The sequence below is a fragment of the Haemorhous mexicanus genome, chromosome 19, assembly GCF_027477595.1.
Source record: "Haemorhous mexicanus isolate bHaeMex1 chromosome 19, bHaeMex1.pri, whole genome shotgun sequence".
In the NCBI taxonomy this organism is placed as follows: domain Eukaryota; kingdom Metazoa; phylum Chordata; class Aves; order Passeriformes; family Fringillidae; genus Haemorhous; species Haemorhous mexicanus.
The window spans coordinates 11,807,783-12,088,609 of NC_082359.1; the positions used below are offsets into that span (position 1 = coordinate 11,807,783).

Sequence of the window (280,827 nt, forward strand, 5' to 3'; positions counted from 1 at the left end):
CTCAGCAGCCCGGGCTGGGGCAGCAGAACTGGAGCCCTTCTCTAAAGCAAGCAGGAGCTGTTGAAGGTCCCGATCCCCAGGGCTGCCTGCACGGAGCAGCTCTGCCCTGTCCCAAAGCCCAGGATTCCCACATGGAGAGGGAATTGTGCAGGCTCAGATCGTCACCGTTCCATCGCCCCACGTTTGTGTTCCCTCCAAGTAACTTCAGGGCAGTCCTTACCCGGGAGGGATTCAATCACTTGCACCCTGGTTTATGATTTAACTCACTCTGGCTAAGCTGACACAGAGCTCTGCTCATGTCCTGCAATTCATTGTGCATTTAGCAGGCAAAGTTGGTTTTTCCACTTTATAAATGTGGAAGGAACACACAAACCAGACCTGGACTTCCAAAGGAAGAGGTTGTCAGCTCCTGTACTGCCTCGCTGGCATTTTTAAGGTGTATTATTTACATGCTGGAAAGGAGCCAACCAAAACCTCTCTTAAGAAATTTCTCCCTTACTTGCAGAACAAAGTCTACTGCTTTGTGAAAATGAATAATTAAATTCTGAGGTTTGGGCATCTTCATTTATTGCTGAGATCTTGGCATCATCACTTTTCCATATTTGGGGAAAATGAGAATAAAAGTCAATGTTAAATGATGTACAAAACTAAGTTTAGTCTGTTTACCCCAGACTAACTCTTTGGATAAAGGAAAACTATTTAATACTTTGCATAAAATATGCATAAAATATGAAGTAGATATTTTCCAGTCTTGATATATTTTTTATAAACCCTTCTCTCTTTTTTAAGCCCAACATGATTAGCACTTCAAGAATGTTGTGAGTTTGCTCTTAACTACCAATAAAACCAGTTTGATTTACCAGTGACATTAACCAGGTTAAGTGCCAGGATTCAAGTGGATTGAAAGAAAAGCTGTTTGGATCACTAGAACATGACTTCTGCTAGTCTGAGGGATCCTAAAATGGTGTGACAAGGAGTGTGTTCAATGGGTGTACATGTGTTGCTGAAAGGCATTCTAGCAGCTCTGTGGGCAAGTTCCAGAACAGAAAATTAAAAGGAGAAAGAAAAAAAAAATCCCAAAGTAGCAATCAGCTTAATTTATTTAACAATTTTTTTACCAAAAAAGAAAGAACTGAGTATGGAGTCCATCATGTTTCTGTTTGTCATCTTTGGGGGTATAAATCTTTCTAAACACTGCTGATGTTTTACTGCCAGGCACTCCAAGTCCTGCTGCTCTGGGGACATTTGGGACACAGCACAACCCCAGGCTGCAGGATGGAGGGTTTCAGCTTGGCAAAGGTTCCCATTAGGGCAGGCAATAAAAACACCTCACACAACTCAGCTGAAATCCTACGTGGCTTTGGGATTCTGTCACCTTGAACCATTAAAGGTGGAGACTGAACAAGTACTAATGGCAAAGCCCTACTCAAAAAATCAGTGTGTCCTTTGTGCAGAGCAGATTCCCAGTGAGTTACTGCAGGGCTGGGGTACAGGGAAGGTGCCGAGGCAGTGAACACCCACCTCCAATAAAACTCAATATGTCAATGACTGAAAAATAAATCAAATTACTTGGCAAATAAAAATGTGATTCTGTGAGTGCAAGGAAGCTGGCATTTTCCTGGTTATCTTCTCCAAGACAGGAAGAAGAGACATAAATATATATGGCATCAGAAACAGCAGCAGAAATGTCTCTTTATCCTTCCCAGTACAAATTAAGCGTAGGAAAACTACTCCTCCACAAGGTCCCTGTCACTGAAGTGATGCCCTAAGCACAGCGAAGTGCAGGGACACCAACCAAAGTCAGCTCTTACAAAATAAAATGTAACACACGTTGGTTCAGGTATTGACACTGCAGGACATCACTTAAATCTGAACATACTTCTGTATTTTGGTTTAGCTGCCTGTTTTAAGGGCACCAAATGCTTCACTTTGAGCTTCCACCCAGACATCTCAGCATCCTTCACACACAGGGCACCAGGTTCACAGAATCCTGGGTATTGGTTCAGGACACAGCAGGCAAAAGATTTCTTCCATGAGTTTTGGCCTCAGCTTAATCCTGTCCAGTTCCTATTCTTTAATCTTAGTGGTGCCTCAAATCCCTTTCACTCAAAAATTATTTTGGGCCAATAAAGAAACAGCAAAGCACATCAGACCCAGCAAGTTCTCTGCAGGTTTTTATGTCTCACTCTATTCAGCAGAAGCTTCTAGGGGCAACCTTCCTGCAGCTGTTGTAAGTGGGGCTGAGAAACAGCACCTTCCAGCCTTTTCTTCCCTGTTTTTCTCCTGAAGAAGAGAGTTGCTGCTTTTCAAACTCATTCCCCAACCGAAGCAGCCCCTGGGGCCGACGCTGCTCCCAGGGCAGGGCAGCCCGCAGTTTCCCGGGTCCCGCCGGGCCATGGTTGTCACTTTGTTCCTGCTGCCAGCCCCGTCCCCCTGCAGCCCCGGCAGGAACCAAAGGCTGCAGCTGCCAGCACGGACACCAGCACCCCCCTGAGCTCTCAGCACTCCCCGTTTAAAGCTCACGGTGATCACAGAAACTACCAGAGGAATTTTGTTGCTATTTGCAGCTGCACACTCCTCACCCTGGCTCAGAGTGGGCAAACCGCTGAATTCAGGGAACAACTGCAGGGGCACAGTCCTGCCCTGCAGCTGGGGAAGGGCCAAACCCACGGCACAGCTGCTGCAAGCTCAAGGGATAACTGAGAGACAATTAATGGGATTTCTTACTCATCTCCAACCTCAACAGAAATATATCATTTTTTACTGGCAATTAAAAACCTGCGTTTTTTTTTCCCAAGGTAAGAAAGTTTCATTATGCTCATTTTGAACATTTAGACATGACAGGAAGCTCAAAATTTTTCCAAGAAAATGCTACAATAGACACATCTTTTCTGCTCTCAATCACTGCCATTCTAGAGCACTTTTAAGCCAGTTCACATTTAATATAAAAGCAGTAATAGACTTTGGTATGTTAGAACTTAATTCTAGAACTCTGGTTTTTGGAGCTCACTGAATGGACAGCTGGGGATACCAATAAGTGGAAGAAAATAGGAATGTTTCTAGGATTAAAGCTCAAGTTCTGAAATACTGAAAGGACTGAAGGAAACAATCTGCATGAAAACTCAAATATATGTTTCTGTGTACAGCCACTAAGTGAACATGCACCACTGAAAGACATTGGGTCCATTTCTCTCAAGGGAATGCATTTTACACTAAAACTGTAGAATAAACCCACAGAGCATCAAAAGGATCACAGGAGACAGACAACAAGGTTTTGAAAAAAAAATGATGACAACACATAACATCTACAATGTACACACACACCCTGGAAGGTTTATATATGCTCTATATATATTTCAAAGTACACACAAGCTGCCCATGTGGCAGGTTGAGAAAATAGGAATACATCTTGGGAAGGTCATGAAGGAAAAAACCACAGAGGAAAACGAGAGTTATTTACATTCAATAATTCAGTAGCCTTTAACACCTCTATATACAAACAGGCTCTATTTATGTACAGACTGCACTGGGAGTCGAGTGAAGTTATTCCAAACACAAAAGAAAAATACAAAACCCCTTGATAATTCACTTGAACAAGCGTTTACAGGTTGCAGAGATTTCTCCATTTACAAAGAAAATACTACACATGGAACAGAGAACTTGCATCTTTGGGGAACTTTCAGTCCTTACAAGATGAGTGTGCTCCCACTGAACCACACAGCCACTGGAAAAAGTGGAATACTTGCAGTGCAAGGAGGTTTTGAGGGGGTTATAATTGCATTTATCATGCCAGACATATCTTAATTATGAAACTAGTTAACAAGTCATAATTGAGTTGCTGTCAAGGGAGTTGGAAGAGAACCCAAAATTTGGGTTTTCAGTTCCCAAAGCAACTCAAGTATGTACCTTCCCCTTCTGCAGCACAATTCCAAAATCCACACAGTACAGAAGTTGCTGCCATTTTACACGTGGCATTGCCCTGTTACAGAGCCCTCTGTCCTTTATAGGCTTTATACTCATTTCAGATGTACACAGCATTTTGTATTTCATTTTGTACAGAGCAGATCAATACCCCACAAGCAGGAAAATACAGAGACCACCCTCGACTGGCCTGGTGATTTATGATGCAATAATTGGTCTTGTTTTCCTCCCCAGGAAGATGTTTGTCTCACAGGCAGTGCTGCAAAGGGGCACCAGTCACTGTTCTTACCCCATCCAGGGCAATTTACATTCCCTTTCTCCCCAAGCTTTATCAGCAGCTCATGCAGGGAACAAATGCCAAAATCCACACCCCAAGCACCGAGTAGGAATTTTCAAGAGAGAAAATATTGCTGTGGCTTGAAAGCTGTTTTCTTTTTTTTGATGTTAACTTTCAAGATGTTACAACAGTCCAGAGCCGTGGCTGCAGCTGTGTTAGTAAGTGGATGGCAAAGCCAAGGCAGTGATGGTGCAAGGAGCAGGCAAAGAAGAGCAAGTAGAAGAATGGATTTCTGCAACAGGAACACTTCTTATGGATCTTGAAAGTACTGTCAGCTTTGTTCCCCTCCAGGGGACACAAGTCCATGGGAAGTTTAAAAGGTTGAAGCAAAATAGTGCTGTTTGCTCATCAATACAGGGAATATCAGATTTGCTCATCCCAACAATCAAAGTGAGCACACCAGGCTGAGAAGAGCACTTAGGAACCAAGTGTATTTAAATCATTATTAAAAAAAAAAATTAAAAATCACTAATTGTGAGTCTACCACTCTCAGAACTATTTTACTGAGGAACAAGACCTAAAATGTTATGTCACCATCTCAGATGGCAGAAGTTTCTACAGCAAGTAACAACTAAGCAGCAGCCACACAGAGCCTGTCGTTACTGGCAGTTTGGTTTGCTGTCTGCTGCAGTAGTAATCTGTCAACACACTCCTCAAAATCCCAGCCCTGCTCCTGGAATGGGTGCCAAATACATCCCCTGGTGGGTACAGAACACAGGAACAGCCTCCCCCACACCCTGTGCTCTAGAGTTTGCCAGGGCATCATCAGCTCCCAGTCTGTGACAGTGCTCAGCTGCCCTCCCCTGCTCCCAGCAGACTGAAGGTCCCCAAACACCGAGCACCTGCATCCCAGGTATTTACAGAGGTGCAGCAGGACATGGGGAGCAGGGGATTTATTCCAGATCTGCACTTCCAGCTATCCCAAGCATGAGCAGGGGATTCATCCCTCCTGACCACCTCAGGCTGGGGCTGAGGGAATTGAGCAAACTTCCTTCCCTGCCAAGTCTCCCTTCCCTCCTTCTCTTGGTCACCACACCGAGCTGCTGGCACAGGGAGCATTAACTGAGCCTCAAACTGAGCAATAATTCCATAAGGGAATCCCCTTCTTCTGCCCCACTCTCTGACCCTTGAGTGGCTCACCAAGTGCTTCAGAGGTGCCACACCTGCAGCCACCCTGCTCTGGAACTGAGCCTTCCTTAAAACACACACAGAGCTTTAGACAGAGTTTAGCTCTTGCCTCATGAGTGAGTTCAGCTGAGAGATTTGGGCTGCAAGACAGAAGCCTGGTTAAAGCAGCCTGAACATGCCAAGTCCTGTCGAATTCCAATTGTACAGACTTGTTAGTTTTTTTTGGAATATGGTGATTGCCTAAACAAGACTCCACTTCTTGTTAGTACAATAATTTTTATTTGACATCTACAAGATCATTATCTTGTAGTTTTTTGGACAGGTTTATACAATCTCAATTTTTCAATAGTGCAACCTGTGCAAGCAAGAAATGACAAACATTGTCCTTCACTTTCTTATAAACATCTACTATTATAGGCAAAACAAAACTTACCCATATTATAGATAAGTGACTATTCACATTTGTACATTACAATTTCTTTTAAACAGCTCCAGATAAACTCTACAATGTCTTACAACATATTAAACATAACAGAAACAGCACATACAGCGGAACCCTCAAGTGTTTCCCATTCTCTAATTTACAGCTCAAGTAAGGTTTCATCTTAAAAGTGACAAATTAAATTATGTTAATGAAGTAAAAAATATAAGATTGTATGCGAGATGGAAGTGAATTTGCACTTAAGTTTCCATAACCACCTCAGATTAAGGAAATGCTTCAATTTAAGGAAAACAGGCATCCAGCCATCTTTGCAGTACACATTAGGAATACCATTAATACATTAAAAATGAACTAATTTTAATTTAAGATGTTTATCACAAAAAGAACATGTTGTAGACTCAAATAGATAACTCCCAGGAGAGAACCAGAAAAAATGCAACACCTGGGTATAAACACTATAAAAATGCAATAACCAATGCTGTACAACTAAGATTGTGTTTCTCTCTGAATTCCCGTCTCGTGTGTTTATGCCGTCCATGCCCGTTTCCAAAGACATGCACTGTCAAACAGAAACTGGGAAGGAACCTGAATGCATGATGTGCAACCTCTAGGTTTCATGCTTTTATAAACTCAAATTGAAGAGAAAAACCCAATATATATTTTCTATATATATACTCAATACATGCATTCGAGATCTCCCACAGCAATGGCATCGATGCACTGCGTTAAACCCTGAGCACTGTATGACAAGATAAAAATAAAGCCTGCTTGGGGATTTTCAAGCATTTTCAAACAAATTGTGGTTTGTAGCTTAAAAGGCCAAAAGTAAAAGCAAACAGGAAGCACTACAGAGAGCATAAGGAAAGACAGATGCACCACCATAAACAACTGCTGGCTTTCAGTTCTACCAACCTTTTTAGATCTCTTTATTCCCAAAGTATTTGAGACACAACTGAACTGAAAAAGTTATATTTCTTTGGAATCTGTCCCTGATTTTTATGCAAGTGATATGCTTTTACAGCCTTTTCCTCAAACACCAAAGTCAACACCTGTGGCTTGTCCTCTTATGCGTTGTTGAGGTTGGTGATGCTCTGGGGGTGGTGCTGCTGCCAGATCTGCTGCTGCTGCACTGCGAGCTGCTGCGACTGGTCGGACGTCGACAGGAGGTTCACGAGGGGCGACACACAATTTGCAGGAATGATCAAACCTGAGAACAGCAACACATCAATGGTTTCATAAAAACACCATCAGCTGTGTTCATTAAGAGCTCAGGCTGATGATTGCACCCTTTAGTTTATGCAACATTCAATAATGACTGTTCTGATGTCAAGTCTAATCAGCACAGCCACCAGTCCTGCTCCTCAGTCCTTCACATCCTTTAGACTGTGAAGCAAGAGACAGAAGTTCTCATTTTGCCTGACAACGTTTACTCTCACGTTACCTGCTGTCATGAGAAGTCAGCTATCTTTTACTTTTCCAGTCTCACAAAAGTTACATCACCACGGAAGTTTAAACATGGAAAAACCTACTTCCAACATCCTAGAAAACTGGTACTAGAGGAGGAGCTGCCACGATATTGGCACACCCACAGGAAGTCCAGATTTAACAAAACATTTGGAGAGTTCGGTTTCTGAGATCCCTGTTTTGAGGGCTTCACTAGGAAGTTTAGTGAAGAGAAAACCGTCTTGAAGTCCTACACATTTTCAGTAGCTCAAAAACCATGAAAACAATTATTTCAAAGGCCTACTGTTAATTGCCAAAAGTGGGGGGAAAAGTGGAGCCATTATGATATCAGAGAACCTTGGCTGGAGCAGGCTGTGCATGGCATTTTATCTGCAGTAAATCCAAAGAACTGAGATTAAGTGCTCCAAAGCCTGGCAGAAAAAGAAACCCTCAATATATTGCATTGTAGATGGTAAAGCTGCACTTCTGCCCCTCCACAGCAGACAAGCCTGCTCTCTTTGAAACACCTTCATCCAAACTCAGCCACGTGGCTGCCAACACAGAGCCACTGAGCAGTCAGAGTCACCCCCTGCTCAGAGGAGCAGCAGAGGAGCAGCCCATGCACCCACCTACGATCCTCTGGCCATCCTCTGTCCTCAGGCGGACGATTTGCATTTTGACGTTGGTGCCACTGACGGAGGCCAGCACTCCTTCCACCTTTGTCCACACGCTCAGCACGGAGCCACACAGCACGTAGTAGGTCCTGCAGCGCAGCCCCACCTCACAGACCAGCCCCAGGCCTGCCTTCTTGCAATTGCCTCTCCTGCAGGCAGACAGAAAAGCTTTCAAAACCATTCTGCAAACGAAAGTAACTAATTTCATTAAAAATGAGACTTGTGGTTATGGAACGTGCATTCAGAGTCAAGGAAGGGCTGCACACACACTAAGGGAAGGACACTGAGCACAGGCAATGGTAAAGCTTTGGGAAGGGTTGGCCTAGTTAAGCACCATCTACAAAATGCACAGACAGAGCTTTGAGTCAAAGATACCATCACTGAGGTCATCTGAGAGCTGGAGTACGTTACAGGACACTGGCATCTGATCAGGGTGCTTCAGAAGCTCCAATATTATTAATCTGAAACTTCTACCAGCTATGCAGTTCCTCAGGAATTCAGCCACCCAGGAGGCAGCAGAGGAACAGCTGTTTCTGACATCCATCTCATCTCTGAACATTCCCCCAATAACATTTGAACTATCAGACTACAATAACAGAACAGATGAAGACACTTCAAGCACAAGCTACTCCTGAGTCACTCTGAGTGTAATTTATACATTAACACCCATCTCATGTCTTGGGACTTTAGGGCACGTGCAAAGCTCAATCTTTTCTCACAAGCTGGGTCATTTGACTGGTCATGGGGGAATTTCCCTCACACAAGAAGCACAAGACTGTACAAGAGGAACAGAAGAAGAGCAGTGATAAACCAGTCCAAAGTGAAATAGTGGAAGTTAAAGCACAAACACTGACCAGTAGGCGTGGGTGCAGGTGTCTGCAGAGGAGTTGTACTGCTCCAGCCAGTGTGGCAGAGCATCCTCAGAAGGTACCTGGAAGAGTCATCCAGAGCAGGAATGAAGTAAAACACATCAAAACTTACACAGAATAAAAATAATTTGGTTGTTATCGTGAGAAAGGAGGGAGCACCAGCATCAGGATGGTGTACAGAGGTACAGCATCCTACATTATAATTTCAAATTATCCATCCCAAAGGATGAGCAAAATGCTTAAACACAGCAGAACCTCAGAGCTTTCTCAATAATCCACCTGATGAGAGTTTCCCTAAGTTATTGCAAATTCAACACTTGCTAGACCCTAAGGAACCCCTTTTTTTCTATTACCATACCACAGATAATTTACATTCAGAAAGAAATTCAGACATGGATATAGGAATGTCAAAATCATGTAGACCTGCTTATAAAGACCTAAATAAAAGCTCTGTTCTGGAGAAAGAAGCCTATTTTTGATTTTTATACAGAAATACAAAAAATAAAGCCCTTAGTTAAAAAAACAAGCATAACTTTAATGGTTACCTTCTTATATTTCTTTTTCAGGTCTGCACATGTTTCTAGTTTGAGTTGTTTCCCAGTATTTGGTCTGTATATCAAAAAAAGCTTCTTTTTAGGATTCACTTCTTTTACTAGAATTGCTGTTTTCTTGTTATTTCTTATCTGGAAAAAAAAAGACAACCCAAAAGCTTCCTGAATTAACACATGATGAAATTATTTTGTGTTCTTTAGAGTAATAAGAGTGTGTAATAGTACAACCAAGGGCAGTGATACACCTCTAGAACACAGTAATCCACATTAACCTCACAGTGAAACCACAATTTCCTGGTGGAGGTTTAAGTAAGAGCTATTAATTTGGACTCATACTCCTATCAGAAAATATCCTGAGGAGATAAAAGGAAGAATTTCATACTCAGTGTTATAAAAACCTTAAAATTAAAATTAAGGTAAGACAATGTATTTTGCAGAACTGAACAAGTAAGTTTTTCAGTTTAGACCCCAAAACCTCTGAACATAATCCAAGAGACAGAAGAATCCTACCTGTAGTGATAAATAAAATCCATCATCTGGACCTGTTTGCTCTGCCCAGATCTTTGTTGCTTCATCCCAAGACATTCCTCTCTCCACACTGATCTACAAGAGAGCAGTGCAAGGGTATTTGAGTGAGAACAACTTTAAAATAGTTACACAGGTGGGGACTGAACACATTGTAAACACTGACTGGCAAATGTTATTAGTTCCTACAAAGATGATAAAGGATTAACTTACTGTGTACAGCTCGACATGTCCAGAGGTAGAATATCCAGGAGTTAAAAACTTCTTAACATCTGCCTTCCTCACTTTCTCATCCCCAGAGCCCAAATCTGAAAAGGAAAACAGAGTTTTATTCTGTTGCTCTGTTCTCACTGAAGTTGAGGAGCACTCTGAAATTATTTACTCACCTAAGATGCCCATGTCATATCTTCCATTCTTCTTAGCATTTTGAATAACTGCATTTAACGTGTCAGAGAAGTACTGGAACAGAGCATTCTGCTGGTGGACTTCCATGCCAAGAATTCGATTCAGAAATTTCCCTATGTTGTTGTAATCTTAAAGAGTAAGAAATACACGTATAAGGTCAAAGATTAAGTTTGATAACCACAAGCCCTCAATCAGTATTCAAAGACTCTTACAAACACTATTTAAATACATTCTTTCAGAAATGCAGAATACATTAAGTTCCCCAAAAAAGGTCACTTTTTAGATAGTTACAAGTTCACTTCTGCTGCTGGGAAGGCACTGCTGTGACATAAGATGTTCCCAGGGATATTCTACAGATACACTGAACACCCAAGTACCTTTATCAAGGGTCAGTATTCCAGATCTGTCTTCTACATTTATCAAGCCTACACCAATCAGTCCTTGACGAACATCTAGGAAAGAAAAAGAGGTTCAATCATAGCTGCTTTGCCATCTAAAAATAACCCAGTGAAATAACAGCTTGTTGAGCCATAGGATCCGATTCCAAAGCCTCTAACACCCCTCACTTCCCATTACTTGCAGTTTCTACCTAATACATCAATAAGCAAGACACAGCTTTGCCTTCTGTAGGAAGCCCAGGCAGGAGAAAGCACCAATGGCACCATGCACAAAAACAGTTCCAACAGGCAATGGGAAAATGAAGACAAAAATCTGTTTATAATACACTGGCCAGGCAGATACAGAACATTCCTCACACTGAGAGTTCACAGATCTGGTTTCAAGTGTGAACTTCAACATTCAAGCAACGTGCACAGACTCTCACTGGGCGTTTACTCCCATCTGTCTCAGCTGATCATTTTAAACTGTAACAATGTTTTACAGCTCTAACAGAATTTCTATTTTCTGTGTACTGGAGAAGGATCAAAAGGTAGCTGTCACAGCCTTACCTTTGAAGAAGTCTCCAGGAAAATCAGGAGGAGGTGAGACCATTGGAGAGTCCAAGTTCACAATGGATTTCATAACAATCTCCAGAGCATTTCTGCCATACTGTGTAAGAAAGAAAGTTGTTCTGTCAATGCCATCCAGTGTTTGTACACAACTCCAGGCACGCATGGTTTAACAGGTATTTATAATTCACAATTAAAAGCTTTTCTGTGCCATAGTGAAAGGAATTGTTTATCACCTTTATGTAGCATAGTTTATAACTGAAAACAGCCCAGTCTTAATTTTTAATTAGAACTGCCAAATTAATCTTTCATTATGGCTTAAAGGACACACATCATTTACTTAAGACTTTGATTGTTTGCAAGAGCAGAAAAGTGATTTACACACGTGAGTTCCACATGGCTTCACAAAAAGAATTATGGGTTACAGAAAGAGGCCTTTCATCAGCAAGGGATAGAGTTAAAGGTAAGGGATGGAGAGGAACCTTCAACAGGTCAGCTGTGGAGTAAGGACCACAGCATGAGTTCTCCAACAGAAACAGAATTGTCACCTTATTGTCAAAATTGAATCTGCTGAGGTCTCGAGTTTCTGTGGCCCGTCTGTCCCCGTGGGTGAGGGCTCCCTGTTAAGACACATCGTCATTAGATACAATTTTTAAGAAAAAGAAATCTAAGTCGTATTTTCTCAAAGGAAGGATCAGACCTCTTGAAACATCTTACCAAACTCTCCAGTCTTTTTGCAACTATAGATGCAAATCTTTGCTCTCCTGCCAGTTCAGAAATGAGGAACACATACTCTGGAGCAGTCACTTGGTTGGATCTATGAGTTCTTCCTGGATAATTAAGAAGAAGCATGTAAATTAGATAAATTCTATATCACTGAATAGTTTTTTATTAAAATACAAATGGTGAAGAGCAAGGAAAAAAGGTAAAACTTAATCCTGCTTAAAATTAGTTTCTGCTGTAATACAGCAAACAGAAGGTAGGACAGAGACACTCTAAAAGTTGTAGCAACTTCTGTAAAGACACTTCATTTGTGAATAAAACTCCAAAGCTGCAGCCTAGGCTTGTTTCTGAGGTCTCTTTCAAAGCTTTCAAGACCAGTAGCTACAACCACAGATAAAGCAGATTCTGTTCATGGGTACAAGAGACAGGAGGAGTCCTTAGGAGGATGCCTACTCCATCTGATTTTCCACATTACAGTAAGTTCAGTTATTATTCCTGATCTGCTGGACAGGACACAGTGAGTGATTTACCAAACTGCTGGATTGCTCTGTCCGCGCTCCACGGCAGCTCCAGGGTCATGTGAACCCTCCGCCTCTGGTTCTTGGCCCTGCGGTCTGCTTGCAGTGAGATACCAGAGCTGGCAGCCTCTGAGATGATGGCAATGTTCTGTGATTGAGAAAAGAGCTCTTAGTTAGCAATAAATCCAAGATCAAGCTTCAGTTTCCAAAAAAAAAAAATAATTCTCATTTTACAACTATTACCAAACATGGGTCTGGAATGGTTTCACTGTTACTCACAAGGCAGAGGGAAGGCAGCAAAGGTGTGGCTTTCTGTATCAGAGTTAGAAATGCTAATGAACTTTTCTGAGTGAAAGGAGGGGGTTTTGCTTTACTTTTCAACAGTAACTCTCTGTGCAAACAAAGACTTGCCATCCCAGAGGGCAGGTCTCCCTGACACTGGCCTGTACTCTGAAGGAAAAGGGGAGGGACACAGGCTTGCTCCAATAGCAAACACCAGAAAAGACAAAATATTGCTGCTAATGCTGTACAGGGAAGAGGATCCAGCCATTCCATGCCTGAATGCATTTGCCTTGAAAGAATGTAAATGTTTGGACTGTGCACAAATCACTTACAGGAACCCAAGTTTTTACCCTCAAGTGTCACAAGGGACCACACAAGTTCCATGCACAGTGACATTTACTCCATTTGCCCTCTTGTGGCAGCACAGCCCAAGTGAACCACTGGGAAGGGCTTTCTCCTCCAACTTCTTTTAGCAGATGCAATTCTAAAATTATTCAGGTCAGGATTTTCCTTCAGAGTGCAACATTAAGGGCAGAAGTCACCACTCCTCCCAGTGTGACTTCTCAATCCTTGTTAGGGTTTAACAGGCCCCACCTTTACCCTTCACCCCTCACTGTAAGTTTTCATACAGTGGTCTTCCCCATTTCCCAATTTAATTATTTCCTCCTGGGAGGGGAGGTGCACAGTGACCCAGACCAATGAATCAAAGATATGAATCACAAACCTATGTGTAAAACATGCATTGTTTTACAAAACCAGCTTAAAGGTGCCAGCTTTCAATTTGGCACAGGGGTGCAACTCAAGCACAGGCCACAGAGGTCACCCAAACTACAGCCTGACCTTTAAACACACTGATTTCAAAAACAAACCAGCAGAGTGCTTCTTAACAAGTACTTACACTACCTGCCAGTCACTGACGAATAGCTTAGAGTTACTATGGCATCTGCCACATTTGTCTAGAATCTCTCTCTTCAAAGATTACCTTATCTCCATCCATGAACCTCTGCTTTTCTGTGATGTTCAGGATCTCAACGGGCACATCGAGTTCAGACCTTGACTCGTAGGAGATGCTGCCATCATCGTTGCTCACCACTCTGCCCTTGCGGCCAGTCATCTTCCGAGGGGAGGGAACACAAGCTCAGGGGGCAACACCAAAACCACCCCAGCACCAAAAGCTCCAAGCAGCATTCTTTATCCATGCACCCACATTAAAACACTCAGTAATTCACTCTGAGTGCAAAACTACTATTATCTGCTATGTGGAATATGACAGAGCAAATCTATGTAGAAATGATGTTGCATTATGCCACTGTTCAGAAGGGATTTACCAGCAGCACTAAGAAAATAAGCTAAACAGACTGCTTAGGCTGCCACTGATTTTAACAGGGTCTTTTAAATCACACTGATGCTGCTATTTGATAAAAACAGGTAGCTTAAAAACATTCTCCTGAAGTTATTGAGAGATTAATTAATCAGGCTTTTCATCAACACATAAAGGTTCTTGATCTCCACTGCCTTGGAGGATGAGCTAAAGTTCCTGTCTGTTTAACACACACCAGCAGCAAATTGATTATAGCCAGTCAGAGAAACAGATCACAGTGAAACAAGAGAAACTGGTGTGATTTATCCAACCAGAAGCTATCAAATCTCAATAATGTGTCCACCCACTCAGAGCTCTCCCTGTATTCTACCACAATATTCAAATTTCTCTTCTATTGAGAGGCATCAGCAGAGTAACCTCTGATCTCATTCCTGAGATCACTGCCTAAAACTGATAAACAACCTCTTTAAAAACATACTTTTTTTCTTAATATGTGATCACCAGCCTACCTCTGCAACATTTTCAGGACCACCCAGTTCATCTATAAGCTCATCCAGTGTATTAGGTGGAAGATCTTCAGCCAGCTTTTCCAGTTTATCCAGCAGTTCTTTTTTCATTTGTTGGGCCCTTTCAACAGCATCCTGACTCGTTACAAAGCTGCTGTTTGTGTTACTGTTTGCTGAAAGTTAAGAAAGACTCTTTGAGATTTAGAATTTTATTGCCTAACTGCTAGGAAATGAACCAACATCAAAGAAAGCTGCTCTTACCAGACGTGTTGGTACTAGAAGTGGTGGTTCCAACAGTGGAAGTGAAGCAGCTGGGTCGTTTGGATCCCAGACCAGAGGCTAGTAAGGCACTTTGAATAGAATCTGGGTCTATGCTCTTCTTCTTTTTCTTTTCTTTATTTTTTTTATGCTCTTTTCTAATCAACCAGGGATCTGAAGTTAAATAAAAGTTTCAAACATTTACTAAGCAGCCATCCATCCCTTTGAAACAAATACATTCTCATTGCATAAAGTGACTTACAAAAGTCTGAACTCTAGTGTACAAAAATCTAATTTTAAATTCTACTAATTCCACACCACTGGAACTTAACTCCCTGCTTAGTAAACACTCATCTGTGGCTCACTGAAATGTTTGGGAAGATCTTCTGCTTACTCTCTGCAAATACAGCTACTTTCTTGATGAAACTTAGAGTGTCTTACCATCTTCATCATCTTCACTGGATTCATCTCTGAATGGGTTGAAGTCATCATCATCTCCAGAACTCAGAAATTTGGAGCTCTCATTGTCACTTTCTTCATTGTCTGAAGCATCAGACTCACTTTCACTCTCATCAGAGCTGCTCCCTGCAAGGCCACCTGTTTTGCGGGCTTTTTTGGCTTCTCTGCTTATTTCTTCACCTAATTCCATCATCCCACAAGAAAGAGAAGTTAGCTTAACTTTGTAGTCTACACACTTTGAGGTCTGTTTTACCATACAAACTAAAAAAAAAAAAATTCAACTTTTGAAAACAGAACTTTTAAAAAGAATCTAGGCTTTAAGCAAGCTCTCCCAAATTTTTAAGATAATCAGTTTGGGAAGGGGGTGGTATTAGGCTTCTCTTCATTGAGCCTCAAGATGAAGAAAGTTACTTGAGTGACTACATCAGGAAGTGATCTGACAGAGACAAGGTATTTTGAGATATGGTTCCATAGCAGATCAACCCAATTTTGAGCAAAATGAACTGAAATTTACAGGCTATATTGCTTATCAGCAATATAACATCTATTAATGGAAACTTCTAACAACAGCCTTAAGAGATCTGCAATACATTGCCTTTCAAGGATGACTGTAGAGCTATTCCCTTTTTCTCCACACAAAGTTCACTCTTAGGCAGCTCTGAAGTTGCCATTTTCACTGTGGCATTGGTGTAGGAACTCCAGCACTACCTTTTCGTTTCTTTACTTTGTTCTCCTTGCAAGGGCTGTCTCGGGGTGAATTGTTATTACTTTGAGCAGTCAGGTCAATTCCCAACAAGCTGAACAGCTTCTTCCTGTCAGGAGCTGGAAAGTGCTTCTCAATAAGAGACTGGAATACTCCTCTGTTTAAGAAAAAAGGGTTGCTCAGTGGAATTTGCATTTATTTAAAGTACAAACCTGTAACATTGAACAGCTTGCTTGACTTCTCTGAAGAATGACTCCTTTTGAGTGCAGTTGGGCACTCTCTGTATTATCACCCACATTACTGTACTTGTCACCTTCTTAAAAGTAGGACACGTGTCTTTTACAGCATTGTTACAACTTGTTAAATTTGTTTTTGGTAACAAGTGGCATTGCTACTGCCATTTTTTTATTGCTCAATTTAAGTAAAAAATTAGGTTAATAAATGAAGATTTTCAGCAAGGCAGCCTTGGGATTGGCTCTGGTCCCTCTGATCAAAGAGGAAGTCATGGTCTGTAACTTGCTCTGGTATAAATGCAGCACACACTTGGCAGGTCTTCCCATCCTCCCAGTTTGAGAACAGTACGAGCTGTTCACACCTGGAAGCATCAGTTTGGAATGCCAGGAGAACCAGGAGACAATCACTGCCTCACCTGAGCAGTGCTGCCAGATTTTAGGTACAGGCAGTTTCCATAAAGAACATCACTACTAAAGGATTCCCAACCTTCCGTGCACTGATGCACATTTGACACACAGAAGGAAAAATGACTACACACACACACTATGCTGGATGAAGGTTAGTTTTGTAAAGAACAGTTTTAAAATTCAGTCTTACTTTGCTGTAGAAACAAAGTCATTCAATTCCCCACCACCTTCCTCCAAAGCTTCCAATGTTCTTGCTTCTCCTGTCGACTGCAGGCCAATGACAACGCACTGAAGGACAAATGAATACCAGACAGTGTCACTATGACTGAGCTGTAAGTTTATTTGGCCTGAATTTCTGCTCATTAGATACCATGAAGTACAAAAGCATGCCCCTACTATGGCTGAAAACATTTGTATTATATATATATGTTTAATCTAATAGCTTTACATTTAAGACAAATGTTTAAAAATCAGTCTTGATCAACTTACTTTGCCATTCTTGATTTCTTCCCGAGCCAGCTGCACCACTCTCTTCACCTTTGAGGCTATGCAAAGGTACTTGAAAAACCTCTGGTGAGCTGACCAGAACTGACCCCACATGGACTTCTTCATGCGCTGCTCTGCATCGATGAGATCGGCCGCTTGCTGAAACCTCTCTCGAGCACTGACCCACTAAACAAGAAAAGGAGCATTCAAATTTCTACCATCTCCAACCTCTCAGAACTCAGAGAAGGCAAATTTAAAACAGGGTTCTTACCAGTTTCACAGATTTATTGTACATTTTAACATATTCCTGTGAGAGCAGAACTTCGTCAATTTTGAAAGTTACACCTGAAAAACTCAACTGTCTGGCTATGTACATTCCTCTCAGCTTCATATCCATAGCAACTATTTCCATGGCACCAACACCTCTAAAATAAAGGAACAATTTAAGTCCATGTTAGAATTTTCAAGAGCAAGGATTTGTTAAAAAAAGGCCTCAAAACACAACCCCAAGTACTTTAGAAAAAAACAGCTTATCAATGTGAAGGAATGTTTTCAAAATATTTTGAAATTTAGTCTTAACATTTACAAAGGAGGGATAAAATTTTATGTAAAGTGTATCCCAAGAGGTAAAACTCAGTTACTTTTTTCCCAAATTACTGAGGATGAATTAGGTGACAGTAACTTATAAATTTGAACTGGATAACAAAGTTGGTCCAAATACCAGCAAATTCTTGCATTCTCATTTTATAAACTGCTAATGATTTTAAATAATACAAACATTTTAGGTTATTCAGATTTATGCTGATATGAAAATAATTTAATTACTAAGTAACCTCAGTTCTCTTCAACAGCAACACACCTTGAGAGCACAGAAGTCACCTGCAAAACAGCTGACTGCTACTCACAGGCTTGGGGCTCCAATTCCATTATTGCTTATTTGATATGCACTCAGTAATGAAGAGAAGCTACACTTGCAGAGTCCAGGAAAACCACACATCATGTAGATGGTAAACAAGATGTATCCTAAACCCTATTGTGGCATTCTGAAGTGTTCAAAATTCTTTTTGAGTAGGCAAAGCAAGATGCTCACCCGCCACAGAATGCGGCAGCAGCCTTTTCTCCTGACCTCTCGCATTCAGTATTATTAGTATGTTCTGAAACACCAAGTACCTTGTAATAGCACAAAGAATTTCCCTGAACTGGGTTCTTATGCCAATAAGCACAAGATTTCCTCCTGTTAAATTGCCTAAGATGAATGCATAAACATTATAGGCCTTCTACAAATAGGGAGCCATTAACTACACTGAGCATACTCACTACAATACAGGGTGTTTTCATGGGGAGCAGCAAACTATTTTGCTTTCCTAACACCCACATTTTCGAGAGGCCTCTTTTCCCAGAAAGCTTTTAAAGCTCTCAAAATTTTCTGTGAACAAAGGAAATATTTTTCACCACTTACGGTAAATAACATTTCTGCTAGATTTAGAAGCCAGAGTTCTTAGTGTGACAGGACATGCTTGTAAAGGACTACAGAATGAAGACAAGAACTGGGAGTACAGTCAGCCACAACCCTGTGCATTCTGCTGTAGGTCTTTGAAACTTTACCTTCTTTCAACAGCCTGAATAAAATCACTGAATTCCCTAAATGGAGTTCCTTCACCCCATATTCCAAGACGGTTCATATATGCCATGTTTCTTGGCTCAGATGCACCTAAAAAGAGAAACATAGATCTGTACCAGTGACAGCAAAACCATCCAGAAACATTTAATACAAACCCAGCAGTACATACCTGTGGCACTGGCATAAACAACCCTGGCTTTTGGAAGTTTATTTTGAAGTTCCAATACAGCCAGACCTGTTTTTGTGGGTTTTGATGAACCAACAGGACACAGATTCTTTGCTTTATGACACTCATCAAATACAATCTGAACCATAATTAAGGAAAAGCTTTGTCCCACTAATGTACAGAATGAGGAGCTGGAACAGAAGGCAAGAAAATCTACTACTTACAATAGGGGGCAGGTGGAAATTGTAAACCCCAGACACTGGTCATTTTAACTAAAAACCTTGGAAAAAATATTTAGATAGTAAATTGCCACACTGGAGTTCTTGAAAATGCTGGTGATACTCCAAATATATATATATATATATATAAATAAATCCATAAAAATATAAATGTAAAATTATGGTTCTTAAGGACAATTGTTCAATTTTATAGGTTTGATATAGAAAAAACCCAAACTTCACTCTTGTACCAGAGTTGTGTGGCAACAAGCTGATGGTAATATGTTTGGCACAAAGTTTGTAAAACTGCAAGTGTAATGTCAGAGCATGCACACAACTGATTGCCATTACAAATAAAGAATACCTAAAAATCTTTAAAGATACGAGTTTAAATAGCTATTTCATTATAATCAAATGAATTCCAGAAAAAGGATACAACTCCATCGAAATCTTCACCACACCAGTGAAGAAGCTGCTTTAATCTGGTTTTGTATTTACCACCAGACTGACTTTCCCCAATAAGAGAAGAATAGGTAGCAAAGATGACACCTTTCTTCACACTTCCATTGTGTTTGGAAGAAATCTTCCCATACTTGAACTGCAAAAAACAGAAATTAGAGAAATTAATCAAGAGAGACCCTTCTCAATCCCACCTACCAGATGATTAAGGGATGCTGGTGGTCTCAAACTGAAAGATGTGAACACTTGGAGCCACCCATAGCCCCACACCATGATCAGGGCACAGCTGATGGCAATGTGGTTAAGGGGTTAAACAAGGCCTTTAACATAGACTTAAGGAAGACTAAATCTGAGGTTTCAAAAGCTTAGCAGCCACATTATTTGGCTACATGGTTTCCTTAGTTTAAATACAATTGAGATTTTAGTTTCAATGTATCCCTTTAAGAGTCAATAGCTCAAGTGTATTTACAGCTGCTACCATAAATGAGGATTTCTAAAGCCTTATTTTGGAAATTAAGAATTCACAAAGCAAAAATACCAACTTAAACAAAACTTTTAAGTTCAGTGAATTCAACCAGTAATCACACTTTACAATTCAAGCAGCTAATCCAGAGCAGAGGCAGTGTCTCCAAAAATAACTGCACACACCACTGCTGCTTTAATAAATCACTGAGCAGGTCCATTATTCAAGTATTACACAGAAAAAGCATTATATATAAAATGTGCACTGAGAGATAGAAAGTGAAAAATTCAAATGCTACAAAGCTTTAAAGATGTAAAGAATATTTCAACTTCTAGAAAATATTCTACTAGTAGTGTCAGTAGTGGCTTGAAGTGTAGTTTTTTTTTTAAAAAAGCACACATGCTAAGACTTAATCCTACAAGGGGCCTATTTACATGATTAACTTAAAGCTCTGTGTGGCTCTTTGTAAGATTTAGGCCTGTCAAACAAGACCCAGACAGCAAATTTATTGAAATTAGTACATTCTCTCTCTTAAAACAGTCAACATGCACAACTTGTCACACAAGCGTACCTAAAGGTTTGCCTCAACTGTACATAGTAAAAAGTTTCCACACCTTGTTTAATGAATGCACCAATATGTTTTTTGCTCCAATATCTCTCAAATCTCTCTCAGCATCGTATTTCAGATCATTTGACACGCTAAACCTGAAGACATGAAACAAAGCACATTCTGTAAGTTACAGCAGGTCAAAAGGCAGCCAGTTGCTAGAACATTTGTCAGAAGACAGATGACCCCGAATTTAAGTCATAGAGTCACTGGAGTGTCTGCTCTAACAAATCCTGACACACTTACCAGACTGCTCTTTTTCTGCCTAACAAGTAATTTTCATAGATTATTCCAGCTATGGTCCTTCCTTTTCCTACACCAGCACCATCACCTATCAAGAATCCAGCTCTGTCTCCATTGGGCAGGAATGTTTCATGTTGCTGTAGGAGAAAGAACAAAAAACTTGTACCCATTCTCCAGAACACATCACAGGGGATTGTCAGAAAAGAGCAAACATAAGAAACATCCTATTGGAGGAGACCAGTGGTCCAAGCAAACTCCTGGAAGCAGGAAGAGGGAGTTTTATTTAGGGAGAGCACAGCACCCCTAACTGCATTGTGTGATCCATTCACCCCTTTCTTCCCTCAGCTCTGCTCTGAACATCTGTCCTATATTTTGTGCCTTTTTCTAACCCACTGATAGGCTCCTGTACAGCCTTTTGTAGCAGCAAGATCCAGACATCCACAGCCTGTGGAACGCAGTATTCTGCATCTATCCATTTTAAACCCATCTCCTGTCAGGGTCACCAAGTTCTGCTTTGCTTTTGTGTGATATCACTGACTTCTTGATGATCTTAACCCTGATTTCATTCCCCTTCCTTTCTTTCCCCTCCAGCCCCAGGTGTCCCAGCTGTGTCAGTCCCTTTCCATGAGGTAACTTTTCCCTCCTGTGACCATTTTAGTTGCCCTCTAACTCCACTGCCTCCTAACCCAGAACACAGTGCACTGCACACACATCTGGGCTGAGCACACTGAAGTTTAACCCAGCAGCAAAATAACACCCACTGCTGATCTCTATTCCTTCCCAAGGATGTCAAAGAGGGCTGGCTTTCTCAGCCTGCTGCTGCAGCCATTAAATTACTTCAGAGAGATAAAAATGACTAACATGTTCTAAGACAGTTAAAAGATCACCATCATGGAAGTGGTTTAGAGGAAATTTTCCTGGGTGTATTGCCTCACATTTATCTGAGCTGAAGCTCACCTGCCATCTTCTAATGCAACTCAAACCTTTAAGCTCTTATTATTTTATCTCCTTGTAAAACTGACATAGCTGCACTTGTCAGATTTTAGTTTTTCTTCTTAAATTCTCTGTTAGCTTTTAAGCTGTGCTGATGTCTGGCATACCTGGGCTGCATAAGTGATTGCTTCCAGCTGCAAAGCTGACAACCAGCCACTGTCAATTGTTTCCTCTGATATTGATGTCTGGTACCACACATCAGGAGGAGTCACACTGGATAAGGAGCTGGTTTCCACTACTGGGTCAGGATGACGTAGACCAATTTTTACTGGTGGAGAAAGAAGGGGAAGGAAGGCAGAAGATGAAAACAAAATACAGAGTTCTGTTGCTGCAGCACAAGTTAATATATTTACCCAAACAACTTACAATTGTGATTGCAAAGGCTGAACTCAACAATGAGTATGGTTCATTGCAACAATCTGTCAAGTGTTTAAACTGCATTGCATATGAAGGAACACATTAATCTGAATTTATAACTGCAATCATAACTTTCTCTTCTCACCACCTTCCCACAATTTTTATGTGATTAGATAAAATTCACTTTACAGAAAATAAAGTATTTGTGTACTTGACTTGTTTGAGAAAAACCAGTCTGAACCTTGTTTTCCCAAAAAGGCCAGAAGCAGCCTCAGGATGCCAGAATCACAAAAGCAACATTCTTCTCACTATTTATATAGTGCCATTTTTAAGCAGAATGAAAGGAGAAAAGATTTAGAACAGACATGGTTTAATTGCTGACAGATCTCATCAGTAACAATAAAAATTAACCATTTAGCTACAAACTCCCTGCAAAAAGCCTTGCTTTTACAGCAGGTCACTGAATTTAGCAAAGAAGGTAACAGCTTGTTGTCAAATGGGTACAACAAAGAAAAGAGAAAAAAGAGGAGATGGCAATAAACAGCAGTAAAAGATTCACTCAAAACCAAGCAAGAGCCAGTTCTAAGTAGTCAGCCAGGAACAATGCAGGAAGAATGCACTTAGGGTGATTTCACACCAAAAGACTCAAACTAGATTCCTAAGTGTAGCAGTGAGCACTGAATCCCTTAACAAAATTTCCTGTGCTGAGGCACAAGGCATCTTAACAGAGGTAAAAAAACAGGCCTGATTTTAGTTCATCAGTCATATCTGTAAAACAAATACTGCTCAATGATACTGAGGAACTCCTCTTTAAAAATCCACTTATCTTCCAAATCTAAGCATTACAGAAGATAAACTTCCTAGGAAAACCCACAAGGCATTCAGTCCTGTTAACTTCAGACAGTATCTATTTTCTGTGTGAGCAATTACACAAGAGTAAATAAATGAACTCTCAAAACATTCAGCCTTTTGATGTAACTGAAGATCAGGTCATACATTTTATTGGCATATATTCAGCATAGGTCTCTGCATGGCCCATTTCTTCTTCATCTTCTTCCTCGGGTTCCTCCTCTTCTTTTACTGCTGGCACTTTCTAGAATTGAGAAATATTTGTGTTAGTCAAACAGCACATTGTTAATATTCCATCTCCTGGAAATTAACATGAGAAAGGAAATGAGGACAAACTTGCACTTCAATGTTTTAACACATGTAGGGAACAAACCAGTGAATCGCTGGGAAACTACACACAAATGTAGATTTCTTACATTCTGAACAACCCTCTAAAGACACCAAGTCAGGGAACGTCCTCTTCTTTGCAAGGAGATCAAACACTCCTAACTCACATAAGCAGAATTAAAAAGAAATTTTTCTTACTGCATATTAAAACCAGACTATGACTTAAAGGAAATTGCCTTGAAAACATGACAACCCTAATGTTCAAGTACTCCCCTGGAGTCTCCTGCAGTTCCACATTCAAGACACCATTTCACAACTTTACAGTTAAATAGTCAGTTCTGTCCAGTATTCTCTGAAACCTGACAGTTACCCATTTACTGTGACCCTGGCCAATGTAAATATAACAATATTTGTAAAGCACTCAATGGATGAAAAACCAAACATCTTCCCCAACTACTAATGTTTAATACAAAAGAAGTGATCTGAAAAACCCCTTCTGTACGGCAGTCACTGAGGAGCACAGGTCTTCCCAAACATCAGCCTGAGTCTAGATATCAGTGAAGATGCCAAAAGTCAAATGTTTACAGCATCAGAAGGTAATTTTATTACATTTAGAAAATTGAATGATATTCAATTTACATCTTCAATTTAACTGTCCAGAAGCACAGCCATGCTAAGGGGAAGTCTTTCAGTTTCCTCACTGCTAGTAATTTTAAAAGAAAATATTTTAAACCCAAAGGAAATGCTATGCTTATCACCTTTAATCAGAGGCACACCCTTCTTGGCCCACACCAGCTTCTGCTAAGGACAGTAATTTCTTGAAATTGTCATTTACTATCTAAGCTCAGCACAGCTGTTAACTTCACTCATCTAACCAAGTTTCATCTTGTGGAGCAAATGACCTTTTGAACAAACAGATGCACTTGACAGTTCCACCACACACAAGACAAGTATGAGTAACTCCTGGAACTGGCCACAACTGTTTATGGCCAGCAACACAATGGTTTGGCAAATGAATCATTTGTGCCACTCACCACAGTTGGTGAAAAACTTCTCATTTTAATGTCATTTATCCATATTCTTGCTACCTCTTTTGTGGAAGCCTCCTTCTTCACTGCACCATTGCTTAGGTCAGCTGCAAAAGAAAAGGTGTGGTTTACAGAATTCCCTCCAAACATCAACTCAGATTAACATGCTGCTCTATGAATGAGCTGAAAGAGAAGTATAAAGTATCCAGGAGCACAATGATGCTTCAAGAACAAATTTGTTACAGGATCCTTTAAGAAGACCATTTATTAACCTAATCTGTCTTCAGCCACAATTGCAAAGAACTAGGAATAGGGCTCAGTACACAACTAAAGTAATTTGCATAAGGATGGATGCAAAATATTGAAAGCAGCTGTCAAGCTTCCATCATATCAATGCATGTAATAAACTTAGCATAATTGCCCCTAAAAACAATTAGGGCACTTGCACAAATAAATGTTTTCCTCAAAGGCATCACATAATTTAACTTCTTAATATTTTCCCATCTAGATCTCCTGCTGCCTGAATTATATGAAAAGACCATTTTCCTTTCAAGAGCTTCTCTTTTCTACAATTATTTGTCATTTTTTTAAATAAACAGAAGGAAAGATCCAGAGACACAGGAACACAAATAAGAATGCAGTTCTAGAAGTTGCAGGTCTTCTTTTCACTTTATACAGAAGCTACAGATTGCACTGTTTCCTGCAGCTGTGCCACTCTAACAGTTACTGTGTGCTGGTGTCACCTATTCTTTGCTTCTCTGAGTTTTCACTTGGTTTAATAAGACTGACTTATCCCCTTCTACTTTCTCCCCTCCTCTTCCTCACTTCCTTTACTCCCTGCCCCAACTTCAGTTCATGTCCCAACTTGGGTTTTGGCAACCACTCCCTAAGAGAAAGCAACGACACAAGGAGGGACATTCTGCTTTTTGTTTCAGTTCTAACAGACAGCTCCTGCACTGCACTCTCTCTGCATACAGAAAAATAGGTTATGCCAACCACACCTATAAAATCAGCAAAGCTTGTTTCAGAGACAATGAAAATAACAGAAATCCAGAAAATGCCTGTGTATCTTTCAGAAAAAACTGAAGATATTTTCCAGCTAACTAGTCTGATCTTAACATGCTAAAATCAGAACAACTTGAAAGAGTTAGTTACACACAGATGTAGCTTTTTCCTTATTCAAGTTGACCACATGTTAGAAATAACATACAAGGAAATATGGAAGGAATCACAAAATGAAGATTTGGAATGTGATAACAAAGGACTTGTGGCATTTAACTTACTGCAGCATTTCAGAAGTAACATGAAAATAAACAGCAAGTTTTAGGACTTAATTTCTTAAACAATAGATCTGTGCCTTCAATGAAACAAAAGGGAAAGATTTTCTCTTTGTAGGAGACAATTCACACAGACACCTTACGTGCTACAAATCTAGTTTGGAAGACGCTAAATAGAAAATAGTCCTAGTTTGTAATTCCAAGAACACGCTAGAACAGGAACTGGTGAAGACTCCAGTAACATAGCTAACAGACTTCAGTAACGTTCACAAAATACTTTTACCAATTTTCCAGCTGCAATCTGCCATTTTCCTTGTCCCATGCCGTAAATCAAGAGTTTAATTTTTTAACTCTGTTATTATTTCATACTTCTTCACCCCAAATTCTAACACTACTACACTAAGAATGAAATTTATCAGGTTTCCTGAACCACTTCATTTTACCAGGATATTGTACCAATCAATTAAAATCCACAACATGCAAAGCTCTTTGTTACTTCACTATTTAAAAAAATACTGTAATTACAAAGGGAGCAAACTCACTTGCTGCTGTTGCTACTGGTTGGGCAATATTAGGAGGTGGCTTCAATTTCATGAGTTCATTAAGACTATTGTTCTTGAGCAGATCTTTCAGCTGAATCTGGTCCTTGGAAGGTGCAGTGGTCAAGGCATTGCGAACTGCTGGTGCTGCCACCGAGGGCCGAGTGGTTGTGCTGGTCTGGATGATCTTTGCTACAGTGATCGTCTGCCTCGAGGTCGTCACAGGCGTCGTTTTTGTCACCACTATTGTCGTCCCCAGAGTTGGAAGCTGATTTATTTGATTCAGCACAAAGGTTGTGGTGGATGGTGGTTGCTGGCAACAAAGAAGCGAGGAAATTTTCAGAAAACAGTCAAAAAGAAAGAGCAAATTTTATTAGACTTCATTGAGCACACAGGATACACCAGCTTTCAGAAGACACTTGTATTAAGAAATGTCTTCAAATAAGATGCTGAAGGTGCCAGAAAAATTCTCTCAATACATTGCACATATTTCAGAAGGTTTTTTTTTTAGATATTATGGTAAAGAAAAATAAAATTCATCACCCAGGACAAGATACGATCACTACAGTCTTCCCCATATGTGATAAAGCCAGTCCAACCCACTGCTGGCCAAGGCTTGGCCAGTCAGTGTCACTGGCAGTGCCTGTGAGACAGTATTTGTTTAACAACAGCCAAAAACTTCTACCATTAGCAGCTGGGACAGAGGACTGAGAGTATGTGAGAAAAACCTGCAGACACGAAGGTCAGTGAAGGAAGGGGAGAAGGTACCCCAGGTGCTGGAGCAGGGACTCCCCTGCAGCCCCTGGAGGACCATGGATGCCAGGAGTAAAGTTGAGCCCAGGACAAAGGAAGGAGTGGGGAGAAGGTATTTTTAGATTTGTTCTTACATCTCATTTTCCTCCTCCATTGTTAACTGGCAACGAATTAATTTCCTTGAGTTGAGTCTGGCTTGCCCATGACAAATTGCTGATCTCTCTGTCCTTATCTCAACCCGTGAGCCTTTCACCATGGCTTTTTAGCCTTTGTGCAACTGAGGTGGAGGAGTGACAAAGCAGCTTTGCGGGCACCTGGTGCCCAGCCCAAGTGAAGCCCCCTCCCCACCCAAACCCTGGAGCAGCAGCTCAGTTCTTACCCGAACATTTAATAAGGCTGGAGTGGAGACAGTCTCTGGTTCTTGTTTCACGGCAGCTGCAGCCTCAGTGTCCAGGCCCAGCTCCAACGCGCTGAGCGGTACCGACTGCAGAGGGAAGGAAGCAAACAAGGCAGTAGGAATAAAACCTTAAGGCTTTTGTTCCCAGTCTGTGCCTGAAGTGGCTACACTGGCAGAGTGAAGGCCATCATGGAGCTTCAACATGGTATTTCATTACACTTTTTATGCATTTTATTGCAGAGTAGCTAGACCCCAATGACATGAGAGCTCTCCATGGATACCTGACATTATGTCCCCATGTCATGTCCAGCATATTTCTGTCCGTACTGACCTCAAGTGTTTGACATTGTTGTTTTGTATGGAAGTTTAAAATTAATTCACAAGCCATTTTCCAATCTCAGCACTATGAAGCAAGAAACTTAAGAAAACTCCACATGCTTCAACCACTTGCCATGCACACCCTTTAACCCCTTCATCACAACAAACCCAAGCTCTAACAAATCCCTGTGTTCTTGTTTTAACCTGCTGAACAGCTGGAGTTGGTGCTGGATTTGCAAGAACCACATCTGGAGAGTCAATATCAAAGAGATCATTTGGACTGATTCCACTCTCACTCAAAGCAGCAAGCAACAGATCTTGTCCTGGCTCCACCATCTCTGGGGAAAAAAAAAAAAAAAGAAACTGTAAATACAAATACATTTGATTCTGATTTATTTTTTGCCCCCACACAACTCCATTTCCTGCACTTAAGTGCAGTCTCTTGTACACACAGTCACTTTTTAGATATGCTCTGGTTCTTTAGTTTATTTGTAGGCTTTTCAACATACTCACCACATTTAAAAGCAGGGGAAATTAAATAGTTTTCTACACAAAATGCTATCATACCCATAAACTTAAGAGACCTTTTCTATTTTCTAGTCTTTGAGGCACTACATTTTCAAGCATTACAAGAAATACCAAGAGCAGAAATGGTGAAACCATGTTATGCTAATGATCCATCTTTGTCAGTGAAGCAACTGCACGAGGGAAGCACAATTAAAACTCATTTACTTTATCTTGTAACAAGTTAGTGATAAAGAGCTTATAAGGAAAGCTTTAATTTCTTGCTTGCCCTTACATTAGGTTACATTCATTCACTGGAGAAATTTTGTTTTGCATAGTGGAGAGAACAAATGTGCCACTATTATAGTATGTAACTGCTTATTAAATAGGACACTAACATCAGGTCACAGACTCCTTTATGTGTAGGACAAGCAAAACTAATTTCAAAAAGCTATTCTAGACAGCATAAAAACTTATTAAAAAGCCAAATACTCCATATTTAAAGATGAAGAGAGGAGATAACACATTTCACTTGCTTAAGAAGGAAACCCATCTGCCTCAGTATTAAGAAAAAAATTAAATTATCTCACAGAACTTGAGCTGTTGCTTGTACAGTCTAAAATACACCTCAAGCAGATCTTAATTTCCCTCACCCTCCACAGCCCTTAACACTCACTGGGAATAAAACATTGAAACCCAATGAAGCCAAACACCTACTCTAAATAGGTAAGAGGACAAAATTATTTGTTGGCATTTTAGATGTTCATTCACAAGACTCCAGAACAGCATTCCCTTGCTTATCCCTTCTACATGCACAGCTGAGCCACATCCAGCTGGCTGGTGACACATCTTCCTCAGCACTTTTAGCAGAACAGGTAATTCTTGTAATAAGCTAAGCCTCAGGCACTTAGTTCTTACTCTTCCCAGTTTTAGTCTGTGCAATAGCAGGGAGAACCCTTTTAGTTGTGGATTCATAGTGAGATGGTGGCACCACAAGTCCCAGATACAGGGACAAGGGGAAGACACATTTTAACACAAAGACGCTCCAAACAATATCAAAGCAACAAACAATTGGTGGGACTGCTACTGACTACACACAGCCTCAACAAACACCACTTGCTTGTCACAACCAGACTCCTTTTTCTTAAAGGTACTTGAGGTGAGTAAATAAATTGGCAGAAGGGCCTTGTTTGTTGCTATGACATACAGAAAATATTAAGAATTATTAAGTCATCTAGCACACTTAATTGATAGGGCAGCACCACTAAAGGATATCACCACCCACTAGCTCATCTCCCAGAATCCCAAATGGGTCAACAAAAGTGGTAAGACCTGACTTTTAGTTTCACCCTTCATTCCAGAAAGATTGTGCTTCCTCTCTCAAAAAAGGGGACTATATATACATTAATCAGGCAGGATAAATATTTAATTTTCATCAGACTAAAATCTTAACAGTGACCATCACATGCAAGTTTAGAAGCTTGCAGCATTGTTTACTAACACGTGAGGGGAGGAAGGGTTAAGCCTGCAGATGAAATTTTTGCTTGTCAGTACTTTTAGTGTTCAGCACTTGAGAGCAGCTACTGAAGATGAATTTCTCTACAGAAGGGGAATTCACACAGGTGACCCCATCCAAACAGCTCCAAAACACTTAAAAATCGTAACTTCACAGTATCCATTTGGGAAAGAGGAATGAGCACCCTTCCACACAGGGTAACAACTCTGCTCAAAGGACAAATAAACTAAAATGTCTAAATGTACAGAGGAAAAACCATCAGTGAAGTCATCCTTTAGTTGTATGGAGTTGTGATCACCCCACTGCTAAACAAAGGTATGACTAAAACTTGGTTGAGAGCTAAGGGACCGGACTAAATAGAGGCACAAAAAGGCAGAAGCCTGGGGCTTTTCACTTAACAGAGCTAAGAGAAAACGGAAAGAGTCGAGAACTCTCAGCCTGCTCTCACAATATAGGAATGAAAGGCCTTTCTATGAAGTTGAGACTCAAAGCAAAACCAAAGCTAGAAGAAAAACCCACAGCAACACCACAAAAGCACATCTTCCCCAGCCACCCTGCAATGGTGTCACAACCCATTCAGGCTGTTTCAAGCCCAGTTTAACATTTCCACGATGCCACTGACCTGAACATGTTTAACCTTTAAAAACATGATGGCCGAGACCTTAAAAGTTTCAGAGTTCAGAAAAAAAAAACAATTCAGAGCAGTAATGCTTTAGTTGCTCATTTCAAAGTCTTCAGTAAATGACTGGTGATAGAAACTAGCAAAGCAATTCCTACAATTTCAGAGTAAATATCTCCTGTTTAGAAGCATCTCTTTCTAGCGAGGCTGTTTTCATGTAAGAAATCCCCCAGCTGCACCCCTCTCCTGACACCCCAAATTTTAAGTCTTCAAAATTCATGGTTGCTCACAACCCAGGGAAAAGCTCAGTAAAACAGCAGCAATTGTTTGTCTGTCAGTTTGGACAATGAAAGTTTGACTAGTTTCACTTATTTTGTTTCTGTACAGTAGGAACAAAGCTGCATTGTTTGGAACAAAAGGAATTCTGAACTTCTAGATTTTTTACATTAGAAGTCACTGAATACTTAGCACCAATTTTAGCCTTTGTGCAACTTCCAAGCACCAATGCTGCCCACCCTCCTCATTTTAAATTTATCAAGGAAAGTAAACGAGGAAGAAAAAATATACAGGAGGAGCTGCATTGTGATAACATTTCATTTTCTGTAGCACATGCTGGTTAAGCTTAAAACATTATCAGGCTGAACCAGCTCCATAATCTTGCAAGGTAGGAGGCTCCTCAGCTAACACAAGTGAAAGTGACTTTATCAAGCTCTGCAGCACAGCCTTGGCAATACTATATAAGGACCTGTTTGCCACATCTTCAAAATCTCCGAAAGAAAATACTTATTAAAAAGTTGTGAATATTACAAGCTGTTCCCTGAGGATTTCATCACTCAAAAGAACTGTTTTGAGCATGTAGAATCTTGCAGATAAGATTGTTCTATGTTTAGTGAGGTAGTCCAATGTCACTGAGCAAGAATCAGCCTATTAAATGAAACTAAAAAAATGTATTTATAAAATTTCAAAAGTAGTAATATCTTAATTACTTTCTTTGTATAAAGAAAAAACAAACTGCTGCTATTTCAAGAAGGGCTACTAAAACACAAACATTTCTGTAAGGTGCTCTCCTGGTGAAGAACATAGCTTAAAACTTTGATAAAGAGGCAGTTTTGTGATCACTGCACATTATGTAAATAATTCCTGATTTAAAGATACAAAACTAGAATGCCATGTTTAATATCATGTCATGTATCCATGCCAACCTGGCTCTCTCTCCTTCCATTTTAGCTTTGGTACAAAGAAACAAAACAAAAAAAGAAAAAAAAAAAAGATTCTAAAACACATGTCAAGCAACCTGCTCTGTTTCCCCTGAGAAACATAATGGTAGAATCCCAAACAATGAAAAGCCTTTTGATTTTCAGGTCTGTGAGTTACACACTGTAACACTGCATGCCTGAAGTGCTTATTTAAAAACCATAATCAATTACAGTATCATAAACTGGTCCAAACCAAACATCACAACCAAGCAGGCACTGCTATTCCCAAGCCCTTCAGACACCTGGGCTCTGTGGTGCACCCAGCTGCAGCCTGGGTGTTAATGCCTGCCTGGGACACAACAGCATTCAGCAACTTCTGTTCTGTCACTGGAAAGGTTTTCCCACGGCCTTTTTGGGGAATACCTGTCACCTGAGCTGTACTGGAAGCCATTTATAACATAACATCACACAAAAACTGGAGTTGTAGAGACAAGACAGCTTTGCCCTGCAAATTCTCTGCCTGTCTCAACCATGAGTTATTATTGACCTGAAAATTTCACATCTCCCTTTGCAGCCTCTCAGGGCAGAGGTGTAAGAGCCCCATCCCACCCAACAGGATTCTCTGGAGAGCCACGTGGGCTCTGCTCATTTCACAGCTTTTGTCTCCAGGAGGCAACTTGGGTAACAGTTAAAAAAAAAAACCTCAACCAACCCAACCCCTTCTGGTCCTCTCCAAGCCACCCTCCAATCAAAGAGCAAAACCCTAATTAATGAACTCACTCATCCTTCCATGCCTTAACCTCAAGACTAGCAGTTAATTTTGCATTCACACGTACAAAGGTGTTCTCACAAAATCCATAAGTTAACTCCAATCCTGGAAAAATCATTCCCACTTTTCTAGGGCTGGTTACCACTCAAACCTCAAAGCTTTCAAGGACACGAGGGACACTTCAGGGTAATGTGGGCTTCAAATCTGCCTCAATGCTTTTTAATGTCTGGGCTACAAAATTTACAACTGCCATGTTACACAGAAGTTCTGAAAATATTAAAATACTTAACAAAGCAACAATTTGGCACGAAATCTGCTTTCAGACTAAAAGGCTGGAGCTGGTAATTGGGCCAGGAGTGAAAGTTTTTAAGAAGTAAAATCTCAAAGAAAAAGAGCAGCACGTGAGCACCAGGATCCTTAGTTTTAGCCTGAGAGGCAGTTCCAGGTGTGCCTCAAAGCACCATTACCTATATCCATGACCTGCTTCAACAGCTTTTAGAGTAGCTCTCAGCCAGTTTTGAAACCAGAGTAGTCTGGACAAAAAGACAAACTGCCCACATTTTATTTCTAAATATTAGGATTGCATACAAATATAATATCTCATGGCTGCGAGGGAGATACAGAATACCAATTCAAATGTCACGCTGTTACACAATTTCAATTCTTGCTTTACAACATCAACTAGAGATTTTCATTTTGGGGGAGGGCAGCTTACAAAACATTAATGTATGTTTTTAAATAATTTTAATTCAGACACAACCTTGGTAGTCTAAAGCCAAATAGTCTACCACCGAGTTAATTCCTAACTTCACACTGTGCCATTTGATCACACTCAATTTTTTTTTTTACTCACTCTGGAGTTACCTAACAGATCAATTCCAGGGGTTATTCTTAAGCATTTACAAAATCTGCCTCATCTTTAACAGCTATCAAACACGTAGAACCAGCCTATGAGTAACTGAAAGTACTAGACTTCTGATTTATACCCTCAAATGCAGTGTGGAACCTAGTCAGCTAGTAATACTAAAGAAACAACCTAAAAAAAAAACCAGGAGAAAAACCCAAAAGGCCTCTTCCCCATCAGACTGTAGGAGCATTTCTACGTTAAACTATTACTCACCCTAGCAACCTCTGTTTGAGGTACGCTCGTTAAGAGTCCCTGGACTTTGAGGCCGTGTCTGTCGCCGCGGTTCAGCTCCCCGGGAGCAGCGGGGCCCCAGCGGGCTCGGCAGGGCGGGGAAGCCCCCAGGGGAGGCGACGGGAGATACGGGGGGTCGGCGGCTGCTGCCCCGCCACCTTCCCACCAACACGTGTTCCCGACATAAACTTCCGGGTTGGGCCAGAATCGGCTGCGTAATCCTGTCCCATGCGCGACTTTTTGTTTCCAGACCTTCACCTCTTTAAAGATCCCTCCAACAGCACCGCGAGCCCGGGGCGGGAGGGCTCCGTCTCACGGCGGCTTTCGGAGCCGCTCCGGCACCATAAATCAAACACCGCCATCCCCCCCGCCTCGTTTCTCCATTTCGAACCTCAACAATCACCGGCCGCGGAAAAAGCGCACAAAGGCGCGGGCCGGCCCGGGGGGCTCTGCCCGCGCTGGGATGCGGCGGGGGGGGCGGCCAAACCCACCACCGCGCCCGCCCCCGTTAGAGAGGCGCTCCCCCAGAACCGGGGGGCCCCACCGCCCGCCCCCGCACGCCCCCGGGCACGAAGTTCGCGGGACAACCGGGACTCCGCCGAGGTGGCGGCGACGGCCACCCCGCCCGCCGCGCCGCCCCCGGCCCACCGGGACCCCTGCGGGGGCGGCCGCACAGCCTTTCCGGGCTGAAGGACCGAGGGAGACGCAGAGCCGCTCCCAGCACAACGGGTCCTCCCCGGACACCCCCGCGCCGCCGCCGCGGGCCCCGGTGAAGAGCTGAGGGGAAGAAACCCCCGGGGCGGCCCCACAACACGGGGAGAGGCCAGAGGCGGCCAAACAGGCGCGACGCCAGGCAAAAGAGCAGCGCGGGACTTACTCTCTGTCGCACTCGATCCTCCCGCGGGCTCCTGGAAGTCTCCGCCGCCGGCCCCGCCGCCCGCCGCTTTCTAACTCACAGCCGCCATCTTTGCCCTCCCTCCCCTCACAGGGGAGGGGGGGCCGGGGGCCGCCCGCACCACGTGACCCGGGCCGCGCCTCCCTCCCCCCGCCGCGCCGCGCGCGCTCCCCGCCCACGTGACCCCGCCAGCCACCGCCCGCCGCTGGCGCGCGCTCGGCACCACGTGACCCGCCCCCCGCCCGCGGGCTCCCGATCACGTGGCCGCCGCCGCCGTCTCGCGCCCACCCCCCCCCCCCCACCGCCGCCACCGGGCCCTGGCGCGCGGTTCCCGCTCGCCCCCCCGTCACGTGACATGCCGCGGCTCGGTTTTTTCCCTGCCCTCAGCAACGGGAAGGCCGCAAGTTCCTCGTTCCCTCCCCCCCTGAAAAAACCCCGGCGTATCCACCGTCCTTCAAATAAGCGACGTCCCCGCGGGCGGGCCCCGCCCCATGGCGGCGGCCGCAGTCGAGCCTTGGCGATCCGGGCCCGGTTCCCGGTAGGGTGGGGGGAGGGGAAGGCGGAGGCGAACGGCTGCGAGCGGTCACGTGACCTAGGCTCCCGCAAGATGGCGGCTGCCGGCGAGAACTCGGCAGCGCGGCGGAACTCTCGCGAGATCTCGCGTTTCTCGCTGCATCACGGGGCGGAGGGGGGGAAGGCGCCGCGCGCGCGCCCCCGCCTGAGGTGGCGTTGGCGGGAGTGGCCTCGGAGCGGCGGGACCGGACTGGGCGCGGGGGCTTCGGAGTGAGGGAAAACGGTGTCATCTGAGCTCATCCCCGCCCGTGCTCCCGCTGGTGAATGCGTCTCACTTCAGACGGCCCACTGGTCCGGTCCCATCCAGTCCCTCCGCGGTTGGCGGCTCCGAGCACCCCGGTGCGGCCGGTGCCACCCCGCCCTGAGAACTCCGCCACCTCCGCCCCCTCACGGTACCGCGGCTCTGCAGAGTTCCTGCGCTAGAACCCCCCCAGGAGAATGCGGGGGGACATCCTGCTGCCCTCCCTGGGGTGCTGGCAGATGAGTGTTCCCTTGCGAATATTGTACAAGGTGCTAATGTGAAACTTGCTGCTGCAAAAAGTGAGTTAAAATCTGGAGACCCCTCATGCTAGTTTCACATTTGGAGACATTTTTTTAGAGCTGGAAGCCCCCAGACTGAAAAGACTTGTTAAAAGAGACAATCTTCCAATAAAATGCTTTCCCAGTTGTATAAAAACATGAAAATTTGTAAGAACTTTCACACAGAATTGAGGCAGACATAAATGAAGTGCGAGCAATCAGGAAATACCTTCAAATGTTCAGTATTCAATCCTGAGCAAGTTTGCTTATTTTATAATTAGACAAATTCAACAGGGATTAATATAACCAATAAAGGATTAGACAGATTAAGGCTAAACTTTTTAAAGACAAAGCAATGTTAATTAAACTGATTTAAGTAATTCAGATTAATCAGTGATGCTTCAGATGGAGAAAAAGATGACAGAAGCGAGGCCAGAGACCAGAAGAACAATTTAAATGGCAGCTTTTATCTTGGTTATTGCCCTATGCACACTTCAGATGAAGGCATGATGAAATACAGCTCACATGTGCTGAACCAAACTTTAAATCTCAGCAGCTCTGTACAATCGTGACAAGAAAGGGAGGGTTTTGATGTCTTGAGTTGAAAAGGGAGTCACCTGTCAGCATTTGTGATCATCCTCGACTGCAATAGGTGAGTAATCCCGCTGGTGGAAATGCTGCTTTCCATTGGCGTGGAATTAGCACAGGCACATTTGTCTGCAGGACTCTGTTTCCATAGAATTTTGGCATGTAATTCGCAGATCTCATTGCACTTTCTAGTCAGAGATTTTTTTTTTTTAATCATTGGTAGATACAATTCTGAATATAATCATATTTCATAATCTCTGAAATGCAGATAGCACCTAATGGCATTTTACTCTGTGACTTTATAAAACGATGTTGCTTAATGTAATACTCAGCAGTTACCCTCAGGGATTGTTTTTACTTGATTTCTAGTGGCTGAAGCACAAATTGTAGGGATTTAATCTTGTGAACGAGAAATTTGTGTAAATGCTGTCATTTATTTTGCAAATTGCAAATATGACAGGTGCTGTGTGAGAACTTGCTCTCAGGTGGGAATATTTAACAAGCATCCCCTTGGTATATTGGACAGAAAATGAAACTATGAATTCAAATATAAGATTTTTTTAAAAACTGGATGAAGTGTTCATCTAGACCGAAGAGATTTACCTTGAAGATTTTCTTCCCTTTCTGAGCAAATCAACGCCTCGCTCGCTCTTCCTTCCCTTCCCCCACAAAACAATTTCACATTTCCGCAGTAAAACGTGGTGCTCTCGGGAGCTGCTCATGCGGCACTATGGGAGAGAATATTTAGGTCACTGGGTTTTAGCGCTGGTTCTAGCGGGAGCCGCGCTGCTCCCTCTGGATTACGGGAGTCGGCAGCGCTCTCTCCATGTGCTGCTGCGTGTCCCGAGTCACAGCGGCGGGCGGCTCCAGCCACGCTCCTTTGGGCTGGAGCCTTTAGCACTTGAACTTCTCCTCATCTCTGGCTTTTGGCCGCAGCCAGCTGAGGGGTGAAGCCAAGATGTTTTGCTAATTCACAGTGTGATCCCAGCGCGCCGGGAGCAGCGGCCAGTTAGAGATGACGTTGTTTTCTTTGTTGCTCTGGGGAAGAGAATGCCTTGGCTTCCTTTGCCCTCTACTGGTGGCCCGCACGGCTTCGATGCCAATTCAGTTCCTTTGCTTAATATACATATATAAAATAATTACTTAAAATATACAACCCCCAACAGCTGAGCAAAACCACAGTTGAGGGCGTTTCCAGAGCTTTCCCAAGACATTAGGAAGAGTGCTCCCTATTTCTGCAAGAAGGAAATAATCTCAGTAATTTATGAAGATCTTATTTTTCCCAGTTGCATCCCAGCTCTGTGATAAGTACAGTGCAAACTGGGGTGGAAAAATCAAAGCAGTGTCTGCTCTGGCGCTTTTGCAGAGAACTTGGAGTACCTGCCTTGATGAAGACACCATGGACATGGATGTCCATGGACATGATGTCCAGAGGATGACAGCTAGCTGCAGCTTTGAGTTTACAGGAAAATACCCAGTGCATTTCGGTTGCATCTGTAAAATTCATGTGCCTGGTGATCGAAGACCCAGATGTAACAAATGTCAGTGCCCATGCAGAGCTGGGTTTGTTCTGTCTTCTCCCAAAGTGCCTGAATGCAGAGCTATCACAGGAAGAGGAGGGGGTGGCCTGGAATGCTGTGCTGCCTTCTGAGACTCCTCTGCAGTCACACTGAATTCCTGTCCTGTGAGCCCCCAGCTGCTGTGGGACAGCTTGGAAAGGATGAGGCCTGAGTTCTTGCTTAAGATGAGAAGGGTTTTTTCCTGTTAAGAGAAAGGATGGTTTTCAGCTGTATCACTGACTGGCTGTTTATGTCACTGTGGGAATGCCCCAGAGACAAGCAGCAGGCTGTGCCTACAGATAAGCCTTGGGTGGAAAGCCATCCCTGTGGCGATAGCGCTTGGGCCAGAGCAAGTGCCACCACCCCAGGTCCTGAGCACACTCAGGCAGGCCTTGCTCCTGGAGGGGTAGCACAGATAAGAAACAGGAGTCATGCACTGTTGCTCAATGTAAATGTTCTGCTTATTATGGAGCACCAAAGTCCTGTGTGGCAATTTCCTGGCTTCCACGATGGCATCCATCCAGATCCCCTGATCCATGCATGCTTTGACCCATTGCTGTGTTACTCTTTGCCATTGTACTTTCCTGGTTTCAAAGTGAATGTGCTAGTCCTGTTGGAAGCTTCTGACCAGGAAATCGATGCTGAAGGCAGTTCCAGCTCTCCTAGTGATAATGATGGCTCTGTCATTTGGCTTTTAATATTTTAGCTGCCCTCCTTTTGGAATGGGGAGTTACCTAAGGTCTTTGATGCTTTAGTGCAATGCTGGAGTATTACCTGCTCTCCAGGCAAGTTTGGAAGATGGAACTAATAGACTTAAACTTCAGCCAGGGAGATCTAAGCTAAACATTGCCTAATGCAGCCTAATAATTTCACAGAGCAGAGTTTTACAATCCCGCCAGGATTAGGGATCCCCCAAATCCTCGCTGCGACGTGGCGTGGGCCGTGTGCCCTGCGGAGAGGTGCAGGAGGGAGGCAGCGTTGGCGGCGGAAGGTACCGGTGCACCGGCAGAGCGGTCGGGGCGCGGGTACCGCCGCGCCCCCCCCCGCTGCGCGGGCTCGCACGGCCCGGAGGGTCCCGCTCCCGCCGCCGCGCGCTCCCACCCACGTGGCGCGGCTCGGCTGTGGGAGGGGCATTCCCTGCCGGGCCGCCAATCAGAGCTCTGCCTGCCCTCGGCACGGACCAATCAGCGCCCAGCGAACACACATTTAAACCATGTTCCCGGGAGCCGCAGCCACCGCGGTGTGACAGGGGGAGGGCGGGCTATGGCGGCTTGCGCCAATCAGAGGCTTGAGCGCGATGATTGGCAGGAGGTTAAACCAATGGGGTTGCCAAGGGTAACGCGGCGTCTCCCTGCGGAGCGGTTGGCGGCGCCGGGGACTCCACGGGGACAGTCGGGGCCACCCGGCGCGGGGGCTCCGGGGCGCGGGGCGGCCGCCGCCGCCGCCATGGCCGGAGGTGCGCGGGGCGGAGCGGGCACTAGAGGAGCAAGGCCGGGGCGCGGCGGGGCCGGCGGGGCCGGGCCCGCGCGGCGCGGGGCATCTCCGCGGCGCGGAAGCTCCTCCTGGGAGGTGCGGGGAGCCGGGGCCGGCGGGACTCCTCCCCCGCGCGGTGTGCGCAGCTCGCCGGGAAGGGGCTGGGCCGCCGCGGCTCGCCCTGCCGCATCCAGCCCTTTAAACATGGCGCAGGCCGCGGCGGCCGGGCGATGACCGCGGGCGGCAGAGCCGGACATGGCTCAGGCGCCGATCTTCCCCCGTTGCTCCTAGGGAAGAACATGCCCAAGACCAGGGCGGGCGGCGTGGAGAAGGCAAGCCCCGAGAGCGCCGAGAGGAAGGGCCCTAGCCGCCCCCGGGCCGGCGGGGTAAGCAGTGCCCGGGCCTGGGCGGGCGGAGCGGGGCGGGCGGCTCCCGGGGGTCTGCTGTGCCCTCCGCTTTCCCCCGGTGCGGGCGAGCCGGCGTGCGGGCTGTCCCGGGGAGCCGCGGGGCCCGGGCCTTCGGGAGCCCCTCAAATCATTCAGAAATCGGTTAACTTTCAGTACAGTCGGACTCTTTCCGTGTCTCCCTGTGCCCTACTGCAGACAGGCACTAGGCTCGGCATTCCCTCCGTGCCATCTTCCCCGTCCTGTAGTTCTGTCACAGGCAGCTGGCCGCTTGTCTCTCTGCCTTTAACTCCCAATGGAAATAGTTGTGGCTATTGCATTAAATCCCGTAGCCACCCAGCAGCCAGTCTTTCGTGTGTTTTGCTGCGCTGAGAAAATCTCTGCTCTCCGGGGTCTCAAGCCTGGCACAGACAAAGACGTGGCAGCGGCATCTCGGTTGCGCCAAGAGCGCAGCAGGCAGGGAGCTGGGAATGAAGGGAGGAAGCTATGCTGGAAAAAGAGTTGTTCGTTTCCTGTTCATGGTGTATTCAAAGCCTGAAGCCTCAGCTGGCAGGTGGACTGCAGTTCACTGCTTTGGGCTTTCTCCCAAAATGCCCGTATTTAAACTTCTTACTAAATCTTGAGGACTTTGAAGCTCAGGGTTCATTGCTTGCATTTGTTAAAACAGTGTTTTCATAGTATTTCATGCTTTGAAGCCCCGGTTTTTTAATAAGCAAGTTTTGCCTTTCATAGGCCTTTCAGAAGCATTGGAGGTCAGGGAGTGTTTGTCTGAATTGCTTTTTCTCAGGCTGTTCCATCGTAATCTCGATCTTTAGTAGTTTATTTATGGACTATGATTTGAGCCTTTAACTGGTCTGATTTTGTGTGGCTTATGTACATAGGAAGTTTGTTATTCATGACCACGTTAATTATTAAAATTATCCTATCTGTTCTATTGTCTACTTTGTTTACTTTTTCAGTGTCTGTGACTGAAATGCTGAGGTATTTGTTTAGTCAGCTATGTTTGAGCTATCTTTTTTTAACTATTGGGACCCTTTGTTCCTTGCTTTTCTAAGAAAATGGATGCATATTTTTGTTGTTTTAACTGGCATGCAATGTCTGAAAATTGCTTTTGGTTGAGTCAAACTATAGCCAAGAAAAACTCATTCTGCCCAAGTTGCATCTGTTTATCCAGACACTGAAATTTCACGGTTGGAATGTGCCTGACATACCCTGCACAGGCAAGCACAGCCAGGTGGCAGGGGGCTGTGGAAGCAGAGGTGACAGGACTCCACTAATCTTTGCTAAATTTGACACTGCTCACTGTTGGCATCTTGGAGCCTGAGCCAGCCAACAAACCCCAGGCTCTGTGGTGTCTGGCCATGCCAGAGGATTTTGCCATTTTCTTGACTGGGCTTTGCATAGACTCTTTAATGGGCCTTTTTTGCCATAAACAACCTTTGCACTTTATTTTTATGTCATATAATGGATAAAATATAGCGATGTTTATCTCCTATGCTTTGCTGAGAGGTGTCACTCAAAGCAGGCTGTAAAACTGATTCCTGTGCTGCTCAGTTGAGCATATAATTTGCTGCAACAACATTTGACACCTCCTGAGAGTAGCTGGGTAGCTCATACCTCTCTGGCTGTGAGAGCTCTGTACCGGGCCTGGGCAATTTTTGCTGCACTATTCATATTTTTTTTGGCTTGTGCTCTTTGAGGCTGCCTTCCTCCCCAGGAGCTCAGGCTTGGGTTTTTTTTTAGCACCAAAGTTCATACTGTGAAGCACAAGGGTGGAGGCTGGAGTTAGCTATGACTACCCCCTCCTGCCACATTTTTTTATTTAAGTTCTCAGAGTGCTCAGTACTGTTATGTTTTCACTTAGAAATCACAACCTCAGTGAGGGTGATGCTTCAAACATTGTAATTCCGTCAGCACAGTCACCTGTCAGCCCTGGTTGCTGCAGACTGTTGTGATTGCTGGCTTGAGGTTCCTGGAATGTCTGTGCTGAACTGATTTTTTTGTGTGGATCTGTTTTAGGAGAATGTGTTTATTGGTCAGTCCAAAATCTACAGCTACCTGAATCCAAACAAAGCTCCTGGTGCTCGCCCCCCGCTTCAAGAAGAAAACTCTGTCATGTATCACGAGGTGAAATGTCAGGGCAAAACACTAAAGGAAACCTACAGGAAAGGAGCTGGTAAGATTGAGCTTTGGATTGCTTATCTTGGTGCATGTGCTCCCACTGCCCCCAATTCTGACATTTTCAAGAAATAAAAGCAGTGAGGAAGAGCCCAAATTGTGGATGCTGAGTGCCAGGCTTCACAGTGACTAGAAATGGGAGTGTTCTGTAAGTTTATGAAGGGGAAAAAGACCCATCTGGCTTGTGTTTAAAGGTGCATTTAACAGCCTTGGTAATTTGTCAAAGCACTTCGTTGCAAAGACTTTTACCAGCAGGTATTCTCAGTCCCATTTGATGCAGGGACTGTCAGGAAACTTGGGGCTTTTAGTTCCTAATTTGGCTCCCCAGCTTTGACAAGGAAGTGAAGATGGCTTTAGCTTGTCCCACTGCTGAGGCCTTGCAGCTGTGCTTCTTTTCTCCTGTGAGACTTAAACATCTGTCTCAGCAGATGGGACTGTTAAACCTGATGATTTACTCTACATAAAAACGTTATTGAGCTTTAAACCACTCTCACCTACCTCTGAGTCAGTTGTCTGAGGAGGAGGATGTGGTTGTATTGGGGTAGGATGCAAAAAACAAGTAAATGTTGGTTGGGGGGGAATGTAGATTTCTTGTCAGTGCCAGCCCTTTAGTTCCCATGGATTTATCCTGGGTGGCATTGGCCACTTGGTACCATCATCTGCAGCTGCTGAGCCCAGCAGTGCAGGGTCATTGCTGTCCTTTTTCTCATTTGACAGAGCTCTGAACCACTGGAATTCATTTAAAGCACTCATGTATAGTTGGCCCTAAGTTCAGAGCTTTACTCGATTTCCTTGTCACCAGGAAAAAAGAATGGTGGCAAAATAGTTGAAGGTGCTGTGAAATCAGAAGACCAGAAGGACAAGGAAGGTGGGTGCAATCCTTCAGTGCCCTCCTCTGATCAAAACCAAGAAACTGTGGAAACCCAAAAGACTCCCCTGCCTGCAGACAGTGCTGAGGAGGCCAATGCAAAGCCAGCTCAGAAGAAGATGGTTAAAGCAAAACGAGGACCAAGGAAAAAGTAAGTGATTTGTGGAATTGTGAAAGGACAGCTCTTTGTTTTCTCAAGAATATCACGCTTTAAAAACCCTAAAATAGCATCTAAGTACCTATTTTGCAGAGGACTTGTTTGTCTTGAAAGCAAGGCTAATGTGTTCTATTGTTCTATCACAAGTGAAACATTTGCTGGTCACCTATGGAAAAAAATAAATTAATGAGCCATTAAGGCTTACTTTCCTATGGACAAATGGGAATGTGTCTTATCAGAAACAGAACAGTTGGAGGCTTCCTGGCTGAGCTGATATCCTTTCTCTTGGTATCAGAGCAATGTGACCTAACATTAATGAATTCCTTGCCAAGCAGTTTTCGTGACCTAAATTTTCGAGTGCCTTCTGGCAAGGCACGCAGGGGGCCCCAGACTTGTAATGTGACCTTCAGCTGATTTCCAACGACATCTCACTTGTATTGTTCAAGAATTAGTACTGGAGTAATGGAAAGAAAAGGGATGTAGCTGTGGCTTGAAGCTAAGGGTACTGATAAAAACCACTGATTCATAGTGATCACCTTTCAACTTACCAAGCTCAAATAAAAAGTTCTTGCACATACCTTTGCTCTTGCAGTGTAACTTAACAAACAGTCTGAAATATGTGTGTGTGTTCTCTTTTTCTTCCTCCTTAGAACACAAGGAAGAGCACCAAACCGAAAAGTGACAGATTATTATCCTGTTAGAAGAAGTTCCAGGAAGAGTAAATCTGAATTGGAGGTAGTGCTTCTTGTTAAAATGACATTACTTAAAACAAGTCTGATTAGCTGAAAATTTGGGGAAGTGTCTAACTATGCTTTCCATTCCAAATGCAAATAAAGTTGTGCACTTGAGGTAATGTTAAGAACATGCTTAAAATTTGGAAATGCTGGTCCAGTTTAGAACAGAATCTAGCTGTTTATGTATTTGGAGGGGTAGAAATCTGTCTTTCTGCTGTTCAGTTTGCTGGAAATATGAGATGGTTTGGAACAATGACTGTCATTGGTGGGTAATTTCCTTCCAGCTCTAGAAGAAGCTACAAAAGCTATCCACAATATTGTGGTTTTGTTTGTTCTTGTTTATTCTGCAGACTGAGGAAAGGAGGAAAATAGATGAGCTGATTACAAGTGGGAAAGAAGAAGGAATGAAGGTAACTGCAGTGCCAACCTAAGTAGTCATGTACTGTTTATTATACAGTATCTAGATGTTAATCTATTTAAACAAAGAGTAGCAGAACTCAGTCTCAGGACCCTGCAATTCTCTGTAAATGCAGGAAAACTGGAACACACAGTCCTTCCTTTTAGTGAGCAGTGTTGGTCTCTGAAGGGTATGTTTGTGCAGCCTCACTTATAAATACTGAGGGGGCTTTAAGGTCTTTACAGAAATTCACTTCTAAGTTCTTTGATTGGAAGACTTTGTGTCCAGCTCCCAGTAACTCAGTGTGTCCCAAACTCATCCTGCATTTCTTCCACAGTGCCATGCATTGTGCTTCTACAGCTTTGTCTGCAGTACACACAAATTCCCTTTTGCAGCAGTTTTTTAATGACAAATCATTTCCTAGTAATCAGCATATCTGCAATGATGTAAATCAGCTGGGAAATGAGAAAGTATTTTCTTTTCAACTCAACAGATTGATTATATTGATGGCAAAGGGAGAGGAGTAATTGCTACTAAACATTTTAATCGAGGAGAATTTGTGGTTGAATATCACGGGGATCTCATCGAGATCACTGATGCCAAGAAACGAGAGGCTGTGTATGCTCAAGACCCATCCACAGGCTGCTACATGTACTATTTCCAGTACCTCAGCAAAACCTACTGGTAAGGCTCAAGTTTCTATTGATAGAGGCTTTGAATGCTGCTAATTATTTTCTTGTTTTCATGCAAATTTTTTATTTTTAATGGGAACTGTGAATTATTAAATCTTTTGGAGCACTGATCCGTGGTCTGAGAGCCTCCTATACATCTGGGCTATGAGGAATGGTAGGTGACTCAAAGCCCTCTTCTTTAAAGTACAGCACAAGCTATGTGGAGAGTTGCTCTGCTTGGATGTGGCTTGTAGTTCTGCAGTGGTCTTCTGCCTAAATTCATTCTCTTGTTAAATGGACTCCTTTATCTGAGTTGTGAGGAGTTGGTTTGGAAATTAGGATGGGCAGACTCTGGAAGAGAAATGTTTCTTTCAACTTTGATTGGGTGTCCTTGTTGCTCTAGTCTCTGACACCCACTTCAGTCCAAGCTTTATAATTTTTTTCACATCTGGATTCTGCTATACCTGGAAACAGGCAGCTCAAACAGTCTAAAGATTTCATTTTCTGGGTTTTGTACTAACTTAAAAATCTCCCAGAATTGTTTCAGTTTCTCCGCATTGCCATATTATGGCTGCCTATTTAATCATGGTTGCTCTGTAATGTAACATGATAACATTCTGTTTCTCCTTAATTTTTCAAGACTCATTTGGATTCCTCCTTTTTGTGTGATTTGCACTTTGGGCTTTGTCCACAAGCGTGCCCCTGTCCCAGGCGCAATCCCGCGTTCTGTTCTTGCTCTTTCAGTGTCGATGCTACGAAAGAAACGAATCGTCTGGGGAGGCTCATTAATCACAGCAAGTGTGGCAATTGTCAGACCAAGCTCCACGACATCGATGGTGTGCCTCATCTCATCCTCATAGCTTCCAGGGACATTAAGGCAGGTGAAGAACTGTTGTACGACTATGGAGACAGAAGCAAAGCTTCCATTGAAGCTCACCCGTGGCTGAAACACTAATTCATCTTCCTTGTTTTGGGGTTTTTATTTTTGGACTGAGTGTTCTACAAGGAGTCAGTGCATTGGTTTTTTTTTTCTGCCCTCACTTCCCTCAGCTTTCTTAGTGGATGGCTTATGGTCTTCCGAGCTCCTTAAAAACTGCCTTTTTGCTTTGCAGTATTTAAATACCTATTACAGTTTTCTAGGCAGGCTTGAATAATTGATCTTAGATTGCCAAAACTTTTATATCACAAAAGGAAAACCCTCCTTAAAATTCAAATGCTTCTGCGTAGTGACCGGTGCCACTTGAGCAGTGAAAGACTTGCACAGAAACTTCATCACTGGGGTTGTGCTTCTGCTTTTGCAAGGAAATCTCACGCCCCACTTTGGGGTGCTGAACTTGACTTTATGACAGAAGTACTGCTGTACTCTGACTTGGTCATCCAGTGGCTTGACTGCCTGTCAGACTGCTTTTCACAGCCCAGTGCTGACAGGCTTCTCTGAGATGGATGCTACTGTCATCCTCAAATAAGTTGTGGTAGGAATCCAGTTTCTCCCGTGTCATACATTCTGTTGGCAATGAACTTCAAATGCACTGGCACTGAGGGAAAAGGATGGTCAGATTGACTGCTTCCTTTGGAGAAATTACTCCCAGCCAAATGAGGATAAATTTTGATAGACTGGGTTGATACTGATTACAGATGTGAAGATAGAACTTCACAGTGAGAATTAATGTTTGACATTTACTTATTTTCTAAACTTTGAGAAGGTACCTTTTTATAGTCGATGGCTGATTCTTGGAGGTGTCTCCAGAGGATTTTAGAGAAGTAAAATCTCTCTCCAAAAGTTTTTATATTACCTTCCTTTGCTAATTAGCCACATCAGAAGCTATTTATTTACTGTGAATGCTTGAAGTAGAGCATAGTGGTTCCAAAAATAGGAGTCCTCTTCATATGCAGCTTCAAACTGTAGTGATGGAGTTCATGCAGTGAAGAAAGTAGATTCCTTATTGCCTGGTCCTGTAGGTCTGTCCAGCACAGTCTGGTCCCACTGTCTCACCCAAGGAGTCGAGCTTGGCATCTCGTGGATGTTTGGATGTTTCTGTTGGAGAGCCAAATCTGGGATATAGGCAGGCAATACAATGCAGGTCCTTTATGTTAAAGAGGAATTCTTACCAGTTGGAATTTTTGCCAAGGCAGGCTTGGCATGTGTGTAGATGAAAATGGCTGTGAGCCATCAGCCACGCTTGCTGCTGGAAGATGTCAGCAAGGGATCTGTGGCTCTGTTAATGTCTTCTATTCCTCATGTCTTGAAGGCTGCTGCTGTTCCAGCTGAATGCCCTCTAGACAATCTTATGCTTGCCTATGTGATAGGTCAGATAGCAACAACATCCTGGTTGTGTGCTCCAGCAGCAAGAGAGGTGGCTTAGTGATGTATTTTTAAATTAAAAACTTGAAGACAATGTCTCTGTAAAATAAAGAATATATTTATTATTGATGAAACGGCTGCTATACTACCTGTCTCCATTGCAGTTTTATGAGCATTTTGAAAGAAAGCTGTGAAAATCATTAGCTGTTAAATGCTTTATATTATTTACTGCTTCACACAAGGCAAACTCATCAGAGCAAGCCTGGGTATTTTCCATTTCTGAAGAATTAACTGGAGACCTGTTACATTACATATACTGAGTTTCAGGTAAGCCTCATTGGCCAACTTGTCTGAGTTGGCACTGATTTTTCTCTGGTCTCAGTAAGAGAGACCTCAGCAATGTGTACAGTGTCCTGTTAAACTAGAGCACTTCCCTTAAGTCAAAATTGGAATAAATTTTTTAAATTTTATTTAAACATTTATGTGTTCTTTATCAGTTTGAATAGCTTAAAACCTCTGTACTTCAGCATCACTTTTGTAAACAAGAAAGGGGAAAGATCTCCCTTGTTTTACATAAAAAGAAAATGTCTTCTCTGAAAGCTTAACTGGTAACTGAGTAGCACTGCGTTGGAGGATGGAAATAAAGCTCATGTTGCACTGCATCTGTATCCTTTACTTTTCTAGGAACACATACAGAAATCTAGAGATCTCAGTGTATTTCTCACAGAAATGTGTCCTTTGGGTGTTTATCTCTGTGCCTTGCAGGAAGGCTTCATCTTCTAACAAGGTGTCACAGGGAAAGACAACCTTGGGTTGGAAGCTTAACTGCTTTTTTTGAAGGAGATTGGGAAGTACATCCCTGGATAAACCATGGAATAGGATGGAATTGAGATCACATGTCAGCATCTCTCTTCAGCTGAGAGGTGCATCCTGGCTGTTGCTGATTGTTTCTTTGTTTCATTTTTCTCTGCAGAAAGTCTCTGCTCAGGCCATGCAGTAACTGCCTCCCCTGCTGCTGTGTTCTAGAAAATACACAATGAGGGCATGGCCAAGGCTTATTGATATTTTCAAGATGGCAAAAGGACCCCAGTGGTTCTGTGCCCTGGCTAAACCAGCTGGCTCAGGTCAGCCACCTGTGGTGTGGCCTTGCTGACAGAGTTGTTCCTGACCTCTTAAGGGAGGCTGCAGCTTTGCCTTCTGCTGAGCCCCATCCACATTGTGCAGCTGAGCAGATGTGTGAAGTGCCCTACATTTTTCATGCTGCCAGTGTAGGAGAGGGAATCAAAAGACTTCAGAGCCTGCTTTTATTTCTGAAGAGAGTAGGATCACAGTTTGATACCTGTCACTGCTTCTTTTATGTCTGTTCAGACTTCTGCTCTGGATATTCTACCTTTCTAAATGGAGAACCTAATTGGTGTCTTTCAAGCTTCTTTCCCCACTCCCCTGTTTGCCCTATATGCTTCCACTGGTGCTAAATCTCATTACTGGGGCCAATACACAGCTTGTGGCAGGTGATTGAAAGAACAGAGCTTATGCAAAACACAACTCCCTACCACAGGAGACCTTCAGCTGTCAGAAATGAAATGTTTGGTGCATCTGTTCCAGTCTGAGCACTGCCTGCACCTCAGCCCTTCCTGTAGGCAGAGCCCAATTGCAGCAGCTTTTCTTTCTTTGCTGTGCTTTCCTCCACTGTTCATCTCACCCCCAAACAACCACTTGTGAATGGAAGGTCTCTATTATATTCATCTTACAAAATCATTTGAGCTGAATGTTTTGATAGCTGGACAGGATAAGTATGCTGTAGTACAGATTATCACAGGCTCTTTTAATAAGAATAAACCCCAACTTTGTACAAACATTTTATTTTCTACATGTAGATAATGTCTGACAGTAAGAAATACAAAAAGTGTCTGTTTCAAACAATTTCTGAAAAAGCAGAGTAAAATCTATTCTGAAAGAATATTTTACAACATGATTTTAATGAGATTGCTCATTCTCTACAGTAGGAGTGATGCTGCTGCTTCCAGTCATTGTCTTTCCCAATGCCTCTGAGGCTCATCAGTGCCATTCTCACCAGCAGCAAAGTCCTTGAGGATGCTCATTTTCCATGTTTAAAAGAAAACCTAAAAAAAGAGGAAAAAAAATCAATAGCAGAAAGGAAACAATAATGCACAACTGGAAAACAAGGAACAGGCAGGGGGCTGGCCCTGTCAATGTGCTATTTTGGGGGACTTTAGGGACAGACCCTGAGCTAGTGGGTTTTGTGTACATTTAAACAAAGCCTGGGGCCAGCTGGGGTGCTCCCACAGCACAGCCCTGAGGGGCTGGCAGGGGAGGCAACTATTGAATCATTTTGCTCAGGAATCCTGTTTTTCCTAGGAAAAAAGTGACTCCCTGCTTGCCTGGGTGGAGGTTGCTTTCCTGTGCAGTGCTTTTTCCCCAGGAAGAGATTGCTTTATCAGGTTTTTAACTTTACATGGAGAGCAGAAAACAATATCCAGCCAACTAGGCTAAAGTTCAGCATCCACCCCTGGATTCACTGTGGAAGGAGTGGGCCACGTTCTCAAAAATTCTGCCCCAAAAGCTGCAGACAAACTTACAGCCGTTTGATGATTGTCTTCTCTTCACTGTCCTTTCTGGTGCCAGCACTGCTGCCACTGGCTTCTTTGTCCAGTTCTTCAGTTTGGTCCCTTTTCTGTGAGATGATCCCACTGGGAAAAGAAATGGTTTTGTTTATTTTTTATGGGTTTGTGCAGAGTGTGACAGTGCATGAGTTAGACCTCTCACTGGACATGGGTGAATGAGTGTTCACAGGACAGGGATGGCAGCCCAGCCTCTTTCTTCTACTGAACTGAAAATAATGAATTATTATCCCTAAATACAGCAGTGTAATGGTGCCAGGGTTATGCTTTAATGAGAACACTAAAAAAGTAACAAGCTGACTTCTCCACAGAGAAAAAAATGGCAAATCATAATGGGGGTGAAAGGGAAGTGTAATCACACTTGGATTTGTGCAGAAGTCCAAGGGTGAGAGGACGGTGCAGACACAAATGGTGAAATTGTGCAGGGGTGGATGGATGTGTGGTACCTCCAGCGCAGCCACCCAGGCTCACACCAGGCCTGGGAACAGATGGGAGATTCCCAGCTCCCCTGCAAGGCAGGTGCCTGTTCCTCTTTCCACCCTACAGAGAAGAGAAGAAAGGCTTTGCCTCAGCTCTAGATTTTGCCATCCCACTTCAGTGTTTCTACACTCCAGAAGCTGTAACCGCCTACTCCAGGCAGCAGTTTCAGTTTGACCAAAGGGTGTTTTCCCTGCCTGGAACAGGGTGAGATTTTCCCAGCCTGCACACTCAGTGTTTTCACAGCATGTCCTGAGCTGACCTCAGTCATTTGGAGAGCTCACTGGATCAAAGCCTGTGACTGCAGTAGCTGCAGGCAAAGAATAGCCAAGCAACACTCAACTGGATTCAAAAATAAAAACACAGAGCAGTTAAAAACTGGTGTGACACCAGGCACAGGGTAATTCTGAGGCAGACTCTCCTCTTGGATAAATGAGACAATGAAATGTTGGGTGACACTGCAGAGCTCTAACATCTGCATAGTAACTTCTGCCCCAAAATCATGATGAAAAATGCAGTCCCCAAACACCACCAGTCAATTTGAGCCAGTCTCTGAGATGTTTGTTACCTTGTGTTATGCAGAGCTTATTTCCACTGTGTACAAGGCATTTTAGAACATAGATTTATCCTCTTCTCCTGCACAATTACTCTTTACTACAATTACAATTAGGATTTTATGTGACTGTTTAGAGAGAAAATGAGTTTTGGCTTAAGCTGTAACACTGAATGAGGAGATAACCTCACAAATTACTAGACCTGAAAAGCAGCCCTGCCCTGCTCTTGGTGCACAGCACTGTGACTCAGTTCACTAAAAACCTGAAAACATTCCCACTGTTACATTTTAAACTTGGCCTGTACTAAACTGTGTAACAGCTGGGAAATCAAAGCAAGAAGCCATTTCACTGCTGCACAGCAAAGCAGCCAGCTGAGCTGGGAAAGTGTTGTCAAGCAGTTTGTAAATTCTTGGATTTAAGTGTAACTTCTTGGCTTAACCTGCCTGTTACAGACAAGGCACAGGGCGGGCTCGCTGTATCCAGGAGGGTGCTGCTGAGATATCCCAACTGAAATCTATTGTGCTCAGACAGTTTGTGTCTAGATTAAGAAAGTTCTTGACCCAAAGAGTTTATAATCCAACCTGATGAGAGGTGGCAGAGGCTGGGAAGGAGAGCCTTTGAGGTGAATTAATTTGTAGCACCAAGATCAAGACCCTTCCCACATCCCACCCTTTGACTCACACTGACTCTCCCTTCAGGAAAGACCAAACCCTTCTCTGAAATCACTTGCTTTGCACAGTTCAATGGCCTTACACTTAAAAACCCCACAGCTTATCATGAATGATGAAAGAGCAGTCTTAAAAACCCCACAGCTTATCATGAATGATGAAAGAGCTCAACATTCTGTTTCTAGTGCCACGCCCCCGTGGGAGCGAAGGAGCGGAGATCAACCAGTGTTGTGCTGCAGGAGGAAGGAAAGTTTGACTAAAGCTGAGCTGGAAACCCCCCCTGTGCTCTTTGGTATGTAGTGTGGCTTTAGACACAGCGTGTGTGCAGCTGCTGTGACTGCACAGATGAATTCCTGTGCACGAGAACCCAACCTGGATGTGGAGTGGGAGTAACTCTGCGTAGGCTGAGAGTGGGACAATTATGGGAATGGGCTGAGAACTGTGCAGAGGAAAAGGGAGTTTGGTTTTTAAATTGTGTTCCATAGAGACTTCATTGTTCCCCCATTTTTCTTTGTTCATGTGTATTCTCTGGGGAGCACAGGGGTCACTTACAGATCTGGACAGTGCCTATCCTGACCTAGGGGCTCAAACCTTCAAGACTCTCAAATGATAAGCTTCATGAAGTACTTGTTATTAGTAGAATTAGTTCTCTGCTGACTTCAAGCTTTACCTCTTATAGCACTGTAGCTCCTCTTGCACCACCAGAAGCTGAGCTTTCAGCTGGTTCCTCTCTTGCAATACATCTCGGAGCTCTTGTAACGTGAACCGGGGCCGGTTGGGGTCTGTGAGGTCTATCACCATTTGATCTGGTCCAAGGCTGGGCTGTAAAAAAACCAGTGGTGGATCTTGTAACCTCTCAAAAAACTCAGCATTCAGAGAGTAAAATATCTGGATTTTATAAATATGAAATTTTTAGAACTGGTATGAATTCATCTCAATCCTGATTTTTTTTTTTCCCCAAGCAGTTAATTATAGTTCTTCATATTTTTGTATTCCCTTAGTGACTGTGTTCCCCAGCCAAGTATAGGCCACAACTGTGACAAGCTCTGACCACAGTTAAAAGCAAAGTCTCTGTCCCAAAGAGTTTGCAATTTAGTTGTCAAGAAGATGCTTTTATCAGATTGTTCTCAGATGATGAGTGAGGCTGAGCCTTCTAATGCCACACCAAAATTCCGTGTCAAAGAAAGGTGAGACCTGAACTCACCTTTTTTGTTTTAAAACCTTTGTAGTAATCAAGACATCCATTTCCCTCACAGGGGGTAACAAAGCCTCAGTGTTTGCATACCGTTGTCTCTATGGGGCCGGTGCTGTGCAAGAGCTGAACATGGTGGGTTTGTACTCTGAACTTTGTGCGTGACTGACCCAACTTTGCTGGGTCAGTCACTGCAGTGAAACTGGAGTGAGGAATCCAGAGCACTGCGATCCTAACCAAACCCGAAGGAAAGACCTTCAAGGCTTTCATGGCAAAAGACGGGAAGTGACTTTGTGAGACTCGTCCTGCTGACACAAAAGAGACCACAAGTATGGGCCGGCCCATCTGGCGTAGTTCTGGGTGCGCTCCGCGACCCGCGCGTGGTGTGCCCGTGCTGGGGAAGGAGCCCGTGTCTGTCCCTTGTGCCCCGGCCGTGTCCCCTGTGCCCGGCCGTGTCCCTTGTGCCCGGCCGAGTCCCGCACCCACCTGCGGGGCGCTCCCGCGGGCCGCCGCCCGCAGCTGCTCCAGCTCCCGCCGGAGGCTGTCCCGCTCCCGCCGCAGCTGCTCCTCGACCACGCTGCTCTCGCTCACCAGCGCCTCCAGCATCTCCAGCACCCTGACGATCCTGAACTGCAGCCGGGCGCGGGCGGCGGGCAGCTGCGGCCCGGCGCGGAGCTGCAGCAGGTCTCGGCCCACCACGGAGGAGATGTCGTAGACATCCGCGGCCGTCAGCTGGAACGGGCTCTTCTCCAGGGCGCTCTCCGGGCCGCCATCCTCATCCTCACCCTCATCCTCCTCCTCCTCCTCCAGCTCCTCCTCCCCGTCCCGGCCCCGCTCCATGCCCGCCGCACCCCGGCGCTCCCTCCCTCCCTCCCTCCCAGCCGGGCCGGGCGGCGCTGCCGGCAGGGCCGCGGGCGGAGCGGCCCCTCCCGTCCCCGGCTCTCCCATGGCGACGGCCGCGGCCCCGCGCCGCTTCCCGCCCTGCCCCTTCCCTTGAGGAGGCACCGCCCGCGCTCCGCTGCCGGTAAGCGACCGGGGGGCTCTCCGGCAGCCCCGGGAACCGGCACTGAGGCGGGTGAACGCATCGGCCTTTCCGCAGGGCCACGTCCGCCTCGGCGGCTCGGGGAGCAGGGCGGGGAGACTGGCGGGCTCCGGGAGCGGGGAAAGGGGCTGAGATCGACCCCGGCGGGAGCGGCTGCGGCTCCTCCGGGCCGGCGGATCGGCCCCTGCCCGCCGGGAGAGCCGCGTCCCCGCCGGGAGCGGGGCTGAGGGGCCTCCTCGGCCGGGCGCGGGGGAAGGCCGGGGCCCCTCAGGCCGGGGTAGGCCAAGGTAGGATGCGGCTCCCCGACGCGGCTCTGTCCCGGCATGTGGACTCAAACAACAGCGACACGGCTGGTTTATTTTCGTGTGTCACACTTTGGGGGGATTTTCGGATGATCACAGTGCAGCGGTGCTGGAAGCGATTCTTGCACAGGCTGTTCTGACACAGCCGTGAGCCCGTGCCGTGTGTGTTCTCCCCCACTAGACAATGGCTGACTGGGCCCCCATAGCCAAGGAGTACGACCCCCTCAAGGCTGGCAGCATCGATGGCACGGACGAGGAGCCCCACGACCGGGCCATATGGCGGGCAATGCTGGCACGGTACATACCCAACAAGGGCGTCACGGGAGATCCTCACCTCACCCTCTTCGTGGCAAGGCTCAACCTTCAGACTACAGAAGAGAAATTAAAAGAGGTTTTTTCCCGCTATGGAGACATCAGGAAGATCCGTCTGGTTCGAGACCTGGTCACGGGATTTTCCAAGGGTTATGCGTTTATTGAGTACAAAGAGGAGCGCGCGCTCCTCAAGGCTCACAGAGATGCCAACAGGCTCGTCATCGACCAACATGAGATCTTTGTGGACTTTGAACTGGAAAGAACTCTCAAAGGATGGATTCCCCGGAGGCTTGGGGGTGGGTTTGGAGGCAAAAAAGAATCTGGGCAGCTGCGGTTTGGAGGACGGGACAGACCTTTCCGAAAGCCCATCAATTTGCCAAACATAAAAAATGATTTCTACGGAGAAGGATCATCAGAGAAAAGAAACTGGTCTCGTGAGGGAACGAGGGACTGGAGAACGAGGGACCGGGACCACGAGAGGAGCAGGGACAAACGCTGGCCAGAAAGGGAGAGGTCGTGGGCTTGGGGTGACAGTGAGAGAGAGAGAGACTCCAAAGAGGAGAGGAGCAGGGGGAGGGAAAGGAAGGATAGAGACAGGAAGGACAGGGATAGAGACCGGAGCAGGGACAGAGATACCAGGAAGCAAAGAGATGATGATAAGCACAGATAGGTGACCGTGCCTTGTCCTTGGGGTGTGTGACCTACCCCTAGGGCAGCTCGGGGCTGTGACAGCAGTCCCAGAACAAGCTGCGGTGTTACCACCTTGTGCCTGTGACTCTGCTGCCAGCAGCTCTCTGTGGTTTGGTTCCTACTGCAGTTGAGATGTGTGTTGAATTGTTCTTTAGAGAAAATAAACTTTTGTATTAATGTTTTTGAACTGGTGAGTGCTGTAAGAAATGCACTGGGTGACGAGGTATCCACGTGCCAGGTGTCCACGTGTTTGTTATGAAACAGACCCGTGCTGGAGACACAGGAACAGAATAGCAACAAACTTCTGAAACTTCTGTGCCCCAGAACAAAAGCTGATGGGAAGTGGCTTCATTTTTGGGAAGACACTGGGACAGGCAAGACCTTTGTTGATACTGTGTCCTTAACTAGTTCTCCCAGGTGAGAGGGAAACATGGAACCAATCCACTGTCCATGACATGGGAGGATGAAACTCCTTTGTACAGAGGAATGTGCACCACGGGACAGTAAGCACATCAGAAAATGCCTCATGTTCCTGATGGATCCATGGACAGTCACTGAAGGAGGGTGTCATGGGTAGATGTGGTTGTGGCTGAACCCACTCTGTCCTCACCCTTCTACACTGGGTTTAAATTCATTCTGGAAACTGGGCTTGCTGCTGGCTGTAGCTGAATGGGGGGAAAAGGGCAAAACATCTTTTTCAGGGCTAGGATGTGTAAATACCGACACACCTCTTCCATTAAGGAGCTTACAGTACTTTCTAGAAAAGGCTCTGTCATGTTTTTTGTCATCATAAGCCATTCCTAAATATATAATGTATTTTGAATTGTATTTCATCAGTCTTGGAATGCCTCTGTCCTAAACCTTACCTGGTTTGAGGCTGTATTTCCATGAAGTTGTACAAAGACAGATCCATAAGCTCCATCCCCAAGAATGGATGGTGTTACTTTCCACAAAAAAAAAAGACGCAAGTGTTGCAGAAATGCATGTTTTTCAGAAGTATTTATTAAACTGTTAAAATGATTTATTGCCCAACCAAAAAAAAAAAAAAAACCCCAACTCAAAAAATGTCAGTGATCCTGCACTTGGCAGGCAGGATTGTTACGCCCTTAACTTGCCAGCATCCTGGCCCCTTTTCTGAAAGCAGATTTTTCTTGAATATTGACAAACAATACACGACAGATCTTCAGATCTTTACGTACGCTTTCCTCTGTGCCATCCTTCCCGATGGCACTTGGGGTGTGTGAATGCAGCATCGCAAACATGAGAACGAGTGGTTAATGCCAGCAGGTCAGGAGGAGCTCTGAGGGGTTGAGGTAATGCTGCAGAGATGTGGGGAAGGCTGTCCTGCCTCCTGCACTTGTTGGTGTTGGCTGCAGAGCTGGCCCGACACAGCCCCGGGCTCCACTGGACGTGCACCAGGCCTGGAGATTTCCTTTGTGCTGCACTGGCTCAGGTTGGGTCTGTGCAGCTCCATTATCCCAGCTCATTGCTCTCAGCTGATTTCCAAAAGGATCTGCTTACTCAGGCCCACGTTCCTGCATTGTTTCTGCTCACTGCATCCCTTCTGAATGAGCCACACGACTGAACGGCGCTCGGGACAGACTCCATGGGGTCATCCACAATTTAACTGCCTGACCTGACTGTACTGCACTTTTTGTTTTCTTATATGGAAGTGAAGCCAGATCTTGGCAATTTAAGTATCATTAAATTAAGACATTCCCCCCATTTAAGAGTTGCTTTTCAGAGGAGGGGAGAAGTGCTGCTGTTTTAAAGATGTTACCAAAACATAACCAGGCAAAAACACATCTACCCCATACCCACGCTGGACTCTGATCACCATGTCCCATATAAGGCCACATGTCCCCTCTCCCCCAAGCTCCACTGACACCAAGGGGGCACAGTAAACACTTTCCCTATGTAGAACACACAGAAGGTCCACATTGGAATGAAGCAGTAACAGCCAGGAGCAGGGCAGCACACAGCCCACCACTGCAAGGAGAGGTTTTACTGCCAGGGTTTTACTACAGATGGGCTAAGAGCCATTTGCTGCTCACAGACATTAAAAATCCACTCTTGGATCACCCTGTAATAAGAAGAACTGGCCTGCATGAAGCCCTCTGGAGTCCTTTGAGAGTTCCTCCTACACTCAGTACCTGGAGTAGTTGGAGCTTTGCTCCAGCCTGAGCTGTATTTCCTGTCCTTGGTGCCACTCCTGAGAAGAGGCTCTACAGAGCAGGTGGAGCAGTTGGGAGTGTGGTGCCAACAGCAGCTCCCAGCCCCTGGCACGGAGCTGCACAAGCAGAAGCTGCCCATGGTCCTGCTGGCACGAGATCCTCCCCATGAGCAGTGGTCTCCAGCATGGACCTTCCCAGCCCACAGCCAAGGCCACAGAGACACCTCAGCCCTGTCCTCATGGAGCCATGGACACGTGCACCCTCTCCCACCTGGTCAGGTTTTTTGTGGAGTGTGTGGAGCAGAGGTGGGGACTGCACTGGCACTGGGTGTCCACAGCACTGATGCTGTGAGGTTTTAGTGCTGGAAGGACAACCTCGGTCAGACCTGGGGTCTCAGCAGCTCAGCTGCAAAGCAGATCCAGCCCCAGCCCTTGGGGTTGGCTGCTGGGCTGTCCTGGCAAGTTCAGCCCTGTAACAGGGGCTACCCAGACATGTGCCACCACCAGAGGAGCAGCTTCACACACAGAATTCATCTGCTCTGCCCACGTAGTGTTGAGTCAAGAGAAAAAGTTGGGGTCACGTCTAGGTCAGCAAAATAGTTTATGTCAGCCAGCTGAGGATGTGTTTCCCTCTGAAGTTGGGCAGTTTTACCTAGACAGGAAACTGAAGTGTGACTTAATTAAAAACCTGTCTGTGGGAAAGATCTAATTCTTTTACAGCAGCTGCCTGCTACACTGTGAGGAAGTCCCCTGGTAAGAAGGGAAAAAATTCAAAAGTTGTGGTTCCTCCCTGGAAGCAATTTGTTTTCCATTAATACTGTAGAACACAAGGCACGCTCACCTCATACATCGTCTCTTCATGCTTTAGGCACTGTAAGCACAAGGGAAATGTACACTCACTGTCCCTCTCAAGGCTACTCCAGTTATCACTGTGTCAGGTGGATTTCCAAGGGGTGACTCTGCAAGATGCCCATGCCAGCAGCACTGACAGGACACAGCAGAGCTGTGGGCTGCCACCAAGGGCGTCCAACTGTCGTATCCCTCTTGAAAAAATTCTTACAGAAATAAAAAGCAAACAACCAGTAGTGTTAACAAACAGGGTTAAAGAGTCTTTGCCCTGTACTAGATATACACTGCAAACAAACTTCTAATAATGGCACAAGGTCCTTTTTTGGTTTAAAGAAGCTTGTGTTACTGTAGTTAATGCATGAACAAGATCATAGACTTGTTATTCAGCACAAAACAAGTCATCTAGAAGCTTCCATGTCCCAGGGTGTCAGCAACTGTTACTACAAAGCTTGGGTTCCTGTTTGCAGCAAACAGTCACCAAGTGAACAGTGAGGGATCCCTTTTGGAGAGTCTGAAATAACCCCCGAGGCGTGCAAGGCAAGTAAAAGTGACGAGCTGCCGCGATGCTTTACAGAAGCTTCTTGTTACGAGACTGTCGAGATCTGCTGCAGCAAACCAAACACCTCAGGGGTTTAGTCACAGGTGCTGCAGGGCTTCTTGTCCTTGTTCCATGTAGGAATCATCTCTGTTTGAATGTGACCATTCTCCAAAAGTTTCCTGGAAGTGGACATTTTTCTGTGACGCCTGCATGCGTTTCTTATCACGAGAGAAGAAACTAAACCTTCCAGGAAGGGAGCAGTGAGGGAGGGAGGGAAAAGAAAGAACAGTGTTTATCATCCTGAAAGCACTTCAAACCCCCACCCCAATACACAGCACAACAAAACACCGAGCAAAAAACTCTGTTTGCATCTGCAGAAAATCAAGGCAGAGCAGCCTGATGGGAGTGCATGTCAGAATGTTGTTAGGGATGGAGTCATTGCAATCTCAAGCAGTTTGGCTACAGAAGCTTCAGATAAGCTCTAAATGCTGTTGACTCTACAAGGTGCAGGTATCATTTAGATGTGGGTTCCCCCTTCCCCAGCCCTCAGGTAACGAAGCCACACGATCCAGGTTAGTTTCTTGGCATAAGTAAAGTGGTATCTTTGGCATTAAATCTGTATATTTTACCACAAAGCAGAAATAGATTTTTTTTTAAGGTTGTCAGCAGGGAAGTTTACAAGATAAGAAACTAAGTCTCCACATTTTTTTTCCAGTGTAGAGGTTTTGATACATAGACTTGATTCCTGCAAAAAGGAATGAATAAATGCACTTACGTGCACGAGAGTTTGCAGGATGAAGGCTCTAAACAAATGCACACGAGTGTGCACGTCATTTCCTGTCACACAGCTTGGGTGCTCTAAGATAATGACGTACATGAACCAACAGCCATTTAAGACAGCTAAAAAATACAGCTGGAAAAATCCTTAGTATTGTTTTATTTGTATGGGATGAAGTTACTGGATTAGGCAAAGTCAATGTTCGTTGTGGGTTCAGTACAAGAGGTGTTAGTGCAATGTTTAGGCCTGCTAAGAAATGCAAAAGTTGTGGTTCCAGCTATTAAAGGACTGAGTTGGCTGTGGATCCCCTTGATCTCAGTGCTGGGTGGGCTTCAGGAGGTGAAGATTGTTTTTCCTGTACTGTACCAAGTGTCACACAGCTGTGATCCAGGACAGGAACTGCTAACTGCTACCCAGTAAGGGGCTGTGCCAGTAGAACCTCAGCTTTGTCAGGGGTTGGAATATTGGTCAGGGCATAAACCTGACCCTGAGTCCATGCTCACCTTCCTCAGCATTCTCCCAAATCCCACTCTCCCTTCATCCCCCTCAGCACCACAATCCCAGCCCTCCCAGCTGCCTTGTGCAGAGCAGGGAGTCCAACCTTCCCTGCCTCTCGATACAGGAGGCTGGATGATAATCACTGAGAATATTAAGAATAATTACTTGTTGATTAGAAAGGGAAATAAACCACAACACAAGTTAAATGCACATAAATAACAGTGCCAGCAGAACCTGAACTTTTGCATTTCCTGGATTCAAATGTGCAGCCTTAACAGTGAAATAAGTATTTTGCACTTAATTAGCCTCATACTTTTCTACCACCTTCATCACAGGAGTTCATAAGTTCACATACATATACTGAATATTTTCAGGGCCAGAGCCAGCTCCAGCTGATGAAAGGAGTGTTTAGTGACTGAGCCTTCCTACAGAGCACATTTGGTCCTGCCTGCTCAGGGTTGCTGTCTGGAAGCCCACACAAAGGACTGCTGTGTTTATACAGTCAGTTTCAAAGCCCAGTCATTTTTCACTTTATCAGGAAATTAGACAGGTGAAAAATAAATCTCTAAAGGGTTCAGCTTTTAAAATTCCTTCTGAAACAATGAAAATTGTTATTATGGCTAGAAAATTCTCATGGAGGATGTTTGGAAAAAGCCTGTCTGTGTGGAGAGGAAACTGTGTCGTTGCTGTAAATATAAAGATCACTAGAGCAGCAGTTCTAATGCAAAGAGACTTTGCATTAGCAATTATCAGTATGTCTTCCAGGGAGAGCCAAGAATTGGATGACAGAATTGATTATGAATAGTTTACACTCTATTCCAAAATACATAATTAGAGACAAAATATACAGGGCATAGATAGAAAGACATGAAAGCAACAGCCTGTAATTAACTGTGGAAATTAATGTGGAAATCAGCCTCTCCATTCTGTAACTCTAACTAATGATTGTAACAAATTATTAGAATCGAGTTTCTCAAAGAGCACTGGTGAGAACTGTGAATAGCCTTGCTTAGGAAGCAGAATTAACAGATGCTGGTTAAAACTGCATATTACACCGATTTTCCAAGGAATAATGATTGGTTTAGCATGGCAACATTAAGGCAAAAGGTGATAACATGTCAGTTTGAGGATGAGCATGGAGGACTGGGATGAGTACTGACACTGACTGGTCGTTCTGATTGGCACTTTGATCCTCTGGGATCCCACTGGCAGCCAGGAGAATGCAACCAGCAGTGCTTGTTAACACAGGGTCATGCAAGAGGAAACCACAGTACCAAACATTTAAAAAAAATTCCTACAAGGGACACAAGTCTTCTTATTGGCTGCAATGTGGGATCGTCTGGAATCAATCCAGCTGCTACCATGGGCATTATGGCTGTAAAGATCCTGGTCAGGAGAGTACAGACACAGAAAAGATAAGACTGGAGCAAGGGAAAGAAAAGGCATTCCATTAAAAAGAAAAGAGGCAAACATGATACACGGGGTTACTTTGAATTACAACACAGGACACGTTACAGGGAGAGGGGGATCTGCATCACCCAAGACAGCTCTCCTCAGTGAAAAACTCTTGTTCAGAAAAACCAGTTATTGGAGCAGATTCAATTGCTTTTGGATTTCTAAAAGATACCACTTTCCTGTTGTGAGGCAGCCTGCAACCTGGGTTGGATTTCATCAAGGTATGACCAGCTCTAGCAATGCAGAGCAGAGAGCACATCATTGTTCCAAGAGACAAACAGGCACAGACACAGTGAAATGGAGGATGAAGGCGTGTGTTAAGAAATACAAAACAGGACTCTGCTGTGACTACTGGATATTGGCACAGGGTTAGAGAGAACCAGCATTACAGTTAAAGATTCCACAAGGGTTACAGTTGATATTTTCAGGTTAAAAACCAGTATTGCAGGTGAACTCTTGAAATAACCTCCTAAGAAACTCTGTGGTTAAAGGGCTTGTGTGTCTGTTCCAAAGGAACCTGTGTTACTTCTCATGCAGAAAGATGCCAACTGCAGGCAGCTGAATGCTTTTGGGAAACTTGCAGCTGCTCTGGCAGGAGCACTCTGGAGCTGGCTCGCAGCAAGACGGGTTCTTTGTGAGGGTTCAGCACTTCACTGAGCATTAGACAATCCATGCAGCACAGAGGCTGAGAGAGCCCAGTGCTCTGAGCCCAGCCAGCCCCACACAGCCCTGCCAGCACACCTCCATCCATACCTGCACACCCTCTGTCTGTCTGTCTAAGGATTCTCCTCACAGCTTCTCCCTTGTGCCAAATATTTTTTTGAACTGTGGACTAATGTTAATTAAAGATTAAGTTGAAATCATGAGAGACATTTCACTTGTGACCAAATGCAGCTCTCCCCAGCTCACTAACTGCTCTTCTGAGACTAAAATTGAAAACAAATGGGCAAGCACTGTTGGATCATTAGCAGCAGCCAGGATTTCTATTTTTGTGCAACATGGCACGTCCTGAGCTGCAGCTCTGACAGACACACCAGCTTTTGTAGACTGCAAGAATAGGAAGAAAACTCCTGGCTGTTTGAGGCATGACATCAGTGACAAACAAGCACGTAGTCTTAAGGAGAAAACAAAAGGGTGTTTTCTGCTCAAACAGAGGGAGCATTTTTAATCCTTGGACTTTTCCTCCTCAGTAAAGCCTCCTGGTTACATTATTTCATTAAAACTCCGTCATGTGATGTGGGAGAGACAAATGTACAAGTCAGGCATCTGAGATCAGAACTCAGAGTTTGCCCCAAATGTGCCAACCCAGAAAAAATGCTGATTTCTGTAGCTTCTGTTTTCCTTTCTTTATGGGCTTGCAGCACTGAATCACCTGAGCACGTCTTGGATGGCACAGGCTACACATCCATATGGCTCATTCTCTCAGACTCTGTGTGGTGAAGGAAAAAGGGCACATTGCACAGGCAAGCACAAAACTTCCCTTGAGAGGGCTCCTATTTTTGTACTTCAGCTTTTTGTTTCATCAGGAGAAAAACTCTGAAAGAGAGGGAAAAGCAGCCCCACTTTCCTCTGTAAAGGCACTCTGCATGCAGAGAGCAGCACTGCAAGTTTTCATCACATCACTGGGTTGATGTGCCAGAGTGTTCCCCAGGCAGCCAGAGGGACCCTGGAGAGGGAGAAGGGAGCTCTGGAGACACCTCACAGCAGGCAGGGACTGCAGCTGGGGCAGGAGGGTGCTGGGACAGGACAGAAGCTACACTGGCCTCTCTGGTTTGCCCAGCAGTGACATTTCCTGACTTTTTAAAGCCCAAGTACAAGTACAGTGTTGACAACACAGAGAGAGAGGAAGAGAGGAGGAAAATAAAACTCCACCAGAGAAATCCTAACCAGACAGGCTGCAAGAATGAGACAAACCTGAAAACTGTTACCATCCTTCAGATTACTCAGGCAGACAGTTTTATATTCCCTTATTTAATATGATGGCTAAGTGGAGAGAGAGCAGAGTGAAACCTGGGGACAGAGCATGACATCTAAAAGAAGTAATTTCAGCTTAGGCAGAGTCAAAACTAATACCTCACCAACATGTGCTCTGCCTTACAACCTCTGTTTACATTTTTATGCTGCCTTTGCTTCATCAAAGGCAGCATTTCAAATCAAACATGGAAGCTGCACAACACAAGCTGTGTGAGCTGAAACCAGCCATTCCCTACGACAGAATTAGCTTTAAAAAGATCTAAAAGAAATGTAAAAGAAAAGAGAAACTTTACAGTGAAGATCTTGTGTGACACAGTATCATCATCATCATCATCATCACAGTCACAGAATGAAAACTGAAATCCAAATTCAAAGTGTATTTTCCACTCATGTGAGAGGAAGGTTTCTCTCAGCACAGGCAGAAAGCTGCAGTCTACTGCAAATAATCAACAGTGCCCTCCTGACTCCATGGTGTTTTGGGTCAGTCCAGATCTTCCTATGGAATTTACTCTCCCAGGGCTGCTGCTGTTATTAATCAAGGACTGAAGGCTGTGGACATGGGGACAGGATGGAAGAGCTCTTTATATGGAAACAACTGTTCCAAAATCACTTATGCAGTTAAAAAAGTTAAGCTTCCGGTATCACAAAAATCCAAAGAGCTGCTGTGAGATTACAAGACTTAATTTGGAATAAATAAATGTACAGGAGGGAGTTTCAACAGAGAAAAGGACTGGCCAACACAGTGATTTTGTAAAGTGATACTCTTGTAGCAGCACATCTCTGGCAGGAAGCTTTGATTCCAACAGCAGCATTAATATTTCAGAAAAAGGTGGGGTTCTTTTAGCCAAGCCAGTGCCCATCCTCTCAGCAGCAAATTTGCTCAGCAAACAGAAGGGTTTTGTGCTGCCCACATAGTGCAAGTCAGGGTCTAAAGGCTTCAGTCAACAGGGAAATGGGCACAGTGAGGTCATGGGAAAATGATAATCCAAGACTGAAAGTTGTCCCAGATCTAGGCAAAAGTTTTGGCCAAAACCAACTGTTGTTTTACATCTGCCAAGTGCTCATTCAGTGTCTCTCATATACAGTGGGAATATGGTTATCTGAATTTTTCAAGTCTTTCAAATTGTCCTATGCATAAGAAACATTTGGTATTTACAGCCTATACCCAGTATGTTCAGTAAATTTGCTACTTACAGTCGTTTGATTCCAGATTCAGGCTGAGTTGAGGGTTTTGGCTGAATTATGGGTGTAGGCTGTGGGGATCTAGTTTCTTCTTCCATTTCCTCACTTGAAAGAAAGAAAGAAAAGATAATTAATGCTCTCCTCCCAAGCCATGGAAGCACTTTGAGAGCTACAATTCAATCTGAGGTAGCACTGTTGATGAAGGAATGCAAAAAGATCTGTTCAAAACCCATTCAAATCAACTAAAGATTTTTTATCAACCAAGGATCAGCACCAAGAACTGGGTCTCCATTCAATATTTTCTTCCCCTTGTGACAAGGAGAGGGAGAAGAGGAATGGACTGGATAAAAGGTCTAGAATTTACATTTTAGACCCCCTCCTATCCTCATTTTTGAAGTTTACATGTATTAAATGTGTGCAATCTTTCTAGGACTCAGGGCAGACCTGGCAGTTAGGGAAGGACAAGTTTGAGGTACCAGGTTCAAACTGAGGTTGCATTCTTGCAGTCTCTGCACAAGCCTTTGCAGAAACACCAACTTGGGCAGACCTTCAGAGCACATTTATTGTTTCTACACCTGCCCTGTGGCTCTCTGAGTATATCATCCAACAGGAGAGGAGATGTAACCCACCTTTTGTAATATAAAAGCTCCTCCTGAAGCAAAAACACTCTGGACTTCAGTTCATTCCTCTCGTGAAGGACATCCCGGAGCTCCTGCAGGGTGAATCTTGGGCGATTGGGATCTTTCAAGTCCATTGCCATCTTCTCTGACTCAGAGAGACAATCTTCATTGTTTGGTTCTGCCTAGGGAGTGAAGTGTGGGCTTTAAATCCACTGTCCAATGCAAATGTCCAACTTTTGATAAGTCAGTTTTAGGAATCCATACTTTTAACAAATGGAGTAAATCAAACATCAGTTTTTTATCTAAACACTTGAAAAATGGCATGGTAAAGGTCATACAGTTCCTTCCAGCTCCTCCCACAAAGAGGTGTCGTCTTCTGATGTAAATATACAATGATGAAAAATCACAAGGTTCTGGGAAGGGAGCTTGGAATTGGGATTCTGAAAAGCAGCTCCAAGCCTTAAGAGGTCTGCAGGATTTATAACAATACAAACAAATGCAGGACGCTCTGTTCCAAGAAAATACATTTGAAATGTAGCAAAGTCCATTTGAAATGTGATGCTTTTTGCAAGGACTGATAGAGGCCAGCACATGAAATCAGAGCTGCCAGCAGCCAGGTCAGCCACTCACCCTCCTCGTGGGAGGAGTCAGAGATCAGAGCCTCAGAGCTCCTGGTGGCAGTGACAGCTTGCTGGGATACAAGCTGGAAATTTGAGGAGTTGAGTAGTGAAATTCCTACACAGACCATTTTTTGTAATCCTGACTCTACCCTCTTCTAAGCTCCTATTCTTGTGAAATGGTTTTGCAATACACTGATCCATGGTTTCAGGCTGACCTTGGCTAAGGCTGGTGCAAGGTAAATTTCAGGTGAATTTCAGTGCCTGTCCTGCAGGGATGAGGCAGCAGAGTGATGCTCACTTGGGCACTGTTTGATCACCCTTTTCATCCAAACACATTCCTTAGCACAGACTACATGGAGTAAAGATTGATGCAACAAGAGGTTCAAAGGAAATTACCCAAACACTTTTCCTCCTCTTCACCCCCTAGCTATGGGTCTGAGCTGGTGTCTTTTCTTTTGGTTGTGTATTTGTCCCACATTTCTGCCCAGAGAAGCTATTTTTGTTAGATTTGGCTCAAACCAGCAAAGACTGAGCAGCCTGTACCCAATGCAAATGTCCTTGACTGGGGCCAACAAGCAATGGCCATTCTGGAGCATGCAGCTATTCCAGCTTTCTGCTTGCCACTGCAATTCCTGTGTGAGCTCTGTCCTGGCAGAGGGAGCAGGGACGCCTCTGATTAGAGGAGGCACCATTGCCATGGAACTGATGAGTTAGAGAGAGGTGAAGAATGCATCCTTTCTCTGCAGACACTGAGGACACTTTTATCCTGCTGGCTCCAGGCCTGGGCTCCCCAGCCCTGTTTACAAAGCTGGGTGTCCTGGCTGAATTAACAGCAATGAAATAATCCTTTTCATTATTAATACAGTGCTTGCCCAGCTCAGCAGTGACATGTTAACACAGCACTGGCTGTCACATTCCCAGGGGACCAAGGTACCCCATCAGCACTTGTCTCTGCTTTTTGATGTGTATTCCTGCCTGCTGCCAGTGAAATTGATGTTTCACTGGATGCTTCACTCTCTGCTGCAGTCTGTCAGGCATTTACCATGGACTCTTATCAACACATCAAACTGAACAGCTCTGTGTGATAGAGCTCCTCTAAGTTCTTAAATATCATTACACCCATTACTGCATTTCCTACTCTGCTAAGAGCATCATTAGGAGAGGGAAATGCTGTACATTTGCTTCAGGAATAAAAAAGTAATGTCATAGGCACAAATGAAAATATTAGGAACCATAAAGAGGACTCAGGGATCAACAGATCAGTGCATCTTTTTCTCAGGAAGCTCCCCTCAAATTTGCATTCCTGCTGCTCTGATCTCAGCCCAGCTCCATTTGCAGACTGTCACTTTGCCTGTTCTGCAAGAACCTGGCTCTGCCAGCAGGAACATTTGCTTTTCATCAACATCTGTGCTCACAACACTTCACTGCACAAATTCTAATAGGAAGCAAAAGCAGAAATAAGGCCAAAGTTGGTTCCTCTAAAAAGTGCCTTGAAATATTTAAAATATTTATATGTTGATTTGGTAGCAGTTAACCAGCTTAGTCCTGACTGATCTGAAGTGCCATAAGAACAGCAGGGACCAGGTGTGCAGAGCTCTGCCCTGACTCAGGGACCACTTCTGGCAGTTTCTGTTCCACTGTGGTTCAGCTGCCACCCCTGTGCACCCCTGTGACCCATCTGGCCTTGATATTTGCAGATCTGGCAAAGCTGAAGCTACTCCTGGCTGTTTGTCTTTGGAAAACCCAGACTCTCCAAGGAATTGGTTTGTTTTCCTTTGGGGGAAGGGATAGGTGTGTACAAAGAAAATGAAGCAAACACCCTACCACAACCCTGCCAAAACTCAAAGAGGTACTTGGTATGAAGTCCAAAGCTTTTTAAAAGGCTGCTTAAAAAGTGATCCAAAGTGCCTCCTACCTTTACTTCCTCCCCATTTTGGCTGGCCTGGCTGTCCTCACCCTGCAGCTTTTCTCTGAGCTTGCCCAGCTCTGCTCTCAGGTTGCTCATCTCCTGCTCCTTGGTTTGCAGATACGCTTCCAGCTCCACCTTCTGCTCGATCAGCGCCTTCCCCTGGGCCTCAACCACCGTGATGCGGTGCCTCAGGTCGTGGTTAATCTTCATCAACCTGTTCTGCTGCTGCTGCAGCTGCAAAACATCCATGCAAGAGCTCAGTGGCCACTCAGCCACGAGCCATGATGGCCCAGTCCCAAACATCCTCTTGAAGCAGTGGGTTCCTGTTGCATTTAAGCTGAAAAATTCCCCCCCCTCCCCTCTCCTCACCCCCAGATTAGTTTTTCTAATAGCTAATTATCTACTACAGTTTCAGTCACCTAAATTTAATTGATTTCTAGAGTAAATTCCCCTAGCACAGGGAGTTTTTCAGATAAAAGCAAATCCATCACTTCTGATATTAATTCAAGGGTAGGGTGGCTTCTGGGATTCTGAATCAAATCTTAACCCAGGGGAGAAGAAACACAAGACAGAGGAATCCTTAGTGTACAGTTTGTAGGTGCTTTGCTTTGAGCTCCAGGGCTCTCTCCTAAGGCAGATGTGACCTGCTGGCTGTGTGTGGACAGCCCCAGCTCAAAAGGCTGCAGCACCTGCCAGAGGCTCTTGGACAGAGCAGAGATCACCTAGGCCTGGCCTTACTAGCCCCAGGAAAGTCCCATGGCCTAAGGACATGAGGCAGTGTGAAGAATGAGAAGCAAAATATGGGTAAGGAGGTCATTGCACAGAAAGTGCCAAATCTCATGTCATGCCTGGAGTCACAGTGGAGTCTGTGACTCATCTGAACTGGTCATGAGAAGGTCACTGCTGGCCTGGGCTGAGCAGAGCCCTTCTCATGCAGAGATGATCCACACTGCATCCCTGGTGTGGGACTGCACTGAAGCCTGACCATTCTGGACACTCCACAGCTCTGCTGGACACTTCAGCTGCAGGACTATTAATCCAGCACTGTTTATACTTTCTATATTAACTTCAAACTCAAAACCAGGCTGTGGAAATGTGGGTGAGAAAGAACAGAAATAGGAAGACCAAGAGCCACTTACAGCCTCTACATCCTCATTTTTGAGTCCGAGTTCCCGGTCCTTTGCCCTGATTTCATCTCTCTGTTTATCTACCACTTCCTTCAGCTTCTTCATGACTTGCCGCTCTCTCTCTGACATCCCTGGTTAAAAAAAGAACACAGAACACAAACTAAGGGCAGCCAGGAGCTGCTGAGGCTGAGAACAAGAACAATGAGGAATATTTAAGTAGACTCTGGAAGTTGCCTGCTGGTAGAATTACAGAGATGCTTTAGAGGTTACCTCAAGGGTAACAGAGAACACAGATGAGAGAATCCACTCCATAAAGCCACTGCACAGACACTCCTTAAAAAAGGAACTGACAGTCCTCAGAAACATTTATAACAGTGAGTGACACTGCTGCATCTTGCTGCCTTAGTAGTTTTACATCAATGTTCACACCATGCCCCAAGGAGCTTGGTTGTCTGTGTGATTATCTCTGGAATCAGCTGGCCAAGGCCTTGTGAAAATTGTAAAAAAGATGCTCTGGATCTTCAGTAAGAGGTAAACAACTTATCACTGTTGTGGATTGCATCTGGATCTAAACCAGTTAAGGAGACTGATTTTTAATTGAAATCCAGTTTTTGAACTAGGTTGATTTTTGTTGAAATCCAGTTTTGTGTTTGGTGAAAAGAAGATGAAACAGGACCTTCAGAGGGTACCCCCACCCTGAATGCAGAATCCAAATTTAGTCTGAATTATGGTCACATATTTTCTCCTCAATTTTTGTCACCCTTTTCCCATCCTATTGTGTGGTAATTCATATTTAGAGTAATTTAGTACTTGAGAGAAGAATACTTGATAGCATTTCACTGGTGAAAGGAGTTTGGAGCATTGCCAAGAATCCAACACTGGTCCTGTCTGAAAATAAAGAAAGGGTTAGATTAACCTTAAATCTGACCAATGAATGTCATAAACCACAGGAAGCATTCTTCTATTTGCCTTTACAGAGATCCATATCTTGGATCTGGCACTGCAGTGATGGACTCCTGAGAGCAGACACAGAGCAGAGTTTTTATCTTGGTGAGATGATGAATCTCCTGCCCTGACCTTCCCTGAGATGTGCAGTTTGGTGGTCCTGAGCTATCACATGACACAACATCCCTGAAAATGAAAACCCTGCAACCAGGGCAGTGTGGGGCTCCCCTGGCCAAAGCCCAGCCCAAGCAGGAGCTCAAATCCAGGCTCTGCTGCTAACTCTACTCACTTTGGCAAAAAAGTACTTTGTTATGTGGGTCTTCAGCTTCTTCCATTGATGAACTGCAAGTGGTGCTAATGCTGCTTCCTTTTCAATATACTAAAGCAGCTCCCACATCAGAAATATTCTCTGTATGCATCAAATGTATCCAGCCAGGAAAGGCTCTACTTTCTCACATCAGCTCAGACTTCCTGGTTTTGTTCTTCCCTCATCAGAGAAATCCAGAGTTGTTCCCACAAGAGAAATTAGCTGCAGGTCTGTAGGAACTCCAGCTCACAGGTCAGCTACAGAATGAACTGATGGATAACAGAGCAGAGCAGGACAAAGCTCAGAGAAGGAAAGGGGGTAACTGGTGGATGTGCACTCCTGCAGCAGCTGTGTGCTCCCATGCAGGGAGGGACCAGAGCAAAGGGGATCAGCAGCTCCAGTCCTCAGTGCTAAAGGACCAGAGCTGTGGTACTGCAGAGAACTGGGAACTGCTCTGCTGGGAGAAGGACTGCTGGTCATGGCTGGCCAGGAATTTGGTTCACAGGACATGTTCCTGGCAAACCTCAGAAAAGAACTGTCAGTGACATGGTGTTCACATTCTAGTGTTACATTCTCACTCCTTTTAATTCTGTGGTACATTTGCCTGCTCTATTTCTGGAGCCTGGTTTTTATCAGCTCTATGCTGCTCCAGGTTCTAGTTTTTCACAGGATAATCTTAATTCTTTGCTGTGGTACCAGCTGATACCCACCAGGGAGAACAAGTGTCACAAACACAAACTGCAGCTTAACTGTTCTAAAAGATCCACATTCCTCTCTCACAGGACAGGTCTGGTACTTCTCTGCACCCACAAACCTCACTGCAGGCTCCTGGATCCACTCACTGCAGCCAGTCTCAGGGCTGGGGCCTGAAACATCAGCTGTACTTAAAACCAAAAGAATCCAAAACTTTGCCTTGAAGTAGAGGGACTGCAGTGAAACTTTAGACTGGTGGTTTCACCCAGAAGGAGGTAGTGAATGCAGCTGTATCCATTAGTACTTGTGAGATGCTTTGAGATCTCTAGATAGCAGGTGCTATTTAAAGAAAAAATACCATTCAGTGCTGACTACTTTTCCTCCCACTGTGCTCATTTTTTTGTTAACATTTGGTGAGCCTAAAAGGCTTCAATTGTGTGCACAGATCACTACAATTTTTATTTCAGGAAGTGGGGGGGGAAGGAAAGGTGGGGAGTTTTATGAAACAGTCACATCTCCTTCCATTTCCTCTGGCACTGGGAAAGAGGAGAGGGAAATCACTGAGTGCCCTAAATGTAAAATAATTATCTCTAAATGGTTCAAACTCTAATAAATGCAAGATCTTAAATGGCACACCCAGCCAGCTTCCCCAGGCACATCCTATGAGCAGTTTCCTGTGGTTTGCTGTGATCCTGGTGTTGTTCCAGCAAGAGAATGGAAAGCAGCTGGAGGGGAGGACACCAAGAAAAGAAAGAAAAGAAACTGAAAAAAAAAATAAAAAAGAACATTCTTTATGTTTAGTGATCTGTTCAGTGCTGTGCCCATACAGCTTGGCAGAGTTGTGCCAAGGCAGAGCCTGTGGCACTGCACCATTACCTAAATACCCAGAACAAGTTCAGTGCCCCTTTTGAAGGGAACTGTAGATCCTGCAGCACAGGAGGGTCACACAAGTGCTGCCATCCTGCTGCTTGTCCCTTAGCACAGCCAGGCTGAGACAGCAGCTCCCCTGCAGTGGCACAGCAGCCTGCTCGTCCTGTTTGACACACTTGGGTCAAGTTTGCATGTGGCATTTTCCTGGGATATTCCAATCAGTCAGCACCATCAAGCAGTGCTCTGTTTGGGCTTGGGAGGAGTCACTTTAGTGGGTGTTGCAGGCTCATCTCAACCCCTCCCTTGTGTTTTGTGTTCTGCTGTCACAGGTCCTTTCACAGGAACCCTGCTCTGCTCAGACTGCACAGAGCACTCCTGTCTGCACAGGACTGCCTCTCCCATGAACACTTCATCACACTCAAGCGAGGCTCTGAGAATTAATTGGCAGGACTGACTCTCAAGGCCTTGCACACCCAGATCAGTGGCCTCTGTTGCCTGTGTGAAATAACCCCTGTCACTGTCTGGTGAGTAAGCAGTGAGCTGCTGATCCCCAGGGCCAGCACTAAGGGGAGATGGGACCACAGTGCTAAACCATGCTCAGATAGCAGCACTGGAGTCTGCTCAAAATCAGTCCAGCTAACACAGGACTGAGCCTGAAATGCTGCCTCTCTGGACTCTACAGCAGACCAAAGGACAGAGACTGAAAAGGAGCAGCAGAACTGCTTTCTGACACTGTCCAAACAAGTCACTTGAGACAAATCTATCTCTGCTCATTAATGACAATATGTCCTAAAAGAAAAACAGTCAGGTGTGATATAATAGATCCAAATAATTAAATGGGGTTGATATAAATTAAAAGATTTCATTTAAACTGAATATTTTGGCCAAAGAATATCAGTGATCTCAGTCTAAGCTCTGGAACGGGCTGATGGGTTTGTTTGTGTTGTCATACATGGGTAGACACAGTAAAAATAACAAGAAAAGCACGTCTGGCATTTGCTTGGCTGGCTGGATGTGAAGAGTGTGGCTATATTTAAATGCAAGCACATGAGCTGCAGTGAGCTAGATAGCCACTGGAAAGGAAAAAAAGAAGGAGAAAAAAAAAGAAAACAAAGGGGAAGCTGGTTCTTTATAACACAATGTCAGTCTTCATGGTCCATGACTCATTGCTGCCATTCTGAATTTTGCATGGAGTTTGTCAGCCTGATGCTGAGCTACTTCTTTGCCACTAATTGACTCCTGATTTGAAAGCATTGCATTTGTTTTAAAAAGTATCTTGAGAGGTTTAACAATTTTTACTTTTTGAAGGTTTCATTATGCTCTTCCCCAGTGCAAGTGAGCAGCACTGAGCCTCGGGGAGAGAGGGAGTGCAGCTTCCACAGTGTTGGGCAGAGTTTCATCCACCTCCAGCAAAATGAGAGCCCAAACAAGAGACAGACCAAAAGGTGTATCTAGACTTGACTTCCAGAGATGCTTCTCAGCCAAACAAAAAGTTGGTTTTCTTTCCCTCATTCCTCCACCTCTTACCATGTCTTCAGTGTCATCATGCATTCAGAGATTTTCTATTTAGGTAAAAAAAACCCAATAAACAAACAAGCCTCCAAATCCAGATCTGAATTAATCTACAGGGGAAAACCACACCTGAATATCCAGTCAAAATATTTGGACAAAGTATTTCTTTTTGTAACAAAGCAAGGACTGAATTTGAAGTAGCAAACTTGCCTTCATGCTTCTGAAATTCCTCTTCTGTGAAATTAATGTCTTTGTGAGACAAGTTTGTCATCAGTTGTTTATTTTCCTCCTGGAGCTGTGCAATTTGGGTAAGAAGATCCTGTGCTTCCCCTCTCCAGACATCCTCCACCAGTTCTAATTCCTATAGGGTAGATCAGGACAACACATTCATATTTTAGAACATGTTAAGGGTCTTTGGACAATTTACAGATCAAACTAGTAATGATCCTAGTGATTCTTATGGAAAGCAATTACATAAGACTACTTTGAGTTTCTTAGAAGACATCTGCTTTTCTAATGCCACCATTAGGACACCAGCCACCACAGCCCCCTATGCTACACCTGAATGGAAATACTTGAGGGGATCATTCCTGATGCAAAGCAAGTTACCCAAAGGATGGCTCCTCATACCCTGCAGTGCTGTGAGGACCAGATTAAGGGTCAAATAACCAAACACCAGCACCAATTCCTTCCAGCACCCCAGGAAGCAGCTGCAAAGCTGTTAAAGAGCCCCCAAACCATCCCACAGCAGGGCCAGGAACTCAGGGGTGGACAAACTCCTTCTGACAGAACAGCCTGGTCTAAATTCCTGCTATGAAACACAAGTGTAAATTGATGAGTGTGTGATCCAGTGCAGCAAGGGCAGAGTTCCTGGTGCACACAGTGAACACAAACCCAAACCATGCTGCTTCCCATGTAAATTGTCCTGCTGGAATGTCCTGAGTGGTGTCTGTGTTAGTGCAGCCAGGCCAGCCAAAACAGCTCCCATTTGTTGGGACACTCTGTGTCAAGAGCAGCTGTCACCAATCCTCATGAAGGTCAAGTCAGGACAAAAAGTAAAAAGTGTTGAAGGAAAACAGTAGTATTTAGAACCTTGCTTGTTCCAAAAGCTTCTCTGTATATCTCACTTCTGCAGTGGGGGGCATTCCCTGCTCCATTTTCACTTAAGTTCTTCAGACAAAAAGCTGCATGCAAATCCCTGGAGCCAGGCTGAGTCACTGCTGACTTTCACATCCATCCACATGCCCCTTTCCTACCTAACAACAAAACACATTCAGACAACAACCCAGCCAAGCACAGCTCGAGGCTAAAATAAGCTCTGCTGAGAGATTAAAGGATAGCTCTCTGCTTTGAGTGTATGCTCTGATAATGGGAAGTCATGTTCCTGGTGACTTTTGGGTCCAAATACCATTTTATTCCAGCATTTATTACAGAATTGCAGCTAAAAGTGTTGCAGAAAACATTAGGAGGCAAAGAACAATAAATAGCAAAGGTGTGGTAAACTACACAGACTTAACTATTAAAAAGGAAAGAAAACGTAATTAATCACCTATTTTACTTGAAACTCTTTATCTTGAGAGAAAAGTAAATCTGTAGTGAAATTGATATTTCCAAACACCTGGATTATTTACAGTGCTGCTGCCTGTTACAACTCTAGCTAAAATAACGCAGTGACCTATTTTAGCAATAAACCAGCACATTCATCACTTCCAAGCATATTGATAAAACCAAAATAGAATGCACACAAACCCCCAAACAAGCTAAACTGATATCATTTATATGTGGCTGCACTGTAAACACACAGCTATGCCAAGGTTTGCCTAGGTCATCTTTGTCATTTATTACTATTGAAGAGCCCAATGAATTGGAGCAGAAATTAACTTTTGAGTCCTCATTAGTGGAAGTACCAGACAGGGAGGCACATCCACGGGCCAGGCTGTGCCAGCCAGCTCAGGAAGCCTCAGGCAGCGGGTGCTGAGCCAGGTTTACAAGCAAAACAGATTCACACATAAATTTTAAGTGCTGAAATCTCAAACTGATGCTTGCAAGGACCAATAAAAGCTTTCCTGGGTGTTTCTTGGAGGGTTTGACATCAAAAACTGTTTCTCAGTATCTGATTTTTTTCTGCTTATCAGCAGCTGTCCTGTGAAAGAATCTTCAAACCCTCACATTGGAACAGAGAAGAGGAGAGACCACAGTTCTGTAGGGACCTGGTGCACCAGGAACCAGCATGATTTAAAAAAAAAATAAAAGGTATGTATCGTGCAGTTTGTTTTCCTGTTAAAATCTGTTTAGACTGAAGTAAATTGTTTAAACTCCCTGAGCCACTTCACGACCCTCAGAGAAGCTGACAGAGCAGAGGTGGTTGACTGGCAGGGAGATCAGCTGACACATTTAGGAAACTTTTTAACACTTATAAGAACGTCAGTAACATCTCCACAGAACAACTTGTACAATGACACTGGGTCAGTTCAGTATCTGCTTCACCCCCAGCCTTTGGTAAATATCCAACATATTTGTATCTGTTCTCTAGACCTCCTTTTATCATACTCTTGAAACTTACTAAGGCTTTGTACATTAAAGGTCTTTTACCTTCCTTTTCAGAAACATTGCCCTGAGACTTCCTCTGCAAAATGTTGCAGGGTTTATCCTGGATTTTCCATATGCTAGGTGAAAGTCCTGTAGATGACTCTTTTTGAAATACAAAACTGGGATTTATCCAATTAAGCCAAATCTTGAAGTTTGGGGTCTCTCTTCCAGAAATCCTCTGTGTCCTGTTTATCCTAATTCTCTGTGTGGAATCAGGAATGGCATGAGGCAGCAGTGATGATTTAGCATAGTCATTTACCAGGAGAACTATTTCTTATATCAGTTATCTGGATGGTTTCAAGAGCAGATCTTCCACTTTTACTGCAGTTACTGGAGCTTGCTGTCCTGCCATAAGAGGCTAACAGGGTATGGGAAATGCTCTCTGCCTGGGCTTTAATGGGAGTGGGGTCAGGGAACACTATGACCACCCCAAAACCAGCCAAGGGACATCTCGCCATCAGAGGATGGAGCAGCAATCTGGCAGAGTGCTCTTCCCTACTCTTCAGCTCTAACTCTGCTCTGAAATCACTTGGTTCTCCATCTCTCTCCTATGACTTGTTCTAACCCGAAGTCTGTTCCAGGAAAACCAGACTGCTAAATCATTCCCAGCTCCGGAGAGGAAAGTGTATTCTTGTCAGTGACCTTTCCTGGCCTAGCAGGAAGCAGCACTATCCCTCGTCAGGAGAGGGGATGGAGCAGGAGTCCGAATCGGTCAGACACAGGGGAAGGAAATGCAGCGACTGGGGAAGGGGTGGAGAAAGGGAAGGAGGGAGGAAACTTCCAGGAGGGAAGGAAACAAAAAACAACAACACGCCCAAAGCCTCGGCGACGCTAAGGCAGCATCCGCGCAGAGCCCGTGAGCCCGGCCGGGCTGTACCGCACGCGTGCCCCGCCCGCTCCCGCGGCTCCGCGGCATCCCGGCCCGCACCCCGGCGTCGCTCTTTGTTTTCCCGGCGGCGGCGGGGGGAGAACGGCGGCGAGGGGGCCGGAGCCCGACTTCCCCCGAGCGGCTGCGGCAGGCGGGGGCAGCCCTGCCCCGCCGCGTCCCCCCGCTCCCCGCCCGCACCTTCTGGTGCTTCCTCTCCTTCTCGATGCGGTCCATCCTCTCCAGGCGCAGGCGGTCGAGCTCCAGGCGCAGCTCCTCCATCTCGGGGTTGATGTGGTTGCGGCTCACCAGCACCTCCAGGATCTCCAGCACCCGCACCACCTTGGGCATGAGGCGGGCGATGGCCTCGCAGCCGTGCTGATCGATCACCCGCTCAAACTCCTGCCCCACGGCCGAGGCGATGTCGTACACGTCCATGACCGTCAGCTCCGCCGCGTTCTTCTCCAGGGCGGGCGGCACCCCGCCGCCGCCGCCGTCCATGGCTCTCCCGGCCCCGCGGCGCCCGCATAGGCGGCGGCGGGGCGCGCTCCGGGCGGGGCGGTCCCCGTGCAGCCGCTCCCGCTGCCCCGCGCCCGGGCCGCGGCCCCCGGCAACTCCCGCGAACTCCGGGCGGCTCGGCCGGGGGTGTTTAAACTTGGCCGGGCGGTGCTGGGGGAGCGGCGGCGGGAGGCGGGCGCGGCGTCCCCGCCACCACCGCCCCGCCGCCCGCGGCCAATGCCCGGCGCAGGGCGGGCCGGGGGCGGCCCCGCGCATGCCCGCGCTCCCCGCGCATCCCGGCTCCCGGGGCCGTCCCCGCCGGACCGAGCTGCGGTGGAAGTCGCTGCCCCGCGGGGCTTCGCTTGCGGTGCGGAGAGGAGCACCGCCAGGCGCGGGCGCGCTTCGCTCGGTGCTTGTCCCGCATCAGCGGGAGAGCTCTCGGTACCGGCGGCTCCTGCAGCCTCGTCCGGGGAGGAGAGCCGCGAGTTTGAGGGGCAGAGTCGGACCCGCCCGTGCTCGCGGTTCGGGTCCCGCACGGACGGTGGAGCGGGTTCGCAGCAGGGGCAGGGCTGTCCGCGGTACCCAGCAGAGAGCGAGGGTCCAGAGCCGTGGTGTCCGAACCAGGACGGACGGGGGGTGATGTCCCCCCGCTCCCGAACGGACGGAGGCTGAGGGATGTCTGCAGGCACATGGAAGAGGTGAACAAACTGCTCTGCAGCACAGCAAGGGGCTCACACACATCAGTTAGGGGTTTTAGGCTCTTCTCTACAAGAGCACATAGTCTTTACTGAGCACATGTTCACAGGATCGGTGGAGATTTTGCACATACAAGCAGCTTGCTGGCATGGATCCACTTACAGAGGAATTTAAATGAAACCGAAATGCATTTTACTTGTCAGGTTTTTCAGTGTTTTTGCTTTCAGGTGTGACTGTGGAAGTTTGGTTGTTCTTATTGCCATAGGGTTTAGGAAGAGAGGCTCCAGATGAGTCTCTACAGATAAGCTAAACGTGCCTTGAAATAATTTTAGGTCCCAGTCCTGCCATTTGCTGTATGCAGAGTAGGAAGAATACATTTTATTTTGGACAAGATATGATTAATAAAATCAAACACTGGAACTAGTCAGGAGAAATAGCAGTGGAGCTGCAAAAGCCAAGCCTGGAATGACGTGGCACGTGCTGCATGCTGAGAATACAGCATTAATTATCTACTTCTGGCAGATGTAAAACACCGGCACAGGTGAATGGGAGGGATGAACAATGCGAAATGTAACTCTGTAACACCCAGAAATGCAACACTGTGACACCAGACCCAGCTTTTTAATGCAATTCTGTCACAACCTCGTTCTGCCACAGGGTACAAAATATTGATCTTTCTCATGCCCTGCCAGTAGGTACCAGGGCAGCCAGGAGGGGAGCAATCAGTCCCCAAATACCTGAGCCTGGCAATCAATTGCCCAAGTTAGAGCAATAACTCAGTGAAAATATATATCTGTATAACATTCATGAAACTTATTCCCAAAGCTGGACACCACAGGATATTGCAAAAGTTCCAGGGAGAGCAGGAGGATGAATAATGGTGTAGTCATCCTTTCCTGGCAAAGGTGCTTACACAAGGAGGAGGAGCAGCCTGAGCAGAATGTTTGGAGAACGCTCTGCAGTACCTCAGGGGAGCAGCTATGCTGTGAAATCATCGTTTTGACCAAGTTAGAGATGAGAAGAAAGAGTTTTTGCCACAAGAATTTGGTACTACGCGAGTTCTCGTTGTTCTGTTCAAGTGTGGGTAGAGGGAGAATATAACAGTGTGGAAAGACTAAAACTGCAGCTAAGAAAGATGAAAACCAGTGCAGTTTGTGGTGTGGGAAGCAGTAGGTTCGATGTTGGCCTGATCCAAACTCATAGAAAACGATTTGGCAGGAAAAGTCTCTTATCCAGCCACGTGTGTGACCTGCAGCTCCTCAGGCTCAGCCTGTCTTGCAGAAGTTTGTCCACACTTGTCCACACCCTGTGCGTGCCCTGGCACAGCAGCTCTGCTGGCCCACACCTGGAGCAGGATGTGCTGATGTAAATCTGGCATTTGTGCACATAAACGTGTCTGAGTGTCACCAGGGCTACAACAACTGGCGCTTTTTGGCAAAAGCAACGCCTAAATACTTCACTGGAAAGCCAGATTGTGTGTTAGTCTTTAACTGTTCCCCACATCATTAAAACAGCTGGTCACAAACCAGGCTGCCTTGAGCTCAAGCATGAACTTCTGTATTGCTGTTTGGGAGGTTTAATTGGAAATTAGCTCTTAAGCATGGTCATGCAAGGAATGGGTTTTTAAACAGTTACTCTGGGGTGAAGCACAAACTGGACGTGCCATGACTGTGTTTCCTTAAGCGTGAATAGCCCTCACGCTGGGCTTCCCTACTACCGTCTTAAACGTTGGCTGCTCCCCAAACATCTTCCTCGCTGCAGCAAGTTCTATTTCCCAATTTTAGCAGCAGCCTCGGCAGCGGTGACAGCCGCGGTGACAGCTGCAGTGACAGCAGCCTTGCCTCGCTCCCACCTGCCCTCATTGCCCCCGGAGCCGCCGGGACCCCTCCGGAGCCACCGCCCCCCCATCCCCTCAGACGCCGTTTCCCGCCTCCCGCGCTCTCCCCGCCCCGCCCCGTTGCCGGGCAACGCCCCCTCATTACCGCTCCTCATTCTGATTAGCTCTCGTCGCCACCGCCCCGCCTCTTCTCCCCACTCATTGGCTGCTCCCCAGCGTGGGTCCCGCCTCCCGCCCCGCGGGCGCTGCCTCAGCGCCTCGGCGGCCCCGCTGCCCTTTGTCTCCCGGCGGCCGCCGTAGCGCAGCCCGTACGTGGCAGCGGGGCGGCGGCGGCCAATGAGCGGCGGCCCCGTGCGCCGGAAGGGGCGCGGCGCGGGCCGGAAGCGCCGCTCGGTGCCGCCGCCGGTCGCTCCGCCATGTCGCCGGTGCGGGCGGTGCTGGCGCTGGTGGCCGCGCTGGCGGCCCCGGCCGCCGCCTACTTCGTCAGCATCGACGCGCACGCCGAGGAGTGCTTCCTGGAGCGCGTACCGTCCGGCACCAAGATGGGGCTCATCTTCGAGGTGGCCGAGGGCGGCTTCCTGGACATCGACGTGGAGGTGCGGCGGCGGCGGCGGCGGCGGCGGCGCGGGCCGACCTTGGGGAGCGGGGCCGTCCCGGGGCCGGGCCTGCGCGCTGCGGCCCTGCTGTGTGCGGGGCCTCTCGGGAGCGAGCGGCGGGAGGGGGGAGCGGGGTCGGAGCCGCCCGCGGGGTTCGGGATGGTCCGAGCGGGGCCGGAGCCGCCCGCCGGGCTCGGGATGGTCCCAGTGGGGGCGGCCCCGCCTCGCCGCGAGGGCTCCGTGCGGCGGCAGCGCTGAGGGCGCGGCGGGGGCGGCCTGGGGCGGGCCCCGGTGCCTGTGCGGGTGTCACCGCCGGCTCCGCTGCACGAGGCTCGGGCTGTCTCCCCCTTCCCGTGCGGTTTTCGGCCCCACCGCGCTCGGTGCAGCCTCGGCACCGGGAATCGTGTGGCGGGAGGAGCACCCGCCGTTGTTGTCTGGAATCAGGTGCTGCCCTTTGAGGAGCAGCGTGCTTCCCCGTGGATGCGAAGGTGTTGTGTTTAATCCGGGTGGTTGGCACCGGGGAAGTTTTGAGCCAATACTGATCCTCAGAGAGGAATCAAATCAGGAGATGCTTAGGACGAATTGATTTCATCGTGCTAGAGAGCAGAGAGGGTTTTGTTTGGGATGTCACAGACGTGGGAGTTGTTGCTGAGAGTCCTGTAGCAGTTGAAAATGACACAAGGCTGTGACACAGGACAGGGGCTGGCAGCTCTGAGTTCCCCTTCACGTGTCCCTTGTGGAAGCTCAGCAGCAGTTTGGTCTGCTGGGATGGGAATTCAGGATCACAGTGACCCCGAGAGCTCAGAACTCAGGTATTCAGTCCATTTGAAATGGTGACTGCAACAATGCCCGACTGTGTGCTAAAGTCGATTGGAGAATGGCTTTTTTTCCTTTTTGTTTTCCTTCAGACATCAGAGATAAGGTTTCTCTGCAGTTGTTAATTTTCCAGACAGCCAGGGTTTGTGGTTTGCTTGTTCTAGACTGCTTATCTCACCACAGGAGGCCAGGGAGAGAGGCTTTTGCACGACTTTCTTTACCAAGAAGTTTGTGGGGTTTTTTAAAAGAGATTTCTGTGCGGGGAGCTGCACCAATGAGTTGTGGGAGGGAAAGATTGAAGTGTGCCAAAGCAGCCAGATTATTACAGATGGTGTTGGTGCCTGTGATGGTGCATTTGAGAGCTCTGTGTTTGGAATAAAAACCTGTGACCCTCTGTTTTCCCCACGCAGATCACAGGCCCTGATAATAAAGGGATTTATAAAGGCGACCGAGAGTCCAGTGGAAAATACACCTTTGCTGCCCACATGGATGGAACTTACAAGTTTTGCTTTAGCAACAGGATGTCCACCATGACTCCCAAGATAGTGATGTTCACTATCGATATCGGGGAAGCTCCCAAGGGGCAAGACATGGAGACAGAAGGTGAGGAACAGTCCTGGGAGGAACTCAGCTCCAGCTCGGGAGCCTTTCCCTACCTGCATGACTTGGGAACTTGAGTAGGGCTCTCAGGATTCCCGTTCCTCCAGGTGTGATTAGCTGTTCTCTTGAACAGCTAAAGTGGATGTTTTTAGACCTGGTTACACAATTTGAGGCAAAATCACCAGAGAGTCCCATCTGCAGACACTAATGCTTCCATCCTTTAGCCCTTCATCAGTGCCATCCTCTGATTCCTAGCAGGCTCAGCAGTGTGGAGCCTTAGTTGATAAATGTGCTAATAGAAAACTTCTCCCATAGCTGTGTAAATGACTGTTTTATCTGCAGCCTTTTGTCCTGTACCTGTGTTCATCTCTCACACTTTCCTCTAGGTGGTGGAGATACCTGGGATGGTATGTGGACTGCTTTTTGAAAGCTCCTTAGCATCTTGTCTCTGGCACATGTTCATTCACTAACAGCTAACTTGGCTTTTTCTCTGTAACATTGGTTTGGAGCATGAGAATGTCTTTATTTAATAAACTACCCAAAAGGTCTGATTCTGAGCAATGCTGAGCACCTGCAGGCTCCCTGTGGCAGGTTTATACCCTGAGCAGCTCTTGGGATCAGGTCCTTGCACTGGCCATGGCAGTTTGCCTTCAGGTGGTTATTCATGGCTGACAGAAGATTTAATCAGTTTAGGTGAAATTGAGCTAAAACATGGAACATCCAAGAATGCTGGATGTTTTTGGCATGTTTGCCTTCTATTGCTAAAGGGGATGTTGAGTAATCAAAAGCTTTTGGAAGCAATAAACTGCTTGTAGGTTATGAATTATTACTGATGTGTCAGGGGAAAAACTCAAACTTGTCATTTGCTGTAAAAAAAAAAGTGTATTGCATAGCAAGTTATAAAGTTTATTTATAAATCAGTGATTGTAGCTAGAAAGGGCAACCAATTCTTGTTTTCTATTTTGGCAAGTAAATAACTTGGGCATTGAGTGCTTGATGTCCCTTAAAAAATAGCACATTCCTTACTTTTGATTTTTTTTTTAAAGACTCAAATCTTTTGTTGAGTCTGCCTGTATCTGTTGTAAAGAGTATTAGTGCAATAAGACAATTTTCTGAGGTGAATTTTTGGAGTGTTTTTAAAAGACTGTTCCTGCAACTGTAGTTTCTCCTCTTACCAATAAACTGCACTTACTGCAGTGACCAGTTGGCCATGCAAATAAGGGATTTGAGGTATTAGGAAAGTGAGTGTGGTTTGCACAACTATTTAGATTTTAATTGTATGAGTGTTATTCTCTGGTCCTCTCTTTTGACTGTTCCCCACAAGGTGTGTGTTTTGAATAGCTTTATTTTCAGACTGTGATCTGAAACATTTAATTTACAAATAAAACTGTAGTAAGGTAGCTTCCAAATCAACTGTGTCCCTTGAAAGGAAAATATGTTGGGTTTTGTGACTTTTAGAGAGAGCTGATTGCCCAGGGTGTGTCTGTGGAATGGTACCTCAACCTGGTGCTAGAAAACTTTGCAAATGACTTGCCTAATTTATAAATTTGTGATGGACAGTTGGATGTATTAAAAAGATCCTGTGATGACAGTCAAACCACTAAATCTGAGATCTCTGAGCTTTCCATTTGCTGAACTGTCTCAGGCTGGTTCTGTGCTGTTGGTTTGGTATTTAACTCCTCTCCTGCTTTCACAACACCACAAGTGAAGGCTGTGCCAGGCCCCTGGGCATTGTGCCCCCTGAATGCTGGGTTTCAGCTGAGCTTCAAGATCACAGGATGTGATTTTTTTGCTTCAGAAAGTGATCTCATGATTTGCCAGCATCATGATCTTGAGCTAAATTCTCAGTCATTCTATTTTTGCAAGCTTAACAACTAGGAAAAGCTGTCATGTTAAGATAATTTGCTTGGAACATATTGGATGATATTGGCAAAATAGATATTAGTGTGTGGTATTGATCTTGTGCATTCTTCCATTCTGTTCTCCTGGAAAAGTATGTGCACACTGGAAATGTGGGCTCTGTACTGAGTCTGAATTGTGTTTCCTTCTGTTTGGATGTGGAGAAATGTTCTCCCACTTGTTAAACACCACAGAGACACGTCAGGGAAAGTGCTACAGAAACTGAACTTGGCTGTAGGGGTAGGAAGTGTTTGTTCAGCTGTACTGCCAGACCTTCTGCAGCAGGAAATTACCTTTAACTGCTCATAAATTCACTGCAATCGTTTTCTCCAGTCATTAACAGACTTTCTGATGCTTCTGACATTATTCTGCAGCTCATCAGAACAAGCTAGAAGAGATGATTAACGAGTTAGCAGTGGCCATGACAGCTGTGAAGCACGAGCAGGAGTACATGGAGGTCCGAGAGAGAATACATCGAGCAAGTAGGTGCCTGCCCCAGCCAGTGCCTTCCCCCTCTGCACTGACCTTGTAAATGGCCATTTAAACATGACTCCATGGAAACTATTCCAACTGACTTCAAAAATAATAATTTAAATCCTGCAGGGCTCGCCCATGGAGTAAAGAACGTAGGTGTTGCTTGCAGTCATCTTTAAATTGGCTTCCCCTCGTTGTACAAAATAACATTTGCTTAATTGATGTAAATTCTGCACTTGTTTGAATGCTGTATTCATGCAGATACCAGTGATGGTATTATTTAATCCATGTACAAGGCAGGGTAAACCATGGGATGGTTTTAAACTGAAAGGGAGGAGGTCCAGATCAGATACAGGGGAAAAATTCCTCCCTGGGATTGTGGTACAGCCCTGGCACAGCATGCCCAGAGAAGCTGTGGCTGCCCCAGCCCTGGGAGTGCCCAAGGAAGGTGTCCCTGCCCTTCCTTGGTGGGGGGTGAGACTGGATGAGTTTTAAGGTCCCTTCCAACCCAAACCATTCCATGATTTGGTTCCCAAACTTTGGTTGAACTGTTGCTTCACCCTTGAAGTGGATGTGGTTTAGTAATTGAGCCAAAGTCTCTTTTTTAAATGTTTTGCTGAAATAGAGCAGAACTACTGTTACTTTCATGGGTGAGAACCAAGGGCAAGTATTTTTCTTGTGAAAACACAACATTATATGAAAGCAGTGTCTCCTCAATTATTTGAAGCTATGAATATCTCCAGTTTTGTGACATTTGTTACTAATGCTCTGATGTAAGAAAAATCTGAATGTTTAGAACCAAAGATGGTGACCCTTCAGAGATCAGCAGTTCCCTGCTTGACTCTGAAAAAGCAGGAGGCTTTGTTTGGCAGCTCAGAGGCCAGGAGGGTGGGCAGAATAGAGAAAGATGCTGCAGTGTATGTCCAAAGTGAGTTTTAAAACAAACTGTTCAGAAAAATCCCCCTCAGATCTCAGCTCTGAGGCTGCAGGGCCCTTCTGGGACACCTGTGATGACCTGACACAAACCCAGTGCTTCTTGTGCAGTGCTCAGATTCATGGCAGGATGTTTTCAGTTTAAATGCTTTGTTACTTACTACTTTCTCTTTTTTCCCCTACAGTCAATGACAACACAAACAGCAGAGTGGTTCTTTGGTCATTCTTTGAAGCCCTTGTACTAGTTGCCATGACACTGGGACAAATCTACTACCTGAAGAGGTTTTTTGAAGTCCGAAGGGTGGTGTAAGATCCTTCTGTGGTCTCAGATTTCAGTTCACTCTCTACCAAACATCCTGGTCACAAACAAAAAAAAAAAGTCATTTAGTTTCTGAACCCTCTTTACTGAACTGTAAAACTTATTTGCTTATGTTCCTTCCTAGTAAAGAAAAAAAAAAAAAAAGAATTGTTTTTATATATCTTCTGTAGCAAAAGCTGTGCTGAAATCTTGTCACTTTATTGGCATCATTTTGTTCCACTGAGATCTGCCCAGTCTGTGTGCTAAGCAAGGTCCAGGCAAGCTGCAAACTCTGTAACTCACTCTAGTAACAAGCTGTTCTGTCTTTTCTAACTTTTTTCCCTGTTTCCAGAAGCACTTGCAGTTCTGTCCAGGGAAACGGTACAAGGCCCTAAGGTGACTGTTTGCATCCTTACACCCCTAACCCTGCAGTAGGTGTTATCCAACTGAAATAATCCCTTCTCCACTCACAGAAACTGCCAAGGAAAAGGTTAAAATTCATACCTAGTTGCTATTTAAAAGATAGTCATCAGCAACTGTCTTAATGATACCAACTTCTTCCCAAAGTTCTTTTTAATTGAATAGTTGATATGAAAATGCTTTTTTTTTTCCTCTGCTCATCACCAAATGTTCCTTACACGGTTTTTAGTCTCTCAGAGCTTTTATTTGGAAGCCAATTGTGTGCAGTGTCTTGGCAAACACTCGTGAACCCTTTGGCTTTTGCAGGTCCAAAGCTCAGATTGTTTGCCCAGTGCCCAGGGCAGAAGTGTTCAGGAAATCTGGGTTCCTGAGGCCAAAGGGTTCTGGATCCTGGGGGTTCAATCCACGCTATGCAGCCCTTGTATTTAAGTGCAGTGGCAAACTCTGCCATGATCTGATCAGAATTAGCATAATGCTAAATACTGGTGTGTTTTCTTTTTTCAGGCACATGTAGATTTGTTTTTGTATAAAGTTACTTTCCTCGGTTCTCTGATGATTGGTTTAAAAATTTAAGAAGCGTCTGATGTGGGTGCTGAGCCAGGATTATGTTGTGACTGATGTATATTAGTTGTAATCATTTTTGGGGGTGGGGTGGGGTCTTTTCCAGGGGGATCCTCTACAAGTAACACACAACAGTTTTGTACAATTAATTTAAAATTTGTTACAGGTTTTCATGTTCCAGGTAAAGTTTTTTCGACCTCGGGCAAACACTTGCAGCAGTTCTTCAGAGAGGTGGCTGTTACACCTTATTGCAACTGTTGTGTGCCAATATTTTTGTGTAAAACACTGAAAATTGAATTCAAAGATGTACATTTAAAAATTGCTCGTGAATCTAAATATGACCCAGGTTCGATAAATAAACAAATTCTTTAAAAAAAATAAGAAGCAGCTTTGTGGTTTTTTTTGATACCGTAAGGAAATACAGATTAACACAAAGGGGTTTTTATAAATGATTTCTTTATTAATGGCCATAAACTGAACCACAAGAAGTTCCATATCAATGTGATATAAGCACTGGAACTCCCCAGGGAGGTTGAGGATTCTCCCTCTGCACAGACATTCCAAACCCACCTGGGTGTGTTCTGTGTCACCTGCTCCAGGTAACCTTGCCTTGGCAGGGGGCTCAGACTGCATGACTCCAGAGTTTTCTCACAATCCTAACGATTCTGTGATTCCCTGCTTTCTTAGAATATCAGAAATTTATCCAGAGCCCATCCAGCTTTGGGGGCAGGTAGGATAAATATCAGGTAGCTCTGAACCTACATCTTAGGTTTGGGGTAGTGGCCTGGCACAGCGCTGCTGTAAGACCCGCCGTAGTACTCACTGCGATAGGCAACTCGCCATAAAAATGGGAATTTTTTGTTAAATCCGAAGTTTTCCTCCGCGGAGGCCGGGGGGTGGGGGGCGGCGGCGGAACTGATGTGCGGCGGAACGGGAGATGCCGCGGTGTGTGTTTCCGCCGAGCGCCGCCGCGGCCGGCCCGGGGCGGGGGAGCAGCGGGGCGGTGACACCGGCGGGCCAAGATGGAGGCGGTGACTGAGGGCGGCTGGAGCTCGCTGCCGGTGCCGCTGAGCCCGGGCGTGCTGCGGGCGCTGCGGGAGCTCCGCTTCCACCAAATGACCCCGGTGCAGGTGCGGGGCCCCGCGGCACGCCCGGGGAAGGGGAGGCCGGGCTGAGGAAGGAGGGCGCGGGCGGTGTCAGGAGCTCCGGGGCCGGTGGCGGTCGCAGCAGTCACCGCGTCCTGTAGCAGCGAGAAGCCGCATCCGTGTCTTTCCCGCCGGCTCTGCTTGGGTGATGTTCACAGCGAGCTCTGATGTGTCGGAGGAGTTTTCACCTCTGTGAGATTTACCAGCGCTTCACCTGCTCATGCGGTGCTTCTCTTTTTTCAGTCTGCGACCATCCCGCTCTTCATGAGTAACAAAGATGTGGCTGCAGAAGCGGTGAGTGCTTTTCCTTCGTGCAGCTCGTTGTTTTCCAGCCTTGCCTCTGGAGCTGAGGGAGGGCTGACGCTGTTTCCACTCTCACAGGTCACAGGCAGTGGGAAAACTTTGGCGTTTGTGATTCCCATACTGGAAATTCTTCTCAGACGGGAAGAAAAGTTAAAGAAAATGCAGGTGAGATTAAAATATTCAGTTTTGAGTTTATTATTGTGATGTGCCAATAAGATTTGAGAACTTCAAGAAATGTATGCTCAGCAACAATAAACTGTTTAAAACCTGGAAATAAAAATGTACTTCATTGCACTTGTATACAGCTTCTTCTCTGGCATGAACAGAACAGGGTTCTGAGCTGTTAGAAAAATGTCTCAAGATGTGGAATACACTGATACACTCCAAATGAGATTTGAATCCTTTTTAGCATCCATTGACGTTGAGTACATTTTAGTGTGCAGGGACCTTCACTGTTGTTTGCTATTAAATGTCATTGTTAGCTGCTGCTCTTTCAGCAGAGACATTTTACACATTGATACAAATGTGTATGAATCATAGACATTCTTGGATGTTTTTATACTTTATTGTATTTCTGTGAAAATGTTTTGTCTGAAACCAGGCTCAAAATCATGGCTCCTATTCACTTAGCTTGAAAGGGAGGATTCTGCCCAAATCTTCCTTTTTTTTCTCCCCACAATTTCCTGTTTTTCAGGTTGGAGCTATAATCATCACCCCAACCAGGGAGTTGGCCATTCAGATTGATGAGGTGCTGTCACATTTCACAAAACACTTCCCCATGTTCAGGTGGGTGAACTTCAGCACTTCTATGACCACACTTCCTTCTGTCCCTGGTGAACCAGCAAAACTTCCAGATGACCCAAATCTTTCTGTTTTACTCTTTTAGTCAGATTCTTTTCATTGGTGGGAGGAACCCCATGGAAGATGTTGAGAGGTTCAAGGAGCATGGGTGAGTTGTTTGTTTGTCAGTGTCTCAGAGCTGTGGTTTTCTCCTTGTCAGGGTTCTCAGCCCATTCCTACTGCTGCTGGAGTGGGGTGTTGCTGCCAGAATCTTTTGGGGTGAGCTGGGAAGTCATGGGGTCTGTTCCTGGAGCAAGGTACAGCCCTTATGTGACAGCAGCACCATTCACCTGCTGATTGGGTGAAGAACAGAGCTGAAAAGTGCCTTCAGTGAATATTTCACTTCTCCCTGCTCATTAATTTCCTGCAATTGTTTGATGCTGATGATGGAGTTTTGAAGGAGTCCTGTTTGCCCCTGGCTTTTGCATGGAGGTACCAAATATTCCTGCAGTGCTAGCTGCTTTCCATACTTGCTGTTTATTTTCTAAACTTTTATTGCCACAGGGGATGTGCTTTCACCTGGGCATTCCCCCCCCATGCCATGGCATCTGAGACATGGGTGCAGTTAAAAGTGACCCAATGAAGGTGTTTCACTGAAGGATGCAGGGCAGGGCTGTGCTGTGGTAACAATGGCAGGAGTTCTCCCAGCTTGCTCCCCCTGAGTGAGGGATTGCTCTGTGTGTGCACCCACAGGGGGAACATCATCGTGGCCACCCCGGGCCGCCTGGAGGATCTGTTCAGGAGGAAAGCAGATGGGCTGGACCTTGCCAGCTGTGTGAAGGCTCTGGATGTGCTGGTGTTGGATGAAGCAGACAGACTCCTAGATATGGGCTTTGAAGCAAGGTATTGAAATAATAAATTCTGGTGGTTCTTCTGCAGTCTTAAATGAGTTGTTGTGTGATGGATGTGGATGAGCGTGGCCTGCAGTGGCCTCCAAAGTTAATTTGTTCTGTTTTTTGAAATTTTTGAATTTGTTCTTTCATCTTTGCTCTGTAACTACACAAAGCAGTTGCTAAGGGGGAGGAGAATCAGGAAATGTGGAGCCTCAATGAATATGGAATTTCCTTTGTTGAGATGTATGTTAGCCTATGTCTACTAATAAATATCATTATTCACACTTCAGAATGGCTTAAAGCAGTTCAACCAATAAGCTTTGATCTCTCTTTTCTCTATCTTTCTGAGAGAAAGAGAGGTGAGAGCTTTCCTCTCTTTCTCTCAGAGTTAAGGTAATTATTTCAATAGCAGTTTTTGCTATTTTGCTTGTAAACTCCTTTCCAGTGATTTAAGCTCTTCCTGAGGGAAGACTTGGGACAGTTACATTTTCAGTGTTCTTCCTTGCAGCTTGAATGCCATTCTGGACTTTTTGCCCAAGCAGAGGAGGACAGGTCTGTTCTCAGCTACCCAGACCCAGGAGGTGGAGAACCTGGTGAGGGCAGGGCTGCGGAACCCCGTCCGCATCTCGGTCAAGGAGAAGGGAGTGGCAGCCAGCAACACCCAGAAAACCCCAACACGCCTGGAGAACTACTACATGGTGTGAGCCTGGGCTCTGACTGAGCTCCCTGTCCCCTCTCCTTTCTTTCTGGTCCTATCAATAAGATTTTAGGTCTTGGCCACTTAGGATCAGGTTAACAGGAGAGCCAAAGTCCATTTTCTTATGTTTTTCTTTTGCATATTTTAGATCTGCAAGGCAGATGAGAAATTTAACCAGTTGGTGCATTTTCTTCGGCAGCACAAACAGGAAAAGCATCTGGTATTTTTCAGGTAATTCTGTTTGTGTTTCATTGTGAGAACAGTTTGGTTTTTAATTACCCAAATTCCATGTTTTTTAATTACCCAGATTCCAAAACTCTGCCCTTTGTTACAAAGGACACAACTGTTTTCCAAGTGATTCATTTTGAGAGCTGTTTTTTAGAACATGGTGCCTAAAAAGAGATTAATCATTACTTCATTTTTAAAGTAAGACATTATAAATAATTATATGTTAATTATAAACATTATGTGCATGTTTTAAATAAAAAAAGTGTAAATTTTTGGAAGGGCTTGGGAAACTCTAGCTTGATTAAACCTGATTAAAAATGCAGCAAAACCTTTTGCTTTATGCCTGTCTTTATCACAACAGCACGTGTGCCTGTGTGGAATACTATGGGAAGGCTCTGGAATCCTTAATTAAGCAGGTGAAAATAATGAGCATCCACGGGAAAATGAAGCACAAGCGAAACAAGATTTTCACGGAGTTCCGGAAGCTCCCGGGGTGAGAACGTGGGAATGGGCTGAACCAGGCAAAGGGCAAAGCAGTGAGGGGTGGGTGGTTGTGTCTGACTGTTCTGCTGCTGCTTGGTGTGGAAGGATGGCTCAGGTGAAGGAATCTCCAGGCTGGTTCTGAGTGTGTTGATGATATCACAGATTGTGATACTGATAATATCACAAAGTATGACCACAAACAAAGGGAAAATGGGACTGGAGCATCTGCATCCTACTTCAGATAATCCATTTAGCTGCACAGGAGGTGAGCACACTGCACTGTCACTTGCTACAATCACACATTAGCCCTGATGTTTAAACAAACTGGTAGCAAAAAATAAGCTTTTCCTGATTAGCCACCAGAGTGGAAACCCAGGATGTTACTTTGTTAGTGTGTGAACAAGAACATGGCAACACAGAGCTGTAACCTGCCCACAGGGAAATGTTCTTTGGCAGCTTTGCAGGATGCTGTTAAGAAACTCTTGCCTCATCAACTGTCATTTTTGTTATTGCATGGGACCTGAGTTTTAGCTTTTTATATTATGAGAAAAATAATTACCAGCAGATTGTAAGAACAGCTGTTGAAAAGAACAGCATGGCAGCTTTGCTAAAATTGTCACTCAAGTCTTTTATTTAAACATTTATTATAGTACATTCGGCTGTGGTGGATGCAGTGCTGGTTTAAAATATGAAATTTTAATGGAGAATTGATTTGTCTTAGAAATGTAATATAAATCACAATAATTTTCATAATGTTATGTAGAATTTTAGTTGGTGAAAGCTGCAATTACCTTATATTTTGTCTCTTAAATAAAACCCCAATGTTTTAAAATGTTTTGTTCCTCACTCTCCAGTGAATGTGCAGAACGCACAGCTGTGAGGAGGCTGGCTCTTCTCAAATGACAGCTTAATGAAAATGCACTTTTTCTTCTTCCTAGGGGCATTTTGGTGTGCACAGATGTGATGGCCCGTGGCATTGACATTCCAGAAGTGCACTGGGTGTTGCAGTACGACCCACCCAGCAGTGCCAGGTACAGCTGCAGATCCTGAGATCCTTTCTCTGTCTGTGTGGTCTTTTCTTTCTGTGCTGTTTAAGTCTCAGGAACAAAAAACTGCATAAAACACATTTAATCACTTCCTGGAGGTTAATCTGAGAGAACACACAAAATAATGCAGGAGCAAGGGAGGCTGTAACAGTGCAGGTTTTGTTGTCACTGCTGTGAATTGCAGTGACTCTGTGGTGTGTAGGTGTCAGTCAGGGGGTGATTGTCACATCTGTGTGCAGAGGTGGCTCTGGGGTAAGGCTTTGTGTGAGAATATCAGAGAAAGAGTGAGAGGTGGCACTGGGGTGAAGGAGAACAGAGATGAGAGCGGGGACTGAACTCTTCAAGGAATGGTACATTGAAAGCTCACAGGAAAGGAGCTTTCCCATAGATTTTAACTTTTGCTGTCATAATTCTTCCTCCGATTTGCTTGAATTTCACTCCCAAAGCAGACACCCCTTGCTTTAGCCTAACAACTGAGTGGGATTGCCACATGTCTCTTGTGTTACACTTTGCTAATTCCTGTTGGTTTAGTTTAGTGTTTTCCATCCCACAAGATTTGCCCTTTTGCTGCCCAATGCTTCCAAACCCAGCTGAGCTCTCTGCTGGGCTCTTTCAGTGCCTTCGTGCATCGCTGCGGTCGCACGGCGCGGATCGGCAACGTGGGCAGCGCTCTGGTGTTCTTGCTTCCCATGGAAGAATCCTACATTAACTTCCTCTCAATCAACCAAAAGGTGAGCAGGCTTTTATTCTACCTCAAAGGAAAGAGCAAGGGCACAGACTTACTGATAGGAGTTTTGAAATCAGAATTTGCAGAACTTGGGGTCATACACGTGGGTAATGTTTTAGCAGAGGTGCAGAACTGAAAGACAAGAGCTGCTTATTAATCAACAAATACAGCTGGAACATGAAATACATCTCCAGTGTTACCCACTGGTTTCTAAGAGGAACATGCAAAGAGTAAGGAAAGGCCTTTTGTTCCTAGGGGTGTAAATTGAGCATTTGCAGGAGGGCAGTGCTGGCTTACAGTCCTGCCCCAGCCCTGCCACCAGCAGCTCATACCCTGCAGCCTCTCTGCTCTTTACTTACAACTCCTACAGCCTCCCATGCCTGCTCTTGCCTTAGTGGGATTCATTGTGTGAATTCTCTGGAGACCTTCTAATGAGCTTGATGAAGCAGGAGATGAAGATGTTGCCTCTGTGCAGCTGCAGTGTGAGAACTCCTCTGCTGGGCCAGGAGCTGTTGTGTGGGGCTGATGGTCAGCAACACTCAACATTCAACACTTGTGTGTTGGAGTGCCCAAAGGGAAGGGGGCTCAAAGCTGACTGAGGATTAACAGGGCAAGACGGGTGTGTTTGAGGTTTCACAGTGCATTCCACATCATTTGGCTGAACTTTTCCTTTGGTTTTATTTTCTGGTTCCCAGTGTCCCATGCAGGAAATGAAACCGCAGACAAATGTGCTGGATCTTCTTCCCAAGCTGAAGTCCATGGCCCTGGCTGACAGGGCAGTGTTTGAGAAAGGGATGAAAGCCTTTGTGTCTTACGTCCAGGCTTATGCCAAACACGAATGTAACCTGATCTTCCGGATCAAAGGTAATTCCCAGCAGGGCTGGGGCCTCTCGCTGTTTTTCTCAGACAACAAAAGCATAGTGGTGTTGTCCAAAAGCTTCAGCTTCTGATTTTTGATCTCACATTCACTTCCAGCACCATTAGGTTTTGACAAAACTCCTATTTTTTTTTCAAGCATCTTGTTTCAAGAGAAAACATTTAAATATGGAGCTTGACCAAACTGATAAAAGCAGAAATAAAAGTGACTTAGTAGTGTTGCCAGTATTAAGGTATAGAGTGCAAACAATACATTAAAGTAATGTTGACTTTTTTTTTTACTTTCTCAGTTAAATTAACTTTTTATCCAGCAGGAAACTTACTTTATGATCTTCATTTCAACAGATTTGGATTTTGCCAGTCTTGCCAGAGGTTTTGCATTGTTAAAAATGCCAAAGATGCCTGAACTAAGAGGAAAATGTTTTCCAGACTTTACTCCAGTCACTGTCAATACAGACTCCATTTCATTTAAGGATAAAAACAGAGAAAAGCAGAGACAAAAGAAATTAGAAGAACAAAGAAAAGAAAGAGAAGAGAATCAAGGGAAAAAGAAATTTGTGAAGAACAAAGCATGGTCAAAGCAGAAAGCCAAGAGGGAGAAGAAAAAGAAAGTAACAGCTAAAAGGAAGCATGAAGAGGTAACTGTGTCCATTCCCTTAAACTGCAGTGATTATTGGAGCCTTGCCCATGCAGAGAGCCCTGGGATTTTAGTGTGGTGGAACCGATGGCTGTAAAATAACATTTTAGGACTTGGACAAGCAAAACTTAAAAAATGATAGAGGCTTTTAAAGCCAAACACTAAAACAACTTCTCAGCATTGATGCTGGTCAGTAATAGGATTTTTATTCCTCAGAGGTGCAGAAGTATGGCCTCAGGGTGCTTTTGTCAATTTTCAGCAGTGTAGCTCAGAGTTACAGTGTCCTGGGTAGGAACTGAATATTATTTCCTGCTTGGATATTTCTGGCAAACTCTGACTTGTAATCTTCTCTTGTGTTTAACTGTGTACAATGAAAACCTTTTGGTGTTGTGTTTAATTTGTTGTTTTCAACTTCCAACAGGGCTCTGATGTTGAAGATGAGGACATGGAAGAGCTGCTGAATGACACAAGACTCTTGAAAAGATTAAAAAAGGGAAAAATTAGTGAAGAAGAGTTTGAGAAGAAACTAACAGGCAACCACAGGCTCAAAGCAGAAACTGTTGAGGACATAGAGTCTGAAGGATGACAGTTACTCTAACCACATTTTTACATTAAAACACTGCTTATTTCAATAAAATTGGATTTCTATAAAAAATAGAGAACAAAATACCTCTATAAAAAGAGAACAAAGCTGATCTAATTTCTTCACAGAGAGACCTGGCATCCCTAAAGACAGAGCCTGCAGTTGTTGAGAACAAAGCTAAAAGCACCACTCTGGTGTGGCAGGAGCTGCAGGTTTTCATCAGCAGCCTTGTGCAGGTTTTCATTTTGGTTTTTTCAAGTACACAGATGAGTAACAGCAAACCTCAGAGTGAGTCTGGATACACCACAAGGGATTTTATTTTACAGTATCAAAATACTCCATCCCTCTTTAAAATAATTTAGTTGTGGCCTTTAGGAGCTGTAATAACTTTGGAAATTTTTTCAATAGTGGTCCATAATTATGTTAATCCTTCTAATGGCATTTCCTTGCCATGTTCATGTATCATCCTCCAAGTTCTTAGAACCCTGGCAGTCACTGAAGATGACACATCCTGTGCAGGAGTCTCTGAGTTACAGGTAGAGTTTAATGAGTTCATCACTGACAGCTGAAGGAGTCAGCACACCGAGGTCTGTGAACAGCAGAGTGATCAGTGATGGGGAGGTGTAGTCAATCCAGGGGTGCTCCTCTGTTAGGTTCTGCCCTGTTTTCAGAGTGTCTGCTTTGTACTGGAAGGAAACAGAGACCATCAGTTACTGCACAACTGCAAATTAAATCCTCTTTTGGGCAAGAGCAGTGCTACAGCCTCAAGCAGATGTTTGTGGTAAAACTGAAGGAAGTGAAGTGCACACACTGGTGCCACCTTGGTCTCAGCTCTTTTATCTTGCGTAAAAAGTACAATTTGTAATTCTGGAGTTTGTTGGTTTAACTGTTTCTTACCCTCAGCTGCTCCTGTGCCCTAAAGGAACTGCTTTAGGAACAGAGTCCCAGTATCAGGACAAATTGTGGCTGTTTGGTGCCTGACTGTACCATGGAGCAACCCCAAAATATACCACAGCAGAGAGATCCAGATAATCAGAGATGCTTGGAAGACAATTTTTCACAGGCACACCAGTATGCACCTTAGCTGGATAAGATGAAGGTTGAGTTTCTCTCACCTTAAACCTGTCAGGGACATCCTGCTGATTGAGAGGGAAGAGTCTGACAAACTTGAAACTTTCTGCTACCACGTAAAATGGCTTATTCTGGGCTTTGGCACACACAGCAATTTGATTGGTGCCAATCTGTGGAGACAGATGGAAAACAACATTGCAGACTCAGTGCTTGCCTGAAAATATTGCCCAGCTTCCAACAATTAACAGACATTTACTGGATAAAATCCAAATGGAAGAGACTTTTCAAAAAGCTTTAAATGCTTCAGAGAAACCAAACTTTAAAAGTCCAGAGTTTACAGAATGATGTAAGAAACTCACAATTACCTTGTTGATAATGCCTCCACTTTCAACTACACCTTCAGCACCAACTAACACCAGGTCCACTTTCTCCATAATGTAGCTGTAAAAAGGGGAGAAAAAATCCAAGCATTACTGGGTAATAGGACAAAAGACTTGCTGAACAGAACAGAAAGAAGTAATTCAAACAATCTTTCCATTTTCTGCACTAGTTCCATCTACCTCTTGTAAGTCCCCATGCTGCTACACATCCTTGGAGTGAGATTTCATCTCCTTCCCTGCAGGAGTATTAAGTAGCCTTTTCTTTCCCAGCCCTAGCTGACCCTGGCAACTGTGTAAAAAGCTGGAAGAAGATGAACTCTTAACTAGGAGCGTTCAGATTTATTGTAGCTGTTTCTTTTCTCATGTACTGGACTTGTACTAAGCAGTGCTAATTTAGCAAACACCTTAAGAAACCACAAAATGATCACACTTATGCAAATTAGGAAAAAAAGTGCCTTCTTTGTTTAGCACCTCAGTTCTTTTTTACAGATCTGTACAAGTTCTTAGGTCTGGTTCTTTCATTCCAATATGCAAAATCAAATGCTTGTGTTGTAGCTGACACATTCTAATTGTGCACCTAAAGCTGGAACTCGTTTGGCCTGCTGGATGACTTTGACAAACTAAGAAATATCTCTGGGGTTTGAACAAGCTGCTTACATCTAAGTTTATTCTGTCTCGCTGTCAAAATGAAATTGTGATGAAAAATATCAAAATTTATGATCAGACTTACCCAACTGCAGCATCCAGAATCACAGTCACGGGAATGTTCAGCTTCCTCAGGGCTTTTGCCATTTTTTGTCTATTAAAGAAAATGTTTGGACCTTAACAATTATTTTTTTAAAGACAATATTAGGAAAATATTGTCTGAAAGAGTGAAGCCTGTGACTGCCCCCATTCCCCTGCTGGTAGAACAGAAAATTAGTTATTGTATAGAAATGGAAGGAATAGTTACATGTTGTTAGTGGCATGTGTTACTCAGTGTGCAGGGTTAACTCCTTCACTTAAACAACAATATCTGGTCTGAAGGAATTATTTGGCATCTTTAAATGACGTTGTTAGCTGTATATTTTACTTTGCTATGAGCAGCATAATACTGATTATTTTAGCCTACTTCTTAAAGAGACAATTATAAAGCAGTTGTATCCCATCTCCCAAGGGAAAAATAAGCTGCCTGGCACTGACTAAGTCTGTGAACTTTTGAGGAAAACCTAGATAACACTAATTAGGATATCGAGTACGGAAAGTTAATTAGGAAAATTTTTTTGATTTTTTTTTTCACTTGTCCAGAATAATGTGATATGAGTCACAGTTGCCATTTAAAATGCCCCAGCCAAGCCTAGCAACTTTTCTTAGGGCAGGACAAGTTGGATGGTAGCTGTAACTTACCCTGTTAACCAAGATAAACCCCAAACTAATGAATACTTGCCCTGCTTCATCTGGCTGTGATTCAGTAACATAAACATTGAATCGCTTCTTGGACTCCACAGCTGCTTCCAGCACCCTGAGGACCACCCTGGAGTAGGCGTGTGTCAGTATTCGCTGCCAGGACAAAAAAAATTCTCACATTGCGTTTGCTGAGCCTCGGGAAACCTTGACTTTTGTCATGGCTTGCTGTGCAGAACCATGTTGTGCAGAAGCCCCCATCAGACTCCTCTCCCCTCCTGTTCCTCCCTCCCTGCCAGCAACAGCAGAACCGAACAGCAGTGTCCCTGCCCCGGCCTACTCACAGCACCGTCTCTGATGAAAGGGTGACACAGCTTGGCGATTTTATTCCTCGAGAGAGACACTTTGGTCAGGAAGATCTCCCCGCGCTCGATCATGATTTCTTTGCACTTGGAGTAGTCCTGGCAAAGAGCGGGATGCCGGCTGAGCGGCTGCAGGGCCCGGCAGCAGCCGCGGCGGGGCCGAGCGGGCAGCCCTTACCGAGTACTCCAGCGAGGTGAGGCTGATGAAGCGCAGGAAGAGCTCCCCGCCGGAGGACACGGCCACCGAGGAGTCCACCCGCGACAGGGTGTCGATGGCGTCCCGCAGGCTGTTCCGCAGGCCCTGGATGGTCTCTCCTGAGGGGAGGCAGAGAAGCGTGGTCAGGGCCTCGCCCTGGGGACAGCCGGGGCTCCGCGGGGTCCGCGCCCCGCCGGGGGCACCCGGGCCCACCTCGGTCCTGCTTGAGGAATCCCAGCAGCGCTCGGATGGCGGCCACGGCCGAGGCGACATCGGGGTCGTCCCTCAGCTGCGCCCTGAAAGTCTCGATCAAGTCTGAAAGGCAACGGGAAGCGTCAGCCCCTGCCCGGCCCGGCGGGTCCCGGGGCTGCCCCGCGCCCCCGTTACCGTCCGTGCCCATCGCCGCCCCCGTTACCGTCCGTGCTCATCGCCGCTCCGCTCCGCCCGCCGTGCCGGGGCGTGGGGAGGGCCGGCCGGGGCGTGCCCGGATGCGGAGCGCCGGCCCGGGGCGTCATCCGCGGGCGCCGCAGCCGCTGCTGCCCGGGCGGCGCGATGAGCGCGGGTGAGCGCGGCCGGGGCGGCCCGGCGGGGTCCGGGGGTGCTCCGCAGGGGTTTGGGGGTGCCGCGGCGGGGCTCGGGCTGCTCGTGGGGAAGCAGAGGCCGAGAGCGGGGCTCCGGGGCTTTACCGCTCTGCTCGGGGCCCGGAGTGACGCTGCTGTGCGCTCCCGTTGCAGATGATGAGCTGAGCCTGCTGATCATCGTCCTCGACACCAACCCGATCTGGTGGGGGAAGAGGGCCCTGGGAGAGGCTGAGGTACGGCCTTTGGGCCCTGGCACACTGATGGCCATTTCTGGGGGAAATGATATCATTTTCTTTGACTTCTGAACTGTGTTAATATTGTCTGCTAAAGCAGGTATTATGGATATCGTAATACCTTTTGAAATAGCTATGCAGCCTTCTGTATTCATTAGAGCTTTTTTAATAGCAAAATCTTTTTCTGCATCTTCAAATTTAGGTTTTTAAACTGCAGTCATTTCACAGATCACTTCTGAATTGCTTCTCTGTAAATGTTGTGCTACAGCTGCTCTGTTCTTTTTTCCAGCAGTTCACCCTGTCGAAATGCATCGATGCAGTGATGGTGCTGGGGAACTCTCACCTGCTCATGAATCGCACCAACAAACTCGCTGTAATAGCAAGTCACACTCAGGAAAGGTAGAGCTGCTTCTGAACAGTGTGAAGGTTTCCAGTTTCCTGTATCTGTCTCCTGATTTTCTTGTTTGATGGCTAGAAACCAAGTTAAAAGTGTGTAATATATCATTGTCTTAGAAAACGAAATTAGCTGAAACTAAGTAGGAAAGGATCTTAATGACTTACAAAGCAACAAAAAGACTTACAAGGGAGGTTTACATAGACTTAAAAATACACTGAGAGAGAATGGTAGATATGTGTGGAGTGGAGCAATGCAAATGGCAGAAGTTCCCTGTTTAGGGGATATTTTTATCCCCAGATATTTGTGAATCTCAGGATCTAACCCCAAGTGTAGCCAAAGAACTTTGCCAGATCTCTTAAGAGATGTCTCAAAAGGAGGGAGCTGAATGTGGGTTTTACTCCAGTTTAAGGTCACCTACCTTACATAGCCTCATTAATGCCTAAAGTATTAAAAGGATTTAAAATTTTAAATTAAACTTTAGAGTATTGTTATCTGCAGCTGGTTCATTTATAGCATTTTTTCTTTGTTTTCCCCATGTTTCAGCCGTTTCCTGTACCCTGGGAAGCGTTGGGCTGCTGCAGATCCCTTTGGAGAGGGAGGCCCTTCCATGGAATCTAACTGCTCCGGCAGCAAGGATGGAAAATATGAATTATTAACAGCAATAAATGATGCAATTGCAGAAGAGATCAAAGACCTCATGACAAAGAGTAAGGAAAAGAAAATTCTAGGCTTAATATGTAGGATTGGAAAACACACTTGGACTGTCAAGGAGTTGCAGAAATGTCCTCTATTTTCAGCATATGAATTTTAATATGCTTAAAGTAGATGAGTTTATTATGTTTGACACTTCAGGCCTCTGCATTAGTATTATTAGCCAAAGATAAAAATGTGTGGTATTTTGTATTGTTGGGTTCAGTAGCTGTTTTTATATATAAAAGTCACTTTTGCACTTTTTCTTGTATTGCAGCTGACATGAAGGGCCAGCAAACAGAAACCCTGTTAGCAGGATCACTTGCTAAAGCACTTTGTTGTATCCTTTTGATTACAGAATCTTCAAAGCCTTTATGTGTTCTTAAGGCTGTTTCTTACAGTACTAACTTTTACTATTCTTGTTATAATACTCAAAACTGAAACATTTGCCTGATAGCTGTGGCTTGTGCTTGTCAAAATGTGTATTGGCCAAGGTGGTGAATGTGTGGTGTGGATCATGGAGTTATTTCCATGAAGGGAATGTTGATTCCTTAATTGCAGCTAATGTAGACATCAACAAGATGGGCAAAGACCTAAAAGGTAACACCTCTTTTCCTGTTTTCAATACTGAGTAAATATTTTAACCTGAGTAAAAGGTATAAATACACATGGACACACAAACAAATATACATGTTTGGACACACCCCCATTTCCAAAATTGATACTAATAGGAAGAGGTTTATTTTGATCATTTGAAGTTGCCTACATTAAAAAAAGTTAAAGAATATGATCCAATGTCCATGTCCTTAGGGAGATTTTCTGTTGTGTGGAAATAAATTGTAACTGGAATTTCTGTGGAATAACTGGAGGTTGAAAGGAATTAGTCCATAGATAATTGTCACAGGGACTGTAAATAGTTTCATACAGATATTCTATCTGACCTGTTAGATCTAACATCCAGTATATTCTGACATGTCATATACTACAGAATTAAAGGGGTGATACAAACAAGGTGCTGATGCATTTCTCTTTCTTTTTAATACTTAGCCAATCAAGAAATTAAATCAAGGATTCTGGTAAGAACTTTTGCTGTCACAGTTTTCTTTTTTTCTTGAAATCCAGTGATATATGTAGGCTAACAATTTTGAGTTTGTATTTAGGTCATAAAAGCTGCAGAAGACAGCGCATTGCAATACATGAATTTCATGAATGTGATCTTCGCAGCACAGAAACAGGTGAAGCTGGCCTTTTTTCCATTGATACTATCTTTTATTTCTGTGTAAAGATAACACAAATGTTAATTTATCTTATGATTACATAATTTATAGTGCATTTATTGTGGAAACAAATCACAACAGTAACACTGACAGGGCTGTGTGGGTTTTGGCTAACTTTGTTTTTCATGCACATCATCTCTTGCAGAGTATTTTGATTGATGCCTGTGTCTTGGACTCTGATTCAGGTCTTCTACAACAGGTACAGACTTGCTGTTCTTACTTGCCATTTATATTAACTCATAAATACTTGATGTTAGACAGTTCAACATGTTCTTCAGCTCTTTCCTTTAATCAAGAGTGGGCGTGGAAATATGTTCAGTGGATCTGACAGTTCTGTCATGCAGGCCTTGTGCAGTACGTGGATATTCTGAATGCCCTGTTAATGTCATCAAACAACAATCTGACCATGGTCTCTGCTTTGCAGGCCTGTGATATCACGGGTGGCATATATTTGAAAGTGCCCCACATGCCATCCCTTCTGCAGTATTTGTTGGTAAGTCACTTAAAAAACACTTCAATGTTTTTTTGTGTGTCAGATATGAAATATTCACTTCACTGACCTGATAATACAGGAATACCAACCCAATTCACAAAATACTTCTCTCTGTCCCTGCAGTGGGTCTTTCTCCCTGATCAAGAGCAGAGATCACAGCTCGTCCTCCCACCTCCTGTTCACGTTGACTACAGAGCTGCCTGCTTCTGTCATCGCAACCTCATTGAAATTGGCTATGTGTGCTCCGTGTGCTTGTCAAGTAAGTTTATAAATATTTAACAGTCTGATTTCTTACATTCCAATGACCTGTTTTAGTGAAAGCCAATTCTTTGATTTTTCAGTATTCTGCAACTTCAGTCCTATCTGCAGTACCTGCGAGTAAGTGTTTATTCTTTGTATTTCAAGGGTGGGTGTGGGAATATGTTCAGTGTATCTGACAGTTGCTTTTCCATATTTTTTTCCAGGACTGCTTTCAAAATATCATTGCCACCTGTCATGAAAGCGAAGAAGAAGAAATTAAAGGTAGCTGCGTAGCAACATTATGTAAATACATCATTACCTCCTCCAGAATTCCATGAAATGGAACCTACTTGAGAAACTGATGGCACTTTTTATTGGATATGAAAGAGAACTGTATGCAGTGCTATTACTTGTTTCTTAGGGGATAAATATTTAAAATGTATGTTTTCTATGCAGCCTGTTAAGTAACCAATCACTGTATTACCATGTAATCTGTGCTGTTCTAAATACTAATTCTTCACTGTAAGAGGAACCAGAAGTGGCATCCTGGTGAAAAGACACAGCCTGTAAATTTGAGGGTCTTCTGTCCACTGCAAAGTTTCACACCTCTGAGTTATTTTCAAAGTCAAGAAAGCTTCAATTCTTTCTGTATGTTGGTGTAAAGTTAAGAATGACCATTTCTAGTAGGATCAGAATCATAGCACTGTGTTGTTCAGGGGCTTCAGCTTCTTACTAGCAATATGAGCCATCATTTTCAAGGTGGTTTGTGAGCCACTTGGAAAAAAGAAAAATGGTGCTAATTGCCCTGCATGTGCACTCACATGTATTCATATATTCATATTCCTGTGACTGTACTGTCCTTGTGGTATTTCTTTCTCAATTTGATATCTCTTCATTTGTGAGTGAAAAGGCTTCCCTCAGTTTAAAAGAGCATCAATAAATGCAGATTAGCTGGTTAGTCTTCAGGGTTTTATTTTGAAACTGGAAAACAAGAAATGTAGTTGTAATCTGATAACAGGCACACTTCTTATTTTTAATATGTGGGTTTCCATCTGACATGTGACAAGAACAAAGACTCTTGGATTGATGTCTTTTATGGCAGGAAAGTCTGCTGTGTACTTCTGAATGTGGCTTTCATTTAAAGAAACAAACACTATCTCCTTCTAAAGAGAACTATAGAATTTGGTAGGTTAACCTTTCTCCTGAAAGGAATAGAGAGGATTTTTTTTCCACATAGAAAACGAGTTATTTTTTCCTTTCCAATGTGTACACAGGAATTTGTCAGGTTTTGATATTCACATCAGGTTTTGTCACTGTAACAGCTGCAGTGCCAGTTTTTTCTGGGCTTGCCTACCTGACAAGGCAAGCTTTTTTTCATTGACAAAAGCCATTTTGTGTGAAGGCTGTATTTATAATTTACATTGTATAAAACTTTTGTAATAAAGACTGTCTCTTTTTCAAATGTGGTCAGATATTGCTTTGATATTTAAGGGTGAGCTACATGATTTTCCTGGAGTTTTGTTGTTTGAGTCACACTAGCAAAAGGGATTAGTGTTTATTTCCTACAAGTTACATACTTCTCTTACTAATTAGTACTCTAATGCCTATTGATTAGTGATTCTCTCACTTCTCCTTTTAATTAGTCCACGTGCTCAGTTTCTCTCTTTTGGGTTTGGGGGTTTCTTTGGTCACTGGTCTCTTACCATAATTACCTTTTACCTGCTTGGATCTGATTTCAGCACAATTACTGAGCTGTTTTTATTAGTTTCTTCCTTAACTGGGAAGATGTCCTAGCGGTCCATAAACTCTACTTTCTTTTGTGTTCATAATCAATACAACCTCCCTCTTCCCAAACCATACCCAGGGTCTGAAAGCCCTAAATTTTTCTTCTTTTTTTTTTTTTCTCACACACTTTGAGCTTGTTTGTTAGCGTTGTTAGCTGTATTAATTTGTGACCGGCCCGGGGTCTGGAGCTGCCCAGCTCCCACCATCACTCCCCGCCCCGCGTTCCCGTGAGGCGGCCCCGTTCCCGCCCTTGCCGTGAGGCGGCCCCGTTCCCGCCCTTCTCGTGAGGCGGCCCCGTTCCCGCCCTTCCCGTGAGGCGGCCCCGTTCCCGCCCTCCGCGTTGCCATGGCGCCGCGCCGGTGCTGCAAGATGGCGGCCGGGCGGCCGCCGTAGCGCTATGGGGGCTGCGGGCTTCGGTGCTCTGCTGCTGCTGCTGCTGCGGGCGGCTCCCTGCCCCGGCCAGCTGTCCGGGGACACCGGTGGGTCAGGGCGTGAGCGGCCGCAGTGAATGGCGACTTCTGGGGGGCGAGGGACGGGCGGGGTGTGGGGATGGCGGTCGGCCCGCGGCGGGATCTGCCCGGGTGGACGTGAGGGGAGGCGGCGCAGACCCCGAGGGTTCCCCTCAGGACCACGGCCTTGGGTGCCCCTTCCAAACCCGAACGTGCCCGCCGTGGAACTTCTGCCGCTGCTTAGCGCAGAGGGGGCGGGTGGAGTAGTTTATGTCGGACCTTTCAACCTTGGCAAAGTCTAGAAACTAAAATCCAGTGAAACTCCCAGCTCCGAGCCCTAAACTTGGCACTGCGTCCACATGCACAACGCAGGAGCCCACAGGTCCTGGATCGCAGGACATCCCTTGTACAATTCATGGCCCCAAGAAATTAAAAAGTGTAAACTGAAGTCAGCAAGAAATGCTAAATATGGTGTTGCCTGAGCTGTGTAGTACCTGCGTGGGCTGTAAGTGCTATGATGTTATTTTACTGCCTGTTTACTGGGCATCTTCACACATGTAAACTTGTGGCATAGAAAGCTGCACCCACTCCTCCAGCACTTGGCAAGAATAGAACTACATCCCTGTACTAGGCATTACATTATATTTTTCTTTTGTTTGTGACAATTTAAAGTCTAAGAGTGTAAGAATATAGCCCAAGCACAAGATCTATGTCTTACAGATGTTATCTCTTTCAGTCAACTTATTTCTTTCTCTTTTTTTTTTTTTTTAGTCTTTCAGCCTTCGTTTATTCATATGTCAGGGCCCAGAGTCAATTCATTTTTTCTTGGCAATTCTTCAGGAGTTAATTTTTCTATAATTTTAAGTCCTAGAGATGCAGAGACAGGTAAGAACACTTCAACCCCCTTTCTCCATGTAAATAAATACGTTTGAATTGTTAATATTTTTTGACACAAAAATTACTAGAGAAATGGTAATGCATGTCATTTAATGTCTTAATAGTTACAGAAACAGGAATTTCAGACATTCTTGTGATTAACCCCTTAGTTCTCAGTTGTTTCTCTGTGAGCTGTGCTTGAGGGTGTACCTGAAGGCACAAGAGGAGTTTAAATGTACTTCTGATTTCCCAGTCCTTGCTAAATGACCTTTAAAATTTTTATTTTGTTATAGGAAAATTGCAACTTGCAAATTGCAGTGGAAGTAAAAGAGCTGGAGATTGGAATTTGGATGTAACTCCTGGTGTGGTGTGTAAATTACTGGTTCTTCTCTTAGACAAGAGCAATTTAATACAAGCTATCAGAGCTGCCAAACTTTATTTTGTGTTTGTCCAGAACACTTCCAAGGTGACTGTAAGCCTCAGCAGAACTCTGGAGCTGTGTTTGCCCAATGCCACCGAGTGCTGCCCCTCACCTCTGTGCATGGTGGAAACCCTCCAGGTTTTAGCCTGCCGTGGTTCAGTGATGCTGGCACAGCTCCTGATTCAAGCTGAAATATTTGCCAACTCTTCCTTTGCAGGAAATGTGTCAGGTAAGTGCTAAAGAAGAAATGGCATTTTGGCTGTTCTTTGCCTCTCTGTATGGAAAAATCGGGATTTGGGCAGCAATAAGAGATACTGAGCAATCAAAGGAATTAAAAAAAGGTTTCTACCAGAATAAACTGCAGTGTGCATGGTCTTTTTATTTGGATTTCAGTCCACTTAATCTGATTTTCTCTCCTACTTCTGTTACAGAAAATGCAACTATCATCCCAAACCAGGCATTTAAGCCCTTGGGCTCTTGTCCTTGTAACTTAACAGCTGGAGCTTGTGATGTTCGTTGTTGCTGTGATCTGGTACTTATTTCTTATTAAAATTTTATTAAATATTTTCAAAATTTCTAGACCCTCTTGTCTGTGAGGGGAGAGAGGTACTCAGTGCTTCAGACTAGATGGGCCAGAGGGGGTGTTTGGATGTTCCAGTATTTCTGAAAGTAAATATTTTCTCTCTACGAAATTGCTTGATTTACCTCTAAGTTTGGCTTTATATTGCCATAAGTATTGCAATTACCTTGCTAAAGAGTGACCCTTGTTTTCCCTTTCAGGAGTGTACACCAGACTTGCAGCAGTTATTCAGTGGATCATGTTTCACTGGAGTGTTTGGTGGGGATGTAAACCCACCTTATGATCAGCTGTGCTCTTCCCAGTCAATGGAATACACCCCTGAGTGGTTTCCCTTCCTTTGTGTACAGTCTTCTCTTGACAACACACCATTTCTTGGCTATTTTTATCATGGCTCTATGTAAGTCTTAAGAAAATTTATTTTCTCATCACACTTTCATCACACTCATTATGCAACCAAAAATATAACCTGTCTTTATAATGAAAGTTACTTTGAAATTAGGATTTTAGGGTGTAAACCTTAAATGCAAGTGGAGAAATGTCATTGGTAGTATATAAGAACAGGGGACATGAAAGCAAACTGTAATTATTTGTGTGAGGTAAAGAGTTTAATTTTTAAACTTGTTTGCAGTTCTACACCCAAAGTTCCTTCATTTAAGATCCCTCTACAAACTTCTCCTGGGAAACCTTTCACTGGTTACAGAGAAGGAGATCCAATTATAACAGAAGAAGATGAGTATTTTACTGTTCCCCAGGTAATCCTTATGAGCTTTTGATTCCTCTTGGTTTGTTTGGAACTCCCTGCATCACTCTCCTTATGGCTTTGCATCCAATTTCAGCAGCTTGATGCTGGGAAGTGGTGGGGTGTATCTGTCACAAAAAAACCTCAACCAAACAAACAACCCAAAACAAAACCACAAAGTCATTATTATAAGTAAACATTATCCTTCCTCATCCCCTTGCCCATCCCTGCAAAAGGTAATGCATTTTGGAGACACTTGTTGGTTATAATTACTTCCACAAATGAAGATGAAGTCATGGTGTACATCGAAACTACTTTGAAAGCTGTGCTTTAAAAATGTTAACCTCTCTTTTGCCAGAGGCTGAGGTGTTCTTATAACATCAAATAGCTTGCTTGTTAAAGTGTTATGAGTGGCTGCAATGCACATGTAGGGCATTTTACTAACAAGTAATCCTCAAATGAAAAGCAAGGGGTAGAAAATCCTCATTTGTGTGAACCCCCTGCAGCAATCCATGGCTGGACAGTGTGTTGGGAATGCCCCTGTGGCCTATCTCCACAACTTTGATGTCAAGTGCCTGACCAATCTGGAGTCTTACAAGGGAGGCCTGCCCCATGATGTGAGGATAAACACTGGCACTGCAGGTATGCTGCAGAAATCCAAGCAGGAATGTGTTTCATTGTTTCTCAGAGCTGCTGGAACAGAACAAACCCGAGGGCTGTTGGCACAGTGGCTAAATGTAACATCTGTGGTATCTGGTGGCTGTAGTTCAGCATTTGGGGATGTTCTGTTCCTGGTTCTCATGACCTAGCAAGTGTCCTACTGTTTCCCAAGATTTAGGTGGTAAGAAATAACAGGATGGGCCCTTTGTGTTCCATTTACCTGTTCCTGGTGCCTCATTTTCAGACTGTTGTAGAGCCCTTTTTCTGTCAGGAGGGTGCAGCATCAGCATTTTAGAGTTAGTAAGAAGTGGTTACTCTCTGCATTACAAAAGCCTGTACTTATGGAGAGTCATTTTGCAGTTTGAGATAATATGATTACCAGCATGAACATAGTTTATCTTATGCTCCATAATTGTCTCATTTTGTTAGTCTATATTACCTCTGTAAGACCCACAGTTAATTAGCTCTGCTTTCAAAATACAAAACCAGTATTTGGTATAATACCAAAATTAATTTTCTAAATAATTTCCTACTCAGTTTTTATAACAACAAGGATTGTGCCTTGGATGTGAAAACAGAAGCCTTTGTTTTTTGTTCTCAGACTTCATCCAGCAAAATGTTCTCTATAGAGCCATCACTGACAGGGGCAAATTCATCACTGAGCGTGGTAGGTCTCTTCCATTTAGTTAATGCTTCTTACTTAACCTGGATTATATATGAAATGGATTATTTTGATGTCTAAAATGTTTACCTGCTGCAATTCTTAGGAGGAATTTTTATATGTTATCTGAGAGTGAAAAATAAACTGGCTTCCTGTAAAGCAAAAGTATTTAATTTACTCCATCACAGCTGGTCTGGAAATCAGGTTCCTTACCTTGCATACATGGGGGATTGCACCATTGCACATTGAAAGAATAAAATAAATTATCAAAAAGATGAATATTGTAATTTCCAGAATTTTGCCAAGGTTTTAATGTGTTCTTTCTCAGCTGCAGTAGCAGAGCTTTCTAATTCGAATGCTTTTCATTATGACCTTTTCTCTTTTTCCTTCTGCCAGAAAACCTTCTTGCTGCTGAGGTTCTGTGTCAAAATGTAACTTTTGCAGAACATTATAAATTCATTTGGAAAGACAAGAACATTGAGCAAGTAAATGTCACTGTCTTCCATGGAAGCTTATGTGATGGAGGTATCATGACATTTCTTTTATGATTTTTGATTTATTTCTTTATCTTCTGTATGGAAATTCTTTGATAGAATCTCATATTTTCTAATTTTTCTTAAAAATAATTTCCCTTGGACTCTAGAAAGAAAATTATGGGGCTGATTTCCATTAATTTGTGTTGATTTGAATCTTCTGTCACTAATGAAAGACAGAAGTTTGTGCCCTACACAGAACATACATTTTGCTAATTTACTTATTTTAAAGTTACACTTTTTTCTTTCACCAGAAATCCTGACACAAAGATTCACAGTTGAATTTCTAAGTTTAAACAGTACTCATGGAGAGGAACTGTTTGAGAATCCAGGTATTAATACTTCATTTTACCTATTAAAAGTAAAAAAAAAATCGTACTGTACAGATTCTTATCAGTGATTACATTTTATATTTCTTTTGTACTTCTTTATGTTGTCAGCCTTCACCTTCCTGCCTTACTGCACTGCCAATAGCAGTGAGTGGTTCTTAAGCTTTTGTTGCATAGATATTGATTATTTAAAGTGAGGCCATTCCCACTGTAATGGAAATGTCTTGTCATTTACTTCAAGATTGATGACATTTAAAACAATGCTAGTGCTTATTGATTCTTCTACAGTGTTGATAATTTAGCCTTCTGTGTTTAGGGTATCAAGTTGGAAAACCAGTGAAAGCTGCAAATCTGAATGCTTCTGATCCTCTTGGAAGCCTAAACATTTGGCAGCCAGGTATTGGCTTGTGAGGTTGCAACTTCAGTTGTAGTTAATGCTAAGATTTTGGAGCTTTATTTAGTTTTTTGATTTTTTAAAGCATATTTTAGTTAAAAATCTCTGCCAGATTTTGCTTTTCTTTCCCAAGCTTTCAAAGGTCAGTGAGAAAACCTTTAATGCTTTCTTGGAAAATTGAATGATTTGTATCTGTTTTTGAACTCTACCACGCTGAGTTTGCATTCTAATGTTTGATGTTTTGCCCAAAATTGAAAGCTGGAGATCCAGGGGTGGATAATGGGAAAGCTCAAGTGAAATGTTTTCATTTCACAGCTGGCAGAGGTTTATGTGCATCAGCAACTGACAGACCAGTTCTGTTTGGAGTAGACTCATACTCTGGGTGCATTCTAGAAGTTGATATTAATGAAGATTGCAGCTTTTTAAGGTGAGCCACACAAGCTGAATTGTTTATCTCTGCTTCATCCCTCTTGTTGATTGTTATGTGACTGTCTCCAAGTGCCTCCCATCAACACTGGTCCATTCTTTTTAAATATTCATGTGTGTGCTTCAGCTTTCTGTGGTTAATAGTCTCACTTCTGTTTTTGATGGGAAATCATAATAATGCTTTCACTCTTATTCAAATGAGGATTGTGTTGGCTGTAATACTTTTCCATTTCTTTCCTTCAGTAGTTCAAGTTTATTTTTGTTGTGTGATAACATCTTTCAGATGAAACTGACCTTAGGATACTGTAATATTGCAGCCCAGAGTGGTAAGACAGTACAGATTTACATTCCTTGTGATGTTACATTCTTTCTTTGCAGAGGAAATGTGACTGAGAAATTGAATGCATTAGTACAAGCCACTCACATTGGAAAGAGGGACAATTCCAGTTACAGTGATCTAAATGACTGGGTGGAAATTATACGTAAGTGAGACTTGTGTTGTTCTTTGTAGTCTAAATATGCCCATACAGTAAATAAAGCATGTCAAAATAAATCCAAATTGTAATTTCAAATACCTAAAGCTAGTGATATGTGTCTGCATCCATCCATCCATACATGTGTACACACAGGCACATAATTCTGTGCATACTGGATATTTTACTGGCAGCCTGTACACATATGACTTGGTATTTATCCATTGATAAATTACTGGTTTTGGTGTTTTTATAGAGAGAAACATTCTAATGTGTGACAGTTACCAGCATTTCACTGGGCTATGAGAATAATCTAATTATGGAATATATAATGTTTTCCATAATATTTACATTGAAATCCCTCTGTTCTCCTTCACAGGTCTTGATCCCTTTAGTTCTAATGTGAGCACTGGAGGTTTCAAAGGCATTTGCCCAGATATTCCTGCAAACCTGAACATTCGCATCATCTTTGCTAAGGTGGGAGCAGTGCAAGGGATTCCCCAGCAGGAGATTCTTGCTGTGCAGATCAGGTAAAGTGCGTTGTGTCTCTGGCTACCTGACAAATAAATGCTTCATTTTGAGCCTTGCTTACCTAACACATCCCAAATTAATTTTACAAACAAAAAGGGTGGGTTTTTTTGCTGTTTTTTTACACTCCTTTCACTTTGCAACCCAAATTCCTTTGATAGCAACCAGGTTAGCCTTTCTCCCTCTGAAATTAAAATTAAAGAAAAAATTAATGATTAAAAGCAGATAATCCTTATACTTCACTGAAATATTAAATAAAAGACATGATGCTGCCAGCAGCAAGCATACACAGGGCATCCCATCAGGAGTCACGTGGTGGAAGCAACAAGATTGTCCTGAGTTCTGGCTTACCCCATTGCAGAGCTCTTAGGTGCTGAGCTAAATGCTTTATTCTTTCCTGAAACAGGGAATTTTCACCCTGCAAACACTTCCTGCCCTCCACCAAATCAATCCCTATCAAATGAGTGGGATTCTGTTTTGTTTTATCTCATTTCCAGACTGTGCAAGTTCTCCTCTTGTACGATGTGGAAAATCCAGGGATTATCCACTTCCTCATAAATACTGTGTGTTTTGTCCTTTCCTGCTTGTGTTTAGGATCTAAACTTCCATTTCCAGCCCTCAAGCAATAGTTTTGCTTTTTGTTACAGTTACTCAACAGTCTTATGGCAGTTCCAGTGTGGGCTTGGCTGCAGAAACACCCTCAGCTTTCTTCCCATCACAGCTTCTGTTCAATTCATTGAAGTCCCAGCTCAGCCGCCCCCTCCAGTGACAAGGTAGTTTTGGTAAAAACATTGATAACCTCCCACTATGTTCAGATGTGACATGAATTACATTGACCAAAGGGTTCCTTTTTTCCAGGTATCAGAAGATTTATGCAGAGTTTGACTGCAATCAAAATGAGGTGTGCTGGCCACAGCTCCTTTATCCACTGACACGCTTTTACACAGGTAAAATGAGAAGCAATGTGGGATGCCCCAAAACATGGAAGGCTGTATTTCTTTGAAACATAATTAGATGTGGGGAGTTGTCTGAAAGAATGCTTTTGCATACACTTTTATCTCTATCTTTGGGTTGTTGTATAAACTAAAATTTAGCTTTCACATGCTTACTTTTTTTTTTATTTATTTTTCAGGAGAACCATATTCCCAGTGTCTTGCTAAAGGCCTGTTTCTGGCATTTCTTGTTTTACTAGCAACAATTGTGAGCAACCCTTGGTTTTCTAAATTATGGAACGGATAGGTAAAAATTGTGGAGAAACACTCTTGGATTTTGTAGACAATTTATGTAAACATTTAGAGATACATAAAATCAGTACTTCTACAGCATACAGAAAATGGCTGTTACTTAAAACAAAAAGTAATAAATTATTTTTAAGCTCTAGACTCTGTGTTTGGAGTAGCAAAGTGCAGAGTTGTCTTCAAGAAGGTGGTGAGTCCAGCGCAGAGGCTGCAGTGGGTTTGGAATTGTCCTCATGGATGGACCTTTGTCCTCTCAAGCCGGTTCTCTTCTCCTGAAACTCTTGACAGTAAACCCCTTGTGCCCACCTATTTTTGGAGCAGTGGGCACACTTCTCATATTTCTGAGAAGTCGTAGCCCTTCAGCTGTTTTCATGCTTTGATCTGAAATTCTCATTTCCAGTTCATTCTTTGCATTGGGAACCTGCTTTGTCTGTGTGCAGGGCACAGAAAACATCTACTCGTCCTTTGCTGATGAAATGTAACATTGGGGATTTTCTAGTGGTTTGGATGGGCCACAAAGTTGAGGACTGGAGCAGTTCTGCTGTGAAGACAGGCTACAGTTGGGGATGTTCAGCCTGGAGAAAAGGTTGTGGGGAGACCTCATAGCAACCTTCCAGTATCTGAAGGGGCCTACAGGGCTCCAGAAAGAGACTCATCAAGAACTATAGAACAGGACAAGGAGCAATGGGTACAAATTGAAAGAAGGGAAATTGAGGTTAGATATTAGGAAGACATTTTTACTGTGGGGGTGGTGAGACACTGGAACAAGTTGCCCAGTGAGGCTGTGGATGCTCCAACCCTGGCAGCGTTCAAAGTGGAGCAGCCTGGTCTGGTGCGAGGTTCCGCTGCCCACGGCAGGAAGGGCTGGGACTGGGTGATATTAATTAAGATCCATTACAAGCCCACATAGTGTGGCTCTGGGGGAATGCTGCTCTGCAGGGCCGGGACTTGGACTCGATGATGCTTCTCGTCCCTTCCAGCTCAGCATTTTCTGTGATTCCATGTTGTTCTCTCAGTCTGCATTTCCCCTCTCACAGAGCAGCCGCCGGTTGCCGTTCCCGGTAGCTCCGCCGGCAGCGCCCGAGCTCGGCCCGCGCCGCCGCAGCTTGGGGCCGCGTTCTGCGGCCGTTCCCCGCCCCGGAAGCGGCAGCCGGGCCCGCTCCGCCTCGCCATGGCCGCCCCCGGGCCGCGCTCCGCCCGCCCGCCGCGCTGAGCCCCGAGCCGGGAGCCCCGGGCCGCGCCGCCGCCATGGGCGCGCTGTTCCGCAGCGAGCCCATGTGCCTGGCGCAGCTCTTCCTGCAGAGCGGCTCGGCCTACGAGTGCCTCAGCGAGGTGGGCGAGCGCGGCCTGGCCGAGTTCCGAGACGTGAGTACCGCTGGGGGGCTGCGGGGCCCCTGAGGGGGCCCGGCCTGAGGGCCGAGCCGGGCCCCGGGCCGCCGTAGGGAAGGTGCGGGCTTGGCACCGATGGGGCGGTGGAAGCTGCTTTTATTGCCGTCTTTCCGCGACTCCGACAGGCAGGTGTATGGCCCGTCCCTGTGTGGCATTCGCCTGGAAGCAGGATCACAGAATTGTTAGGGTTGGAAGGGATCTCCGGGGATCATCCAGTCCAACCCCCTGCCAAGGCAGGGTCATACAGAGAGGTGACACCCGAACGTGCCCGGCTGGGTGGAGTGAGTGATGGGAAGTCAGTGTGGAGCCCCGGCCTCTCGGGAGGAATGCTTTGGGATGGATGTATCCCACCTTTCTCACAGCAGAGATCCCATGGGAGAGCCCCTGACCCACCTGCAGCCTCAGTGCCTTCAGCCTGAGCATGTGTGCATGATGGCTCCATTCCCCTCCAGGGACAGACCGAGAGACAGCTGCTCTGTAGGTTTATTGATAACAGGTTCCTGTTCCTGGAGGGGCTCTTCATCGTGGAGGGAACTCCTGCCTAACACGGAGTTGGGTTGGGCAATAATAATTAGCCATGTCTCTGCATTGTCTCATCATAATTATATGATCTTTGCTTGCTAAGTGAGCCTTTGGAATATTTTCCAGATATACATTAGAAATGTGCCTTGTAAAATCGTTGCAGGGAAAGCTGGGAAGACTTAAATACACAGCTGGTTAGTAAATATGGCAGGGTGGAGGAGACAGATCTGTAAGAATGATTACATGAGTGTGTGTTTAACACTTTGATGTCACTCTACTTACCTGATACACCATTTATTGTAGAAATAGTGCACTAGTGGTTCTGATTTAATAAGCTGGATAAGTCGTCAGAGATATTGCATGTTCATATTATGGGGATGTAGGTAAAATATTTAATATTCCAAATAGACTGTGAAAATGCATCACAGAAAATTTGTCAAGTGGTTTGTTAATTTGAAGTCATTAAGCAATATTTTAAAACTGTCAAAATAAGATTAGGAATGGTTTCTCCATCAGACCTTTTTATTTTGTTGTTTGATTAAAACTAGCCAATGGTATGGATAATTCTGCTGTAATAAAACCAGCTTTGCTATTTGAAGACTTTGTAATCTTTTTAGGTTTTTGTGCCTTCTCAGCTGACAAGCACAGAGCTCATGCAAATTGTCTCCAGGAAGTTGCAGGAACAGCTGTGGTTTTCTAGGGGAGGTTACTATTTCAACCCCCTAATAAGCATTTTATCCTTCTCCTTCAGCTTAACCCAAATGTAAGTGTGTTTCAGAGAAAATATGTGAATGAAGTGAAGAAATGTGAAGAAATGGAAAGAATACTTGGTGAGCTTTATTTTCATGTCTGCCATTTCTTATTTGTGGCATCACTGAGGAGGTTTCAGCTACAGGTTTTTTTAACCCTCCCATGTTTTCTAAGCTGTGAAATTTGCTTACACTAAATATAGATTTGGGGGTTTTTTAGCTCAGAGGTGAAGAACGATTGCTAATGTTTTGCTGGTAAATAGATGAGGCTGTTTCAGTGTTTACTACCTAAAACTCTGCTAGAGAATGTGAAACTTTCCTGTGGGTATTTCCTTGACTGTAAGATATTCCCTATTTCTTAATTTTGTGTAACTTAATGCTGTTGATTTTCCAGGCACCCTTAAAAATATCTCAAGTTAATAATAGTTGTGTTCTCATGGTAGTTAATGAATAGAGAAGGGTAGGCAGAGCATTACAGCCAGACTGCAGATGTCTTCAGTGTATCCTGAGGAAAAGTTACAATTGAAGAGTTCCTTTGATAGGAATCTCTCATCAGAGGCACGTGCTGGTCATGCCAGCAGCTCTTTTGGCAGTCCCCCTGCTCAGTGTGAGTTGCATTTGTTGTCAAGGTTGCTTAAGCTGCTTTGTTTGAACACTTTTTACTCCACACATGGGTCAGTGAGCAGCACGTCTGTTTCTGGCAGAAAGTGACACAGTTGCACCATTAGCAGAAAGTGCCACCATGCAGCAACAAAGAGGTTCTGTGAAATGGTAAAAGCTTCTTAGAAAGTACTTACTGGGAAAGAGAAGCCTCTGAAGTTTGCTTGCTTCTGCAGACTTCCAAGGCAGGAATAGTTTGTGTGTTTTATCCCCACCACTCTTCAAGTTCTTCATTTTTGAAGACTTCTGTGTGAATTGTTGCTAAAATGAATGAATGAGGCAGCCAGGGCTTTGATGCTGCAGTGTGATTAGCACCATCAAGAGCAGCTGAAGGTCAACTCTGCAGCACTCTTGGAAGGGTAGGCAATGCAGTTTCCTTTCTGATGCTGTTTTTCTTCTCACTCCAGGGTTTTTAGTACAAGAAATTAAAAAAGCAGATATTCCACTTCCTGAAGGAGATGTTGCTCCTCCTGCCCCCTTGCTGAAACACATTTTAGAAATTCAGGTAACTCCACCAAACAGATGCCAAAGTGTTGAAACTTAATTTCAAACTTAATGACTTGTTGTCTTCTTACTTATGATTTATGTTATTGGGGTGTGGTGGGGGGGCAGAAACATTTGTTTTCATTTTTGTCTGATTCCTTGCTGCCAGTGTGACTTCAAAGCCAGTGAGGTTTTGGTATTAACACAAAATCCCTGTGAAAGGGTCAAAGCAAACTCAGGGACCGTGCGCTCATCTGTTGTATTTTGATGGATTGGCACATCCCACTGTTCCAGGCAGACTGTCCGTAGATGAGGTCCCTCAGCCTCATTTATTGCTTTGGTACTGACCTAAGGCTCTTTGCGCATCCAAAATTTCCAGGTGTGTGGGAATTTTACCTGCCCAAGGCTCTGCAGGTGCTGGTCACACAGCAGAACGTGGTGCTGTTGTCTCTGAATGCTTTTTCTGGTGTTGCGTTCGATGTAGAAGCTTGTAAAACACAGATCTAATTTTGAGTAACATTCTGTTTTGTTGTAATTATGTTAACAGAATAAATGGGTATCTTCCACCCTGTGCTACCTGCAGTTCTAATTCCAGGTCTGCAATATTTTGACACAAGTTAGGGGCAGGGCAGCACTCTGAACAAGTGTCAGTGGAGGATCAGGTGTACTCATTACAAAGCAATCTGTGGCAGACTGAGGGATAAAACCTATGAAGCTTTAGTTAATTAAGAAATGGGAAACTCCTATCACTGTGTCAAATTATTATGTGATGAAAATGAATCCTACTCTGTTTTCCAAAATCCTGTAACTGATTCTGTGTCTTTTCTTTACTCTGTCTTAGGAACAGCTGCAGAAGCTGGAGACAGAATTGAGGGAAGTAACTAAAAACAAAGAAAAATTGAGGAAAAACCTGCTTGAACTGACAGAATACAAGTACATGTTACAGATCACACAGAATTTTGTCAGGAGAACACCTGAGGTATTGCCTGGGGCATTTGGCAGGGATTGTTGTTTTGTGGCATTTTTGTGATTTTCCCTGTTGGATTGCTTGAAAATGAAGGTGTAATTGTGTTATTTCGGTGCATAAATTGTGCTAAGAAATTCACACTATAATTTTGCAGCACTGACTATAGTTGTTAAGAGCAGTGCACTTGAGATCAAGGATCTCTCTGTTGCTTCAATTGACACGGAAATGAGTTTTATATTTTTAATTAAACCATTTGCCTAATTACCTTTTCTTTCTTAGAATAATAATGGAATGAGATGTTGTTTGTTTTTTTTTCCTGGAAGCAATGAATGTTCTTTCTTTTTATTTGCTAGTATGAATCCCATTTACATGGAAATTTTGAAGAATTTCCTTCTGTGGAAAATGAGCCATTGGTGGATTTCAACCGCACGCACAGACTGAGTGCCTCGCTGGGGTGGGTATGGCATGTGCTGCTTCAGAAGTGCTTGATGAGGGGCTGAAAAGAATGGGTTGTTCTTTTAAAACATGGCCTGTAGTGATTTCAGGTGTGCCAGACAGTTTTAGACAGGACAGGAGCCTGGTCCCAGGGTACCTTTGTAACAATCCAGATCATTTGAAGAGATAAACAGAACAATGTCCAAAAAAGCTGCCACAAAGCTTCTGTCAAACCAATGACGTGTGTAAAGGAAAATTTCTAAATCAATACTTCCTTCTATTGTTTAAACTCCTTTTCTATGATAAACACACAGTGTTTTAATCACCTGGCAGTGTAAATGTAACATCAGTTGAGTTGCCTTTGAAATGATGAATGGATACTGCTGTCTATTGTATTGTTATGAGAGGATATCTTCCAAGAAAAAATAAATACTCTCACTATCACAGAAATAACCAATTAGAAGTAATTCTAGTTGTGTGCTCAGGTCTGTAGTCTGTTTGTTTTGCAAATAAAAATTTTATATAGCAGCTGGTATTTTCTATATCAGTCACTTCCTGTTCATGGCAGATACTAAATTATTGTGGTGATGTACTCTGAATTTCCAATTTTTTTTCCTTGTACATTTTATCTAATATTTCAAATTTTTCCTTTTCCTAGATTCATATCTGGGTTAGTTCACATAGCAAAGATTGAAGCATTTGAAAAAATGCTGTGGAGAGTCTGTAAAGGCTATCCCTTTCTTACCTACGCAGAGTTGGATAAGGCTCTGGAAGATCCAGATACAGTGAGTAAATATTGTAACAATCAGTTTATTTTATTTGGAAGAATTGCTGCTCAGATTTGTCTGCAGTAAATGGAAATGATTTCCCAGTGTCTTTGGAGGAAAAAGTATTTTGAAGTATTAGAATTTGTAAGATTTTAAAATTCAAGGTTGTAGAAGTGGGAATTAATTTGTCGTGGTTCAGCTTGAGGAGTGCAGAACTTCATTGTGGAATAGTGGTGACTTTATGATTGGCCGCTTTGGTCAAAATACGTGGCAGAAATGGCTGCTTGGATATTTATTAACTAGATCTCTACAGTGCATTGCCTTTTAATAGCCATTCCACTTGTTCTTTCAGTAGTTAAGAAAGAGTCAAGTATAGCTAGTTTTCTGTGAAGTTTTTTTTCTGTGAACTTACCAGGTTAATTTTTGTAAATCAGTTACGGCAGCCTAATCTGTCACCATTTTTTTTTGCTTGAATTCTAACTTGTTACCTTTTTAAAATATTCTTTTCTTACTGAGAATTCTGAGATAGTAAAATATAATGTCTCATTGATTTTCTCTGGAAACTTTTCCCGGTTTTCTCTAATATTAAAAACAAAGAAAGAGATACTGTCACAGTTGAATTTTATTGTTTGATCTTCAGTAACTGATGGAAGATTAATTCTATTAACACAGCTTTTTCTGGTTCAGCTTTGTTATTTAGCTCTATTATTATGTCACAGAGGAATTGCTGGTTAAAACATAATTCATCAGCTTTACTTTTTATGGTTTTTTAGGGTGAAACCACAAAGTGGGCTGTTTTTTTAGTGTCCTATTGGGGTGAACAAATCGGTCAAAAAGTTAAGAAGATTTGTGACTGGTAAGAAGTAAATCTAATATACGTACGTTCCTTTATACCTGGGGTATTTTCTAGTTGGTTTTTCCCCTGCACCCCTTTTTTGAAAGTGTTGATTTTTATAGAAGCTTTTTGTGTTAAATTTGTTCCTCCCCTTTTTGCATCCAGCTCTATAATTATGCAGTGTACAAATAAATACATGAGTCGTTTCACCTGCAGTCTACCAAGTACAGGCAAAGTGCTGCCTCTGAGTTGAATCTGTTCCATGGTTATTAAGTGGTGTGTTGCAAATCTGGCTGTGGCAGGGGGTTGGGTGATGTGTTTTGGTGGAGTTTGGTCATGAGCACAGCCCTGTGTTCCTGCAGCTATCGCTGTCACGTGTACCCCTACCCTGACACCACCGAGGAGCGCCAGGCCGTGGTCGAGGGACTCAACGTTCGTATTCAGGATCTTGAAACTGTGAGTAAAGAACAGATTTCCTCTTGCTGGAGCTGCTGCACTGTAGGAAATCATTTAATGAATCACAGTGTTAAATATAATTTCTAACATACATGCAGCTTTGGAGCTGATGGAACAGTAAATTATGTTCCTGGTTTCGTGTCGCACATATCTGTTAAACCTCACAGCACTTGGCATTGCCTTCTGTTTTCAGCAGAGGTTTGCTTGCCCTCCTAAAAACATGGCCCAGCGCTGGACACCTATGAGGTTCTCTTGCTGTGATCAGCACAACCACTGTCACATTCTCAGTGAGATCTTTGGTTTTTTTCTCAAAGGTGCTGAATAAAACTGAGGAATACTTGCGCCAGGTCTTGTATAAAGCATCAGAATCCATCTATACTTGGGTTATCCAAGTGAAGAAGATGAAAGCCATTTACCATGTTCTCAACCTGTGCAGTTTTGATGTCACAAATAAATGTTTAATTGCTGAGGTGTGGTGTCCAGTGGCTGATCTCCAGAACTTGCGCCATGCATTGGAGGAAGGCTCAGTAAGTCACCTGAATGCTCACTGATGTTAAAGCTTTTATCTTGAACTAACTATGTACATAAGGAAAGAAAATACTTATTAACAATAGACTAAAAATCGGCACAGACAGATCTATGTCTCTGTATAAAACAATTTTTTATAAGCAGAGCCTTTATTTAGTGTTGTGTGTAGTGGTTTTTTTTCTTGAATGACTTCTGCATTGGCCCTGAGGCCAGCTGGGCTCACAGTGTTATTTGCAGTCATGTAGAAGGTGCCAGTTCCCTTGCATTGGTTTTTGTTTTATGAGAGAAAATTCTAATAACAAATCTTTGTTTTACAATATTGTGACTGATAAGTCTCATCTGATACTTGATATGAAGTAAGAATTAGAACACTGTGCATAATCTGTTTTTAGAGGGAGTACAAAGGGATAAATGTTAAACTTGGGGCATAATTTAATGGCATTTTTGGATCAGTGAAACTGCTGATGGAACAGTTTTCACTTTGATTAGATTAACAGAGATCTTTCACAAATGTATCTTCTGTCTGTAATTAGAGGAAGAGTGGAGCTACAATTTCCTCATTCATGAATACCATCCCAACAACACAACCTCCTCCGACTTTGATACGTACCAATAAATTCACCTCAGTGTTCCAGAACATTGTTGATGCTTATGGAGTTGGAAGCTATGGGGAAGTTAATCCAGGTTGGTCCTTCTGAAAGCTGAGGTCTGAGCTATGCTGTCATTGCTGCTTGCCTTGATACCTTGCTGAATTGGACACTGGCAAAGGCCAAAGGGTGACAATCATACTGCTTGTTAGTAGCTGTTTTAAAATTTCAGTAGCTCATCAAAAGCACAGAGAGTGCTCCAAACAAGATGGGATTTGGTTTTGGTGAGTTATTTGATCATGAAAGATAGTGGTAATAGCTGTATAATTTTTGTTCTATATATTTTGCTTTGGGTAAGGAGGATATTTAGGGGAAAATACAAGAAAACTTGTAATTGATCTGAAGTGTGAAGTTCATCACTTGAAAAATTCAGCTTGTTGAATAGCCCACTTTAATGTATACTTGTAGCTATGTTGGCTGGGTCATTCTGCACAGGAGAATGTACCTTTTAATACAGACCTGAAATACCCACAGAGGAGTACCCACTGTTTGGTTGGGTTTTATTTCCTGGGCTCATATTATTATCCTCAGAATTGTCAGCTACTGCTCAACTGTGAAGTTGTCATTTCTACACAATAAACAAGCTTTAAACTGAGTTAAACTTACAGCGTGGGGGAAAGCTCTATGAGTAGGGGATGAAATGTTTTTCAAACTTAAAAACTTTGAGAGATTTAAGTATGGGATTGCTTGGGGATAGTGCAGACAGGACATGATCTGTGTGCTGTGGCTGAAATCTGCCGTGTTGCCCTTGCAGCTCTCTTCACCATCATCACTTTCCCCTTCTTGTTTGCCGTTATGTTTGGAGACTTCGGGCACGGGCTGCTCATGTTCATATTTGCACTCCTGACAATACTGTATGAAAACCACCCTAGCTTAAAAAGAGCACAATATGAGGTAAAAGTAATTACAAATTATTTACTTCCCATCCAGCCAGATCATTTGAGTAATCACTGTGTTTCTGAAAAGTACTGCTTTTTTGCATGGGTACTTAATTAGGCTTTTTTCCCATTCTTCTAGGATTTTCTGTGTTAAAAGACCCCATACTCCATGAGCTTAATATTTTAAACTATTCACTTTCCTTGGAAGAGCAGAAATAATCAAGTTGTAATGAAAGACTTAGGAAAAAATGATGCTTTTAATCTTGTCTTTACTTCTACCAGGGCTACTCAGTGATGTGTTTTACAGAATGTCCTTACAGTGACAATGTGAGGAGAAAATGATTTTTCAAATTCCACCTTTTATTGTTTATAAAAAGAGCTGCAGTTTGAAATTTTTTAAACTTCACTTAAATTTTTTAACCATATGGGTTGGAATGCAGGAATACCTGCATCTCTCATTAGAATTATGTTCAATTAAGAATGCCTGCAAATGTGTAATTTCTTGTAAAGTAGTCTCAGGGAGGAAATGGCTTAAAAAGACCCTTCCTTAATGTAAGGATGCTGGGGATAAAAGTCTCAGTGTGTGTCATGGGAGCTCATAAAGACTATTTAAAAGTCTTTATGTGTCCAAAAATGTGTTTCTCTTAGACATGTCTAGCTAACCTTTGCTCACATTGCAGATGATATTCTCTATTTTTTCTTTTTTCCCCAATACTGACAGATGATAAAAATGTTATTTGAAGGCCGATATGTGATATTGTTAATGGGGCTGTTTTCTATATACACTGGATTGATCTATAATGACTGTTTTTCAAAGTCAATAAATCTATTTGGATCTGGATGGAATGTTTCAGCAATGTATGAAAAGGTTTGGAGGTGAGCAGCATATTTGGTATACCATTAAACCAGAGATGTATTTCTTGCAGCAGTTTAACCGTTTTGTTCACATGTTTTAACTATCCTGTTATGGTTTATCTTTACATTGATGGTTTAGTTTTTATTTTCTAGATGTTTGTATGTCTATAAAAAGATTTTCAGAGGAATAGAAAACACAGGTCTAGCTTTGGACTTATTTGTCCTAGGTCATGCTTCTGGAATGAATAGCTGAGTGGCATTTGCCTCTACTAAAAGAAATTAACTATTAGTGAAGTAAATTAATTACCTGGCAATCATTAGTTTCTGCGCAGCTTTTCTTGATAGTAAAAAAAAAAAAAAAAAGAAAAAAATAATCGTTGTGAATTGCCAAATCTACTTTTTCTCAGAGTGGGATGACCTCACTGATTTTAGGTGTATTTAATGTTCACAGCTTGCATCTCATGGTGCCTTACAAAACATGGGGCTTCAAATATTCAAGACTACTGGCTAAAAATTTAACAGGTTGTGTGTGCTGTGATAATGAAAAACTGTATGAAAAGAAAGTAGAAACTTACCCAAATGCAAAACAGAAAAAAAGGCAGCAATTATTCTTTGAATGTTTGACAGTGAATTTTATGCAAAAGCAAACTGTGAACTTTTAAAATGAAACTTTGAGTTCTAGGGAAATGTGGAATAAAATCCTTAATCTTTTTTTGAAAGCTAGTGAATGTGAATTAAGCCCAGATTGTGAGGTTCTAGGTGGATGTTTTTTTGGTATTGTTTGAATTAGTCAAGAATTTTGTGCTTAGAAATCCTTACATTCTTTTAAAGTGTGACAGTGGGTGAGTTAGGTAATGGAAAGCAGGAGCAGTGTCCTGCAGAACTGAAAGTATGTTGTCATTATGTTTAAAGTGTCAAATCTGAGTGTGTTTATCTTTCACTGCAGTGATGAGGATCTGGAAGCTAATCGATATTTAGCACTGGATCCAAATGTTTCTGGTGTCTACAATGGAGTTTATCCCTTTGGAATTGATCCAGTGAGTTTTATTCTTTTTAATTATCCCCTTGTGACAATCGCTCTTTGTCCATTCGATTTTGGTATAAGTAAGATAAATCTGACTAAGGAAAAAATACATTTCTGTTTGTATTCTCTGTTCAACAAGACCTTTTCTTCTGACAAGTCTAAGATTAAACTATTTTTTCAAAACTCAAATTTCAGTTGTGACCTCCATTTGAGGTAGAATTCTGGTCCCCAGTAGAAAATGGATACTGGTTTATTCCTCCTGTTAGGGTGTTCATCAATGCTGGTTTGGTGTTTTCTTCTTCAGATATGGAATTTGGCAAGCAACCGTCTCACTTTTCTAAATTCATTCAAAATGAAAATGTCTGTGATCTTTGGAGTGACTCATATGACATTTGGAATTATATTGGGGCTGTTTAACCACTTGTAAGTACAAGAAGTTAAAATAATAGCAACATTGTATTTTTTGTCAGGTCTGGATGATAACAGTTTATATTGTAAGAGAAGCTGGAATTACTGTTTTAGAACAGAATAAGAGTAATTGTGAAAACTGTTCTTATAAAAAGACAATAATGGAGAGGTCTTCCTTCACATATATAAGATGATGATTCAATATTACACTAAAAAATCCCAAAATAAACTAATACAAGACTTTATTTCACTTGTTGGTAAATAAAAATACATGTCTCTTACAGTTTTTATTTGCACTGAAATACCTGATAAAATTTCACTGAATGAAAAGAAATCAACTCTGGATTGTAACCTCAGTCTTGCTGTTTAAAAGTGCTTTGTTTTATTGAAATCATATTTGGGCTGTGTTGGTAAAACTTACTTTTATTTTTTCCCTTTTTCTACCTTTCAGGCATTTCAAGAAGACCTATAATATTTATTTGGTTTTTATTCCTGAACTTTTATTCATGTTGTGCATATTTGGTTACCTGGTGTTCATGATCTTCTTTAAATGGTTGGCATACTCTGCAGAGAACTCCACAGCTGCCCCCAGTATTGTGATACAATTTATTAACATGTTCCTGTTTCCTGGTGGTGAAACAAAGATCTTCTTCAGTGGCCAGGTGAGTAATGCTCTTCCAGGCTTTTGGAAATCCTGTGTTCCCTATGCAGATAATACTTTAAAGGACACGGGGATGGCTTTTCCTACTTTGGATTTTGTGATCTAATCTAATTTTCCTTCCTTCCCACCAACAGATTCCTCTGCAGCAGTTTTTAGTTGGTGTTGCTTTACTTTGTGTTCCTGTAATGCTGTTTGGTAAACCACTTTATTTATACTGGTTGCACAGTGGAGGCCGAGGCATAAGAATGTACAGGGTAAGTACTGAAAGACACTCCCACATTTCCTCAGTGCAGGAGAATTCAGCTGCTGTTTTGTTGCACAGAGTGTGTCCTTATGGGTATTTCATAGAATGGGTTGGGTTGGAAGGGAGCTTAAAGCTCATCTCATTCCACCCTCTGTAGTGGGCAGGGATACCCGCCACTATCCCAGGTTGCTCCAAGCCCCTCCAGCTTGGCCTTGGACACTTCCAGGGATGGGGCAGCCACAGCTTCTCTGGGAAAACTGTGCCAGGGCCTCACCACCCTCATAGGAAAGAATTTCTTCTGTATATCTATATTCAGTTTGAACCCATTACTTAGCAGTTTCTGCTCAGTTTGGAAAGTTTTGGCCTGAAACACATAATAGTACTTCATTCCTCTAAATCTTTTTGCCTTTGCCTGCGACTACCTTAAGTAAATTTTAAAAAATGACAGTGGCAGCCTGGTTGAAGAAACAATCCATTCCCATTTTGCAGAGTGGCTACAAGCTTATCCGAAAAGAAAGTGAAGAAGAGCTTTGTCTCCTGTCATGTCATGATCTCGAAGAAGGTGTCACTCACTCAGACAGCGGGCACAGAGAGGGGGATGCAGAGGAGGTAATGTTTTTACTTAATCTCTGGTTTCTATGTTCTTAAAAGCAAATTAGAAGTGGGCAGTCAATAGATAACCTGCATACTATGTGCTGAGCAGTTTTGAAGGAACTCAGCTGAGCCTTTACAAAGACCTTGGTGCCCAAATGCAGTTTACTTATAGTTATTTGTTGCCATTATCATTATTTTCTGGTATTTTCAGACTGTTACAGTAAACCGCAATCTATCTGTAGTAGAGAACAGAAAGAATTTTTTTATTTGCAGCTTTATTTGCAGTTAGGACTCTGCATCTAGGAGTACAGGTTTTCTTATATTGAAGAATGGAATAAAAATCCTGGGTTTTGTCTGGTTTTATGGATTCTTAAACTTGAGGTAAGGTGGTGACTGCCCAGCTTTCTGTTAATTAATCTTGGCTTTTCAACTGGACAAAAGTCTTTCTATGTCTGCAAATTACATCTTGCTATGAGGATTATTGCTGATAGGGGTTGGGGCAGCATTCCCAGTCCCCACCTACTGCTGCTGTTTAGTTTGGGCAAATTTTTAAAGGTCTGGGCAGATTCCAGTGATTCCATGTGAATTGAAGGACAAAGAATTGCTTCAGCTTCCTAATGTGCAAATATGTATAGTTCTTGTCTCACTGGGGTAGTAGACTCTTGTTTCTTGTGTATAGAAAATACAAGAATTATTTACTCAAAATGTATTATACAAAGTGTAGAAATGCAACATTCAGACAAAGTAAGTGTTGAAATTTTCAGTAATATCAGTTTTGAAACTCTTTATTACTAACAAGTATTTATATTTAGAACTTACAGTATTAGTGTGGTTATCTTTCTATCAGTAGCATTACTGATAATTACCTCTACTTTTAAAGATGAAAAAATTTATATTGTAAACTTAGAATTTTAATAGAATTGGAATTAGAACTGGTTATAGTACTAAAAGTTTTCAAGTATTAGATCATATTCCTTCTGGAAAACATAAATTGCATTTGTTTTTATCTATCTACAAGGTAATACTGGAAAACTGTAGCAACTGATGTTTTTTTTAATATTATCTCTGTAATAAGGATCTTCTACATGGCATACTTTCTTTAATTGATATAAAATCAATTTATTACCCTTCAATGGAATTCTTCTTCCATGTAATAAGGATTTGCAGGTGAATGTTTTTGTTCTCTCATGTTTTGTTCTCTATGTTGTTAAAATTGATACAAATGTGTTTTTATCTTTTAGCTGAACTTTTCAGATATTTTTATGAATCAGGCAATTCATACCATTGAATACTGTCTGGGATGCATCTCTAACACAGCCTCATACCTGAGACTCTGGGCATTAAGTCTTGCTCATGCACGTAAGTGGGGGTGGGCTTTTGATATTTTTTGGGTTTTTTTTCCTACATCTGTATTTTTAATGCTGTTAGAGGGAGGCTGGTTTGTTCCGTTGATACTAATATGAAATACACTTTTTCTTAATTAAAAAAAAAATTCCCTCCTTCAACTAATAATGATCTATGGAGGCCTCCAAAGTAAAATTGTGACTTTATGTAAAATATTGCTCTCAGTAGGCCTGATTTTGACACTGAGGTGTATCTTTACACATTTGAGGGGATGGGGGCAGCTCTCTGGGGAGGGGGGTTGCTTATACTCCCAGGTCCAGCAGGTTCTCTTCTGTTGGTTAAATGAGCAGGTCGGAGTGGCTCAGTGGGTGGAGGCACTCAGTACCAACATGAATTATGGCAACTTTCTGGTTTTTATTAGAGTTATCAGAAGTTCTGTGGCAGCTGGTGATGAGAGTGGGTCTGCATGTGGATACCAAGTACAGTGTCCTGCTGCTAATGCCTGTGATGGTGGTCTTTGTTGTGCTGACAGTTGGTATTCTGCTGGTCATGGAGGGGCTTTCTGCTTTTCTCCATGCTCTACGACTTCACTGGTACGTTCTCTTTTTCTGTATACCATTTAAGCATATGCTGGTTTGTTCAAGGGGAATTTTTATGGCAAATTTAGGTGTCTTATTAAAAAAAGAAAGTGTAAAATTCAACAGCCTCATTGCTACTGAAATACATTTATTTAGTTACATTAAATAAATGGCTTGTTAGTTGGATTTGATTGTTCCTCTAAAATATTTTCAGTAGATTCAGATATTGGCATATGATGCATTTCAGCTTCAACCACATTGACAAAGTATAAGTGCACTTGATTTGTAGTATTGCAGCTTTTCATAATGTAGAATATTAGTAACTTGTATAGGTATTTTTAATATCAGTCTGGTTATCTCACTGTATGGTTTCAGTCCGTTTATTTGGTTCAACAGAACATTTATATTAGTGAGTGGGGCTGCCAACTCTTAAGTATTTTAATCCTTTCTTAGTCTTGGTATCACAAGCTCTGCACTTTGGAGTTGATTCAGAGCATGTTTAGTTTGAAATCTGATGAAATTTACAACTTAAAGGGTATAGTGACCAAAGACAGGAGGTGGAGCTACATACATTACAGATTGTCCTCATGATGTTGCACGCTTGCAAAACAATTGGCTACAGCTCACTCAGAAACAAATGAGTAAGCCAGAAGTAAGACATGAGTCTTTACAGCCTGGTTTAGTGCCTGGGGGTCTCCTGAGAAACAGGAGTTAAACAATAAAAATAATAAAGTTAGCCTGGGACTGCGATGGGAAGGGTAAATAGCTGCACAGAAAACAAGTGAGAGGATTGGAGTTGGTGTTATTCAGCTCCTTGGGTTGCACAGTTCTATCCCTTGACAACTAATTTTGGATTCATGTACAGATTCTGTTTTTTTGTCTCATTTCAGGGTGGAATTTCAGAACAAATTCTACTCTGGTGAAGGATACAAGTTTACGCCTTTCTCTTTTAAGCACATTTCTTTACATTTTAATAAAGATGGTGCATCATAATTTGGCTGCTGTCAGCAGAAATGTTTGGAATTGTCTGCAAGTAACTGTGATTGGATCTTGCCTATGAATGGTTTCTTGTGGAACAAAGTGGTTTTCACTGATTGCCTTATAATGCAGCCAAACAATTCTGTAAAACATACCTCCCATAGAAAGACATAGCAGATCTGGAGCGTCTTGTAAAATATATAGACATAAAATGTACATTTTTCTTAATAAACTAATGTTGTAAATTAATTTTATTCTTAAAAAAAGTTACTACTTGTCCCATGTAGGCTTTTTTTTTTTTGAGTCTCTTTATCACTTTTAAGTTATCTGAAAGACTTTTCATTATGTTAAACATTCATTACAAATCACATACTTAACCCAGCTGCATCTTGTGCACTTTGGGAACCATTCAACAATGCAATAGAAGCAATGTCTGTTTTCAGTCTGTATTCCAGGATGATTATGAAGTGTAAATTTATACACACCAATGCAATGTGCTCTTTTTTGGCCATATTTAAAATTGCACTGGAAATGTTATCTCTTCATTCTGGGTTCTGCTTAGAGTTACTACTTTAAGCTTTTGGAAGCCACACTGATATTTATATTTATATTTAAAGTTATGGAAGAAGGCAGGATTTACAAGTATTATTCCTCTTTTTTTCCACTGTAGTGAGGAAAAACTTTTGCACATGGAATAAAGAATTGGCCTCGATCCCTGTTTCTGTTTTGGCTCTAAGGACACACAAACAGCATTCTCATATGGCGTAGAACCGAATTTATACCAGATAGGTGGACAGGGGTCGTTTTATATTATTTTTGTATCAGTGTGAAAATGGGGATATTGCCGTGATATTTTAACATCTGTGCCATACGAACAGCACTTACTAAATTTTGCACTTGTTTCATACGAATTCCCAATAAAGCCTCGTTTGCGCTGTGCCGAGCGGGCCCTGTGTTTGTCCGTAGCCTTTTGCCTGCCTCAGGCGCCGCTTTTCCCGTGAGGGGCGGCCGGGGCCGGGGGGAGCAGGCGGGCGCTGAGGGGAACGAGCGGCCGTGAGGGGCGGCCGGTGGCCAGGGGAACGAGCGGCCATGAGGGGCGGCCGGTGGCCAGGGGAACGAGCGGCCGTGAGGGGCGGCCGGTGGCCAGGGGACCGAGCGGCCGTGAGGGGCGGCCGGTGGCCACGGGAACGAGCGGCCGTGAGGGGCGGCCCGTGCTGAGGGGAACGAGCGCTCGTGAGAGGCGGCAGGTGCTGCCGGGAGCGAGCGCTCGTGAGGGGCAGTGGGCACTGAGGGGAACGAGCGGCCGTGAGGGGCGGCCGGTGTCGAGGGGAACGAGCTGCTGGTGCCGAGGGGAAGCAGCGCGGCCGGGGTTGAGAAGAAGGAGCGCCCGTGACGGGCGGTAGCGCGGGGCGGGCTCTGTACGGGAGCACGGCCGCTCGAGACGCCTCCTGAGGCGAGCACGGAGCCTCACGAAGTGGGCTGAAGGCGGGCAGCAGCCGTCGCTCCACCTCGCACCGTTGCCGTGGCCACCGGGAGGCGTCGGGCCGGTTGTCGCCATGAGCCTGGACGACGTGCGGGTGCGGTGGCTGCGGGACCGAGCGCTTTCTCTGCTGGGTCTGAGCGATCCGGCGCCTTTCGAGGAGCTGCTGAGCCGCGGCGAGGATGCGCGGGTCGTGCTGCGCTTCTTCGGCCTTGGCGCCGGGGCCGGCGAGGATGCGAGCACGGCGCTGCTGCTGCTGCGGGCCGAGCGGCCCGGCCCGGCGGGTGAGGAGCGGGTGGGAGAGGGTCCCCCTGCCCCGGCCCGCTGATCTCTCCCTGGGCGCTGCCTGGCCCCAGCTCCCTTTTTCCCCCTCCCTCAAACCCCTCTTCGTCCCGTCTGCTGAGTCCCAGCTCCTGACTCCTGTTTTTACCCCTTTTCCTGCCTTTCCATCCCTTGGGCTGTGTTCTCCTGAATCCCTTCTATAGCGCCCATTTCTAGAATGTTGTCCCCTCTATTTGTGGGATTTGTGTCATCCATCTGCAGTGTTATATCATGCTTTCCTCCCATGTTGCATTTGTGCACTTGCAGGTGGCACAAGTGAGCGTTTCTATGTGGCTTTTAATGAAATTCCCGAAGAATTTGTGTCAAATTCTACTGTGTATTTTCTGAGAGACACCAAAGGTATGTGCCCTGGAGGACTGCAGCCTCAGCGTTTTCAGTTTTGCTATAAACAGCACTTCCCATTGTGATGATATGGTAGACATGGAGACTCAGGATAGTGCACATCCAATTTATTTAACTGGGTAGGAAAACACTCAGAGCTAGGGCTGGGGATGCTTTGTCATTTAACATTTGTCTGCAAGGTTTTCCTCCTCTGTCTGTAGAGTAAGAGTTCAAATCAAGCCACTGTTCTTTTGAACAGAAAGCTATATTCTAACTATCAGGCTGACTTGTAAAGAGAACCAGGTGATGATGCTGAAGTATTTTTCTGAAAATGCATTTGCACTATTAAAACCAGCACTAGTTTTGAACATGACTTGCACCAAACCTAGTAGAGTTTTATTGGAGTTTTAATTTATTATGAAAATGACTTATACTTTCTGTATCAATTAATTAGATTTATACTAATTTTTTTGTATATGTTTAGAAACAGTTCCTGTACCTAAAGACCTGGCTGAAGCTAATGAGATTCTTCCTCAAGTGATAAAGTCTGGTATGCTGACTGATGATACTCTCTTGATGCTAAAGAATGTCATCTCACAGGTAAATGATTGACAGCTTTTATATATGGAATCTTGAGTGTATCTAGAGTGATTTGCCTATTTAGTATTATATGGACCATGCATAATAAATATTAATATTTAATAAGTGACCTTCATATGCCAAAATGAAGTGTTTGTGAATGCTTATTTGATATTTTGTTTCCCCATTTTTCCCCCTATTTGAGAATCGTTTAAGAGTGTGACACCAGACACCTCTATTTCTGTGCTCACAGACTTTCATAAAGGCATGCTGGAGCTATTCCCCTGTAGAACTTGATGCAGAGAGAATGATGCTAAGGATGTGGAATGGAAGGAGACACACTTAAATTAAATTTAAGAACATCTGATGGTTAAGTGAATTGCTTATAAGTTTTTTTTTTTAATATGAACCATCTAATCTGTGGCACTGGTTTCAATCCTAGCAGTCTTCACCAACTCTCTCCCATGGTCAGGAGCAGACTGAGAAAACTTCCTTTGATTCAGATAGTGAAAACACAGATTCTGAAGAAGTTAAATTACCTGAGACTGAGCCTAGAAAGTCAGTGGAGGACTCTAATACTGTAATGGGCAGTGAAACTCAGCTGATCATACCAGGTGAGGTGAATGTTTTGCCTCTGCCAGCACTGTGGTGATTAGAGCACATGGCAGTAGAATGAGTTCACCTGATAGCGGTTTTATGTAGAATAATGAATAGATTTGATTAAAGCTGCTCTTTGCTGATACCAGCTGTGCTTTTCTCACCCTGAAGCATAGCAGGCTGCGTGGAGAAATGGATGAAATCAGTGATAAGTCTTTGAAAGAGTTTGGAGTAAGAGGGTGTGGACATATCCAGTGGTGCCACGTTACCAATGCTGTCAGAACAAGACAGCATTGTGTGTGTTTTCTTCCAATAGAACATCTGAAACTGGAGATGCCCACAGTAAATCTAGATAGAGAAGTGACTGTTCTTGCCACAGTTCCAGGAGTGGTTCAGTCTCTGAAACGTTGTGCAGTGACCTGGCAGAAATTAATATCTGGAGTTCTGACGGAGCAGCAGAAAAAGGTTCCACAGGTAACGTTGCCTGTAACACCAAAATGCTTTTATTCCTGGAGACTTTGCTTCATTTCCTCACAAGAACTGTGTTAATATTTAATTCCTCTTCATGTTTGATTGTTGGAAGACCATTTAGTAATTCTTGAAAAGGAGAACAAAAGTAGTGAGGAACTGTGTGGCTCTGGGAAGTAGCATATAAATAAAATATGAAGTAATTCACTCCAGTTCCTACCCACACAGGACAGCTGTGGAAAACTGAGGGACTTTTGTTATCTGCTCTCTTTTAAAGAGCAAAGAAACACTAAAAGCTGCACTGAGTATTCTTTTTTTTTTTTTTTTAATAGACAGCTATATTTTTTCTTTTTTTGCAAAAAAGTGATCTCAAACAAAAGCAAAAATTCTTATTTTCGGGTTTTCAGTCTGCAAATGTATGTAAAACTAATACCACTAAACATGCTGAGGGATTTTATGTCTGTAAAGTTCCTGTGCAAAAGCCGTAAGCTCAGGGAAATACTCCCCATAAGCAGTTCCCTTCAGTGTGTGTATAACTTTATTTCAGGATCTTCTTCTCTCTGGCTTTTTGCATGGTTGAATCATGTCAAGTTTATCTCAGCATGAAGTTTATTGAAAAGAAGGAACAAGTATAATCCTGATTATAAATGTTCACTCTTGCATAATGGTAATTCATCTTTTTGTATTTGATTCCACATTACTTGTAGGGTAATGGTCCACTTGCAGAGATTAACCTCTGGCGTGAAAATAATGCTACTTTAAGGGCTCTTACTGAGCAGATGAAGCTTCCAGAGGTGCAAAAAGTCTTGGCAATACTGCAGGAAGCTGAATCTGAGTTTACTGGAGATTTACAGATAGTCTTAAGTGACCTCAAAAAGCATCACATGGAAGCTCAAGATAATGCTAAGTTTCTCTCAACTCTTGAACGCCATTTGAAGGTACCTGCCCTTGAGAAAACTTGGTCAAGTTTAAACTGTATTTACCTGAGTTTGGTTTCTCTGTTGATGTAATCACCTCTTGTTTATTTTTTCACTCTTTAGCAGCAATAAAGATATACTCTAGATTAACAAGTTATATTTAATTTTAAGAAAGAGTTGCTTATTTTGTTTCAGTGGTCCTAATGTCTGAAAGCTCAGAGCTGTGAGCACTTTGGTTTGTAGTCCAATCTTGGGAGTTTTGATGGCATAGCTGAATTGGGGAAAACAAAGATTTCTCTACTCCATTTTTTTTAGATAGTTTCTACCACAAATTACAGCTGATGTTTCAAATTTTAAATAGTATTGAAAATCATCCAAACAAAGAGTAGAGCCAAAATTTAAAATCAGGACCTAAAATTTGGAGCAAAAGGTGCAGATTTGCACATCTTTAACCATGTGCATTATTTAGGCAGCAGGATGTCTCCTTGACCAGGTTATTTATTTAATAATCTTACAGACTTTCATAACCTGAGGCATCTACAGAACAAACATTAGTTTACTAAATATGAATTTGTATGTTTTCATGACATCTTACCCACAATATGCGTTTCATAGAATTTATCAACTGGCACTGGGGTTGATGTTATCTCCAATGTAATCCCTTCCCTGCTGAATGCCCTGAGGCTGGTGTGGATCATGTCACGGCACTACAACAAGGATGCACGCATGGTGCCCTTCTTGGAACGGATTTCCTGGGAGATTTCCGAAAGAGTGCGCAGAGTTGTGGACCTGCAAACACTCTTTAAGTAAGTGCTGGTTCCTCTTTAACTGAGCTGGATTTATTAAAAGCTTTGCTTGCCTTACACAAAGTGCAGTAGATGATACTTCCACCAAAGAGGTGTCTGTATTTTTCAACCATATGAAGTTGTATTAGAAGGTCAATTAAAAGTCAATTTATTTTGTAATTTTCATAAATTTCTAAATCAGCCCTGAAGATACAGGTTCTTGTCCTCTTTTGTATTGAAAGAACATGAACCAATAAAGCAAATAGAAAGATAGAGGTAAAAAAGTGGCATAAATGTAACCAAAATCACTCCTCAAATAATATCCCCTTTCAAAATCACATTGAAAATAAGTTATAAGTTTTGCCTAGATCTTGTAGTTAGAAGTTGCTAAACCAGGCTATATTATTCCAGTGGAGATGCAAGTTTTTAATCTATAGTATTTCTATCTATAATATCTTAACTGTGTTGATTTGATTAATAGACAAGACACAGCTACTGCAAAAAAGAAAATAACAGAAGCAAAAAACACTCTTGAACAATGGAAAAAATGTTATTTTACTACTTGTATCCAAGTTGAAGAGTCAGGAAGTAAGCGATACTGGAAATTTGACACGAAAAGTTTATTTGAAAAAACGGATTATATGGTTTCAATCTGTCAAGATCTGTATGATATTTTTCAGGTAGGAATATAGACAATAACTAAAGAGATTGTGTAATCACTGTCTTCTACTGTGGAGGAGATTCTTTTGTGTTGTAGGTGTAGACTTGTTAACAAATTTTAGTTTTGTGTTTGAGACCTGAGTGGTGCCTTTGATTCCAACAAAACCACACTTAATGCTGGAGGTGGAATAACTTTTCTCCAGGTACTGGCTGGGGAAAGGTGCCACTTGTTCATGGTGTGAACATAACAGACTTGCAGCAACTGTTTCACACATTTATGATTTTCATGGGTTGTCACCTTAATGAGGTAGATAAAATACATTTAGGTATACTATAATATAAAATTTGGCCATCTGTCAATCTGTGTATTAATTGCAGACTAACCTATGAATGGAGAGATGCTGTGTTTAGGCTAATTTAGGTCAGGGTAATTAGCAATACGGACAATCAATAAACTGTGAGTTAAGTGGAGTGAAAAGGACTAATAACTGAATATTATCTGTTATAACAACTGAAGTGCTGGGCTTGTAGATTGTTGCTGTGATTTTTTCAGTGTCTCATATTGAAATATTTGAAGTTTAAATCATAGCACAAACTGGTCATTCTCTGAGTGGCTGGTATTTTTTAAAGGAAAAAATTAATGATAATGTGTTCAGTAACAGAATAAATAGTAAAAAGAAAGCTTTATGGTATATTCTTGTGAATGAATAGGTTGCTGAAGAACTTCAAAATATTTTTATTCCTGAACTGATAACTGTGACAGAAAATCCAAAGGGTGTTGATGAACTACAGAGAGAAGTAAATATAGTAATTAGTCCTATGGAAGACCTGAGCTTTGACCCTTTTAGAGTGGAAAATGCACGTGACTGGGCATTCGTTATGGAGGAATTTAGAGAAGATGTTGTGGTAGGTACCATATACTGTGATTGCCAAAAAATAGTAAAAATAAGCTTGACTGCTCTTATTAAAAAGTATTTTTATTTTGCCACCCTTTCTTGATTAATAGGATGAATTTCAAAGTGACAGGGTTTCTTTGCTTTCTTCCTTTGTTTAGGATATTGAAGAAAAGATGACAAGATTTGTTGATGAATCTTTTACAACCCTTCGATCAGCAGAAACTGCTTTTGGCATGCTGTTCAAGTACAAACACCTCGAGATTCCTGAAACTATTAAGAAGCAGTTCATGAAAAAGTTCAGAGTTGTTTTGGAGCAATATTGTAAAGAGGTATTCAATTTAGGAATTTCTTATCCACTACATGAAGTTCTTTACCTAATGAAAATCATAAATTTGTATATGTCTAAATACCTGTGTGGTGTCATTACTATGTAAAAGACTGAAAACTTTTATAAATAAACATGATAATTGCTCTCTTTTTTTTGGGACCAAGTTGAAAAAATAGTCTGGTTAATTTGCTGAAATGTTGTGCACATCTGTATATGTGAGACACTCTGTGGGAGAAAGGTGCTCCGGATGCAGCAAGGCTTGTGGCTATCCCTGCACCTTGTAAACAGCAGCTCAGCCTTCCTGGGAAAATGGATCTTTTATGCCCTACAGCTTTCTGGTCATGACCAAGTTCATGATATCATCAGAAGATGTCATAGATCAACTTTGGAAGGCTAGAATGTATGTTGGGAAGATTTTGTATCAGCTGTTTTCTTGATATTTCAAAGAACATAAAGCTTAAAAAGAAAACGTAATCTCACAGAACATGCTGCCATAATGGCAGTTCCACAAGATAGAGAAATAAAGACAAAACAATTATTTTTATCCTGCTGCTGGAATTGTCTTCAGAACTTGTGCTGTGTATCAGACAGTGATCATGGACACGAGTGGGAAAATGATTCCTTGCAATATTTTATTCTCTTCTAGGTTGAAATTGTTGAGCAAATCTTTGTTCAGAACCTCAAGGATCCACCTCTGTACAAGAACCATCCTCCAGTGGCTGGAGCAATATCCTGGTCCCGATCCCTTTCCCATCGGATTGGACACACCATTACTCTGTTCCAGGAAGAAGAGGAGTTGCTTGCCTCTAAACGTGGGCAGGAAGTATGTTGGGTCTTTTGGTACTTGATGAAGGAAGAAACACTTTTGTTATACACATATAAAGATGTGAAAATGCTCTAATGTGAAGGGAAGTCCCGGGTCTTTGCACACAGCAAGGCATGTTAGATGTCAAAACATCTATTGAAACCTTCCCACTGTTTCCCAGGGATACAGTGATGGAATCAATTACGTAATTCAAGAGCCCAAATTCTCCAGTGTCTGCATTAATTACAGGCTGTTACTTGTTCACTTATCTATAAAAACCAGCAACCATATTGAGAGACCATATTAGGACAGGTTAGTTAAACATTTCTCATGATCTTTAAAATGAGTTACACAGAGTTGTCCTTTGTAGGTGCAACAAAAATATCTCCAGTTGACCAAGAAAATGGAGGAGTATGAAGCTCAAAAATACCATCAGTGGAGAGACAGGGCAGAACATGTAATTCCATTGCTACTGAAAGATACTCTACTGACTCTTTTCGCTGATGAGGCTGCAACAAATGTTAATCCAGAGACTTCTGAGCAGGTGAAATGTGGGAAGATTGTGTACCAGGCTTCTCTGAGGGGAAAACAGAAACTTACATGATGGTCAGCAAGAATTTTCTGAGAGTAATGTTTTAAACACAGATTTAGAAAAAGTTCTGAGCTGAGAATTGTTTGTAGCCCTTTGTAAGACACAGTTTCTGAATCACCTGGCAAATGATTGAGTGTTGTTTCTCTGTGTGTTCTTCTGTGCTGTAGTTCCTGTTAATTTTTTAGGTTTTGGTACAATGTTTTTGGGATATTGCTATGGTACTTGGGACTGAAGTTAGGTAGAGGCAGGTTTCCAGCAGAGATCTTGCAGAATCCTGTTCCTACTAGACTTTTGTCTGACTGAATTTCCACTGGGATTTCTGTTGTAACTGGTTGTAGCAGTGTGTAAACAGAGGTGCTTTGATTTGTTTCTTGTAACTGACAACTGAAAAGGTAGTTCTGTGTAATTTCTGAGCCGAGAATGCTGAGGCTACTATCAAATTTTAAAGGCATTTCCACAAGCTCTGAATGTCAGTCATTCTGACTTTACCTTCTGCCTTATCAAATGTCTCCAAAAGCTCACCTTTACCTTGTAATGTTTTTTGCTCCTCCTGTTTTCTGCTGCTTTCTTGTGTTGTAGAGCTCTGCAACAGACGAGCCTGTCACCGTCAGGAAAAGTGTTGGCTTTGCTCTGAATTTTTCTCCTGAAATCCTAGAGATTATCACTGAAACAAAGTACATGGAACAGCTAGGGCTTCCAGTCCCAGAAATGGCAAGATATGTGGCATTACAGGAAGACAAATACCTTAGGTAAGGCTGTAACAGAATATCTCACATACAGGCTTATGGCTGCATTTCAAGTGATTTCACTCCAGGAACAGGCCCTGAGTCATCACATTTTGGAAATGTGAGACCCCTTAGTGATTCTTTTTTCTAGGGATACGATTTCTAATGGCCATGTTGCACTGATAAGCTTTGCTTTGGTACTCTTTGCATCCTTTGTGCTGTAGGACTGTTATACAAATTAACAGCTTGTCCAAACCTGAGAGGAAAATAATTTGCAATGAATTGTTTCTGACATTTAGATTTCAGCTTATTTAAACACACTATTGCATTCTTCCTGTACAGTCTTGGGTGAGTCAGTTGTGTCTAAATTATCACAGGCATTTAGCACACAGATGTGCCAATAAATTCCTAAATGAATTTTAAAGTTCACCTGTTCAGTTCACTAATGTGCTGCACACTGGGGATGTCTCCATAACTTTCTGAGATGGGGCAGGAGAGGTTTGTCCAACTACTACTGGAACCATATGAAACTTTTCTTTGTTTTCAGTGGGAAATAAATTACTTTTATAATCAATACATAATCACTGGTTAGTTCTGCAAATTTGGCTTTATATGGAAGTCTGAATGGAACGATGGAAGTTCTCTGCTCTTTGGTGGAGTTTGTAGCCGTTTTTCAAGAAAATTGTTTTTTGTGTTTTGTTTTTTTGTGTTTCTTACATTCCTTAGGTACACAAATAAAATGAAAGTCATGCTGAGTCGCTATCACAAATTAATGGAGATGATGAATGAAGCAGAAACCAAACTTCTTGATCACCATGTCAAAGAACTCTGGAGAATATTGAAAGCAGGACACAAAAGACTCACGTGGAAGTCCGTAGGTAATGGAGATACTACTTTGAAATGGCCTTAGATGTTTATTTTTAGTTTAAAACATCTCCTCAGTTCTACTCTTTATGATGGCAGAACATATGATCCATCCTCTTGACACAGGGGCAGAATAGCAGGTTAGACAAACTCTGATCCAGGAGATATTTCTTGTGCTTTTATTATATTTGAAACACTGAAGATGGTTAGAAACCCTTAGCTAAAAGCTGTAAAGGGAGCAAGATGAAGGATTAGCTGAGAAAACATCTAATCTGTGATTTTGCAGAACCTTGGGTCATTCTTAGAGATAAAACGTATCTGATTGTGGCAATTTTGATGCATTGATGAAATACTTGTTAAAAGAGAAAAAAACCAAATGGTTTTGATTTATTTCAAGGTATTGGTGAATTTATTGTCCAATGTACACAAACCATTGGGAGATTAGAGTTACTTGTCCATCAGATTCATCATATTACTGAAGACATAAGCAGCAAACTTCAGTCCATAGAATCAACAAATCTCTTTAAGTTTCCAGATTCAAAAAATGGTGACAAATGTCCTGGTAAGTCCTTATATTTTCATTTCCAAGCTCTGTGGTGTTTTATTTTTCTCTGTCTGCTATTTTGTGGTATTAGTTGCTAAGATGAATCCTTTTAATTGGTACCAAAACTGGTTATATTAGTAATTCAGGGTGTAACAGAGGATGGTACTGGTTTCCTCAGATGGAAATGGCAGTGAGCTGGTTGTCTGCCAGGTCTCTCTGTCACTTAAGTGGATGATGGATCAAATTTCTTTCAACACTTCGTAGTTGTAAAATGGTTGCCATTCAATAATTGAATCAGATTAAAATCCATATTTCAGAGGGCTGAAATATTAATAAATTAAGATATTTTTATCATTATATAAGATAAATTTCATCTTAGCAAATAAAACTCAAGTAATTATTCCAGTGTATAAAACTGTTAGATCTTTTGCAGTTAATAATGCTAGTTTTTGTATCTGTTGCAGGAGCAAAAGAATTTTTTGACTATGTTAAGTGTGAGCAAGCAAAAGATGTGGAACAACTGGTTAGAAAGTATTCTGCAATTCCACAATTGCTAATAGAAGTGGAAAGACGAGTTGCCTATACAAACAGTGGCAAATCTCCAAAATTAGCTTCCTATTATGCATATTGGGAAAATAGGATTTATCACGTGTTGACACAGTTAATTGTGAAGTAAGTGAATTGTTTGCTTTAATGGGTTTCCAGTCATCTTGAGGTTCTCCTGAAGATGACTGGATCTGTTGATGAGTGTGTGTACTGACATTCTGTTTAAACCCATCAGTGACTTAGAGTTTGTGGAAGATTTGTATTTCTACTGATTTTTTTCCTGTGAAGAATAGAGAACTGATAACAAGTTACAGAGGAAACCCAGATTCTGAAAAAGTTAATATTGGCATGTTGTTGGCAGAAGAGAGAAATAAGACACCTTTGCTGCAATGTGTGTAGTTGCACTTCCTTAGTTTATCTCTAAAATCAAGGTTTTGTTCTCCTAAAGAACATGATTTTGAGAACTTGTTGTCTGGGTGCCAGGTGCCTCCCTGTACTGCATGGGACACTAGTCCAAGAACAACTTGAAAAACAAGTCCAAGAACTTGTTCTGCAGTGGCTGAGGCCAGTGCTGGAACAAGGTATTATAAAGGCTTCCCTTAAAAGCAAGGTATTATTGCAATACAGTATTGCAGCTCTATTGTAATATCCATCTAAGCTTCCCAACCCCCTCTTCTTCCCATCATCCATGTTCTGGAATATGATCCATGCTCAGATGACTTTGCCATGATTGCTTGTCTGGGCTCTTGGAGTGAAGTTGACCACAGTCTCAGGATCCTTTTGCACCAAAATATCTCCATTCATTCCTTCCAACAGCTTCTTTTAGCAAGTCAAGCCTTTGCATTAAATCAGTTTGGTGGGACAGTTTTTCTCCCAGACACATCAGGGTTTCCCCCTGGGATCAGTGATAACTCAGCTTACAGATCTAAGCATACACTTGAAAATTGCAGCCGTTCTGGGGGCATTTTCCTGGGGGCAGAACCTGATTATTTCTATCTTTGATGCCATTTTTTTCCTTTCTCAGGAATTTACAGGCTTTTAATGCAACTGTTCTTGCAAATGTGCCACTGTTACAAATAGAAGCTGTTTTATCTGTTTCTGAGATAACCCTGCAACCTAATGACAGTGAGATTGAAAAAATGACTAAGCAATCTATCCAGGACTGTGTTGAGGTCACTAAGGTGATTTTTGATAAAGATTTCTTTTTGTTTCCAGAATTTGCTTGTGATTATAATGAACTAATCTTATTTTATGCCTGGGTAAGCATAAATGTCAAAGGGGAGATTCATATTGCTTTATCTTGAAATCAAAATATCCAGTACATGGTTCTAATTTTACAAACCAATGATCAAGGGGAAAAAAAATCCATACGATTTTTACTCAGGCAAAAATTTTTAGCAGTTTTGGCAGTGTAAGGACGTGATTTGGTTCTATAAATCAGCATACATCAGAAGGAAGTACTTCTTAGATTGCACTGCAGATGTTGCTTTCTGATGTATGAAGAAGCTGGTGGAATAAGGAACATGAGTGACCTCCTCTACATTACATTAGAAGCAGCAGAAAAAACAGTTCAGAAAATGATGGAGAAAGACATCTAGGACAGCAAATACCTAGATTAGGTATCTAACTTAACTGGCAATGATGTAGCAGTGTTTTCCTGCATAAATAATTTCACACTGAACTGCTTTCCTGAAAAGAATCCAAATAATGTGACAATGTTCCTGCCCTCTGCTGATGGACAAATGATTCTAGATGTCACCTTAAATGAATAAATTTAGTTTAAGTGTACTTTTTGTGCTCAGATTTGCTGTTTTTCTCTACTGCTGTGTTCAGACTGAGCCAGTACCTTTTCCTCTCTGTCATGCTATAATCAGAAGAGATTTTAGAAGCAGATTGAGTAATGCATGGAAAAGTTTTGTTAGGATGAAATGAACTCTTCTCAAGTTGATGGGAAAGTGTGATCTCTTTTTTTGCTGTCAGAAAAACAATTAATTTGAGAAATCATTGATACCACTTCCTACATTGTTTACTAAATAATGGTGAACTCCTTCACTGAAAGGGAAGAAAGCATTGGAACAGACTGCCCAGGGGAGTGGTGGAGTCACCATTCCTGGAGGATGTGTAGATGTGGCACATGAGGGCATGTATGATTTAGTGGGTGACTTGACAGTCCTGGACTGCTTGAACTCAATGATCTTAGAGGTTCTATGAATGATTTGACTAAAATGACTCAACAAGGTAACTGTTTTCTGACCCTGTCTTTAAAACTCTCCAGCACTTCCTACGATGGATGCATGGTACGTGTATTGAATGCCCTCCTCAGCACGTCAGGGTGGATGAAGTTGTCACTTTCAGCTTTTACAGTGATGTGTCCCAGAGCCCTCTGGTAATTGAACAGGCTGTTCTCATCACTCAGAATGTCCAAAAACTCCTGGCATCTCTCAGGGAATGTTTGAACCAATGGAATAAGTATGACCAGCTGTGGAAATCAGACAAAGACGCAGTTCTGGACCGTTTAGCTGCAGAAAAGCCTCCCTGTGTTATCTTTGATGAGCACTTGCAGTTCTATATGACGGTAGCTCGGGAAGTAACTCAATGGCCCTTGATTAAAGATGAACAATTTATCAGGCTTCAGCTGGCTCCTTTAGCCTCTGCAGTGCAGGAGAATGCTAAAAGCTGGATGATGTCACTTGGGAAGTTGCTTAATGAGTTAGCAAGAGAGGAGCTCCTCGGCCTTCGAGATGAGATTCAGGTAGGTGTTTTCAGTTTGGGTTTTTTTTGGTTATCTTTATCACATTGACTAAGAAATGAATCTGGCATATTATTTCTTTGTGTTTTGTGATTGATCATTATTGTAATTCTAACAATTGCTTTATCAGTGTTGATTCTGGAAAGGATCTTTACTTTTTACAGAAATTATCAGAGAATCTGAATAGACCCCCTGAAAGCCTGGATGATCTCAGAGTTGTCCTGAGCGCATTTGGAGTGGTCAGAGACATTGCTGTTGAGGTGGAACTGAGATACTTGGAGATTGGGGAGAGATACAGAACTCTTGCATTGTACCATCTTCCAGTAAGTGCATGTCTCATCAAACCTTTCAGATCTGAGCTAAGGGCACAAATGCCTCACATGTGAATGAAGAAATATTTTCCTTTAAAGACGTGTTACACAATTACAGTGTTGTTGAGGTTGAAGGGATATCTGTAGTCCAGACTCCCTTCTCAAATCATTCTGCCCACTTTAAAATGGGCATATGGCATGTGTTTATGTCTGATTAAGATTGCTTCAGTATTGGTTTTGTGTTTTGCAAATCTGTAATGTGAGCACATATTCCTCACTTTCTTGTGAAAGTGTGTGTCCATTTATGTCTTGTGAGAGGTGCTGCTTGTTTTGTTTTAGGTAGCTGAAGAAGAGCTAGAGGAGTCTGACAGTCTTAGGGAAGCGTGGGAGACTCTTCTTATGGAAGCAGCAGAAATCACTCGCAACCTAGATTGTAAAGGAGGTGTAAAAGAAGCTTTCGTAAAGGTAATACTTGTAATTACTGCAGAAAACAATTAGAAATGGAAACTGTTTAATAGAACTGTTTAAATTATGTTCTTTCTAGGTGACACAGCAACAAATTGCAGACTACAGCAAAGAGACAGAAGATTTTTTCCAGAAACTCTTGGCTGAGGGGCCTGGTGTTGTTGGAGATGATCTTGATAAAGGTAGATGGACTAATGTGTGTGAAGTGATGTTTTGAAAATATTAGTCTTCAGACAATTCAGATTTTATGTAAAACAAGAAAATTATGCTTTCCTTATTAATATACAAACTTATCAGCTGGGAATGTGAACATTTTTAGTAATGGAACATCCACAGACTATGTGCAAATTCTGTCTTATTTCCCACGATGATCCCTGTGATGATTTATCTGTAAAAATCCCTCTTCTTTCCCAGGACTAGAACTCATGGCTCTGTTTGAAAAAGAATTAGCAAGATTGGAACAAAGGCAGCGGGAACTGGGCAGTGCTGAGAAACTTCTGGGCATGCCAGGAACAGTGTACCCAGACTTAATAAAGGCACAGCAAGATGCAAAAGCTATGAAGCAGGTCTATGACATTTATGCAGAACAAAAAGTGAGTGTGACACTGAGTCTGCAGGGACACACATGTGTTCATGTAGACACACAGCAAAGATGGGGACAAAAGAAGAGGCTGTATTGCCCCCTGGTTACTGTCAACTCTGAAGCCTTTGCATGAAATAATCTATGCTCTGTGAAATTATTTTAATATTATTAGTACAGCACTATCAGTGCCTCCATGGTGGACCAAACACATCCTCTCATCAGATGAGAACAGCCTTCTCCCAGCCTCTAATAACTGTTGGATGGCATTTTACTGCACATGGTTCCTGATCAGTTCAGTGAAACTACTTTTGGATATAGGATGTGTACAGGTGACAGTGGGTATCTCAGGCTTTAACTCTTTTTAAAGAAGTTTTATTTTTCCAAAATTTAAATGCCCTGTAAAGTATGGTCCTGTTCTCCATATTACCTTTTTACTATTTTTTATGCAAGTGATTATGTTTGGCTATGAGACTGTCCTGGACATGAACTTGTCTCTCCCTGTGTTTGTAAAATGTTAATACAATTACGTTTTGGGGGTCAAAACTAAAAGGAATATGAATTTTTTTCCCTTCTTAATGTCCTTGTTTGCAGGCAGCTAAAGAGAAATGGTCTCAGACACTCTGGATAAACCTCAATGTCAAGGTTCTTCAGGATGGAACTGAAGGATTTCTGAAAGCTGTTCGGAAACTGCCCAGACAAGTGCGTGGTATGCCAATATGTAAGCAACTGGATAAAAAACTGAAGGCTTTTCTAAACTCCATTCCTTTGTTGCTTGATTTGAAAAATGAAGCTTTAAGAGAAAGGTTTGTTTTGTTTTATTAACATCACTATATATAGAAGCATTTGATGTGCTTTTTTAGAACTTTCAGTTTCCATTACTAGGGTCATGCCGTGTCCTGGAGCTTGGAAATTTATTTCTGCCTAGTGAACTTGTGTAATAACATGAAAGGTGCTGCAATGACTGGGATAATTTATTTATTCAGACTAGTAGTTCTTATTTAAACAGCAGAATGCTAAACATAAGTTCATTATCATATGTTACAGTTATTTTTGTTTTTTACTCTATTATGGTGTTAAATTGATGTGTCAATTTAAAACAGGCATTGGGAAGACCTTATGGAGAAAACAGGAACAAGGTTTGAAATGAAAACAGAAACATTCACTTTGGAAAATATGTTTGCCATGGAACTTCACAAATACACCGTGGTTATCAGTGATATAGTTGGAACTGCTATTAAAGAACTTAGCATTGAGAAGGTAATGTACTGAATTATAGAATCATTGTAAAACTGAAAAGACAAGGATCACAACAATCAGTTTTATTTAAGATTTTTAAATTGGCATAACTGCAAGTTTGGCCATCTTCAGGGAGCTGCCATGAGCTACATGTGCTGGGATTTACAGCTCTGTTAATGAGCTCCTACTGGCACAGGATCCTTGCAGAATTTGGTTTGGCAGCAGCATATGATTTCTATGATTACAGTAAGAAAGTTTGTCCTATGAAAATGGATCTGAAGAAGGATCAACTCTCTTGCTATCATTCTTTGAAATAGATTGCTTCTTTATAAACCAGAGTTATAAAATCTGCAAAAATTTAGCTGAATTACCTGTTTCATTTTTTTGCTATGATTATGGACCTCCAGTTTTGAAGACTGAAATATGCATCTTTTTATGTTCACATGCAGGGACTGAAGGAAATAATAGAAACGTGGGAAAATATGAAATTCCCTGTAGAAGTGTACACCAAAGGCACAGAGACACGAGGCTTTATTCTGGGATCTGTAGAGGAAATTTTAGAGACTCTTGATGACAACAGTGTCAATCTTCAGAGTGTTTTGGGCAGTCGCTTTGTGGGTCCTTTCCTTTCAACCGCTCAAAAATGGGAAAAAACTCTGTCATTGATTAGTGAAGTAAGCGAGGTAGGAGGAAAGTGCTGGACTAAATAATTAATGTTTATTATTTATAATCCAGATTTTCCAATGTATTTCTGTTTCCTCTGACGGTAACTTTTGATTCGTAGATCTGGTTATCAGTTCAGAGAAAATGGATGTACCTGGAGAGCATTTTTGTTGCTGGAGATATCAGAGCACAGCTTCCAGAGGAGGTCAAAATGTTTGACCGTGTAGACCAAATGTTTAAACAGGCAAGTAACTGACTTGTGATCAGCATATTTAGTTCATTTTGCTTCCAGTTCCATAGTTACTTATAGTCTTTTGTGGCATGTGTAATACTGAGAATGATGTGCTATAATTCATTGAATATGAGATTAGGGAACCCAGGAATTTTCTGGTTTACTTCACATCTATCATAACCAGAAGACTTCTCCTGATTTAGCTAAGATGGGCAGATGTGAGATCCTTGGCTGGCAGCATGGAGTAGGCAGAATCTCCTTTTCCTTTCATTGTTTGCAACTTTTTACTTTTACCTTGGTAAGAAGAAGCTTAGTTGTGTTCCTATTGATTGAGGACCTATATACATGCTAAAAAGGCTTTCCTGCTTCATGCCACCGTTTCCATACTGGACACATATTCCTGGTATGAATATGGCTTACTTACTTTCCCATGTGCAAAATTGAGAGAGCACTGTGATTTTGAAATACGCTGTTTGATCACTCCTTGAAGTACCATTGTGTACAGGAGCAGAGTCAGGTATGTGCTTAAGCTGGCCTGATTGGGGTTACACTTGCTTTTATAGTTCTGTCTCCATAAACACCACCTTTATGTTTTCATACAGCGCTGCAGCACCACAAAACCATTTCAAAACCTTTGATTCACTTCTATAAGGACCTCTACTGCTTGTGCTGTTTGCATGCTTTGTCATTAATGAAATATAATTTATATAATCTATTGCTGTTCAACATTTTGTAAACTCCCCTTTCTCCCTTTATAGATAATGGAAGAAACTGTAAAAGATCCGATCATAAAAAATTGCTGTGAAACTCCAAATCGTCTGTCAGACCTCCACCGTATAAACGATGTGCTGGAGAAATGCCAGAAAAGCTTAAATGATTATTTGGATTCCAAGAGAAATGCTTTCCCCAGATTTTTCTTTATATCTGATGACGAGTTGCTCAGTATCCTTGGCAGCAGCAGTGCACTCTGTGTCCAGGAACACATGATAAAGGTACAATGTCTGACTTTCCACACTGCCTTGTGCTTTTAAGTGCTTTAAAAAGTTTAATGGACTGTACTGTACATACTCATAAGGATGCATGAATATTTTTTGCATACAAAGAGAATCCTGGCAGCATCTTGAAGAAGCTTCTGAATAACCAGATCAGATCTGATGCACAGTCTCTGCTGCCTCTCACACTGCTTAGTAGCAATTATGGTAGAGGAACATTCAAGATACACCAGAATGATCTATCATTAAAGAACTTTCCTCACAGATTGTAGCTCCTCCTAGCTCTTATTTTCTAGGGGAAAAAAAAATCAATGTCATTTGGGCCTAATTATTTGCTTGATATTCTGCAGTTCTGCTGCTGGGCTATACATCAGCATTTATGTTTGATTACTTAGGTGTCAGATCCATTTCTCTGGAGGAGAGCTGGGGCTGCATGCACTTACATTTGGAGGTTTTGTTTCTAAAATGCCGGTGAATTTCTTTGTTGGTGCATTTCAGATGTTTGATAATGTAGCCTCGCTGAGGTTCAAGGACGGTGACGATAATGAGAAGATTGCCACAGCCATGATCTCAGCAGAGGGGGAGGTGATGCAGTTCAGGCAGGATGTCCATGCTGTGGGCAGAGTGGAGAACTGGATGACAGTAGTGCTGGAGGAAATGAGACGGAGCAACCGACGCCTCACCAAGGAAGCCATTTTTCGATATTGTGAAGACAGAAGCAGGTGAAACAATCAGTGTCAAGGGTAACACAACCAACCTAATGTGTTAATGATATAGAAAAGTTACGGCATAATTTTACAATTCCTGCACAATTTAGTCTGTATTTCTCTATGTGGAGGGATATGAATACATTCACATGCACTATTTTAACCAACCATGAAGAATGCATAATCTTGCATATCTATTTCTCTAAATCTTGAGTTTTATTTTTGGTGTTGTGTGTTCAGTAAATTTTTCTCACAATGAATATCACTTGGAAATTTTATACATAGAGTAAATAGCTTTTCTGTCAGAATATTTCCTAGTCTTTTGAAATCCCACAGCATACTTTGATAGAATTCTGTGTATCTCTGAAAAGTTTGGCTTGAGTTGTAGCTGTTGCAGGAACAGGAGAAACCTCTTTTTTGTTGCTGTGATTTTTTTTCTTTCCTCATCAGTTACTTAAAAAACCAGTAACTCAGCCTCCCTCACTGTATGTGTTTTCCATAGAGTTGATTGGATGTTGCTCTTCCAAGGCATGATGGTGCTTGCTGCTAATCAAGTGTGGTGGACTTGGGAGGTAGAGGATGTCTTTAGGAAAGTGAAAATGGGAGAAAAGCAGGCAATGAAATTTTATGCTAAAAAAATGCACAGGCAAATCGATGACCTGGTTACCCGCATTATGACGCCCTTGAGCAAAAACGACAGGAAAAAATACAACACTGTTCTAATCATCGATGTGCATGCCAGAGACATCATCGATATATTTGTCAGAGACAGGTAAGCACCACCTCCAACTCCTGAGCAAACACCAAATCTAGGAGTTGTACTGCCATCCTTTTGGCTCACGTGCGCTCTGTGTGCAGCATTCTGCAGGCTCAGGAGTTCGAGTGGGAGAGCCAGCTGCGGTTTTACTGGGAGCGCGAGCCGGACGAGCTGATGGTGCGGCAGTGCACCGGCGCCTTCTCCTACGGCTACGAGTACATGGGGCTCAACGGGCGGCTCGTCATCACCCCGCTCACCGACCGCATCTACCTCACCCTCACACAGGTGCACCCTCAAGGATGTTGTGCTAACAAGCCCTTGTTATACTTAGGCACGCCTTGGTTTTATTGCCTCTTCCTGCCATCTCCCAGCTTGAATGGCAAGATGTTTGAAATCACTTGTGATATCCTTCTCACCTCATTCTCGCAAAGGCAATGTAGAAGGCATTCACAAAGTTTGAAGTTTTTTGTACCCAAGGATTCATTTGTGGTTTTGTTACTAACCTAGCATAAATCTAGTTCAAGCTGTGCTTTGCTTTTTGGTTTGTCTTCAAAGGCTCTATCAATGTTTTTGGGAGGAGCACCAGCAGGGCCAGCAGGTACAGGGAAGACAGAAACAACCAAGGATCTGGCCAAAGCACTGGGCTTGCTGTGCGTAGTGACAAACTGTGGAGAAGGCATGGACTTCAAGGTAAGAGTTAAAGATCTCTGTTCTCTGATAAAATGCCGATTTCTGCTCTTTATCAGTGCCCAGGATCGTACTCTGAACTTCTACATAAGTATCTCCTTTAGAGATACCATGCTGTTTGATAATTAAATTTGGTAAAAAGTATCGATTTTGAATAAATTCCTGAAGGAATTTCAGGCCCTTTCAAGCAGGGGAGCAATGACCGTTTGGATGTGTTTAAGTGTATGATAGGCAATCTGCACTTGGCAAGTAATTATTAGAGGTTTATCCACCATTAAGTATTTTAGTGTGTTCCAAAGTTTTTTGATGCTGAATGTTTTATATAGTCACTGCTGAGAAGTTTTTCTTGTTGTTCCTTTTAGGCAATGGGTAAAATTTTCTCAGGCCTCGCCCAGTGTGGTGCATGGGGATGCTTTGATGAATTCAATCGCATCGACGCTTCCGTGCTTTCAGTCATTTCTTCCCAGATTCAGACAATCCGAAACGCTTTAATGAATGGGTGGAAAAGATTTCAGGTAAACATTGAAAAAGAGGAGTAATTGTGAAGGCTGATCTTGGTTTTCAGGGCAAGATACAGGGTTAGACCCCATCATTAGATCAAAGGGCTTCTGCTTCTGTCTTTTGTTTGTGCTGAACATTTCAAACTCCAGAGTGTGTACTTTTGGTTTGAAAGATGTTAAATCCTTGCTGATTGCCTAATCCTTTGCTAGGTTGTTCCTTTGTGAAGTGAGATAAAAGTGATCTTAATAGGATAATAGCAAGTAAATGGGGTAATAGTCTAGTAGTAATGAGGAACAGCAGTAATTTAACTTGATGTGGATTGTGAGGCTTTATTTACAGAGGCTTTATTTACTGATGCTTATTGGAATTAAAAAACCTCAGACTGAAAATTTGAGTCTTGTGAAATATCTTAAAGAAGGTGCATTCATCCCATTGTTTGTATCACAATGGCTTTCTAAAGCTAAATATTTTAGCACTTTGTCTTAAGTGGGTATCCCAGTATTATTGGTTTTCTCTTTGAGCAAATAGTTTTTTTTTTTTTTTAGTTCCTAATTCACATTGTTCTAATGTTTTCTTATGCCTTTAGTTTGAAGGACAGGAGATTTCCCTTGATAGCCGTATTGGCATTTTCATTACAATGAATCCTGGTTATGCTGGCCGGACTGAGCTCCCTGAGTCTGTAAAAGCTCTCTTCAGGCCTGTGGTTGTTATTGTGCCAGATCTTCAGCAGATCTGTGAAATAATGCTGTTTTCTGAAGGGTTCCTTACAGCAAAGGTAAGAAGATTCTGTTGTTACCCTTACCCATGTACCCACCCATGTTTGCATGGCCAGTAGCAATGTCCACATTTGTGATAATTTAATTTAAATCTCAAACAGGTCCTTGCTAAAAAGATGACAGTCCTGTACAAGTTGGCAAGGGAACAGCTTTCTAAACAACATCACTATGATTTTGGACTGCGGGCCCTTAAGTCAGTGTTGGTAATGGCTGGAGAACTGAAAAGAGGATCAGCAGACCTCAGTGAGGTAGATTTGCTGCTTAGTTACCCTGGGCATATAATCTTTTTCTCATTAGAAAGGTAATGTGTTTCCCCATCTGATGTAGTTTGTCTGGTTTGGAAATAGGAACATTGGTGTTATTTGTCTTATTATTTCCCTTTGTTTTTATTGAGTTTTGTTGTTCTTTCTGCCATTAGAACTCTAGTCAAAGTAGGGAAATCTATGGAAAATGAGATTTTCCTGCTTATTAAGTCCAGGATGCAAATAGCCAGATGAATATCTCTGGATGACTAGCAAAGACTGGTTTTTGAACAGTGAGTGCTCCAGCTTGGGGAAGCTGTGGTGTGGGCCACTGCAGCCATTTGGCATTTGATTAACATGGTAGAAAAAGGCAGTGTATTATTCTTAGTTATTGATATGCTTAATCCACATAAAATAACCTCTGTTGCTTCCACTAGGAACTGGTAACAAAAAAACATTCTAAGAGCTGCACTGAAATAATTGAGCAATAGTTTTTAAAGATTTAAAGCTTTCAAGTACCTCATTTTAGCTGATAAGTATTTGGTGAAGATTGATTTTTGCTATGTTTTGTCTAGGATGTTGTACTAATGAGAGCTCTGCGAGATATGAATCTTCCTAAATTTGTGTTTGAAGATGTACCTCTCTTCCTTGGTCTAATCTCTGACCTGTTTCCTGGCCTGGATTGCCCCCGAGTCCGCTACCCTGACCTTAACGATGCTGTAGAACAAGTGCTGGAAGAACGGGGTTACATTGTTCTACCAGTTCAGGTATAAAAAATGTCAATTGCTTGAGGTTTTGTTGTAAATGTGAGGCTGCAGGTGCATTGTTGCACCCTGGAGTGGCTCCAGGAAAATTTATCTGATGTAGACCTGCTGCTAACCTTATCCACAGAGTTGTGACAGTAATCTACTGAATCCATGTTTGTTTTTCAGGTGGATAAAGTAATTCAGATGTATGAGACAATGTTAACTCGTCACACTACAATGGTGGTTGGACCTACTGGAGGTGGCAAGACAGTTGTTATTAAAACCTTGTGCCAGGCCCAAAACAAGTGAGTGTAGAATGTAAACCAGGCTGTAAAATGGCAGTCTGTATTACTCAGCCCTGTCCAGCCATGATAGCATCAACAGCTTGGGTTAGCATGAGATGATAGTGTGACTGTTGCTTTTCTTGCTGTATCTTTAGGCTGGGATTATTGACAAAGCTTTACACACTGAACCCTAAAGCTATGAGTGTGATTGAGCTGTATGGGATCCTTGACCCTGTCACACGAGATTGGACAGATGGAGTCCTGTCAAACATTTTTCGGGATATCAACAGACCCACTGACAAGAAAGAGCGAAGGTAGGCAGCTGGAAATCATAGTGGTGGTTTTGAGATCCTGGGGTTTACAGCAATTAAAAAAAAATAGATATGGCACTATTTGAAAAAACAAATGCTAAATAAATAGAAAGTGTCCAGAGGTCTTTCTGTCTCCTGTGAATTCCTAGTGTTGACACTTGTGAATTCAGTAATATGTTAAGAAAATCAGAGATCAGTCAGTGCCCCATGGCTCTTGTACACAGGTACATTCTCTTTGATGGAGATGTGGATGCTCTCTGGGTTGAAAACATGAATTCTGTCATGGATGACAACAAGTTACTGACCCTGGCAAACGGGGAGCGGATTAGGCTACAGGCACACTGTGCTTTGTTGTTTGAGGTAAGAAATGACTGTACCATTTAATAACCAAGGAAGGGTTAGATACAGATGGGGCTTCAAGGCCTGAAAAGCAGTTACACTTTACCATTACCTGGTGTGATTCTTTTATAGGTTGGGGACTTACAGTATGCATCTCCTGCCACAGTATCCCGCTGCGGAATGGTTTTTGTAGATCCTAAAAATCTGAGATATGAGCCCTACTGGCAGAAGTGGGTCAAAAAAAGAGAAAATGAGGTGGGAATTTCTGCATTTGTTCAGAGTATTTGTATTGAACTGTGTAGACAGTCTTTAGTAGAATTGATTCCTTCAAGAACAATCATATCTGGTCAGCCAGGTATTGATGGGAAGCTCTGCTGTCAATATTTTTCTTTCCAGTTGAATTATTGTCTTTTTTGCATTCCTTAGGAAGAGAAAGTGGAATTGGATCGTCTCTTTCAAAAGTACGTGCCTTACCTTATTGATATGATTATAGAGGGAATTGTGGATGGCAAACAGGAACGAAAGCTGAAGACCATTATTCCTCAAACAGATTTAAATATGGTAAGAAACAGAGAGTAAAGATTGAACACGTTTAACTAAAAAGAAAATGGAATGATGGAGAAAGTAAAACCTTCCCAAAGAAAGAACAGGAGGAGAGTCTGTGCTGAAATGCCAGTTTCCTACTGATAAGCACAAAGAGGCACCAAACCAATCAGCACCTAACAATGCTCTTCTACTGAACTTAATACATACAGCAGTAGATCCACCTGTAAGAACAAAAGACCAGCAATCATCTGAAAACATATTAATATTAAGAGATTTCATGCATCTAAAGGGCAATTTTCTTTACAGATTTGTCCTTTTTCCAACAGATTGTGCAGTTGACTGTGATGCTGGATGTCCTACTTGTACAGCCTGAAAAACCTGATGTTCTGGAGTGTTTTTTCTTGGAAGCTTTGTATTGCTCCTTAGGTGCTTCTCTCCTAGATGCTGGGAGAATTAAATTTGATGAAAACGTTAAACGTATTTCCTGCATGACTATTGCTCACGGTGAGGATGTCCTGGCTAAGCCAGGGGAGCTGCCAGGTAGGATTTTGTCATAATTTAATCTGAATACCATTCATTGTAATAGAAAAGTGATAGTTTTCATGAAGGTGCTAGAGTAGAGGAATTTTGGTGATGACTTAGTGAGTTAAATGACTTGGAAATAGAACAAAGTGTTGCCCAACTTGGTCTGTAATCTTACCCTTCATTTTCATCTCAATCAGATTGTTTTCTTAGGAAATATTTCAGTGTCCTAAAAAACTTGCAGTTGCTTAATGGTTTGCAGGTCAGCTGCCAACTTTGTATGACTTCCATTTTGATGAATCTAAAAAAATGTGGGTACCTTGGATGCAACTTGTTCCTGAATATATTCATAATCCTGAAGTGAAATTTCTTGACATTCTAGGTGAGTATAAGATAAAATAAAGTGATAATGTGCTTTTAATTCATAATGTGACACCACTGAGTGCATGGCAACTTAACATGAGACATCATTTTTCTGTACTGAAGGTCATCTACTCAGGTTCAGTTTCTTGTGATGGCACAAATCAGTTTCTTTAAAGTTCTTTTCATAGTCATTAGCAGTCATAAAGATGATGTTTACAGAATTGTGTAATAAAAAAGTGAGGAAAGGATGAAAGCACCTTTCAGTCAATGAAGGTTCTTTAGGAGCTGATAATGCCTTTTAAAAGCTGGAATAGCAGAAGATTCACACTTTGCTCTACCAGAAATTCTAGGAAAACATCAGCTTGTGGTTCAGGTATTCAGTAGATAAAAATTACATTCTTAGGGCTGCTATTGGTTGTTACTTGAAGCATTGCCTAATGGTGCTTTTCATAGTTAGAGACAAATTTGGGCACATTAATATACAGTGATACTCCAGCAAGCACAGGTTAACTTCACTGACACAAGAGATAAATTTATGATCTCTGAAGTTGCTCCAAATGCAGGCAATTCATGTAGGAAAAAATTAATCTCTGTAGGGTTCTGGGAAAATGCTTATGAGCCAAATAAATCCTGATTATATCCTTGAAATAGGGATTAAATGGAGCTTAACCAAACTGTGGCCCTTCTATGTGAAAGATAACTTCTTTATTAATCTATGTATATATGGAAGAAAAGATCCCAATGACAAAGACTGAAAAGAGATGGTTAAGCAATTAAAATTTTCTTTCAACATTGTTAGTGAATTGATAATTCAGATTATGTGTTTGTTCTGCATGTTAATACCTTGAGAGTGTGTTCCAGCACTATTCTATAAATCTAAATCCCCCAGCTGTAGTGCATTTTCATTTAGCCAGGGATTGTGTTCCTGCTCTTTTTCAGTGCCCACAGTGGATACCACCCGCACTGCTTGGTTACTGGGACAGATGGTAAAAGTGAAACGCCCAGTTGTTCTTGTAGGTGAATCGGGTACATCTAAGACAGCAACCACACAGAACTTCCTAAGCAATCTGGACAGAGACCTTAATGTATGTGTGAGGCATTTTGCCCTGTTTGTAAAGCTGAATTTTCATTCTTTGCCCTTGTGTAAAATTTGCATTGTAAAGCCTGAGTCTGTGGGTTGCAATATTGACTTGGGTAACGTGACTGCACACTCCAGACCCAAACTGTGTGACTGATTTGAAAATCCTTCAAGATCAAAAATGTTTTGTCCTCTTTTACCTTGTACAGACTCAGTTACATAAAGTAAAAATATATTGTCAAAGTGCTAAGGGTGGGCTTACTTTTCTTTGTCATGTGTAATTCAAGTGAGTAGTGGACCTGAGCAGCATTTCCTCCATGTCTGACAGCTAATATAAAAAATATTTTTGAATGCTCCAGTAAAAATAAAACCCAACAAAACAGGTTAGAGTCTATTCTTATAATCTCCTCCTGTTTGCAGCTGGTGCTGGTAATTAACTTCTCTTCTCGTACAACATCCCTGGACATTCAGAGAAACCTGGAGACAAACGTAGAAAAACGAACTAAAGACACTTTTGGCCCTCCCATGGGAAAACGTCTCCTTGTGTTCATGGATGATATGAATATGCCAAGGGTGAGCTGTCAATATTTTTGCCAGGTAGTATAGAAACATTTGGGGTGGTACTGAAATGGTCCCTGCAATCACTTAGTCCAGTGAGCATTTAATTTATCTCAGAGAAGAGGCACTTTTCCTAGGAGACATGAGGATGAGTGTTCACAATCAGTGTCAGAGCTTTACAAAGTGTCCCTTAGTCCCTGTAATGTTCTCCTGAGTATGGAACCCAGTATTCCCCCATGTAAAGCAGTAATTGCTGAGCTGATGCACTGTGCTTTGATGTATCCTGACTCTTGTGTATCCTGCAGGTTGATGAGTATGGCACACAACAACCCATTGCCCTGCTGAAGCTGCTGCTAGAGAAAGGTTTCATGTACGATCGTGGTAAAGAGATGAACATTAAATTTCTTCGAGACCTGGGTTTTGTTGCTGCCATGGGCAAAGCTGGAGGAGGTCGGAATGAAGTTGACCCTCGATTCACCTCCCTCTTCAGTGTTTTTAACATCCCTTTTCCTTCTGAGCAATCACTGAATTTGATCTACTTCTCCATCCTGAAAGGCCACACTGCGGTAATTTCTCTGTTTTTAAAGGATTGCTCAACAGGTGTATTATTTTTAAATACACATTTATTTCTATGTTGTTGCAAGACCTGAACTCTTTGTTACTGTTTGTTTTTTTTTTTTTTTTTACCTAGAACCTCACACAAACCTTTCTTTTCCTCTTCTCTTTTTCAATGGATTTTACATTGCTTGGATAAGTACTTGTGTGATATGTAAACATTCAAGCCTGCATATAATTTATAAACATGGGACTTTTCATTTGTTGAAATGTGTGAATGACTTGGTTACAATTCCTTTAAGCAAATACACAAAGATCTGAAAATTCTTTCCTGAATGAGTGTGAAAAATGTAATATAATGCAACAGACTGCATTACTGGCAAGGTACCTGCAACATTAGATAAGAAAAGAGCAGTTTAATTATTCTGTTATAGAGATCTTGTAGGGATTCCAGTCACTGAGTTTGATGTTATCTTGAGCACTCAGAAGGTTCCAGAGTGAAGATGGAGCCAGCTCTAAACATTTAACTGCAGAATATTCATACTACAGAGGATTGTTGAACCAAACAGGTTTAAAAGCTGGAAAGCAGATTAGGTTTAATAGCATTGAATTCTGTCTGGACAGTCTCATGAAAACACCTCTTCTTTCTCATGTTTGCAGAACTTTAATGAGTCCATATCAGCCATTTCTGACAAGATTACTCAGTGTACTTTGGAACTTTATAAAATGATTGTTACTGACCTGCCACCTACTCCTTCCAAATTCCACTACATTTTTAACCTGCGGGATCTTTCCAGGGTCTACAATGGACTTGTTCTTACAGATGCGGAAAGGTAAGAATAGAAAAATTGTCATTAGTGGTCCCACACCTATTTTTTTTTGGTAAATCTGAATGAAATTGAGGTAATTTGGTACAGGAAATCAGTCACATCTGGTCACTTTTCATTAAACCACAATGAGAAATAGAACATCCTAAGTTGTGACCTTACTCTTGATGCCAAACACTGATGCATTAGTCTCTCTTAAATGAGATACCAGAGGTAAAAATGCAAAAGAACCATATCATAAAGAGTAAAAGGGTCAATCCAGAATTTGATCCTTGTTATTTAACCATATGGCCTTAGGAATCATGTCAGCTCATTTGGTGCAGTCTGATATTTTGATGTTATTTCAGGTTTCACACAGTGACCCAGATGGTGAGAGTTTGGAGAAATGAGTGCCTGAGGGTTTTCCATGACAGGCTGATTAATGAAGCAGACAAAGAATTGGTGAGTAATTTCTTTCAGTTTTTTAGTAGTCACTGACTATTATTATGGCAATTAATTTGCAACAGCAACACTACCAAGTGTTGGACTCAGGTCTTGCTGTCTGACTGCAGATTTGTGTAAGCAATATGTTGCTCATTAATTTAAAATGTGGCCCATGGAAGATTTTTTCCTAAAACGATGTGGGCAGACTAAGAAAGCAGATCTACTGAAGGAATGGAAAGTATGACTTGATTTGCCTATCCAGGAAAATTGATTGGCAGAAGTACAGGTGTCAAAGTGTGAAAGAAGTACAGGAGAAAACTCAGGAAATCACTTCAAGTTGGTATTTTCCTTCAGGAAGGATTGTACCAGAATGTGACTATACAATAAAGTAATAAAAAGGACAAAAGCCAAGTTCTTACACAGTGAATTCAGTTCTGGCTGTTGTGCAAATTGGAAGATGCTTAAAATCTTTAAACACAAAAGAGAACAATACCAATTTTAAACCTTGAGATTTAGGAGAGAAATTGAGATAAAGTCTACTCATCTCTAAGCAACCTGCTTTGCTTCGGAAGTTGCTTAGATGAAAAGAGGTAGGCCAAGAAGGCTTCAGATTTTTCTAGTTAAAACTTTCTCCTCTAGCACACAAAGATACATCTCAGCTCAATTATCACAACACTGAATATTAATGCAGACTTTGAAACTTAGTGAGAGATCTTTCTGGTGAGACATCTATGAATGCTGAAAAGGGAAGTTTATTAATATACTGTTTACACCAATATATGAGAAGGTGTTTTGTTTACCAGGCCTCTCCCTTTTTGTTTTGGTGTTCTACAGTTTATTGGCTTGAACCATTCTTGAACTGCCTATTAGATCATTTTAATCATACATAGAATACAGAAGGGGGCTGTAATCTTTGGATCTTCTAGTGGCATAAGTATCACCTTGAAATAAATCAGTGTTTGAGCAAGAATCTGCATTATCACTTTTCTAAGTATTACTGTATTCACAATGAAATGCTTTGCTGTGTTGCCTGACTCATTTCCTATCCGTGAAGGTACAAGGCCATATCAAAACCTTGGTTGAAGAGCATTTCCCTGATCACTTGGAGCACGTCATGAGGGATCCGATTCTTTTTGGAGATTTCAGAACAGCTCTGAATGAGGCAGAACCTCGTATTTATGAAGATATCCAAGATTATGAATTAGCAAAAGCTCTCTTTAAGGTAGAGTACAGCTGGGAACTGTGCCTGAGGAACGGGCAGGAACCTGCCTCAAACTGCAGGAAATCTGTTCTCTTCTGTGTGCACACAGAACTTTATGTGCTTCAATGCCCATTTGGGGTTTGCAGTGATGAAAACTGAGGATCAGCTACAGAGTCAGCAGTGTTTTCCAATACTTCATTTTCCCTGAGGAATGGGAAAGGAATAATGCTGCTGAATGGGCTATTTTCTTGATGTTATTAATTGTTTCATTGGTCTCCTAGTAACATTCTGTTTACCTTTCTCTGAAGGAAATTTTGGATGACTACAACGAGTACCATATTAAAATGAATCTGGTTCTTTTTGATGATGCTCTGGAGCATTTAATCCGTATCCATCGCATCATCCGGATGGACCGCGGGCACGCCCTGCTCATCGGGGTGGGAGGCTCAGGAAAGCAGTCCCTGACCAAACTGGCTGCTCACACAGCTGGATGTGAGGTTAGTGACCCTGTGTCTTGGCTGTGGAAAAAGACAAGGAAAGTAAAACTGTGATTGGGATTAAACTGGGGATGGGAGTGAATCAGTCAGTCAGTCAAGACAAGATCAGGCTTGCAGCTCTTCCCTGTAGAGAGAAACCCAGGTGAGGTGATTGCCAGGAAGTCCAAGATGATGACTGTGTGTGAACTAGGCAGGAATCTCAGTGCCTGAATCTGGATTTTGGCACTGGGGAAGGAGAACAAGGATGGGTTTGGTGATGAACAGCTAGTTGTCCCTAACTACTGCTGTTGATGCTTAAATGTGTTACAGCAGCACTCCAGTGCTGCTTGAAGAGCCTTGTTGGGATTGATACTGTATTATTTCAGAGAGGAAATGTTCCTCTCAGAGGCATTTTACTTAAAAGGGCTTGGAAGGAGAGAACAAAAAGGAGCATGAACACAAAGCAATTTTGAAAATGCAAGCCTTCAGGGTTGTACAAATGCACAATTTTATGGATATTTAAACATTTATCGATGATTTGGGCCAAACCAACCCCCTTGATTCAGTCTAAGTGAAATTCAGAGTTGCCATCTTGCCTTGGGTCCATTTGTGTCTTCTCAGTGTACATTTTCCTCCTTAGGTATTTGAGATCGTCTTGAGTCGAGGATACGGACAAAATAATTTCCGAGAGGATTTGAAGAGTTTGTATGAGAAGCTGGGTATTTATGACAAGTCAGTGGTCTTCTTGTTCACAGATGGCCATGTGGCAGAGGAGAGTTTCCTGGAACTTATCAACAACATGCTGACTTCAGGTGCTACTGGCAGCCTCTCTGCTTGTACCCTTGATACAGCTGTTACTGGTTCACCCTGTGTCCTCTGCTGCTTTAGTTAGTTACACTTTTCAGTACTACCTGAAATGATCTTGGCCTTAATATCAGCTTTCTGGAATCTTCTTACAGTCTGGAGAGGTTATAGGGTTCATTCATGCTGGTGATGATGCTGCTGCAGGAGTCTCAGATTTCTTCCAAGACTGAGGGAAACTTCAGCTGCATTTGGCCACAAACCCACCTGTTGTCCAATTGGCTTTTGAATAACATTCACCTGAACTGCAGCAACTGTTCATATGTATATTCATGTAAATATGTCCTGAAATGTACTTTGGTATCTTCTAGTAAATGAAGCAGCTGGAAATGAGTAGCAGCTGACTCTGTGTGACCACCCTCTCTATAGAAGTACCTCCACAGTCTGATATGAGAACAGATGAGTTAATTGTATCCCTTTTCTTGTTCTACTTTTCCCTGTCCCTGGTCTGTCATTAGGTTACTTATGCAATATTTGCCACAAGAGTAAGAGAACAAAAATGTGAGCTGATGGTTCACAGACACGAATGACGATTTTCTTTGCAAAGTCCTGTGACATTTTCTATATGTTGCTGAAGCCCAAACAAAAATGAATTAATTATTCCTCTAAATGCCAAGTATGACCTATTTTCCATGAGGGCTATGGGGAGGAGGAGAAGCATAGAGAGATGAATTGGTTCATTCAAAACTACTCAGAATCATTTTTGCAGAACTAGGATAAAAATTGGTTTCTCATCTGCCCTATTCCCAGCCATATGGTTTCCTCTTACTGGTGGTTCTCACTAGCATTCTTCTGTCCTTATGTTACAGGAATGGTGCCAGCCCTTTATGCAGATGATGAAAAAGACTCCATACTAACTCAGATTGGAGATGAAGCTGCTAAAGCTGGCATGGGCCCAGCTAAAGAGAGTATCTGGCAGTATTTTGTAAGCAAATGTGCAAGCAACCTTCACATTGTCCTGGGAATGTCCCCAGTTGGGGAGGACCTGAGAACGTGGTGCAGAAATTTCCCAGGTATCAATTGTACACTCTGCTTAGTCCCTTCCCTGTGAAACACAGATTTACAGGCAAGAGAAAAATCTCCAGTGGACACTTAGTCTGGCAGCTAAAACTAAGAAGAGCACGTTTCATGATTAAGGGTTTGCATTGCATGTTTTTTTCCAGTTAATTACCACATATCAGTGAACAATATTGATGAGCATTTATCACATCAGTTCATTTTCCAGTTGAACAGCTAGAAATCAATTGGTCATCCTCACTGAACTGGAAATACACAGCCTTTGTCTGCAGCCTCTTTTCTGTAGTTTACAGCAGAAAGTGTGTTAAATCATGAAACTAGGATGGTGGGAAGAGAAATCTTTTGTATCCAAAGCCTGGCAGATGCTGCAGGTAGCTGAAAGGAGTCCTGGGAAACAGGAGAGACTCGTGAAAGATGGGTTCAGGTGGGAATGCTAAACCAGGCCCTGCAATTCCTTATTGCAGTTCTGGACTGTGTCCTGTAGAGCCTAAGGAATGGTACAGTGGGGTTAGCAGGACACAGGGGCAGAGCTCATTATTTACTGTCAAAATCGAAGTATGGACTTTGTGGTAAATTCTGTTACTAAGAAAAAGTCAAGACTAATTTGCAAATTCTTGGTGTAAATAAAGTTAATTAGAGGATTGCCTATCTGATTAGGGGGTTAGTTTTACAAAGGAATTTTCCAGATAACATTGTCCTTTTATTTTAAGGTCTTGTCAACAACACTGGTATTGACTGGTTCTTGCCCTGGCCTGCCCAGGCCTTGTGTGCAGTTGCACAATCCTTTCTGGGTATGTAACATGTCAGTATTTCAACCCATTAACCCTTGGCATAGCCTAAGAAATATATTCTTTACTTTGAAATTATTGTACATTTCACAAGTTCATTTCCCATTGTGCTTGTTACCTTGAATCTAAATGGGTAGTGCAAAAACCCAGTCCAAAAATGTCCCTGGATGGTAGTTTCTTAATCAAATAGATTTTTTAAATGGATAAAATTCAAGTTCCAAACTCTGCAGGCAATGGGGGCTGACTACCAGGAGGTCCCCTTTGGCCTTGCTTTTTGCCCCAGAAAACAGATTTGTTTTGTGCCTGGCTTAGATGTACATAAGAGAATTGGTATTTCATGTATTCTGAAAAAAGCCACAAGTCTTTGAAATGTTTTATTACTTCTGCCCAATTTTAGCAAAAAACCCTCGCATCCCACCAGAGAGCTTCCAGTCGGTGGTTGACCACATAGTCATGGTGCATGAATCTGTAGGGGATTTCAGCAAGAAATTTCTGGAGAAACTGAGACGTAGAAATCACGTCACACCAAAAAATTATCTTGATTTTCTCAATACCTATGCAAAATTGCTGGACGAGAAAAATGAGTTCATTTTAGGTAAGGCTATGTAGATGTTTTCTCCTGTTTAATAAGTGATTTAAGTATTTTAAAGACAAGAGTTCTGGTGAGAATCCCACATATTACCCAGAATATGCAAAAACTCTGGTTTTACTATCTCAAATGCTGTGCTGGCACACAGCTGTGGGGCTGTGTTTTGACATTGACCCAAAATCCGGGCCACACATGGATGTTCAGACTCTGTCAAACAATGGGCTCTCCTCAAATCCTTTTGTGAATGAACATGAGCCAGACTCTCCAAACCAGACACTCCTCTGCTTGGGGAAGAGTCATGCTGAAATCTAATACCAGCATGGCCTTGCTCAGGGTTTGACTTACTTCCTCAAGCAGCAATTCTTATTCATCCTTCAGTGGCACTGAAATATGTGAAGAGGATAAAGCACAAACAGTGTAACGTGGCAAATTCGTTGTGGCACGGGGCCGCTATGTCAGCTCAAGTGACTTTAACATCATTTTGGCTGGCAGGCTCAGGAAAAGAAAATCTCTCAGTACACCTCTAAGGGTATTTTCTCTTTGTGAGATTGTCTGTTGCTGTGTGCTTGAGCACAATCAATGAATCACTGACATTTCTCACTTTTTTCCCTTACCTAGCACAATGTAAACGGCTGGATGGGGGCTTGGTTAAACTGAAGGAAGCTGCTGTACAGCTGGCTGAGCTGAACGTGAAACTTGCTGAGCAAAAGATTATACTGACAGAAAAAACAGCTGCTTGTGAGGCTCTGTTAAGAGACATTAAATTAAACACAGAAATAGGTGGGTAGTTTACAATAGTGAAGTGTCCCACAGGCTAAGCAGGGCTGACCTCATCTGTGTTAGGCTGGGTTGGGAGACTCTTGAAGAGCTCCAGCTGCTTCTCGAGGTATCCCTCTTGTTGTGTGTGCTGCTCCCATGCCATGGCAGAAGAGCAGGTCCCTTGTCTTGCCCAGATTGTCATCCTTGCTCCACATTTGGCCCACAGAACTTTACACAATGTTTGCCTGCCCCTGTCTTCCCTTTCCAAGGTGTAGGGCATAATGTGGGAAAGGCAATAGCAAGAAAGGCAACTTCTGATTCAGGCATTTAGTATTATAGGAAAATCAGAGGGAAACATGGAGGAAAAGAGATTGTGCATGCTGTTGTGTGGAACACTAACTGTTCCTAACCTGGTGATGTAGCTGTAACCAGAGGCAAGCTGGCAACCCAAATGTTCTGACTTGATGGTAATTTCTGATTTTCAGCAAAGAGTAAATGTCTATTAGTGTATTACTATATGTTCTGTATACAAACCTGAATGATTCATTTATGGTCCTGCCTTTGCAATTACTAGCTGAGGAGAAGAAAAAAATGGGTGAAGAGAAAGCTATAGAGATACAGGAGCAGAATGCAATAATTGCTGTGGAGAAGGCAGAGGCTGAGGCAGCACTGGAACAAATCAAGCCTATCATGGAAGCTGCCAAACGGGAAGTTGAGAAGCTTGACAAGGCTGAAGTTACTGAACTCAGGTGACTCATTTGTATGTACAGTAGCATAAACTCTTGGAAATACACTCTTGTTTGCTGGGTCTGAGCCTTTCTCACCTGCCTGTGCAGGTCAGGACATCAGTTGCCTGGGTGCAGAGGTCACAACAGAATGCCCTGATTCCTAGCCCACGCCTTTAATATTTCATGGATCAAATTGTCTGAATACAAGAATTGGTTTTGAGTTTTTGATTAGTTAATAATTTATTGTCTGACTTGGGTTATTTTTTTCACTTTTGTGGCTTGTCTTATGTACAAGTTCCTGTATTGCAATGCCTCTCTTAACAGGCAGTACCCATGTCTGGCATCATGTGCTTTGTCTCCTTTTTTCACTTCCACTGTCTCTTTCACCTGTTTTCCAGGTCCTTTGCAACACCCCCGAAGCAGGTGCAGGTTGTTCTGGACTGTATTCTTATAATGAGAGGTTACAAAGAACAAAACTGGAAGAATGCCAAAGCCATGATGGCTGACACAAATTTCCTGCGACTTCTGTTGACGACAGATTTTAGGGAAATTCCATGGAGCAATGTGAAAGCTATGAGAGGTGAATTCCTGTTCTGGGTATTACAGTGAATATAGGATCTTGTTAATGGGAACAGCCAACAGACTCTCTTTAATATTCTGTCAAATGTTTCCTATTGTCTGTCACAGCATTGGCTGGTGCTGCTGATAGGAAAAGCTATTTCTTTGAGGGTTTGTTTACAGTTATTCAACTCACTTGCAATATTTTTGTGTTTGCCAATTTAGCTCTCTTAAAGAATCTTAATACTACCTGGGCTGAAATGGAAGTTATCAGCAGAGCAGGACTGGGAATGTTAAAGTTTGCTGAAGCAGTGGTGACCTACTGTGACGTAGTTAAAACAGTCAAGCCAAAGGAAGAAAAGGTAAAATGTGTTGGACTCAAACTCAGAGAAGGTCGAAACATGATCCTGATGGAAGGGCTAATACTTGATCATTTCACAGACTGCCCACATTTCCTATTGAAGTGCTTAAAAAGTGGTGTTTAGGAGAGCTGCTGTAGTGGCAGTGAGGCAGGTTGTCAGTCATAAATCACTGTATTTGTTGTGTCAGGATGCTGGGCTGTGGGTTGCCATCCATGTCAGTGCTTCAGGGATGAGGGAGGAACATGTTCAGTTGGAATTTTGTAATCTAACATGCTTAGAAAAACACAGTTTAGAGCTGTTTGCTGAAAACAAACTTTAAGACCCATGGCATTTGGACAGAACAGAGGTCAGTAGCACACTAAATCCATGTTCCTTAAGCACAGACCTTTTGATTAGCTTTTTCTAGGGTGACTGGAAATTCAGCTGTATTACCAAAGGAAATGGTAATGTCCAACAGATAACACTGGAAAATTTTGTCAAGAAAAGGTTATTTTATACAACTGACTACAGAACAAATATATTCACTTGATTATGTGTCTAACAACAACTTAATGTTGTTGTTATCAAGCAGACAAACCTCCCCTTTTATCAGGGCATGAGAGTCCTGCTGATCTCTAGTGCTTTAATACTCCTTGTGGGTGCAGAACTGGGAGATTTTTCTGCTTTGGAACTGCAGTCAGACCATGATGCGTGTTTGGGATGGGGAGAGGAGAGTGACAGTGTCAGTTTATTACCAGAACACTTTGAAAAATATGATACAACCAAAAGAAATGTGAGAACTTACTACTTCTCTCTGAAATCCTTCTGTCCTCTGACACTCTTATGTTTCCTTCAAAATGGACTTTAGGTGGCCAGGCTAGAACGGAACTACGAATTAAGTAAGCGGGAACTGGAAAGGATTCAGGCAGAGCTGGCTGCCATTCAGGAGGAGCTTAAAGCTTTGGGGGAAAAATTAGACCAGACATTAAAAGAAAACAAAAAGTTACAAGAAGAAGCAGAGATAATGCAGAGAAGATTAGAGGCTGCTGACAAGCTCATCGCTGGCTTGAAATCTGAGAATGAGAGGTAAGTCTAGGTCCAAAGAGGATCATTTTTTGACATCAGAGGTTCATGTGTCAGGGATAAAATCTATCAGGTGGAGACATTTTTGAAAATGTTGCTTTCTATGGTGTTTGTTTCTGAGAAGGGCTATTATCTGTTCTGAGCTAATATCCATTAGCTCTTGGAAAATAACCGAGGTTAATGGATGAAAGTTCAGATCAACTCAGTGTCTGTGGCCCCCATAATAACAAGAGAAAACTGATTCTAAATCTGGGGGTCTGTCTCAACCTGTATCTGAAGTAGCAGGAAATCCTGCACATAAACTTCATCTTCCTGGTACAGAATCTCCCATATAATTATTTCAGGTGGACGGAGGAATTCAAGGAATTAGAAATAAGGAAGGTGAAGTTGCTTGGAGATTGTCTGCTTGCTGCTGCCTTTCTGTGCTATGTGGGAGCCTTCAGCTGGGAGTTCCGTCATGAAATGCTCTATCAAGTGTGGCAAGAAGATATTGTCTCACGAGAAATTCCTGTCAGCCAGCCATTTAAGTTAGAGAGCCTCCTGACCGATGAGGTGGAGGTTAGCAGGTACGTCCAGTCAGGAGACCCAGGGACTACTGGATGTGACATGATAAAGTGGGAGTCTGAAGCTGAATCTGTAGCACAGACTTGGCATTGTGGGTGGAAGTGCACAGCTATACCAGAGAGAGAATCTTGCTTTCATGTCCTGATTAACAGGGGCCATTTGTTGTAAGAATCTGTTGTACTTAACACTCCAGGGACATTCACTGAACTTAGAAATGTGTAATACCATGTCTAGGAAGTTTATCAGGAGTTCTCTATAAAATATGTTTCCATAACCCAGCAGGTGTCTTTTCATTGACTTCAATGGGTTTGGTATTAAACCCAAGCCCAGGGAACCCAGGTATCAACTACCACAGGATTGCTCACCTAAGGCAACAGTCAGTGCTTTGAGTAGTGCAGTTACAGTGAGTCAGTCTGAGCTGTCACACTGTCCCCATAACCACATGCACTGTGTGTGTGATTGTGTGCTCAGTGAGTTGCATCATTTTGCTGACAAATGAAATGTGCTGCTCTCCCATCGAGTTCTCATCCCTGGCTGGTCTTTGGTCCATTCTGTTCCCAGGTGGGTTTCTGAAGGATTGCCCCCAGACGAGCTGTCTGTCCAGAATGGCATCCTGACAACGTATTCCAGCCGCTTCCCACTCTGTATTGACCCACAGCAGCAGGCATTACATTGGATTAAGAAGAAGGAGGAAAAAAATAACCTGAGGGTAAAGATGGAAGATTGCTTTACCTCATTACTGATTGTTTTCAAAGCTGCATAAATATCTGTCATCTTGAATGGGGAACCAGTTATATAGCACAGAATTATTGAATGGTTTGGCATAGGAAGGACATTCTAGTTCCACCCCTGGCCATGGGCAGGGACACCTTCCACTGTCCCAGGGGCTCCAAGCCCTGTCCAACCTGGCTTTGAATACTGCCAGGGATGAGGCAGCCAGAGCTTCTCTAGAAACCTGTGCCAGGGCCTCAGCACCCTCACAGGGAAGGCTTCCTTCCTAATATGTAATTTAACGTTGGCCTCTTTCAGTCTGAAGCCGTTCCCCCTTGTCTTATTGCTAAACGTGCTTGTCCAAAGTCCCTCTCCATCTCTCTTGGAGCCTCTTTAGATTTTGGAAGGTGCTAAAAGTCTCCTTGGAGCCTTCTCCAGGATGAACAACCCCAGCTCTCTCAGCTTGTCTGCACATGCAGAAAGAGTCTAACCAAAAGGCTGGTGTAGATTGTGATTAATCTCAGCTCTAGGATGGAAGTTCCATGGAGGACAATAAACACACTTAGAGGCACAGCTCGAACTTTAAAGGGTAATTTCCAAATGGAAATTATTCTCAGCTAATCAGAAAAAAAAGCACCTTTACTGTTTTGTGCAAGTGCACTTTATATCATCTGTGAGAGGAGAGACAAAAAGCAGCAAAGGACAAACTTCATTAGTGTTGGCAGCTACTGCAAAATAATAATGTTCAGCAAATTGAATATCTGTTCTCCTTTCATGTTTTCCCATTGTTCTCTTGCAGATGGCTTCCTTTAATGACCCAGATTTCCTGAAACAACTAGAACAGGCCATAAAGTATGGAACCCCTTTCCTGGTGCACAGTGTTGATGAATACATCGACCCTGTGATAGACAATGTCTTAGAGAAGAATGTCAAAGTTGCACAGGGGCGAGCATTCATTGTGCTGGGGGACAAAGAGGTTGACTATGACAGTAATTTTAAAATGTACCTGAACACCAAATTAGCAAACCCAAAGTATTCTCCCTCTGTGTTTGGCAGAGCTATTGTTATCAATTATACAGGTAAGCTTAAGTGTGTATATAATAACAAAGTAGGGATTGTGCTGTTGTGCAAATTTAAGGCCTGGGTCATTGTCTCAATGAAACTAAAAAATTCATACTCTCCCTTATACTCAACATCTGATTTAATAGAAAGTCCTCGCTTCTCTCTTCTAATCTGCAACTGAGCTAAAAATCTTTTCCTATACTGGTCAGGTGAGGATGCTTTGGTGGAATCAAGATGCACAGTCATTAACCAGATCACTCTGTTGCATTGCTGTAGTCTTATGAGAGGCCTGAGATTAAATAAGTTGCATAAAAACTGTCCTGTGCTTACAAAAGTCTGTGCTCTGTCCGTGTGTTGTACCTGCAGTTACACTCAAGGGCCTAGAGGATCAGCTGCTCAGTGTCATTACGGGATTTGAAAGGAGGGAATTGGAGGAACAGAGAGAATGTCTCATCCAGGAGACAAGTGAAAACAAAAATCTGCTGAAAAATCTGGAAGACACTCTCCTTCATGGACTGTCAACTTCCACAGGAAACATGCTGGACAATGTGGAATTGGTGCAAACCTTGGAGGACACAAAATTCAAAGCTACTGAGGTACCAGCTCTGACACCCTTTTTGGAAGGGTATCTATGGGCAGAACATAGTTGTTCCTTTTTCATTGTGCTTCCGTTTTACTCCTGAAGCTTGCAAATAGTTTGAAAGGAAATGGAGAGTTTTCTCATGAATGTGTTGTATCTTTCAGTATTGAGCACTATTTTATTGATCAGAGAACCAAATCCTATCTTCAGGGAAGTCCTTAACAGGACCAAAGTAATGTTTGTTTACAGTTCTAAGACAAAAGAATCCATCCTTGGAGTTTTCAGGCCACAGCTGGGCAAAGCCACACTGGACCTGATCTAGTGGTGGTTATAACCAAGCTTTGGGCAGAAGTTGAACTAAAGATCCCCAGAGGGCCCTTACCACACGATTTCCATTATTTTTTGTAAATCTTTGCTGTTACTTTTCATAAATATACAGGGTGGGATTAATTTTATCTAACTTTTAATTTTTATAATTCGTACAACTTCTTTTGAGTTACCTGCCCAGATTCCCTCTGCAGTCACACAGAGAGGCAGGCACTGAGCAGCTCTGGTTACTGTGGTATAACAGATCCACTCTGGATCAGCACAGTAATTACAGGTGTATAAAACCCCTGTCTGCCCAGGTGATTGAGAAACTGAAGCTGGCTGCGACGACCGCAGCAGATATCGACCTTCTCCGAGATGGCTACAGACCAGCTGCCAAGAGAGGGGCCATTCTCTTCTCTGTGCTGGCTGAATTGGCATTTGTCAACATCATGTACCAGTTCTCACTGGTCTCCTTCTTGGAGGTTTTTGGATTCTCTCTTCGGAAATCCATGCCCAGTCCTATTCTTCCTAAGAGGTTAAAGAACATCATGGATACACTGACTTTGAGCACCTACAACTATGGCTGCACAGGTTAGTGCTGTTTAACCAGGGGCTGAGACTGTGTAGTGCAAATAAAGGTGAAGCCATGGCTTCATGTTAAAGAGGAAAGTTACCAAGCAGGGAATTCACTAATGCTCAGGTCTCAGCACCTCTCTCCTGGTTCATACTTTCCTCCCTGCTGTTTCTGTTAGAAGAACATTGCACATTACCCATGTAACTCTTGCAGAAATTATTTTCTTAACACAGTTACAAATGGTAAAGGCAGCCATGGAGCTGCTCAAAGTAGCTGTATTGACTCTTAAAATCTGACTCAAAGCCCCAGCTTTGATCCCCCTGATCACAGAATCATAGCATTGTTCAGGCTGGAGAAGACCTTTAGGAATACCAATTCCAGCTATCAACCAAATGATCTTTGTGGGGTGACCTGATCACAGAATCACAGAATGGTTTGGGTTGAAAGGGACCTTAGGAATCATTTGGTTCCAGTTCCCAGCCATGGGATTGGATGCCATTCACTAGATGGGGTTGCTGAGGGCCCCATCCAAAATGGCCTTGAGCACTTGCTGGGGTGGAGCATCCCATCAATCCCACAACAGATGAAGGATGTGGATTGAAAGATTGCTCCAGTTCCACGAGCTTTTGCAGCTGATTTTTGAAAATGTCCTTTTAATGTAGCCTTGTTTGAGAAGCACAAGTTACTGTTCTCCTTTGACATGACTGTCAAGATAGAACAAGCTGAAGGCCGAGTTCCACAAGAAGAATTTGATTTCTTTTTGAAAGGTAAAGTGAATATTTATATGTAAGTATGTAGCTCAACATAGCGATAGCTAAAAGGTCTTTGTAGAGAGATCTTTGACTAGAGATGATTTACTGTGAAAGCCAGCACCTCTCTCTGAGGAGAGCTGCACTGTGTTGGGTTACACAGACTGGGGATCCAGCTTTATCTATTTCACATTAGCTAATTGTTAGGATATTACATGAGGAAAGGAATCTGTAGTTATTTTCTGACTGTGTATACATAATTTTAGAAATGTTTGCAAGGATAAAACTCTGGCTTTTGCAAGCACTTGTAAAATGCCATCTTTCCTTCAGCAGACCAGTCTAATCTCACAGTGCTTCCAGGAACAAATTTCCACTGGGTTCCTGTGTGCAGAGGGACTGTATGTGTGGTCATGCATTGAAGGGTTTCTGACATGGACACTGATCTGCTTTCTGAACGTGCCTAGGCAATATTTCCCTGGAGAAGAGTGCCCGAAAGAAACCGTTTGCTTGGCTGCCAGATCAAGGCTGGGAAGACCTAATTCGGCTGTCTGAGCTGTTTCCTGAGAAATTTGAATCTCTTCCAGATGATGTGGAAGACAATCCAGATGTATGGAAAAATGTACGTGCTTTTTTGCAATGCTATTTTCTCTCCTAGATTTTCTTCTGGTATTAAATGGTCAAGTGTGATGCAATGTGTCAGCACTCCACTGGGGAGATGTCACTGTGGGCTTCTTCCCTCAAGGCCTTTCTTTGCTTCTTGACCTCAGTTAGTGATTGGCTTATTTGCAGGAGAATTAAGGATTATGTTATTTAATAAACAAACCAAAATACCTTCCCTGGTATACTGTAGAATTTTTATTTGTCAGTCAAATGCCTTAGAGGAGTTATTTACCCTGTTATATTCAGTGGAAATTTTCTGTTAATTTCAGCAGTCAACATTTCAGTGATGTTTTTGTACTGCTAAATTGTGCTTTGATCTTCTTGTGGCAGTGAATTCTATAGGCTATTGACAAACACAGATTTCCTTTGTTCCTCCTTTAGTTTCATTCCATGTCTTCTTGCTTAATAAGAAGTCTTCCTGCAAGCAATCTGTTAATACCTTTGTGCTATTTTCTATATCGTAAGAGAATTACTTGACATAAAGTGAAAGTACAAATGTGTTTCTGGACTTGAATACTTTATACTGAAAAAGTTGGATTTTTTACATTCACCTGAACTTTTAATATTTATTTGCAGCTGATTGACTTTCTTTGTTTTTGTTGTGTCTCTTGGCCCCTCATTCATCAAATTGATTTTCTTTTTCCCAGTAATTTCCCTGACAGAGCCACTGGGTTCATTTGTGTGCTCTCTTTTCTTGCCAGTGGTACGACACAGATGCTCTGGAGCAGATCCCATTGCCAATGGACTACGAGGGCAACGTCACAGACTTCCAGAAGCTTCTCCTGCTGCGCTGTTTCCGGGTGGACCGGATGTACCGGGCGGTGATGGACTACGTGACAGTGACAATGGGCGAGACGTGAGTCACTCTCCTCTCAGATCCCCACCACAGCACTCACACAGAGCTGCAGCTGGAATCACCTTGGTCAATGTTCTGCAGTTTGCCTGAAGAGCAGAGCAGGGCTTGTGTCTGAATGATTTCCATGTGCAGTCCGTGGTGAGCTGTGCCCTTGGTGTGCAAGGCTCTGTTCCCACGTGGCAGCTGCTCTGTGCAATCACCCAAATCATTGGGTTTTCCCTCTGCCAGGTATGTGCAGCCCCCCGTGATCAGCTTCGATGCCATCCTGCAGCAGAGCACCCCTTTCTCACCTGTGGTTTTTATCCTAAGTCCTGGCTCTGATCCTGTCAGTGACCTCATGAAACTGGCTGAGAGATCAGAATTTAAAGCAGATAGACTCAAATTCCTGGCCATGGGACAAGGCCAAGAAGAGGTAACTTGGATGGGAGGGTGGGGATGTGCTGTGTGCAGCGAGTGTGAATGGCAAACCATGCTCCTGATGCTGTGGGACTGATCAAATCTCCTTTCCATAGGTCTGCTCCATTTGAAAAGGAGTTGCTCATGGTTCTGACATAGATTTGTCAGTTTGGGAATAACATTTTACTGAACATGAAAGGGGCCATTTGGCTGACTGGCTGCTGTTGTGGTTTGGGCGAGGGTAGATTCAGAATCAGATTTTCAGCTGTTAAAAAGCAGAGATGAGAAGATGTTGCTGTGTATGGACATGAGGTGGTTGAAAGTTACAGTGTTTGCTACCAGAAAATTCTGCTGCTTCTCCTGCCTTTCCTGTGACTTTCCTTTTTGTTATGGACACTAAGGCAGGATGTCTAGAGCTTAACAGCTGGTTGAATTTGCCATGATTTCAGTCAGTGGAAAAACTCCTATCAGACTCATTTAGACCACCACTTTCCTAGCAGGAAAACCCCCTGCACGAGCCCATCAGAGGCAGTTTGTTCTCAGGGTAAAGGGAGACTTACAGGTGGTTCTCCCTCTGTCCTCAGATTGCTTTGCAGTTGCTGGAGGAAGCAGTGGTTCAGGGACATTGGCTCATGTTGCAGAACTGTCACCTTTTGGTGAAATGGCTCATCCATCTGGAAAAGGCTGTGGAGAAAATTACAGATCCTCACGAAGACTTTCGCCTCTGGCTGACAACTGACCCAACTGAAGGCTTCCCAATTGGAATCCTGCAGAAGGCCTTAAAGGTGGGGAACCCCCAGCCAGGAGGGCATGTCCTGGCACTGGTACTCAGCAGAACAGGCTGGCTCTGGGAGGAGCCTGACCTCAATGCAGCACACTGGCCCAGGCTTATGAACTCACTTTTTGCCTTTATTGAAGCCAAACCCTTTTTTCATCATCCTGTTTTATTTTCCTGGCATGTTTCCTTTGGGTGAAAACTGTTCAGCAGTTATTTCAAAGCAGAGGTTTGTGAGTAAACCTGGGCATGTGACAAATGGTCTTTAGATTTAAATGCTGCCACAAGTGAGGAGTACCTGGAGACAGAAATAGCCCTGTCAGCCCTGGTGCTGCAGTGCAGAGCCAGGGCAGTGTCAGGCTGGCAGTGCCAGTGGAGCAGATGTTGGAAGTGGATAATGGTTTCCAGCTGCTACTTCAGGCTGCTGTGTTTATCACTAAAGGCTGAGCTGATTTTTTTGAAGGCACAGGCCATGATTCTGCCCTCATGTTCTTTTCTGTGGCTGCTTTACTGCTGCTGTGGTGCCCTATCCTGTAAACATTGTTATTTCATTTCACAGAGTGGAAAGCAGTGGCTCAGTGGCAGCTCTGGGCTGTTCTCCCACTCCTCCTGCAGTGGGAAGGGAGCCTGAGTGGATCTTTAAGGCTGCAGATCTGCACTTTGTGGGTCTTGCCAGGAGCAGTGAGAACTGAGGTTTTGGAGCCTTTTGAAAAGGCTGCCAGGAAGCAGCTCTGGCACTTTGATCAGCAGCAAAGCCACGTTGTTAAAGCATCTTACTGTGAGGATATAGGGCACATCAAAATGTGCAAAGTACTGGTATTTCAGTAAATTAGATCTTCAAGTATGAGAAATATTAATGTCTTGACAATAATATGACTAATTCCAAAATAATATAGAGTTCTCTTTGCATAGGTGTGTTTACCTTGATAAACTTAAAAGGTCTGTTTCATGTCTTTACTGAGGAAAAAATCCATAGTTGACAGGCATTTGGAAAACAACTTAAAATGTCAAGCTTGCTTTGTATAGCTTACTTAATGTGATATGTTTACAACGTATTTTCCTCAAGTTATCCAGTATTTGATGGCTTCCCTAATTATTTTGATAGGTTGTTACAGAACCACCTAATGGTCTGAAACTGAATATGAGAGCCACCTACTTCAAAATTCCCCCTGAAGCCTTGGAGGAGTGCCCACATCCTGCCTTTAAATCCTTAGTCTATGTCCTGGCATTTTTCCATGCTGTGGTTCAGGAGAGAAGGAAGTTTGGGAAGGTTGGCTGGAATGTACCATATGATTTTAATGAATCTGATTTCCAGGTAAGAAAACAATTGCAATGGCTCTTATATTCTTGAGTAGCTCAGATTACTTTTGAAAACACAGAATTTATCCAGCTTTAACCTTTCTCACAATTAGATTTTGCTTAGTATTTTTTTCTGCTTCTGAGGAGTCATGTAGACTCCTGATCTTTTATAATGTCAATTTAGGATGCTAAAAATTACATTACCAATCTTTCATGTTTTTATTGCCTCTCTCATGGGTTTCTTTTCTTAGGAGGATTTATAGTTAACTTTTTAATTATTTCAGAAATAATTTTTAGTTTTCAAACAAGAACTACATTAAATAAAACCTATAAATATGTATATCTGATTTATGAATCTTCTTATCTCACATGTTCCAACAAATTCACTAGGTGTGCATGGAAATCCTTAACACATACTTGACAAAAGCTTTTGAACAAAAGGATGATCAAATCCCTTGGAGCAGTCTCAAATATCTTATTGGGGAGGTGAGTGATACAATGCCACAGCAATTCAGATGAATTAAGATTCCTTTCTGCATGGGCTGCATCAAGTAAAGCTGGCAATCTTTCCTGGACAGGTTTGAAGCTCCAGTGTAGCCCAGAGCAAGGGCCTTAACCTCAGTCTCAGGGAATTAGGGCCTCTGTGTGCACAACAGGGAGTGACACTGCTTAATTAATTCTGAGAGAGCCCTTGGGACTTGTGCTGGAAGTGCACAGGGCTGCTGGCACGTGGGGTGGCACTGGAGCTGTACAAATGAGTGCTCTCAGAGCTGGTGCACTGCACTGGCAGCTGCTGCAACATGAAGTCCTGCAGGAAAATGTTACTTTGCAGCACTGGATCCCAGCTGAGCATGAGCTGGTGCCTCAGAAAGGCACCACTGCACACAAATCATCCAGGTGGGTGATGAGGAGTGCCCAGAGCAGCTCTTTCCAGACCAAAGCCAAATATTTCCTTCCTGTCCCCCTGTGAGGGGACTGGAGATATCCTGGGCATCCATAAGGGAGACAGTGTTACACCACAGCCACTGCAAAAGCAAAGAGCATTTCTGACCTTTCAGTGATTATTTTAAGCTGTATTTTCTGCTCCAAAAGGCAGTGCTGTAACATTGATGTCACCGATTCCCAGGTCATGTATGGTGGGCGTGCAATCGACAGCTTTGACCGGCGCATCCTGACTGTCTACATGGATGAGTACCTCGGGGATTTCCTGTTTGACACATTCCAGGTGTTCCATTTTTATAAAAGCGACACAGTTGATTATAAAATTCCAGAAGGAAAGGGAAAGGATGACTTTGTTGGTAAGAAATGCCTCTCCTGCCACATTAAAAAAGAGTCTGTGTCCAGTGTACTTTGTCTCCATACATTGCTGCTGGGTGTGAGAAGTTGAACAGAACACCAGGCACTGCTGGTTATGGATTGCAGTGTTATAATCCACTGCTTTATAGGAGCAGGCCTTTGGAATGTGAGCTTGTCACTGAGCTCCTTGGGTGTTTAAAAAAACCCCAAAAATAACCCAAACCACAAAACCTCAGTAAAGCAGCATGTTAATTTTGTTAATAATATATAATATTTATGTGGGGGAGTCTGCGTTTAGAAGTGTTCATTCTGTGCATCACTCCAACACCAGGTTTAGCATTTGATTTTTTTTATTCAAGCAGAGCAATAGCAAAATTGCTGTGGTGTTCTGGTTACCAGAGCTTGTGTGGTTGTATTCCAGAGGCCATAGAAGCTCTGCCACTTTCCAACACCCCCGAGGTGCTGGGCCTGCACGCCAACGCCGAGATCGGGTATTACATGCACGCGGTGCGGGACATGTGGGTTCACCTGCTCGAGCTGCAGCCCCAGACTGGTGAGTGCCTTGTCTGAACTGGGTTTGTGAACAGGAAATCTTCAGTGGCAAGTGCTGAGCCCTGGGGACAGGGACAGCAGCCCCTGTGTGTGGGAAGTGATCTGGGGCTGTGTCTGGCCTCAGGGAGCAAAGCTGCTGGAGGGCTCAGCCCTGCCAGGCTGGGGCAGCTCAACACCTGCCCAGAGGCACAGCTGGGGACATGCAGGGCTGTGGACAAAGGTCAGAGCAGAAGAGGGGAGACTGATGCCAAAAGGTGATTCAGCTCTGTCTTCTCTCAGGAGATTCAATACAGATTTAGTCTCATCAGAATTTTTTGGTTGCAGGTGAAACTGGTGCAGGAATTAGTCGAGATGAATATATTGCAAATGTTGCCAAGGATATAGAAAACAAATTACCTCAAGTATTTGATATTGACCAGATACGTAAAGGATTTGGAGTGAACATTGCCCCTACGACTGTGGTGCTGCTGCAGGAACTGGAACGTTTTAATAAACTCATTGTTCGGATGGGAAAGTCCTTGGCTGAGCTACAACGGGTAAGTAAAATCCCAGCCCTCCATGGGACCAGCTGGGCTTTGCCTGCCCTCAGAACTCTCACCATTGTTCCAGGCCCTGGCTGGGGAAGTTGGAATGAGCAGTGAACTGGACGATGTGGCTCAGGCTCTCTTCAATGGGCAGATTCCTGGGATCTGGCGGCGGCTGGCCCCCGACACCCTCAAAACACTTGGAAATTGGATTATTTTCTTTAGAGCTCGCTATGACCAGTACACCAGCTGGGTAAGCAAGTGCCTCCAGCCAGCCTTTTGTTCTGTTAACCTGCACAGTGTGCTGTGCAGGCTGGGGCAGAAGCCAGTGAACAGTTCAGGTAAGTTCCTGAACTGGTGCCAGCACTGCATAGCTGTGCATGCAAGGCAGACTCAGCCCAGCTCCTCTCCAAGGGCAGTGCAGGGTGAGTACCAGGTGCTGCCCATCCCTGTCTGTGGTTGCAGGTCAATGAGGGTGAGCCTGAGGTGATGTGGCTGTCAGGCCTGCACATTCCTGAGTCCTACCTGACTGCTCTTGTTCAAGCCACCTGCAGGAAAAACAGGTGGCCCCTGGATCACTCCACCCTCTACACAGAGGTAACCAAGTACAGGAAAGCAGAAGACATCACTGAAGGGGCTGCTCAGGGTAGGTGTTTTCACAATTGCTTGGCAAAACCAATGAAGTAGTTAATTGGTGAGAAAAAGAAATTGCTTGGCACGCTGAATTACTTAGGTTAAACCTTGGCAGGCATTTGCCCTGGGTTTGCATTTCACAGTCCTCATGATTTCCAGCTGGGAAGTAGCTGGGTTCTGTCCCTGCAGAGCTCCTGTGAGCATGAAGCACACTCTGCCCACCCACAGGCAGGGACCTCTCCCTTGGTTGCTCTCTATATATACATACATACATATGGGTGTGTATCAATGTGTGTGGGTGTGTGTATATATATATATATATATATATATATATATATATATATATATATATATACATACATACTTTTTTAATATATATGTATGTGTGTATATATATATATATACACACACCTTTTATATATATACATGTATGTGTGTAAATATATATACACATACTTTACATATATATGTGTGTGTGTGTATATATATACACATACTTTTTATATATATATGTATGTATGTCTATGTGTGTGTATGAATAGTATGAATGTGTATATATATATATATATATATATATATAAAAAAGTATGTATATATGTGAGTGCATGAATGTGTGTGTATATATATAAGTATATATATTTAAAAATACTTTTACCCTAAAAATACTTTTTAATATATATATAGAAATATAAAAGTGTGTATATATACATATATACATATATATGGCACATTGATTTTTTTTATGCTTGTAAAGATCTATTTACATCACAAATAATGTATTGAAATGTACTTAAGCAAAAAGCACCTAAAAATATGTATCATTTATTGTGTAAATATCTCTACAAGCTCTCTATGCCTAGCACTGCTCTAATAACTAAATATAAAGCTGGGTACAGGGACCAGCTAAGCAAGGCACTGAGTACCAGTTCTGACTGGGAACAGAGGAGGGAAAAAGTCTCATTTTTTTAAAATCTAAATGTTGTACTTGATATTTGTACCAGAACAACTGTCCTGACCCTTCACTTGCTCTCAGTGACCCAGTGATCAGGCCCAGGGGAGTTACAAAGCTCTCTGTGACTTGGGCAATTGGAGGGCAGCAAATCACATTTATTCCTGCTGCTGTTTATCATGTGTACTGCAACTGAGACAATTTAATTTGATTTCCTAGTACAGCTGGATGATAAAAACAAAGCTCTCAGAAAACTGCACCCTGTGCAGCTGCACTTTGAAATGTAGTGTGTTTGTGATGATGACTGCAGTGCCCAGAAGAGGGACTGCAGGAACACTTACCTTCAAAGATATCCTAGATCTTTTCTAGGAGCTCAGTTGACCCAAATGTTGCATTTTCTGCCTTCACAGGCTGCTATGTTTCTGGTTTGTTCCTGGAAGGAGCAGACTGGGACATAGAGCAGGGCTGCCTCACCCAGAGCAAGCCCCGTGTCCCGGTGGTGGAGCTGCCCATCCTGAAGATCATCCCCATAGAAGCACACAGGCTCAGACTGCAGGTGAGGCTCCTGAATTACCTTCCTTCTGCTGTCACAGCTCCCCAGCTGGCAGGCCCTGCCCTCTCTGCCCAGAAGCTGCATTTTATCATTACCACTCCCACATGAAGCACCTGGTTTAACACTTCTTCTTACACTACCCATCACTACAGTTTTTTTCTTCTAAGGGGGTTGATGCATTTGTTGTCTCTTTTCCCCTTCAGGCACTCTTACACTCCCCTCTACTCTTTCAAATATTTCCCATCCCCAGTAAACAACATAAAGGACATTTCCATTTTCTGGGTAGTGGCTATTTAAGACCTCTAACAAAAAGTGAATTTCTGAAGCCAGTCCCCTCTCCTCGAGGCCCTTGTTGTTTGCAGTTGCATGCAGCAGCTCAGGCACTGCTCAGTGCCCGTGCTGCCTCCTCCTGCAGAACACGCTCCGGACCCCGGTGTACACGACCTCCATGCGCCGCAATGCCATGGGCTTTGGCCTGGTCTTTGAAGCTGACCTGTACACCACCAGGCACATTTCCCACTGGGTCCTCCAAGGCGTGTGTCTCACCCTCAATGCTGAATGACAGCCCAAAATAGGCACCATGTTCTTCCCCCAGAATGAAACCCTTCAGAGGCGCAGGGAAAAACCCTGAACCCAGGCGGAGATCCGGCACCATGGGTGGGGTTGCGTTCACTTAGGCACACCTGACTTTAGTTAGTATTAGCTTGGTTGTATTATACTCCCAATAAATGTGTTTGAGGAATAGTGGTTTTTTTGTAATTCCTTTTGGAATGGCTCCAAGCCAGTCTGTGGCTGCAAAGAGAGAGTAAATTGCTCCGGCACACACAAAGACTAAGGTTTGCCTGGGTGGTTGTAAGAAATGTCTTTAATTGCCCAAAGCATCACTTCTGCACTGCCTGGAAGCGGTGCCTCCCACCAGCCTCCAACAAGTGGCAGGGTAGGTCACTCATACAACACATGACCATAAAAATATGGTGCCAACAACCAAAGTAACCAAATCAGCTGCTGGTTAACGCAATACACATAAACCCAGTAAACCTCTGAATAACAACCTTGCTTTAACCAACCCCTTTCTGATCCCTCCCCACCACTTGTGAAACAAATTCCTTCCACAGAGCCAGCAAGGCGTGAGGCTGAGGCGGGTCTGGGGCTTTGGGACAGCGAGTGACAGAGGGTGCAGAGGGCAGAGCCTCGCCCGGGATCAGCCCTGCTGGAAGGGTCATGCTGCGGGCATCGAGCGGGACCACGGGCGGGAGAGCAGCTCTGCCAGCCTGCCAGGCCTGGCCGGGGACGCTGACAGTGGGCCAAGGCTCTGCAGGGACACACACCAACACAGCTCCAGAAAAAGCTTACAAGGGGCAAACTACAGCTGGCAAGGGGAGGGGACGGGGCAGGCAGGGATCCTTCATCAGCTGTCACAGAGAATACACGTTCCAAAATTTTAAAGGCACATCATAAGCTTAGCAGCATTTGGGAGCCAGTGTTTCTTGCTGGTCCTACTCAGAGGCTGCAGACAAGAGTGAAGCAGAGGTGAACAGAATGTAAGAAAAATGGACAAACTAGTGCTCCTATCCCAAAACTATATACCCTCCCAGCTCCTAGTATGCCTTTCTTTCCTAGGAAAAAAACCAACAAAAAAAAGAACCAAGTAGTCTAACAGCTGTTGGGTCTACCTGCTACTTACTAGAAAGGAGTAGGGGAATCTGGTCAAGTGCAAGGCAAGTCCATCCCAATCCACAAGGACAGAAAGCAAGGATGCCAGGTTCTCCTGAATGGATCAGTCACATCACTTACAACTAAATACTCACATTGTAGAAGGGCAGCTCAGGTTTCTAGGCTGGCAGCAGCCAGCACTCTCTGATGATGCCCAGAACAAGACTAAGGTTTTTAGGAAACAAAAATAATCCCTTTACAAAAAAAGTGCAGATTAGAGCATAAAGAACCATTTCCATATTGGACAGCCAGTTACATTTCCTCCCTGAAAAGGAGCTCTGAGCCAGTATGGAAGGTGCTACAAGTGCAGTGTACTGACTAGCGTAAAATGTGTCGTGAAGCTATTTGATTAAAAAAAACCCAAAACGATCCCCACAAACAACCCAGTGTTCATACTCTTTCTGTGAGGGTTGTTAACTGTTTAAATGGTGCTTCCCCCACCCATATTTTACTTAAAGCCACAAACCAAAGTATTTAGGATTAATCAAGTAGTGCTTGCTGGGGCTCCGGGGATGTCCTTAGGTCAATAAAGTGAACATACACGTGCCCAACTTTCAGTGCTGCTGCTGCTGCTGTGGCAGAGGTCAGTGATGGCTCTGGAGTGCTCACACACCCAGTGGAGACAAGAGACCCCCCCCTGCCAGGCCAAGTTACCAGCCAACACGTGTGGCTGCAGTGTGAGGGAGGGGTGTTCTCTCTAAGAGCGCTCACTAACGCAGCCCGTGCCTTTGCCCACACGTGCAGTTACACTAAACGGAGCAGCACTTGGAAGCAAGCGGTCAGGTCCCCCTGATTTGGCCACAGCATGGAGTGGTTATATACCTTGCCATATGAACACAGTCCTAGGAGGTTTCGTTAGAGCAAAATGTATTAATGATGTACCCGGGAGGAGTTTGGCATGCATGGGGCATCAAAAGAAACTTCACCGCAGGTGCTATTTACCCTACAGGCTCACAGTGCATAACCAGCACAGAACAGCGCTTCCGTGGTGCTCTCAGACAGTTCTGTCTGTCCCCGAGTGCTTTCTGACCACTTTGCTTCCATGGACCTGATCCACTGCCAGGGTCTCCACCTCCTGCGGGGGCTGGGCGGGCGCGGCGTGGTGGATGCGATGAGCCACCCCGATGTGCGCCTTGTGCGGCTTCTCGCGGGCGGGGCTGTGCGATTCGCCGGGCGCGCGATCCGAAGGGATCGGTGGGATGACCAACGGCCTCTCCTTGATCAGCTGCACCTCTGCTGTTTCCCTGGCCAGCAGAAAGGGCGTGGGATCGGGCATGGCATCCACGGGCTCTCGCAGCACCAGCTTCCGGCTCTCCGAGCCTATTCTGTAGGCCTCTTCGAACTCGGGGTTCAGCGGTGTGGACAGGCTCTTCTTCATCCTGCGCCGCGGCGTCTCGGGCAGTTTGTCCTTGGGAGGGGACGGTTTGTAGCTGGACAGCACGGGGCTGCCAGAGGGGGTCCCCTCCGAAGTCCCGCTGGCACTCATCAGCTTCTTCTTGGCCGCGTGCAGCTGAGAGGTCAGATAGGCAATCGTGCTCGCTCTCTGCTCCAGTTCACTGGACAACATATTGAGCTTATGGCTTTTCATTTTTAACTCTTCCAAATACTTCTTTTCTCTTTCTTTGATAGTGTTTTCCAGCACCATTATCATCGCGTTCTTTTGTTCAAGTTCTTTCAACAATTCAGTGTTTTCGGCTTCTTTGATTTTCAGTTGAGCTTCAAGATCTTTGCACTTACTTTTGAGTTCATCACTTCTTGAACCACCACTTTCTAGAAGAACAGGAGAAGCAGAAGTGTTTCAAATTAACAACAGCCATTATGTAAAACAGTACACTAGGGCTCCTCTTGCCGTCCCTGAGTGGAATCCAAAAGATGAACTTCAGTCATCCCACACCATCCCTGATCCAGGGGGTTAACCTCAGGGAATTATTTTATTCCTGCTCTTTACCTGTTGTTAACATAATGCATCTAAAATAACTAGGACCTAGTGTATACAAACACACATATATAAATATAAAAGCTTTGTGGTTAATCACAGCACCAGCTCAGCCAAGTTTTAAAAATAGTCTCACTCTTCTGCCCCCAAAATTTGTGTCCTGTGTTCCCATATAGCAAGCAGGGAACTGTCTAGTGGAGTCAGCAGTTCTAGGTGCTATTCCTGGCTCTTTTACAGATTTCCTGTGTGACCTTGGGAAAGAACTTTTGACGTTTACTTCACGAATAAATAAGTCTGGAGAGTAGAAAAGAAAATACAAACATTGAAAAAAAATTATTAAATTGAACATGAACATAAAAAAAAAAAAGCCATGTATTTCTTACCTGATGAATCTGAACTCTTTACAGTCAGCTCATAGGTTAAATCTGAGGAAAAAAAAATTGTTTATTTTTGTTAGAACATCATCATAGAGCCCATACATCACCTAGTGAGCAGATGTACAATGGCAGCTTTCAATAAATACAGAATTAACTCTTCCCACTGCCTAAAGCAAGAAGGGAGATTCACAAATTAGCAAATATGTAAAACAGCTGAACTATCAGCTTTTTAAAGAACAAATGAAAAAAACCTTGGCTTTGATTAGCCAGTTTGCTCTGAGATATAAACTGCAGACCCTATGTCCACCCTGGGAAGCAGCCCCTCCAGGAATGGCACCTGTGCAGCGCTGCTGCAGGCGGCGCAGCTCCGCGTGCAGCCCCTTCAGGGTGTTGGTGTGTTCCCGCTGCAGGAAGAGCAGGTTCTTCTGGGCACTCTGCAGCTGGTTCTCCAGGGTTGAGGTGGCCATCTTGACCCTGCCAGGGAACAGACATGGAATTGTGATGGTGAGTTACTTTGCACATATGGGGATCCTCCCTCTGTAGCCAGGATCAGCAGGTATGGCTGAATTCTACTGTTAATGCATTGATTGATGTGTGATCATCAAATGCCACAAAAGGTTTTTCTGCTTCAGGACTATTTCGGTTACAAGTGCTCCAAGTTCATAAAAAGCCTAATTATACTGTAGGCAGGAGCAGGGAACTCATTTGTTTGGAGTTAACACATTTAAAGGATTAGCTTCAGACAGTCTAAGTCATTAATCCTGTTAAAAGTTAAAAGCAGAGTTCTGAGGAATGGGCTACTGTGCCCATCTTGCTGAGGGTTTCCCTTACCCCCAGGGACGCAGGGATTGGCAAAATCCTCGGCAAGAAGAAGGGAGAAAGGACTCAAATGCAGCAGCTCTAAGGGAAAAGGCAAAGCAGGGGTCTGAGCACAGCCAGGGGTGCCCAAACTGATGTGGGCACTGGCACAAGGGAAGCTCTGGCTGTTCTTGGGTTTCCTCAACACTGGGCCCAATGACACAGAGCAAGACAAGGATAATGCTTCACTCAAAGAGAAAAACAGATTTTTCTTGCTCAGGTTACAAGTACATGGAAACCTGTTCCACCACTGGGCTTCCCTTACAGAACAGCCTTGTAAAAGTAAGCCTTGGCTACAGCAGTGCTCACACACAAATACAGACACAGAATGATGCTCTCAGACATCCTTGAAGACCCCTGTGCAGCCAGTAGGAAAGGCTAAATTCTGTTGTATGTGTAGAAATCATTACAGTAATTAGGTTACAAGGATAAGTGAAGAGTCAGAACTCCTGTTGCCTGGACAACCATCTGCAGTGGCATTGCAACCATGCCTGGAATTATGGGACCCCACAAGGTGTTCAGGATGGACCTTAATGGGTTTGCCTTGGCATGGCAAGTGTGATCCATTGGGACTCTTTGGTATGGAGTCTTATGGCAAGAATTTTTTTCTACCAGTTTAAAATTGGTAGAGCATAAGCTCAGAGCAAGTGACACACTTTTAGCTATTCCTAAACATATCACAGCCCTGAGTTTAATTTTATACTTTTATTCCCCAAAAGAACACCAGACTTGGTGCTCTTCTGCATCTTGGTGACGCACTAAAGCACCTGGGGATGTGGTGTAGAAATTACACACACAGAGCCCTCCTGATTTCATCAGTGACCTGAACTGACTTAGTCTTCTACTGACTTATCCCTACACAAATATCTGATTGTTAAAAAAATAAAATGAAGGTGTGAAAGGTGCTAAGAAATCCACTTCTGTGCCAAACAGCCTGGTTACCTTGTAACAGGGATCAAGGATTAAGTTCAGAGCCCAGGAATGTGGGAGGTGGTGCCAGCTGTGCTTTGTCGAGTGAAAGGGTCATAGCATTGTTAGCAAACAAGCAAAAAGTACGGACCAAACACATTCTAAAAAGATATTTCTAGAGTGGGTAAACAAATTTTGCAACACATCACTGTTGCCATCATTGCCACACTAGTGGTCCCTCACAGCCACAGTGCTGGAGGGCTGTTGGAAGGGGCACTACACAGTCACAGCCATTACTGTGGGGCACCATTAATTCTGAGGAGTGAGGATATTTAAGCTGTGATACATTTTCAAAGTGACATCCTCTGGCTTGCAAAGCTGACATCAGACGAGAGCTTTACTGAATCATCCCATTCCCTCAGTGTTCATCCTGCTCTGATCCACCGAGCATGACAGCAGGATAAAGCCACAGCTGGAGCTCTGACTGTGCAGGACACTGGGGCTCAGAAGGGATCCTTAATCGAGGAATGTATTTCCCAAAAGAAAACCTAAGCTGTCATAGAAGCAGGTGAAAGAAAAGCCTCCACACAATAGCCCAGAGCTTCTGTTCTAACAATGGGTATTAATGGTGGCTTTACACCTGTAACTGTAACCTGAACAGGAAAACACTTGCCTGAATAGGAAAATATTTCATCACCAGCAACTGATAGTAATTGTTCATAGCTCAGTCCTTGCAAATAAACACGTTCATTAAAAACTAGTTCCTAAATGTTCAAAACAAAAAACCAGAACAAGGCTCTCACTATTAATCTCCTCAATTGCTTTTTCACTTTGATCTTCTGCATCTGAAAGATCACACCAGGATTACCTGCTCTGAAGAAAACAAATATAATCAGAGGCAAGCGAGTGTTATGGGGCTTAGGAAGAAAATAAGAACTACCAGCACCAGAGCATCATCATCCCTGTAGCAGCACTAAGTTAATCAGTGAGGTCAATTAAATCAACCCACAACGAGTTTTAGCTGCAGCCCCTCTGCACCTGGGAGTTTCCCACAACCCTCTGCAGCCTTTCTGTGCTTCTCTCCCTCAGAGCAGCCTGGGTGTCTGCTGTCCTTCTCCTTCCCTTCAAGGGAAAGGGAAGGCCAGCGAGGTGAAGCCACAGCCTCCATGGATGTGTGGGCAGCAGATCCAGTTCCAAACCCACTCAAACCTTTTTCCACAGCACAGCCAGCACTGTGAGGTCCATCCCCTGTGCTCTGGGAAACAGCCAAAACCATCTACTGTCAAACCAGGGAAAGGGAAAGTGTCTTGCACAGAGTCACTATACAGAGACATAGATTTGCTATGTCCCATAGTCCTGGGATTGCACTGATTCCATCTCAGGCTCTCTGAAACAAGAAGGTCACACATCACAAGAGAAACAGCAAATGCAGAAGTCAGTGGTGCCCTTTACAGCCCAGAAGAACAATCTCCACCTCCCACCATGGAAATTGGTGGGACAAGCTCCCAAATCTACCAGGCTCTGGCTGGATGCCAGCAGATAAATGACCAGTGCTGGGAAGAACACTGACTGCATGCACAGCACAAAGTTCTGTCACCATGTTTTTTCCCCCTTCCCCATTGTCTCCAAACAAAAAAAGTTTGTAATGTTCTTACACAGACAGAACTGTGCAATGCAGAGCTTGGCAAAGTCCCCTGGGAACGTGCAGAGCATTTGGGAAGGATGACAGAACAGTAAAGGGACACTGCAGTGTCCAGGGGTGATGGTGACACACCTCCTCTTTGGCAGCAGGACTGGCCCTGAACACCAAATGTCCAACCTGTCAGTGAGAGAGGCTTTGTGCAGATTGTGCACTGCATTCCACCCTTCAAACATCCACAATTTCTCATTTCTCAGGACCACCACAACACCTAATGTTACAGATAGCTATACATAGCTCAGAGATTGAGCTTCAACTCCTCCAAACGATGGATTCACAATTTCTCTTGAATATAGCCAAGGAGGAACAAATGGAGTGAGTCAAACAGAATTCCCTTGGGAATGTGAAGTGTAACACTTTCATCATGACTGCACCTACCTAAGCCATCATCTTCCAGTAAAGCAGAGAAGGTAACTTCAATTATCATTCCTGCAAGCTCACCTTAAAAAGGAACTGTTCTGTCCCCTTACAAGTGCATCTTCTCTTCAAAAGGGAATAAACACACACAAAATCTTATATGGAAAAGAAAAAAATTTTAAAAGGGAGCTTTTAAAATGCAACTTAATCACACACTCACCATAAACAGTCACTAACATTTTAACAGCCACATCTTGCCTTGCAGAGGATGTGCAGGCTCCAGGCCTTTTTGGATCTTAAGCATTTGGATAGAGTTCAAAATGTTTCAAGGCAACAAGCATCTGGCTGCGTATCAGATGCCTTTGCACAAAATCAGAGCATCTCTATGCCCTGCTGCAAGATAGGAGGAGGGAGATGCTAATCTCTGACCTTAGACACAAGTCCAAAGGATGGAACGAAGCCCAAACAACAGTGATTTAACATTTTCATTCCTGTTTGGTATCCACTCAAGAGAACACAATAACCTCCTTTAACGTGGATGGGGTGACCATCACCTGAGAAGCTGCTTTAGCTCCCTGCCAACTCATAGCCTTGAAATATGTATGGGCAGACATTTTCCTCTTGACTGCTCACTGGCCAGTGCTCCATCAAAATGTAACAAAAGCTGCCAAAATGTCATTTGTTTGTTATACAAAATAAAATTTCAAGAACTAAGTAAGGACAATGGATACCTCTTGTAAGAACCTCCAAAGTTTTAACCAGACCCCATTTTAAAGATTGTCACTGAAGTGACCAAACACAGCTCTAATGCTGAAATTACTGACAGCCACTTTGTTGTTCTTTGCTTAGATCAGCTCTCCATCTCCCAGACATAATGCCATCTCAGAAGTGTCTGCTCAGCTCCTTTCAAAGGACATAACAAAGGAGACCCTGCAGCCTCCACAGCCAACTCCAGGGCTTTGCTCTCCTTGCCTGGACATTTGTTTTAAGTCCCCCACAAACTGATTCTATCACACCACTACACCTCTCCTGAAGTAGATCCAGCAGTAACACAGCTCAGTGACAAACTGTTCCAGTTTCAAATTTCTGCTCACCCCTCATTCATCTGTGCTAAGCCAGTTCAACTAGTCCAGTGCTGCTGAAGTCAAGCTTTTTAGTCAATACACTCAGCCTACACACCCACCTCGGGCCATCCCTCCCCTTCTCCAGTGCTCCCTTATCAGTAACACCTCTATCCTCAGCCTTCTGCATTACAATATAGCAATGCTTACACATCATTGGTGACCCACTAACTTGTTCTCATCTTTTCATCCGTGTGTTTTACACCAAGCAAAATTAGTAGTTCTTTCCCGGAGACAATGGAGGGGAAGAAGGATCTGTGCCACTGTGCTCCCAGGGGAAGGACATGACTTCGCTTTCTCAGCTCCTTTTCCATTTCTACTGCTTTCGATGCTATTTTACTCAGTGGTTTCTCTGCCTGACTTTCCCATCATTTTCTGATCAGAGGCTGTGTAAACTCTTTACAGTTAACCTCTGAATGTCCTGCAAGCACACATTTCAGCATTTTAGTAAGGAGATGATTTTTTGTTACTTCTACAGCAGCTGGTATGGCAGCGGGAAGAATAATTGTGTGGACACCACCCTGGTAGCAATGATTTAATTCTGGATGCTCCAAAGGAACCAGCTGGTACTTTTGCACAGAACTCACTGCCTAGGTGTCTGACTGTCTACCTGGAGTCAGGAGCACTAACAGGAATAGTTCACATGGTGTTTTCTCTGTCCTTGAGACCACCCAACCCCAGAGCTGTCACAAGGGAAGAGATTAAAAGGAATCAGATGTTAAAATCACTACTGTGACAGAGACTATTAGAGAACCAAATCAAATGGTCCTGCAGTGGCATTTTATACAGACACAGTTATTATGAGCAATACCAGGGTGTGCAAAGCTATGGCTGTACAGCTGTCAGGAACAAATAGCCCACTCTGGCAGGAAGCTTTGAAAATTACCCAATTTGAGCCTAATTCACTTTAGGGAGACAAAGACAGCATTACCTAAATGACACTGACTACTTCAAAAGAACCTCTTTAACAAAGATGAAGTGACAATAAAAGCCCTCACAAGCAAGATTACATCTCAGGTAGAGGAACAGGTTGCTTCTCTTCTGCTCTCTAGCACAAGCTCCTTAAGAATGGCTCTTCTATTTTATTCAGCCTTTCATTCTGAGGATAAAACAATTTGCTATTTTAATATAACCTCCAGCAAAGCCACAGAATACAAACTGCAGCCCAATCACAACCAGGCAGTCAGAAAATTGCAAAGACATGTTAGTCTTTCTAGTAAACCAACTTCTTTTGTCAGAAGAATGACAAGAAAATTAATATTCGATTCTCCCGGACTAACACAATATCAATGTTACACATAACCCTGAGCCTCATTCTATTTTTTTCCAAAGTCATTAAGAAACTTCTCCTGCTTCAGTTAAAGCTGAATCAGGACTTCAGTTAGTAAGGTGGGCTGTGGGTGGTTTTGGTACAAGGATCTGTTAAGAATAACTCCAAATTCATGCTTAGAAATAACACTATACTATGGAATAGTCATGGGCTTCTTTCACAGATCACATACTCACTCACAAACACTGCATGCTCTCTCTCATTTATTGCCCTCTGTGATCAAGAATGTGAGAACTGCACCAGAAACTGAAGAAAATATATTTGTGCAATATAAAAATTTGCCCTTTCTGAAGCCTGCAGAAACACAAACCAAAAGAATTACTAAGCTGGTTTCACATAACCATCTTGGCTGGGCCTTTTTCTTCTCCCAAACCTGACAAAAACCCATCACCACGCAGACATGAGACCATTTCTCCAGCCAGCCCAGCCATGACTTTGTCTCACCCATCCCACTCACATACACTGAGCAAGAATTTAGTTCTGCATTCCTGAAACGCTCCAGAATCACCTTCCTGGTCATTCAGTGAACCAGGTCAGGGAACAGGCGCAGCTGAAAACAAACCCATTTTCCCACTGGCTGTTTGCAGGTGGCAGGTTCACTGTGCAGCACTGGAGATGCCTGGGGAAGGTGAAAAAAATAAAAATAAAAAATAGAATCTGTAAGCAGGTCAGGGGGTGGTACAGGCAGAACTGCTTCCTGCAGCAGCGCCAGCTCCAGGCACTCGCCTGAGCCTGAGCTCCTACTGCATGAACTGCAGAAATTATGATCTTCAGAGGTTACCAGGAATATTTGTGAAACATGGCAGAAGGCACTGAAGCCTTACAGGAAGCTAAATCTGTCCTGAGAGATCATTTACAGAGAGTAGCCATTGCAAAGCAACTCCACAGAACTGCACAGCTATTTCCAGGCAAATGTAACAGGCTGAGGAGATGCTTTTCTCTAATGCATTCTGTTTCATAAGGCATCGATTTTTATTATTTTAGAACAGCAATTATGATCAAACACACAAAAATTGGTCCCCACTTTGCTAAAGGTTTTGAGAGCTGCTGATGAAGGAAATCTGGTAGTGGTGATGACCTATGTCCAATCTTACTTAAGTAAGATTTTTTTTTTGGTGTTAAATAGGATGCCAAGACAAAGGATCCCAAACAGAGGTGCTTTATACCCTCCCTTACATAACCCAGGTACCTCAAACTGAGACAATAAAGCCACACAGCTAAACCAAGCTTTCCTGGGGCTGGAAAGGAAACAAGCAGACACACTTCTCTTACAAAGGGAACCTGCTGGTTCTGACATCATTCCCACGGCGTCTCCTCACAGATGGACTCTTCCCGAGCTCCACACCTCTGCTCCACAGAAAGGCGATCTGCCGTGCCTTTTGTGCCCTCCCTCCGGGCACCGACTCGGATTACAGGGAGCTACTGTTCCCTGGCATATTTTCAGCCTTTCTGGAGACAGCTACCATTCTGTTCACGGAGAAGCCATGACATTTTAACAGTTTTCAGTCAGTCCAGCACTGTTTTTAAATAACACTGATTTTAAACCCTATCTCTCTCAAAAAAATAATTGAAACCAACAAGCAGCAATGTATTATAATATTTTAAATACAAACCAATGGTTTCCTTGGAATAAAATGAGAACAAACATGCTCCCCAACAGCAGAAAGGAAATCACAGTCCAAAGAAAAGCATTTTTCAATGATTATTTAAAAGCACTCAAACGAACAGCTTGCAGAAGCTCCAATACTCTGAAAACATCAGTTTCAGCAATATTTTGCCATGCCTCTAACATCTACTAGTAAATAAACGCATTGTTCCTATTTATAGTACCGTAGTCTTTAACATCACCAGGAGAAATGAGCTGGTAGATAACGGCAAAACATGATTAAACAAAATCATTCACTGCTCACATGGAGACAGACTAACACCCATTATCACACTGCTGGACATCCTGGTTTAGAGGAAGATATTTTTTACATCACTTAAAAATGAGCACAGAGACGAATCAGGCCCACATTCATTGATGATACTGCAGCCAGACAGGTGAAGGGGATGGAACAGAGGTGAGGGACAGCAGGTGCTAACCAAGGGGAATGACATCCCCACTCTGCTCCACTCAATGAACTCTCTGCCATCTTCATGTGCTGTTCAGATGAATATTGGATTTGTGCACAAGAAGGGAGCCAAGGGTTTGTCTCAGCAGAGCCCTGCTGGTTGTGCCTGAACAAAGGGCACCCCCCACCTCCCCCCCAGCCAGGCTGTGGAGTGCTGCTCCTGGGGGGCTCTGCTGGACCCCTCTGGGGGTGCTGGCCCTGGTTACACACCTGGCCCATTGCAGCAGCCCCTGGCAGAGCAGTGTCTGTGCTCTGGGACTGTCACAGCCACTCGTGTCCCCGTGTGCCAGGCACCTGTCCTTCAATGTGTGTAAATGTTCCTTTTGCTGGCTGTGCTTTCCAAACCAGCAATAAGAAAAGGCTATTTCACACACTCAACTTTGCCCCCCCTCAACTTATTTGACTGCTGAATTTTCAGTAAAGTGCTACTGAACTAAACCCATCACTTTTAGTTCCAAACTGATTTATACATAAATATGCACAGAAAGTATCTTGTCAACAAAAAAAATTCTTCAGCATTATCAGTTTTCAGAAAGATGAAGATGTCTGCTTTCTCTATAAAATAAACTACAACTTGCTACCTTTTTGAAACTTTACTAAGCAAAATGAAGTTAAACATGAACTTGAGTAAAATGATTAATATAGCAATCTTTTTATCCATTATGAAAACAATCCTTCAGTTTTGCTCCTTTAAACTCTTATTTTTTAAGCCACAGAACAGAAATGAGATGCCTAAAAATTACAGCTGTCCTCCCTCTATTATGCTGTTTACAATGTCAGATAAATATTTTATTTTACTTTACATTATGATCTACATTCTGCCATAGCAGCATTAGGGAGTTTGTGTTCTGCCTCCTGCAGCTAAAGGACTGACTAATGTGGTAGATCTGGATGAACAAATAGATGGCCCTTAACACCTACAGCCTCTTGAAGGAGGGCAAGCTAAGGAACAGTGGGATTTTTGTAACAAAACACATTTTAAAAATAATTTTAAAGCCTTGAAAGTATGCAGCTGTATCTGAAATCTGATAAGAAGGAAACAATGGTAAGAAATTAAATTATTGCTGTTCTACAGTTTGCAAGAACTACTGGACTGGAAACTACTTAGAGTATCTAGATTGGTCATGAGACCCTTGACTTTTCTAAGGGGATGAGGGAGGAAATTTTACACATATATTAAACAGAAGTAGAACAACAGGATGAAAACAAGTGGTTAGCATCAGTTTAGCCAGTATTCTTTCCTTCCACTTAAGCAGCTGATACTTTCCTCTATTATGACCTTCCTATCTTTGTTGTTTTACTAAGAATGACTGCTGGAGCCTCAGTACAGCCAAGAGCTTGAAAAATCAACAATATTACAAGTCAGCCATTATCTGTGTATAAAGCACTTGCTTTAAATTGTCAGACCAAAAAGCAATGTGCAGTTTAAAAGCATAAATGTCAGTCTCCCAGAGGCTCAGTCATAATAATGCACTACAGAATTGCACTCACTAATGAGCAAATTATATGGGAAAAGACACTGTATTAGAGTCACATCCATTTGTCTTTTATTTTTTAATTAAGGAGTATAATTGATATTGCAAAAGCTCAATACAGCTTTTTAAGTGTAAGCATCTTACCATCTAAGTAAAGCCAACAAGTACCCTGGATGCTTCCTATGCACCTGCAATGCAGATCAAAACAGAGAATTCCACCCCCAGGGCTGCCTCAGCTTCTGTGATCACATTCACCTCCCGTGTCTCAGCTTTACTCAATTTAATAAGGTGTACTCAGGGACATTCCGCTGCTGTCCAGGGCGGGAAGGGCCCCTCCTTCCTCCCGCTGTCCCACCCCATGTCCTGCGCAGGGAAACTGCGTCTGGAAGCATCTCCATGTCTGAAGACGCCCTGCACTTCTCTGCTGCCAGATCCACAGACGACAGGCGTTCTCCTCCAAAGGAAAAGCCTCCCCCTCTCAATTAGTCCCTACCCACTCCAAAATAAACACAATCCACCCGTCCAGCCCTTTGCAGGCCCTGTGCTGCTCATGAAAACGACACTTTGTAAAGTGAAAAGGCGCGATGCAAAAGGCGCCTGCGAAGGATGCGGGAGGATGCGGTGTAAAACCTGTCCCGGTGGGTGCGGGCGGCGCAGCGGGAGGAGATGTGCGGCTGCTCTCCTGGGCTCTGGCCGGGGCACATCCCAAACAGAAATACCGACACGTCCTTTCCCCCGAACCGGCACAAACGGAAAGACGAGGGGGGTCCAGCGGGAAGCAGGGCAGTCCCTTCAGCCCCGGTGCCCAGAGAAGGGCCCTGGATGCGCACAGGAGCGCGCAGGAAGCGCTTTGGTCCAGCGCCAGCGCCCGGCCCGGAGCCGCCCTGCGCGCACCCGCCGCGCTGCTCGCTGCCCCGCAACGGCCGCCCCAGGCCGGGGGGCTCTGCCCGGCCCTCGGGGGGGCTGTGACCGGCCCTGGGGGCTGATCGCGCCCTCCTGCCAGGCTACCTCCGCCCAGCCGAGCTGCGGCTCCTCCACCCGCCGCAGGTCCCGGGGCCGCGGCCGCTCTGCCACCCAACGCGGCCGCGGGGCGCCCCCACAGCCCCGCCCGCCCCCACGGGAGGGTCCCTCGGCGGGCGGCGGATTCGTGTGAGGCGGAAAAAGGCCCCAGCAGCGATGCCGCCACCCCGCTCCCCAGCCGGCCCCGGGGGTCGCGATGCCGCTGACGCCCCCTCAGCGGCCCGGGGCGGAGAGAGCAGCGCGCCGCAGCCCCCGCGCCTCAGCCGCCGCCCCGCCCGGGCCCTCACCTGCTCGGCCCCAGCCGGCTCCGCCGCTCGCCCCGCCCGAAGGACCGCGGGTGCCCCGCGGGGCCGGCACTGACCGGCGGCGGCACCGGCACCGGGGGCGGCGGCGCAGGCGCAGGTGCGGCTGCGGCACCGGGCCCGTCGCTGTGGCAACGGGGGGGACAGCGCGGCCCCGCCCGCCCGCGCGAGGGGCGGGGCGGGGCGGGCGCGCGCACGGGAGCGCGCACCTGGGAGAGGAGGAGGAGGAGAAGAGGAATGAGAGGGAGAAGGGCACCACGTGTGTGGGAATGTGGGAAAGGAGGGGATGTGCATTCCCCGGAGAGGCCGTCCTGATTTAAGCCCAGCTGGAAATTAAGCCCCACGCAACTCTCCCCTCTCTTCTTCCGCCATTCCCACTGGAATGGGGAGGAGAATCGTAAGTGAAACTTGTAGGTTGGGATAAGAACAGTTCAGTAATTGAAAATAAAATGAAATAGGATAATAATGATAGATAATAATGAAAATAAAAAGGGAAAGGAAAAACACCCAAAACAAACTATGCACAATGAAATTGCTCATCTCCAGCTGATTGATGTCAGACTGTCCCTCCCCAAATCCAGATCAGCCCCCCGGTGTGACTCCCCCAGTATGCCACTGGGCATTATGTTCTGTGCTGTGGAATATCCCCTTGGCCAGTTTAGGTCATCTGTGCCAGCTTTCCTCCCTCCCAGTTTCTTCTGCAAACCTTCTCACTGGCAAAACATGATACACAAAAAAGAAAAAAAAAAAAGAATTCTTGACTTAGGATAAACAGAGCTTAACAAATACCAAAAGAGTGTGTTATCAACACCATTCTCATTCCAAATCCAGAACCCAGCACTGTGAATGACTGAGCTCCCTCCCAGCTGAAGTGAGGACAGAGGTACACCAGGTGTGTCCGTGTGTTGGGAGCAGTGTGTGTGCACGTGTGTGTTGGTGTGAAGGATGAGGGGGGTGGAAGCACATCTGTGAGCAGAATTTGTGGTGTCTGCTCCAAAGGATCATGGCAACACATGTGTGGATGTGTGACAAACAGCCTACCTGGAGTTTTGGGGTGTTTCTGCTATTGGCACATGTGTGTGTGTTTCCCCCAAGCCCACTGAAACAAGCACAGCTGCAGCAGAGCCCCAGGAGAACTGTGGGGTTGGAATTCCTGCAGCCTGTCGTGCTCTGCACTGCCATTTCTGCATTAATATATGAATAAATGTGACCTTCAGCTGCCCAACAGTAGGGTAGGCTCTGGATGTGCAGCCCTACACGGTTGGACATTCTCTGCATTTTCTCTACAAATCAATGTTTAAGATTTGGCACATGGCACAGGCACTGGCCTGTGATTCTGTCTCTGGCAGAGGCACACAAGCATTTATGGCTGCAGTGTCTTTTCTATGTCTGTAATGGAAATAAAATACTTCATTATAAGGGGCTTCAAAATTAGGAGACAGAAGCTTGGCTTTTGGAAGAAACCAATAGGAAGGGCCAATAAAGTTTCTAGAAGTGTGAGATAATTTTTTTGGTCAAAAGATGCACTATACACAGCACAGGGAAGTCTTTCACACCTTCACCAAAATCAAATTCAGCATCAAGCTGCTGACTCTGGCTGTACCTACCTTCAAGGTGATTCTGTTGAGTGTGAGAACACAGAGGATGGATCTTTATGTACTTTGCACCTTGCAGCTCCTAAAGCCAGGGAAAAGGAAGCATAACATAGCCTAGAGGGAAATATTTTAAAGAAAATTAATTAGTCCTTAGTCAAAGCTAAAACCAAGGATGGCCAGTTTTAAATGGTGTTTAGAAGTGAAAAGCCTGGTACAGGAGGAGATTTAGCTCTGCCAGGAGCAGTGCAGGAGGGCCCTTCCATTTTATCCATCCAGCTTTTTATATAAAACATGGGCTCTTAATTTAGGATCCCGTTAGGTGACAACCTAGTCTGGGAAAATGATTCAGTTAGAACCTGTGCCAAAAGAGAAATGCATTTGCCATCTGACTCATTCTGGCAGGGAAGACAGAAGGATGTTAAATTCAATATGGATCCCTAATAACTGAACACAAATGAAGGAAAACCCCCATCTGTGCTGTTCCAAAGAAGGCTGTTTTATTAACAGGCCTTAAGATGTGACATTTATAGAACAGAAATATGTACCTGTACTCCATGTAAGGAAAACCTGTTGGAAACCAAGGGATAAAAATACATTCGTTCAGAAATAAAACTGAAATAGTGCCTGAGCATTTTTTCTGTGTGCTCCTGGTTTGTCTGAAATTTTCAGTTCTCGGAAGTTCCAGCCTGCAATTTGTCACCCCAATTTGTCATCCCTTGAAAGGTTGCTCTGCCCCTTGCCAGGTGAGCAGCACTGAGCTGCCCCAGTTTCTTCATCTTCAAAATGGAATGTGAGCATGGTACTGATGTGTCATTAATGTCTGCAAAATTCTTTAACAATCCTGAAGAGGGGAGTGCAGTATAATACAGTTACTATAACTGGAGGAAGTTCTGACCTCCACTGCAACTCCTGAACTTTGGAGATAGCCAGAAATTCAAATATCCAATCCACCAAAGTGCAAACACCAGGCTCTCAGATATGAGCATTTTGCAGTAAAATCTCACAATGTTTGTGGTCCCTCAAAATCAGAGATCACAAAAGCTTTGTCCTGATGTGCAGTGGTCTGTGGAGCTTCGTGCTGGCTGTCTGCTTTCCAGGTGCCTCTCTCCTAATTTTTCTTTTTCTTGCTTTGCTTTTTAAGAAGCAGAGGTTCCAGGGAGAGGGGAGAGCAGCAGAGCTGGAAGCAGGGAGGTTTAATCACCTCTCCTGTGTCCTGCACACGGATGTTGTTTCTCTTTGCTCTGCATCTCTAACATCAACAAGCACAGCTGGCCTGGTTTTGATTCCAGTAATGCAGATCTAAATCCAGGCACCCTCCACCCTCTAAAGCCAAAAGAGTTACTATTAATTAGATCAGCGTGGCTGAGATGAGAATCCGGGATTAGCTCCCCATTCACCCCGTCGGGAAGGGGAGCAGCTCGCTGGAGTGGCTGTCCCTCTGCCTGTCCCTCTGTCTGTCTCTCTGTCTGTCCCTCTGTGAGAGCAGGAGCTCACAGACTGTGGGATGAGTTCCCTGCCCAGGCAGCACCGGGAGAGAGGGAGGGCAAGGGGAAGGGATTGTGCAGAGCCTTTCCCAGAGCTTGGTGGGGAAGAACAGCCAGGATGAAACTCAACCAAAATATTGAAATCTGGTAGGAGATGTGATCCCTCCCCATCTCAAAAGGGAAGATTTTAAAAATCAGAACCAAATATACAGGAGAGAGACCTCTAACAGTGAGTGTTATTTTGTACCTCTGCTGCCAGACACCCTGGTGGAGGAGCATCAGTTAAAATCCTCCCTGCCTGACCCCCTCAGTGGCACCATCCAAGCCAGCATTCCTCCCACAGGGCTCTTCCTGAGCCCTGCCTTTGGTCCCTTTGCTGCTCATTACCAAGGGCCTCTAAGATAATTAGCAGTCATCAGATGAGAATTAATTTTTAACAAACTTCTCCCTGCGTGGGAGAGGGAGTGGAAAGCTCAGTGAATGGCAGGAGAAGTCTGTGCAGGGAGTGACGACAGGTCCTTTTATTGTCCTCCAAAAACCAGGGACATTACCAAGGATTTATTTACAGAAGCTGGGAGGAATAAGGGAGACGCTGTCAGCTCCTTAAGGCAGAGACTGGTTTTAGTTATTGTTTTTCCTTTGTTTGCACAACACTTGGGCCAGGGGGCTCCTGGTACCAGAGGAAACCTCCTGCTGCAGAACAAGGAACATCTGATGGCAAGTGCTGAACCTGATGCCCAGACACTTACTGAGGAGGAGAAGGAGGAGGAGGAGGAGGAGGAAGCTGGTCAGGATCCAGGAGATGCCTAATCCAGCCTGACGTCTGGGGCTGGAGGAGCAGAAGGTGGGAGCTGCTGCGAGCTGTGCATGGAGGGAGGCTCAGCACACACATCCTTCCTGCAGCTCAGCTGCAGCCTCGCTTCCCAGCAGGGAGATGGTGCTGAGCAGAGCGTGCCCAGCTGTGTCCCAGCTGTGTCCCAGCTGTGTCCCACTGGCCTGCATTGCCCTGGGGTCACGGCTTTCCAGCCGGGTGCTCAGAGCACCAGCAGTTGTTTTTAGTGGGAGACAGCATCATCTGCAAATAGCTTTGCTCTGGCGCTGCCTTGCTTTGGCTCCCTCAGCAGCAGGCAGCCAGAAGGGTTTTGCATCCCTTGGATCATATATTGCCCAGAAAGCTAATTTAGTGCAAGCTGCCCTTATCTCATCCATTAAACGTGCAAGTGAAATGACCTGCTCCCTGATGGTAAAACATTGCTACAATTGCTGGCTGGGAGAAGGCGTCAGCCCCTTACTCAGCTCCCTTATCTCCACTTTACCAACCAGACTCTTAGTAAATCCATTATTTTTCAGCATTAATTCATGAGATGGCCATTAGCCAGAATTTTGTGACTGTACAAACAAGGGCAAAAGCAGTTCCCACCTTTCAATTATATCGTGGGCCTTTCTCAGAAACCTGGGGAGTAAAGGTTCTCCTTCCAATCAGAACGGGTGAAATTAAGGCCCAGAACAGCTTTCAGAAAGCTCTTCAACTAGACAGCTAAACTTAGACAATTAGTCCACAAAGGAAAAAGGATGAGTTGCAAATAGCCTAGAAATAACAGGAGAAGAACAAACATTTTTTTTTTTCCTCCGGCAAAAGAAAACCTGTGAAATCTACATTTAAGACTTTCACAAAAACCCCCCCAAAAACGAAGAAATACAGCCTGCAGTCTGCAAGCAATCACTGACAGGTTCAGATGTGTGCGCTCAGGCTCTGCCTACTGTATTCTATCAATGATCATCAGGAAAAAAAACACTGACCTCTGTGTTCCCAGGGAACAGAACACAGATCCCGACGCCTGTGGTGCTGTCAGCCCCCCTGGATGTGCTGTGGCCATTACCGTGCATTAGCGCTCCTCACACACATTTACACCCAGACCATCATTGCTGCCGTTCAGCTCAGGGATAAAGCCGCTCTGGAGAAGCTGATTCGCAGTGGGAGATGTACCCTTGGGCCAAAGAATCATTAAATTATCAGCATCAAGAAACCTACTGCAATGTGATTTGACAGCTGGACAGTACAGTTGTACAGTACTAGGCTGAGGCTGTTTACTCGGGATTTTTTAAACCTGGCCTACAGTGAATTTTTTTCCCCCCCTCTGAATAATTTCCCATCATTGCTGAGTCTGATCACCTTGCACAGCCCTCCATCATCTCCTCAAAATAAGCAGTGCCCATGGGAAGAGAGCTTTCAATCTGGTTGGACAAAGACTGGGAGAAATCATAGGAGAATTAAAACTGGAAAATACCTAAATATAGGATTCCTTTTACTGAGATTCAAGGCATGGAAATATTAAATAACCTGCCAGAGCACACTGGGAAGCTGAGCTACATTGCCTGAGGGCCTGCCTCACATTTTAAGAGAGATGATCTCTATTCCTGTGGAACAGAATATGCTCACTGTTAGCTCCAGAAGTACAGATGCCTGTAATCTGTCTTTTAAAAAGGGCTTTTAATGACCAGGAAACAGCACAAAGATCTGAGCTCGCCATATAAACCCAAACCACGTAGTGCCTGTAAGCACAGCATTCCACCTCCCCACAACTCAGCTGCTCTGTGGTCTCTGGGTGAGGGAAAACGAAGGGAGTTTGTTTTATCTTCCCTGATGGTGGCTGGTAATGACCTGCGAATTGGTGTCATGTGTGACTTTTAAAATTTTTTTTCTTTTTTTTTTCTTTTTTTTTTTTTTTGCAGCCTGTAAAACAATTAGGCCTGGTCCCCAGTTAGAGTTTTGCTCCTTGTGTCTGGGAAGGTTTTTTTCTTGCTGCCGGGGAGCTTTGGGTATCTGGGAGTTGTAAAGATGTCTGTGGTTTTATAGCTAGATTTTTACAAACCTCAGGTTTGTATTTTTATTATGATTGCTTCTGTGAGGACATTAAAAAAAAATATCGTGTTTCTCTTTGAGATTACATTTCACTTTCTGTTGATCTTTCTCTTGACATTTCAGGGAGTTGGGGGATACTGGCAAAACATGGAGGGTAAGCAAAGGAGATCTCCTTCAACCCAAATCCTACCTTTGCCAAAGTGGAGAGGCAGAGGATGTTTTCATTTATTAAATTAACATAGACTTGGGTTGGTGAGAAGCAGTGCCTGAACAGAGCAGGGCTTGCTGTGATGCTAACAGCCCAAGACAGAGCCATTTTCCCTCTCCTGTGAGAGCTGCTAAATCTTTTCCCAGCCTTCTTTTTTGCTCAGCCAAACCTTATCTAAATATTCTGTTCTTGGGGCAGCAGACAAATGCACAGCTGTTGAACTGTCGCTGTTTCAGACCTGTTTTCAGACTGCAGGGTTGCGTTTCAGATTGATTAAGCAAATGATACACAAAGAGGAAATCTCTCCCTTCCATCTCTTAGCTGAGACTAATGGTGAAGTTGAGATGCAGAGATGTGCTGGCATTTGGCTGCTGTAGAGCTGTATCAATTCTCTGTTCTCACTAGTCAGGGGAATTCTTAAATCTTTTCATCTTGCCCTAAAGATACAGAATTGGTTTCCATCAGCCAGCTGAAAAAACCCAAAAAGGGCACGTAGAAACCTGCAGACTTGAAACCCATGGTCAGTCTCAGCTCGTATCTTTTTATTATGTTCACTTTCAAAGGACTCCAAAGAACTTGGCAGCTATTAAGGAGGTGGTGATAGAGCTGTAAATTACATGGCAGTGCCCTGGAAAGAGCCGGTTTCAGTATTTGGAAAGAAGAAAGCTAAAGTCAATTTACTGTATGAGCTGTTGCAAACACTCAGACCTTCTGATTGATAGGATGAAGATGGGAGCAACTTAGGACAGAAGCATTTTTGATGTTGGGAGTTATCCTGGATTATTTATTATCAGAGATGGTTCATTCCAGGCACTGATAATGACAGTGCTGTAGTCACCAAGTCTCAGCCTTCAATAAACTATTTATGGGTGGCATTAAAATGCTGTTGCTCACATCCTCAACAGATTTGGCTTGGATGGACGCTGAGATAACACTGGGATGAGTGGCTGCTTGACAAATTGTCTGGAGCCTCTGCAGGGTTCAGGGTGCTGGTTTTCCTCCTGCTCTGTGACCTTTAGCAAGGCAGTTCCCTTCTCTCTGCCCACCCCCCGCCTGGCTGGGACTGCCTCAGGCTGTACAAATCTGCAGCGCCTGGAACAGCAGGACAGGGATGTTGGTAGAGGCTTCTTGGCAGCAGAGGGATGCCAGCAGCAGATAATCACCAACTGGAGTCACCGGGTTTGCATAAACACAAAGCTGCTCCCTCGGAGACAGTCTGTGCCCTGAAGAGACTCTCTGGGCCGGCTGTGAGCCCCTGCTGACAGCAGATCTGTCCCTGGGGCACGAACAGTGCCGGGCTCCGGGGAATGTTTGTGAATAAAACCAGAGAAGATAGAAAGCTTTGTTTTTTGTTTTGTGTTTTTCCATGCGGGGTATGGTGATTTGGCATCTGTCGGGCAAACAGATTAAGAACAGATGGGGAAAAATGTGAAACCCCGTTGATCGCCAAGGGATTATTTCAGAAACACGGGGAACAAACGTATGCTGGATTCTGGCCCCTGCTCTTACGTCCTTTCTGCAGGCACTGCCCCAAACGTGTTTTGTGCTGGTGAACTGTGCCTTGGGTACCTCCAGTCTGCCCCTCTTATGCTGCTGTTCCCTTCCAGCCCCACCTGGGGCCTTACCTGGGCTGTACCAGGGAGCGACTGGGGGTTCCTTCCCCTGGACAGTGAGGAGAAGGGCTGCACCCTGCCCTGAGCCTGCAGGCACAGACACCGTGACCCCTTCCTGTGTCCGTGCTGGAGGTTCCCAGCTCTGACGGTTGGTTTATTGTCCCTCTTTAAAGCCAGCTCAGGTCACCAACATCCCCGATCCCATCCCCGATCCCATCCCCGATCCCATCCCCGATCCCATCCCCGTGCGCAGTTCCGCCCGCAGCCAGCAGAGGGCCCCCGCCGCCCGCGCACCGCGCCCGCCCGCGCTGGCTGCGGGCAAAGGTGGGAATGGGCCGGAACAGATCGGAATTGTTTGGGAACAGTTCGGGAATGGGTCGGGAATAGATCGGGAATTCTTCGGGAATGGGTCGGGAATAGATCGGGAATTATTTGGGAATAGTTCGGGAATTCTACGGGAACGGGTCGGGGTCGGTCGCGCACGGGCACCGGGACAGCGCAGGATGGACCCGGAGGAAGAGTAAAAGTTAAAGCTCAGGGAAGAGCAAAAGAAGTGTGCAGCCACCTTTGAAAATGCTACAGCCACTGCATTATGTAAACTCACCCAAGTTACATCTCATCAGTGAGCACTCATCTCTCTAAATCACCCCTTCTTTAGGGGCCCGGGACCCACAGACAGAAAATGGACACCACGTCTGTGCTCAAGAAATAAATCAGCACCTCAGTTCCTGAGTGGTGCTGTGGATCTGAGATGCCCATGATGCCTGGATGAGCCTGGGTTTTGGTCAACTGGCTACCCCTTTCCTTCTGACCATCCTCTGCATTGGAGAGAAATATGGATTTTACTCCTGGCCCACGAAGGAAATCTTGGTCTTCAACAAGTCATTGAGCAAAATACCTGGAGCTGGAAAGGGAACACAGAGGAATGTGCAGAGAAACATGCCAAAGTCTTGGAGAAAGCACTGCTGCCTTTCACCACAAATGGGCCTCAGTACAGCTCACCTGAGGAATACCTGGATAACGTGGAACCTTCCAGGCATGGCAGCAGCACTTTGTGGGCTGTGTGGTGCTGGAGCTGAGCCTGGATGTGGCCTGTGGACTCTGCACCTCACCAAGGGCTGCCATGTCCACCTTGGCTCTTGCAGGAATAACCATGGCTACAAGCCATGGGGCTCCTTCACCTCCCACTGATCCCTGGCTGTAACTGGGATCAGCTGTGGGAGAGCACCCAGGAGGTCCCACTTGGCTCAGCAATTAAAACTGTCTCCATCCCAGGATCAGCACAAGCCAAATCTCTGTGCAACAGCTTCAGGGATACGTTTTCAGTAGAACCAGTGCACGTGGCAGCTGAAGTGCCTGGTTAAACCAGGGGAAAGATGAGGTACAGCCAACATCCAGGTGGACCTTGGGTCCATAACGGAGGCCAGACCCCTCAGTGGCTGTAAAAGTCCTACATTAGGCTTTAAAGATTTGTTAGCTGTAATTAAGCAGCTTTCTGGTCCCATCAGCTAGATGTAACAATCCCTCCTAGCCCATTAACAAAAGGAGCTGGCAAGCCTGGATTTGATGACTGACTGAACAATATGAAGAGGTGGTGATTTGCTGGCGATGTGTTAAAACAGGCAGCAAATCAGCTGGCAACCTGCACTGGACTGAAACAAAATCAAAGCAAGAGGCAGATGACTTTGAACGGGCTCCAAAGGTCACAGAGAAACAAGGAAAAACTGATAAAGTTCACAGGAAAACAGAGTGAGCAGAAGGAGCACTGCATCTTCTTGGCACCAGGAGCGGTTGGCATCCGACTTGGAAGGAATGTATTTCTGAGTTAAAAAAATACATTTATCTGGAGGGAAGCTGGAGGCATAAAACCCAAAATGAACTGGTGCATGTGAGCTTGGCTGCTCCAGCACTGGGAGAGCGTGCAGGGACTGTGGTGCTGGCAAAGGCAGAGCTGCTGTGGGCTCCAGTGCCACAGGGACGGTGACACTAGGGGCAGAGTCCAGCGGTGGCTGTCCCCCATGGTGGGTGCAAGGGCTGCAGGACTGTAACTGCACCCTGTGGGTGCTCCACACTGTCCCATCAGTCACAGGTCAGGAGAACAATGCAGAAGAATCAGCTCCAGCATCAGAGCTCAGAGTCCAATGGTCCTTACATAGAACCACGCATGAGAAAGCAGCAAAAAAGTCCCTTTGCACTGAGGATGCACCAAAGTGGGAAAAGCACTGCCAGGGCAGTGCAAGGAGCTGAGAACACCCTGGAGGTGGGATGAACATCCCGAAGGTGGGATGCCTAGAGCAGAGGAGGATGAGTGTTAGTTGGTACTTTCCTAATTACAGGATCTGCTTAGCTATTTTAAGCCATGTTCCATGCAATATTGAAACACACAAGTTCTCATCTTTTGGCAGTTTGGTTGGTACAGCATCTAATTATCCCTGCAGCTTGGGGATGGTAGAAAATTTTTTTCAGACACCCAGCAGAGATAAAATAGGTAGAAAATGTGCAAGCATTCCCTTCTCTCTTGGACTTTGGCAAGGGCAGAATCCAGCTCCCACAGTACCTCCTGCACATTTGTCTTAGTATTTGCATCAGGAGTCATCTGTAGGAGGCTTGGAGCAACCAAGCTCAGAGAAATGGGAAAACAAAAGGGAATGGTTTGTACCAGCTCCTCTCAGTGCTGTGACATGAAGGGTTCAACTCAGTGTGTGAGTTGCAAACTTCCCTTAGTTCCTGAGGGGTTAGAGCTCCTGAGGGCAACACCTTCCTGCAACCAGCAATCTTCAGCCTGGACATTAGAAATACCCCAGTCCACATGCCAGACCTGGAGCTTCTGACTGCCCCCAGCTAATGGCACTGGGCTCTTGGGATCCATAGGAGAGACCTTCCTGAAGATCCCAGCCTGAAGAATGTCTAGGTTTTGCAATGAAAAAAAATCTTATATCCTGCAAGCCCCTGCACGTCCCTGCCATGGGGCTGGGGGTGTTCATGGGAGGGAGGGATTGTATCAGTGCTGTCTGGTTTGGGTGGAGGAGTGGGTGGGGGATGATGCCATTTCCAATTCCTAGCAGGAATCTGGATCTGTCTGTGCTGGGAAATTGCAAAATAGAACATTGTGCTAATTAATGCCAAACAGGAGGGGTTTGAATATACATCATCAGAATAACCTTTAGTAACCACTAGATGCCTTCCATCCACGAGTGTCTCATAAGGGGTATTTATATTTATTATGTGGCAATGGACATGCATCTTGAGAGCGACCTGCCCAGTGCAACCACAATGCCCAGAGAGGAGAGAATTGTCCAACGTGCACAGAATGAAACACCCTGTGTTCATTCACGCTCTGGGAGTGCTGGTTTCACCACTGGCAGCCCTCTACACTAACTAAAATACCTCTGAGCCAGTCCAACAAGTTTTTTTCCAGGTTTGCTTCTCCACGGTGTAACCACAGATCGTGCTCTATGGAAAGCTTTGAAAAGTCTAGAGTTACTGTAGGTTGCAGTGGTTGGATTTGATCCTAAAACAATGAAACCAAATGTGAGAAAGACACAGATGGCTGTCGCCTCTGTGCCATTTGGAGTGGGGTTTGGGTTCCAGCCAGGCAGCCCCATGCCACAGTTCTGCAAATAAAGGCAGCAGAGTTGGATGCAGGGGTGCACTCACCTCTGACAGGCTGTGGCACGAGGGGTAAAACAGCAGAGGGATCTCAGAGAGGGCAAAAAGGTCACCACACCTGAAGGACAGAGGATTTAAGGACACAGGGTCACCAAATCCTGACTTCACCAAAGGAGAAGGAGGCTTTGCTGTGGCTCCTGAGGTACCTGGACACCGTGGGCTCTTGGGCATGGAGCAGCCTGACAGCCCTTCCCTGGGGCAGCCCTGTGTAACATCAGCTCCTTGGGATGGGGACACTCACGTGGAGCTCAGCCCAACAACTAACAACAGAGAGAGGCAGAGAAGGGAAGAGCCTGAGGAAAGGAGGAATGAGAAGAAGCCATGGGAAAATAATTCAAATTGCCTTGACCGAGGGTGCACTGCCAAGGTCCAGGCCTTGAATTCAGTGTGGTGTAAGGGGATGTAAACAAAACTGCATCCTCTGACTCCAGGGCTGGATTTAGTCCTGTCATGAATTCAAGAAGACACAAAGGGGTAAGACTGGGCTTCAGCCTCCCATTAAAAATGCTCTTCAGCGAGACACTAGTAACAGAGCAGATCTCTCTGATAATTAAACTACTAATCAACCCCTTTTAAAAACTGCCTGATGGTTCCCATCTCAATCTCCTGTGAGGATGGGGAGGCTTAGAAATTTAATACAATTCTGTGGCTGAGTTAAACATCAGGCAGGTTTCAGACTGTGCTTTACTAGAACCAGATGAATTTCTAAGCTCAAAATCCAGCATACAGAATGCTGATTAAGTTTGATCTGGTGACCATCTGTCCTTGTGTTTGTAGTATGAGTAGCTAAATGAAATTCTGGAAAAAAAAGGGTTATCTTAAATACACACAGGATAAAGCAAATTGAAGAAAGCCCCTTTCACTGTTGCTATGTGAATCTTCTCAGCAAGAGGGGAAGATTAGGTTAGTCTCTGAAGTTACATATGCTCAAGTTCACTTTTTTGGACTCTCAGAAGCTGAGACATCAATCTGTAACTTTTGCTTGAATTGCATCTTGTGAATTTTCATTTAACTGCACACTAAACCCCAGCAGACACTCAGCTGAGTTCTGTAGTGAGAAATGTTTCATGGTCACAGAAAGTCAGTATCTTGGAAGGTGTAAATTGGTGCAGCTCAATGCAATTTCCCTCCCTCTCCAACTTGACTTGGGCCAGCAATCAACCCAAATTGCTCCCCCACTCCTTCATCCTTTAATCTCTCTGTACCTATTGATTTACCCATCTTTTTACTTAGATAGAGCAAGTGAAGACAATTAAATTATGAGTAATAGCTCAATAACCAACCAAAGTTCAGCTAAGAGCAGAGGTGATGGCTGCCAGACTTTTTTTTTTCCCCCCAATCATAATGGAAATTTGCTGGAGAAAAGAACAGTAAGATAAATGATGGCATAACATAATGCCCTCCTTTGAAGAGAGCCAGCTCAGAGGCTTGGCCCATCTGCAGGCTGAATAGGGAAGAGGAGAAAGTATTGGGAAATGCAGAAAAATGGCTCTGTGGGGATCACAAATAGCAAAACAGACAGTGCTTGTCAGGCTTTCTAACGGAAATGGTTTCTAACATGCAAAGGCACCAGCTTGGTCCCCAAGCCCCATCTCAAGCCACTGGCTGCTTCGTGTGAAGCACCACAGGGAGTGCAAAGCAAAACCAAATCCAGTCTGTGTCCTCTGCCAGCTTTCCCCAGCTGCCCAAGGGACTTTGCTCTTTGAAAAGGAGGGTATCTGTGCTTTAAAAGGAGTTGTTCACATGTCAGCACATCAGCCTGTGACCAACAGAGAGATGCTGAGGATGGCTGCAGGGCCTGGGCTGGCTGCAGGACAGCTCTGCAAGAGGAGGCAGCTCAGCAGAAACCACAGCAACCCCGGCTGGCTGAGGTTTGGGGAGTGCCTTGGGTGGGGGAAGCTCTCTGCTGCTAGGGGAGCTGCCTGTTCCAGGTTTTCCCAGCGCTCACCCCGAGCCTGGCTGCTTGATCTCCTGGTAAATGGGAAAAGTCTGCAGCTGGGCTGCTTTTCTGGGGGAAGAGAAAGCCACAAGAAGTCCCTTGTGGGGGACATGAAAGGAGTTTGGCATGAACAGCCAAGCAGATGCATTTGTAAGTCCATGTTTATTGTCTGGTTGGCTCTGGTGGCTCCCTGCATCCCCAGGCACACACTCCTGCCTGGGTTGAAATTCACGTGAGGTGCTCATTGCCCATGGCTGGGAGGGAGGTCACACAGACAGTACCTGTGCAAATACATCTGGCTGTGAGAACCCTGCCATTGGTGTTCAAAGGCTGCAGCTGACACAAGAAAAGTCAAGCATTAGGATCCTTTCTACCTCAGACAACCCTAGGAAAGGAGCACATTGTTTGGACGTCACTGGGCTACATCTATGCTTTTTGCCGTGGGCTTTTTATTTGCATTTTCATTTTCTTTGTGAAGTTTAAAGGGACACTTGTTTTTCTTGCTAATTCTTTCCTCCCGGGTGCTGATAGGGATCTCTGTAACATGAGGCCAGCTGGAAGAAATTCAAACTGCTTTCTAAATGTTGTTATGATAGAGTGTGGGGGACATGTCTTTGAAGCTGCTGGGCTCTGGAGAAGTTAGGGGCAATTAAACTCTCTTTCTGGAATAAATTTGGAGCCCCTACCTGTGAAAACACGAGCCACTAGCTGGTGTCACCCCCTGCCAACCTCTAGGCAAAAGAAAACTTAAGTAGATGGATGTTTCTGCATCCTGGGAGGATGAGAGCCTTGGACACAGCCACGTCCTGGTGCAAGGGAGGCTGCAGCCTGGCTGTTCAGGTAAACAATCCAGTTTAGGTGGAGGTGTGAAGGTGCACTGATTTGTGCTTCACATCTCAAATTAAGCCTTCTTTTAAATCAAGAGAAGGAGTAAAGGAATCCTCTCTCTGCCTTCTTGCTCCAAAAAAAGGTAAATATTTTCAAGTCACTCACTGGAAGCAGAATCTGTTGCTGGCAAACATGTGAGGCAAGTCAAGGCTTTCCCACTCTCTCCTTCCCAGCTCTTTCTGGGCTGGAAATGCCCATGGAGCAGGGCTCTGTCAGCCCCATGGATACCCTTCCACATGGCACACGCTGGTTATCAGCACCTTGGCAGAGATAAAGGAGGCAGAAAAAGAGAGAAGCCCTCTAGGGAGGAGATATTCAGTCTATTCAGCCTGATGTTTATATTACTGATTCAGTCCTCGTGTAGGGAAAAGAAATAAAAAGGAAATAAAGGCTTTCCTCAGAGCCAGACTTTCAGAAAAGCCCAGTGGTTTATGGAGTGCTGGCCCTGTTTGAAAATCTGGCTTCAGTCGTGGCTACTGAGCCCTCACAAGTTTCTTCTTCAGAGAAGAGACTTGATGGGACTCGGGCATGGTGGGAGGCTGACAAGCCCTCATGAAAGACATTTGTGATGTGTGGGGCCTTGGAAGCAGCATGAAGAGACAGCCAAGAGCCCTGAGGAGCTGGAGAGGAAGAAGCTGCACATGGTCTGAGAATCCAGGTCTGCTGGGCTTCGCCTCCCTCCCCTCCTTCCCTTTGTAGCTGTTTCCTGCACAGGCAGTTTCTGTAGGCATTTCCTGGGAAGGCTGTACAGCCAAAGTTGCATTTAAATTTTTTTGTTTGTTTGTTTTTTTTTCAAACCACACTTTTCAGAGTTAGAGAGTGTGTGTGGAGCAGAGAAGTACAATATGAATGCAACTTTATCTGCACGGACAAAGCCTAAGGAGGTTACAGCCAACTCTAACAGGCTCTACATCAAATCACACAATCTCTCAAAACACACAGTGGCAAAAGCAGCACGCTGCCTGCTTGGAGGCAGCCCACTCCAGCTTTGCAGGGCTCTGCTCCATCATTCCCTCCTTTCCCCAGGGTGCAAAGCAAAGCCCACAGCAAAGCAGGTGCCCTCTGGCCACCTCCTGGCCCTGGGTGCTGCTGCTGACATCACCCTGTGCTTCCTCTCTCCATCCACCTGCTTGCTCTTGCCTTTTCCATGATGCTAGGAGTGTTTTGGAGCAGGAATGGTGTGTTTATGTGACTGTGCAGCAGCTTTTGTAAAGGGGCCCAGTTTCCTGGCTGAGGGTTCTGAGTGCTCCAGTATCCACATCTCACTGGACCTTACAATTCCCTGCCTTGGAGGAGATAGTGTGGGGCCATTTCCCCTCTTTTTTGGCCACAGGGAGACTTGGCAACAACCTCCATTTGGGATGTATTCACCCTTCTGTGAATGTGTTGTGGCAAAGCCCTGGGAGAGCTCCCTGGGTGGGAGGGTTTTAGGATAAACATCCACAGCTCTGAGGAATGAGAAATCCTTGCTCCTGCCCCACAGGATGGGGAAGCACTGGAACACCCTCACCAGGGACACCTAATTGCTATAAATAATGGCAGCTGCAAATGGAGGAATCAGACAAACAGCTTTGGCTCTGCCTGATTTCTCTTGGTTCCACAGAAAACCAAAACTGGGGTGCTATTTGACAATTCTAGTGCTGAGGAGGGCAGGCAGGATTGGAAAAGAAAAAGATCCCTCTTGACATTTCCTGTGTGCATAATGCTTTATGAGGGTCAGGCACAAGATCTGAAGTCCATGACGACCCCACACAGGAACTGATGCCAGGTTGGCCCAGAGGATGCAGCTGAGATCTGCCAGCTAATTATTTCATTAGTCATTTTAAATAAGTGACTCAGCCAGGGATGAGCACACCCAGCTGTGACACCTGTAATTGAAACGACGCAGAGAACAGGATGAATATCCCCAGATAAGATCCAGGGAAGGCACTCCTGCTGCTCTGCCTGATTGAGCCTCTCCAGGCAAGTAAAAACACGGAGCTGCAGCCCAGGTTGAAATGCCCATGAGCAATTAAGCAGAGGGAGCGTCCTGGCAAGAACACTGGCAGGTGAACGTGTCCTAAAAACACCCAGGAACCACTGAGGACAGAATCACCCCGTCCTGAGCTGCTGATCCATCCCCCCTGAGGTCACATCATGCTGAGTGGTCCTCAGCCCCACGTGGGCTGCAATCCAACCCTTCCCCCCCATGCTAGAGCAAGAGAGTGCCCAGTGACTCTCATTCCCCTTAACTCCATCAGAACCCAAGAATATGGAGCACCAGGAATATGGAGCAGCCTCCAGAACTGCCACCCTCAAAACCCAAAGTACAGAGTGTATTCCAGAATAAAAGCAGTTTGAGCAGTGTCAGCTCTGCCTGTGTTTGTTTCTATGGAAAATTGTTACTTTAATGTGAGTCATGGGAGTAATTAAGGGATAAATAGCAGCACTGCAGTTCATCAACACCCTGGTGCCATTGCAAAAGCAAAGGGAAGTGTGTGCATTCCTACAGACACAAATCCAGCCAGGGTGCTGCCAAAATAACTGCTCCCATCTTTGGGCTTTGGCAGTCTCCCCTGGTCTTAGGCTGGTGTCTATCAAGAATAGCTGATGTGATTTACCAGAGAATCTGGGAGGTTGGCTCCATTTAAGTCAGGGCACACAAGAGAGGGACCAGTGCAGGAACCCAACCTCATAAAATGGGGCAGGCTCAGATGGCTGCTGTTTGTTAAACTTGACAGCAAAAGGAAAACATATTGCACCTTCACTGATTTTTCTTTCTTTTGTTCTTCTTTTTCCTTTAGGATATGCTGAACAAAAGGAAGAGCTTGCAGATGTTCCCTGTAAAAGCACTGACTGAATGGCAACTGTGACAGTGCTGTTCTAGCCCTCCCTGTGGGATCACCAGGGCTGCAAATCAGGCCAGCATGGGTGGAATTTGGAGATCTGAGGAAAGACTTGAAGAGCAGTGAGTGCCAGGAGTGCTCTGCATTTGCACCTGTCCATGTGGAAAGACATTTTCTCAGCTGAAATCCATACTGTGGCCCCTTCCTCTCTACTCCTTTCTCCTCAGTATTTGCAGATGATTTCAAGCAACTCAGTTTTCCATTCTCTAACGAGCAATTTAAATGCTAAAGGGCAGTACCTCTGTTGAAGGCAACTGAAGCCAAGGGAGCTGTGACAGTTTATGCCAGCTGAAGCTTTGCCTTTAAGTAAATGTTTTAAACTTTCCACTAAGGAGCCTAAAATAAGCCATAGCATGAAACATTAAGAGCGAAGAATGAACTCTGGAGACCAGAGGGATTTGGGAAATGAAATGAGATCCATCTTGCTGGCACATTTTCCCCCCTTGTCTATTTTTGGAATTAAAAAAATTCCCCCAGATTTGTCTTTTACAAACCAGCCTTTTGTTCAGTGAGCAGCATCCTGATTCACAGAGAGCAGGTGAGCTCTGGCAAGGCAGGATGCAAAATACAGAGCTGGAAACTATTAATATCTTTTACTGCTGAAGAACCAAAGAGCTTGGCACAGGTGCTGTTTGTTTTCTTTTACAGGCTTTTCAGCTGTGCAACGTGCAAACAAACAGCAGAGGAACAAGATTTCTAGTTGGGGAGCAGAGCAAGTCGTGATGAGCCCAACTCTTCTCCAGGGCACTGTGATCCCTGCCAGGACCCAGGAGGTTTTCCTGGGGGGTTTTGGATAGGTTTGACCATGCAAGGTGTGTTCACACAGCTGAGTGGGAGGCAGCCTGGCTCTGCTCAGCAGACAGGCTCAGGAAAGCTGGGCTCTGACTGCTGACTGTGGGATTAACTTTTGAGGGGACCCCAGCCTGTCACTTAAAGCCCAGTTCTCCTGCTGGCTGGCAACCACATTTTCCACTGACTTTAAGTGGAGAGGGGGATCTTTGTTGCTTATGAAAACTGAGCTTCCAAACACTTCACTCTCCCCATGTTTAAAACAAGGAGAATATTTTGAGATCAGTGGATAAGAACACCTGGGAGTGCTAATACCTATGTGCCCTGCCAAGATACTGGGAGATTAAGCAAATATTTTGAGGGCTGTAAGATCTTATGAGGTGGGTATGGAGCTGTTTAGTATATCAAGGATATATTTTTCTCCTTCCTTTCATTTCTTTCCACAAATGGAAGAACTCAGGCAGAGAGGGGGCTGCTGAGACTCATGAAGGGAGTGTAAATTGAAAACAAAGAACATATCTAATGGCACCCTAAGACTTGGCCTGAATATCACCAAAGAAGACATAGCTGAAAAAGTAAAGAATTTTTGGGGATGCTGGCTGCACAGGCTGTTATTCCAAACAGGATGTTATAAAGCTGATAAGGGTTTAGAAAAGATTTTCCCTGTAGTGGGAGACTGCATCCCCTCAGTTTGGGGCAGTATACATTCAGGAAGACCATGGACTGGAGTGTGTGCAAAGAGAATAAAATGAATGATAAAGAGGTTTTGAAAACATGACCTGCAAAAAAAGGTGGAAGGAAGGGAATTTGTTTAGTCTAGAAGAGAGAAGAATGAGTGGAACATGATAATGATCTTCCAATATTTGCAAAAGGGATGGGAACTGTTCTCCAGAACTTTGGGAAAGGCAAGAAGAAATCAGCCTAATTTATTGCCAGGAAGTTTTAGACAGCACTGTAGGTAAAGCCAACTAAAGAGAAAGCCCTAGGATGGGCTGCCTAGGGAAATGGGAAATGTCCATCATGGGAAGCTTTTAAGAAGAGACTGTAGCAATTCAGATATAAACTCAGGTACTTTACAAAACAAATCATGGTGTTTGCAGAGACAAGAATACCCCAGCGTGGGCAGACAGTTGCTTACACAAAAGTGTTTTGAAAGTCACCCAGGTATAACAGCATTGAATAGCAGTTGATTCATTCCAAATTAAATAAGTATAACTGGTGTGGGAGTAACAAACAGCATTTTTGTTTCCAAAATTGCTTTTAGACCTCATCTCTAAAGAATAAGTAGTTTCTTAAAAAGCACTAATGACTAAAGGAAATTACAGAAAAAGGTGACTGTGGTCCTGACCTCAACAGGAGAGTGCTACAGCACCTGGGGGGCTTTCAAAACTGGAAGATCAGTATAAATAACCTAAAATAGACTCTGACTCAGGTAATGCAGCCTTAAGAGGATGCACCTTTATATTTGTCTACTCTTCCTCTCACCTTCTGTGCCTGAAGAGAAAAAATAGCAACTTTATATATAATTTTACACTCCTAATCACTGGCCCAAGTTGCTGCTCTTGCAGCCCTGTCTCCCTGCAGCATGGAAATCAATCCTGCTACACTGCATGATGGAGAAAGTTCAAAATTCACTCCCCTGCCAGGCACAGGGGAGGATATCCCTCCCAGGCAGGATATGGAAATGCTGGAAGGGCAGGAATGCAAGCACTTACAGGGCTCATGGCCACAGGGATGGTGCTGGCAGTGGAGGCTACTCACTCACCAGCCCAGGCAGAAACCTGCAGACATCTCCTGCCAAACACCCCAACAACTCTTTTTGCAACACCTGATCTCTAATTAAAGGCAAAACATCCTTCCCCAAAAGGCTGAGCCATGCTGGTTGTTTGGAAATGAGAAGATTTGCAAGAAGTGCTGTTCTCTGATCCTCTCAAAAGGGAATCTCCAGTCTCCTGATGGGAAGAAGCAGCAGCATATTGGCTGAGAGGAGACCACAGGCTGCTGATAATGTTTGGCTGAAACCCACACCCAGTTATGTTAGTCCTTCAAAATCTCCTCCAGGGCTGTTTTCTGAACAGCACCTGGAGAAATTCTGCTAGAGGATGGTAGCACAGGCCAAAGAATGATTCAAAACCACCTACTTGTTTTAGGATATTAAGTGGTCTGAAAGGACTGGATGCTCCAAAGGTGAGGGCTGGTTGTGTGGCACTGCTGCATAACAAACCTTCTGGAAGCTCTGGATAAGAATAAAGATAATAATTCCTATCTTATAGACACAGCCTTGCTCTCTTCTGCAAGAGCAAGGCCGTGCACAGCCAGCTTCTTTGTGAGCCCCAAGGTCTGCTCTACACCAGTGGGAATCAGGATGTTCCCAGGGTGGGATTCACAGCTGCACGACAGCAACACATCCGTGTGGGGCTGCAGGAATTTGATGCAAGCACTACCCTGCTTGATTCCCTGGAGACTGCCTGGCTGCTCTGATTTGCTTGCCAGAAGTGCTCTTGTGTCTGGGCCTTGCTGCAGGGATGCCCTGTGTTAGTTCCTCTTCCATTTTTCACTTTTTTTTTTTTCCCACTTTTTTTTTTTTTTTTTTTTTTTTTTTTTTTTTTTTTTTTTTTGCCTAGGAAACCTCTTGTTAGGCAGGACTGAGCGTCCTTGAAAGCACCAGTTATAACAAACAACCAGGGGCAGAGCTCAGGCAAACGCTGCACGAGTCACAGGTCACAGCTGGAAGTGGTTTTAGGGGAAATTCAAAATTACTGTCAAAAGCAGTTCTCTCTCATTTTAATTGTAATTGGTTAATCTCATTTTATTTGCCTTGCGGCTATGGCTGTGAAGCTCAGGAAACTCTCAGGGCCCCTGCTCTGCTCTCAGTTACCCTGGGAGCAATTCTGGAGACTTCAGCAGAGTTACTTTGGGTTTATCCCTTGTGCCACCGGGACCAGAGGCCATTGCTCTGAAACGTCCTTGGCAAAAGGAGGAATGAATGTGGCAGGCGGCTGTTCCTGCTTCACAAATGAAACCAGACAAATGGCCTTCACTGATTTAACCTTCTGTGTGGCCCCTCTGCTGAGCTGCCAGCTCAGGGAGTGATGGTTTTCTGTGTGTCAGTCTATTCATCCTCTCTGGACCTGGAGGAGAGGAGGGATGGGCAGGGCTACAGCTGGGAAGGTGTGACTACAAAGCCAGGACAGCAGCAGCTGAGAATATACCCCACAAACCAGAAAGCCAGCAGGAGCAGTGTGCTCCTGTAGGCATGGAATGCATCATGCACAGAGCCATGGGCAGGCTCTCTGCTGAGGGTGAAACCTCTCAGTACACCCGGGGCTTTGTTAGTCCAGTGGTGTCCCATCAAACTGCAGAGCAAACAAATCCCTTGGGATGAGCTGCAGACGGGGATGCGTTAACGAGCCGGCGGTGCCTGGGGAGGAGTTTGGCACAGACACGAGTGAACACATCTAGCAGGGTGTCCAAGGCCTCTGTCTCCCCACCCTCTCCTCAGCACACATGTGCAGTCACATGGAATTTGCTGTTTTGACTTGCAGGCAAGTCCAAAAGCTGTCGAACAGCGATCGCATCTAACACCACTCATCATCACCATCAATTGTTCTCCAAGTGAAACAGGCCACGTCGCCAAGCAAAATGCTTGGGAAGATATTTTTCCACTGGACATGCATCCAAAATAAATACAGGAAAATCTCCTTCTCCAAGCACTTTTCTTGATTACTTTTCATTTGAATCATTAGTAAACCCGAGATACACACACAATAGCACAAGACTGATGAAAACCCACTTCAACATAGTGCCCCATTTTTTTCCCCCAGAGATGAATCCTCTTTGTTATTCTCAGTGTATGAGAAAAACATTCCTTCTGCCTATCCAAAGCCAAAAAAAGATGTGCACATCTTTACATGTGCATCCCTTGTTACGTGGGTGCTTTCTGCAGCTGGTCATTTCAGCCCTGAAGAAGGCTCTGGTGGGTTCCTGCCACTGCGTGTATAAGCCCACGTTTACTGTTAAATCTGTCTGCCCTAACATGCCATGCTGAGATGAGATCCTGTTGCTGCAGCTTTGGGATTTTGCTTCAAGGGAACACCAAGGTCCACCTCTGTGACTAAATCCCACTCCAGACAGATTCCCAGTTTACTGCCCTGATTTACAATGAATAGGGGCAGGGAAGAAAGCCCATATCTCTGCAAGGACTGAGAATAATGACCACCTGCACTGAGATCTGCAACCAGGGACAAAGCTCAAGGAAAGGAGAGCTTGGAACAACAGCCATGACCTTCCCTCACTGCCTGTGTCCAGGAGCTCTCAGCACTCATCCCTTCACTGGACTGCTCAGTGTCACTTCAGGAAGGGCCTGGAGCAAGACATGCTCATCAAGGCCGGAGCTTAGCTCTGCCAAGACCTGAATCCAAACCACACAGAGCCTCTTAACTTCAGTGGGTCCCACCCAAATGGCCCAGGTTCACTCCAACCTCAAACCAAGACCTGTCCCAGGCTCTGTGCACACCTTCTCTCTTTTTCTCTTTGTCCAAATCCCTGCCTGCAGCGGATGTCCTGGAGAACCTGGCTTGCAGCTGGAGACCATAATGAAACTTACAGAATGTTCACTCAACTCCAGTAACCCAGAGATGGGAAAGGCAAATTACAGGCCTCTAGTCCTTGGCTTTTGTGTGCTGGCATTGCCTTTAAATGTGCTAAACGCGATGGACAAGAAATGTTCTGGTTTGCAAGAAAGCAGGTTTCCAGCCAACTGCTTTTACTTGGTGGATTTTCTAATGGCTCAGTACCCATCTCTGCTCTTGTCTCCATTTCAGTGAGACAGGACAGATCACAAGAAATGGATGAGCTATGGTACAAGCAGGTGGGACTCCAAGGATTTCCAGGCTCCATCCCACGCCTGGCATAGCAGACACCAGGCTGGTTACTTATTCCTCTGCAAAGCAGTGGGCAGCCCAGGGCCCCATCTGGAGGTGACTAAATCTCAGTGGAAGCCACTCCTTTCAATCTATCCTGACATCTGCATGCAGCTGAACCTCACTGCTTTTTGCAGTGAAGGTGGGAGTGTTTAGACATGAAACCTGCCAGAAGCTGAAGCTAGGACTGTACCACTGCTTAGAGAAGCAGCATTACCAGCACCTCCAGTCTTAATTCTTAATGTAATTTGCTTTGCCCTGCTTTGGATTGCTTCCTTGGCTGATTTCTAACAAGGCCTCTGCCTGGCTGTGAGAGCAGCCCACCACTCAGGCTGCTCAGCTCACTGCTGTGCTTGTTCCTGGGATGACTTGGAGCTGGTGGCCTGGCAGGCACATGTGCTGCAGTGTCACAGCCTGGGAGGTACCAAACCAGAGCATTGTGCCAAGGGGAATGTGCTGTCTGGAATGTTCTGTATGTGCTGGAAGTTCCCAGAGCAAACACAGCTCTGTCCCCTGCAAAGGCAGAGTCACAATCACTGCCTGAAAAGAGAAGCCCTCTCTCTTGGCCATCTGGATCCTGCTCTGATGAGCAGCCACTCAGCACTGAGACTCCTGGCAGAGCTCTACTTCCCACAGCATGGCTGCCTCAGGACTGTGCCAAGCCTGTGCCCCTGCTCACCCTGGCCAGCATGAGTTTTGGGGATCTCTGCTCTCACTTACTGCTCCTCCTTTTCTGTCCTGTGCTTGTACAGAACAAACTCTCCCCTCAGATGGAGGTGTCCCTCCATGGTGGCCTCTGAGCCATCCCACACCAGTAAGGTGGTGGTGCTCCCCAGAGCTGCTGGTGAGTACAGGCCTTCAGAGACCCTGGAATGTCTTTTTGGCCTGGCTCTGCCTGTCCCTGCTGCTCTGCTGCTACCAGCCCCCAGTGTAAACCAGTGCTCCCAGTCACATCATGCTGTGGCAGCCCCTTGGCCAGCCCAGCACTGTCTTGGGTGAGCCATTCTTTGTCAAGTGGTACAAGATGACAGGAACCTGGCAGGGAACAGATGCTTTCAGAAAAAGTCCCCCTCTCAGCAGCCCTCAAAGCTCCCAGCCCCAAGACTTCTGTGCAAATAGCTGACATGTACTATGGCTTTGCCTGAATTTTGGGTGAGGGCTCCCCCTCTTCCCGCTCCGCAGCTCACTGCTGACATTTTAGGAGCAGTGATCCTGACCTGACAAATTAAACCCAAACCTCCTGAGGCTGCAGCCCAGAGAGCAAACAGCTCTGTCTTTCACCACTTGGAAGCTGGGGCTCTGGGTGCACCAGAGCTGTGCTGAACTGTGCAACAGCTACAGCTCAACCAAGAGCCTTCCCCTAAGTCACAGCCACCAGCTGGGCTGCAGGCATTGTTCAGACTCTCTCAAGCTGAGCTCACAGCAGTGGATTATGTTTCCATGAAAAGCTGAGGGAGGAGGTAGCAACCATGGCAAGGACTGTGGCTGTAGGAACTGGTCATACCTACAAAACAGGAGATGGAGGGAGGAGAGGGCTGGGGCTGCATTGTGCTGCCTCATTAGTGCTGACATCCCAACAAACTGGAGCTTTGGAACAAATCTGACTTTGTGTTTCCTCCTCTTTCCCACCCTCACAGAACAAAAATCCTGTCTCTTGCCCAGCCTTACCACCAGAGCACTAATCCTTTGGCTGTGGTGTTGGATTAAGTCTTGGACTCTGAGAAATCACTTCCAAGCCACAGTGAAGATTTTGTTTGTTGGGGTCTAACCCATGTGCAGCTCCCAGCTGCCATAGTTGTGAAATTGTGCCTTTTCTTTTGCTTTTAAGCAGCCCAGATGAAGCAAGGAAACGAGGGCTGTTCTGAGAGACTATTCCTAATGGTCTGAAAATAAACCCAGTATTTTTCTTGGCTTCTAAAGGAAAATGGTTACCTTGATTGCAACTTGGTTCTAATACACATTTCAGACAGTAATGAAGACTGCAGATATGAGACTTGTACAGGCTCTGTTACACAAACCTTCACAGAAGTTTTTGGGTTTTTTTCCCCTTTTTCTTTCTATTCTAGACCCAAAACTCTGCCTGGTATAGCTAAGGACCTCTAATGCCTTTTTGGGAAAAGGAGCTTTATCTCGGGTGCTAAAGTTGGAAGCCTCCTTTTATTCTTTGCCATACTGACAAAAGGTTAATGAAACAGAGCTGGCATTTCATCAAGGCCAACACTGAAAATTAGGGACAAAGCTGCCATTAAAAATAACCAGATGCATGTGCTTCTACCCCTGACACACCGGTCTTGAAATATCTCCCTTTTGGGTTGTACAGCTTCCAAGGAATAGCAGGAAATTACAATTGTTACACTGGCCAGAGAATGGATTTAATTTGTACTGTTTTATCCTCCCTGTTGGAAACTATCCTCTCTTTTCTTCCACACCAGCTAGAAAGAAAAGAAAAAATTCAGCAAACCCAACACATTTCTGTATGAAGCCTTCCATGCAGCTGGATCACAGCCTACCTCGAGGGGTGCTTGCTTCCTCTATCAAAGGGACTGCTTCCCTTCTTCAGGGTTTATTGTGACACATCCACATGGGGCATTCTACAGACAAATTTTTGGGTGTTTCATTAAGGATAGTTTGAAAACCACTGGCTGGTGAGTTCAACTGGCACACCAAGCTGATGCTAGGGGTGTAGGTGTCTAGGTGCTACAGAAAAGCTGTTTCTCAGGGTCATAAAGAGCTGCTTAAAGGGGCTGTGCTCATGCCAGGACAAAGCCTGGTGATTACAGTTAAAGTATCTGCGAGAGGAAAATTGACTTTTTGGATGCAGAGGAAGGAAGAAGCTGCAGTACAAGTAACAGCTCAAACTGTCCAGGAGTGACTGTCCAAACAGAGGCTCCAGAGCCTTGGCTGGTTTGGATTAGCTCAGCAAGCATCAGACTCTTACTAAGGCAACCACATTGTGCAAGCTCAGAGAAGGAGCTGGGCAAGTTATAAGCATGTACACAATGGTGAGGTTGCTTCAGCTGAAGGGTAATTAGTTGTTGAGCAATCATAATCCAAGTCATTTGATCTCCTGTCTGCACCAGAGAGAAGTTTGCACTCATCTAAGCCATCTGTTTTCTTTAAGTAGGTAAACTCTGGGCTACACAGGTGGAAACAGCCTTTGGAAGGAGAGGTTGCTGGTCTGGCTAGATGACAAAGAGCTGCAGATTTATAAGGGATGAGCAAGGATAGACTTTTTTTAAAAAAAGATGAATTTGGTACTCTTGTGACATCACAGTGGGAATATCTTTGGCTCTGTTAAGGCTGGAGAGATGATTGCAGCGACTGAGTTACAGAGGCTTAATGAATTACTGCTGGTCAGCTGAGCTGTGTGAAGTGCCTGTGCTGCTGGACACACACAGCACACTGTGTCAGCTCATGGCTGGTTTGGGGCACAGTGAGGCATAATGTGGTTATCCAGAGCACAAACTGGCCTGAGCCCACAGCCTAAAACCCCTTGGCTTTTTGAAAAATACCTAGTCACATTAATTGGCTCCAGTGGGATGGATTGAACAGCTCCTGTGCTCCAGAGCACAGTGATCCCCAAGCTCACAGGAAGACTGAGGGTGGTTCTGAGCTCAGAGAGGCACGGTCCTGCTCCAGGCAGGCTCTGCACCCCCATGGGCAGCACAGCCCCAAGACCTGCACCAGAACTGGTTTGTTACTGACTCAGGAGGGAGGAATCACAGGAATGCATTAACAGCACTAACCTGGGAGGTCTAAAGGAGGTCAGGGAGGAGAACAGCAGCTCTGCAGCGAGGCCATGGGAAAGCACTGGAGCAGAACAGCTCCAGTGCTCCAGCCCCAAGGTGATGTGGCTGGAAGCAGATGAAAGGCAGCTGGTGAGGCATGGTGAATCACTCCTGTTGGGAGCCTTCCCTCTTCCAGCAGGGACTGCAGCCAAGAGCTGAAGTGACTCAGGATAGCAGCATGGGCAGATGATGAAGCAGAGGGTGGCACAGCTCTGATCAATGCCTGTCATGGGGCCAGGCCATGTCAGGTCCAACAGCACCCCTGGGGCAGGAGAACTGCAGCAGCATTCTTGGTGGGGCTGCCATTGCCAATGATGCTGAGACTTGCTGGCTATCTTTTCTGCCTCCTAAAGCTTCATTTTCTCTTCCCTAGAGAGGAACAGGAGCTTCCAGAAAACTTGCCTCTCTAGCTGCCTTTGGCCCAACCCTGCCAATGCAGATGCTGAAGGAGGGAGGATGTAGAAGGGAGAGGAGAGCAAGACAGAGAAAGTGAAGCAAAAGAAGGAGCAGGACTGACAGGGGAGAGCACAGAGGGGACAGGCTGCTTTGTTGGAGTCTGTGGCACTGCCACTCAGCCCTGGAATCAGGTGGGGATGCAGAAAGGAGAGAGAGGATGGGTGGGAGGGAGAGGAGAGCAGACATCCAGCAGCAGGGATGAGCAGGGACATGGCTGTGGCTGTGAGCTGCTGGAGTCTGACCAGGCTATCAGGCCTGGATAAGTTGTTCCCAGAGTTTCCTCTCCTCCACTGCCCTGCACAGAGGCTTACAGCTCACAGGGCCACCATGAGGGGATGCAAGCACAGATGGGGGCTTGGCTGCTGTTTGTGTGATCCCTCCTGGGGGCTCCTGGCTTGCCACAGACTGAAAAAATGCTCAGCAATTCCTTGCACCTTTATAGTGGTCTGGACAAAATTTACAGCAAGAAAAAGAGGCCCAGGAAAAGCTGTTTGCATGGTAGGTCCACACAAAGAACACTTAATCCTGGGCTTTGCTACCTGTCACAGGGCATTACACTCCCCTGCAGCTGACCCCCACCGAGGAGCAGAGCTGCTTCCCCCAGCAGCAGGGCTGCAGTCACAGATCTGGGTTTGTGCTCAGGAGGGCTCTTTCCAAGGCATCAGACAAATGGGGAGCTCTGGGAGATGGGGCTGAGAGTAGGCAAACATCAAACCCTTTTATAGAAGGTCCCACAGGAATTTGTTTTCCTCCTATTTTTAAGTTGAAAAGGATCGAGTTTCACTGCAGGAAATAGTTCTTCTCCTCCTCCCTCCCACACACCTTTAATTTTTTTCTACAGCATGTTGGAAGAGCAGGCTGCTGTCTGCCTCAGGTTTCCAAGAATCAGGCAAACTGGAAGCAAAGCACTTGTTATCTGCAGCCAAGGAAGCAAAGGAAGAGAGGCTGGAGAAGAGGTGCTCCTGTCTGCAAATGTTCAGAGCCTTAGGGTGTCTTTATTGGTGAGATAAACCCTTCCCCAGCCCTTTGAATCAAGCTGAGATTGTAATCAGGGTTTCAGAAGAGGTTTCTGTGAAGTCCCTAGAGAAGAACAATACCCATATTCATTGAAGCTGCCCTGCTTCTTGCCCAGTAGAAGAGTGTCACAGGAAGATCCTGGGGAGGGAGTGCAATGCTCTACCCTCAAGGAATCTCTTCTGCATTCTATCCCTTGCAGGGGTGACATTTGCAACAGTGCTCAAACACAGGCCTAACTCTGCATTCCTGTTAGAGACAAACATGTTCAGTCAGTGCTGTGACCTTAAAATCTCCACGTGCCCAGGCCCTGCTAACACCACAGCACAGATCCTGCACATGGACAAACCTGCACCATTTGCAGATGCAAAATCTGCATCCATGCACAGGGGCTCTGGGCAAGATGCACTTAAGCCACCAGACTCAAACCTGCAGTTCAGGTCCCAGCCTATCAGCAGGATTGAGAGCAGGGGTCTGGCTAATGAGCAACAGCCTGATGGACACCTTTTGATCCTCACATTCACAGCCACTCCTTCCCCATTCTGCTGATACCGATCAATTTTGCTCATCAGGCACACCCACCCTTCCTTCCCTCACCTGCTCCAGCTCATTCCTCCTGTTTCCCTTCAGTGACAGTACAGACAATGCCTCCTTTATAGGTGCTCCCACATGCCTGGTGGAAAACCTATCGAGACTAGCACAGTTATATCAATGATCTCCTTTTTATTATTCCTCCTGGCATGGGATTTGCCATTACCTCTCCAGCTCAGGCAATATTTTCCATACATCTTGTCTCAGCCAGTTGTTTGCTCGTTTGCAGCAGGGGGCTTCAGAAGAGACAAAGCTACAATTGAAGGGAAACATAAGGCCAGGCTGCTGCCAAAAGGGGGTTTCCTCAGGGATATCAAAGCCTTAGAAAGAGTTACTACAGTCTCTTTCAACAGTGCTTGTGCACACCTGCTAAAAAAGCTTTGCCTTTGGACCTTTCTGATGACCTTTGTTGGCCACCTGTTACTCAAACACTTTTTGAGCTCACATCCTTCCAATGCAATCAGTGTTGGGTAAATAACTCCTTCTCACTCCACTGAAGCCAATGACTTACTCTAGAGTGTGCCAGAGGGCTGTGGCAGAGCAGGACAACCCCTCAAATCCCAGGGCCTGATATGTGTTTTTGGCCTGGAGAGTGATGGTAGGGTGGTTTCAAGTCTGTCAGAGACTCATCTGCAGACCTGTTCCAAGAAAATTTAAGTAGAGGTCTGCTCTCCTAACTTCTGTCAGAAGGGCACAGAATAACCAATTACATGCATTTCCCAGGCATCTCAAATCTAAAAATCTAACCAAGTTCTTGGGTTTTGCTCTGGTACAGAGATTCAGAAGCACCCTCTCTGTTCATGCTAACATTGTTCTGGCCACTGCCCTAGAGCCCAATGTGTTCCATGGACATAAAACTTGAACAGGGCTGAATCTTTCAGTTTTCAATAAGTCAAATGTCACAATGAGAGCTGCAGTAGTAAAGTTGCTGATGTCATCAGCCTTCTGCAAAATACTTTGGACTAGAAGATTTCTGCTATTATTAGAGCCACAATACTTTCCTTTTTCAGTCACAAAGGGGCAAGTAAGATGCTTTGCTTAAAATGTATATGGTGGAAACTTGGAAAAAGTGAAAACTAAGCAAGACACACAGGACAAACCAAGGAGATCAGATTTGAATTTGCAAAACAAACCCAGCTGGCAGAGGGAAGATGTGGATTAGAGCAGACAAAGAGTGAGAGTTCAGCTGGGGAGCAGACCACAGCTATCCTGGAGGAAGAAAGAACTTTTCCACCCCTCCCTTCCCAACACTTTCACTGTAAAGCCTCACAGATTTTGACCTAGAACTGCCCTCTTCCTCCTCCACTCCTGCATGGACTGGCTGTCTGGAACATTATCTCAGCACTGCTCAGATCCCACTGGGTTCTCTCTGCCTGCACCTCCCAGGCTCTGGTAACAGATACCTCTGAGTCAGAAGATGAAACCACCACGCTGTGGTTATTTTCCACAATATTTAGTTCCTTCCCTTTTGTTCACCTTTAGGAGCCAGCAGTAGCTCCTGGAAATAAATCACCCAGCCTGGGTGGAGCCCTCACCAGGGAAGGACCGAGGTCATTGCTGTTCAGACACTGCAAGTCCTGGACTCTCGTCAGTAGAGCAATATTGCTGCCTCAGTCACGCTGGTAGACCCACACACAGTCAAGAGCTGCTTGGCAAGATTCACATTCCACAAACACAGGGTGAGTCCCTGTACCCTCCAAAAAAGCTGGAAGGGTGCTGCAGGCAAGCCCTTCCTATTTCACATGGGCCTTCCACAGAAATGTGGACAGAGCCAGGTACAGCCCAGCAGGCAGGGGCTGCCCCCACTTCAGTGGGCCAGGAAAACCATGCTCATATGGAAAGAGGCCCTGGGAAGAAGGTGAAGAATTTAGCAAGTTAGAGAAGAGAAGCAACAGGAAATGCTGCTGCTGGCTAAGCATCTTCATTGAGAAGTTATTTGTAAATACAGCTCCTGCTCCTACTGTGTTTTTGCCCCTTGGCATTACAGAGGAGCTATAAATACAGGAACTGATTATGCCAAAGTCTGGGAAGGTGCTGTAGCCTGACTTAAAGTGTGGGCTGGCACCCCTGCTGTGCAGAGCCAGAATGTGCTGTTCCTCCACACAGGTCTTAACATTTCGAGCCAGACAGAGGGAACAAATGCCCACAGACCTTTTTATTGTCAGGAGACTGGCAGGGCCTCATCTACATGCCTACAGCCCCAGAATATCTTTCCATGAACACTTCCAGCATGCAAGCCACAAAAGAACACTTTCATCCTTGGAACACCACTGTGGCAGGAGATTGTCCCAAGGAGGGATGTCCAGGCTTGGCTCACAGCACTCTCCAGCCCTGAGCACAGTTTGTGTTTCTTGCTGGAGAAGGTAGGCAGTGAGGGGCTAGGTTCTCTCTCCAGCTCAACCTTCAGAACATCCACACAGTTCAGTGTTGCTTGAACCAAATGCCAGCCTTGCAGGAGGAATGGGATCCCCATGGGATTTGTCCAGGCACTTTGGAGCAATTCAGAAGGTGGCCACCATGAGCAAGAACATACCTGCAAAAGCCACGGGCAGAAAAATGGGCTTTTGTATGTGTGTGTGTGTGTGTGTGTGTTCAGTAGGTTCACACTGATAATGCTGTCTGGATTTGCAACTGTCTAGACAATGGGAAAATTAGCATCATGAAACTGGATAGTTTTGTGAAATGCCCAGCCAAATATCTGGGAAATATTTTTGTAATGGTTCTCCTCAGAGGGAGATATGAGCCTGTCCATTAGAGAAGCAGCCTTTTTGTCTTTCATTCTGGTGAGGGATGAGGGGTTTTACTGAGAGCCTCATCTGCCATGGTTTCCAGCCAGACACCAGTGCTACCGTGGAGGAAAACAAGCCCACAGCACAACCATGGCAAATGAGCTTTCTGTAGCCTGGAGCTGCTGCTTTTCTGGCACAGAGAGGGAATTTCATCCTAAGAGCTAGAGGCTAGGACTATATGAATAGTGGTTTACCTCTGGAGACAAACAGCTAGAAGCCAGTGTCTCCCCAGCCTGGTTTACAGCCTGCAGTTAAGTCCAAAGGATTTCTAGGCTGCAGGGTAAGAGCTCCCAGACAGCAAACAAAACTCATTCTGAGCCTCTTGCCTCTAGCCCCAGGAGCACAGGGCTTAGAGATGCACAGGGATCTCTCCTCCTCTCACCCTGGACAAGATGGAGCAGCCAGAATTGTGCTCACAGCTGAGCTGGGAAGTGCTTTGTCTCCATGGTCACTCTTGCACAGAGTGTAAGACCCAGTACAGTGAGACACCTGATGCAGAGCAGCACCTCAAGAAACAACCTGGATGCAGAAGCCCGGCCAGAAGAACAGGTAAATACAATCTAGTGTCCAGCTGGTTTGCAATACTTGGGGTGAGCTTAGTGGGCTCAAAGTGTTGTACTCAGATTAGCCCTACATGCTTGGGATTTTAAAGAGGAAGGCAGTTTTGCTCTTGAGATAGTGCAGAAGCTGTTCAGAGAAATAAAAGCCACTGTTCCCCCATTTTGTGTCAGAGGAAGATATTAATTAATACCCTTCAAATCCTATTGAAAGAATTTCCTACCTATGACAAAAAAACAACACCATGAAGTTAACATTTCTGTGCTGCAGATTCTGTTGTTTGACTTTCCTGAACTATTTCCGTGCCCCCATCCATCACAACCCTGACTGGATAATTCCACCCCCCCTCCAGTTTTTGTAGAAGTAATCTTTTGAGTTTTGTGAAGTTGATCTTGGCTCATGGCACACATCCCACATCTGTTTTCCTAGGCCTTACTGTTTGACTCAGAATGATGGCATTTTAACTTCATCCCCCCACTGCTACCGTCAAGTGTAAAACCCAAACCAAGCACTCCCACCACCCCCAGGGCCCACCTGATGTCTGGGGAGGCACATGTCCCCTCACCTCCTGGTACTGAATAGTGAGAGCTTACTGTAAGAATGCTGACTATTTATTTATTATTCTTGAAGATGATACGGTGTGAACTGACAGCATAGGTTAAATACAATTATTCTGTATGAGCGAGTTTTCAAAGCTCTCCTTTTGGTTCTTTTCCAAGATCCTTAAAAGCACATCATTAAGGATAAGCATGCACAGAGGGCAGTGGGATGTGACACGTTCTTTAACTTGTCATGTTGGTTTTGCTAGCTTTTGAAATCAAAAGAGAGAGAAACTGCCCATCCCTGTTCTTGGGCAAACTGCCACACACTTCCAGGAGACTGGAGCAAAGACCTCACTGCTGCACATCCAAAGTGACTTGGCAGAACCATCCCCAGGTATTGCAAGACACAAAATTTCAGGTGGAAAATACTTGCTGAAAAGCTTGGTCTCTCAAGATTCAGACTTTCCCAAATTGAAACTTTTAAAACTCCTCATTCTCTTTGAAACCATAAGCTCTTGGCTTCTTAGCACCTCACTGAATTTCAACAGGGGTGATTGGAAGAGAAGAATGCTGAGTTCAGTAAGGCAACATGTACATTTGAGATAGAATACAGTCAGGCAAGAGTACATCTGTTGGGCATGTAGTCAGAAAACCTCTGCTGGTCCTCTGTTGATTCATGACCTTCAGTTAAATTTGGTTAGATGTGTCTGGCCTGGATATGCTGCCTACCATTCTGCATCTGGTAATAGAGTTAATAAATACTTCTTTCAGCATCGTCCCTTCCTGTGGTATTTTGCTCAGTCCAATTCTGCTACTAGGCAGAACTCAGAAATGCAGGGATCTGCCAGTTAGAGGGGAGGGGTTTATCCCAAGTGCAAACCAGTAAATCCAACAGGAAACATGAAGGCCATGGGGTTAACAGCAACTCCATGCCAGAATAACCCCCTTTCCCAACTCTGAGCACTGCAGAGTTCTGACCATCTCCTAACGCTGTGCTGGAATTAGGGCACACAAGTGCCCTACAACCACTGAGCACAGAGCAACATCACAGGCTGAAAGCTGCAGAGCTGCAGTGATAGAAATGTGCTGGTGTAGCAGACCCAGTCCTGCTCTCTGCACTAGCCCAGAGGTTGCCAGCACAGCTTCCCTCCACCACTGTAGAGTGTATCCCTCCCACATGCTGAGGTTGCAATAAATCCCAACTATTCTCCACTGCAGGCATCACTCAAGTGCTGATGGCTAGACCAAGAGAACTTAAAGCCACCCCACAAGCCATACTCATTTACCCACTGTATCACCCCTTTCTTGCATCAGAGGAGGACATGACTAAGAATGGATACATCAGTGCAGTAACAGGATCATCCAAAGCCACGTCCTCACACGCTGTTGCCACATGTCACATCAGGGCACAAACCTTCCCCTTTAATGTAAGTAATAAGGGCCTGTGTGTTTTGGAGCAAGGGGGATGTGGCTGAGATTCTTCCTTTGCTGACACACCACAGTGCTAAGCTGCTGTGGCAGGGACCAGAAGGAACAAATGTAAAGTCAAAGGCATTATAATCTAGGGAAGGGCTGGAGAAACCCAAACTGAGATGTCATAAAAACATAAGCCAGAATTCATTACCCTTGTAACCAAAAAGAAACTATTGATATGCCAGTTTCCACCATAAATAGCTGTAGTTGAGGGTCAGAGTTTATAAAACATTGAACGACTTACCATATGTTGCACTGGATGGTTTTGGTCGGAAGTCCACAAAGAATCTGTTAGACAGCAATTTCTTTTTGTTGAGACAAAAACTCAGAGGTAAATCCTGCCTTGCCAAGCCCAGAAGATAAGCACAAAGACACATTGTTTTAAATCACAGGAGAGCAGAGTGTGCTGGAACAAAGCAAATACAGAGTCTTGGGGTGTTTAGACTACAGCCTGTCTGCTTTTTTCCAAGTTGGGTTGAATGAAAAAGCAGTTTACAGCGAGTTCAGGATTATTGCAGTCATGCCAGAGAGCCCCAGCTGCACAGAGCATTGTTCAGTCTGGGACAGCAGGTAAAGCTTCCAGGTGTTTTCAAGGCACTGTGGTAGGGAGGAGCTGGCTCACAACAACTGGCCCCCATCCTGTTTTCCCCCAATTCCTCTGTGGATGCCCAAGCCCCTTGCAAATGGGTCCCACTGCATTTTCTGCTTTTATCCAGTATAGCTTTATCCCTGAAGATGTGGTGGGTGTGGGCATGGTCAGCAGGAGATACCCAGGTTTTCCTTTCTCTGCCACGGATTTGTTTAGATCCTGTGCCCTGAGCACCTTATCCACCACAGAATTAGGTCTAATGTCCAGGTTTGGAACTTGGAATTCCCTGGACTAGAACAGATTGGTGGAGGTATGTAAGAAGTACAGAAAAACAGTTCAGACACTGCAGATTCTCCATGCTGACTGTCAAACAGAGGAATCCTGTTGGTCTGCATGGGATGGGTGGGCTGCCTTTGTCACAGAGGACTCCAGAGCAGGTTCAGTTTGAAGAAGGGGAGATCCAAGGTTGGCCATGAAGCTGGGAAAATGGATTATGGCACAAACTTTCTTACTGTGCACAGTGATGGAGGTGAACAGAGACTCTCAGGAATTGGGCTGAATTCTCCTTTCCCAGGGATTTTGATCACTCTGGGACATACCCTCAGGATTATTTGCCAAGCTTATTAAAATCAACATGGAGAAGCCCCTCGAGGAAGGACCCACAACTTCCCAGCTCCTGAAGGTCTCAACCCAGCAGTTAAAAGGCAGGAGGGGAGCAAACAGCAGTTGCTTTGTGAGACATGGAGGGCTGAGGAAATTTGAAAGACAAATTATTCAAAATAAAAAGCAGTGCAAAAACAGATTAGGAAACTACTGTGCCGTGACTATTAATGAAGCGATAGAAAATATCAATCACTCCCTGGCCTCTGAAGCTTGCTGTGAGAGAAGAATTAGGAGATTTTATGTTCCAAGTACCAGGAAACCACAGGGCCCTGGTGCCTAATTTTCAAAAGAACACTGAATCACAGGGAGGAAAGCAGAGTGCTGCAAAGAGCCAAGGGCAGAGTTTAAAAATAGCAGCTTTCAGTTTTGCTGCTTTTTTCTTCTTCTTAAGTGCCTGGATATAGGATCATGTCAGGGGGTGGATAAAGAGAGCAGACCAGCCCCTGTGGAGAGAGAAGTGCTCCTGAATGAAGTACTGCCAGTCGGGGGCTGTGGGCTGCTCATTTTGCACTCCAGCTCTCCCCCTCAAAGGAACCAGTCTCTCCTGATCCTCCTGTCTGCCCAGCACAAGAGAAGGGCACTGGGGGACTGGGGAGCTTTTCAAGCCCATCAGTGTGTGCAGAAGCTGGTGCAAATGAGCAAAGCCAGGGGCTGAATGTGTGATCCAGCCAGAACCATCCCCTTCTGGACACATGCAGAGGCAATTTCCCGTGGCATTAAGGACACTTTTGAAATGCTGTGCAAGGAATGGGATTTACTGAGATGTTTGTGCTGATGCTCTGGGTCTGTGGGCAGGGAGAACTGGCAAATGTGCTAAACCAAGAGAAAGGATATCTGACTTCTGACACTGCTCAAATTTCTCCAGCCCTCAGACTGTGTACTGTGCACCTCTTGAAAGAGCACTAGGCCAAAGTCACAGCACCTAACAAAGCAACCACGTGGAGAAGCTGAGTGTTGGTACTTCAGACAGGCAGAGGATAAGGAGACAGATAAGTATATCTCCTGAAATGGGCAGTAAGGTTTTAAGTCATGCAGTGGGGTAACAGGGATGGTTTTAAGGCAGAAATGGGCAGGGACTGCAGAAAGAAATAAAATCTCATCCAAACAGATTGAAAACCAGATATGTCTTTAGGTAGCTGATCTTAGAAGACAAAGCCCTGTGCTTGCAGAGAGGCAGGATGCCCCCGTGGGCCTTTGCTTTGTCTGTGAAAAGAGAAGAAAGGCACAGCTGATGCTCTGGATAAGGCTGTCTGCATCTGCCTCTCCAGGGAAGTCTGCTGTGCCTTATGACTCACTGCTCAGAGGATGCTCTCAAATCTATAGAGGAATAATTCGTGTAATAAGGGCAGCAAGTGCAGGCAGTCACATAAAATCCCTTTTCCCAATTAAGCAAGCAGAAACACAAACCCTTTTCCCCAGCCTTCTCAGGGACAAAACAAGTAAGTTTTTCACTGCAATGAGCTATGATTGAAATGGAAGGTGGGGGAAGAGAAATACTGGCTCTGTCACTTGGTTAATGGGAGTACACAAATCATTTAAACTGCTACCAGCACACTGCAAGATTGAATCATTGCAAATTCAGTTTCTCCTGTCACCAGCAAGGACTTCCAGGCTGCAGTGTGGACAGCAACCAACATTCACAAAAAATTGAGTACAGTTTAAAAGCAAAAAAACCTTGCATGGATAATTACGCTGACCAAATCCTACAGGACCATTTTAACTTTAAAAATATGCAGAAAAATCCCAAACATCTGGAATCTGAAGTATTTCCTGGTAAAGGAGTTTCCACTGGAATGTCATCTGTTCTTGCTGTTATTTGAGATAGGCTGCTGACACAACCAACTGGACTCCAGTGCCCTGCATGGCACAGAGCTCTTCATTCCTGTGGCTCATAAAAGAGCCCAGTAGTGCCACAGGCCACACGATTGCCATGTCACATGCACAGGTTGTTAAACAGACAGCCTCCTGCTTTCATGGAGATAAGGAGCTCCAGGTGTGCTAGAGATCCTCCAAGAGACACCCAAAGTTACTTGCTCTTGCTGCCCTTCAAAAGAAGCAAGCCAGGATGCATTAGGAGCAGTTAGTGAAGCAGACCTGAAAGCTTTTATTATGTGGGGAAATCTTTAAAGCACAAACTCAGATCCAGTTCATCCACTGCTTCCCTCAGCCTTGCAGGTACAAAAAGCTCCTTCAGCCCAGCTGGCCTGGGATTTTCCCTTGCTCAGCTTTCAGTGTGACTGCTGACAAAAGCAGTGTAGAAATGTCCTAACATGCAGCCCTAATGGTAGAGGAGCCCTCACCAAATTGCCACTCCAGGGACTTTTCTTGTAGTTTCTGCTCCTATAAAAGACTGATTGGGATGTGGCAAAATTGTCATGTCAATACAGGGAGGCAATTCAGAACAGGAGCAGGACTCCATACAATATTCCCCTCTTTGAAATGTAGATATTGCAGCAGATTGGAAAAACAGGTGGCTTTTCCTCTGAGAATATATACCAGGGAGCAATCTAAGAAGCAGGGCCAAGATGAATTAACCTGATCAACTACAGTAAACTTACTGTAAAGTACAGGAAACATGAAGCACTGCATTTTCTCATTTGTGGCTTGGAAGATAAATTTGCCATTGAGCTTCTTTTGGAGGGCAGTAGGAGAAGGCTGAAAACAAGACACTGCTGCATCTTCATCTACTCCTGCACCCTACCAGCACAGATCCCTGGACTTCCTTGTTCTTTTTAGCCCTCAGCAGTTGTGAAGCACCAACAAATACACATACTCAAGCCTGGGGAGTTTTCTGTTTTTCATCTGGAAGATTTCAAAAGGTTTCCCAAGGGCCAAAAAGAAAAGGCATTTGGATGTTTCCTAGACAAAACCTTGTTTCCATTCTGCAGGAAGAGCTGACACTTTAAAAGGCAACCAACCACAGACACTGAGAAATGGTGCAAGACCTCTTTGAGTTTGTCTTTGCCAATGCTTTGACCTCACCACAGCGCCCAGACAGAGCTTGCTGAAAAGTTCTCAATACTTGGAAAAATAGTGGCACCACTTTACCATCTCTCATCCAGAGCAATGCATGAACACATTGTACTTCTGGAACAATTCTGGCCCTTGGCTGCATTTTGGGGCTATAAACACAGACAGCAATGGAGGGGCACATGAGAAGAGTAGAGGAAAGCTGCTGGTAATGATGGATAGTATTTTTTAACAGAGTTCAGTGTGGCTGTACAAGGAACAAGCCAGGCACAGGGAACACTGCATCATGCTCATGTTTCCCAGGTATGCCCTCGATTGAAATCCTGATGGATTTCTGTACCCCTTAGTGCTGGCTGCAGAGTAGGGACTCCTTGGGGTTTTAGAGACCAGCAACATAAAGCTATTTCTGAGAGAATGACACTGTTAAGATATGTGGTGATACAGCAGCAAAACCCAGAGTCTGGCACAAGTAGAAATGTAAGAGTTTTCCAAGTGTTGTGTCCCTTTATGGAGAGGATGTGGCTGTGAACATGCACTTTGTTATCATCATAACAAGAAAAAGCCACCAGCATCTCCTGACACCTCCAGAGCAAGCACTTGTGGTAACCCAATAATTTGTAAGCAATTAGGGCACAGTGTTGTATGTTTAGAAATCCTTAAGCAGAGAGGAAAAAGGTCTTCCAAGGAAGTGGCACTTACATCTTCCTTGCAACTTCTCTGTGTATTTGCTCTACAACCAAGGGCTAATCTGAAGTAGCCTGAGTGTTCCAATCAGGGATCCTCCATAAAAAAATCCTGCTGAAGTTACAGCATTTTCTAGGAGTTCAGGTTGAATCAGACTTCTGGTACCAAACTTCCAGCTCTCTGGCACCTTTTGTGACAAATATAAGAAAATACAGAAGAACTAAACATCTCAAATTTCCTTTCCTTGCATAGAGAACCCCACCAAAGACATTTAAAATATTCCTTATCAAAGAACAAAGCTCCAGTGGAACTTTGTTAAGAATAAATTTGCAGGGAGAGCCAGGACATGGATGTCCAGCAGTGACAGCCAGTTCAGGCATGTTTTGACACAGGAGATTTTTCACATCACAGCCTGGTCCCAGAATAACCAGCAGCAAAATCCTTTTTGTGATAGGCCCAGTGGTTTGGATGACATTAATGCCAGCAGACACTTGACCTGGCTGTCTTGCCAGTTCCCAGGTTCATGCTTTCCTCCTTTGTTCATTAGATATTTGAAGTAACCATATCTAATTCCTCGCCTGTTTTCAAGGAAAAAAAAAAAATCCCCTTGAGAAGCTTTCTCTGTTCTCTTCCCAGTTGGTTTTTGCCTTTGCATTGCTAGCTCTGTGCAAATCCAGGTCAGCTCAGAAAAGAAACCCCTGGCATTGAAAAAACCCTCCACTCTGATTTCAGATGGAATTTTGAACCTTTCCAAAGAAATCCTTATAATTGGCCATGGAGATCCTACAAATCATTCTGTTTCTAGCTCTGGATTGGATGAGAAGCTGAAGCATAAATTTGCCAGGTGATATAAACTGTGTTTTCCACATATTATGCATTCAGATTAGCTCTCTGCTAACAACAACTCAGCAGCAGTAAAACTGGCTATAAAAATCCATCATCAGGTATTCTGGAAGCCAAATCTCTGAGGTCTTAAAATGACTGCTTATTGCCCAGGCCCACAGAGCAAGGCCAAATTACTGCAAGGAGCTCACTTCATTATCCCTGCTCTGGATGAGCTGGACCAGCATTAAGGTCCCAGTGTCAGGCATTGCAAGGCAGCCCCTGCCCTTGGGAGTTTGAGATCTAAACCAGACAAAGCAGAGAATAGTCCTGAATTGCCTTTTCCTATGCTGGAATATTTCAGATGAATAAAGCTGCAGGTTTTGGCAGGCAATATCCAGCTCCAAATAATTTGCTTTGTATCCAGACTGCTTAAAAGATACCAGGGTGAATTCTTCCCATTGATTTTATTTTGGGAAGAGTCCCAGGTGTCTGATTTAACTCCATTTTTTGATTGCACATTATAACTCTGCCAAACAAATATCCATCCAAAGGAGCAGCACTACCTCTAGCAGATCCTTTGGGACCTACACTAATGTCAGTGGAGCTCAGGCACCTTTTGTTCTTGTTTCTCCTCCAGGACCACGTGGCCACCATGATCCAAATGGGAAACAACACTTGGTGTGCACTCAGGAGCGAGGCTGGGGTACCACAATTTTGACATGACATCAACACAGCCCACGCCTGTACTCCTGACAGGGCTGGAGCCTCCCTCAGGAGCACAAAGCAGTTCCTCATGTCTCATTTCTGCCTCAGTTTTACTGAGGAATTTTCCTGCTGCACTTCAGATGGAACAATATTTTAAGCAAATAGTGATGACTGGAGAGGCAAGTTAAAGGAAGGCATCTAGTAGCTGGAAATCAGATCCATTATGCTGTATTAAATATTAAGCTCAGTGTTGTAAGCCAGACAATTGCATACTGAATTAATAATGTTATTTATTCCATTTAGTGGATTATGGAGGACACTTAATCATCGTGGCATTTTAAATCAGGGCTGGCATCAACAGCTCAGCTCTAAGAGTATTATATGGAGACCCAGAGATGGATTGAGTAGCTGGAGGTGAAGAGAGTGTGAATGTGTGAAATACAGCAGGTTTGGTAATAATGAAGTTATATAGCCTTGATTGTTCATTTGGATACTAATGCTCCAACACCTAAAAATGCATAACTAAGTCCCCAAAGATAAGCTTGAGCTGGAGCTTCTAAAACATCTGAAGGAACTTCTTTTCTTTTTGTAAAAGAGTTACAAATTTTCAAGCAAAACCCAAAATTATCTGCTCAGTCAAAACACAAAAATGTAATAGGAAATGATGAATCTGTTTTTTTTTCCTGGCAAAGTGTAGATAAAATAATAAAAATATCTGAAGATGTAAAAAATATATTGATACAGCTGGCTGAAAGCTGTTTTAGTTTTTTTTTTTTTAACCCAGAGTGGTCAATTATTTTTTCCAGATTTTAACACTGAAAATCAAAGAAATTTTTGCAGGAAGTTTCAGCAGTAGGAATCCTACCTTTTGAAATATAGGGATTAAATATTTAAAAGGTCCAAGGTATCTCCCCCTCTCATTATTCTTTCGTTTTTTTACTTCCTAATTTTGAGCTCTCTGATTGCCATCTTTTTTAGCCATATGAAGAAATGGCTCCCCAGGCATCACGCAAGAATCCACATTTTCCCCAATCACTCAGCAGGAACACCCTATCACTCCTTAGGCACATTTCTCAACCTTAATCACCTCCAATCGCCATGGGCTCTAAAATTCAGTCTTCTGGAGAAAGAAATAACTGCTCTGCCATTTCCTGCAGCTCTGATTTTTGTGCCTTTCATGGAACTATTTCATTGACTGCACAGGAGCCTATCTGGATTTACACCTGTACAAAAATGAGGCAAGAAAAGCTGACCTGTGGAATATCAGGTTCATAAATGCATTCTGTATCTCCAAGAATCTCCCCATTTACAAAGGTGAACAGCTGTTGCTATAAATCAGACAGTCTGAACCAGCCATTAGAACTTCATCTAGATGATCTGTTTAAAATATACAAAGGCAACGTTTTGGAAATAAAAATCTACCCTCATGTCCTCAGGGACACCTTCTGTTAGAGAAAAAAAAAAAAATCTCATAATTCAAGGCTAAAATTAGTTCATTTTAATGCTGTTTCAGGAGAGCCATGATACTCAAGAGTAACATTGCCTTGCAAAGGCCTGTTAGAGGACTTAAGGGATTCCAAACATCTGGTAATTTGGTAAACACTGCACTGGAGACATCTTTTTCACCTTCTCTGTGGGTGTAACTCCTTGCTGTAGCTGGAATGGCTGTATCTGGTTCAGTTCCCATCAACCATTTTCTGTTTGAATAGGGAACACTTGCTAAAGTGTGGAAACAGCTGGCAGAGTTGGCTGTGTATGAACAAAACACACTCTTGTTTCTGACCACAGCCTGGCCTCAGTTCCAGCTGTGATTGCCAAGGGCTCTTCTTGGCTTTTTGGACAAGACCAGGTCACCCAAGATGTACAAGCTGGCTGTGTTAAGGGCTGGTTCTTGGAGCATAACACTCACTGTCAGCAGGGATAAAGCTTTGTGCAAGTACAGGGGAGCAGAGGGAGCAGCCCCATTTTATTAGCTGGGGAATTAGCACAGGAAGATTAAATTATTGGCCTCTGGACATTACAGTGAGAGAAAGACTCATGTGTCTTCTTCTGACAAATACTGACATGCAAGTGTTTTCTACACAGCACTCAGCAAGCAGGACAGGCTGCTGGGGACAGTGTTCACCCCTGTGCTCCAGGGTCCCTTTGGCACCCAGCTTCCCTGGGACACCAGGAACCCACCTCATCTCCTGCTCATTAGTAACTCTCTGATTACAGAGCACACATCTTCTTCTCTCACACACACCAAGAGTATGAAATATAGCCAGAGGGGCAAGATGGTTGGTCAGCCGTGCACTGACCACTGAGTGATCACCTGTTCCCATAGCAGCAGTCTCCTCTGCCTTCACCAGGGCCATGCTTAGTCCTGAAGGGAAAGGCTAAATCATGTATCACTGTTCTGATGGGCTTTGTCATTTGTCTTTCTCAGGGTTCTGGAGAGTTAGGCATAACAAGAACATGAGGAAACCAGTGAAACACAGACAGAGCTCTACCCTGAACCCCCAGACCATCACACAGAGTAACAACTCAGCTCCTTTCACTCAATTCCTTATGCTCTTCTGAGACCATGAAAAGGAACTTTATGATATGCTGGAAGGGATGAAGTATTAGCTATCAAAAACTAGACTGAAGTAACTGAGAGCCTGCATTATTTTCTCTTTGATGTATACTTATGTAAATTCCAATAAATATGCTTAAACGTAACCTGTCTTCAATTCTAGCAGAGCTTATTAAATCTATTTATGTGAGACAAGCTAGGCTCCATGGAATGCCAGGAACTCCCCTGACATTTGCCTTCCTACTTAATGTGATAGTCTATGATTACACATACCAGAGCCTTTCATTCAGGCATTTTAATTTACAAATACTTTTTACATTTCTTAACGCCCCTGTGGACAGGCATTAAGAGTCCACTTTATTCAGGAGCAATCAATGGCAGTGCAGCAGGGCAGCCTGTTTTGCTCCAGATCACGCACTGAAATACTAGCAGAGTTTGGAAAACTCCTTCCATGTCACTCAGAAACACAATTTCCATTAAGAGCAGACACATGCTCTTAATGCTGGGCCAAACACTCCGAGCAGGGATGCAGAGGGAAAGCTTAGCAGCAGGCAGGTCATAGGAAGGAGACCAAAACAACGTCCCCAAAGCAGCCACAGTGAGGACACTGACCACCCCTCCTCTGCCAAGGTCACTCACCAAGCAAGTGCTGCTCTCCATGGTGTGAATTTGTCAGATATTTCCTCCATTTCTCTGTCCAGAGCCAAGTTACCTGCTAAAGGAGAAGAAGGTATTATTAAATGACATCAACTCAGTCTTCCTACAGCAACCTGCACACTTCAATAAAGTCCTGACTCCTCAGAGGACTGGCAACCCATTGTATAGGCTCATCTTTTCTTGTTAGCTCTATTATTTCTGGAGCTTTTAATGTCCTTTAATAATAAATTGCTTCTCTGACAGTCCAGTCTTCAGGGCTGGCTGAGCTGAGAGAAGTCTGCCCAGCCTGGTAAGTACCAAGGAGCACAGGTTCCAGTGGGACTCCCACCACAGTCCATAGGACACCAACTCCTCTTCTACTGGGCCTCCAGATAGCCTCCATCACCCCCTAAACACTCTGCAACACTTCAGCTATTAATGGCAGTGCTTAAAAGCAATACCTAAGAAGAGAACCCCCTTCAAACCTATTTTCAAACAAAGAACACACAGCCAAGTTCTTTCCACACAGGAGCTCAGCTCCCAAAAAACACTTTTGCCTCATGCCTGCAGGACACGAGCCCTTGGTGGGGCATGGCTGCCTCTGGCAGGCAGGGGATGCTTCCTCTGCCAGACTTTAAGTGCAAAAACTCCTCATGGCACAAAGTAGAGACATACTGCACATCCAAACCAAGCTGTATTTGTATTTCTTTGTAAGTGGAGTGTAATTATGCACACAAGGAAGCCCCTGCCCTACCTGGGGTAGGAGAGCACCTCCAGCTTTGCAGTAGAATTACCCAGGAGAGGTGAGTCAAGAGGCCCCTCCTTAAGAGGTCAAATTCAGGTAAATGAGCCCCATCTGTGCTGCTTTAGGGCAACAGAGCACTGACAGCCCCCGGGTGTTAGAAACAAACCACCTACTTTTCCTTTGCTTGGGTTTATAGTGAGAGGGTGACCTGGCTGCAGAGAGGAGAGAAGATAAAACCCAAGGTGCAATTTGCATCTGCAGGCAGAGATTTGGGCTGCAACAGGGAGAGCTGGGAGATAAACAGCCCTGGGGATAGGTTAGAATGAATCTTGCACCAGCATTTTTGTTTGCAGGCCTGTTCCTTGCAATGTTTTAGTAGGATAAACCCAAACCTGCCATCCCTCCATGTAAATAAAGGGATTTGTCATAAAGCTAACAGATCCTGCTCTGAAGTAGTTCCCCAGAATATGATGTGACAATGAGGTGCCTAAGAAAATAACTTTCCCACTGCCTGGGAAAAACTATTCCTAGGATGGTAACTTTCCAGCTGTGATCAATATGGGCTTCAAGAGAGAACAGGGGCCTGAAATACTCTGTGTATGGTCTGCACAGGGAGAACAAAGGCAACAAATAAAACGGAGGTATTTGTAAAAGTCCTGTGTCTTAGCCCCAATTATCAGCTTAAAGGTAAGTTCTTGGAATGGCTACAGCCAGCCAGTTGCTCTGTGGGAATCTCACACACATCTGGCAGACAAGGAGCTGTAAACTGGTGCTTGTAGCCTTTGCCCACCCAGGAGATCATCCTGAGAGGTCCATGGTGCACCCCCACAAACTCTTCAGGTGCTATTCTCTGGCTGCTCCAGTGCTGCAAAAGGTGACTGAGATTTTTTGTTCCAATGCTTTTACAGTTATATTGTGCCCAAAAGGTTGAAGCAGAGAAACATGAGCCTGTGGCCTCCAAAACCCTGGGGCTCCACCAGAGTTTTGCAGTTCATTTACACTGAGTCAGGATTTGCTGCCAGGTTTGAACCCCCACTGCCTCCCTGTGCTACCCTTCTGGACACACAGATTTCTCCTACAATTTCCCCCATCCTTTCCCTTGGGCTTGTGAGAACAAAGAAGCTCATGTTTGACAATTACTCCATGCAGAATCATTAGGTGTGCTCATAACAGTGATGGAAACCATTTACCTCATGGGTCAGTCCCACTTTCCTGGCCCAGCCTGCCACATCCCTCTCTTGCTGACTGTGGCAAGTTGGGCAGAAAGTGACTGACAGTTTTTAAGAGCTGTATTCTCACAAAACCAAAGTTATGATGGACAGAGAGCAAGCACGCTCATTTCATGAAGAAATACACTGACAGCTCTTCCCCCTTGTGTCACTTCACACACTCCAGGGCAATTGCAACAGCACTGAACATGGGCTCATCCATCCAGGGGAAAACAAGGCTTCCTTCAAAGCCTCTTTTATTTACTTCAGTCAGCTGTGCTGAGTGTATCGATTCAATCAGCTATTTCCTTAACCAGAAAACCAGATGTGCGCCGTCACGGCCCATCTACGGGGACTGAATCTGTGCCATTTAGAAATGCAGAATAAAAATAAAAAAATCCCAAGAAAGCTGAGATATGCTGATGTTTGGAGCTCTCAGTTTCCTAGGTAAATTGCTTTCTTTTGAGTCACATTTATTTTTGTTACCTCCAAAGAAATGCTGTTTTAGCCGCAGTTCTTGGAAACAGTGTGGAGATCTATTGGGTTGTTACTGATGTGAATTCTCAGGGTGGAGAATAGAGAGAATGTAGTATTATCTTTTCTTCTGGGTATCAGCAACTTCTGCAAGCAATGTGGTGCAGTGCATGCTATTCCTTGCCAAGGCAATTAATTACCTTGGTCTCTAATGAGAAGAACTGTTCAGCTTAAAAAAAACCCCATTGGAGTCCTTTGGACTTAGTTTAGCTCAGGACATCTGGGTAGATGTGTGAATTAGGGGGGGCACCTTGCTCAGTTTTCCTCTGTTTCTTCTCAGGCCATGTTCTGTTGTTTTCCTCTGTACTTCTGATGGACACTACAGCTGAGGCAGTCACTGCAGCAGTTCCTCCTTGCAAAGAGTCTCCAAGGAAATGTGGTTTGGCTTTGTTCTGCTTGGTCTACTGGGTACCTAAGTACCTAAGCTTGGTCTACCTGGGTACCAGGTCTCTAAGTGAGCCTAAGGAGCAGAGGAAAGGATCCCCGTGGAGCGTGTGAGGAGTTATCCACCTGCTGGGTCTTCCCTTCACCCCAAAGGATGCTGCAGGTGATGCAGGTGGGGTACACACAGCCACATCCCACAGCCTGCAGATCCTGGCCTTGCTGGGATGGAGACACAGCATGAGCAAACATCTGCACATGGGAGGCCATGGCCCAGCTGAGCCTGCAGCTACAGAGAGGAGCCTTTGTGCAGGAACAGGCTGGGATTTGCTGGCTGGAGGGTTCTTTCAGCAATGCAGCTGTAATATGCTACATGCCAGATTGCAGACATTCCTGGGGCAGCTTTCCAGAATGTGAATAAACTCAGGATATATGTACAAACCCAGCACATAGTGTGGGCCCTGCGAGGCCTGGAGGTAGCATGGCATTGCCTTTGTACATGTACAGCCTGAAGGGATTTCTTGAAGCCCAGATGTCCCCTTCACTTCCAGGATGCACATGTGCTGATCAATTCTTGCTCTGTACTGGAGAAATTATCTCAGAATGTCATACCTCCCCAATGCACAAAGACTCATTCTTATTGCACTGTCCCTTGGCTGCCCGTGCAACATGACCCAGCTCTGAAACACCACAAATATCAGCAGGGGGGCAATGGGAACATGAGACAGGGCTGTGCTACTCAGGGAAGCCTGCAGAGTGTCTGAGTTGATCTATCCTGGGGTCCCAGTCACAAGGGTAGGAGTCACAAGTGATTCACTGCATAGGGAAGTGTTACTTCAGAAAATGAATGATTCAAATTCAGGAATTACTGAATAGCTTTCAGGCAAGCCATATCCTAATGCCTACCTAAACAGCATCTGTCCTGTGACATTTAGCATTGTCTGGGAAAAAAAAACAAACAGAGGGGAAATATGGCAGCAGAGACAACAAACACTTAAGAAAGACAAAGTGTAAATGTGTCTCCAAGAGCTGAGTACTCTCAGTCCCTAGGGAAACGTGCCTGCCCTGTAGATGTGGTTTTCTCTGGTGCAAGACCCCTCAAAAGAGTCATGGGGTCTTTCTGTTCATACAATCCTAATGCCTTCGTGTAATTGAGCACCACTAATTAAATCCAAAAGGAAGGGAATATTTTCCAAAAATGTCTTGCTATTTTTCCTCCCCTTAAGAGAGTTTTCTGACATCTGAAGAGTGGAGCTCTGTGTGGGCATGGGCACACACATAAATGAATTTAGAGATGGCTTGTGCCCCTGTCATAACTGTCATAGATGCAGAAATAAGTCAAGAGGAAAAACAAACTCTGCAAAGTCAAACATTGGGTTTGAAAACAAGAAAATGTTGCATGTACTGTTCTGCTCCTGACCTGTACCTTACACTGTACTGTTTTGTGTGTTGTTCTTTGTCTTCCCCAGAGAAGACAGAAACCAGACCTTAAAACATTCACACTGAATTTTCAAATCAATAACATGTGAGACTTTGTCTAAAAGGTAAAGCTGTTGTAAAAATCAATGTCAGAGAGAGCGCTTTGCCAATTCAATTATACTTGTTCCTCTCAAACTGACACCAAAATAAAAAAAAAGAAAAAAAGAAAAAAATAAGATGCAGGCTTATTTCAAGCCCAATAAATGTTCCTTGCACTAACATCCCAATTTTGCAAATATTCTCAGGGCTTCTTAAGCCAGCTCCCCTCAAGGGGTCATAATTAACTCTAAATAGGGTTACCTTGTTTCAGAATCAGTCTAATGTCAAGCAGCGTTTCTGCTTGTGTCCACAATTTTAAAATAATGTTGTATCCATTAAATAGCATGAAGGCTTCCCAGAAATGGGAACCATACGTCAAAATTTAAACACAAATAAGTGTGATTAGACATGGCAGCTGTCTAGAAAATATTCAGCTATTTCACTGAGTTTTGGTCAAAATGTGAATGATTGTACCTATTCCAGTAAGTGCAGAACCAGAAAGGCTCCCACATTACCCTCTGCTTCTCAAGGCAGATTTCATTTTAAGATTGACCCCAAAGCAAAAGAAAACAGCAAGATAAAAGTATAAACAGCTGTGCCTTCTGCTGGCTTAGCTGGAGACTTCAAGGAGTTTGAGATTCACTCTCTCAAAGACATGCAGTTCACAACACCCAGCCAAACTGAATCCAGGCCACCGTGGGAAGGGCTGAACAGAACAGCAAAATCCCAAGGCACAGAATGTCCTGGTGTCCAGGTGAAATGTCTGTCCAGTCCTTGTCAAGCCTATCAATAATCTTCCCACAGCTGAAAGAAAATGACTGGGAAGTAAATGCCAACACCAGTAATTCAGGTGCAAACCCAAACTCTGAATCACCCTCTCTTCTCTCATATGAGAGAAATGTCCTATAAATATACACCAAATACAAAATCAGTTACAGAAACACCCTGGAAATCTGTGCTTGGTTATCTTGAAACTAAAACACGCCAGGAATTTGGGTAAGTTTTTGCTTACAGATTATCATTACTGGCACTTGATCAGATGCAGATAAGTTAGGTTTCCAGCTTGGGAAGAGAATAATGCAAAAGGAATTGGAATAGATTGATTTCACATGTTCCATTTCAGGACAGGTAGGTTTTTTTAACCACTGAGGAAACATTAATATAAATCTGTGCTATAGCAGCACTGTAATTTATAAGAAAGTTCTAAAGATTCCAGTCTGTGAGTTTTTGCAATAATTAGAAATTTGGGGTTTATTTAATTAAGTATGAAGTGAATGAAATTCAAAAGCTGTTGAGTACTTATTACTGTTTCTACAAATACTTGATTACATGCCTTGTTTGTCCCTCATCAGGCAAAGAATGGATTTCAGTGGTTTCCAGAGGAGAGCATGAACAGCATAGGAGCATGTTTTGAAAGGATGTGGCTATTTGGAGTAATGTGAGAGCTTCTGAAGGAAAAACAGCTTTGCTTTTTTGGAACAGATGTCAGAACCCACTGCAGGCCATAACAATTGCTACTGGCACAGCTAATCACACACCACTATGAATTTCTTCTCCAGATCTTCAGCTCATCTTAGCATAGAAAGAACATTAGGACAAATGGAGAAAGAAAAAACCTGCAAGGAATGGTCAGTTTTGCAATGTGAGGGGCTTGCCAAGATAACAAGTCAGGGAAGAGGGTGTGTGGCAGCAGTTGGTGTTTGATAGGGCTGTGTGCCAAGTCTCCTAACTCACAGATATCTCATAGAGAAGTTTGGAACTACCACTGCAAGCCTTCTGCCTGGGGAAAAAAGATCCTGGAAAAGAGAGTATTGCAAAAAAGAAAACCAACCCAGAATCTAAGGACCAACCCATCTGTGATTGCTTCTCCCTGGAGGAATCACTTCAGGGAAATCCACATTCATTACTGCTGCCCTACAGACTCTGGCAGAGCCTCCCTCCAGCACCTCATTTTCCTATGTTGAAACTACCATGTTAATACTCTTCTCACTAGGATACTGCAGACAACTGATGTTGGTGAAAAAATCCGGAATCTGCAAAAGAACATTTCTAGGAAATGGAGTTATATGGCCAAGATTTATGATGAAAACCTCAGTAGACAGAGAGCACTGCAGGACACAACCCTCAAAACATTCCCACCAGGCCTTCTTCTCTCCAAAGATCTCTGCTTATGCTGTAGAAGCAGTAAAATACTTTAAAAATACTCCATGGTCAATAAATAAAGCAATTGTTGAAGTACAGATCAATAGATCAGCTGGAAACAGTAAAAAGAAATAAAATCACAGTGGTTTTATGCTATTATCTCTTCTGTTGAAAAGGTACCATATCTGGTTCTTTACTTAAAATGTTGCTAGACAAGAGGGAAGAGATATTAAAACCCTTCCAGACATTTAAGTATTAGAACACTGTTTAGTTTTGTTAGGGAAGAAATGCACAATAGGAAGAGAATATCCTTGCAGTATCTTCTCACAAATTAACTGGCAGCTCTAAAGCAGCTGCCTTCCAAAAGCCTGGACTGATGTTACATCTGATCTCATGAAAATAACCATAAAGTCTGACTTACCAAGATGACTCTGCTGGCTTAAAGCCTCAATGAATAACATAACCCTAAAAATAGAGTTTGAGTCTATAAAAATCAAAACAAAGTTTGATGTAGAGACAGTTTTGCAAGCAAAAATGAAAATATTGAATTCTCCATTAGGAAAACACATACAATAGACCAGCTTGGGGAAAATCTGTTGAACACCATGAACTTTGTGGATATCAGTATGAAAGGCAAAGCTTTTTGAAGAATATAATCTCATTTTTATTGATTGTCAGAAAACTGAAATGTTCCTTCCACAAGGTGATGAAAAAATCCTTTTGGGACCTGGCTGTGGATACTGGGATTCATGGGCTCTTGTGACTTGTTTTAACTGAGCTGCTCCTGCATGGTGGGGATATGTCTATCCTCAGATATCCCTGCAAGCCAGACTATGCTGCTATTTCTATTTACAGATGGGGAATAAAGACAGACAAGAGTCAAGGGCCAGATTTCCAACTGCACTTGTTTATGGAAATTAAAGGATTTCTTGAAACACAGCTCAAACATGCCTAGACAGGGCTTGATTTCCTTCCAGCCCACTCCAGTGGGAGGCTCCAAAATAGCATAAAATACAACACCTGAACATTATGATGAAAGGTTAGAACCATCTGTTGCAGAACCTGCTGGCTACTGTGATCCCAGTGGCTTTCCTGTGCTCATCCTCACCTTGAGAGTCTGGAATTCATGCTGGCCTTGAGACTGTGAGTGATGCAGCTTCTAAAATGCAACAATGAGGATGCCATCAACATCTGCTCCAGTCTGATCAGATGTCAGCAACCACACCACATGGGAAGGTGTCTTGAATGCCTAGCAAATGGTTTCCATGAAGTTTTGGGGAGGAATCTAGCTTTTCATGGGAATGCTGAGGAGGACTTAACAGATCAGGGAGTTTCTGCCAAAGAAATCTGCCTCTACTCTATGAAGCTGGATGAAACTTTTAGACCTTCTCTTTATGACTTCTGAACTTCTTTAAAACCAGGACAAACCCAGTGTCCCTCTCCTGGCAGTAACAATTCTCAGGGCCCTTAAGAGAGACTGTCCAGAGGTGCAATTACTTAGGGCAAATCTGAACTGTTCTTTAGCAGTACATTTCTCTCTTAGTTTATGTTGGAGCAGACTTGGGATAAGTCCAAGAGCTTCTTCAGCTATGCCATGGTGTTTTCTTAGATACAAACTTAAGGGGTGCAGAGCATCCCCACTGGTTGTGTTCCTGCACAGCAGATCTCTGAGTGAGGCTGCAAGCCCTCAGCAGATGGGGGGGAGGGAAATTTGGGTGTACATTGCTGCCAACAAAGTGAGCAGCCTTTAAACATACAGGGTTTTAAATGTGATTCAAAGTCCAGGTAGCCTCTAAGACAGAAGAGAATAATCTCTCTGTCTCTGTGAAGTCCCTTCCTCTCCAGTGGCTGTGCTGTGTTGAGGCCCAGCCAGAATGAAGGATGCTTTGCATGACTCTCAGTGTTTACTCCCACAGGAAGCAGAGTATCCTGTCTGGCTCTTGGAATGCTCACCACCTGACTCCGGCATGCTCCAGACAGCGAAGCCTTTTTACCCAACTGGAATGTGCTGCAGTTCAAATGCCGGGAATAAAATAAGCAAGAAGGACTGCTCTGCTGGCTGGGAGGTCAGGGCTCTGTTTGCTTAAGGGTTAGCATTGAATTGGGCTCTTTCTGCCACGGGCAGGCAGAGGGGCACAGCACCCCGTGACTCACAACGGGGACTTCCAGGGAGCTGTGATCCTCCACACTGAAGCCTTTGGCCACCTGGGGTGGCTCCTAGAGAACAAGGCCAGGTCCAGATTACCAGAGGGATTTGGAATCTGCCTCACTCTGTAAGGCAAGGGATGGTGAGCAGGTCTCCAAAAATGGTTCTTCCAAGAGACATTTCTGTGACTGGGTGTTGTAATGTCATCAGTAACAAAGAGCAATTCCCCCGGCCTTGCACTTGCATTTGACAGCACACAGTGCTTGGGTTCACCATTCACAGACTGGAAAAGGTCCAGGCAATAGCCAAGAATTGAATTAAAAGGTTACAAATAAGTTTCAAGCAGAAGCATCCAGGACTGCAGGATTCTTCTTGTTGTTACAGAGTGATCATATATTCTGTTGAAGCAGAAATACAGGGAACAAAACTGACCAAAGACTTTTCATTCTGGCAGACAAAATGTAGATTTGGTGGCTGGGGGTTGAAGTGAGAATTTAGAGTGGCAATAAAGTGAACATTTCTAATAAATGGAACAATTTACTAAGGTAGCAATCAACTCCTCACTACTGGCAAGCTTTGACGCAGACTGGACTCTTCTCAAACACATGTTCACTTCAAAGGACATTAATTGCAATTTGATTTTGATTACTACAGCCTGTATTTTATGGAGGATCAGAACTGATGCACTCATGGATTCCTGCTGCATATTTCTAGAATACTATTAATCATCCTAGTAGTGTGGGAAACCTCTGACTGCCCTTTGTACAGATATTAACCTTGAGATATTTGTTCCTAGTTCTGCCCAACTGCCCCAAAATTTACTGCCTGATCACAAGTAGTGCCTCCCAAGGAGATGGCTCATTGCTGAAGCCATGCAATTTTCCCTCTTTAACTCAACTTGCTTTTTTTGAGTTGAATAAACTTAGGGAAAGTTCACAGGAACATGTGATCTGTAATTTCATACAATAACTAGCTGTAAACTCTCTGTCTGTGTTGATTCAGAAACGAAGAAACCCCCAAGATACATTTCTTAAAAACCAATTAAATACTCCTCTGAACAGCACACAAATGTACAATCTCAGGTTGCACATAACACAAAACCAGCCCAGCATTTTCTTCCTAATAAGCATAGCAATGTAAACACAACTACAGACATTGTTTTCTAATTAGAAGAATGTACCATGAGATGTTTACAGACCCCTATGGAAATGTACAGACATTTGGTTGCCTAGCAAATGAAGGAAATGGAAAAGTCTCTCAGCTGGGACACTCATAATTAGGTTGGCAAAGGGAAAAATAAAAGGTCTAGAAGCAAAGAGAGGCAACAGTCCCATGCTGACCCAGGAAAGGCTAAGACAGTGCCAAGGAGAGGTACATAAAGGTGAATTTTCCAATGTTTTTATTTAAATATTAGCTTACCACAACTCTGTGTGTGTGAGCAGGGAGTTTGGGCTGCCTGTTGGAAGGACTCGGCGGGAATGCTGACACATGGAAGCTGCTGTGTGGCCTTGTCTCCATGGGGCATGCTCTTGATGTTGATACTTGGCAGGGTCTGGGAACTTCTCCCCTTCAGGGCAGGATGTTGCTGGGCAGACACTGCATTTATGGGAGGCAGATCCAGTGTGCTCCAGTGTGAGGCTGCAGCTCCTGTTTGTGCAAAACATCAGCAAGACAGGCACATTTGACATGTGGAAGTAAGACCAAAGGGATGTGCTACAGCACCTGCCAGATGGGTTTCCTGATGGCTGAGTAGCAAAATGCTTTGGCCACGTGGATTTCCAAGGCTCCACCATTCATGACTGTGGCCTGGGTCTCCAAAAGCAGAACCTCCTGGAGTCTCAGCACAGCTGTGCCTGAGAACTGGTCCACCACAATCCTCCAACCCTGCCTTTGCTGTGAGCCATGGAAAGCAAGTTCCTACACTGCTGGCTTTTGTGCTTCAATAAATAAAAGACTTGAAAAAGACAATTTTTTCTGCCATCAGGGCTGGATCCAAAATAGAAACTTTGCAGTTTTGATTCTGTCACAAGGAAACTGTCCCCTTATGCACACAGCAAGCAGTTCTGTTTCCAAATTCTCACAACTTCATGCTGATGTTGGCTGCATCCTCTGGGAAAGTGAAAATAACAAAGGCCTGATGCAAAGAAACAATATGTTTTCCTTGGGGTAAATTTCCCACAAATAAATGTGGGAAAAGGTATCACACACTTGCTTGTGAAAGAAACAGGTTTCTCAGGCATCCTCCCCATTGTGGTATTGGTTACCACAGAAGAAACATTTTCCATCCCAACTCCTACCCATAGTTACATCAGACAAAGCTATGGCCAGACTGCACTTTCTTCATACAACATTCCTTCTCCCTGGAAAAGCAGGAGGAAACCTGTCTGTACTGCAAGAGTCAATCCCACAGCACCACTGCAAGCATTTCCTGGCCTCCCAGCTTCTCCTTCCATGCTCCTACAGCTCAAGGGTTTTACCTCATAGTGCCTGGGTTTGGAAGGGGAGGGCAGTGTTAAGTTGATATAAAGATTAATTTACAGGAGCTTTTAGTACCATGTTACATAGCTTAACCACATACATGAATCCTGGATATAACTTGAAGAGAATTTGGTTTTAATCTGAACCTTTGAATTTTACGTATGGGAAAAAGCCGATCAATTTCAGATTATTTATGATGGGGTGGTGGGAATGTAGGTGAAATTAATAATCATAATAATCAGACAGCTCTGCTTTTGGCCAAACATCTTCTACACCTAGAAAATTGTGTTTGCAGCATTTTTAATCCCTTTTAATCCCACTTTTATCCCATAGACACTTCAGATCAGCAGTTTTCAAGCCTCATGAAGTTCATTTTCCAAGGAAAACATAATGCTTTAAACTGAAAATTTTAACTTGCAGATAATATCTTTCTTACCCCTTTGGACCCTCAGCAACAGCACATCACCCTCTATGGTTCTGCAGAGCACAGGGATACAGCCACTGCCCAGAAAAACAGCTGAATTTGTGTCACTCAGCCCCAGGATTTCTGCACAACTAGAAACGTTGCCTGGCTTTAACACACAGGAATAAAAGGTGTGGTGGAGCAGGGGGAAGGGATGTTTGCAATGGCTCAAATCTACAAAGATGGTTTCCAGCTGCATTTCACATATGATTTGGGGTTTGGATGAAGTTTTAACAGAATTTCTCCATGAATTATGCAAGAGGCTGCTGGAACGCTGCAAGTACACAGAGGCACAAAGGGATTTTTTTGAAGCAGCCCTTAGACAACCCACGGGCATCTGACACACGAACCAAATCAAAACCCACTCCCAAAAGGCAGAGAGTCTTAGGCTGGCGAGGGAAAGAGAGGAGAGGACCCCAGGGCTGCGGGTGCCGGGGTGGGGACACGGGGTGGGTGACCTGCTGCAGTACAGCACTAGATGGTGCTGTATTTTAGAAATAACTCTGCCTCGTGGGTCCCTTTATGTTGGATGCAAGCTCAAAGATGTGGCAAACACACACAGGCTCCTTTTGAGAAACGCTGCTGCTCTTCTCAAGGAAAGTATGGATTTTCCTTTCTGTCAGTTTATAGCACAGGACTTAATAGAGACTATGAATTTGTAACTGGGGAGTTGCCAGTTAAACTCTCCAAGTGCTGCTGTTTCATTTGGGTGTGTGATGGGAACTTCAGAGCACTGTAAAAGTGTCAAGAACAACACTGTGTCTGTGTTTACCTTTCCCTGACTTAGCCTCTTGCTCCTGATTTAGGCTGGGGGCAGTGTCCAAAAGCCCAGCAGCAGAACTGCACACCCTCACCAGAAGCTCAGAGCATTCAGTTCTGCCAGCCAAGCTCTGGTTGCACAGGAACACTGTCACCCTGGGAAAGTGGGTGGCACTGAGCATGTGGCTGGTGCCAGGAAAGTCTTCAGTGGTGTTTCAGAGAGGCATCTACCCTTGGGTTGTCACTGCCACAGGCTGTACACGAGGAGCTGGGACCCTGTGCTCCCCATTGGTGTCACTTACTGCAGTAGGACTCTTCAGAAGGAACAGGGAGGAAGCCACAGGCACCCAGGTCAAGTGGAGGAAAACAACTTTTAAATTGGTGGCCTAAAAAGTAACCTGTAGAAGAAGATGGGTGGCCTCCAGGGTTTACTGCTCCTGCTGTTTCTCACTGCACTTGTGCTGGTCTGTGGTGCATTTCTGAAGATGCTGAGCACACATTCAGAGCTGGCCCATTACCCTCACTCCCAGAGACTCCAGCAGGCAGAGCAGGTGCTCAGCAGTTGGCTGGATCCAGCCTGGGCTGCAATGGGCAAAGCCTTCTATCAGCTCTCCCTGGGGCAGGAAGGGCTCAGAGACACCTGCTTATTCCAGTTGGCCATCCAAGGAAGCAGGCACTCTCTCTTCCCTCCTGCTCTGCTTCCAGGCGCAAGTGAGTTTGGTTTCCTGGCCACAAACAGGGCAGCCTGAGCCAGGAAAGGGTAATTAATGTCAGAAAAGATCAGGGACGCAGCACAGCACAGCTCACTTGGCAGGAGCACAAAGCAGGGAGGGGGAGAGATGTCTTTTGGAGAGCCTGCAAGAAGCCAAAGCAGCCAAATGAGCTCTGCAGTGGCTGGGCCAGGTTGTTCCCATGGCAGTCAGTCCCTTCAAGGGGTCATTTAACTTCCTCCATGAGGCATCAGCAGTCCAGACAGAGCTTTTTGGTAGGGAAGGATGAGGCAAACATGGATTTGCCTCTCCTCACAAGGTGTGGATGAAAGGAAAAGGCAGCTTCAAAAGAAATATGAGCCTGTATGGAAGTCTGTAGGATGGAGGTTGGCACACCCAGCATGTCTGCAGGGATGCTCAATGGCTGAGTGAGAACAGGCCCATTGCTGGCTGTGTGCCCAGCAGCCTGTCCCATCACACAGCATGGCAAGGTTTAGCTTGGCAGCAGAGGTGGTGTCTGGCTGCCAGAGCCTTGGAGGGAAGTCAGGAGCCAAGGAAGCACCATTCCAATGGGCTAATGAACCCGTGCTCAGGAGTTTTGGCTTTGCTAAAACTCAGTGGTTAAACAGAGAAGGAAGATTTGTGATCACTTCTTCATAGTCTGCACAAAGCCACCATTTTCAGGGGGCCTAAAAGGATGGGGTCTCCCACCCCAAGTAAAACCCAGGTGTTGTGGGATGTGCTGTGCTCCAACACCAAAGCAAGTGGGGTACTAAATTAAATTAAGATGCCAAAATGTGTCCTAGTGCTGTGGGAATTAGCTAAGAACACTCCAGTGCTCTCAGCAGGAGTTGCCTTCTCTTATCCCCAAGTCCCTCTGGCATCTGTAATATGACAAAGGATGCCAGTCCCAAGAACTATGTATAGACTGAAGCAGGGATAAGCAGAAAGAAAGAGGACACTGTCTGCAGCAGACAGCAGGGCAATAGAGTGTGTCATGTCATACCTGAGGATGCTATTTTGAGAGCTCAAGACAGGATGAAGGAAGTAGAGTTATTAAACTCACTGGGAAAAGGCATTGGAAGTGGCTGGCACCTGTCCCAGACTGGAGAGAGAGAGAGAGGCTCTGCAGACAGCCCAGGAAAACCAAAACATGCCTTCCCTTTGGTAAGGAAGAGCAGCCAAACTGGGGCTCAGCCTTGGCTCAGAGTCCACCTGCAAATTGTCTGCCACAGTCTGCTCTCACCGCCGAGGGTCGCGTGGGCAGGACGAGCTGTGGGTCAGAACTTAGGGTCAAATTCTTAAACCAAATTCTTAAACCTCTCCCTATCCTCTTCACAACTAATTCTGACAGGGAATAGGAATCAGAGCCCTAAACTCTCCAGTCCTTTTTCTCCTCATCTGTCAAACAGGCAAACTGAGGCACACTGTGCCACAGCTTTGCCCTCTCTCATCCAAGGCTCTGCCTATTTCACCCAGCTCTCAGAATTTTGCTCATTCAAGTTATGTCTCCTTAGAGTTTGCCTGTATCAGACATTGTATTTTCACATGGAATTTCCTGCATTTCAGCACATTCTCTCTAGCAAAGGCATGACTGTTTTCTATCTCTAAGTGTGATTAATCCTGTGGCAAGGGGAGCAGATTCATAGAAATTCTCAAAAGAAAATCCATCACGGGGAGGCACTGGAGGCTTCTCCCACTGCAGATTACTGTGGGGAAAAAGGTTTAAGTCTGCTACTGCAAGCTTCAATGCTGAAAGAAACCACCCCTGATGCTGAACTGCAACAGCCCAGAACTGTGAGAGAGGCTGATTATGGCTGGGACTGGCACACAGGGGGACCTGATGTCTTCCTGGATTATCCCCTTAGAAATCCAGGCTCATACTGGATGTGGCTGCCAGCACAGTGACTCTTAGCTCTCATAGCAGGAGAGTCTGATGGCCAGGGGATACTTTTAAGCAGAACAGAGATGTAAAAATCCTGCTTTCAATTAATTGCATCACCAGGGAACTGGAGGGCAATTTGGATTAAACTATTGAGGCTCTTTCAATCACTTCCCAGGGGAAGATCCAGCAGGAGTGAAGGATTCAGCCAGAAATGACAAATAGGGAAGTGAGTGAAATGTGGGGAGAGTTATTCTTCTGCCCTTCATAAAATTCTGGTTTCATACTAGTCCAGACTCCACCACTGCCAGCAGTGGGGAGATGTGGGGAGTCTGAGGCAGCTGACACAAAACCTGTCATGCACAGTGAGGGAGTCAGTGCAGAGAGATCTGCTGCTTGCTGGGATAGGGGCTGTATGGCCCAGGCTGACCTGCCTGGGGATCCCTCAGCAAAAACAGAGCAGTGCCTTGCTACCCTCACATCCCCAGTTTGTGTGTGGCCCAGTTTCTGACTCCTCATAAAGTAGCCTCTGTTCTAGAGGATCCAACTTCTCACTCTCTCCATGGGCAAAGCCAGGATTTTTTTGGGTTCGTGCCTGATCTGCCTCGCTGCTCCTTCTTGAGTTAGAAAGTATGCACTACTGGCAGCAAGAAGCACAGCCTCCTCTCCCCACATAATGCCAAAGACTCATTTATTCTCTTCGAGTTCAAATAAAGCTCTACTGTTTTGTAGTGTCAGAACGGGCTGGTTTTTGTTTTACAGCTACTGATTAGATGGGATTGCTTCAGCTGCCTCACAGCTCCAGGCTAGCAGGGCACCACAGCTCCTGTCCATCACAGGGCCTGGCCAGCTCTGGGAAGCATCTCTCACTCCCACCTGTATGCCCAGCAAATCAAACCAAGGGATTTTCTGGCTCCTCCATTGTAAATCAGCCCAGAAATTGGAAGTGAGGCTGGAGAGTCCCCAGCTCACATTCCCCCAGGCACAGAGTAGGCTGGCTCTGGATATGACACAAAAGCTTTTTCTGGTGGAAAGGTGGAGTTTGGTGACTCAGGGGATGGCTCTAGAAGGGTCTTCAGGCCTTCAAGCAGCCATCCTGCGCAGATGAACAGAGACAAAAAAAAAAAAAAAAAAAAAAAGGCACTTTATGAAGCAAAGCCAGTTTTTTAGTGGTATATAATGAAACAAGTGGTTCAGTCCAGACTATACCCAGAGCAACAGCTAGGAGCAAGCAGAACAAATCTATCTGAATTCAATTTACTAAAACAACACCACCCCCCTAAGTAGCTGGAAATCCTCTGTATCTGCATTTTAGTTGTGTCATTTCTTTGCTTTTAAAAGTCAATGAATGCCAGATGTCCCTGATTTTGGTTTCCAGCAAACAGGTATCTTGCCCAAACCATCCCTTTTAAATTAAGCACAATTTGCTGCCGAGTTGGTTTTGTAAAAGCGAGAAGGGGCAGGGGGAAGGGACATGAAAAACCCCAAGAACTGCCAGCATTATCATGTGCAAAATGAGTCTGAAGGAAATTGGGGACATGCAGCTGTCAAGGCAAACAGCAACAGATTGAGGCCATGGCATGAAGCAGCATGGAGCTCTAATGAGCAGGAAGAGCAAAGCCAGAGCCACAATTTTATCCTGTGTTGATATTCTACAAGAAAAATGATCACAGAGAACATTTATTGCCCCCCTAACAAGATCAAGCTTAATAACAAAGCTACACATGTTATTTACTACAATGTTTGCCTATTGCATAAGCAGCAGTGCCTGTTGCCTGGATCCTTGCTGCCTGCTGAGGTCTTTTCTCTCAGGCTGGCTGTTTCCCAGAGAGGTGGGTCTGGAAAACCCTGGATGAGTGTGTGAGAAAGAATCAGATGCTGGGGGATGGTGCTCTTACATGGACTGCACTGGGAACAAGCCTATCCAACATGGACAGACACGTTAAACAAACCCCAGACCATTGTGCTGCTCCTTCCCTTTGCCCCCAGCTCTCATTCCCTGTGAGACACAGATCTGTAATTGGCACAAGGAACTTGTCCCAAAGTCAGTTTCAACTTGGAGTGACCATCTAGTATGTCCCCAAAGGATTAATGTCCACAGGGCCTTCTGCATAGAAACCAAACCCCATCCATATAAATAGCAACCTGGATAGAATAAGTGCTTGTAATGCAGAGAAACTGAGGATATACTGGGGAGAATGCAGAAAACTCTGAGATGCACAAAGAATGGCAGAGATGACAGCATAACAAGATTCCAGAGCTGCAGGGGAGCAGCACTGTGAACTCATCAGCTCAGACAGAAGAGACACACGAATGAGCAGCCACTGCTCCTGTACTTAGAGGCTTCCTGCCTCCAGCACTTGAAGCAGCAGCATGTGCTCATTAGATGAGTTTCCCGGAGTGCTCCACCCTGGCACAAGGACACTTGGGGAAGGCAGGACCTATTTAGCAGTGTAACCACCTAAATGGTTCAGCAGTTCTTGCTCTGGAGAGCCCTCTCAGATGGGCTGGTTGTTACCTGCTCCTTCACACCACTGACACTTCAGCTTAGGCCCTCCAGAACAAGTGTGCTGTGAGCCACCCTTCTTCCATGCCCAGGAGCTTCTTCTGATTTTGGCTACTTCTCCATTTCCCCCAAAAAAAGGAACAGAAGGGAAAATGAATGTATGCCCTAATATATAATTTTAATAAGACACAGAGGATCTGCTTTTATCACATCAACTAGAATATGCCTGGAGGTCCAGATGGGGTAACTGGCCCTGACACAGCAAAAGCAGAGGTTCCAAAAAATCCCCCAAACACAGCACAATAGGGAAGGAAGATACATCTTCATCTGTCATGCAGTGTTTTACAGTTACACCCTGTGGGTGCACAAGATTAATTGTCTGGGTATGTTTGCCACATGTGAAAGCATCCCAGGAGCAGTTGAACAAGAACATGAAACTATTGTACTTTTATATAATTTCCTACCTTTCCTTTTTACCACTGAAAGACATGAAAAACCTGCAAGGAAACAAGCTGGAGGATACAAGGACAAAGAGAGGGAGGACCCACATGGGCCAGCTAACAGAAGAGGCCTCAGCAAATTGAAATATAGGAGATAATTTCATTGTGTTGTTTCAGGTCATGCTGCTGCCATTAGGTAACAGGCAACAATACTTCCAACACTGCTGATGCCATGCAGAAGGATGCAGGAAGAAATTAATTTCTGATATGCCATTTACCCACAGAAGACTTGGAGCATCAAACAGGCTGTTAGTAGCCATTTCAAAGGGAGAAGTGCTCGTGTGGCCTTTGTGATGGTCGAGCTCCTGAGCTTCTGCTGAACCACACTGTTAATGTATTTCCAGTGTTGGAGCTGCCAGGAAGAGGTGGATGGGTAATGCCACACAGACCCAGCTGGTGCTTGCTGCCCTTGTTATCAGCTGGCTCAGGTTTCAGTGTTAACTCTGTGCCTGAAGAAAGCCATATGCAATACAGCAGGGCTAACATCTGGCTGGGAGGTCTTTGAAACAAATGGACTCATCTCATCCTTCAATATCCCTGTTGTACCAGCAGGTCTAGCTGCAGACTTCAACAAGATAGATTCCCAGACCTGTCAGAGCCCTTTAATTCCAGGGTTCAAGCATGACTCTGGGATTCCTCAGCCTGCTAAGGCAATGCAATCCCCATCCAAAATATTCCCCAGTATTTCAAGGTACACCTGCAGCAACAGGTGGTGCTGACTTACAGATAACTGTTCTTGTAGTGATGAGGTTAAAGTCTGCAAAACTCAGTGTACAGCAGGGCCCTGCTGTGTCCCTTCTCCCAAACAGTGGCTGACAGAAATGCTTGTGCTCTCACCTGTGACAGAGTTCATCAACTCACAGTGCACGTGAAATTCCACCAAAATATATAGCCCCACACACACATAAATATGTGTATAGGTACATATATATTTCCACAGAAAAACAGCCACATCAGAACATTTACCCACATCATCCCTACCCAGGCAGAAGATCTGCAGGAAAAATATTGACAACATGTGTTGCTGCTTGGCAGAAATGAGGTAGAACCCCCCCCCATCTTCAGGCTCTAAATGCAAAATCTCCCCATTTGCAGAGACTAAATAGGCACAATTGATCTTTCATGCAGGAGTCGTCCCCATCAACTTACTCCCAGGTCACTACCACAAGTCAAGAGTAAATGAGACATGCTAGTTTCCTCCACAATGAGTGAAAAAACAGGGAACAGGCATGACAGAAAGAATTTGTTAAATGCTACTTTAAAGAGCCTGTTCTACTCCTCACTGACCCATGTGTAACTCTCTTACAGCTAGTTGGGACACATGCATGAAAATGAGGAAAGAATTTGGCATGTGGGCTTTGAAAGAACATCTGAAAAAGCTCCAGCCTACTAGCACTGTTTTTTAAAATCCATCATGTTTTCTCTGGGGCAGTAAATTATCTTAATTTAACAGATAAAAGGATGGAAGCCCTTGGACTCCCCAAGGTAACCTCCCCTTCAGGGGTGGAGCCATTCAGAAAAGTTTTCATTACCAAACTCTTCTGCTTCAGCCCAAGCCTGATGTCCTGAACACTTTCTCTCTACTGTTCCTTAGCTATTTTTACTTCTTTTTACCTCTCCAGCAAGCAGAACTGCAGAACTACCAGCCACAGCATCTCCATTTCAAATGGTTTGGCTCTCCTTTCCACAACATTATTTCCTGACTCTTTTTCCAGCCTGCAGCTTGCTGAGCAGAGGATTAGGATAAACTGAATCAGGCAGAAAAAGGGTTTTTTTCTGGATGCCCTGCAAATGCTACCTTTTCTCTCCAAGCTCAGGTACCCAGCAGCTCCCTGTTCCTGCCCTGCACTGGATACACAGAAACCTCCCTAAATTATGTGCATGTGCTCAAAAGGATTGTTTTGAAATCAAACCTTCTGAAGTGTGTCTTGAGCCCAGCTCAACTTTGGACACACTGTTGAAATTTGGATTTAATTAATTCCACTTGAGTTTTGAAATGGTGCGATACATTTTTCAGAGGATTTTTCCCCCCCATTTCCTGGATCAGAGCCTCAACCACATTCATGGAAACACTGAAGGAAAAAAAAATCCCTAGCAATAATTCACCAAGTGGGAACTGAAAACATTTGCTGAAGAAGAAGGAACCTCTTGGTCTTTGGATGCTGGGAATAGTTCAATCTCTCCTCCCAATTCCCTAAGGCTCAAGTGGCCCTTTTTCCGGCAGAGCTGTGGTTATTTGAGCAAGTTGCCCTGGGGACAAGTGCATGTTACTTGTAGGATTTGGGCTGGAAAGATCAAGCACATGGATTTGTAGGCAAGAAGAGCTTTGTGTTTTAATAAGTGCCAACAGCCCCACAGAAGAGACCAAGCTTGCAGGATGAAAAGTCCTCCTTGGCAGAATTTAACTCAAAGCACGCAGGGAACAAGAGACAACTTTGTCAGCATCATCTCTTTTAACACTTGCATGCAACAAATGTACCATTCCTGGAGCCACAAACCTCCACTTTGTGTTTCTCTCCTACACTGCTGTTTTTTTGTTTTTTGGAGATGTTTCATGGTGCACCATGTGCCCAATGAACAGAATTCCATCTGCATTGCAGAGGCCTGGAAGGAGGATTAGGAAAGCAGGAGATCTCAACAGGGAAACTGTACAAAATCTCAATCATTCTGCATTTCTCTGCAACTCAGTGAACTAAATCCTCTCAAAACTTCCAATGCCCTCTGGTCACAGTGGATGGAGATTTCATCCCTCTTCACTCAGCCCCAGCCCCATCTCTCTTGGGGCAAGGGAAGTTCTCCTCATTCCCAGGCATGGCCAACACATCCTCAAGGGCTGCAAAACTAAGTGGTTCCATTTCCTGATGTTCAGCTATGCCAGTAGCACACAGCAACCATTGCCAAATTTCTCCCTGATGAACACTGGACAGTCAGAACCTGAACTTCCTAGACTCTGCTCATGTTTTCTAAAAACCAAACCCCAATTCTATTTACAGACAGAGGAGGAGATGTAATATGCACAAATCTGTCAGAAATTAGATTTTGATTAGCAATGAGCATCTTTGCAAGTGATCCGCCAGGTAAAAATGGGTGACTGAAACTAATCTGAAACAGGAGTTAAATTCTGAGTACTGGCCTGACTACGAGGAGAGCAGATTTTGAAGTAATTGCTCCCTTCTTGAAAAGCACTTGGAGCAGCAGAAAGTGTTAATGTGTGGTCATCACCCAGCTTCCATTATTTAAGCTGCTAGCAGGTAAAAAGAACTGCCAACCTCCATGGAAAAAAACATCCATCTATTTCCCATCTGTCATATTTTCTCAAATCCATTCCACATAAATCTGAATACACACGAGACAGAGTTTATACCATTGGCCTCAATTCCACTTCAAAAATATACAGCACGACCAAAGACAAACCACAATCCCACAACTAAGCACACATTTCAGGACACATGCTCTATGCAGCCATACTTTCCTTTAGTGCTACAAAGAAATAACTTCACCAGTTCTGTACACCTGTGTTTAGTGATTGCTAACTGGGGCTCACTCCAAGATTCTCGTCACCTTTAATGACTGCTGACCCTTAAAAACCAGCAAAACCCAGACTGGATCGAGTCCAAATTTCCAGGACTGCAGACCAATAGTGCCCAGTCTGTATGCAATGATGTCTGTAGATTTTAGCCCTCTGAGTGACACTTTGTGATGCAGACAGGGGACAGCAGTGGAACCTGACACCTCTCTTGAATGGCCACTGTCTCCCTCCAATTCCTGCTAACCCAGGCACTGGGTAGTGAAGGAGGGAGGTTCTTCTTAAGCAATGGAAACCAAGAGTTTAAGATGAAGAGTGCCAGCTTAAACTTCTGTAATTACCAGGGATGGGTAGAAACTTTAACAAAACATTTTTCCATCAGTAAAATGATTGTCCATTGACAGATAAAATATTTAGGTGAAAATCAGCACCTCAGAATGCAAATGGAAGACAGATTACCTCATTGTGATCAACTGGAAATAGAAACGATCCAGTATGGTTTGAAGTAACTAACTCAACAGTTAAACAAAGTGAAAAAAAAAAAAAATAGAAATGAGATGAGGCTTTTGCTCGAACCAAGATGCCTATTAAATGTCCTGGCATGAACAGTGACTTTCCCAAATCTCTTTACGCTGTTTATTTCTAAATACCGGATGTCTGGTTTGCTCAGAGTGTGTGTGTGTGTGAAGTGTTTGCCTGATTGTCTGCCCCAATGTCACAATCACAGCACAGACTGCAAGAACTCCTGGCACAGGGAAAAAACAGAGAGCAGACAAAGGGTAGAAGAGAGCATATATTACATTTTGAACTGCTCTTCCAGTAGGGCTCTCCCCCACAGCAATCTGGGGAGCCTAAGCCTGGCCGTGGTGGTGTCAGCTGGCACAAAGTGGCAGGAGGGAGCCAGCACAGAACATACAAGTGAAAACTCAGTTTGGCTCCTCAGAGAAGCCAGTGGTTTTGCATACACCCAGCTGGGTTTCTTCAGAAACCGTTCCTGTATTTCTGGGGAGAGGCTTTGCAATGCAGAATAAAATTTTGTCCTGCCCTGTGGCTTCTCACAAAGGGTTTGCCCAGCGCAGTCCCCAGCACAGCCCAGCCTGTGAGAGCCATTGCAGAACCATGTGACATCACAAAGGTTGTTATTCCATCCTGCTCCTTCCAGTACCCCGACAGAAGAAGCTGTGCTAATTACTGGTAATCAACTGCAGACTTTGTTTACAAGGATCTTATCTTCAGCTTCACAGCCAAACCACTGCACCTAAGCTCAGCTAAAGATGCTAGCTATCCACCATCAACAAGGCAAGAGCTGGCTGGGTAGGAACACCAAGCCTCTGTCTCCTTCCACATTTGAGAAAAGCAGTGTTCCTGCTGTTGGGCTGCTGCCAGAGCTATTTCCTTCAAGTGAACCTACCGTGGACAGCAGACCTGTGCAGTCAAGAATTTAACAAGCCAAAATGTCTCCCATGGTATTTGGGCTACTAAAGACAGCCAGCCCAGCCCAGCAGGTTTCCTCCAGCAGCTTGCTAAGCTGTCAGCCACGGATGCCCCTTGCTGTCTCCACACACAGGCTGGCAGCACAAAGGGCCAGGCACGCTCCTGGATTTAACAAACCACAGAAAGCCCAAATCAGCATGACAGCAGACACAAACAAGAATGTAATTAGTGCTGGATTATAAATCTCTGGCTGGGTACCTGGAAACACTTGCATTGTGAGAGAAAGCAACAGCCTTGCTCATGGCATTTGGGCTTAATTTAGGCTATGATTACAGACAGGGTGCTCTGAGCTGGCAGGGGTCAGATGGCAAATCAGAAACAGGCTCGTATTTGTCTTGCCTCCTGCTGCTAGCCTCACCTTTCCAGCCCCACAGCCCAGACAGAGGCAAGCACTGTTCTCTCCTGGCCAGCTGGTGAGCAGCAAGTGTGGTGCAATTCAAGCTTACTCTGCTTGCACTGTGTCTGTCCATGGAACAGGAAAAAAGACAACATTGTTGGGGTTTTTTGCTCTAAAGAGCATTTTTAAAATCAAGAAAGCAGAGATGTCCAAACCCAGCAAGGGGAATGTGCAGGTCAGCTTCTGTGGGGAATCTGAGTTGAAGACAGGCCCTGCACAGCCTCGTGATCAGAGAACCCAGAGACAGACTTTTGAAAAGATCTCAGGGCAGCTCTGCAGCTCACAGCCCAGAATGTTTCTTGTCAGACAGGGTGACAGCCCAGAGCGTGGCGGATCCAAGACCTATGCTGGCTCTCGGGCACATGCCAGTGAGCAGGATCTAGCAGTGAATTTAGAAACTCCCTGCCATTCCCAGAACCACAGGGTGCCACTTGGATCTACAGCCACCACAGTGCAGGCACGTCTGTCTGAGCAGCCTCCCAGCCTTGACAGAGGGAGGAAGGAGCCGTGACTCACCCAAAAATGGAGGGGAGGTGCCAGACTCCAGACATTGACGTCCCACCACTGGATCCTGCCATCCCTCCTGAAGCATTTCAGGGCTGGTTTTCATCCTTGCTTGAGTGGGATGGAGAAGCCAGGGTCTGACCAATCCAGGAGGCAATCCTGTGAACAGAGTGTGGAAGGGACTTTAACAGGAACATTAATAAATGAACTGCCTTTTCAAAGGGCCAGACGGTGTTTGAAGTGTTAATGGTTGAAGGCTACTGTATGATTTAAAAGCTTGCTGGTGTGGACACTGGCTGGCTTTGTTTGAGGTCGTTTGCATTTCAGGCCCACCAACTCTTATTCATCTCCAGAGAGGCAAATTTAGCTGTCACTTGAACTGAACCCTGACTGACACTTAATGCTGATTTTCTCTGGAGTTTGGTGGCTGGACAGTCAGTCCTGGCAGGAAAGCAATACAAAACTAGCTGCAAAGGTTTGGATCTGATCTAAAATCCCTCTGAGTCCCTGCAAAACATTCCTCTGATATCAGTAGGTTTTGGATGGGAGCCATCACAAACAAGACACGTGCTAAAGTACATCACAGTTATTTCTATACAGGAGAGCAAAACAGGTTTCTGAGGGAAAACTAGCAGCTGGAGAGGGAAGTGGGAGTCTGGTCCCCCAGCAATAGCCAGTGCCTCAATGAATGCCATGTTAGCCAAGGAAGAACAATGGTCCCAGCTTTCCCATCCTGGCCTCTTGGGCACATTTAGGCTTCTGCCAATATGCTTGGAGATTCTTAAATGCACAGAGCAACGAGGCTCCAGTTTCTCCTACCAGTTTGTTGATATCCTACTACTTGTAGCATTTTACTCTTTAACCCCACACTATTGTGAATAGGGCTGTGAAATACAACAAGCAGCACATCAGAAATCAGGCAGCCCAGCAAAGAAAAGTCATTCAACTCAGCTCTTGGAAGCACAGGATAACGTCCAAAGAATAGGCAGCTTAAAATAAAAAACTTCTACCTGAGAGACAGAAGACTATTACTACAAATAAAGCTGTCTTGGGGCAGAGTGGGTCAAGCACAGCCACCCCAAAGCTCTTCCCCTGCCAGAGTGCAGTGTCAGATGCTTAAGGAAGGCCTTGCCAGAGGAATCTATGTATTCTTTCAGCAATTAACAATTGGGCATCAAAGCTTTTTGTGCACACAGGCTGTAGGACAGGATTTGTTCCTTAGTGCTGTTCTCCATGGCTCCATTCCCCATGGCTCTGTACTCAGCCAACATGAAAAAGATGTTTCCTAAACCTGGTTACATCAGCACTTGTGTGCCACGGTCAATTAACTCTCCATCAAATGGTTCCTAATTATGGGCAGTCACTTACTTAAGTGCTTAAGCCTGGCAAGGTAGGAGGCCCCTGTGGTCTAAGTGCTCTGAGAGCAATGTGGGGCTCCTGGGAGAGTCACACACAAGAGATTACAAAGGGGAAAACCAATTGCCAGGCAGGAGCCAAGCACAAAACTGACCAAACGTGGTCACTGGGGAGACCCACATCTGTGTGAGAGCATACCTTTCAGGGTACCCTGGCTTTCAAAGAAACAAAGTTTAATCTGGATGAGCCCATGACAATGCCAAGGCTGCAACTCAGTGTGCCACAAAGGATTAGATTAAAAATATCCCTCTCTTCTCCCAAAAGATGGAGCAGAACAACTCCACAGGTGGTTTATTTGGACAGCCATTTTGCACCTGCAGTCAGTTTTCCCCCTGGATCAGTCTGGGTTAGGGAGTGACCATATGGGTCATAGTGCCCAGGCCAGCAGGTGGGAGATTGCTGGGAGTCTCCCCATTTCATTCAGCACAGATGATGACAACCTGACTACAGCCTTGGATCTTCTTATACAGAGAACTCTAGGCAGCTTGTGAAAAATAGACTCATGACATTAAATACCAGATGGTTTTTGGAAAGATGACACAGTTGGGAGAACAGCCCACTGATTAGTTTTGAGCAGCACACGACCATACACTCTTCCTGTCTGCAGCCACTCAGACCCTGTGGCAGCAGGCAAATGCAGATTAAAGTATCATTTTTTTAGCTATTAAAAAGCTGACAAGCCTCAGTTTTTATCTGCCAGAAATTTCTCAATAACAAATTCAGGATAATCATAAATTTTATTCACCCAATAATTATCAGTGTGCAGATCACTTACTGGGTATTTAAAACCCAGGTGCTTTGCTGTGGGCATGTAAAGGACACTCAGGTTTCTGAGAGAATCTTTGTCCTGTGATGACTTGCAAACCCCCTCTAAAACATACAGAAAAGGTACTATTTTAGCCAATCTAGAAATGCACTAAAAGTACACAAGTAATCCAGTTACAGGAAGGAACAGGGCAGATGCCAAGCCTTTCAGGGGAACAGGAGGAAAGCAGAGATAAATGTAACTTATGTGCTTTAAAAATAAATCAATACAGACAATCCTTGTTTTAGTGTTTTTCCCCCAACCTGCTAAAATATGCAATTAGCTCATTGACAGATCAAGAATTGATGGTTTATGGGCAAATTTCTCCTTGTTTGCTTCCCTTCACTCCTAAAGGTTGAAGTTAATGGAATAGTTACTAAGAAGTTTCTAGTTCGGTGTGCCTTCTAAAGTTACATGAATTTCAGTAAAATCAAAATGTTTTCTGAAAAGTTTTCAATCCCCTCCAGCCCCTGTCAGCTCCCCACACCTCCCAAACAAATCTGTGAAAAATGATATTCGTGGTAAAATTTCCATTTGGATAAAGAACATTTCATTAAGGAACAGAATGAGACACTGAATACAAAGTTTAGACCAATTTTAGTTGAAACTTTGGCTACATATGTTTTCCCAAATTGCTTTTCTTCATCTAATTTCTTATTATTTTTCTGCATTTTATTTTCAATGGAAAAAGATATTCTGATAAAAAGGACTTGGAGGTTCCCAGGTTGAACCATACAGAGGTTTTGTATCTCCTGGGTGCTTCACAGGCCAGGACTCTGTTTGCTTCAAATATGCACTACATTTATTCCAAATAAACTCCATAAATCAATCTGTGTAATAGAAACCAGAAAAGTTTATGCAAAACAAATACAGAAAGTCATAAATACTGCACTTAAGATGTCATTTTTGTGGCTGGTATATTTCTAGGGTATGTTTTCACTGTTTGTGGGATAAGTTTTTCAGAAACATTAAAATCTTTCCTCCCTTCCATTCTCTATAGGTTTATCCCAAAGAAGTAACGAGCCGAGCTCTATAAACCAGCATTTATTAAATCCAAATGGGCACTTCATCTTACAGTAGCTTTCAATATAATCTATTTGATCTTTCAAAGTAGTTGGAAAATTATTTCAAGGGGAACTTTCACAGAACAAATTAACTTGAAAGAGGAGAACATTTTATACCCCAAAGAGGGAGGAAAGCAATTTCCTCAGTTTTCCCCTTTCTGGATTCCCCTCAGCCCAACTGCAGATGCACAGATTTGGAGAGACAATCTGGGGCTGCTGTTACCTGATCTTGGCAGGGATGCCAGAAGCCCAGGGAAAGCAGAGGCACAGACTCCTGGGGCCATAAGGCTACAACCATGACAAGTTTTTCTTTGGGGAAGCTCCAGATTGCAGAGGAGACAAGAAGGAGCAGACTCATGCAAGCTAAAAATGGTTTGCTTGAGCTGCAATTAAAAATCCACCTCTTAAAAGTTACCCTCTATATTTTTAGAGGGACTTTATTTCCTGCCTGCTACAGTTCTTCAAACTGCTTGTTAAGTCAGTAGATAAAAATAGCACTGGGGCCATAACCTGCTCAGCAGATCCAGGCACCTGCCAGTTTTAAGAATCCAAAAATTAAGGCAGTAAAGGGACACTGAGAGGGTGGAGCCCCAGCATAGATGGGTGTTGGGGTGTTCCACCAAGAGCTAAATCCATCACTTGGCAAACATGATGTCCCTGTTCTCTCTCCAGCAGCCCACTGTTTCCCTTTGGATTCATTCAACTCCTCCAAGCATTAAACAGTCTTTCTGAACAAGTTCCTTAAATTAACAGCAGGACACTGGGAATCTTCATCCAGTCTGAAAACCCTGTATGAATTTTCTTCATCAAACCAAAGTTAAAATGCTAATTTTCTCTGCCTCCATGCAGGTGGAGGCTGCAGGTACCAAACAGAGAATGAAGCTGAGAAGGACTAGGCATTTTGGGTCACAGGGGTGAGACAGCCAAAGGAAAATCAGACAAGGTTTCTGTATGAATGTCAGAGGATTTGGAAGCAGCCTACCTGAAGCATTTCATCCAAGGCCTGGATCACACCATTCCCTACAGCACACACTGCTGAAGGTTTCTGTCTCCACAGTCTGCTGTTCTACATTCCCTTAATGACTGGCAAGTTTACCTGAGGAGTGCTAGCTTCACTATCCTAAGCTGTAGAGAAAAAAAAAAGGATTTTGAAAGGCCTTAGAAAAAGAGGATTCCCTTGGTGTGCTCTTTCAGAGATCAGATATTTGTTTCATCCTTTTGGTGAGGTTACAATCTGTAAGATTCTTTAAGGTTTTCTGTAGGTTGATTTCTTTTTTTGGGCTGAATTACTGTTAAAGCCACACAGTACTGGGAGCCATAACACAAGAACTAAACCAGTACCCACCAGGTTTTCTTCCACGGCTGCACAGTGAGGAGGGAAGGGCTGAGGAATACTTTGTCCTTATTTGAGAGGTGAGGAACCTGAGGCATGATGTGAGGACAAATATGTGATTTGGCCAACATCAGAAAACAGCCAATGGCAGGCCCTGAAAGCCTCATTTTGGTACCCAAGCAATAAATGCCTCTCCCACTTTAGTAACAACAGAGGTGTCTTCTTGATCTCTGCTATTCAGTGTTGGATTGCAGACAAGCCTTTCTCAGATGCCCATGAAAACTTTAAATTCCACTGAGCAATACACAAACCCTGCTGGCAGATGCACACAGTGAAGAAATTGCCAGCACCCCGGACACAATGTAGGATCTGCCAAGAGCACAACAGGATCTGCCAAGTCCACCTCTCACTGGACACCTACTTCCTCCAGCACCCAAAAGCCTACACAGAGCCAACAACAACCAAACTCCAGACAGGAGCTACCCACTGGCTCAGGTCTCTGAAAAACCTCAGTTCACCTCTAACCACCTTGCTCAGCACAAGCAATCTTTGTCTGAGCTAGGAGCTAGGAGCCTGGCATTTCTCTCTGGGCCAGCTACAAAGCTTCCCTGTACTCTGAGTAACCTTCCAAGAGAGACAAAGTCATCTGCTGCTCCATGTTTAACCCAGGCAGGTGGTTTTACCACAGGCTGCTCAGTGGATGCTGTGTCCCACCTCAGAGGGGCTGGATTTCATTTATTTAAAATGGGAGCCGGGGAACAGACAAGGGAACGAAGCAATGCTTTTATGATGTGTTTCCTGAAGGGATGTTGGGAAGTCCAACTCACATTAGGGAGTCTCTTGTTCTCCTGTCATAATTAAAAAATAGTCCCCCTCTGCTTATCTGCAGATCTCTGAGCAGTCTTTCCTAGGAGGTTGCAGAACTGACAAGAATATGACAAGACCCATTCCAGGAGAAGACATCCACCAAAGTGCTGCAGGCCATGTTGTTAAGTTAAAAAACTAGATAGCTGGAGCAGGTGAAGCTTTTCAGGACATCAGACATCTCTGCCCCAGTCAGGGAGATGCAGTCATGCTAGCTCAGGGCCTTTCAAAGGAAGCTGTGCAGTCACAGCCTCGAAAATTTTTGCTACAGCAAATTTTGAGGAAAGCTGTTGACAAGGAAGAGAACTGTAATAAATGGGTAATTCCTGTGACAAGGCACAAAACTGTTTATAGCAACCTTGAACTCCACTGCTGGTTAAATCTACATGATGAAGAGACACCAAACAAGACATCCTTCCTCTTCAGGAGCTGGATTAATCCAGCAGAGCAGAAAGCATCCACAGGGAGCCTGATACTCCTGTATGTTGACCCAGGAAAGGGTCAGCACAGCATGAAGCTCAGCAGAGCCTGGAGAAAGTCTCTCCTAAGAGCATCTCTAGACATTTGCCCTTTTCCATTCCAGTGAGGAAAATCAAGCAAAAGAAATTTGGAGAGCCTTAGACGGATAGGAACTCACCCAGAACGTCTGTACGTGGGCCAAGGTTTTGCAGAAGAGGCTGATGATGCTTTGGGATGGGAATGCAGAGAGGTAGGGGGTGTGTAACACTGGAGGCATGGGGCTGCTGAGTGGCCAGCAGGCTGGGTGCAGATGGGATCAGGGAGTTGCCATGGGAGCAGCATTGCCATGCTAAAAGCACGGGCAGGATGTGCAGGAGCAGGGTGTCCCTGGTGCAGCCCTTGGCAAGCTGCTGGAGGGAGGCAGCCTGCTCCTGCAGATGCAGAGGAGCTGTCAGGGGACAGAACACTCCTCCCAGCTCTGGCAGAGACTCTGCAGATGCTCTGGCCAAGTCACGTTTTAACAGCCCCGTGCCTCAGTTTCCCCAGCTGTAAACTATTATAAGGATGTTTTGTGGCTGAACACAGCCCATACTCACAAAGCAAGCAGAGCTCTTTGGACAGATGATCTCAAGGAATATAAAGCATTTACTTGAGATTTTTTTTCCTGTGCCTCTCTCTGATCTTTGATGCTGACACCTAAATAATTTACAACGTGAAGAAGGAAGGAAAAGACCAGAAGCAATCACACCAAAGCATCCAGCCTCCTCCAGGCATGGCTCAGGAGTTTTGGGGAAGGAAGGAATGCGCTCCCACCCTATCCCTTCATCAGTCCTTCTGCATGATGACATGCAAGTGCTTGTTGATCAGTTTATGGATCTGGGGACTGACAGACTTTGAAGTCAGAGCTTGGCATCCCCAGTTATATGCTAGGACTTGAAATGATCAAAGCTGCCAGCAGTTTTGAGGCCCCGTCAATGAGCTGCACTGGTAATGGGAGCTCAGAATTCAGGATTGGCTCCTAATCTCCCCAAGAGCGTCACAAGCATGAGCACACATTCTGTGGGCAATTTGGTGGCCTTTCAGTGTCTGCATTCCATGCTGTGAGCTGCAGAAGGAGGGCACACTACAGCACTGCACACATTGCACTACTTATCGCTGGTTCCTAGTGTGAAGGATGTATTCTGCAAGCAATCCTAGGCAGGATTTCCTACAAAGAGGCACTAATGACAACAAAAACGCTGGCTCAGCTTTCAGATTCCAGCTGGAGTTTGCAGATGTGGCAGACAGGGATAAATACCTTCTTGTTTTTTCACAGGAGTGGCTCTTCTAGGTGGAGGGACTGCCCTGTCTTTGTTACAGGGTCAGATCCTGCACAAGGGCTGTTTGCTGTCCTGGTGCTTTTTAAGTGAACACATCTGAGCTGGAGAAGAGGAGAAAGAAAAAGAAGGTGCAGAGCAGCTCTGAGGGCACAACTGCCTCTCAACAGTCAGAGTGACCCTCTTTCATGAGGCATCTGGGACACAGATAGGAGCTGCTTCCAGTCTGATGTGGCTGGAAGGGGCAGAGGGCAGAATCCATGTGAGAAGTTTTACAACCTGTAGCCTGAGCGTCAATCTAGCAGCCTACATGATCTGTGTGTAGAGCACAGGTATAAATCAAACTCCTGAATATGAGTTTTCTTTGATTAACATGTCCAACAACTTCCTTGCATTCCTTGCAGAGCTCTTTGAAATTTGAACAAGCAAAGCTCTGTCCCAGCAGCCCCATTAAACTGCCTGGTGGAGAGAGGAGCAGCAGGAATGCAGGCTGGTCAAACAGCCTTTTGATAGACCAGACTTAGCTCAGAAGTGCTGCCTGAGTGCAAGCTCCAGCCATGTGCCCAGACTGCTCTGGTCTGCCCTTGTCCTGAGATCCTCCTTGGGAGGACTGTTGGTGTGACAGCAGACCAGACCCTGGTCCTTCCCTGAGTGGCAGCCCTTCAATTCCAGTCTTGCAGATTGTCATACATACAGAGCCCCAAAATCACACCACCATCCACCACCAGGGAGATATTTGGCATGGCAAGAGCCTAATTCTGAGTTGTGACATTCTGTGTTACCCTTGTGACCAAAACTCTCAGGTGGTTTTTCTGGACTAATACATATCAACCAAGAGCTGTGAATTCCCAGACTCCCCAAGCACTAATTCAGCCTGTAAATGAGCCAGGCAAGGGATCACTGAGACATTACCACAAACACCCTTGGAGTTCTTGCACACCTCATGAGTACAGCTTATCAGTGTCTGTCTTAACTAGGAAGCAGTTATAGGCTGTGAAATTCACATCACATATCCTGTTTCTGAGAAACTGCTCTTGGCCCAGAAGTTAGTTCAAAGGCACTCAACTCTCATGCTTGAAATTCAAGACCACCTCTCTGATTTCCCTCCACCACATGGTGAGAGGATCAAGTTCACCCTTTGCTGGGACTTACTTTTTTTTTTAACTGAAAAACCATTAAAGACTGACATGCTGTTCACAGAGATGTCACAGCTCTGGACTCACTCTGGGCTTGTTGCAAAGAGGCCAAAGCTTTACAATGCCCAACACCACTGCAGTCATCTGCTTGAGAAAACTGATTATAATAAGTCAGACTACTAAAACCAGGAAGACTATTTGTCTAAATAGAAAGGTTTCTGAGGGCACTCAAAGATCACAGTTAGTATGAAAATAGAGCACATATGTGAATGGACTGGGTCAGTTATAAATGGAGCTCAGTGCTGCTGTTTCTTGATGCCTCAGACCCACAGAAACTGCAAGAAATCCCCACGGGTCCCAGTGTGCTCAGACCTAGACCTACCCCAGCTCTCAGCCAGCAATTCTGTGGTGTTTGGAATGGCAGCAGCTCCCACATTTTTGCACTGCAGACCCTCAGTTCAACACCTCGAGTGCCAGTGGAGACACAGGTGCACACACATCTCTGCAGTTCACTGTTCATGGGCCTCTCATGTTCCTGATTGGGGCACTGAGTGATAATTTTACACCTGCCAAGAATTCAGCAAGGCATTAATAATCCAAGAGTCACATGCCCAACTGGCACTCAGAGTTGGGCAAGATAATTATTTACAGTGATGGGCACCATCACTCCCTCTCCCTTTCACCTGAAAGCTTTAAATACACGCTTTGGCTGGAAAACCTTGAAAAATTCCAGATTTTTTTGAATCAGAACTGAAATCAGAATTGCTTTCATCAGGAAGCATCAAACTAAAAAGGTCATTCAGAAGTCTTGTGTGATTTAATAAATGTATATAATTTAACTGCCTGGGTTTCTTATTCGTGAAGTTAATTGCTGTATTTTAATTTTCTTGCCATTTCTTAACTAAAAGCATTCTTGTTCTTTATGAGTCAGTCAGCAGGTGTACACATAACTTTATGTCAACATCTGATTACTACTTATTGCTCATTTAACTCAGCAAAATATAAAAATTGGACCATGTCTCTAGGAAAATAAATAAAAGGAGAATGTTGTGGAGTTAGAGCAGAGAAGGTTTTTTCTTAAATCAAAACAGGAGAGGTTTTCTTGAATATTTTTTCCAAGCACTGTTGTTATAGGTGTTTCCTGAGGAAGTGACGGACTTCCCCCCATTCCATGACTTGCACCCTCGAGTTTCTATTTTTTTTTTTCTTTAAGCTCAGAGTCCAAGAGGTACAAGCAGGCCAGCACAGTGGATAGTTATTTCACTTTGCTGCTAGAATGAACTGATAGGAAGAGAACCAAACTTTTTGCACTCCAATAAAGCAAAGCAGAGCATAGAGGTAGTAGTGTACTTAATTTTAGGCAGGTGCCTTGCTAAGCTGTGGCCACTACAAGCCACACAAACCCATCAGTGGTGGGCAGTCCTCTGCATGTGAGGTGGAATGGGGAAAGGCAACTCTTTATGCTGGCCAGTGATGGACCCAATTCTTCTTTCCTCCATCCCAAGCTGGTGATCCCAACAACTTCACATCACCTTTCACAGGAGAAGGTTCTGCACCTGACCCACAAACTCCCCCAGTTCAGGCAGAGGGAACTGGATTTCTACTGTTGGTTTAGCTCTTCTACAGAGAGGATCAGCTCATAAAGACAGAGCTTCAGGCATGTTGAAAGTTTTAGAGAAAGGCAGGTTCAGATCAGCAGTGAAGCTCTAACCCACGTGTGCAGATATGTAGATTATCCTCTAAAATTAACACCTAGGATGGTGCTGGTAGATTTGTTAAAAAAAGGAGAGAAGCCTTAGGCAGCTGTGCTGATGCAGCTACTGTGATTTAGTCTCTAAAAAAATTATTATTTGACTTCTTCTTGTGTACATGGATTTAACTCTACAGTATCACACCTCAGTGGAACACGTCAGCTCAGAGGCTTCACTGCATCTCAGGTTCAGCCAGAAACAGCTTCAGTAGGAGCACAAGCAGATCCAGGGCACAGGCAAAATGTTCCCTCTAGGACTTCGTTGCTGTGACATTCTCAGCAGTCACTGTGAATCTGCTGTTGTTTTTCCTCCCCTCCAAAAACCAGCATGGCCCATTTCCCCGGCTTTGCAAACACCTCTCCCAGACATTTACAGTGCAATATTTAGCAATGGGAAGTTGCTTCTTTGGCAAGTTTCCAAGCTGCTAAATGAGAAGTGCTGCAGGAAGGCGATGTTTTCTCCCATTGGGTTAACACCCTTCCCCTCAACTGTGCACAGGGAGGCCTGAAGCCAAGTCTTGTTTCTTGGTTACTCTAAGTAACAAGAGCTCATAGAAAAGCTATTGCAAGGCATAAATGTTGGTTTTCATGCATAGAAGATTCCACTTAGGCCAAATGCAAAGTATGTCCAGGCAGAACACAGGCCCTGGTGCCAGCTTTATGTATCCTTAGCTGAGAGCTGTCCATGGAACTGACCAAAGTGTCAGCAGTACACAGAAGCACTAAGCTGTAAATCAGGGTAGCAAGCAAAACTGATCTCAACTTTTTGTGCAGACACAAAAGTGGGTAGCAAAGCTGCCCTCTGGTTTTAGACTGACACACCTGCTGTCAGTTCAGCATAGTGACTCCAGACTGGCACCACATTCCCAAAAAAAGCAATCAAGCCAGCAACTTCCACCTCAGTAGAGGCTCCTAGTTAATCAGAACAGGGGCAGCACATTTTGGGAAACAGACTTCCATGGGCTTTTACCACTGTTCCTTAGCCAGAATTGATCAGAGAACTAAAAAAGATTGCCAAGTCCTCAAAAGATTTTAGTGTGAGAGATGCAGACCACATGTGCTGGATGGTAAACAGCTCTTAAGGATCAGAATAAAAAGGTCTTTATAGTCCAAGCAAACAAAAGTAAATGCCAGAATCTAAATGAAACAGAACTTTTCAAAAGCCTGAGGCTACCAAGATTTCAGAGCTGAAAGTGTAACCTTGTTTGTTTCTTAGAAAAACCTAAAGCACACCTAAAGCACACCATGTTATCAAGAGAGGTGACCCTGTGCTGTTCCCAGCAGGGCAGCAGTGTCTTTTGATTCCCATCTCATTTCCAAGCACCCATCTGAGCAAAGTCAGTCCATGATACTGCTTGAGCCTCCTATTAATGCTCCATGGAGCTGGTTACTTTGTAAGAGGGTAGGCAGCAGAGAGGAATATTGTCAATGAGGCAAATACCATTTATACCATTTACTGAAGACAGCAATCCAGCCTAAGCCACATCACCAGAAACACAGAGAAAGCTTTGAAATACTTTGCTTTTCTGCTTTAAAAACGTGTGTGCTAAACCAGAGCTGAAAGAAGGAAAGAGTTTACTTTTGGGGATCACAAGTCTGAGGACCAAGTAAAAGCACAGATTGGAAAGAACTGCAATTTAGCCATCACAGACTGGTGCTGCTGGGTATGTAGAATTGCTCCACAAAGATCCTTGGCCCTGTTTCAAGCATCCTCAGAGGCACATCAGTGAAGCTTTGTGCAAAAGACTGCCTAGAATTTTAACCCAGTTGGGAACTAAAGGCTCCTGCAGGATAAATCCTCAGGCAAACGTCCCACTTGGCCCTGGGACACACTGCCTCTGTGAAGGCTGATGAATGCCTGCAGCTTTGAGGTTAGACAGATTTGGTTTATTTAAACTAAAGTTTTGGCTGCTGCAGCATAAACCTACTACTGCTCATGCAGTCCTTGGGCTGTGCAGGGCTGCTTCCCCCACTTCAGCACAACTGCTGTGGCGGCTGCCAGCAGCTGCTGCTCCGCTTCCTCCCAGTGTGTCTGCTCTCTGCAGATGGCTCTGCAGCACCACTGCCATGGAGCAAGATGAAATGCAGCCTGGCAGCCTCCTCCTAGCCCAAACCCCTCCTTCCCTGGCCCACTGCTGTGGGTTTTCCCCCCATCTCAGTTTCTCTCCCTGTGCATTAACCAGCCCCGCCTCTCTGGTTCCAGTGAGGCTGCTCTGTTTATCCCAGGATGAACACACACATCCAATCTGTTCAGCAAGTCTCAACAGCCCTGGCAAAGCAGGCCTCCATCTGGAGTGTCCATCTTTGCTGCTTTCAGCTCTGGAGGAGCAGAGAAGTGACAACAAACTTGGGCAAAGGAGAGCCAAAAAGCATCTGAATATCACCCCTTCTAGTTACCACATGGGTCAGCATCCAACATGTATGACCTGAATCACTTGGCTTCTGTTTTTTGGGGGGTTTTTTGTTTAAATCATTCAGGAAAATTCCTGGGATTTATATATCCAGTGTCTACCAGGGAACTTAGTTTGTGAGGGCAGAGTCAGCACAAATCAGGTGCAGGATGAGGCACAGGACATGGGAAAATGCAATGTCAGTAGAAAGGCTGGAGAAGATGTTTTGAGATTAGAGATGCTTTGTTACTTGAAGCTCATCCCACCTCACACAATCCACACTGGTACCGTGTAGAGAATACAGGGAGAAGGCAATGTCCCTCTCCAAATCCTTAACAAATACACAAACCAATGATGAGAGAGTCCACATATTTGAAAAGCTTGTAAAGCAGAACCAACACTTTAGTTCTTTTATGGCCCTATGGGTAAACAGAAGAAGCATGGTTCAACCTGAGCCTCTTTTATTCCCTTTAAGAAATTCTTTCCAGCACTGTTTTACAGGTTTGCACAGCCTTGCAATGAACAGACACCCCCCAGCAAACCAGGCATTTAAGAAACACACTAAGCTACCATGAAGTAAATTACTGCCTTAACAGCCAGGCACCTACAGGTATAATTGGGTTTCATTTGAAGAACAAATTAAAGCAATGTGCATATTAGCTGTGAGTCTGCAAGGGGGCAGAAAAAGACAGTCTGGAAACTTTCCAAAGTGCACAAGATTAAAGAAGCCCTGCCAAAACAGCTCCCAGGAGACAGCAGTCACACCAAGAAGGACCTGCTGCCAGGGACAGCCAGACCCACACCCAGGTACATCTGCATGCAGGCTCCCATCAGAGGGGCAAGGGAAGGCTGCATTTGAACCATAAATGCCAAAGCAGGGAAAGATTTGGGTCAACAAGAACATTGACAGGGACAGAAAAGACCAGGGCAGGGTGAGCAGTTGGATGGATATTGCAGTTGTTGGGTCATAATGCTGTTTTCCTTCATGCCCTTTTCCTAAAGCCCAGGGGCAGCCATACAGAATTCCCTCTCCCAGTATCAAATCCAGCACTTCAGTATATTTCAGGGCTTTACTAGTACCTATAACTTCTGTTAAATCCCAGTTCCAAAGGCTTAAGTGGGAAAAACATGACCCCAAAGCACTCACCAAAAGTTTCTTACAACAAAGTACTCCACCACAGTGACAGCATGTCTCAGGCCAGTTTCCTCAGATACCAACTGTTGCTACCACAGGAATATTTGAGTAGATCCAGAGTCTCCTCAAAGGGATAGGACTTGTTTCCTCACTAGCTTAGCCTCCTCTACCCACACCTCTTCTGCTTGCCATCTTTTTGCTGCTGCTAAAGAGGAGAGCAAAGGATGAAAACAATCAACCAGCTGAAAGGGAAAATAAGTAACAGCCACGCAGGGCTTCAAAGTTAAGCAAGGAAGTAATTAGTGGAACAGCTGAAAGAGGAAGGCATCAAGAAAAGGCAAAATGGTAAGAGTCAGATGAAAGTAGGGAAAGATAATGAAGAGACTATTAGCAGCTTCAAGGCTGGTCTGGATGTTATCCTCCAGGTATTTTTTTTCCACTCTGTCCCTGAAGGAGTGCCTTTCCTTCAAACCACTTTAATTTCTGAACTCTGTACTGCTCCCTGTCCACAGTCAGGGGCCAGATGTAACTGCTGCTTTCCCTCTTCTGACCCTGAAGGCCACTGAAAATCTCAGCACTCGCCTTCCCCAGACAAAGCACCTGGATTTCAGCTGTGCAAGCCAGTCTGAGTTGGGCAGGGAGCGTTCTCTGAACAGCACTGCTCAGTCCTGCCCTGCAGAGCCAAAGGACCCAGATGACTGCCCTGAAGAAGGGCACAGTCAGACCTTTGGAGCAGGGGAACAACTTGACATGAAATCCTGGTGGAGCACTGCAGAGGGAGGCTTGGTTGGTGTCAGTTCAGAACATGAGACTGTAATAATATTTGCCCTCGGTTCAACTTCATATACTATGTACAAAAGCCTCTGTTTGAATGAAGGAATGGCCAGGGAAACATGAACTAAGAAGAGCCAAGAAACTCAAAGCAAAGTCCCAACTCTTTTTGTCTGGAAATCTAACTAACTGTTTTGGAAAGAAACAAAAACACACTGAAGGTAGACAAGGAGAGCACAAAACACATTTCTTGCTGAATTTTCTCAGCTTTCCTTGATGATATTTAAGAAGGAGAGAGCAAACGCATGTGTGTTCCACAGAAGAGTTCAAAAATATGCCTTTTTTTTTTCCTCATTCAGGGAACCAGTCTGGCTGTCAGAGCAGCCTTGGTCTCCTGGATAAATAAAATCATAGTGTTTTTTCATAGCCTGCAGGGTGGGAAGTAAAAAAGCAGCAGTCAGGCAATCTAGGCTTCACCCTGCCCCAGTTTTGACCTAGGACAAGCCACTTGCTCACATGGCTTAGGAACAGTCATGAGGGGACCTGTGCCACTGCTTTTGCAGCCATGTAAACCACAGAGCCTTCACCATTTCCTGACCCACCTTTGCTTTGTACATTTTGAGGGTTGCTATGCTGCACATTGAATGCCAGGGCCTTTAGTGGCACTGGATCCTGGCACTCCAGGAAAGATATATAAGCTGATTATCAAGAGAAGAGTAAACCTGGTCCAAGGATAGAGAGATGTCAGAATATAGTAAAGTTTTTCTCCATCCCTCACCTAGACCACGTTGCTTTCAGCACAGCATTCAGATAACAGCCTTGGAAGTTGTTTCTGCCACTGATAAGACAGACTGGTCCACTGAGAGATTTCTGAGCCTGTACATACCATTAAATATTTTGGTTTGGTCATATGAATGCTGGTTACCAAAGCTTTCTGGGCAACAAAGACCAGTGCAGCCGTGCTGAAGCACCATTATTTAGGATTTTCCAGTTGACTGTGTTTTTCCAAATGTTTGAGAAGGTCCAGGCAGGCTTACCTGCCCCAGACACTACCCCTTTCTCCTTGAGGAGTATTTACCCAGATGGCAGGTGTTTTATATTTCAGAAAACATTCAAGTAGGAAAACATTTGTACAGGCAGGTTCACCTCAGAGGACTTATTTTCCTTCTCCCTTTTTTGTGGGAATAAAGAGCCTTGCACCAGACCCTGGAGCTACTCACTAGCTAACCCTGTGAGCATGTGAGGCCACGCAGAGCCAAGGCACAGGTGGGGGACATCTGTGCTGCCAGGTCCAGGCAGGCAGTGTGCTGGGCATTTGGCACTGCTAGGCTGAGGCAGGAGGGTGACATTATGGATACCTTGTCTAACAATCCAGATGTGACTTAGATATGCACAAAAGAAGCAGCTCCATACAGCTGCTTGTATGATTTAATTTGATTTATTTATTATTGTTTTAATGCTAAAGGAAAGGTCCTCAGCCTTCTGGCCTCTGGATGGGCTGCAAAGGGGAGGTAACCTGAATCAGCTGCAGCAGCCTGGTGGACTCAGTAATGTGTCACCAACCCATGAAGCATCAGCTCTGCCAGACTTCTCCAGACACCTGCTGCTCCCCACAGACAGAGGGAAAAAAGAGCCAGTCCTGAAACAGGCAGAGCCTGAAGCAGATCTGGCCAGGAAAGCCTGAGAGTGCAGTGACCTGAAAGGCTACAATTATTCACAACAGCTCCTTTGCTAACTGGGCATCTTCTGCATGAGGGTTTGTCAAAAGCCTGCTGCTCCTTTCAGGAGAGGGAGCCAAACCCCAAGCAGAGTACCAGCAGTGCCAGGCCTGTGCCAAGCAGCCCCAGCCCCAGCATACCTGAGAGCAGTGAGCAGAGCAGGGGAGGTGGCAGCCAGCTTCAGCTGAATCCACAGCACAGCCTGGGAATGCAGGGCAGGGTCAGACATAGTCCAGTCAGCACCAAGCAAGGTCAAGGAACATCCAAGGCCAAGACAAGAACTGTCAATGATTTAGGGACCACATAAACAAAGTCCATGGGCAGACATCCCTACAGCACTGCTTGGAGAGAGGGGAGAGCCTCAGGTCTGAGCTGAACTGGATTCAAGGGCCCACCCTGTAGGCAGAGAGGTTGGATGGAGACCCCAGGTGAGGCTCGTCAGGGCCATTAGGGACCGTTGATGCCCTCAGGGCAAATGACCACCTCAGGTGTGGCTAATCAGGGCAGGGACAGCAGCAGTACAAGAAGGAAAACGCACAAGGACAGATTTCAGTTCTTGTGGTGGCAGTCTGTGCTATAAGTAACTGAGGAGGGGATTCTTTATGTAAGGATGTATGAAAAAGATTTTCTTATGTGAAGGATTATTTTCTTATATTAATTAATCCTGCTCTCTGCCAAAGTCTGCTGCAAAAGAGCAGGATGTCCTCTGGAAAAATGAAGCACAGAGAGGTTCCCATGACCCAGCTAGTTCAGCCACCTAAGATCCCAGTCCAGTGCTCTGCTACATCATGTTGCCGTTAATTTTATTTACACATTGCTCCCTGTTCTTATAAGCCAAGATGTAGAATCTAAAATTGTCTCCTATGTTTGCTGAAGTTTGGAAACTAGAAGCAAGCCCTGTAACTGCAGCCTATGTCTAAAGAGCCAACTCATTTGTCTTGTCAGTAGCTTCTTTCTTTTGATCTCCAGAGCTATTCACAGCTGAGTAGCTTTCCAGAGATGACTTGCTGCAGTTTGCTTCGGTTTGAACCAGGCTTTGAAACTAGTGACCAGAATGCACAACACTTCTGCACAAGATCTTGAGGAAACAGCAGGGTAATTTATGAGACAAACTACTAGTATTCAAAGGATCACATCTTTTCAGCAGAAGTCCCTTTTCTTCAAAGGAAAAATGCATTTTGCTTTGTGAACTTGTGTTTTTATAGATACACATATAACAAATATTTATTTTACACCCACCATGCCTGTGGCATGATGTGTGTGTGTGTGTAGAAAGGTCAAATGAAAGAGAAGAGATGTTGTCTCAAGGTGGCTGCTCCCAGCCCCTGTGCAGTTTAAAGCAGGATTGTAACATGCCCTGTGGAAGCAGCCAGCAAGGGCTGGCCTCCCACTGGGCAGTGCTGGAGCAGGAGCAGACAGCACACCAGCATCTGACACAGGAATGGAACCTGTGGGAATGATCTGGCAGCAAGGGGGCTGCAGGGGAAACAAGCTCAGGCAGATAATTAGAAAGACATGAACGGCCTGGAATGGCCTGGATGTCCATGGTAATGATCCCAGTCCATCCTTCCCTCCACACGTTCCTTGGATCAACTCCCTCACTGGGATCCTAAGGAAAGCTGTGTCTTTACACAAAGTGCCTTCTTCTCTATGCTAGGACAATGAAAATGGATCACAGCTCTTGCTGGAATTAGTCCTAAGGTGGGAACTCAGCCATTCTGGAGCACAGATGGGGTCAGGTCAGGTTTTTCCCTACAAACAGGAGAAGCCATGTGGTTTTCGTATAATTTGGAACGTTTTCTTACAGAATGAAGATTGATTAGATGCCTGGAGTTCCCCAGAAACAATGTTGATAGTGTTAGCAGCCTGCACACCACAAGAACCCATTCATAAAAAAAAAAAATCCTCATTTTTAAATTTATTTTTTTTAAACTTTATGTTCTTGGAAAAAGAAGCTTATTGAGTAACTATCAGAGTTCCTCTTTCATCACCTTGTCATAAATCCCACAGGCTCTGAATTCCTTTACAATCTCTCAGTTAAATTGTGACCTGCCTATTCTAATAAATAAATCTTTTTTTTCTCCCCCCCAAAAAATCTGGAAACATCCAAGGAGTTGCTCCCCCTTGCCCTTGCCCTGAGTTCTACTAATTGAGACATCAAAGCAGATGGAAAATCAAGGTTGTGCCTGTACAATCCCTGGGCATTAACCTTTCTGTTTAGACCATTTGCAAACAGGGCAATTAACTTTTGCCAACAATGATCCCCCTCTGAAGTTTCAGCCATACATTCTTCTATCACTATTTATGTGAAGCATGGAACAGCTGCTGCCTATCACCCTGAGGTGGCTGTTCCCTGAGGGTAGGTGAGGTGTTCCCGGGTGTATTTTGTGCAAACTGACATCCCATCCCAACCCAGTTCCAAACCAAACTCATGGCGCTGCTATAAGGTGTGGAAGCTTTTTTATCATCCACACCAACACTGACAGAGAAATTTGATACTGACACGTAAATTTGATATTGCAAACTGTCAAGGCTGGAGATGATGTTGCTGTAAAAGGTAAACTAAAGAAAAAACTACCTAAAATTCATAGACCATGAGAGTGCACTTAAAAAATGATCCCTGGGCAGATAGGAAGCAGTGTCACCTTAACTCCATTGGATTGGGGCTTTGCTTCCTTACGGAGCCCTGCAGATAATTTAAACATTTCAAAGAAACACAGGAACATCTGCATGAGGGCTGTTCTGTGCTCTGCATTTGCCCCACCCTAAACTAAATCAGAAAGCTCAGCTATGGAGCAATGTGTAATTCACACTGTGCCTCATGGATGTAAACATTTCACTGACATCCTGAGAAAAGATAATGCCAGGCCTCCCAAGGGCCCCCAAGGATCCACAGCATGTTTGTAGCTGGTTGGACATACATGTACCCATGTTATATGGAGCAAACAGGATGCATAAATGAGTGTTGCCCTTGGGCAAGAACAAATCAGGTGGTGCTTGTTTTCTCCCTAATTTGCTGGCATTGTTGTTCTGCTGGTGAGCAACTTCAACAAAGCCCCCTGGCACATTTTCACTCATATTTAGCTCAGGCCTCTGAACACTGAACATTCAGGAAGAGAGACTGAAATGGGACCAGGCTTCAATGAAAAGCTGGCCCCTAACACACACACACACATTTAAGTGCTCTATGCAGGGAACACATGATTGTGCTTAGGACAATGTGCTGCTCCCAAAAAGGGTTTGCAGGTTTCCTTGTAGAGGAGGTGGTGGCAAAGTGCCAACAATAGACATGGCTCATAAGCTCCATTTCTCTACAGTTCCTGCCTCTCCCTGTCAGACAGGACAGTCCCATTAAACCAGATACAAAACACAACCTTAGAATAACTGCATGTAAGTTGTCCCTGGGTATCCCAGAGGACCTGGATTGAACACTGTAGATTCAGAAAATATCAGTTGTGCAGGACAGAAATGCATCTTTCCCTCCTGAGGTATCGAATTACTTCACATCCTTGGGCAATGCAGAGTGGAGGTGTGATATGCTGCCAGTCCAGTATGTGTCCCTGATGTCCTTCAGCAGGGTAATTCACAGTAATCCATAGGACATCTAAGCACATCCTGATTCAGCCAAGCATTTTTGGTGTGTGCTTCAGTTCTTCAGTGATGGGTAACCAGTGTGTGATGCTCCCTGCAATGTGTGACCACATGAGCATCTGGAACCCAGCTTCTGCTTTTAGAATTAGCCTGTTTGACCAGTGGATGATTGGAAGTGACCCCCACTTCTGGCAGGAGTCCCCCAAAACCACACTCTGTCAGGACCTCAGTTCTTCACTGCCCCACATGCTGCTCACATTCAGCCTCCAGTGATCCCCACCCACTGCTGAGACCCAGTAAATTTTGCTGGGTATC

General features: G+C 44.3%; 13 protein-coding genes across 20 annotated transcripts; 8 read left to right on the forward strand and 5 right to left on the reverse strand.

The window, feature by feature from the left end:
- Positions 1-3,306: 3,306 nt before the first annotated feature.
- Positions 3,307-34,529, reverse strand: SBNO1 (strawberry notch homolog 1). The gene is made up of 32 exons (XM_059863820.1): positions 34,374-34,529; positions 27,959-28,092; positions 27,419-27,523; positions 26,290-26,599; positions 24,477-24,577; positions 23,263-23,359; positions 22,017-22,177; positions 20,920-21,053; positions 20,681-20,771; positions 19,581-19,742; positions 18,930-19,065; positions 18,745-18,850; positions 17,411-17,564; positions 17,143-17,325; positions 16,844-16,941; positions 16,018-16,169; positions 15,292-15,489; positions 14,854-15,024; positions 14,596-14,765; positions 13,748-13,879; positions 12,496-12,631; positions 11,960-12,072; positions 11,791-11,862; positions 11,243-11,342; positions 10,673-10,747; positions 10,277-10,423; positions 10,104-10,198; positions 9,876-9,968; positions 9,360-9,497; positions 8,800-8,876; positions 7,901-8,094; positions 3,307-7,035 (listed from the first exon to the last, which is right to left on the reverse strand). Exons 2-32 carry the CDS (start codon positions 28,088-28,090, stop codon positions 6,893-6,895), a joined length of 4,176 nt encoding a protein of 1,391 aa, XP_059719803.1. The 5' UTR covers positions 28,091-28,092; positions 34,374-34,529; the 3' UTR covers positions 3,307-6,892.
- Positions 34,530-39,254: 4,725 nt separating this feature from the next.
- Positions 39,255-47,476, forward strand: KMT5A (lysine methyltransferase 5A). 2 transcript variants are annotated; one of them, XM_059863156.1, is made up of 7 exons: positions 39,258-39,489; positions 41,527-41,683; positions 42,488-42,704; positions 43,361-43,445; positions 43,795-43,854; positions 44,335-44,525; positions 45,257-47,476. In XM_059863156.1, the coding sequence occupies exons 1-7, from the start codon at positions 39,334-39,336 to the stop codon at positions 45,465-45,467; spliced, it is 1,077 nt and encodes a 358-aa protein (XP_059719139.1). In that variant the 5' UTR covers positions 39,258-39,333; the 3' UTR covers positions 45,468-47,476. The 2 variants fall into 2 exon arrangements, with proteins under 2 accessions (XP_059719140.1, XP_059719139.1); XM_059863157.1 differs by lacking the exon at positions 43,795-43,854 and having other exon boundaries at positions 39,255-39,489.
- A 1,184-nt stretch (positions 47,477-48,660) lies between these two features.
- RILPL2 (Rab interacting lysosomal protein like 2) lies at positions 48,661-53,208 on the reverse strand. Its single transcript, XM_059863159.1, has 4 exons — positions 52,834-53,208; positions 51,826-51,977; positions 49,415-49,525; positions 48,661-48,937 (listed from the first exon to the last, which is right to left on the reverse strand). Exons 1-4 carry the CDS (start codon positions 53,185-53,187, stop codon positions 48,913-48,915), a joined length of 642 nt encoding a protein of 213 aa, XP_059719142.1. The 5' UTR covers positions 53,188-53,208; the 3' UTR covers positions 48,661-48,912.
- Positions 53,209-53,217: 9 nt separating this feature from the next.
- Positions 53,218-54,880, forward strand: SNRNP35 (small nuclear ribonucleoprotein U11/U12 subunit 35). Its single transcript, XM_059863158.1, has 2 exons — positions 53,218-53,371; positions 53,873-54,880. The coding sequence occupies exon 2, from the start codon at positions 53,876-53,878 to the stop codon at positions 54,671-54,673; it is 798 nt and encodes a 265-aa protein (XP_059719141.1). The 5' UTR covers positions 53,218-53,371; positions 53,873-53,875; the 3' UTR covers positions 54,674-54,880.
- A 784-nt stretch (positions 54,881-55,664) lies between these two features.
- Positions 55,665-76,941, reverse strand: RILPL1 (Rab interacting lysosomal protein like 1). Of its 3 annotated transcripts, none has more exons than XM_059863154.1 (8): positions 76,399-76,941; positions 72,954-73,104; positions 68,429-68,547; positions 67,296-67,523; positions 64,770-64,942; positions 64,153-64,245; positions 61,738-61,816; positions 58,358-58,496 (listed from the first exon to the last, which is right to left on the reverse strand). In XM_059863154.1, the coding sequence occupies exons 1-7, from the start codon at positions 76,696-76,698 to the stop codon at positions 61,774-61,776; spliced, it is 1,107 nt and encodes a 368-aa protein (XP_059719137.1). In that variant the 5' UTR covers positions 76,699-76,941; the 3' UTR covers positions 58,358-58,496; positions 61,738-61,773. The 3 variants fall into 3 exon arrangements, with proteins under 3 accessions (XP_059719135.1, XP_059719137.1, XP_059719136.1); XM_059863153.1 differs by lacking the exon at positions 61,738-61,816 and adding an exon at positions 60,828-60,915 and having other exon boundaries at positions 76,399-76,864; XM_059863152.1 differs by lacking the exon at positions 61,738-61,816 and having other exon boundaries at positions 55,665-58,496; positions 76,399-76,861.
- Positions 76,942-79,605: 2,664 nt separating this feature from the next.
- TMED2 (transmembrane p24 trafficking protein 2) lies at positions 79,606-86,209 on the forward strand. Its single transcript, XM_059863160.1, has 4 exons — positions 79,606-79,824; positions 81,051-81,243; positions 83,514-83,621; positions 84,732-86,209. The coding sequence occupies exons 1-4, from the start codon at positions 79,645-79,647 to the stop codon at positions 84,854-84,856; spliced, it is 606 nt and encodes a 201-aa protein (XP_059719143.1). The 5' UTR covers positions 79,606-79,644; the 3' UTR covers positions 84,857-86,209.
- A 612-nt stretch (positions 86,210-86,821) lies between these two features.
- On the forward strand, positions 86,822-94,307 carry DDX55 (DEAD-box helicase 55). The gene is made up of 14 exons (XM_059863281.1): positions 86,822-86,955; positions 87,214-87,264; positions 87,352-87,438; positions 87,968-88,059; positions 88,160-88,222; positions 88,807-88,956; positions 89,455-89,644; positions 89,792-89,874; positions 90,233-90,364; positions 91,293-91,385; positions 92,017-92,131; positions 92,823-92,991; positions 93,349-93,641; positions 94,062-94,307. The coding sequence occupies exons 1-14, from the start codon at positions 86,848-86,850 to the stop codon at positions 94,224-94,226; spliced, it is 1,791 nt and encodes a 596-aa protein (XP_059719264.1). The 5' UTR covers positions 86,822-86,847; the 3' UTR covers positions 94,227-94,307.
- Positions 94,308-94,516: 209 nt separating this feature from the next.
- Positions 94,517-98,099, reverse strand: EIF2B1 (eukaryotic translation initiation factor 2B subunit alpha). Of its 2 annotated transcripts, none has more exons than XM_059863282.1 (9): positions 98,031-98,099; positions 97,829-97,930; positions 97,598-97,734; positions 97,402-97,518; positions 97,101-97,213; positions 96,405-96,473; positions 95,660-95,735; positions 95,339-95,464; positions 94,517-94,909 (listed from the first exon to the last, which is right to left on the reverse strand). In XM_059863282.1, the coding sequence occupies exons 1-9, from the start codon at positions 98,041-98,043 to the stop codon at positions 94,754-94,756; spliced, it is 909 nt and encodes a 302-aa protein (XP_059719265.1). In that variant the 5' UTR covers positions 98,044-98,099; the 3' UTR covers positions 94,517-94,753. The 2 variants fall into 2 exon arrangements, with proteins under 2 accessions (XP_059719265.1, XP_059719266.1); XM_059863283.1 differs by having other exon boundaries at positions 98,003-98,074.
- A 14-nt stretch (positions 98,100-98,113) lies between these two features.
- On the forward strand, positions 98,114-102,988 carry GTF2H3 (general transcription factor IIH subunit 3). Of its 2 annotated transcripts, none has more exons than XM_059863284.1 (13): positions 98,114-98,177; positions 98,350-98,429; positions 98,719-98,828; positions 99,370-99,533; positions 99,794-99,856; positions 100,087-100,116; positions 100,564-100,592; positions 100,677-100,751; positions 100,939-100,992; positions 101,218-101,286; positions 101,410-101,545; positions 101,628-101,664; positions 101,751-102,988. In XM_059863284.1, exons 1-13 carry the CDS (start codon positions 98,168-98,170, stop codon positions 101,818-101,820), a joined length of 927 nt encoding a protein of 308 aa, XP_059719267.1. In that variant the 5' UTR covers positions 98,114-98,167; the 3' UTR covers positions 101,821-102,988. The 2 variants fall into 2 exon arrangements, with proteins under 2 accessions (XP_059719267.1, XP_059719268.1); XM_059863285.1 differs by having other exon boundaries at positions 98,722-98,828.
- Positions 102,989-103,631: 643 nt separating this feature from the next.
- TCTN2 (tectonic family member 2) lies at positions 103,632-111,760 on the forward strand. Of its 2 annotated transcripts, XM_059863172.1 has the most exons (18): positions 103,632-103,790; positions 104,532-104,645; positions 104,930-105,003; positions 105,091-105,286; positions 105,489-105,589; positions 105,838-106,034; positions 106,266-106,389; positions 106,883-107,018; positions 107,638-107,703; positions 108,094-108,222; positions 108,485-108,562; positions 108,876-108,956; positions 109,269-109,380; positions 109,758-109,861; positions 110,232-110,382; positions 111,028-111,153; positions 111,239-111,327; positions 111,513-111,760. In XM_059863172.1, the coding sequence occupies exons 1-18, from the start codon at positions 103,709-103,711 to the stop codon at positions 111,617-111,619; spliced, it is 2,067 nt and encodes a 688-aa protein (XP_059719155.1). In that variant the 5' UTR covers positions 103,632-103,708; the 3' UTR covers positions 111,620-111,760. The 2 variants fall into 2 exon arrangements, with proteins under 2 accessions (XP_059719155.1, XP_059719156.1); XM_059863173.1 differs by lacking the exon at positions 108,876-108,956.
- Positions 111,761-112,797: 1,037 nt separating this feature from the next.
- On the forward strand, positions 112,798-128,560 carry ATP6V0A2 (ATPase H+ transporting V0 subunit a2). Its single transcript, XM_059863170.1, has 20 exons — positions 112,798-112,983; positions 114,281-114,359; positions 115,346-115,443; positions 116,263-116,400; positions 116,742-116,842; positions 117,482-117,608; positions 118,364-118,446; positions 118,788-118,881; positions 119,196-119,408; positions 119,943-120,093; positions 120,811-120,950; positions 121,656-121,810; positions 122,736-122,826; positions 123,118-123,236; positions 123,673-123,883; positions 124,017-124,136; positions 124,616-124,735; positions 125,962-126,079; positions 126,486-126,657; positions 127,533-128,560. The coding sequence occupies exons 1-20, from the start codon at positions 112,867-112,869 to the stop codon at positions 127,633-127,635; spliced, it is 2,550 nt and encodes an 849-aa protein (XP_059719153.1). The 5' UTR covers positions 112,798-112,866; the 3' UTR covers positions 127,636-128,560.
- A 616-nt stretch (positions 128,561-129,176) lies between these two features.
- On the forward strand, positions 129,177-178,707 carry DNAH10 (dynein axonemal heavy chain 10). The gene is made up of 77 exons (XM_059863870.1): positions 129,177-129,384; positions 129,689-129,781; positions 130,248-130,363; positions 130,785-130,965; positions 131,259-131,413; positions 132,115-132,345; positions 132,940-133,130; positions 133,591-133,789; positions 134,481-134,675; positions 134,824-134,994; positions 135,640-135,816; positions 136,169-136,342; positions 136,970-137,139; positions 137,842-137,993; positions 138,377-138,541; positions 138,988-139,195; positions 140,094-140,250; positions 141,345-141,821; positions 141,983-142,141; positions 142,469-142,594; positions 142,674-142,776; positions 143,009-143,187; positions 143,769-143,980; positions 144,278-144,434; positions 144,863-145,096; positions 145,198-145,320; positions 146,067-146,300; positions 146,799-147,022; positions 147,510-147,779; positions 147,866-148,049; positions 148,320-148,454; positions 148,814-148,966; positions 149,539-149,727; positions 149,830-149,976; positions 150,546-150,737; positions 150,903-151,021; positions 151,156-151,314; positions 151,536-151,671; positions 151,783-151,905; positions 152,077-152,211; positions 152,523-152,736; positions 152,981-153,100; positions 154,021-154,166; positions 154,580-154,732; positions 155,023-155,283; positions 155,933-156,105; positions 156,447-156,540; positions 157,577-157,744; positions 158,032-158,220; positions 158,840-159,011; positions 159,870-160,073; positions 160,788-160,868; positions 161,263-161,460; positions 162,073-162,234; positions 162,788-162,962; positions 163,340-163,521; positions 163,725-163,861; positions 164,709-164,926; positions 165,268-165,489; positions 166,049-166,196; positions 166,998-167,277; positions 167,627-167,856; positions 168,467-168,740; positions 169,386-169,490; positions 169,937-170,091; positions 170,834-170,988; positions 171,217-171,400; positions 171,969-172,169; positions 173,265-173,474; positions 173,849-173,944; positions 174,585-174,756; positions 175,176-175,307; positions 175,631-175,842; positions 175,916-176,083; positions 176,296-176,476; positions 177,823-177,968; positions 178,381-178,707. Exons 1-77 carry the CDS (start codon positions 129,177-129,179, stop codon positions 178,525-178,527), a joined length of 13,578 nt encoding a protein of 4,525 aa, XP_059719853.1. The 3' UTR covers positions 178,528-178,707.
- Positions 178,708-178,812: 105 nt separating this feature from the next.
- CCDC92 (coiled-coil domain containing 92) lies at positions 178,813-193,278 on the reverse strand. Of its 2 annotated transcripts, none has more exons than XM_059863387.1 (4): positions 193,162-193,278; positions 182,329-182,465; positions 181,998-182,039; positions 178,813-181,448 (listed from the first exon to the last, which is right to left on the reverse strand). In XM_059863387.1, the coding sequence occupies exons 2-4, from the start codon at positions 182,456-182,458 to the stop codon at positions 180,673-180,675; spliced, it is 948 nt and encodes a 315-aa protein (XP_059719370.1). In that variant the 5' UTR covers positions 182,459-182,465; positions 193,162-193,278; the 3' UTR covers positions 178,813-180,672. The 2 variants fall into 2 exon arrangements, with proteins under 2 accessions (XP_059719370.1, XP_059719369.1); XM_059863386.1 differs by lacking the exon at positions 193,162-193,278 and adding an exon at positions 188,727-188,859.
- Between the last annotated feature and the right edge of the window lie 87,549 nt (positions 193,279-280,827).

What these genes read in the sequence shown, in the direction of transcription:
- SBNO1 (XM_059863820.1), bottom strand. Translation starts at nt 28,090, where the DNA reads ATGGTGGAGCCAGGACAAGATCTGTTGCTTGCTGCTTTGAGTGAGAGT. An exon ending in GACTTTGTTTCTACAGCAAA is followed by an intron (nt 16,170 to 16,843) that starts GTAAGACTGAAT and finishes TTTCTTAAACAG; the next exon opens with AGGAGTATTCCAGTCTCTTA. An exon ending in GACATGTCGAGCTGTACACA is followed by an intron (nt 9,969 to 10,103) that starts GTAAGTTAATCC and finishes GCTCTCTTGTAG; the next exon opens with ATCAGTGTGGAGAGAGGAAT.
- KMT5A (XM_059863156.1), top strand. Translation starts at nt 39,334, where the DNA reads ATGACCGCGGGCGGCAGAGCCGGACATGGCTCAGGCGCCGATCTTCCC. An exon ending in AACCTACAGGAAAGGAGCTG is followed by an intron (nt 41,684 to 42,487) that starts GTAAGATTGAGC and finishes CCTTGTCACCAG; the next exon opens with GAAAAAAGAATGGTGGCAAA. An exon ending in AAACGAGGACCAAGGAAAAA is followed by an intron (nt 42,705 to 43,360) that starts GTAAGTGATTTG and finishes CTTCCTCCTTAG; the next exon opens with AACACAAGGAAGAGCACCAA.
- RILPL2 (XM_059863159.1), bottom strand. Translation starts at nt 53,187, where the DNA reads ATGGAGCGGGGCCGGGACGGGGAGGAGGAGCTGGAGGAGGAGGAGGAG. An exon ending in CCCGCGGGAGCGCCCCGCAG is followed by an intron (nt 51,978 to 52,833) that starts GTGGGTGCGGGA and finishes GTTTTTTTACAG; the next exon opens with CCCAGCCTTGGACCAGATCA. An exon ending in AAGACAATCATCAAACGGCT is followed by an intron (nt 48,938 to 49,414) that starts GTAAGTTTGTCT and finishes CTCTTTTTTTAG; the next exon opens with GTTTTCTTTTAAACATGGAA.
- SNRNP35 (XM_059863158.1), top strand. Translation starts at nt 53,876, where the DNA reads ATGGCTGACTGGGCCCCCATAGCCAAGGAGTACGACCCCCTCAAGGCT.
- RILPL1 (XM_059863152.1), bottom strand. Translation starts at nt 76,698, where the DNA reads ATGGACGGCGGCGGCGGCGGGGTGCCGCCCGCCCTGGAGAAGAACGCG. An exon ending in GGAATTTCAGAAGCATGAAG is followed by an intron (nt 68,548 to 72,953) that starts GCAAGTTTGCTA and finishes TTTTTTAACCAG; the next exon opens with GGATGTCAGAGAGAGAGCGG. An exon ending in GAATCTGGAATCAAACGACT is followed by an intron (nt 58,497 to 64,152) that starts GTAAGTAGCAAA and finishes CCTTCCTGGAAG; the next exon opens with GTTTAGTTTCTTCTCTCGTG.
- TMED2 (XM_059863160.1), top strand. Translation starts at nt 79,645, where the DNA reads ATGTCGCCGGTGCGGGCGGTGCTGGCGCTGGTGGCCGCGCTGGCGGCC. An exon ending in GCAAGACATGGAGACAGAAG is followed by an intron (nt 81,244 to 83,513) that starts GTGAGGAACAGT and finishes ATTATTCTGCAG; the next exon opens with CTCATCAGAACAAGCTAGAA. An exon ending in AGAGAGAATACATCGAGCAA is followed by an intron (nt 83,622 to 84,731) that starts GTAGGTGCCTGC and finishes TTTCCCCTACAG; the next exon opens with TCAATGACAACACAAACAGC.
- DDX55 (XM_059863281.1), top strand. Translation starts at nt 86,848, where the DNA reads ATGGAGGCGGTGACTGAGGGCGGCTGGAGCTCGCTGCCGGTGCCGCTG. An exon ending in AAAAGTTAAAGAAAATGCAG is followed by an intron (nt 87,439 to 87,967) that starts GTGAGATTAAAA and finishes CCTGTTTTTCAG; the next exon opens with GTTGGAGCTATAATCATCAC. An exon ending in AAGCATCTGGTATTTTTCAG is followed by an intron (nt 89,875 to 90,232) that starts GTAATTCTGTTT and finishes TTATCACAACAG; the next exon opens with CACGTGTGCCTGTGTGGAAT.
- EIF2B1 (XM_059863282.1), bottom strand. An exon ending in GTGGAGGCATTATCAACAAG is followed by an intron (nt 95,465 to 95,659) that starts GTAATTGTGAGT and finishes CTGTCTCCACAG; the next exon opens with ATTGGCACCAATCAAATTGC. An exon ending in ATGTCCCTGACAGGTTTAAG is followed by an intron (nt 94,910 to 95,338) that starts GTGAGAGAAACT and finishes GTTTCCTTCCAG; the next exon opens with TACAAAGCAGACACTCTGAA.
- GTF2H3 (XM_059863284.1), top strand. An exon ending in AAATTAAATCAAGGATTCTG is followed by an intron (nt 100,593 to 100,676) that starts GTAAGAACTTTT and finishes GTTTGTATTTAG; the next exon opens with GTCATAAAAGCTGCAGAAGA. An exon ending in GTGCTCCGTGTGCTTGTCAA is followed by an intron (nt 101,546 to 101,627) that starts GTAAGTTTATAA and finishes TTGATTTTTCAG; the next exon opens with TATTCTGCAACTTCAGTCCT.
- TCTN2 (XM_059863172.1), top strand. Translation starts at nt 103,709, where the DNA reads ATGGGGGCTGCGGGCTTCGGTGCTCTGCTGCTGCTGCTGCTGCGGGCG. An exon ending in TTCGTTGTTGCTGTGATCTG is followed by an intron (nt 105,590 to 105,837) that starts GTACTTATTTCT and finishes TTTCCCTTTCAG; the next exon opens with GAGTGTACACCAGACTTGCA. An exon ending in ACTGACACGCTTTTACACAG is followed by an intron (nt 111,328 to 111,512) that starts GTAAAATGAGAA and finishes TTTATTTTTCAG; the next exon opens with GAGAACCATATTCCCAGTGT.
- ATP6V0A2 (XM_059863170.1), top strand. Translation starts at nt 112,867, where the DNA reads ATGGGCGCGCTGTTCCGCAGCGAGCCCATGTGCCTGGCGCAGCTCTTC. An exon ending in GCCTGGCCGAGTTCCGAGAC is followed by an intron (nt 112,984 to 114,280) that starts GTGAGTACCGCT and finishes CTTCTCCTTCAG; the next exon opens with CTTAACCCAAATGTAAGTGT. An exon ending in TTGGGGCTGTTTAACCACTT is followed by an intron (nt 123,237 to 123,672) that starts GTAAGTACAAGA and finishes TCTACCTTTCAG; the next exon opens with GCATTTCAAGAAGACCTATA.
- DNAH10 (XM_059863870.1), top strand. Translation starts at nt 129,177, where the DNA reads ATGAGCCTGGACGACGTGCGGGTGCGGTGGCTGCGGGACCGAGCGCTT. An exon ending in AATGAAGCTTTAAGAGAAAG is followed by an intron (nt 143,981 to 144,277) that starts GTTTGTTTTGTT and finishes AATTTAAAACAG; the next exon opens with GCATTGGGAAGACCTTATGG. An exon ending in ATGAAGCAGACAAAGAATTG is followed by an intron (nt 156,541 to 157,576) that starts GTGAGTAATTTC and finishes CTATCCGTGAAG; the next exon opens with GTACAAGGCCATATCAAAAC.
- CCDC92 (XM_059863386.1), bottom strand. Translation starts at nt 188,785, where the DNA reads ATGACCAGGAAGGTGATTCTGGAGCGTTTCAGGAATGCAGAACTAAAT. An exon ending in GAACTAAATTCTTGCTCAGT is followed by an intron (nt 182,466 to 188,726) that starts GTATGTGAGTGG and finishes GTTCCCTGGCAG; the next exon opens with GGTCAAGATGGCCACCTCAA. An exon ending in CCTGCAGCAGCGCTGCACAG is followed by an intron (nt 182,040 to 182,328) that starts GTGCCATTCCTG and finishes TTTTTTCCTCAG; the next exon opens with ATTTAACCTATGAGCTGACT.